The 229,707-nt window shown below is 45.4% G+C and overlaps 32 protein-coding genes, 7 long non-coding RNA genes, 11 other non-coding genes and 1 pseudogene across 62 annotated transcripts; 19 read left to right on the plus strand and 32 right to left on the minus strand.

The window, feature by feature from the left end:
- Nucleotides 1-27,767: 27,767 nt before the first annotated feature.
- Nucleotides 27,768-34,746, minus strand: LOC100831438 (receptor-like serine/threonine-protein kinase NCRK). 6 transcript variants are annotated; one of them, XM_024461543.1, is made up of 9 exons: nucleotides 33,834-34,745; nucleotides 33,361-33,616; nucleotides 30,764-30,897; nucleotides 30,480-30,605; nucleotides 30,268-30,387; nucleotides 29,887-30,144; nucleotides 29,538-29,779; nucleotides 29,099-29,389; nucleotides 27,768-28,884 (listed from the first exon to the last, which is right to left on the minus strand). In XM_024461543.1, the coding sequence occupies exons 3-9, from the start codon at nucleotides 30,831-30,833 to the stop codon at nucleotides 28,111-28,113; spliced, it is 1,881 nt and encodes a 626-aa protein (XP_024317311.1). In that variant the 5' UTR covers nucleotides 30,834-30,897; nucleotides 33,361-33,616; nucleotides 33,834-34,745; the 3' UTR covers nucleotides 27,768-28,110. The 6 variants fall into 6 exon arrangements, with proteins under 6 accessions (XP_024317311.1, XP_014756526.1, XP_010233688.2 ...); XM_014901040.2 differs by lacking the exon at nucleotides 33,361-33,616 and having other exon boundaries at nucleotides 30,480-30,593; nucleotides 33,834-34,746; XM_010235386.3 differs by lacking the exon at nucleotides 33,361-33,616.
- Nucleotides 34,747-34,862: 116 nt separating this feature from the next.
- LOC104583906 lies at nucleotides 34,863-51,623 on the minus strand. Its single transcript, XM_014901034.2, has 21 exons — nucleotides 51,427-51,623; nucleotides 50,028-51,110; nucleotides 49,436-49,515; nucleotides 48,312-48,409; nucleotides 48,094-48,151; nucleotides 47,799-47,941; nucleotides 46,231-46,412; nucleotides 45,980-46,125; nucleotides 45,597-45,878; nucleotides 44,954-45,094; nucleotides 44,434-44,688; nucleotides 44,125-44,262; nucleotides 43,738-44,043; nucleotides 43,449-43,622; nucleotides 41,491-42,454; nucleotides 41,311-41,399; nucleotides 40,398-40,502; nucleotides 39,870-40,307; nucleotides 37,033-39,207; nucleotides 36,763-36,934; nucleotides 34,863-36,324 (listed from the first exon to the last, which is right to left on the minus strand). The coding sequence occupies exons 2-21, from the start codon at nucleotides 51,097-51,099 to the stop codon at nucleotides 35,252-35,254; spliced, it is 8,091 nt and encodes a 2,696-aa protein (XP_014756520.1). The 5' UTR covers nucleotides 51,100-51,110; nucleotides 51,427-51,623; the 3' UTR covers nucleotides 34,863-35,251.
- Nucleotides 51,624-53,675: 2,052 nt separating this feature from the next.
- On the plus strand, nucleotides 53,676-57,955 carry LOC100835549 (GPI mannosyltransferase 3). The gene is made up of 9 exons (XM_003571914.4): nucleotides 53,676-53,972; nucleotides 54,181-54,298; nucleotides 55,006-55,110; nucleotides 55,205-55,527; nucleotides 55,913-56,194; nucleotides 56,296-56,476; nucleotides 56,656-56,807; nucleotides 56,915-57,077; nucleotides 57,627-57,955. The coding sequence occupies exons 1-9, from the start codon at nucleotides 53,746-53,748 to the stop codon at nucleotides 57,711-57,713; spliced, it is 1,638 nt and encodes a 545-aa protein (XP_003571962.1). The 5' UTR covers nucleotides 53,676-53,745; the 3' UTR covers nucleotides 57,714-57,955.
- Nucleotides 57,956-58,799: 844 nt separating this feature from the next.
- Nucleotides 58,800-59,828, minus strand: LOC104583908 (putative wall-associated receptor kinase-like 16). Its single transcript, XM_010237922.3, has one exon. The coding sequence runs from the start codon at nucleotides 59,826-59,828 to the stop codon at nucleotides 58,800-58,802; it is 1,029 nt and encodes a 342-aa protein (XP_010236224.3).
- LOC100831740 (wall-associated receptor kinase 2) lies at nucleotides 59,689-63,919 on the minus strand. Its single transcript, XM_010235387.3, has 4 exons — nucleotides 62,931-63,919; nucleotides 62,716-62,829; nucleotides 60,920-62,114; nucleotides 59,689-59,962 (listed from the first exon to the last, which is right to left on the minus strand). Exons 1-4 carry the CDS (start codon nucleotides 63,793-63,795, stop codon nucleotides 59,836-59,838), a joined length of 2,301 nt encoding a protein of 766 aa, XP_010233689.2. The 5' UTR covers nucleotides 63,796-63,919; the 3' UTR covers nucleotides 59,689-59,835.
- A 1,816-nt stretch (nucleotides 63,920-65,735) lies between these two features.
- On the plus strand, nucleotides 65,736-69,071 carry LOC106866574. Its single transcript, XR_001407315.2, has 3 exons — nucleotides 65,736-66,352; nucleotides 68,598-68,837; nucleotides 68,929-69,071. It is a non-coding gene; the product is annotated as an uncharacterized LOC106866574 (long non-coding RNA).
- Nucleotides 66,581-69,862, minus strand: LOC100838490 (wall-associated receptor kinase 3). The gene is made up of 3 exons (XM_003572051.4): nucleotides 68,819-69,862; nucleotides 68,545-68,718; nucleotides 66,581-67,939 (listed from the first exon to the last, which is right to left on the minus strand). The coding sequence occupies exons 1-3, from the start codon at nucleotides 69,696-69,698 to the stop codon at nucleotides 66,777-66,779; spliced, it is 2,217 nt and encodes a 738-aa protein (XP_003572099.1). The 5' UTR covers nucleotides 69,699-69,862; the 3' UTR covers nucleotides 66,581-66,776.
- A 2,904-nt stretch (nucleotides 69,863-72,766) lies between these two features.
- LOC112271833 lies at nucleotides 72,767-73,264 on the plus strand. Its single transcript, XR_002965310.1, has 2 exons — nucleotides 72,767-73,069; nucleotides 73,158-73,264. It is a non-coding gene; the product is annotated as an uncharacterized LOC112271833 (long non-coding RNA).
- A 72-nt stretch (nucleotides 73,265-73,336) lies between these two features.
- LOC100832044 (wall-associated receptor kinase 3) lies at nucleotides 73,337-76,835 on the minus strand. Its single transcript, XM_010235388.3, has 4 exons — nucleotides 75,841-76,835; nucleotides 75,557-75,738; nucleotides 75,101-75,113; nucleotides 73,337-74,543 (listed from the first exon to the last, which is right to left on the minus strand). The coding sequence occupies exons 1-4, from the start codon at nucleotides 76,718-76,720 to the stop codon at nucleotides 73,381-73,383; spliced, it is 2,238 nt and encodes a 745-aa protein (XP_010233690.1). The 5' UTR covers nucleotides 76,721-76,835; the 3' UTR covers nucleotides 73,337-73,380.
- On the plus strand, nucleotides 76,562-78,959 carry LOC104583407. 2 transcript variants are annotated; one of them, XR_002965309.1, is made up of 5 exons: nucleotides 76,562-76,704; nucleotides 76,845-76,956; nucleotides 78,049-78,211; nucleotides 78,336-78,412; nucleotides 78,565-78,959. It is a non-coding gene; the product is annotated as an uncharacterized LOC104583407 (long non-coding RNA). The 2 variants fall into 2 exon arrangements; XR_001406532.2 differs by lacking the exon at nucleotides 76,845-76,956 and having other exon boundaries at nucleotides 76,567-76,704.
- Nucleotides 78,960-79,896: 937 nt separating this feature from the next.
- On the plus strand, nucleotides 79,897-82,141 carry LOC100831650 (60S ribosomal protein L37-2). The gene is made up of 4 exons (XM_003572100.3): nucleotides 79,897-80,026; nucleotides 80,122-80,257; nucleotides 81,638-81,739; nucleotides 81,843-82,141. Exons 1-4 carry the CDS (start codon nucleotides 80,024-80,026, stop codon nucleotides 81,881-81,883), a joined length of 282 nt encoding a protein of 93 aa, XP_003572148.1. The 5' UTR covers nucleotides 79,897-80,023; the 3' UTR covers nucleotides 81,884-82,141.
- On the plus strand, nucleotides 80,555-80,650 carry LOC112272078. The gene has a single exon (XR_002965777.1). It is a non-coding gene; the product is annotated as a small nucleolar RNA R64/Z200 family (small nucleolar RNA).
- On the plus strand, nucleotides 80,773-80,856 carry LOC112272069. Its single transcript, XR_002965768.1, has one exon. It is a non-coding gene; the product is annotated as a small nucleolar RNA Z199 (small nucleolar RNA).
- Nucleotides 81,236-81,316, plus strand: LOC112272071. The gene has a single exon (XR_002965770.1). It is a non-coding gene; the product is annotated as a small nucleolar RNA Z199 (small nucleolar RNA).
- Nucleotides 82,024-82,969, minus strand: LOC100841649. Its single transcript, XR_002965311.1, has 2 exons — nucleotides 82,750-82,969; nucleotides 82,024-82,676 (listed from the first exon to the last, which is right to left on the minus strand). It is a non-coding gene; the product is annotated as an uncharacterized LOC100841649 (long non-coding RNA).
- Nucleotides 82,970-83,477: 508 nt separating this feature from the next.
- LOC100826559 (40S ribosomal protein S3a) lies at nucleotides 83,478-86,234 on the minus strand. The gene is made up of 7 exons (XM_003571952.3): nucleotides 86,081-86,234; nucleotides 84,930-85,016; nucleotides 84,710-84,815; nucleotides 84,462-84,599; nucleotides 84,196-84,381; nucleotides 83,896-84,096; nucleotides 83,478-83,804 (listed from the first exon to the last, which is right to left on the minus strand). The coding sequence occupies exons 2-7, from the start codon at nucleotides 84,986-84,988 to the stop codon at nucleotides 83,697-83,699; spliced, it is 798 nt and encodes a 265-aa protein (XP_003572000.1). The 5' UTR covers nucleotides 84,989-85,016; nucleotides 86,081-86,234; the 3' UTR covers nucleotides 83,478-83,696.
- A 1,653-nt stretch (nucleotides 86,235-87,887) lies between these two features.
- On the minus strand, nucleotides 87,888-89,401 carry LOC100822964 (protein transport protein Sec61 subunit beta). Its single transcript, XM_003572283.4, has 2 exons — nucleotides 89,243-89,401; nucleotides 87,888-88,392 (listed from the first exon to the last, which is right to left on the minus strand). The coding sequence occupies exon 2, from the start codon at nucleotides 88,376-88,378 to the stop codon at nucleotides 88,133-88,135; it is 246 nt and encodes an 81-aa protein (XP_003572331.1). The 5' UTR covers nucleotides 88,379-88,392; nucleotides 89,243-89,401; the 3' UTR covers nucleotides 87,888-88,132.
- A 4,549-nt stretch (nucleotides 89,402-93,950) lies between these two features.
- On the minus strand, nucleotides 93,951-94,403 carry LOC112272063. Its single transcript, XR_002965762.1, has 2 exons — nucleotides 94,279-94,403; nucleotides 93,951-94,161 (listed from the first exon to the last, which is right to left on the minus strand). It is a non-coding gene; the product is annotated as an uncharacterized LOC112272063 (long non-coding RNA).
- On the plus strand, nucleotides 94,158-97,752 carry LOC100832338 (MDIS1-interacting receptor like kinase 1). The gene is made up of 2 exons (XM_003570750.4): nucleotides 94,158-96,989; nucleotides 97,101-97,752. The coding sequence occupies exons 1-2, from the start codon at nucleotides 94,307-94,309 to the stop codon at nucleotides 97,517-97,519; spliced, it is 3,102 nt and encodes a 1,033-aa protein (XP_003570798.1). The 5' UTR covers nucleotides 94,158-94,306; the 3' UTR covers nucleotides 97,520-97,752.
- A 1,073-nt stretch (nucleotides 97,753-98,825) lies between these two features.
- On the plus strand, nucleotides 98,826-101,928 carry LOC100832655 (uncharacterized ATP-dependent helicase YprA). Its single transcript, XM_024460603.1, has 2 exons — nucleotides 98,826-99,554; nucleotides 99,705-101,928. The coding sequence occupies exons 1-2, from the start codon at nucleotides 98,826-98,828 to the stop codon at nucleotides 101,775-101,777; spliced, it is 2,802 nt and encodes a 933-aa protein (XP_024316371.1). The 3' UTR covers nucleotides 101,778-101,928.
- Nucleotides 101,929-102,330: 402 nt separating this feature from the next.
- On the minus strand, nucleotides 102,331-103,539 carry LOC112271911. Its single transcript, XM_024462161.1, has 3 exons — nucleotides 103,034-103,539; nucleotides 102,653-102,920; nucleotides 102,331-102,563 (listed from the first exon to the last, which is right to left on the minus strand). Exons 1-3 carry the CDS (start codon nucleotides 103,319-103,321, stop codon nucleotides 102,544-102,546), a joined length of 576 nt encoding a protein of 191 aa, XP_024317929.1. The 5' UTR covers nucleotides 103,322-103,539; the 3' UTR covers nucleotides 102,331-102,543.
- Nucleotides 103,540-106,926: 3,387 nt separating this feature from the next.
- LOC100841859 (high-affinity nitrate transporter 2.1) lies at nucleotides 106,927-108,826 on the plus strand. Its single transcript, XM_003572406.3, has one exon. It carries the CDS (start codon nucleotides 107,060-107,062, stop codon nucleotides 108,587-108,589), a length of 1,530 nt encoding a protein of 509 aa, XP_003572454.1. The 5' UTR covers nucleotides 106,927-107,059; the 3' UTR covers nucleotides 108,590-108,826.
- A 5,510-nt stretch (nucleotides 108,827-114,336) lies between these two features.
- On the minus strand, nucleotides 114,337-116,210 carry LOC100826356 (high-affinity nitrate transporter 2.1). Its single transcript, XM_003572502.3, has one exon. It carries the CDS (start codon nucleotides 116,043-116,045, stop codon nucleotides 114,528-114,530), a length of 1,518 nt encoding a protein of 505 aa, XP_003572550.1. The 5' UTR covers nucleotides 116,046-116,210; the 3' UTR covers nucleotides 114,337-114,527.
- Nucleotides 116,211-124,817: 8,607 nt separating this feature from the next.
- On the minus strand, nucleotides 124,818-126,679 carry LOC100844383 (high-affinity nitrate transporter 2.1). Its single transcript, XM_003572542.3, has one exon. The coding sequence runs from the start codon at nucleotides 126,592-126,594 to the stop codon at nucleotides 125,065-125,067; it is 1,530 nt and encodes a 509-aa protein (XP_003572590.2). The 5' UTR covers nucleotides 126,595-126,679; the 3' UTR covers nucleotides 124,818-125,064.
- Nucleotides 126,680-135,496: 8,817 nt separating this feature from the next.
- Nucleotides 135,497-137,461, minus strand: LOC100833586 (high-affinity nitrate transporter 2.1). The gene has a single exon (XM_003570753.3). The coding sequence runs from the start codon at nucleotides 137,317-137,319 to the stop codon at nucleotides 135,802-135,804; it is 1,518 nt and encodes a 505-aa protein (XP_003570801.1). The 5' UTR covers nucleotides 137,320-137,461; the 3' UTR covers nucleotides 135,497-135,801.
- A 4,801-nt stretch (nucleotides 137,462-142,262) lies between these two features.
- LOC100833895 (ATP-dependent helicase BRM) lies at nucleotides 142,263-153,849 on the minus strand. Its single transcript, XM_003570754.4, has 14 exons — nucleotides 153,484-153,849; nucleotides 151,720-153,003; nucleotides 150,268-151,590; nucleotides 149,371-149,483; nucleotides 149,092-149,179; nucleotides 148,892-148,978; nucleotides 148,665-148,757; nucleotides 148,223-148,306; nucleotides 147,400-147,603; nucleotides 146,967-147,209; nucleotides 145,332-146,858; nucleotides 144,708-145,232; nucleotides 143,706-143,954; nucleotides 142,263-143,241 (listed from the first exon to the last, which is right to left on the minus strand). The coding sequence occupies exons 1-14, from the start codon at nucleotides 153,625-153,627 to the stop codon at nucleotides 142,585-142,587; spliced, it is 6,621 nt and encodes a 2,206-aa protein (XP_003570802.2). The 5' UTR covers nucleotides 153,628-153,849; the 3' UTR covers nucleotides 142,263-142,584.
- A 3,327-nt stretch (nucleotides 153,850-157,176) lies between these two features.
- Nucleotides 157,177-159,190, minus strand: LOC100845704 (heterogeneous nuclear ribonucleoprotein F). Its single transcript, XM_003572830.4, has 2 exons — nucleotides 158,975-159,190; nucleotides 157,177-158,353 (listed from the first exon to the last, which is right to left on the minus strand). The coding sequence occupies exon 2, from the start codon at nucleotides 158,347-158,349 to the stop codon at nucleotides 157,471-157,473; it is 879 nt and encodes a 292-aa protein (XP_003572878.1). The 5' UTR covers nucleotides 158,350-158,353; nucleotides 158,975-159,190; the 3' UTR covers nucleotides 157,177-157,470.
- A 1,125-nt stretch (nucleotides 159,191-160,315) lies between these two features.
- On the minus strand, nucleotides 160,316-164,037 carry LOC100834205 (serine carboxypeptidase 3). The gene is made up of 9 exons (XM_003570755.4): nucleotides 163,571-164,037; nucleotides 163,259-163,427; nucleotides 162,763-162,882; nucleotides 162,185-162,328; nucleotides 161,947-162,097; nucleotides 161,560-161,648; nucleotides 161,223-161,481; nucleotides 160,856-160,989; nucleotides 160,316-160,717 (listed from the first exon to the last, which is right to left on the minus strand). Exons 1-9 carry the CDS (start codon nucleotides 163,900-163,902, stop codon nucleotides 160,583-160,585), a joined length of 1,533 nt encoding a protein of 510 aa, XP_003570803.1. The 5' UTR covers nucleotides 163,903-164,037; the 3' UTR covers nucleotides 160,316-160,582.
- A 1,647-nt stretch (nucleotides 164,038-165,684) lies between these two features.
- LOC100822764 lies at nucleotides 165,685-169,581 on the minus strand. Its single transcript, XM_010235390.3, has 7 exons — nucleotides 169,346-169,581; nucleotides 169,139-169,202; nucleotides 168,794-169,014; nucleotides 168,627-168,698; nucleotides 167,888-167,976; nucleotides 166,983-167,060; nucleotides 165,685-166,895 (listed from the first exon to the last, which is right to left on the minus strand). Exons 2-7 carry the CDS (start codon nucleotides 169,160-169,162, stop codon nucleotides 166,330-166,332), a joined length of 1,050 nt encoding a protein of 349 aa, XP_010233692.1. The 5' UTR covers nucleotides 169,163-169,202; nucleotides 169,346-169,581; the 3' UTR covers nucleotides 165,685-166,329.
- Nucleotides 169,582-170,865: 1,284 nt separating this feature from the next.
- Nucleotides 170,866-185,534, plus strand: LOC100842465 (protein ALWAYS EARLY 2). 4 transcript variants are annotated; one of them, XR_731121.3, is made up of 21 exons: nucleotides 170,866-171,181; nucleotides 171,987-172,109; nucleotides 173,765-173,860; nucleotides 174,651-174,713; nucleotides 175,015-175,092; nucleotides 175,916-176,105; nucleotides 176,771-177,039; nucleotides 177,128-177,494; nucleotides 177,591-177,674; nucleotides 178,770-179,047; nucleotides 179,155-179,214; nucleotides 180,309-180,620; nucleotides 180,721-180,899; nucleotides 180,966-181,248; nucleotides 182,371-182,529; nucleotides 182,649-182,807; nucleotides 183,148-183,288; nucleotides 183,384-183,602; nucleotides 184,620-184,910; nucleotides 184,988-185,221; nucleotides 185,319-185,534. XR_731121.3 is itself a non-coding variant. In XM_010235392.3 (20 exons), exons 2-20 carry the CDS (start codon nucleotides 172,005-172,007, stop codon nucleotides 185,159-185,161), a joined length of 3,507 nt encoding a protein of 1,168 aa, XP_010233694.1. In that variant the 5' UTR covers nucleotides 170,866-171,181; nucleotides 171,972-172,004; the 3' UTR covers nucleotides 185,162-185,530. The 4 variants fall into 4 exon arrangements, 3 of the variants coding, with proteins under 3 accessions (XP_010233694.1, XP_010233693.1, XP_010233695.1); XM_010235392.3 differs by having other exon boundaries at nucleotides 171,972-172,109; nucleotides 184,988-185,530; XM_010235391.3 differs by having other exon boundaries at nucleotides 184,988-185,530.
- A 497-nt stretch (nucleotides 185,535-186,031) lies between these two features.
- On the minus strand, nucleotides 186,032-186,729 carry LOC112271612. The gene is made up of 2 exons (XR_002964899.1): nucleotides 186,597-186,729; nucleotides 186,032-186,228 (listed from the first exon to the last, which is right to left on the minus strand). It is a non-coding gene; the product is annotated as an uncharacterized LOC112271612 (long non-coding RNA).
- LOC100839316 (glycerol-3-phosphate 2-O-acyltransferase 6) lies at nucleotides 186,503-189,434 on the plus strand. The gene is made up of 2 exons (XM_003572958.4): nucleotides 186,503-187,644; nucleotides 188,329-189,434. The coding sequence occupies exons 1-2, from the start codon at nucleotides 187,003-187,005 to the stop codon at nucleotides 189,226-189,228; spliced, it is 1,542 nt and encodes a 513-aa protein (XP_003573006.1). The 5' UTR covers nucleotides 186,503-187,002; the 3' UTR covers nucleotides 189,229-189,434.
- A 1,204-nt stretch (nucleotides 189,435-190,638) lies between these two features.
- Nucleotides 190,639-194,504, minus strand: LOC100834327 (F-box/kelch-repeat protein SKIP4). Of its 3 annotated transcripts, none has more exons than XM_003573013.4 (3): nucleotides 194,347-194,504; nucleotides 191,638-192,133; nucleotides 190,639-191,517 (listed from the first exon to the last, which is right to left on the minus strand). In XM_003573013.4, exons 2-3 carry the CDS (start codon nucleotides 192,078-192,080, stop codon nucleotides 190,920-190,922), a joined length of 1,041 nt encoding a protein of 346 aa, XP_003573061.1. In that variant the 5' UTR covers nucleotides 192,081-192,133; nucleotides 194,347-194,504; the 3' UTR covers nucleotides 190,639-190,919. The 3 variants fall into 3 exon arrangements, with proteins under 3 accessions (XP_003573061.1, XP_010233697.1, XP_014756326.1); XM_010235395.3 differs by having other exon boundaries at nucleotides 194,324-194,492; XM_014900840.2 differs by having other exon boundaries at nucleotides 194,290-194,492.
- LOC112272166 lies at nucleotides 192,443-192,551 on the minus strand. The gene has a single exon (XR_002965860.1). It is a non-coding gene; the product is annotated as a small nucleolar RNA Z118/Z121/Z120 (small nucleolar RNA).
- On the minus strand, nucleotides 192,640-192,742 carry LOC112272174. The gene has a single exon (XR_002965868.1). It is a non-coding gene; the product is annotated as a small nucleolar RNA Z118/Z121/Z120 (small nucleolar RNA).
- Nucleotides 192,804-192,912, minus strand: LOC112272171. The gene has a single exon (XR_002965865.1). It is a non-coding gene; the product is annotated as a small nucleolar RNA Z118/Z121/Z120 (small nucleolar RNA).
- On the minus strand, nucleotides 193,095-193,201 carry LOC112272167. The gene has a single exon (XR_002965861.1). It is a non-coding gene; the product is annotated as a small nucleolar RNA Z118/Z121/Z120 (small nucleolar RNA).
- Nucleotides 193,390-193,496, minus strand: LOC112272172. The gene has a single exon (XR_002965866.1). It is a non-coding gene; the product is annotated as a small nucleolar RNA Z118/Z121/Z120 (small nucleolar RNA).
- LOC112272170 lies at nucleotides 193,575-193,681 on the minus strand. The gene has a single exon (XR_002965864.1). It is a non-coding gene; the product is annotated as a small nucleolar RNA Z118/Z121/Z120 (small nucleolar RNA).
- LOC112272168 lies at nucleotides 193,761-193,868 on the minus strand. Its single transcript, XR_002965862.1, has one exon. It is a non-coding gene; the product is annotated as a small nucleolar RNA Z118/Z121/Z120 (small nucleolar RNA).
- LOC112272173 lies at nucleotides 193,953-194,045 on the minus strand. Its single transcript, XR_002965867.1, has one exon. It is a non-coding gene; the product is annotated as a small nucleolar RNA Z118/Z121/Z120 (small nucleolar RNA).
- Nucleotides 194,505-194,713: 209 nt separating the features above from the next.
- On the plus strand, nucleotides 194,714-197,928 carry LOC100834504 (RNA-binding protein NOB1). The gene is made up of 5 exons (XM_003570756.4): nucleotides 194,714-195,159; nucleotides 195,682-196,639; nucleotides 196,757-196,925; nucleotides 197,338-197,454; nucleotides 197,572-197,928. The coding sequence occupies exons 1-5, from the start codon at nucleotides 194,754-194,756 to the stop codon at nucleotides 197,716-197,718; spliced, it is 1,797 nt and encodes a 598-aa protein (XP_003570804.3). The 5' UTR covers nucleotides 194,714-194,753; the 3' UTR covers nucleotides 197,719-197,928.
- Nucleotides 197,929-198,056: 128 nt separating this feature from the next.
- Nucleotides 198,057-200,470, minus strand: LOC100826254 (myb-related protein 305). The gene is made up of 3 exons (XM_003573135.4): nucleotides 199,958-200,470; nucleotides 199,348-199,477; nucleotides 198,057-198,984 (listed from the first exon to the last, which is right to left on the minus strand). The coding sequence occupies exons 1-3, from the start codon at nucleotides 200,091-200,093 to the stop codon at nucleotides 198,375-198,377; spliced, it is 876 nt and encodes a 291-aa protein (XP_003573183.1). The 5' UTR covers nucleotides 200,094-200,470; the 3' UTR covers nucleotides 198,057-198,374.
- Nucleotides 198,777-201,653, plus strand: LOC112271613. Its single transcript, XR_002964900.1, has 2 exons — nucleotides 198,777-198,914; nucleotides 201,007-201,653. It is a non-coding gene; the product is annotated as an uncharacterized LOC112271613 (long non-coding RNA).
- A 2,198-nt stretch (nucleotides 201,654-203,851) lies between these two features.
- Nucleotides 203,852-207,512, plus strand: LOC100834805. The gene is made up of 2 exons (XM_010235396.3): nucleotides 203,852-205,156; nucleotides 206,813-207,512. The coding sequence occupies exons 1-2, from the start codon at nucleotides 203,926-203,928 to the stop codon at nucleotides 206,854-206,856; spliced, it is 1,275 nt and encodes a 424-aa protein (XP_010233698.1). The 5' UTR covers nucleotides 203,852-203,925; the 3' UTR covers nucleotides 206,857-207,512.
- A 685-nt stretch (nucleotides 207,513-208,197) lies between these two features.
- Nucleotides 208,198-210,577, plus strand: LOC100835110. Its single transcript, XM_003570758.1, has 2 exons — nucleotides 208,198-209,277; nucleotides 210,425-210,577. Exons 1-2 carry the CDS (start codon nucleotides 208,198-208,200, stop codon nucleotides 210,575-210,577), a joined length of 1,233 nt encoding a protein of 410 aa, XP_003570806.1.
- A 1,938-nt stretch (nucleotides 210,578-212,515) lies between these two features.
- Nucleotides 212,516-215,350, plus strand: LOC100835416. Of its 2 annotated transcripts, XM_024461603.1 has the most exons (3): nucleotides 212,516-213,917; nucleotides 214,018-214,114; nucleotides 214,917-215,049. In XM_024461603.1, exons 1-2 carry the CDS (start codon nucleotides 212,675-212,677, stop codon nucleotides 214,098-214,100), a joined length of 1,326 nt encoding a protein of 441 aa, XP_024317371.1. In that variant the 5' UTR covers nucleotides 212,516-212,674; the 3' UTR covers nucleotides 214,101-214,114; nucleotides 214,917-215,049. The 2 variants fall into 2 exon arrangements, with proteins under 2 accessions (XP_024317371.1, XP_010233699.1); XM_010235397.2 differs by lacking the exon at nucleotides 214,018-214,114 and having other exon boundaries at nucleotides 212,518-213,917; nucleotides 214,917-215,350.
- Nucleotides 215,351-215,638: 288 nt separating this feature from the next.
- On the plus strand, nucleotides 215,639-218,608 carry LOC100836167 (annotated as a pseudogene).
- A 198-nt stretch (nucleotides 218,609-218,806) lies between these two features.
- On the minus strand, nucleotides 218,807-221,598 carry LOC100836342. Its single transcript, XM_010235398.3, has 2 exons — nucleotides 220,173-221,598; nucleotides 218,807-219,420 (listed from the first exon to the last, which is right to left on the minus strand). The coding sequence occupies exons 1-2, from the start codon at nucleotides 221,437-221,439 to the stop codon at nucleotides 219,197-219,199; spliced, it is 1,491 nt and encodes a 496-aa protein (XP_010233700.1). The 5' UTR covers nucleotides 221,440-221,598; the 3' UTR covers nucleotides 218,807-219,196.
- A 653-nt stretch (nucleotides 221,599-222,251) lies between these two features.
- LOC100833805 lies at nucleotides 222,252-226,071 on the minus strand. Its single transcript, XM_003573238.4, has 2 exons — nucleotides 224,734-226,071; nucleotides 222,252-222,771 (listed from the first exon to the last, which is right to left on the minus strand). Exons 1-2 carry the CDS (start codon nucleotides 225,983-225,985, stop codon nucleotides 222,575-222,577), a joined length of 1,449 nt encoding a protein of 482 aa, XP_003573286.3. The 5' UTR covers nucleotides 225,986-226,071; the 3' UTR covers nucleotides 222,252-222,574.
- A 711-nt stretch (nucleotides 226,072-226,782) lies between these two features.
- LOC100836961 (WD repeat-containing protein RUP2) lies at nucleotides 226,783-228,900 on the minus strand. Its single transcript, XM_003570763.3, has one exon. It carries the CDS (start codon nucleotides 228,355-228,357, stop codon nucleotides 227,092-227,094), a length of 1,266 nt encoding a protein of 421 aa, XP_003570811.1. The 5' UTR covers nucleotides 228,358-228,900; the 3' UTR covers nucleotides 226,783-227,091.
- Between the last annotated feature and the right edge of the window lie 807 nt (nucleotides 228,901-229,707).

Consider the following 229,707-nt stretch of genomic DNA (forward strand, 5'->3'; position numbering starts at 1 on the left):
CAGAGGTTCCAGCAGAGCAGGTGAGCCGCTAGCTTCTTCGTGGAGCACGACGTTGGATTCGATGTTTAGCAGGAGATCCAGATCAGGGTTCTGAGACTCGTGGCGGGTTTCCTTCCAGCTTCCGGCCTCTTTAGGCCATGCTGTATTCTTGTCCGTACTCGGGCATAATTCGACTTCCGCTGATATAATGATGTAACGTTGGGACATGTGTCCTCTCTTTGTAATAATTGTAGTCTGCTCCTTGTATGAGCTTTGTAATTACTCTCTTCTGTAAAGTTTTGGTAATGACATTCATGTTGAAAAATCCTGCGGTGAGCACATTAATGCATGTATGTATTGAAGTGTTTATCGTAGGTTAAGAACCTGAGGCTTGAATTATGCAAGGGTTAGCAATTTGGGGCTAAATTGCATAATTCCGGTCCCGGGGTCTTACACCCATGTATTGATGCTTGTATCCCATAAAAGTGAAAAGAAAAAGTAAAATTTGTTAGTCGCCTATTCACCCCCCCTCTAGTCGACCATACCGATCTTTCATTCTTCTAGCTAGCTACACTAGTACAGAACCGTTCATCAGTAACGGGCACAAAACAACATCAGGGGCAGGCGTTCCGCCCGCTGCACCTGATTGCCACTGATGTGGAGTACATCAGTGGCGGGTGGCCATCTGACCGACACTAATAGCACTTCCAACATTTAAAAAAAAGCAGGCCCATGGCCTGCAAAATTTTCACAAATCACAGATCCACAAATCACAGATACAGGAATCAAATATCACAAATCACACAAATCACAGGTACACAATCACAGATCAACAAATCACAAATCATGAACTACAAATCCGGCGAGGGAGGTGCCGCCCTCCATAGTGAGGCCTCATCTCCACGGTGTTGCCGGCCACGGCTCCACGACGGCGCCGGCCTCGTCTCCATCGTGGTGCCTATCTACTGCACTGCAAGAGAGAGATTTAGAGAGAGAAAAAGAGAGAACCGACAGAGAGTAGGAGAGATTACCTGGTGGGCTGAATCCGGTGTCGGGGCGGCCGGATCCGGCGTCGGGGCCAAGGGCTGCTCCTCCACGCGCTGGTCGGGGGAGGCCAGTGTTCGCACCTGCAGGTCAGAGACAAAGAGAGAGCATGTGAGAGATAGATTGAGCAAGGGGAGGAGAGGAGATGGCAGGGTCGACAGCAAGCAGGCGGCGGCTTCCCACGGCGGCGCAAGGCAGAAGAGAGAAGCTAGGGAGAGATGGTGTCTCGTGGGAGAGAATAGAGCAGAGGAGGGTGGTGGCGGGATGAGAGATAGAGGGAGAGAATAGAGAGAGGGAAGGAGAAGAGGAGGGGAGGGGTATTTATACCACCCTCTCAAACCCTAAAAATGCTGGGCCGGCCCAATTAAAGAGCTGGGCTCAGATAAGCATTAGTGGCGGGCTTCACCATTAAACCCGTCACCGATAGGTTTCAAAATTTTATTTTTTGATTTTTTTATGTGATTTACAAGTGTCTTTTAATAAAAAAAAAGTTGTGGACTTTTTTTGCAATGTTGTTTGACATGGCAATATGCACCTCTGTGCAAAAAATGAATAGATGATCATGAATTATGGTATAAAAATGGTCTTCACTTTGGTCATTTGGCTTCAAAGCCATAAGCATTAATACCTCATAGTCCATTTTGTGAAGGGATTTTTGAAGCATTTTTCAAAATTCAAGTTTATATTTTTTCATGCTAGCTAGTATACATATAAGGACTACATGCCAAAGAATGGACTCTTTTTACATTTTCTTAATATTGTTTGACTTTTTTCAAGATGGGGTGAAATTTGTCGGCAAATCTTTTCGTAGAAAGGTGTTGCATATTTCAACACCCTTTATGAATACTATATAATACTCACTTGGGTACCTTAAAATGAATATTGTATTTTTTTAGGAACAAACTATCAGACACTTGTAGTTCAAATTTGAATTACTTTTGCGAAATCGCTAGAAATTCATTTTAATAGGAAAAATTATATAGAAAGCTAGAAAGTTCAAAACCTTTGGACGTTAGCAATGAAACAAGTTCTACTTTGTGTGAAAATGGGATAAGTGCCATTTGGAAACATATTAAGTGTACTTGCTTCACAAAATACCCTCTTTTTTGCATTTGGAAAATGGAAAATCATTTTTGATAACCAAAATTTTCTAAACCTCTTTGGCAATATTGTTTTTAATGAAAAGATACACATTTGTGCAAAAAATGGATACATTTCATGAACTATGGCAAAGAAATGAACTAAAGTTTGGTCATTTGGCTTAAAACCTAAATTTCAACTATGGAAATAGCAAGTTTATACTACATAGGTTATTTTTCAAATTGTATCATATGATATTACTGTTCCACTATGTTAAGCAAGAAAAAATAAGACTATAGCAAAAGGAATCACATTTTTCTGATTTTTACGAATTAGTTATGATGTTTTCAATCTTTAAAGGTTTCCGGGGTCATCAATGGCAGGCCAAGATGCAAAGCCCGCCACTGATGTGTGTTTTTGTGAATTTTGCATTTTTTTTCACATGTGTTCATCAGTGGCGAGCCTAACAAGCCCGCCACTGATGACACCCATTAGTGGCAGGCCTAACAGGCCCGCCCCTGATGACGCGACATCAGTGGCGAGTGGGGCAGCGCCCGTCACTGATGTCTGTCGGGTCGAAAATTGGAAGTTTGCAGGCGTCTATCAGTGGCGGGCGCAGCACCGACCGTCACTGATGCTCGACATCAGTGGCGGGCTCAGCAAGCCCGCCACTGATATCCCGTCACATATATGTGTTTCTGTAGTAGTGCTAATTAAACTCGGCCAGACGGCCACTCAGGCTGTCCGGTGTTCTTTTCGAGGGAAAAAATTCTAGATAAACTCGGGCTACCAAGTACTAATGATTGATTGATCGCAAAAAAAAGACTGATGGTCGATGACTACATTTTTTTTAAGGAACTATGACGTCTACGGCGGACAAAAACCAGCCTGCATCACGTACATTTTATGAAAGACTGACCGATGACTCACATTTTTTCGATGACTACATATTACAATAATAAAGCATGCTTAATTTTTTTTAGAAAATGAAAGCTCTATTACCTCTGGCCTCTGCATCTATCATGCGTATGGCCTAAATAATTAACTATTTTATTTTTCGCTCTATTATTTGAACGGCAATTTTTTAGACTTATCAAGCACAAACTCGCAGAGGCATAGACACACTAATGTCACCAACACACTCATGCGGTGATACATCATGCATCCAAATGTATCTACTTAAAAGCTGTAGTAGCGGAGTTGAGCGGCAATTAACGATTCACATTCCATGGCAGGCACCGCTCAATTGTTCAACACACACGCACTCACAACTCCACAGCACACGGCGCACGGTCACTTGATGATTCACAAACGTATGTAAGCTTTTCATGTGTTGCCAACCGTCGTTGAGATTTCCAACGGCAACAGTTGGAGATGGGGAATGCCCCTTATGATAGACTCGTGCCCCGTAGTTCCTTGGTGCCTCCCATGCATAGTGAGATCAAAATTAAGGTGACGCCGCCACTGCCAACGCACATGTAAAGTAAACATGAGTTGTGTTTCGTCAAGTTGAATTTGAATTCTCGCAAAAAAAGAGTTGAATTTGAATTACAGCTACATATGGTTCGCTGGAATGCTAGCTGCTCTATATATGTACTAGTCTCTCTGAAACTAGTATGTGCTCTGTTGCATTTGTTGCATAAGTGACCTAACAAGGGTTTTTAGAGCTGGATACGTCGCCACATATATATAGTTCTTTTCGATGCATGAAGGCATGTATAATTTCTCTGAAAAGTTGTAATATCTCCAAGATTTGGTAGTTGGAGAAGTGATCGATCCGGATCAACTAGAGGGCAGGCAAGCATTGATCAGCGTTCAAGTTCAATGTGTGTAATGTTCTGTTGCTTGCGTCCTAGCACATCATGCAAGAATCATACCCTAATGATATGAACTTAGAAACCCCTGCAGATTAAAAGCTAGCTGACTTCATTACTCTGTATATGACCTTAGTTATACTAAACAAAAACTCGATCAGGCTGGCCAGTGTACTTCATTTAAATAGATGTTGGTTCTTCTAACTAGCTAATTATATGTTTTAGTTGTTCACAACTACAAAAAAAAGGCGGTGTTCTCCTAGTCCTAGCTACCTCCAATTCGGAAAAAAAATTAAGAAAAAAAGATAAGGTGGGCTCTGATCAGCTTTATTTTCATTGTTTGACATTTCTTATCTGAAAAAAAACAGGAAATAATGCTTAGTCTTTCAGGATTTAAATGAATTGATCCTGCAAAGAATTTTAAATGATCGACGTTTTTGTCCATTAATTTCAGCTAGAAATAATGAGCTAATAAACCCTGAAAAATACTAGTGCAGATTTCTGGACATAGTTTTCGTGTAAATGCCTGCAGCTTTATACTCTCACGTACGCGAGCAATAAAAATGGAAGCAAAACACAATTCTAGATCAGCCACGGCATCTTTGGTCCGAGTAAAACACAATCACACTATCAAGCTAGCTAGCACAACACTCACATGCACTGACATGGACATCCTGTATCCAATTCATGTGCTGAAAGCTGGAGTAGCAGTTAACCCAAAAGAAGCCGTGGAATCCAAGCATGGTAAACTTTTGTGCATGTGTGGGTTGAGTAATCCTGGCGCATTGTTTCAACGTCTATTTTTTCTTAGAACAGCCAGAAATAATACTTGCGCGTCGTGGTTCCTTGGTGCCTCCCATGCATAGCAAAGATCAAAGTTACGGAGATGCTGCCACTGCCAGCAGCATGGAATGTAAATATGAGCTGTATTCATCAGGTCGAATTTGAATTATAAGCTACTTATGATGCATTGCTGGAAATATTGCTAGCAGCAGCTGCTCTATATATATAGCTTCTCCGGAACTAGTACAGTGTTCAATGTATGTATCATTTCTCTTAAAAGTTGTGATATCTCATAAGATTTGGTACTTTGGAGATGGAAGTGGTCAAATGCGGATCAATTAATGGGAGGGCAAGCATTGATCTTGTGGGTGTTCAAGGCCAAGGACGAGCAAGAGGAGTAATGGCTCTGAGGCTCAACGGGCCAACAGAGGCCTCGCAGTTGCTGGCCCGGCCCGGCCCATGTGGGAGCTGCATCGTGCAGTATGTAAAAGAGTATAACCCTCTCGTTAATTTGTACCTACTACGTTTTTCTCAAAATCTGCATAGGCCGGCCGGAGACATAGTGTATAATGTCATGTATATATAGGTATGAAGATAGTAGGTGCACCTGTATAATCCAGCAGCTAGTGCACAGAGGAGGAAGGACACATAATGTTTAATTTTTCACACGTCATAAACACGAGCTTGAGCCTTGATCTGATCGATCCAGTATGTCGACATGAATGGCCTGCTATAGCTCGATCGCCATGGATACACCTCCTGTTTGAGTCCTGCAAGTTTTTGTTACCGGCCTGTTTCGATCGTGGTCGTCTCTGACCCTAATTTTCTGTAATTACTGAACCTCAACTTACTCGTTCTTCTGGTTTCGTCTAATGGAACCGGGGGGGTTTTCCTCCTTGACCCCTCCCACGGACCCCCTTTCATCTCAAAACATCTGCACAGTAGAGCTCGTGGAACACTCCATATTGTGATGAGCAGGTAGCTTTGTTTCCCATTGTCTCCCAAGCCTAGCTAGCTCGCTAGCTCCAACATGCATGTTCAATTGGTTTCATGCATGAAGAGATCAAGTTCAATTTTGTTCCGTGAATGCAAATGTCAAGGGAGTTATCTCTTCCATTGTCTGAAGTTCATGAGTATATCATATGTTTGTCCCTCTTATTAACTCTTACCTATATCGCTAGCTTCCCCGGACTTTATGGAGTTCTATTGATGAGTGAATTCCATTTTTTACCCATAATTTTAATTTTGTGACACAAATTACCCCCATTAATTTATAGATAATGATGAGTGAATTCCATGTCTGAACTTTATTGAGTCGATCTATTGATGCATGCCAGCCAGACTAGCTATTATGTTCATAAATTGTTCGAAAGAATTGATACTTTGAAGTAATCAATTCAGATCAATGAGGTGCAGATGCTAGCTGCAATGTCCAGATATGTTCTGCTTCTTGCATTTTATCGTGCCAAGACTTCAAAGCTTTCATCGTTAGTTTGAAATTTCTTATCTGAAAAACAAAACAGGAATTAATGTTTAGTTCTTTCAGTATGTATGTCAATTAATCTGGGTGATGGCCCTCGATTCCAATGCTAATGATCTGATTCGTTTTCCGGTATCATTTTGAACAGCAATTTTTTAGACCTACATAGATCACAGACTCGTAGACGCATATACAGATACACTATGACACCTCCCGTATCCAAATTAATGTATTTACTGAAAAGCTAGAGTAGAGCGGCAATGAACCCCCATAGTTCATTTCATCATCGATACTCGATCACAACAATACCAAGTTGCACCACGTCCCAACACACGCGCACTCACAGTTCCACAATATATTCACGGCTCACATGCCCATGGTCACTTGGCATTTCCATATTATTTGTAGCTTTTCAGGTGTTGTCAACCATGGTTGCAGACCTTCAGCGGCAACGGTTGAACATGTGGAACGCCCCTTTTGAAATTCTCGCGGGCAGTAGTTCCTTGTTGCCTCCCATGCATACCGAGATCAAAATTAGAGCGATGATGGAAAGTGAATCTGAGTTGTGTTCATCGGGTTGAATTGGAATTGCAAGCTACATATGGTCCGCTGGAACGCTAGCTACATGCTTTATATATAGTTTCTCTGAAAATAGTACCATGTGCTCCGTTGTATAGCTGCAATTTAATTATAGAGCTTCCTTCAACCTGTGCACACATTAAAACTTCATCTACTTTATGATATTAATATATATACTGTAGTTATTTTTTTATGCATGGGGGATCATGTATAATTTCTCTGAAAAGTTGCAATATCTCGAAGATTTGGTAGTTGGAGCGAGAAGTGATCGATTCGGATCAATCGGAGGGCAGGCAAGCATTGATCGGCGTTCAAGTCAATATATATGTGTAATGTTCTGTTGCTTGCATCCTAGCACATCATGACAGAATCATGTCCTAATGATACACGAACTTATAAACTCTTGCTGATTAAAAGCTAGACTTCATTGCGCTGTATATGCATGGCCTTAATTATACTCGACAGAATAAACTCAGGCCGGCTGGCCGGTGTACTAAATAGACGTTGGTTCTTCGATTCTAGCAAGCTAATTAGTATATATATTTGAGGTGTTTTATAGTTCTGCGGAACCTTTATATTAATTAATATGCTTTCCTTTCCGCAACTTAATTTGTATTTCTCACCCACAAGAGCAATAAAATCGAAGTAAAACACAATTCTAGCTAGATCAGCGACGGCATCCTTGGCCCGAGTAAAACCCAATCACACTAAAAGCACAACACTGATGCACTGAAACGGACATCAGGGAAGTAAATATGAGCAGTGTTCATCAGGTTAAAAGTTGAACTCCGTTCTCTGAAACTAGTACGTTCTCCGTTGCACTGCGGGGATGACACGTGCAAATTAAAGCTATTTGCTGCTTTGTTTTTCTTTACTCAATTGAAGAAACCAAAATGAAAATAAAGTGCAATTCTCAATCTGTTGATGCAACGGGCAACCATGCATTGGATGGAGCTAGTGAATAGACTACGCTCCGGTCCTGCTATTAATTAGTTTGGCAAATCTTACAAAGCTAGCCCCGGAGTAGGAGATCATGCCGTGGTATCTTTTTGAGAAAAATGCAAAGACTATATACTTTCTGATATGTTGGCACAAAGATTAGATTTAGAAGCCTAAAATTAGGCCAGGATAGCAACAAGTGTTAACTATACCGATATTGGGATTGGGGCACCACTCCATCTCCTAAGATGATGACAATTCAACATCGGCCATGAATCACAAGACCTCCAATTTGATGTCATTGGGAAGCAAAATATGGACCAATCTAGTTGGCTTTCATCAAGTAGGTCCTTTGCAATTTGTAGAGCTCCATCATGACTTATGTACGAAAAACCCACAAGGACTAAGGTGATACATGAGAGCGCGGATGAGGCTAGCTTTTGTTTCCCGTTGCCTCCTAAACCTAGATAGCATAGCTCCAACTTGCGTGGAGAGATGAGAATTAATGTGATGTAACACGAAGCAGAAAGAAAAGTCCCCTCCTAGTTAATTGGTCTAGCTGCTCCAATACCAGAGCGTACTCCGTAATTATTTATAGAGAGCTGCATCATGCAGTATGTTAAATTTAACCTACGTTGTGTCCTGAAATTTACGATATATATAGTCTCACAGGTGCATGAGGTCACATCATCTCTATGAAAAGTACTTGGAAGCTACGAATTCATCAGAACAATAAGGGGCCAGACTGTCAACATGAAATGTGTTATGTTCCTTACTTCGAAGGTGGGCTTAAAAATTTCATCCATCACTTGACATATCTTGGCATATATGAATAGAGCTACCATTCATATATTGTTTCGTTCATAGGGACATAATGGCTTGTTGGCTTTGTCCAAAATCAATACATGAAAAATCAGACACGCGCACAAGATCACAGAATTATTTGGCAATTCATGGGCCACCGAATTAGAGTCGTGACAGCAATGGCTAAACTCCATTCGAGCAAGATCTTCCATCAAACTGAAGCAGTCTTCATAGATGCAGTCTTCATAGATGCATGGCTGTTGCAGCACCCATCGGCTGAGAGCCTGCGGTGAGTGCTTGGTCGACGTCCGACGAGTCGGAGTTGATGATCACCCTGGAGCTGGAGCATCCTGTAAGTGCCACGAGCTCCAGCCCTATGAGCCTCAGCCCCTTCCACATCGGATTCCTATCCGCCCCCCATTCCTTAATAGAGCTCATATAGATGTGTTCACTTGAACCAAAACATCTTTCATTTAGAGTGCCAGATCTTTCAGATTGGTTTAATTAAGAGTAAATGAGTGTGATCAGTTATTAGCCGGCGGGTGCGGGAGTTAAGAGAAAAATGAGTTTATATTAGGGAATAAATAAAAAAATTATATGAGCTGTTATATGTTTACTGGAATGGAGTGAGTACTAGTTACTACTGATTCTACTGCTAATTAGGTACACATACTAACACCTATTCCCTTCGTTTCATAATTCTTGTCTCAAATTTGCCCAAAAATGGATGTATCTATTTCTAAAATGTGTCTAGATACATGTGATATTTCGACAAGAATTATGAAACGGAGAGAGTACGTTAGACTCGGACATGAACTATACCCTGCCATGTACGGGAGTTTGGGTTATTTCCCAAAACATGGCTCTCGACACCTGCAATACAGATGAACAATAAAATAAAAATAATAGTATTTCAAGGCACCTAAAGAATTCCAAAAGAGTTAAGCGTGCAGAAATATACGGAGTATTGTTAGTATTGTACATGACATTCTACAGTAGAATAATTGCATTGCAGCCATTAGAAAGTAGATACCCAATTTTGAATATTGTTTTTGATCTTCCTGCCAGAGCGGCCTGCTTTCTTCCGAAGGGCTCCTTCTATTCAACGAGGTCTTCCGGAAGTTCAACAAGGTCTTCGTTTTGACTCTCAAGAAGAGCCTTGATTGTATGGATGGTTTGCCCAAATAACGTCTGGAAATTCTAACTTTTCCAGAGCATCTGCATAGCAGAACTCATGGAACACTCCATAAGGTGATGATCTGATAGCGTAGTTTCCCATTGCCTCCCAAGCCTGGCTCTTGCTCCAACATGAACATGCATGAAGAGATTAGATTCAATTTAGTTCCATGCCACAGATCGCTGAGAAGAGAAACTCCTAGCTAGCTAGTGCTTATCCCCTCCACTATTTGCAAGCCTTTATCGATCCGTGCATGCAAATGTCAAGAGAGAGTTATCTCTTCCATTGTCTGAAGTTCATGAGTATATATGTACATGTGTTGTTTGTCCCTCTTATTAACCTATGTCGCTTCCCTGGACTTTATGGAGTTCTATTGATGCATGCCAGACCATTATTTTCATAAATAGTTCCAAGGATTTGATAGTTGGAAGTAATCAGTTCAGATCAATAAGGTACAGATGCGCGCTGCAGGCAGTGTCCATCAGACAAGCAAACATGTTCTGTTGCTTGCATTTATCGTGCTAAGACTTCAAAGCTTTCATTCTTTGCCATTTCTTATCTGAAAAGCACCAATTAATGTTTAATTCTTTCAGTGTTTAATGAATTAAACCTGCAAATAATTTGAAATGATTACTTGATTAGATGTGTCTGTGGCTTAACTTCAGTAAGGATTCTGGGCTAATCAAACCCTGAAATACTAATGCGGATTTCTGGACATAGTTTTCTTGGATAAATGTGCGCGGCATTATATTTCTCGCGTGAGCAAAACAAATCAAAGTGAAACACAGTTCTAGATCCGGCGATGGCATCTTTGTTTCGAGTAGCTAGAACAGAATCACACTGTCAAGCACAGTACTGACACGCTGGACACGCTAGGACATTCATGCACTGACACTATCAAGTACATCCTGACATCCTGTATCCAATGTATCTACTGGAAGCTGGGGTAGTGGAGGAGTTGAGCCGCAGTTAACCCCAGGAATGCTGTAGGATCTCAGCACGAGAAACTTTGTGTGCTGGGTTAAAACAGAAAGCCCCTTATGAGTCTATGACCATGGGGTGGCGCACCGTGTGCACCGTCACTGATGTTAGGCAGGTCGAAGATGGACGCCCCGTGTACTCATCACTGGCGGGCGGACCAGCCACCGACAATGATGTTTGTCATTAGTAGCGGGTCCGGCCAGCCCGCCACTGATAAGCCGTGAGCTATACAACGTTTTGTAGTAGCGGCGGTTCCTTGGTGCCTCCCATGCATAGCGAGATCAAAGTTAAAAGGCGATGCCTCCACTGCCAGCAGCATGGAAACTAAATATGAGCTGTGTTCATCAGGTCAAATAATTTGAAGAGCAAGCTACATATGCATCGATCGCTGGAATTGCTAGCTGCTCCATATATATTGCTTCTCCGAAACTTCTAGTACAGTTCCTGTCGAATGTTACATGCATGAGACGGTATGTATATATCATTTCTCCAAAAAGTTGTGATATCTCAGGAGATTAGGTACTTTGGAGAAGTGGTCAATTCGGATGAATTAATGGCCAGATTATGGGAGGGCAAGCATTGATCGTGTGGGCGTTCAAGGCCAAGGACGAGCAGGCGTACTACTCAACGGGCCAACAGAGGCCTCGCATAAGTTGTGATTAATTGCTCATACCTAGCTCGTAGGCAATGGTGCGAGGAAGAACATGCGACTGCTTGCTGTTGGAGTTACGCTCGATCACCTAGTGGATTAGAGGCCGGATACACATGTCCAAACTCGAGGATTAGAAGTCATAATACACGCGCGCGGTTAACGGCGTGCGGGACGACGAGGTTAAGGCAAAACGCTTTGCCGGAGTTATGGCCTACGGCAAAAAAAATATTTTCTTTCTTTTTCCTCGCGGCCGAGAATTCAAAGTAAATTCCAATCGCGCGCGGAATTGGAAAAAAAAGGAAACGTCTTTGCCGGAGTCCTGCCTTCGGCAAACACACCATAACGGGCGGCCGCTTAATGGGCCTGCCTCGGCCGCGTGCGGCCCATGCGCTCTGCACCATAGTACAAATAGGCGGGGTGGGACATTTAGTCCCACCTCGCTCGTTTAAGGCGGTACCGACCAGCATATATACTATCGCCCCCCAAACGCGTTGAATCCGTTCTTATATGGGAGCCGCCCCGCTCTCTGCTTACGGTGTCCTTTGGGCCCGCTTTGGGCCTCTTGCTTGTGGGTCCTGTTACCTTTAGAGGGCGTTCAACTGCCCCGTGGGTCCGACCTGGCCATGTCGTTTCTCGGGTACGCCTGGTTGAGCCTTGGTCAGGCCGGGCGGGCACCTTTTCTTTTTGTTATGCTGCACCCCTCATGTAGCGCCTAAAGCGCGGGCGTGATACCAGAGAGTTGTTGGCGATTGATGATATACCCGTGTAGCGCTCGCTACCAGCGTGTAGCGCCTCACGGCTTGTAGCGAGTCATGATCGGTGCGGTACATATCATGCAGCGCCTCACATCTAGGCGCGGTACCTGCACTATAGCGCCTTGTCGCTGGGCGCTATACCCTGCTCCTGCCCAACTCAGTCTCAGTCACCATGATGCTTGAAGATCTCAGTCTCAGTCACCATAATGCTTGAAGATCTTCAGTTTTTCGGTCAGCAGCTGCAGTCGGTAATAGCAAGCAGCAGGCTGTCCCATACTACTTTTCCTTTGAATGTTCATTCTGGAATTGAATGTAACAAACAAGACTCATACTTCATACTTTGAACTGCTGAATTAGGAGATAGGGGTCACAGCATTGGCAGCAGTGAGCAGAGGTCAAGAAGAAGAAGCGGTAAATTAACATAAAATTAAGGATCCCAATAAATTAACATAATTTAACATAGGCTAACATAAAACCTTGAAACAATATGCAAATTAAAGGGTCCGGTTATCCCTTCATACAATAATATATAGCATCCAAATGTTAAATTCAACATCATTCATAGATGGGATCCCACCATACATAGTAGAGATCCCTACATATTGTAGCAGGCTTAAAAATACTTAGATTACTACATCTCTTCACATCGCCCCAACATGGTCGGCATGTTCTGCCGGTGCATTGGCTTTCAGGTACCTGCAGAGCCCCACGTGCTTGGCCTTCTTATTCCCTGCATCGTGATCGGCCAGGTCGTAGTACCTACTGTGCTGGAAGACAGCCATGAAACCGGGGAAGACACGTCTATTGCAGAAGGGACAGTTAGGCTCCGTACCGGACGCTTTTGCTGGCAGCCCCGACGAATAACCGCCAGCAAAGCGTTTGCCGGGGGCGTTTTTCCCTTTGCCGCAGGCTTAGTGCCGCCGGCAAATAAGATTCCTGCCGAAGTGCTTCTCCGAAACTTCTAATATAGTTCCTGTTGAATGCTGCATGAATGAAGGCATGTATATATCATTTCTCCAAAAAGTTGTGATATCTGAGAAGATTTGGTACTTTGGAGAAGTAGTGGTCAATTCGGATCAATTAATGGGAGGGCAAGCATTAAACGGGCCAACAGAGGCCTCGCAGTTGCCGGCCCAGCCCAGGTGGGAGCGTCGCAGTTGCCAGACCGCCAGAGGTGATTTGGGCACAGCGGATTAATCCTGGACCAATTTACCCTCCACGGAAAAGGTTTTGTTTTTTACGTAACAACAAATGTTCAGATTCCCCAGACAATCGACGGTTAATCTCCCTTTTTGCATTAGTAAAATGTACCGTAAAAACCCTCTAAAAATTTCATGTATCACTTGAGATATTTTGGCATATTTGAATAAATTAAGCTACGGAGTAGTATCATTTATCATTGTTTCGTTGAGAGGCCGGGGGGCAGAATGTCTATCGGCACCGCAACTGCAACACAAATAAACAATGAAATAAAAAACAATACATTAAGGCACCTGAAGAATTCCAAAATAGGTAAGCGTGTAAAAATTCAAGTTTTTAATATGTATGCAAATTTTCGGTAGAGAGGCATAAGTTGTGATTAATTGCTCATATCTCATATCGTTAGCCACTGATTAATTTCATATTCAGTACTAATATTTTAGTTTTCCAGCTGATAACATCGTAGAAAAGTTGTCTTGCAACAACTACAAAAAAGTACACACTCAATTTTGAATCTTATTTCTTCCGCAATCGCTCTTTTTGCACAATCACCTGGTCTTCATTTTGACTATCAAGAGGACCCTTGGTTGCATGGACAGTTTGCAACATCCGAAAATTCGAAAATCTTCCAAGAATCTCCCAAGCAGAGCTCGTGGAACACCCCATGATATGAAGGTCGGATATCGTAGTTTCCCATTGTCTCCCAAGCCAATCTAGCTCATGCATATGCATATATACATGAAGAGATCAAGTTCAATTTAGTCCCATGCCACAGATCGATGAGAAGAGAAACTCCTAGAGCTTAGCCCCTAAACTGCTCCACTACTATTTGCAATTGCCTTCTTCCATGTATATATGCAAATGTCAAGGGACCACATTGCCTCTAGAAACTTCTGAAGTTGTGCTCTCTTCCATTGTCTAGTTCATGAGTATGTATATGTACATGTGTTTGCCCCTTTTATTATCTCTTAGCTGTATCGCTTCCCGGAACTTTATGAAGTTCTATTGATGCATGAGATTTGATACTTGGAAGTAATCAATTCAGATCAATGAGTACAGATACTGCAGTGTGTCCAACAGACAACAAGCAGATGTGTGTTCTGTTTCTTGCATTTTTTTATCAATTTTTTTTAAATGAATGAATCCTGCAAATAATATTAAATTATTAGATTTGTCTGCTCTGCATTAATTTCAGTAAGAAATTCCTGGCTGATCAATCCTGAAATACTAGTGCAGACTTCTGGACATAGTTTTCTTGGTTAAATGTGAGCAGCTAATAAATATGAGTAAAACACAATTCTCAATCTTGTTGTGAGTAAAACACAATTCACAATGCAAATAATGTCGGCACTTGGCCAATGGAAAATAGCTCCTTCTTCTCAAGTCGTTCGACAAAGGAAGAACACAGTTTGAGAGAGGTAAATAGAACCTCAGTTGGTGAACTACATAATTGGAAGAAAAGAAAAACGCACAAGATGGACCTCGATTGTTTTCCGGGCAATACTTAGCTGGTTGGTTTTCCGATATCATTTGAGTGGCACTTTGATAGACATATTCAGCACAACTTGTAAATGCAGCCCGTAGACGCATACAGACCCTATCACCCTATAGGATCATCCACCAACACATCATGTGCTGAGATGTATCTAGTGAGAGCTCGAGTAGCGGAGTTGAGCGGCAATTAACCCACATAATGCCGCAGAATTCAAGCATGGCAAACTTTGTGTGTGGCTTGAACATGTGGAATGCCCCTAATGACCATAGACTCGAGCGCCGTGGTTCCTTGGTGCCTCCCATTCATAGCGAGATCGAAATCGAGACGATGCCGCCACTGCCAGCATAGAATGTAAATATGAGTTGTGTTTCGTTGGGTTGAATTTAATTTATTTATTTTTGCGGGGAAAAGCGAATCTATTCATCATGAAAAATGTTACAGTCATTACATAAGGCTCCCACAGCAAACTGTGGTTTTTCCCCAAGCCAGCAGGTGGTGCATTTTTCAGAACGCCCAACATTAGCAAGAATATGAGCAACATTATTCTGATCTCTAGCGATTTTAACTAGGCTAATTCCCGGTCTTGTAAGCATCATTCTTCGAATTGCCGACACCCTGTGGCAGTATCTTGAGAGGTTCGAGTTCCGGTCCTCAGTAAGCGCAATAGCGTCAGCACTGTCCGTTTCAATCACAAAGGACTGGGAACACCAACCGAGAGCAAGTTGGATTCCCTCTTCACAAGCCGCCAGTTCAGCATCCAACGGATCAGCGCAAAGAGAGAGGCTTCGGCAAGCCAGGAAGATCGGCTCTCCAATGGAGTTGCGCAGCACCATTCCTGCACCAGCCTCCTCCGTCTGGTGGCAATACGAGCCATCCACATTCAGCTTCAGAAGGCCTGCAGTCGGTGGAGACCAAGTGGCAGTACAGGAAGGCTTGGGCGTCACCTTATTCTGCTTAGGAAGGAAGCTGCTGTAGTTGATCACCTTTTTCCCTTTATAATCAAACTCGTCTTTGGACTGCTTGATGAGCAGGAGTGTCTCAATATAACTATTAAGAAAACTTCTGCTAACTTCCAAGGGGGAGCTGGTTTATGGTGGGTGATCTCATTATGGACAAACCAAATTCTCCAGAGCGTCATGAAGATGACAGCCGCTTGATCCTCATTGAATCTTTCTCCAATCTGAAAGATCCATTCCTTATCATTGGTAATACACTGTTCTAGATTAGGAATACCCCAGTCAGAGCACATGACTTGCCACAGCCCGCGAGCGTGGTGGCATCTCAGGAGAGCGTGATAAGAGTCTTCGTCCTCCCTTCTGCATATCGGACAAGTCGCCTGGACATCAATATTCCTATGGCGCAGGTTTTTATTCGTTGCAAGAGCCCCGCGAGCAGCTTTCCATATGAAGATCTGAACTTTCTTAGGAATAGGGGATTTCCACACACGATTCCAAATAGGTCTAGTACCATCCGGCGCCATGCTATTTGCACCGACAGCAGAATTATTCATATGTTCACGAAGGGCAAGCTGGTAGTCAGAGCGGACAGAGGACTGTCCTTTTTTATCGGGGTGCCAAGCAACATAATCAGCCTCATTGTGCCTGGACGTGTGGATCTCAAGGATTGCTGTCGTCGCACGGTGCTCCGACACCGGAGGCGTGCGGTCACGGCCCTCTTTTTGGTTCGGTAGGGGCGTCGGGGTTCGCCCCGGCGATCGCCGGCACGGCCGGTGAGGCCCTGCGGGGCCGGCGAGATGAAGTACTGAAAGTGCGCGTTAATCCAAGAACAAACACACGCACGTTTTTACCCAGGTTCGGGACACCCGGAGGTGTAAAACCCTACGTCCTACTTGTCTGAGCTGTTATTAGTTTAGAATCAAGCGTTTACAAGTTGCCGGCTAAGTTTCCGGGTACCCTCTTCCTTTGACTGGATACTCCTTTCTATTCTTTGCTAGTGCTAGTGGCTAATTGTGAGCTGGTCGAACTCAGCCGAACCTTTTTTTTCCGAACCCCTTGACCGTTGGCGAGGGTCCTCCTTTTATACTCAAGGGGATGCCACAGGTGCCACAGGTGCATGGGCTACAAGTGTCGAGCGGGGAGGCATACAACTCCCCCCGATGAGCTGGTGGCGCGCATGGATGCCACCTCCGCCGCTAGGGGTCTAAAACCCTAGAGTAGGATTGGACAGCCACTATTCCCTTGATCGAACGGGTAACGCCCCGTTGGTCGGCTCATTTAATGAGCCGCGCGCCTTACTCCTTGCCCCGGTGGGGCCCCGCATCCCGCGCCCGCGTGGCGCTGTTGATCTGGCTACTGGGCCCCGCGCTTGAGGCGGGGGCATGTGCCCGGGAAGCCCCTGTCCCGGCAAGTCGATCCCCGGGAAGCGCCCGGGCCCAACGCACCCGGGAACCTCCCTCGGGAAGCTGCTTCCCGGGAGGTGCTCAGGCGGGAATATTCCCTGAAGCCCCGCTACCCCCTTCCGGGCTGGTAGCTTGCCGGGCTGCTCCTAGGCGCTGCCCGGGATGAAACCTTTCCGAGAACTCGGGAACAGGGCCCACGCATCGCACAGCGGTGGTACCCCGGGTGCCACTGGTGCGACAGTAGCCCCCGGGCGTGGGCCGGCATCACCTGTTCCCGGAAGAGTCTTCCCCCTGGTCGGTTGCCGGGCTACGCCCTTAACCGACGTGTGGGCCCCGACCTGCCGCGGGCCTGCGTCCCTTCGCTGCCCCGTGTACGGCGCCGTTACAAACGGAGTAGTGGGTGCGTGATTTCCGCCCTAACTCTCCTCCTAAATAGGAAAGTTAAGGCCACTCGGCGCATTACTCCTAATCATTAGAAGTTATCCCCGCGCAACCGTAGGGTGCGGAACCGGCCGTTACCAAACGGCCGGGCGTTATAAGGCTACCACTGTTGCCAAAAGGGGAACAACACTCTGCCCCCATAGCCTTCGTCTCCATCCCCTTCCGCATCTCGCATCCCTGCGCTCCTGCTAGCTTTCGCCCTCACTCTCCATGGCGCCCCCCACCACCAGAAAGGGGAAGGAGGTCCAGGTCTCGAAGAAGGCTGCGACAAGCAAGAGCGAGGTGGCAATCAAGGCGGCCGCTGCCAAAGACCAGAAGAGGCGGGAGATGCGGGCCACAGTCGCCTTCTTCTGCCCCGGCTACAACGGCGAGGCGCTGGGGAAGCTCCGGCACGCCGTCGCCTCGAACTTCAATGAGCATGGGGAGACGCGGATCTTCCCGGCGGGCGTCGAGCACCAGGACAACGACTTCCGGGTGTTCGCGTGCTTCCTCCTCTGTGGCCTGGTGCCGCCTTTCTCCCTATTACTCCACGCACTGATGGAGTCCTACCAGTTGCGGGTGGCGCCGCTCCACCCCACGTCGCTATTCCTCCTCGCCACCTTCCAGTTCCTCTACGAGGCGTTCGTGGGGGTGATGTCGTCGGTGGGGCTCTTCCGCCACTACTTCTATCCCTGCATTGACAACGCGAAGGCGATGTCGTCAGGGGTGGTATTCCGCGCCCGCGACCAGATGAAGTCCGAGTTCATCGTCCAGTCGGGGAAGAAGGTTGAAAAAGAGTGGCGGAGCGATTGGTGCTGGGTCCGAGAGGAGGACCCCCAGGAGTTCATCCAATCGCCGACGGAGCTGCCGCAACCCCAGAATGCTGGCAGGATAGGTACCACCGTGACGCCGACCTCCTCCCCATCGTGGAGAAGATCAAGGCGCTGCGGCTAGTGGGGCTCACCGATGTGGACATGGCACGCACCTTCGTCCATCGGCGCATAGCCCCGCTGCAGCTACGCTCCCGGCCCGCGTGGATGTACACGGGTCCCGAGGACAGGACACGCCTCCAGCAGGACGGCGTGGACTTGGAGACTCTCAGGACATGGGTGAGGGGGATCTCCGGCGAGATCTTCCAATCAACGGAGTTCCTGCTGGGGGTTTCTTCTGTTCACGCCGGCGTCAAGGCGCTCAGCGACATCGTCGGCTCCTTCCCGCCCTGCAACGAGTGGGGGTTGATGGACGACACCCCCACCCGGGTCACGCACGCTCCCCCGCAAGCACCCCGCGAGAAGCAGGTGCTCGAGGAGAGCGGGGGAGGATCCGAGCCCAGCTGGCCCTCCCTCCAGTCGCTGGACGACGAGGCGGGCCAGGCGGCTGCGTCCCCGGAGGTCGTCGCCGTGGACGACGACGACAAAAGCAGGGAGAGTGCGCCCCTGATCGTGAGGAGATCAAGGGCGTTTGCAGCGGCTGCAGCCATCTCCTCGACGGCAACGTCCGCCCCTGCAGCGGCCACCAACCTCGCGGCGGCGGCCGCTTCAGGGGCGCCCGTCGGCACCTCGACGGCATCTGCGGCAACAGAGGCCGTGGGAGTCTCGGCGGTGGCCTCCGCCTCAGTGGCAGCCGCCAGCACCGTGGCGGCAGCCGGTCCCGGGGCGCTAGCCGGTCCTCCGGCAGCGCCTGCGCCTGCAGGAGTCGCCCGTGCCCCGGCAACAGCCTTCGCACCGGTAGCGGGGGCCTCCGCAAGTTCGGCTCGCGGCACCGTAGCGGCATCACCGTCGACACCCGGGGCTCTTCGGGTCACGACGACCCCGCGGGCGCCCACGGCGCCACCCGCTCGGGGTGTCTTCCGGGGCTTCGCGCTCCGGCGTAACCCCCCGAAGTCCAACTCACCGACGGGTCCCAGCAAGAGGGCGAGGAGCAATTCCCATGCTTCTCATTGTTGCAGGCACAAGTGCGCCCATGCCCGGAACAGGCGCGACTGTGGTCGATCTTGACTCGGTCGCTGAGGCTGTGAGGGCGGAGGTGGAGCCAGAACCGGCTCTCACGTCTAGCCCTGCTGCGGCGGAGACAGCGGCAACGGTGGACACCGCCGCCGCCGTGACAGCGCCCGGCGACCTGCGGGCTCACCTGCCGCCCAGCAGGGGGCAGCCCCCGCCGGGAGCAAGGAGGCTTCTCCAACCTCGGGGTCCCTGGGCGCAGGCGCAGGCGAAGTTGCCAGGGAAGGACAGCAAGACCCCCGGGAGCAGGCTGGCGACCCCGCGCATAGCCCCACATCGGCAGCAGGGGCTTCATCGTCCTCGGTGGCTCTCCTCGGCACCGACCTCAGCACCCTCGCCAGGGTCGCTTGGAACCCCCTTACCTGGGATCCGAGCATCTTCGAGCGGGGGCACCGGTTCCTGGACGCCGTTAGGGACCAGCAACTGGCCTTCGTCACCTCCTTCAACGAGGTGAGGGAGCACCACACCACCGCCAAGAATCAACTCGGCGAGGTGCGGAAGGCCGCGGAGAGAGAGCGGCGGGAACAGTCCCGGCTGCGTGAGGAGGCGCGTCCCAGTGTTTCTCGTGGCCTTTGAGCTTGTCAAAGATTCTCGTCTTGAGCCCCCGCAGCACCTCTGCGTTGGCTCGCTCCGCCTGTCCGTTACTCCTCGGGTAACGGACGCGAAGCGCAGCTTAATGCCCAAGTCTTCGCAATAGGCTTGAAACGCCGCGCTCGTGAACTGCGTGCCGTTGTCGGTGATGATGCTGTTAGGCACACCAAACCGGCACACAATGCCTCTGAAAAATTTGATGGCCTCCTGGGTGGTCACCTTCCGCACTGGTTCCACCTCCACCCACTTGGAGAACTTGTCAATGGCCACGAACAAATATTCGTAACCGCCAACCGCCCTCGGTAGCTTGCTGACGATGTCGAGCCCCCAGACCGCGAACGGCCATGAGGACGAGATGACATGTAGGGCCTGCGCCGGCTGGTTGCTCTTTTTCGAATGGAACTGGCACGCTTCGCACGTCCTCACTAGCCGCTCCGCGTCAGCCAGGGCCGTGGGCCAGTAGAAGCCATGCCGAAATGCCTTGCCGGCTAAAGCTCGGGAGGCCACATGGTTAGAACATGTGCCTCGGCGTATGTCCTCCAACAGTGCGCGCCCTTCATCCTGCGGCACGCAGATAAGCTTGACACCGTTCGCACGCCTGCGGTAAAGGTTCCCATCCACCACAGTGTACATCTTGGCTTGCCGCGCTACTCGCTCCGTGGCGACGTCATCTTCCGGGAGAGCCTCCCCCTTCAAGTAGTGGGTGATCTCTTCCGCCCAGGAGGGAATCTCCCTGCCGACGCACGCCGCTATGTCGGCGGCATGGACCCCCGCTGCTACAGGGGTTCCTTCGGTTGCCGGAGGGGCGTCCCTGGCAGCCGGCTAGGGGGCGACTGAAGGAGCCGCTTGCTTCTGACAGAACACCCTCGCCGGAGGCTTCCGGCGCTTTGCTGCCATCTTGGCCAGCTCGTCAACAGCGAAGTTTTCCTTCCGCTTGACGTGCTTGAAGCGCAAACCTTTGAACTTTCGTTCTAACTTGTGGACCTCCTCACGTACGGCGCCATTTGGGGGCAGTCGTAGTCCTTGTTCACCTGGTTGATCACGAGCTGGGAATCGCCGTGAACAACTAGGCGCTTAATGTCGAGGGCGACCGCTGCTCGCAACCCGGCAAGCAGGCCCTCGTACTCCGCCGTGTTGTTGGTGGAATTCGCGAAGTCGAGTTGGACAGCGAACCTCAACTGGTCCCCTGTCGGTGACTCGATGACGACTCCAGCGCCTGCTCCATGAAGACTGAACGCACCGTCGAAGTAGAGGACCCGGTGGTCCTCATCCAGCTTGCCGGGCAGGCTGGTCTCCGGTTCACTTTCTTCTACGCCCGTGGACGTCCATTCCGCGATGAAGTCCGCCAAGGCCGTGCTCTTAATGCTTTTAGAGTTGGCGAAATGGAGGTCGAACTCCGACAACTCCATCCTCCATTCGGCCACTCTCCCGATGGCTTCACGGTTGGTGAGGGCCCGCTCAAGGCAGAACCCGGACACCACCGTGACGCGGTGCGCCTGAAAGTAGTGGCGCAGCTTGCGGGACGCAAGGAGAATTCCCAGAAGGAGCTTCTGCACTTGCGGGTACCTCGTCCGCGCGTCGCGCAGCACCGTACTCACGAAGTACACCAGGTGTTGCACCAACCGCTTCCGCGGTGCCGAGGTTGCCGACTCGGGGGTGGTCCCCGGGTCCGAGGCAGTTGCCGGGGGCCGCTCAGGCCCCTGCCCCGCAGCCCCAGTCCCCGGGACATCTTCCTCCCTCTCGGCAACCAGCACCGAGCTGACCACCTGGTCAGTCGCCGCTAGGTAAATTAGCAGCGGCTCGCTCGGCTTGGGGGCGACGAGGACGGGCGGCGACCTCAGGTACTGCTTGAGTTCTCGGAACGCCGCCTCGGCCTCGAGAGTCCAATCGACTGGACCCTTCTTCTTCATCACCCTGAAGAAAGGCAGGGCACGCTCGCCCAGCCTGGAGATGAAACGTCCCAGCGCAGCAACACAGCCGTTGAGGCGCTGGACATCCTTCACCTTGCGGGGGGCCTCCATCTTCTCGATGGCTTCTATCTTGGTCGGGTTGGCCTGTATCCCCCTGTGTGAAACCAAGAAGCCCAGAAGCTACCCGGAGTTGACACCGAAGGTGCACTTATCGGGGTTCAGCTTGAGCTTGATCCTGCGGAGGTTGTCAAATGTCTCCCGCAGGTCATCAATCAGCGAGTCCCCGCGCTTTGATTTGATGACGATGTCGTCCATGTAGGCCTCCGCGTTGCGGCCTAGCTGGGGCCCCAAACATTCGCGCAGGGCGCGCTGAAATGTGGAGCCCGCGTTCTTCAACCCGAAAGGCATGCATGTATAACAATAACAGCCAACCGGGGTGATAAACGCTGTCTTTTCCTCATCCTCGACCGCCATCTTGATTTGATGGTAGCCGGAGAAAGCATCCAAAAAACTCAGCAAGTCACAACCAGCGGTAGAATCAACTATTTGATCGATACGGAGTACAGGGAAGGGATCCTTGGGGCATGCACGATTAAGATCAGTAAAATCTACACACATGCGAAGCTTATTCCCTGCTTTAGGCACTACTACAGGGTTAGCCAGCTAAGTAGGATACAGAACTTCCCTGATTGCCCCGGCAGCCTTGAGCTTGTCCACCTCTTGCTTGATGAAATCTTTACGCTCTTGTGCTTGCCGCCGAATCTTCTGCTTGACAGGGTGCGCATCCGGGCGCACCGCGAGCCGATGCTCAATCACCTCCCTGGGGACTCCGGGAAGATCCGATGGTTCCCAAGCGAACACGTCGGCATTATCCCGGAGGATGGTGATGAGGGCGCTTTTCTATTCGGCGGTAAGGTTCGCACCGACGGTAACAGTGCGCTCCTTGTCACCGACTTGGAGGGGCAGCTTCTTCACCTTGGCGGCCTCCTCCCGGAGCCCCTGCCCCTTGCCGGGGCGCGAGCTTGAGCCTGCGCCTCCCCCAGCAAGCTCTTGCTGGGTAGTGCGGGCCTTCTTCGTTGCCGGGGCATCGCCCGGCAAGCTGTCGTCCCCGGCAGCATCCTCATCGCCGGCGTCAGCTGCGACAGTGGCCCGGACGAGTTCGCCAATGCACCAGGCCGCGTCCTTGAGGTCGCACCTGATGGAGAGGACTCCATAGACGGACGGCATCTTCATCACGCCATAGGCGCAATGCGTGGCCGCCATGAACTTGATCAGCGCTGGCCGACCAAGTATCCCGTTGTAGGGCAACGGGGTATGCGCCACGTCGAACACTATGAGTTCGGTCCTGAACGCTTCCCGGGACTTGAAGGTGACCGGCAGCGTGATGCGTCCCAGCGGGCGCATGATCCCGGGGTTCACCCCCCGGAACGGATCGGTGGGCTTCAGCTGCTCCACCGGCAGCTGGAGCTTTTCCACCAGCCTGGCGGACAGGAGGTTAAGCCCCGCTCCGTTGTCCACCAGCACCTTGGTCACCGTCATATTGCTAATGATCGGTGAGACGACAAAGGGTATTACCCCTGAACCCAAGTGCCGTGCCGGGTGATCGTCGGCGCTGAAGGTGATCGGCAAGTGCGACCACCGCAGCGGTTGTTGCGGCTCCGCATCCGGCAACAGCGCGCATACGTCGCGGGTGAGGCGCTACACCGCGGCGTGGGATGAGAGAGCGTAAGCTCCCCCATGGATGCAGGCGACGCCCCGAGGCTCTTGGAAGCCCGGCTCGTCGCCGCCAGTACAGTCGGACTCGCGCAGCTCCTCAGCGCGTGCCCTGTCGCGTCCCCGGGGTGGGCGTTCCCGCCCAGCCTTGGCCCCGCCCTGGGGTCGTTCGAGCAGTCTCGGGAGAGATGCCCGATGTCGCCACAGTTGAAGCAAGCGCCGGCGGCGCGGCGCTCCTCATGGCGCTGCTCCCGCCGCTGCTTGATCCCCTGGAGAACGCGGCAGTTCTGCGCGTTGTGGGTGGAGTTGCTGTGGATGGGGCAGCGGGGCGCGTCGCCCTGCTTCCCGCCAGACCCGCCGCCTGGCGAGGCCTTCTTCGAGGGCCTTGCGGCAGGAGCCCCCGAGTCCGCAGCGAGAACTTGCTTCCCGCTGCACTTGCAGGAACCCTTCTTCTGCGAGCCCTCGCCAGGGCTCGCGGCAGCCTTAGCTGCTAGCTCGGGTGCTAGGCGCCCTTCCTCGGCCATGGCGCACTTGTGCGCCAGGGCGTACAGGTCTTGCGTCGTCCGGATCCGATGCGTGCTTAGCTTCTCGCGCATCTTGGGATCGCGGACGTTGATGGCGAAAGTGTTGATGATGGCGGCCGCCTCCGCCTCTGGGATGGAATAGGAGAGGTTGGAGAAGCGGTTAAAGAAGGCCCGCAATGTCAAAGGTGTTGATGATGGCGGCCGCCTCCGCTTCTGAGATGGAATAGGAGAGGTTGGAGAAGCAGTTAACGAAGGCCCGCAATGTCTCTCCCGGCTTCTGCACGATAGTGTGCAGCTCCGCCATGGTTCCCGGGCGCTTATAGCCGCCCTGGAACGCGCTCACGAACCGCTCGCGCAGGTCCGCCCAAGTGGCAATGGACCCGGCGGGCAGGTTGAGCAGCCAGGTTCGTGCTGATCCTTTCAAGACCATCGGGAACCAGTTTGCCCTGACCTTGTCGTCGGCGCCGATGGCATGCATGCCCAACGTGTAGGTCAGGAGAAAATCCTTGGGGTTGGCTGTCCCGTCGTACGTACTGAGCGCGGGCGCTCGGGACTTACGGGGCCACGTCACCCACCGCAGCTCGCGTGTGAACGCGGTGCAACCGTCCTCGGAGCCCATGGGAGCGTCTTCCTGCTCCTGTGGGTGCTGGCGCTCTACCTTGCGCCTGCGCCGGTGCTCCAAGCGCTAGCGCAAATCCTCCTGTTGGCGGGCATTCAAGATGCCGCGCGCATCACCCCCCGGAACGGTGGGCAATGAGTTCGAGGACCCCTCCGGGCCCCCGTCTCCTTGGCCTCCCTGCGGAGGGGGAGGATTCTCCCCCTGTCGCGAGGCGGGTGGCACGTCCCCACGCTCCGGGTTCTGCCCGTGGCCGGAGCCTACCGGGGCGCCCTCGCCTTGCGGCTGCTGGGCGGCCAGGGCGAGAAGCGCTTCCAACTCCTCGCCCCACGTCTCGTGCGCCGGCATGCCCTGCTGCGGCTCGTACCGCACCATGACGTGCGCGACGATGATGGCTTCCATCGGGGTTCGTGCGGGGGGCAGCCGGTTTCCCTAGCGGCTGCTTATCGCTCTGGCCCCAGACGCCTCCGGGTGCACAGGGTGCGATCCCCCAAGGGTTGCCCGCGACGCGGTGTGCTCCTGGTGCCGCTGTCGCGAAGCATCCTCGGCCCGCAACTCAACTCGCTGGCCGGCGCGGGCGGCACCATGCCCGCTCGCGCGACTGGCCCCAGCACTGGGGGCAGCCGGTCCCCTCGGCCGATTGTCCGCAGACGGCCGAGGAGGCGGGGGAGGCAGCTGTGGTTGCTGCACGCTCGAGGGCTCGGGGTTCTCCTGAGCCCCCAACTCGGGTCGCACGTCGTGCGACCGCGTGTGTGCCGTTGGGGCTTCACGCGAGTCTATCCGTGGATCACCAGCCCGCTTGGGGGGCATGGTGACTGGTCCCGTCAGCGAAGAAGGCGGAGCCGACGTCGATGCTAACGCTGCTGCCGGCGATTACCGAGGAGCTCTACTCCCGCGCCCCCTACCTGGCGCGCCAGATGTCGTTGCACGGTGCTCCGACACCGGGGGCGTGCGGTCACGGCCCCCTTTTTGGTTCGATAGGGGCGTCGGGGTTCGCCCCGGCGATCGCTGGCACGGCCGGTGAGGCCCTGCGGGGCCGACGAGATGAAGTACTGAAAGTGCGCGCTAATCCAAGAACAAACACATGCACATTTTTATCCAAGTTCGGGCCACCCGGAGGTGTAAAACCCTACGTCCTGCTTGTCTGAGCTAGTATTAGTTTAGAATCAGGCGTTTACAAGTTGTCGGACAAGTTTCCGGGTACCCTCTTCCTTTGACTGGATACTCCGATGACTGGCCCTTAGGATATAGACCAACCTTGGTCATGGCCCTCAAGCGTTTTCCAATGCTAATTAATCTGAGTCACCATATTATTTGAACGGCAATTTTTCGAGCACAATTAAACTCGTGGACGCATAGACACACTATCACACTATGACACTCATGCCCTGACACATCATGTAATTAAGCGGAGTAGAGCGGCAAATCAACCCACATAATGCTACAGAATTAAAGCATGATAAACTTTTTGGGTGGATTGATGTTGTGTTCCCGGTGCGCGGATCTACGGGGAAGATCGCCGGACCACAACGGACTTGCTACTGAAGATACAAAAGCAAGACTTGATGTGCCCTTTCGTGGTAGCAAATTGTACAATAATGTTATGCTCCCGTCTCACACACACGCTCACGGAATGTATCTTTACCGGTGTTGTCGGACCTTCAGCTGCAACGGTCTAACAAGCGCAAATGCCACTCATGATAGATGCACGCCCCGTCTAGTTCCCTGGTGCCTCCCATGCATAGCAAGATCAAAGTTAAGGCGATGCTGCCGCTGCCAGCAATGGAAGGAACTGTGAGTTGTGTTCATCGGGTTGAATTTCAATTACAAGCTAGCTACATATGCTTCGTAGGAACGCTAGCTGCTCGATATATATATAGCTACTCCAAAACTAGTTAGTGCTGTGTTGCATAGTTGCAATTTATAACCCTGCGCACACATTTGCTTTATCTACTTTATGATAATAGTTCTTGTACGTTGGATGTTGATGCATGACGATCGAACACATGTATCATTTCTCTGAAAAGTTGTAATATCTCGAAGATTTGGTACTTTGGAGAAGTGATAAATTGGGATCAGTTGGAGTGCCGGCAAAGCATTGATCGGCCGGTTCAGTTGCTGCGGCGTTAAGTTCAGTATGTGTACTGTTCTGTTGCTTGGGTCCTAGCATCAGGCAAAGACTAGTGTCCTGCCCTAATGATGAACTCATTAACCCCCTGCAGATTAAAAGCTAGAGTTGATTACTCTGTGTATGACCTTAGAAAAACTCAGGCTGGCCGTACCGGTATACTTCTAGCAGGTAATTAAACTCAGGCTACCAGTAATGATGATCGATCACGGCATAATTACAGTAATATAAGCAAGATCGACTATTTTTTACTTCTTCTATAGAGTAAAGGATACGGTTGTTCTGTACCAAAAACGACAATGCCGACGGCCAAGACACAAATAATGTATCTCCATACGTGTATAGTTATTCATACAAACATGTGCTTCCATACTCAAAAGTTAAATTTTATTTCTTTCCGTTATGCTTACAACTCGGTCACCTTCTATCACATTCATCCCATGCCCCGACTCGACGCTCGATCCATCACATGGAGATGGCCGCGAATGGAACTTACAACCTACTTCCTCGGCTGCTAAAGAAAGAAAAGCTCAAGGATTGACAGTATGTAGCTCTTCAGGTGTTGTCAACCCCTGTTGCTGACCTATAGCTGCAACTTTTGAACATGAGCAGCGCCCCTTATGATAGGTTCGTGCCCCGTGGTTCCTTATTGCCTCCCATGCTTATATAGCGAGATCATAATCAAGGCAGCATGGAAAGTAAATGTGAGTTGTGTTATAGCTACATGTATATGCTTCTCCGGAATGCTAACTGCTCTATATATAGGCATATGTATAATTTCTCTGAAAAAGTTGTGATATCTCCAAGATTTTGGTACTTTGGTTGGACAGGTGATCAATTCGGAGGGCAGGCTTGAATTTAGTCAGGTGGTACTCTTCAAGCTTTGTGCCCAAAGCTTTGTCTGCTTCTTAGGGTCGATCTGCTGCTGCCAAAGTAAAGCCACAAGATCGAGAAAGCAAATTAACGTTTTAATTGATTCTGCCCAAACTAATTACGTGCGTTTTGCCTGTACAGAATTAATGATGCCAGCTGATCAACTAAACTTCTTCTATCTCTTCTTCTTGTGCTGCTGCTTCTCTATATATCGTCACCTGAAGAGCTGGTGGCTCGTCGCCGTCGTGGGCTGCGTGAACTTCTCCAGCCGAGGTTCCGTCAGGTCCACCTCCTCCTCCCAGCTCCGGCTCGTCGTCGTCGTCGTCGTCTTTACCGGGGCCGAGACCACATTATTGCCTCTGTACGCCTGGTGATCATGGTCATCACGACGGCATCCATACCGATCGTCGCCGGCATCCTGCCACCGGTGATCATAAAACGACACCGAGCACTCCTGCGGCCTCCTCTCGCCGCCGTTGTCCACAAAGTTGCCGTTGTCCGGCAGGTGAGGGCGGCGGTTGCCGGTGACCGGAGCGATGGTGGAGAGGATCTGGACGACCTCGGTCATGGACGGCCGGGCCTCAGGGTCCCACTGCAGGCACTCCCTGACAAGGTGTGCCATAACCTGCATCTCCTCAGCCGCGAACTGTCCCTCCAATGCCGGGTCTGGCAGCTCCGTCACCACCTTCCTGCTGTCCCCCAGCCGTGGCGTCGCCCACAGCACCAGACTCTCATCACTGCCACCGCCATTGGCCGACGACGACCGGTGCACCACCGGCTGCCGCCCCGTGATGAGCTCCAGCACCACCACGCCGAAGCTGAACACGTCGGATTTCAGCGACGCCTTGCCCACGATCGCGTACTCCGGCGCAAGGTACCCGAACGTGCCCACCAGCATCGCCGTTGTCCGTGCCGACGGCGGTGGGGAGCTCGGGCAGCTCGTCACGCCGTCGCTCATCAGGCACTTGGCCATGCCAAGGTCAGTGATCTGCAGCAAAAGAAGTATTATACCAGTGATATATCACTTTGTCAAATCTTAGTCTGATGCCATGCTCATCAGACAATTTGAACTAAAAATTTCAGTCCTTTGACAGAAATTCGTTTCTGAAACTTTAAATTCAAAACCATGCTCACCTCGACTCAAGATCATTTCCTGAATTAATATTGAAGGAAATTCAGTGAAAATTGACAAAGAATCTAACCTTGGCTCTGAACTTGTCGTCGAGGAGGATGTTGGTAGACTTGATGTCACGGTGGAGGACCCGTGGCGCCGCTGCCTCATGCAGGTACTCCAGGCCCCTCGCCACGCCCAGCGCGACGGCGACACGGACCTGCCACGCCATGGGCTTCCTCCCTTGCTTCAGGTCCAGACACTCCCTCAGGTTGCCATTTGGCATGAGCTCGAACACCAGCAGCCGCCCATGGTGGCTCTCCGAGCAGTACCCCAGCAATGGCACCACATGGCAGTGGTTCAGCCGTGACAGCAGCTCGATCTATAGCAATAAGAAGAAGATGCAAATCAGCAAATGGATGTCAGTTGTTCAGAGTTTGTTCATTCAGACTTTCAGAGTGCAAAGGTCCCTGATTCTGATCATGGTGGTAACAGTAGCAATTGACAGAGAATGTTCGCATTGGCAGTACCTCAGACAGGAACTCATAGTCTTCGTCCGCTCCTCGGAGGGGCCGGAGCTTCTTCACGGCGACGACTTTGCCATCACCGAGCTGGCCTCTGTACACCTTGCTGGTCCCACCGACGCCAATAAGATGTTCGTCAGAGAAATTCCCAGTCGCTTGCTCCAACTCGGCGTATGAGAACCGGAGAACGATGCCGGGGAATGGACCACTTTCGTTCCGGCAAAGGATCGGGCAACTACACAGAAACCCTGCAGCAAGAGGTGAAACAAGAAGAATCAGGGTGTCGCTGTACACATTGTCCTGAATAAAGCTTTGAAGCAATTCAGTTTAAACTCGCAAAAGATGCTTGACTAACCTTTAATGACACTGAAGCCCGGTCTCGGTTTCAGTTGGGGAAGAGGAGAAGATCGGTGGCTGACGAGGTTTGATCTGCTGCTCCAGCTGGAGTACTTATCGAAAGAGTGCATCCGTGAATGCGGAGAGAGCGCATCCTTGCGGCGTAGGTAGTACGCGGTGGTGCCAACAAAAGCAATGGTGGTGAGAACCACACACACTAGAAGTGTAGCAATGACTGTTTTGCTGGAGAAAGGCTTCCTTCCTTCTTCAGAACCTCCTGAAGAGTTAAACCAGACAACATTCTTCAGACAATCACCAGATTCATTCAACCCTAACACATTCAGTACCCAAAGTGTACATGATGGATATGTCTGAATCAATAGAGAAGAATGCCTTATACCAGATGTGCAGTTACAGGAAGTGAAGCAACCCCCATCGTGTAATGCAGTGTGCTCTTCTTCCTGACGGGCTTTGTCAGAGGTGCACGAGCAGTTCCATGACCCTGTGGCGCCGTTTTCATCTACGATGGCAGAGACCCCCAATTCAGGTATATCGTGGTGTATAAGCTTGTTCAACTGTTAGCAGGCATAAATTGTGATTAATTGTTCATACCTTGTAGGCAATGACACGAGGAAGAACAACTGGATGACTGGCTGCTATTGGAGTTAGGTTCACCTAGTGGATGGGCAGCGCATACACATGTCCAGCTTGCCGCTTCAGACGCCCCTGCAGTATCATCTGCATGTTAACTTGAGGATGAGATGCTAAATCTTGTATCTTGAGCGATTAATTCCATAATTGGAACATTAAGGTATTGTAGATCACATTCTAGAAGAATTGCAATGCAACAATTAGAAAAGAAAAAGGACCTAGTTTCATGAGCGTGTAGTGCTTACCACAGGATGTGACTTGAATCAGGAGTACACAGCTAAGGGAGACCAGGGCAAGCTTCATGTGGAGAGTCATTCAGCTATAACTAGTATGCAAGCAGACTAGGAAGACATCAGAGAGGCCCCATCCAGTGCAATCTCTGAAAAATGATAATGGCAGAATAACAAATATTTTTAAAACCATCACATATTGACCAAAATGGATGGAAAACATCAACTTGACACATGAAAACACAATGGATGTCTATCACTACAAAATTAGGAGACTATATATATTCAGGAGAAATAGATAAAATAGGTATACATTACCATAAGAGTTTGCAGTTCATAATTGAGAAGTACAAAGTCCTATTAGATACCCAGTCATGATTAACAAGTACTAGAAGAATGGGATGGGTGCCTCAAAAATTATACTTACAAATGAGTATCTTATTGCTAATTAGATATCTGAAGCTTGCCGAACCTATGATACTAACATGATCTCTCTGAGACTTCACCTCAAGAAGTCAGCCAACAGTACAAGAAGAGGCCTAACTTGTGAAAGGAAAGCATGGAGAGATAGAATTCTAAGTTCTGATTAACAAAGGGGTCAGCTTATATGCAGGCAAGAAGTTCCAATGAAGGGACACAATAAGCTATTGTCTTCAACACAAGTCTTGTAAATGCACTGCACATCCATCATTGTAATAATAAACTCAATGGTAATGCAGCACCAGCACCTCACAAGACAGGAGACATCTCAACCTAAAGCACTACACACTAGGAAAAGGCCTAAAACAACTTGAATAGCAGCCACCTGTTTCCAACTACAAAGACTCTAGAGTGCATGTGCTTATGCATGAAAGTGTGCTGTTTGGATGGAGACTGTGGATTAGAACTTTAAAGGACAAATGACCTGATACCAGAGATGTTATGGGTACTTAGTTTGACAGTGACCGTTGATTAGGACTTGGTAATGCTTATATAACCCATCCTGTGCTCCATAACACCACAAAGTTATGAATTAATGCACATGTGTGGCCAAGTTGCAACTTATCATCTATTATGAAATACAACATTTCAAGTATTCGCTGAGGAAGGCTAAATAAGAACTCTTAATTCTACCAAGTTCTTGCAGAAAATTGGTCACAGAGGACATGTTTTGGAAAGATGAACACAATGTTAGTCATTGCATTCTGTCGGCAAAGGACAACACAGGGACTTGTTGCAGAGATCAGCTTTTCATTTCATTGTATTGCTTACTATGACGGTTACTTCTCAACTCTAGCTGCATGCTTACGGATGCGCCTACTGCAACTACCATCTTGATAGAGGGCAGAAGCTTTGCTTGCATTTCTTTAATTCTTTTGGTGGTGTGGTCCATCAAAGAATCATTAGTTTAGATAATGATACGAAAAATAAATACATGGCTAAATTGGTTGGTTGCAAGATACACATCAACAGCAATGGGTCTAGCTAGATTCTATACAATTATATAATCGTAGGATTTGTCATGGATGAAGTTGCTTAACATTTTCTTGGGTAGGTAGTGACCAACAATTGAGAAACTAGACTACTATATATATGCCCAGGTTTCTGTTCCCCTTTTGGGAAAGCTTTCAGAAAACATCTTTTTCAAGCAACCTTTGGGACCTGTCCAGCTGTCCTTCAGATCCCATAAAACAGTTGATTTTTTTTTCCTGACAGTCACCGACATGGCAAATAAATAAAACAAAAACCAATCGATTAGTTTTCCTTGAGCAGGCAGGCGAAGATCTATCCACAACATCGAAATGGAAAGAAAGGAAGAAATTAAGGAACTGATGGCTAGTCTGCCAGACAGATACATGCAGAATCATCACCAGGTTTCATTTCAGGCCAGGCGCGCCGTGATTAGGATCTTCAAATGAAGAACAGAATGTCCAGGCCGGCCACCACAAGGGCTGCCGGCTATCCCTGTCTCCGAACCACATCAAATCCTTGCCGGTGCAATATAATGCATCTCATTTTCCATTTCTGCAACCACTGGTAGAGTCTGGTACTATCGATTAAACTACTGGCCTGTCTTCCTGACAGGAGGTTATAGACAGCAGAAGTGAAGGCGAAAGCTCAAAAAGAGCCCATCTTTTCCTTGAGATTGTTACTTCTCCATGTGAATCCAAGAGAAACCAGGGCAGGATTTGCATCGAAGGCAGAGAATTCCCTCATATAAAACGATTCCCATCCTAGCTAGAAATTGGCAGTATATCTCGGTAGCTGGTAATACAAGAAAATGGGGCACATTGGGGAAGTAAACAATTCAAATTACCATTCCCCAGGTAGGTACTCCTGGGCAGGCAGGCAGGTTAAAAAGAAAAGTTACCATGTTTGCTCGAAAGAAGAATATAAAACTAGTGGGCGGTGCAGAAGGAGGAAGGAAGGGAATCATTGTGCAATCTTGTGCAGTGCAGTGTGGAGGAGGAGGAAGGAGAAGAGGCCAAAACATGGTAGTACTAGTAAATGGCATCCTATAGCTAGAGTAGTACAGTAGATGGCATCCAATTCTGTCAGTCAGAGAGAGAGGGGAGAAGAAGAATCCAAGGGCCAAGGCCATGTGGGGGGTTCTTGGGTTTGTTTAACTGTACCTTAACCCTCTTCCTGGCCCTGGGGAAGCAGCATCTGGCCCGTCGGTTTTTGAAATCTGCGGGCGATATCGATCGAGACAAGCAATGGAGCAAACAACCCCACCCTAGCCTTGCAGAGAGGTAGGGATCTCAGGTACAGAAAGAAGATGGCGATCTGCTTCTGCACCCCTTGCCCAGCATTGTTTGCATTCTAGAGAAAAATGAGGAGAGACTGCACCGGATTCGACACCGAGGAATGTCTCGAGCAGAACATCGGCTGGCAAAGATTCAAGGAACTGGACTAGGTAAGAATTAAGGAATGGGGAATCACAGGATTCAGCTTCATCTTTCATGGGGGCGGAGGGGGAAATCAAGAATGTGCGCAGTGAGTAAGTAATCATATTACTCCTAATCGAAGGCAAAACAAACAGCGGGCAAATTAACATGACCGAGAGCTGGGAGGAGGAAGAAGAGATGTTGTATGTAGTATGTACCTGAGCCGGTAGCTAACTTCTTCCATGGAGAAGCTCCTTGTGCATCTCCATATCTGAGTCTCAGCTGCTGTTGGGAGTGAGAGAGAGAGAGACAAGAGGGAGATACAGATTTGGGGGCTTTGCAGTGAGTGGGCAAAGCTAGTGGCAAACTGTACAGGCGGGTCTGAATGTCTGATGAGGCCATAAATTAATACTCCTCCTACTACTAGTAGCAGTAGAGGCAGCAGGGCAATAAGGAGGACGTGAGGAATGAATGCTAGTACAGACAGACAGTCACCCCCCACAAAGTCCACTCGCCTCCTTCGATCAGATTGAGATTGAGATTCATGTCTCTGTCTAGTCTGTCCTCACGCACGACACCGCCCCCAAATCAATGGAATCAAGTCCACGGACCCTCCTTCTTCTTCTCGAAGACTCTTTCAACGTACACACTCTCGTATGGAGCCACGCACCACATTTATTCCGCCTACGTACGCCCCGTGACAGAACATGAAACCAAACCAAACCAAACAAGCACCGCACCGCACCGCTAGCATTGCATCAGACAGACAACAGCGGCTGCTGCTGTCTTTGATGCATCAGCACTCAGCAGCATATCCCGGCTCCAACGAATCTCTATACAGAGTCCCCAGGCCAGACCAACTCACTAGGACCGGGAAACTTCACCCACCAGGATTGTACTATGAATCTATGATATGGCAGCAGCAGGATGCATGCAAGGCGTCAGAGTGAAGGAAGGAACATCATCCATCGGACAGCAACCCCAGTCACAGACCCAACAAATGCAGAATTGAGAACAAAGGTAAACAAGCAAAGCAGATGGAGCATTTAAGCTCCACCAATCCCACCATCTTCTGCTGTGCATACTGCTACCTCGATTTGGGGTTAATCAACATGCCATCGCCCATGTGCAGCTGCGTTGACAATGCTTCCATACCTTGGCATGCTTTCACAGACATTTTCTGCAGCAGGGGTTCCCAGATTGGAAGATCCACCATTCCACACACCAGGAACCTGCACTACTCAACAGGTCAAAACTCATTCATTCCCAAGCGAAACAAAAACAAAACACCTTGCAGCAACAGGAACTAGATGTGTAGTTTGTGTACCACCACATGCCAAAAGTACCACCGGCAGCCTAAGCTCTCGTCACAGCTTACAGGTAAACCAACTGAGTTAAACGACACTCCCTTCTACAAAATGAGGTTTCAGATTGGTGCTATAAAGTGGGGAGAGGAACAAAATCTCCCCTGTCTAAAAAAGCAAAACAGATTGGTTCGGTGCTGCTACTGGTATCTACCGTTACCACCATGTTTGTCCCGCCTTGGTTTTCGGTTTACTGTCCATCTCTTCGACTTCTAACTCAAAACGTCCAGCTACTGTAGTAGTAGTAGTAATAATCTGCAAGTCGGCTGTCGCTACTGTTCATCATCGTCGTCGGATAGGCACACGACTGCTGGACTGGCACTTGTGTCTGCAGGACTGCCAGTCAGACCAAGCCTAGCTGGCAGATGCGCATTCGGTAATGCCGATTGGGAGCCGGTGACACCAGCTATTTGAGCACCAGTGTCACCAGCTATTTGAGCACCAGCATGCTGGCTTCCTGCTGCTGCATTCAGCAGAGCTGTGGCGCTGCCCAATACTATGTTGGGATCTGATGATTGTTGGGTGGCTGCCATGGAAAGGGGATTTGAACTAGATGACTGCAAAAAGTTCGCCATGGACTCTCGCCAACCAGATGGTAGCAAGGATTCTGGGTGAGCTGGGCGTAACCGTGAAGCTGATGATATTGGATGGTGAACTAAACTTGGAGCATGCTGGCTTCCTTGTGCTGAATTCAGCGGAGCTGTGGTGCTGCCCAAGACTATGTTGGGATCTGATGATTGCTGGGTGGCTGCCATGGGAAGAGGATTTGAACTGGATGACCGCAAAAAGTTCGCCATGGACTCTTGCCAACCACTTGCTTGCGAACTTGTCGCTGCAAAGTTTCCCGTCATACCAGCAGCATACTGTTCCCATGATATAGCCCCCACTGGAGTAGCAGAGACGTGCTGCTGGTTTGCGTGAGTGGCATATGGATATGGTAATCGCATACTGAGCTGCTGGAGATGAGGTGCGGGAGCATGTGGTTGTGCTCCAGCAGATCTGTAGCTACCATGTGGCAGATAAGTCATCATAGAATGCCCCACTGTTCTATAGGGATCGCCGGGTAAGATTGGTTGCGGTTGGACAGCACATGGTTGTGCTCCGGTGGATGTGGATCCATAGCTTCCATGCGGCACAGATGCTGGAACTGGAACAGAAGGTGATGATGTGGCTCCATAGAGATTGCTAGGTATAGCCGGTTGTAGTTGGGCAGTCCGTGACGATGATGGAGCTGAATGAGACACTGGCAGTAGAATGCCTGATGACGAGGTAACTGGTGATACTGAGGTTTGAGTGGCTGAAGAAGAGTCAAGTTGCTGCTCCATTACAGGGTTCAAGGATCTTCCTGCATTGCACAAGGAAAAAAACAAACCATTACTCGAATAGATTGAAGGATTATCATATATCGGACAGGAGTAACAGATCCTGAGATCCTGCAGCTAAATTTTCTTTTGGTTTTAGGAAGATCAATGTAATTTCAACCACCTAACATCGTATTCCTGGAAAAGAAATGAGAACAGAGGAACGGCAGTTCCCAGTCCTTGTAGATCTGCACGCATCATCAGTTCACCATACAAAACAACCATATACACAAGGTGCTGGTAGATGAATCAGGAAAGAACAATATGCTCCATCTTATAGGTCAATCAAAACAAAAAGGTAGATTGTGAAATACCTGCATGAAACACAGATCTAACGGCGAGCAAGCTATATGCTAGATTAGCTATGGCCAGGACATTATTTTGGAAAACAAAGCGATATGCTAGCAGTTAGATGGATATACCTTGAGATGCAGATGATGGTGTGAACATCCTTCGAAAGTTCTCAGCTACTGATTGGTTTGCACAAACTTTCATGTACAAATCAATAAGCTCACTCTTTTGCTGGAGAAAAGTGTTCTCTAATTTCCGAAGATCTTCTAGAACTTTCCGATAATCTTCTAGAAGCAGTGATTTCTGTTCAGGATGTGCAGGCAAGGAAGAAAATGAAAAATCTCATAACTAGCACAGGCATTTTGCAATAATAGAAAAATAGACAAAAAAAAAAAGCAAACCTTCTGTTCAAAGTGTTCAGAAAGCGAAGTGTAGCAATGGTTGAACCTGTCCAACTCATTTTTCAGCGGCTCCTCACTAAGTATTGGATTGTTAAACACTAATGTTGTGACATGAGGGAGTCCGGTGGGCTGCCCAGGACGCGGTGCCATATTTGGCTGAAAATCAACCTGTCTCCTTTCTTCAGAGTGTGTTCTTTCATGTGGGACCTGTTGATCTGTGGTTGATGAACGCATTTCAAGCTGCAAATCTTGGGCTGCAGTGGTGCCCAACATATCTAGTCCTTCTTCTGCAGGTCGATCCTGCATTGAGACTGACAGTTGTGTTTCAGACTGCTGATCATGAGCTGCCACCATGCCAGACGTATGTGATGCATGTGGATCTCGTGAAGGTTCTACGCTTCGATGGATGGGAATACTTTGTGGCACAGCCATTACAAGCAAACAAGTTCTTTCAAATGAAACACCCTGCTTTGAGGTAGATGGTTGCATTTCAGACTGCAAATCCTGAGCTGCCACGGCACCCAAGATACCTGCTCCTTCTGCTTCTGCTGGTTGATCACACATTAGGGTTGAAGATTGCACTAGAGGCTGCAAATCCTGAGCTGCCTCTGAGCCCAAACTCCCTGCTGGTTCGGCTTCTGTCGGTGGATGTCGGGAAGTTACTAAAATATGTTGGGCAGGCAGAATACTTTGTTCCTCAGGCATTGAGTCTGATGATTGTATTTCAGACTGAAGATCATGAGCTATCACCATTCCCAACGTATGTGCCGATTCTACTCCTGCATGTAGATCCAGCGAAGGTTCTACGCTTTGATGGACAGTTGGAGTTTGTAGCACAGCCATGCCAGGCAGACAAGTCCTTTCAGATGGAACATCCTGTGTAGAGGTTGATGATTGCATTTCAGGCTGCAAATTCCTAGCTGCTGTGGCACCCAAGATACCTGCTTGTCCTTCCTCTGCAGGTTGATCCTGCATTGAGGTTGATGGTTGCACTCCAGGCTGCAAATCCCAAGCTGCCTCTGTGCCCAAAATCCCTGCTGGTTCTGCTTCTGCTGGTGGTTGTCGCGAAGTTGATAAATTTTGTTGGGCAGGCAGACTTGTGCTTTGTTCCGCAAGCATTGAAGCTGATGTTTGCTGTACTTCCTGCTGTAGATCGTGAGCTGTCACCATTCCCGACACGTGCAATGATTCCAATCCTGCATCTGGATCCAGTGAAGGTTCTACGCTTTGATGGACAGTCAAACTTTGTAGCTCAGGCATGCCAGACAGACAAGATCTTTCAAACGGAACGTCCTGGGTTGAGGTTGATGATTGCATTTCAGGCTGCAAATCCTGAGCTGCTATGACACACAAGATACCTGCTCCCGCTGCCTCTCCAGGAGAATCCCGCATTGAGGTTGATGGTTGCACTTCAGGCCGCAAATCCCAAGCTGCTTCTGTCCCCAGAATACCTGCTGGTTCTGCTTCTGCTGGTGTATGTCGCGAAGTTGCTAAACTTTGTTGGGCAAGCAGACTTGTGCTTTGTTCCGCAGGCAGAAATGTACTTTGTTCCGCAGGCATACTTGATTGGCAAATCTGAATTTCAACTTCAGAAGTAACTGCGCAGTGTGCAGTGTAAGTTGGAGAGCCTGACTGCACTGTATCTGCAGCAATATTGTCATCGTTTTTTGCCTTAACTTGCATTCTGAGTTCACCTAAATGGTCAGAAGTTGCTGCACCTCCCTGTGACAAACTAGTTGATCTATCTGGTTCGCAACATGTTTGGCTCCTGTCATTAGAGTGCATCCTTTGAATTGGAGAGTTGTCCGAAAGTAACATTGACGGTTGAATTTCAAGTTGCAAATCCTGATTCACCTGTGTTTCCAACAAACCTGACAGTTCTTCTTCAGCAGGTGAACGCTGTGAAAACACCACATTTTGTTGAGCTGACAGCTCTATGCTTTGCTGGGGAGACATACTTGATAGATCAGCCTGAGTTTCAACCAAGGTCTCGGGACTTTGTGAAGAAGCCAAAATTGGCAGCTCCAAGCAGACTTGGTCTGTGTCAAGAGTGCCGTCATTACTTGCACTAACAACCTTAACAACAGAAACTGTACCTCCCAGCAACATACTTGGGTTAGCAATATTGTCTCTCTCAACATGTTCAGTATTTCTATGCTCACCAGTTAGAGATTCCTGAAAGATTAAACGTGTTTCTGATCAGTTGTCTGGCATCACTGAAACATATACAGACACAGTGAACACATAAATATGTCAAGTACAATGACATGAGGAAATACAAAAAGTTAAGCATCAAGCACTAGTGAAGCATGAAAGATGAAAAAACAAATGACCACCATGTGCCAAGTTTTGAAAGCTGCAATATAAATATTAGCCGTGTCAACTGACATGACTTTGAAGTGCTCTTTGACAAATGAAAGAGATAGTTGCTAGACAGTATATCTCATTGTCAATGCCTAGAGCACAGGCTGCAGTTCATGCTGAAAAAAGATGATAGACTCCATGCACACCAATACACAATCTGGACGAGACAAATAGATGGTGGTGCATAATTATTTCTTTAGTCAAGTGCCATGTCACTTGTCACATTCTGCAGATTAGGGCATAAATAAAACCGAGCTATCTTGCTGCGGTTCCTCCATGCTAATTGTGAGTGGGGGAGTTGGTCTATTAGTTTGTAATCGTGTTCCTTGGGGAGGGGGTACATCAGATAGTTATAGGACGCCACGTGCTTGAAAAATGATAGAATGCTGACAGATGTATGGTAAGTTCAGAAAAGAGAAGCTTATACACACATATGATTGGCACAAATGCATTTCAAATGAGCAACACAATACCTGACCAATTGAATCATCATTTGCGGGAATAACACTTGGTGAACAACCAGCTCTTGGTAAACCAATGCCATCAGAACTACAGTGGATGCCATTTTCTGTTAAATCAACAGGATCTGATGCTAGTCCCCTGCCAGAATCCACAGAAGTTTTGACTGGCTCATTTTGCATTGCCTGTGCAGAGATGGGCTCTGACGGAACTGTATTTTGTACAGTTGTAATTTCCATCAACAATCCGTCATTTGATGGCGGCTGACAATCTGGCACAGAACTTTCAACAATATGACACTCATCATTCCGTCCCTCAAAATTGACCCTCAATTTTATATACATAAATGCTATAAGCCCTTCATTGCACTCATAACTCAAGCATTGTTTAGCAAGGGCGAGTGACTCTCTCTGATCCAACTGATACTTAACAAAAGAAGCAGCACAGCAGCACTGGAGAAAATAGTTAAAGAGCATTATGGTATCTCACAAATACAAATATGAAAAGCAAAAACATAACAGTTTTGTGTATGTATTTCTTACCAAGGCTATGTTGAATGCATGCAATATGTCCACTGGCTCTAGTGTAACTAGATGATTCTTCAACAAATACTCAAGAAACTGTTCGGCCATTAATCTTACATTATCCTGCAATTGTGATTTATACGAGACCCAGTTAGATCGGGTAAGCGTGAAGAAGCGGTTCGAGACCAAAGTAAAAAGAAAATTTTATAAATAGTAAGATCAGTAAAGAGTAAACAAATGCAGAAGTCATGTGATACAATCAAAAGAACAATCAGCAAAACAACGTTTTCCATATTCAAGTACCAAAGCGCTGTTTTGCACAGTTGTCAAGAATGTAGACAGTCAAAATATTTCAACACCTCTTTTCTACTTTAGGTTACTTTAGCTTAATCTAGTCCCCAAAAAGGCATATTTAACAGCTCTTAAGGATGTGCCAGGATTGAAGTGTCAATACTTAAAGCGCTCATACAGTACAAATTTTACCTTTCTAAGAGGTGAGAGTGGTAGAAACTTGAAGTGAGTCATTCACAGGATCCCACTTGCATCCCTACTCTTGAGAGCGTGTGGACTTAAGGGTTAGTTTTGACTTATACTCCCTCCGTCTCATATTAAGTGACTCAAATTTGTCCAAATATGGATGTATCTATGCCTAAAAAACGTCTAGATACATGTAATAGAAAGTCACTTAATATGGGACGGAGGGAGTAGGTCATAGCCTAACTGACCTATTATATCTGGTTACCAGTTACTCCCTCGGTTCATGAATAACTACACTTCTAAATTTTTGTCAACGTCTTACTCCAATTAGGTCAAACTAGTAAATTTAAGCAAAGTTAGATATTGGCAGACCTAATTGTTTGATTGCGCATCCTTCCAATAGCGTGTCATAACGAAAAACAAAGAGAAAGAGAAAAGACTAAGAAATGCATACCGGCAGTTGTAGCACCTTAATTAGCTTTGACAGCTCTTGCTTAAGTTTGAGGTGCAGATTCTTGGGTGTGCTCATCAGTTTTTTCACCCCTGCAGAACAAAATTGCATGTCATCGTTGCAGTTGACATACCTAAATTGCATATGTGCAGCAGAAATATATTCTCGTTACGATCGACATACCTAAATTTTGTTGTATCTCACCAAGCGGTTGAACAGCAGGGCGCGATCTAGCTTGATCTGCAGGGAATGTATCATTATGTCCGCTGTCAGATATAATTCTTGAAAATGGACTAAGAATTTCATCAATCTTTCTACGCTTCCTTCTGGCTTCACCAGTTTCTTCAGCAGTAACTTTGGCTGACTCTTCCATGTTCTGTAACATTCTGCAGCTTGATTGAGATGGCTCACATATATAGCTCCAACAAGGGGATTTCCCATCCAGTAAATGTAACCAAAATTTAGCTGGATCTCCATCCAGTGCAGGGATTCTCTCCTTTTCCCCTATTAGAGTAATGTTTCTTGAATAATACTTCCCACTCATATTAGCTCTTGATATGGACGCGATTTTTAATTTGGTGTTGTCTTCAACATTTGTCGGTAATCTTGTTAAGAACTCTGAAATTACTTTATCCATGAAGTGTGTGTCCCTTTCAGAACTTTTACTTGCATAGTTTTCTTGCTGAAGCTCATCAAGTCTAGTGAAGAGAAATGATGCAGCCCAACTGATCAAGGAATGGCTTAAAGTACAAGTTATATCCTGGATGTTGGTAATAGGCATGCCCTGCTTTGCAAGCACAAGCCTCTTCTCCTCCATCGTGAAAGGAGTATATAAGCGAAAAATGCTCACATACTTAAATCGAGACTCTATTTTGATTTTTTGAAGAGCCTTCAGATCATTTAGTGGGTTCCAGTCACTGTTATATATGATAATGGCATCGATAGATGACAGCTCAATGTTTGAGAGGCATGAACGACTTTCAATTAGAAAAACAAATCTCCCCTTAGACTTGTCATTGAAGATAGCAACTGCCTCCTTTTCCCTTGCTGGCCTATCTTCAAAACGTTCATATGACTCTCGGCCAAATCTGTGATGCACAACACCTTCCAAAATATCGCCTATTGGGTTTCCAGCTGCTCCACCAGACTGCAATAGTAGCCAAAAATAACAAGCTGAACTGAGAAAACTTTAACAGCCAGTTTGGGATCCATCATTTGGACCTAGAATTCTGGACACATTATAACTAACCCCAATTCCACTCTAAAAGCCATCATTTCTCTACAAATCCATGTGGTAGACAAACATGATTTTTGAACCCGGAATTCAAATTCAACCAGATGAAATCCTATCAAAAATTGGATTTCATTTCATTTCGACCAAATGAAATGAAAGGATGGATGCCAAACGAGCTGTAAGGTGTGTACTCAAAGTCACAAATTCCAAAGAAGAGGGGATACTTCAAAAAAGTCAAGACAACAATGATGAATACTTCAGGGAATGTGCTCGTACCAATATGTAAAGTGGGGCTTATATTTCTTTGCATTGTTAATTACTTGCTAGAACAAAAGTTCTTCTGCACGTCATGGTAACACCATCTTCACTCATGTAAATACAGCTCGCATGAATAGAATCTTGGTATGTTATGCAGCGCTCATGACTTCGTAACCGACGCAAGATGCAAACACCATAACTAATGAGCATTTCTAGTAATGCAGAGGATATCACTATTAGGGACTACGGAGTATTTATGATTATTCAAATTTCGGATGTTATCCTTATCTGTCCAGCTTCTAAGAAATGTATGGACAGCAGTGTTCTAAAAATGGAGGTTGTATGGATAAAACAAGGAACAGGTGCCTCTACCTGTTACCATATAATCACCGATTATGCCCCATAATTGGACAGGTCTGGGCCGTATAATCACTACTAGGTGTATAACCAAACGAATAACGTAGATATTTTCTTTTTAACATTAATCAGTTTATTACTGGCCACCATCAGTAGTAGCCAATACATAGCATGAAAGCTTCTAGATAGGATGGTGCATCATTTGTAACATGGAACAACTACAGAGATCAAAGAGTAAATTACAGCACATGTAGGTAATAAATAAAAGAGGGTAATGCTATGAGTATCCCACCTGAAAAAGAATAATGACTCTTAACCTGTTGTTCCTTATCTCTTTAAGCATTTTTTCAAGGAGTAGCAGCTTGCCACATGAGTGCACTCTGGCATCTATAGTTTCCATTCGTTCATGGTTGTTGACGGGTAGCTTTTCCAGGAATTCACCAACGAGATATGGGTCATCACAGCACTATAACATAACAACAGGAACAGATCAAAGACAGCAATTCTGACAATAATTTGCGGAAAAAGAAAGGCAAATGTACTGCAGATTACATATAAGGTGAATCGTTTGCAAAGCACACCTTTGAGAGAGATATGAGAATGCTGCGAAGAGCTCCAACACTATCAGTTTCCCTCTGCGACTGGAGGACAGATGAATATGAAAGCATTGTGGAGCAATAAATCGCTAACTGCTTTTGTGAAATGACAGCAGGAACCCAGTGCTCCAAATATTTTGATGAATTTGTTTGCTGATCATATGCAATATGACTACTGAATCTTATTTCTGACATCAAAAGGCCATCAGATTCAGTAGTGTCAATGTAATCACCATTTTCTTGCTCTACAGTAAGGAAAGCTAGCAATTTCATGTACTCAGGTAGATTGTCCTGCAAAATAACAAGATTTGGTGTGGCTTATCTATTTGTGGTACAATAATAACCTCACAGACCAGAGCTATCGATACGAACCTTGATTGAGGAGCTCAAAAGCAACAATCTAAAATCAGTAGAAAGTTGCTTCAGCTGTTCGAGATATTCTGGAGCTGAGTTTTCATAACAATCAGCTATGATTGCCTCCCAACCAATGCGCGCTATAGGTTGAATATCCTGTGCCATGGCAGAAAGATCACAATTAATTGAAAAATATAAGCTTTTAAAAGATGAGCTAGGGGTGTAGTGATGACTAGACCAATATAATATAGGTGCAATCTATGTGTTCTTAATAGGTAAGCACCATTTGGTTGCTGAAACTAGCAATGAGATACTTAGAGCACTTACCTCTAAGATAGCATCAGGATGGGATAAGAGAACTTGCAACATAGTGCAGCCTCTCTTATCATAGAATTCCAAATCTCGGATTAATTTGAGATTGTCTTTCCCCCCATCATACACAACAACATTGATCAATGGTGCCAATTTATCAAACTGATCCTCCCATAAGGATAGAGAATGAGGAGTTGTGACAATTAGGAAAGGTTGGCAGACGTCATGCAATACAGACATTGTGAATAAGACGGTCTTTGATACACACTCCTGCATGATATATGGATTAAACACAATGTCATCTTCATGTTGTAAGGGGTTCAAAATTAACATAGTACAGCTGCAAATGATGTACTTATAGCAGTACAATGTACATCCATATAAAGTATAGAACATCTTGCAGTGCCAGCAGACCAAAGTACTAACAAGTAACAAACAAGAACGTGAGTGGAAAACTGGAATAGAATGATAAAGCCTCTTTTCTTAATCGTATTTTTTAAGACTAATGCTGCCAAGCTACCTTCATAATTCCTACCTTATCATCAACAAGAACACCACCATGAGATCTGTACCAGAACTCTCGAAGGTGATTGATAGAACACAAATGATCATGGTCAAAATCAGGATGGCACCCATCTGGTAAGCTCTGAAGTTTCTGAAATGGGTTTTGCTTAACCTGTATTTCAAATGTAAATCAGGATGGTAAGAAAATATACAGACTGTATTTCAGAAGAAGAAAAATAGTAGTTTCACAAAAATGTATAGGTTCCAAGCACACAAGTATAACCAACACGTAACAAAGATAAGAGACATAATTTAATGTCAACGTCCTGATAGCTCAATATAGGTACGCAAAAAGTGTGGAAAGATAATACAGTGCAGTTAATGTGCAGACCAGTTAGCCAATTTTAGTTTGTAAAGTATTGGTGGCTAGTACGATCAATCATCTTGAACAGCAAAGCAATATTAATACTATACACAACCTAGAGAACTGATGTTACATTTCTATGAAGTTCCTTAGTTTCACACAATGTAGTAACATACTAACATGTAGGCAGCCCAGGTATATCTGACCAGGCTATACTGCCTATCACAAAGATGCAACTCAAGTCATGCATGAATCACAAATAGTATAGGAAGGACAAGATATAGCATTAAAATTAGTTTTCCTGACACACCTTCTTTGTTTTGTTGGGAGTAGATAACTGTTTTGCAGCTTCGCAGCGGTGCTCATAGTTCTCTTTAAGTTTGTCAGCCTCAGGCGTACATAAACAGCTTAAAGTCTCTAGTTCCCATGTTGCATGATCATAGCCAAGATCCCTCCATTTAACTAACCATTCGGTACAATATGAATTAGTATCACCAGATGAACAAGAGAAACCATCAGTTAATTTGGGGAGCATAAGAAGCCTCTTCCTCAGCAGACGGTGTGGCATAGTCCATTCCGGCTTCAAAGTTGTCTGGGGAATCATGTCAAAAGAAGCATAAGCAAAGGTCTGTTGCAAAGGCTGAAACATCCCTCATAGACATAAGGAAATAAAGTTCACCGCAAAGTGATCACCTTTTCGGTATGATTCCTCTTATTAAAAAAGGAAATAAGCTCAGGACCTCCCAGGGTGGCATTAATATCATCTTCTGGAACCCATCGATTATGGACATGGGCCAGATTCCTATATTTAACAAGATATTCCTTGCTATTCTGCATTCCTAGAAACATAGAAATGATAAACGGGGGTAATAAATTAGCAAACAGAAGGCAAGATTGTGTTTTAACAGATTGTGTTTCACTCCACAGTTTTTTTTTCTGCTTACCCTCAATCTCCTTGACATCCCAAACAGACTCTATTGCATCAACAATATAATGTAAACCAAAGTGGAACCTCTTTCCCGTACAGTTGGTACAGAACAAAATTCCAGTATACAAATCTTCCTGGGAAGGATCAATACAAGGGGGGGGATGGTATCTATTTTTGCAACCTTTCCCATGACAATACCTACAATCAATTGAAGATGTACGTCAGATCATTGTGAATTGAATACTGCGCATGAGGGATCCAAAGTGTACTCTGAAGACAAATAATATACAATCAGATGACAAGATAAAATTCTAACAGTTTGTTTTGTAGGTAAGCATGAGACTGGAAACTCAACGCACTTTGGTGTTAACCATAGTTACCTGATCCGTGATTCGCCCGGTTTGCGATTCGAATTTGCTATTTGTGATTTGTCACTTCTTATGGATCGGGATCGACGGGAATAATACATCTCTAATTTACAAATCGGAGAAGGGGTCAGCAAACCCAACAATTCTGATTTGAATCAGAGAAGGGGTTCACAAACACGACGACTCCGATTCATCAACTGTAGTACGCAAAATACTTTTGTCTCTATGAAAATCAAAACACTGTTGTTTTTTGGAGGGGCGGCGGCGGGGGTGGGGGCAGAGGCAAAACACCACGGGTAGTACATATTTAAATGCATAAAGATGCCAAAACCCAAAGTAAGAAAAGGAAATATATCCAGGCTGGATCAGCCCACTAGGGAGTGGAACAGGACCCTGTGCTCACCCTATCAGCCCAGCAGCCCATTACAGCAAAACACTACGTGTGTGGTACATACTTAAATGCATAAGATGCCAAAACCCTAAGTAACAAAAGGAAAGTATACCCAGGCTGGATCAGCCCACTAGGCCCACTAGGGAGTGGAACATGGCCCTGTGCTCACCCTATCAGCCTGCCCATTACGCATATCTAGTTCAACCACCCATAATGCCTTAAAACTAGTTCTCTATTATTTTCGTTTCAGGAATAAATTAGCAAGTTAAACTTTGACCACATTTCAGTAATTAACTTTAGCATGTCAGTTCAGCTCTCAGGTATTAAGAAAAGGTACAATCCTCATGATAAAAGTTCAGTAAGATTTGACAGCATCGGAGTAAAAATAGAATTATCAGGGCTACAAGGAAAAATGCAACAATTAATTGTATGTTTCTTGCTAACCATGCCAAATTGTAGCATATTACTCAAATAAAATCATAAATACACACAGACGCGCATAATATGCGGTGCACGGTTGTAACTAAACGGCTGAAAAAGAAATAAACAGCATAATTGGATTCAGAGCAGGACCCACCAGGGTATGAAGAGCATACAAGGTAAGAGAAATAGTTAAGAATCAAAAGGAAATCAACCATGGATCTTCAACGAATGGAGAAACCCAGCAATTTTACCATAAAAGAAGTTCCATAAGAGTAGAAGACCTTTCATTTTAAAGTCATAATAATCTGTTCTTATGCTATCCTATAGAGATGGCTTCATTTCCATGAATATTTTTTGTATGAATTAGTAAGAGCACTGATGTCAATAAAAAAATGAGCTTACCGAAGAGTTCCTGGAGTTCCGCAAGGAACGCATATGTTGGAGTTACCATCTGTTTCATCAGATGGGGTCACCTTGAATTGTCCTGAAGCTGAATCTTCTTTAAGAATGCCAATGGATTCGCCATCTCCAAACTTACTTTTGGGCTAAGATGATATCAAAGAGCAAATGTTGAACCCCCACCCTCAGTGATGCATAAAATAAGAAAGCACATAATGGACGGGACAAGAGAGTAAATGCATAAAATAAAGTTGCCGAAACAGTTAAATATTTGTAAGATATAGTTGAAGAGTGGTACCTCTCCGTAATGAAGAGGAGAGATTGGCACACTTTGCATTGATGGTAGACAACTTCCTCTGCAAAAAGGCAAGACTGAGACAGGGTCAACATGGATTCGAAATGCATGCCCAATTGCCCAGTATCAAAGAAGCCGCAAAGGCTGAGTTGAGAAGAGCAATCCTTGCAATGACAAAGAAAGCACCTATTCCTCAAAAAAAAAAAAAAGAAAGAAAGCACCTTGCAGGTCCAGTGGGTTGATCGCTAGCCTCCACTGCAAGGTTGCTTGTAGCTGCTACATTCTGTGGAGACATGTTGGTATTTTTACGTGGCTGTACCTACAAAAGTTGTAGAGAAAAGGTAAGTCACTGTTCAAATTGTGTCCTACAGAGGACAAGGAGCATGACTACTGTAGTGCTGTTAGTGATCAGCTGTTGTAGTGCTATGCAGTTGCTGCTACAACATGTAAAGTATAGTGGCGCCATAGCACAGAGGATGTTTCAGATTTCCGCGGGAACCATCTATTGCATATTGCATCTTCCTAGTAATGTTAATATGCAGACAAGCAATTAATGCATGACATTGCAATTAACATGCTTGAACTTTAATACTCTGACATCTTCCCTTGACCATTTTATCTAGCCATCTGTCACTATGAATTCTTTCTCCAGACCAGAGATATGCCCATTGACAACCAAAAAACCGAGGGAGTGAAAAAATGCATCAGTCCATTACCTTCATACAAGAGCGAAAAACTATTGACTTGATTCGTGATGCTGGATTTTACTTTTGATGTTATCTTAATCATGTTGACTTCTATATCTTAAGTGTGATCTACTTTAAGATGGATGGAGTTTGGTGACTTAAATCTGCACAAATGTGAATGCAGTCAAGCAAGTTGTATCCACAAATCACTGGCTCACTCATATGATATTCTCTCTAAGAATATATAGACGATGTGCTTGCAGCCAAAGCGAAAGATTTGTCCTGCCTGATGCACATGCAAAAGATGCATGTGATGAGAACAGAATCAGAATACTGAAAAAAATATGGCCAATGGCTATCTATGTAGCTCAAGTCCTGAGATGTTTTTTCTTAAGCGTACAATACAAGTATCCCACTTAAGTGGATAAGTTGTCCAGCAAAGGTGAAGGTGACTAAAGAAAGGTATAATAGACCCTCTGCTAGTTTGTAACATGGGAGGGAACAACAGAAGTATCGAAACATTAGATAGACCATGCACCAGATGCTCTTAAAGTGTACTCATGAACTGGCAGAAAATGGAGAAAGGATTTCCGTTTTGCAGAGAGTAGAAAAGGTGGCCTTCGTGCTCATTGAAATGAAACGCGAAGGAGTGTACTCACAAACGCAAAGTTGCTGTCTGCCACATGCTGTCCGGAAGTGCTTTCCTTGCCCACCCTATCACGAGTAGCAACAACCGCATCTGAAAAGTTAGAGACAGGTTAAATATGGTAGTATTAATGAATTAATGCAGGCTAAACGATCAACAGTACAACTAATAGATTTAGTCTCATAAACCAGATTGCAATTGAGCTATCCACTAACATATGATTGGAAATTTTTATGTTGATTTGGTGCTCAATGAAAATTGGTTTTCTGTGCTTGTGCCAAAATGATGGTAACCTAGATATGTCCCCTGCCTTGAGTCCTAAACCATTAACTAGTTTGTGACACAAAATTTTGCTAAAACATTATTATTTTCAATGCACGGAGCATGATGCAATGATGCAATCAATGGTGTCTGACTTATATGTCCACAGATTATATAATTACTATATAAAACTTCAGCCTTTTAAAACCACTAGGCAACCCCATGACTACGACGGATAACAGACTACCTAAGCCCGCATACAAGCCATAAAAATTAGTTGTATCTCGGCATGGCACGGTGGGGGGCCTTTAAACCATGAACCTCAAGATAAGAGGATCCAATACCTGTGGATTTCGCTCTTACGCCTACCCTGAATAACTTTAGGTATTTTTTTCCATTCAATCTTTTCCGCTTCTTTGATGGATTGCTAACATTCCCATTCTCACTCGTTAGCTCTTCTGTGCCCTTCTTAGAGCTAGTGTTGGGGCAAGTACTTCTCGTTGAGTCTCTAGACAAAGCATTGGAAGCACTGTTCTTACTCGTCTTCGGCACTCCATGTTGCGTTTCCTCTGCTGCTCCATTCTGTTGTATGTCAGAACGGGGTGTCATCACATTTCCAAGGCTTGTGGAACATCTCTCCTGATTAGGACTGGGTGCATTCCGACTTGACGTCAAAACTGACAAGCCAGGTCCTCCACACGTTGGCAAGTGGGGAGTGCCCGCCACAGAACCCTTTGTGTTGTTTCTCGTCGCCGACACCAAGGCTGTGGGACTTCCAGAAGCGGGCGCGCGAGGAGGTGCATTGCCAGGACGCGTCTGCGGCAAGCGGGGAGTGTCCACCGCGGCCCCGTTCACATTTTTTCTTGTCGCCGACAGCGAGACTTCAGGGCCTCCAGAAGCAGGCATGGCACCTGCCCCGTTCGAATTGTTTCTCGCCGCCAACGACGAGGCAGCGGGACCTCCAGACGCAGGCAAAAGAGGCATCTTGCGTGGTCGTCCCCGCGGCAAGTGAGCAGCACCCACCGTGGACCCATCCGCACTGCTTCTCACCACCGATGGCGAGGCTGCGGGACCTCCAGATGCAGCAGGCGTGCGAGGTCCGTCGCCAGGATGCACCGGCGGCAAGCGAGCATCACGCATGGAGGCTCTCTTCACAATGGTTCTCGACGCCGACAGCGAGGCCGCTGGACCTGCAGAAGCAGGCCTACCACGAGGCATGCTCCCAAGACGCGACGAGCGGGCAGCAGCACCCGCAGCGGCGGCCCCGCTCGCAGCGTTCCTCGTCGGCGACGACGCTGGGGGGCGTCCAGAAGAAGAAGCAGCCACAGGAGGCGCATTGCTGGGTGACACGTCTCCCTCCGGCGTGCCGCTCCCATCTCCTCCCGGCGGCCGTGTTCTCGGCGGGGAGTTCCCCATTCCGGCCCTCCCTGCCATCATCAATAACCCAACAAAAACATTCCTCATCAATCGCAAACTCAACAATCAACCCAGAAAACCCCACGCATACCAAAATTGAAAAACCGCCACCCACCCCACACACCCACCCACACACGCGCGGCGGAGAGACAAAACCCCGAAATCCTCGCAGCACGGCGGGGAGACAAAAAACCCTAAAGCTACTCCCGGAAATGCGCGAGGGACGTTCGAGCACGCGCGCGCCGGCCGACCGACCAGCCCGCAGCAGAAGAGGCGACCGCCGCGCGGAAGAGGGGGGGAGGAAACGGCCGGGTCGCGGTAAAGTACCTTGGGTTGGGTGGGTGGCGGCGCGACGAATGTGGTCGCGCGGGCCGATCGCAGCGACGGAGGCGGAGGCGGCGAGGCTAGCTAGGGTTTACGCGGCGATCGCAACGGGGGGCGACGGCGAGGGGATGCCGCGACGGGGTTTTGAGTCGAGCTCCGGGAAAGAAGCACGAGGAGGAGAAGGCCCTCCACTCTCTGACCTGTCTCGGCCGTGCGTCCGTCAAGCCTTCTAGGCGAAGCTTTATTACTGCTGCCCACTTTACTTTATTACCCTTCATTTCTTTCTTCCATTTATTGAGCTCCTCAGAGAATCCCTGGAGGTAAAAATCATATCGGCTCCTTTTAAAACCGTGTGATTTTCTTTCAATTTCTTGGTGTAAAGTCTGAAACAAACATTCGTGTTTCATTCAATTGTTCACTTACCGCGGGACAAAATACTCCTTCGTTTTGTAAAAAAAGAAAAGTATGTATAGTGATGGTTGCACGAAAAGCTCGGGCAGAATATCCAGTGCGCACACCCCTTTAACCGTTACCGTGCTACCAACGCAGTGTGCCTCTCGTAAAAAGTTTTAAATAAATCACATATAGCGACGGACACACCAAAAGCTTGACTAGTTATATATAGCGGGGAAACGAGGAAATAACAGTATGATGTAAGACGTGCTGTTCGTACAATGAGGTAATAGTACATTTTCGGAAGAGCCACAAGTGAGCTACACTGGTTATATATATAGCAGCATGAAAATAACGTGACATCCATACAAAGGGATAGTAGTACGTTTCCGACAGGGCCCGAAGCAGGCTTGGCTGGTTATATATAGCGTGGAAGTAACGGTACATCTGGGTAGTAATACGTTTCCGACATGACTGGAAGTTGGCGTAAATGTTTTGGTACCTAGTACTTAAATGCATTGATTGCGCTATCTTTTGGTGGTGTTTAAGAATTCAGATTCGCGGGTTGTTTGAGTTGGTTCTCACAGATTTTGGTTTCACTTAGTTTTCATCTAATTTTTTCGTGCAGGCATAATTTTTTTTGTGCCTGCTACTTAAATACAAGGACAAATCCTAATTAGAGATATCCAAAAACTCTAAGCTCAAATTGATCATTGAGCTCCCATCATACTTCCATATGACCTCGTTGCTTGTTGTCCAATTGATTCCTAATTGCGCATCTCTTCAACGTTGCACTGCAATTGGCCCACCCCGGAGTAAAACTCATAGATTTCAGAAAGAACTTTTTTTTGGTTTCTCAATCCTCAAATTTGCCATTCAAGTCTTCATAGAGGGAGTGCTATTTGTCAACTATAGTTTCTTCCTTTTATATCACACGACCGACCTTTGTCCATGATGGCATGTGACATCACATCATCAAAATTATGTTCTCTTAATGTTTAACTGCTCTTGATGATCATTCTATATGCTCAGTAGCTCTTTGGATGTTATCTGAGAACACTTCGTGAATATGTTCGGTTTTATGATTAGGGGAGGATAGAGGAGGTCTCCACCTCCTCCGACACCCAGACCACAGGCACGGCCACCGGCTCCCCACCGTTCCCCTCCGCCATCGATCCTAGGTCTTTTGGATTTTCTAAACGCGGTTAAATCAACAGTTTCTTAAAGCAGTGATTTTCTAAACGTTGTTGAACCATAATTTAAAGTATTATATGATCGTGTACTCTCTAGTACCATATTAAGTGTCGGAGGTTCGTCCAAATATGCATGTACCCGCATGCTAATGACATCAGTAACAATTCTCACGTAGCATGTGAGTTTTTTTTTTGAAAAGCAAGATTTTCTTTGCATTATTTCCCAACCCCAAAACCGAAAGAAAAGGGGTTAATTTGATATACGCGACGATTTCGAAAAATGCCGGTACAATTGGTCGAAAGATGCCACTGCAATGGCATTTTTCAAAAGATGGGAATTGCAGTGGCATTTTTTGAAATTGCACAATTTGCAGTGACATATATGAAATTAACCCAGAAAATAGAGTTTTTTTCCACTATTTCGGTGCCACTAATGAGCAAATTAAACCAGTGAGCTGTCTTTTTTTTTTAGAATCACCAGTGAGCTGTCTTTCCGTGTCTCTTGGTTGATTAGCTGCGAAGCTACCTCTCTGTAACGGGCTTACATGGGCCAAGTATCCTTCCACGTATTTACAGGCCGAGTGCCATATCTCCCGCTCGGCCAAGCCCAACAACGGCGCACACAAAGACCGGCCTGCTTCATTCTAGCCCGGCCCCACCCGTCAGCCTCCCTCCCCTCATTCTGTCCCCGCTCTCAGTCGCGCCGGAGAAGAGAGAGAGAGCGCGTCTCGCCGCGATGAGTCACCGGAGGCGATCTCACGCCGCCGTCGCGCCGCCTCCTCCCGAAGGAGATGGAGGTGGCTCTTCGCCGGGGAAGGCGGGGCGGATCCGTCCGTGGCCGGAGCGGAGGGTGCTGGCGCTCGCGATGGCGTTCCGCGCGGCGAACGCGCTGCTGGTGCGCACCTACTTCAACCCCGACGAGCACTGGCAGTGCCTCGAGGTCGCCCACCGCATCGCCTTCGGGTAAAGTAAAAAACCCCGCTCGCCGCTGCTTCCGCTTTCCGTTTCCTGGTACTAGAGTTAGAGCCGTTCTTGGATCCGGATGCCTCTCCACGGAGCGAGATTGGTCGGTTCTGCTGGAGGGAACAGTGTCTGCTTACTCATTCTGAACTTTCGATGCTAAACCACTGCTAATGTCTGTTGATTTTTCTGCTGTTGCTGCTGCTGGCAGGTATGGACACCTGACCTGGGAGTGGAAGCGGGGGCTTCGGGGCTACCTCCATCCGCTGATCTTTGCTGCTCTTTACAAGTTCCTGGCGTTTCTCCATCTGGACACGCCATGGTTCATGGTAATCACTCTAGCATTTTCATCACTGGGGCAGATCCCATGTGTTTTGGTGGAAGATGAGGTGTAGGGCAGTGTGGCCACCTTGAAATCAGTTATTGTCAGCTCCATATGATGGTAGTGAATCCATGAGGCAACGCAACGAATGATCACAAGTTATTTGAGATTTTTCTAAGTTTCACAATCCCCTTGTCATGGAATTTTGCAAACTTTAGGATCATTTGTCACAGGGTATCTCTCCAAGCCCATCTTACTAATACACATGGGTCCTTATAACCTGTAGGTTTCAGCTGCACAGAACTTAAACAAACCCTGGCATGTCAAAGTACTAGTGAACACACGGATCTTCCGCATTGCAATTCTTTTAAAACCAAAGAGGGAAAACATTACAGAATGCTCGATGTTAGGCATGTTTCCTCACACCTTTACTTCTGCACCCCATGATGCACTTCCTCACTCAGGTGCTTGGCCTGGAAGCACGATATGCAGTTATAATCTTCTTGGTTACCTTCTTGCATCTTGTCCACATACTCCCCGTCAACATGAGCCTCAGTATTGATAGGTTACCTCCAGAATACGTGAAACTTTCAGTGAACATGAATTCTTAGTTCAGTTTGTTTTCTGATGGCAGCATCGTCCCAGAATGTGTATCCTGTTTCTGTCCGCATCAATTTTAGGCAGGTCCTTATCTATATATTTGTTTCTTCTTAGGCGATGGCTCCACGTCTTCTACAATCAGTCTTCGCATCATTTGGAGATCTTTACTTGTATAAACTTTCCAAACTTATTTTCAACGAGCATGTTGCTCAGTGGACAGTATCCTTTAACTTATCTTTGTATATATGATTTTGTTTTCATGGATAAAATATCAGTTAACTGTTGAATGGTGACCTTAACAAATCACTCACAGTTATTCTCACAGTTGGTTAATTGGTTCATGTTTTTCTGTATTACACGGACTCTATCAAACAGCTTGGAGACAGTTTTGACTGTGGCTGGACTCTATTATTGGTTTGTTGCAATCGAGTCTTCCAAGGGAATTTCAGTTATTTCGAAGCAGCAAGCTACTAGCTACCAAAGTCCTCAGTCAAGAAAAATGGCACTACTCATAGCAGCCTTAGCTTGCGCAATTCGGCCAACTAGTGCCATCACATGGTTGTATGTTGGTCTTTTGGATTTTATTCAGATAAAATTCAAGTGCCAATTTCTGTTTCTTGAGGTCATTCCACTAGGGTAAGAGGTTATTATTAAACTCATGTAAATTTACAGTTTTCCGTTGTATAGCCAGTGGTACTTGGTAGATTCCTTTATAATGTCTTCACTATATTGTTTCTAGTTTTGTTGCACTGGATATGCATCAATGCTGGATTGCTAATGACTTTTAGGTAGTTGCTATGATCTTTTTATCTGGTATGGTCCATTTGGGGGGTTGAGTGGGGTGGTAGTTTCCGTATGGTCACAGAGTTTTAAGATGAAGACTTAGCGATTCAGGAAACTGTATCGTCACTAATTACCTTTATTTGCAGTGGTTGCTTGCCTTTTCTTTAGGCTAATTTCTTCTGTCACAACTGGTGAAACTTCCTGTATGAAATTTCTATGTTGTTCAATCCTTATGCAGGGCTATCGTCCTTGCAGTAACAACGTTCCTTGATTGGTGGATGCATGGTTCTTGGGTCATAGTGCCGCTTAACTTTTTGAAATTCAACCTATTTTCTTCAGGAGGAGACTACTATGGAACACACGTATTCCACTGGTACTTCACCCAAGGTTTTCCATCTATGATTTGGACATTCTTACCGTTTTCAGTCTTTGGAATCATAAAGTCTCGAGAATGGAAGCTTTCAGGTCTAATTGCCTGGGTTTTGGGGGTTTATAGCATACTTGGACACAAAGAGTTCAGGTATTCGCCTCTTCTCATTAGAGCATTATGTTTCTGAAATCAACTAATGTATATTGTTTGATCTTTATGAGTCGCTCATATAAATAGGTTGAATACAACAGGTTTGTTCTTCCAGTGCTACCTTTAGCGTTGATGTTCTCGGGTTACTGCTTAGCTGCAATGTCACAATTCAAGGGTAAAACTCCTCATCGGAAAAGACACTTTTCAAGGTTGCAACTTTCTGTTATTTTTCTCATCATAACCAATGTTCCAATGGCCTTATACATGTCCCTGTTGCATCAAGTAAGCCCTTTTATTTGTGTATATGTGATAACATTGTTCTTGTTTCTGCTGTTCATTGATTTTTTAAAGGAAAACTTGTTCTAGTTTTTCTGTTATTGCTGATTAGCTTTCCTTTCCAAGATCCTTTTCCCCCTCTTCACATGTTCTTATATAGTTACGTGCACCTTCTGTTGTGGCAGAGAGGAACTGAAGATGTTATGTTTTATCTGTCAAAAGAAGCCCATGATGGAAGAGTGAAGGGTGTCCTATTTCTCATGCCTTGCCATTCAACACCTTATTACTCCACCTTACATAGCAGCCTACCTATGCGCTTTTTGGACTGTACTCCGAGGTGGTTATCTTTTTACTCTTTCTAGTCAAGTAGATTCAACATTTCATGTTAGTACAATGTACCCAAGACTTAACCAATGTCCCTTGACTTAATTTCCATGTTCCCAGTGATAACAAAGGGATCCTGGATGAGTCAGATCGTTTCCTCATGAATCCACTTGATTTTGTTGGCGAGGTCTTTGGAAATTTATCTTCCTTCAGTCACATTGTATTATTTGAATCTGAAGAAAGACATGTCCTTGAGTTACTATCGCGCAATTCATTTCAAGAGGTATATGCCATTTCACCTCAACATCGTGCCTTTTCTTTTGGAGGGTTGAACCAGATGCTCATTTTATTCCACATCATCAGTCAAGGTGCACTCATTAATACAACTCGAAAGACATGCAAATAACCTGACCTACTAATAATGTTGTGACAACTAGAGTGCTGCACACATGAGTGGACTTTAGCTACTCTAGATACATAGGAAAAAAAGTGAAGTCTAGAAAGACTTATTAGTCACTTCTAGTTGCCATTCACCAGGCATGACTCTGGTTGTCTGATGTGGGGCCATTGTAACATGATATCTCACATTCAGAAGTATTATCAGCTTATTACATTGAACCTAAGTTCGCTTGTCAATAGAGATTGTAGGGTCCCTTCAAATAAATATGATATTGCCTTCCCTGTTCTTCTATAAGGGCTACGATCTAGCTAGCTCAACTAAAACAAGAAAAAAAAAAGGAGCTGTGCTACATTGCGTGATCAGTTTCAGTACATGACAATTTTGTTCCTCATCTCCTTGAAAACACTCATTAACATGTGTTATGGTTGACAGGTCAGGAGATTTTTCCACTCCCACTTCAAGATCGATAGAGCCCTTCAGTCATCTGTTGCTGTGTATTCAACGATGGATGTACTATGATTGCTTTGGCCATAAAAAAAGAGAGCTTCTCACCCCATCTAACAACCTTTGATCGTGTTTCGTGCTTTCAGTTTGTTATTTCAAAAATGATATGTAACAATATTGGATACTATAAATTAGGAATTTGTTATGATTTTTGACCCCTTGACATAATGACATGTTAAGTGCTTATCCTTTTTATACGGGTCTGGTTTTGTACAACACAATGTGCAACATGCATAAATAAGTGTGCGCTTTGTTCATAGGCAATGGTGCGACAATGGAAGCAAATTCGTCCTAATTACTTGGGAACTAGGAAAAATCCAAAATAAAAATGTATTTCGCCCTTGTTGGTACAAACTGGAGCTATGCATGTCCAGCTCCCACCAAATCTGTGAAGCTGGAGCTGTCCCAAACACACCCTAAGAAAAATGCCTCTATTTTGCAACTGGTAACGCACATTTTTTTTGTTCTTTCTTTTCCTTGAAGCTTCTGCTAAATACACACAGGCAGGAATTCTGATTTATCACATGTAGTTTCCCCCTATCTTGTTCTTGCTTATCATTAAGTAGCCAGCAACTGTCGGTGCAGTGAATCTCATATGAAATGTTGTACTGGTAGATATACTCTGTTTCCAATTCAATCCTAAATTTTAATGTTTGCAAGTTCTTGCACTCTTTTTACTGTTTGTCTGTTTGACATTCTATTTGCATTCCCTTTTGTCATCTTAAAATACTGGAATTCTGTTGATGTATTATCACTAACTTCCATGATGTGACGCAAATTAAGCAACACCATAGCAACTCTTTGTTTTTATTAACCAAAAATATAGAGTAAAAGGTGTACAGGACATATACAGGTGGTGCATATCAGAGCGACAGAGCCTATACAGAACGTGCTTTACACTAGAGACATTAACAAGCTATGGGTGAAACCCCCCAGAGAAAGGTGAGGGCTAAAAGAAACTTTACACAATATAGAAACTCTTTGTTGCTGACATAATAGAATACTTCACAGCGACTTCCGTCATTGTTTTTACATGATATTTTATGCCAGGGAACATTGAATTCAGTCTCTAGTACAATCTATTATTTCATAAACAACTTATCATCTACCACTTTCTAAATCTAGCGCCATCAGACTTCCATGATGTCCAGTGCTAGAAGGGTCATACTGCGATGATGAATTCTCAAGCAAACATTCGGTCTCCTTGATAGGATTCTGCATCAACTGTTCTCTCCACCTGCTTCGTATTGTTCGCAACCTCTCGGCGACTTCCGTCATTAGTGGCCGTTCTTCCCCCCTCATACTCAAGCAGCACTTTGCCAGCTGAGCGACTTCTTGGAGCAGCTCCGCGTCGAATTCCAATATATGCTGGTCTAGTATGGATTGAAGGCTGTTCTCTTTCATTGCCAGAAGGAATGATGATGCGAGGTTTTTCTTTTCTCCAGCACCGTCGGAGTAAATGGCAAACTTCCTCGTAATGAGCTCTAGGAGCACAACTCCAAAACTGTATACATCACTCTTCTCTGTCAGTTGACGCTCTTGTAAGTATTCAGGGTCCAGATAACCTATAGTTCCCTGCACCAATGTCATAAATTGTATTTCATCAGTAGCAAGCATTCTTGATGCTCCAAAGTCAGTCACTTTTGCTGTGTAGTTGTCGCCAAGCAGAATGTTTGGAGATTTGACGTCTCCGTGAATTATGGGTGGGGATGCTGATGAGTGAAGATATGCTAGTGCTTCTGCAGACTCCTGAGCTATCCTGAGACGAGCATCCAATGAAATGAATTGCCTTCTGTTTTTGCCATGCATCAGCTCGAATAGAGTGCCGTTTGGGATGCATTCGTAGACCAACATTGGGACTTCCACTTCTAAGCAGCAACCTAGAAGCTTTACCACATTCCTGTGGTTTATCTGTGAAAGTATAATAATCTCTTGCACAAATTCATCTTTCTCGGCGACGTTCATAATCTTTGAGTGCTTTATTGCTACTTCTCTGCTGTCCTTGAGAATTCCCTTGTAAACAGTTCCATGGCCGCCTCTTCCTAGTTCTCTGCTTGAGTCAAAATTGTTTGTTGCGTTCTCTAGTTCTTCTCTTGTGAATATTCTGACTGTATCAACATGCTTTGACATGATTTGCTCATACAGTAGCAGACCTCCATTTTGTTGGAAGAAGGCCTTCTTCTCTTTTCTGAGCTTTCTCTTCTGGCATTCCATCAGTAGTGCAAAAATGAATATAAGGAGAAGCATAGCACATGCTGAAATTCCTGCCAAGAATAACTTTGTTTCAGTTACTGGAAGTCTAGTCGCTTAAGTAACCAAGAAAAACTTTATTTCATTTACTAGAGCAATAATTAGTTTGAGGCACTAATGTAAAAGGAAATTGCACAACTGCTTTCTTTAGAAAATAAGGACGTCTACTAATATTTTTGTCATTTGAACTAATAAATAGGTATATCCTTTGGTCCATATGCAATAATGAAAGGGGGCAATTCGGTGGGTAGTCAACTTATGATTATCGTGTTAGTCAGCATTGGCTCGGGCTTGTGACATGATTATCTGTAGTTTAATGATCCAATGAGTATTGTATGCAATTTCCAGGTTTACAGTAATTATTTGTGTGTTAGGAGGTACTCCAAAACTGTAAACATCACTCTTCTCTGTCAGTTGATGCTCTTGTAAGTATTCAGGGTCCAGATAACCTATAGTTCCCTGTACCAATGTCATAAACTGTATTTCATCTGTAGGAAGCATTCTTGATGCTCCAAAGTCAGTCACTTTTGCTGTGTTGTTGTCGCCTAGGAGAATGTTTGGAGATTTGACGTCTCCTTGAACTATAGGAGATGCTGATGAGTGGACTTCTCAACCTAATTGCTGCTTAGGTTGTCTACTCTGACATACAGAGAATGCATCGTTGTCAATATATATATTCGTGCACATGCACGAGTGTTTGCTTAGCTGCAAGAGAAAAAGGACCCAAAGAAAAAGAGAGGGGAAAACATAACAAATCAATAAGTAAAAAGGCAATGGCAGCCTTGACAATTTAAGACCACAACTTTATACAAGAGCGTGACTTGACAAGGAATCAGAGTATACGAGAAATTCTAGCCACGAAGACACAAGAACAATGCTCAAACCGGAGGACAGAAGACCCCCTAAGCGGAAAGGGACAGCGACAGCGTTGAACTCTAACCATATGAAAAAGCAAGCACTACCGAGGATACCTTGAAGACATGGTCAACTCTGCTTCCATAGTATACTGTCTAGCCGATCCCTCAACACTGCTTCTTAAGCTCCATGGAGAATTTGTCGTAATAGTATTATTCTTGTCAAGTCTGTTGAACCCAGCATCCTCTGAAACATGCTTCTTAGATGGTCCAAGGCCTTCCAGCGTCAGCTCCACCTGTCTCATGGATGGACGATCCTCGCCTCTTAATTTTATACATGCTACCGCAAGCGCAGCAGCTTCTTGTACTTCCTCGCCTCCCTCATCCGTCACCTGTGGATCTAACATCCCCGACAGATTGCCTTGTTCAAACAAGGCAACAAAATTCGCGACAAGGCCTTCGCCATCGGGAGACAAATATGAGAATGGCTTCTTCCGAGTCAGCAGTTCGACGAGCATCACACCGTAGCTGTACACGTCACTCCTCTCCGTGAGCCGCCCCGTGTAGAAGTACATAGGGTCCAGATACCCTATTGTACCTTGAACCATCGTGGTTAGCCCTGATTTCCCCACTGAGATGAACCTGGAGGCTCCAAAGTCTGCTACCTTTGCTGTTAGAGCTTGGTCCAGAAGTATGTTGGCTGACTTCACGTCTCTGTGGATGATAGGTATTGAAGCTGTCGAGTGAAGATAAGCTAGAGATCTGGCTGTTTCAACCGCGATCCGCAGCCTGTCATTCCATGGCAGCGATCTTGGCCCGTCGACGTGGAGATGCTCGTAGAGGGTTCCATTGGATATGAACTCATAGACCAACATGGGTACTTCTGTTTCAAGGCAACAACCGTAGAGCTTGACCACGTTTCTGTGGTTGATCTGTGATAGGATAGCAACCTCATTAATGAACTCATCAATCTCCCTCTGAACCACCTTCTTTGGTTTCTTGATGGCTACGACATGGAGGTCCGATAAAATCCCTTTGTAGACGGTACCATGTCCTCCACCACCAATCTCACGACCTTTATCAAAATTGTTTGTTGCCTTCTCTAGCTCTTCCAAGGGTATGATCATTCTTTCTGCAATATCAGCTCTCTGTGATACCAATTGTTCCAACAACTGTCCACGGTTTTGCTCATAGAACTTGCACTTCAACATCTGTGTCCTTCGGTGTTTAATTTTTTCGGAGATGACGCATCCAGTAAGAAACAAAATTATGAGTCCTGCTGCACTGCCAAGTCCTATTCCAATGACTACACCTGAAAATAATATACACATGATGGTCGATAAGTAATTTGTGTCTTTGTGCATTGTTGATATCATCTTCATATGAAAATGGATGATAAATTTTGTGCTTGATATTTCATATTGGTTGCCTTAATATAATTAGTATAATGTTTCTTGGTGCAATATTCGAGTTCTCGTTGTAAATTACGACCAACCAATGACATTTGAATATAAGAAAACTCAAATTTCGTTTCCTTTTATGTTATATGCTTCTGGTATTCATTTGTCTGTGATCTGTTGCAACGAATAGGCACATGGCTACTATTCTGTAAGTATTTAATTTACCATGAGCATATTTTAAATTTTGCACAAGAGCAGAATTTATGGTTGTACACCTTATCTCTATTCTGATGTAGAATGCATACTCTTAGGATAATGCTCTAATATGAATTATATGCATATTTCAAGTATAAGAATGAAAAAGTGTTTTGTCTTATTGTTCAAATATGTGGCTGAATTCAGATTTCTAGGAACATGTTACTAATGCTTGCTTAACTATCTGCACTATATCAGTTTAACTTGTCAGCGCTTTCTGAGACACTTAATGAACTATTTGGGGCATAGGAAGGTTACCTGTAGACACTTTTGTTAGTTTAGCTCCAATCGGATTGCAGGTGTAGCTCCCAATCGTATTGCTGCAGATTCCATGGCAACGATACTGATCTGGAAAACTGCACTCGTCGATATCTGCAAACATCAAGAAAGGATAAGGAAATAACTTGAGATCCATGGAAAGATAACTTGGCATGATCTCAAAAGAAGGAAGTGAGTTTCAGAGAGTTACCGACCTTGGCATCCTCCTTCAAGGTAAGGGTTGCCTGCAAAACCATTGTTGCAGGTGCAGAGATATCCTGTAGCATTTAGTGAGTTGATGCACTGGCTATTCTTGCTAATGCAGGCATACGATGATGTGTTCTTCACCGCTTCGGTACAATTTTCATATCCAGCAACCCAGTCAAGCACAGTCGGAGCACCATCATTGAATTCCTTTCTGAACTTATCATCATCAAGATAATAAGGCTTGAACTTGAACCAGTCCTGCTTGGCGACAAAAGCATAGCTGCATGGGTTGAAGCTACTCGCCTCAGAATTGCTGAATCTATCATCAAAAGTTATATTGGAGAAAATAACTTTTGGCGGGATAGATGTCTGGCAACACCCCATGCCAGAGCACTGCCCACTTTCATCCACACTTTTCTTGTCCCTGCACATGGAGAAACACCCAGCTCCAAAATTGTGCTTGTTATAACCTCCCAGGATTGCAAAGGTATTGCATCCAATCGCTGTTAATTTGTTGGCCTTGGTTGATACTGTAAATAACCGTCCAGTCCTTAAAGAGACCCATCCAGGTTTCTTGTTGGAGAAGCACGAGGAGGCAATTAAGGTGGTGATTGTGATCTGCCCTTCTAACAGACTGATGTCGTAGATCTTGAAATTGATGCTTGAGTTGCCCCAGTAAGCAGTGTTATTCTCGCATGAAACATCAAACCTTTCTCTGAAGCAACCTTCGCCGATGCCGAAGGGGTATGGGATGGTGAGGTTGCCGCATGTTTCTATGCATCCAGGCTTCGCCATCCTGGACGCTGTGCTGCTTTTGATGCTTGCTAGCAGCAGGGTGGCTGCAAAGATTAGCCATGGTAAGGCTCCAGCCATTTCTGTGTATTTTTTGTGCCTCCTTTTCTGGTTTCCCTATGAGCCATTTCTCTAACTTGGCTTTGTTTATATATCGAAAGAGATGTGGACTAATTGCTCCTGCATGTTTTTTTGTCCAATCAGGGTGTAGACTAGGTCAGCAGAAGTTGTTTTTGGGGTATGAACTAGTTCAAATCAGCGTTCTAGTTTTTTTAATCAGATCTTGCTCCTTTTCTTAGGTATGGAAATTTTGGTCTGCCAATCGAAGTGTTAGCTTTCTACGCTTTACGTTTATCTTGAAAATTACTTCTTGAAAATTACTTGTACGATCGCACTCGACAATTTTAGTGAAAGACGTAGATTGTTTTCCCCCGATGTTTCGTATCAACAGAATAAATTTCCAACCGGTCATGATCACAGCTCACAAAAGAGTGCTGAAACCAGTGTGATGTTCAGCCAGAGAGGAAGGCAAATCCACTCTTATATTAGTGGTGTGTTTAGAATAGATGCTAGACACAATGCACCTTGCATGCCCAGCTTTAATTGAAAGCCAAAAGAAGGTCTTGAGTAAACTGGGGAATGTTACATGCTGACTGATATGATGGTTAAAGCCCCCATTAATTTTCTGTTATCCATATGCTTTGGCACGTATTGATAGTCCTTTTTCTGAAAGCATCACGCCCACCTACCAGAAGAAGACGAAGACTCGGCAAGTCTTTGGTCGCGTCAACGCACTCCCATTCTTGATGAATTGTCATATGTGTACAACTGGCCTTTTGGTGAGATGGAAGCAGTGCAGTGCCAATCAGTGAGCCTGATGAACTGACATACTAGTATGTATGAACTGTTTTGCTGTATATATGCCTTTGGACACTGCAAATGTAAACACTAGCATGTCAGTGTTATCACCAGTAACAAAAGGCTGATTAAGAACTTGTTAATCTTGTGTCGCCGTAGAAGATTGAGTGAGGAACAGAGGCTTGGCAACCACTTGGGGGTCCTTAGACTGCGATTCTGTCCTAACCGCGACACATGGAAGCAAAGGAAGGTTCCATGACGCGATCGTGTGTGTATAGATATGGGGTGGGATTGGGTCTAACTCGTTGAAGGAAAATCTTAGAAAACGGGAAAATTTTCTCTGAAGCAACCTTTCCCTCCTATGTTTCGTACCAGCAAAATAAAATTTCCAGCTGGTCATGATCACAGCTCACAAAAGAGTGCTGAAACCAGTGTCATGTTTAGCCAGAAAAGCAAATCCACTCTTATATTAGTGTCGTGCTTAGATGCTAGACACAAAGCACCTTGCCCTTGCTTGAACTGAAAGCCAAAAGGTCTTGAGTAAACTGGGGAATGGTGTTTTACATGCTGATTGATATGATGGTTAAAGGAGTGCAATTAAGTTCCCCCAATTTTCTGTTAATACATTTGCTTTGGCCTTTCCTGAAAGCATCACGCCCACCTACCAGAAGAAGACCTGGCCATCAGTCTTCGGTCGCGTCAACGCACTGCATTCTTGCGTAACAACTTCCCTGTGCTTCCTTGATGAATTGTCACATGTGTACAGTGTACTGCAACTGGCCTTTTGATAAAATCGGAAGCAGTGTAGTGGCAATTAGTGAGCCTGAGCTCACATATGAGATTTAGGAGTCTCTTCCATTCCTGGTTGCATGCATGGATGAACTGCTTTACCTTTTCATTCTCTTTCTTGAGAAAAGATGAACTGTTTTATTGTATATATTCGCCTATGGACACTGCAAATGTAGATGCTAGCATCTAGCCAGTAAGAGTGTTGTTATCACCAGTAACAAGCCGATTAAGAACTTGTTTGATCCTGTGTTGCCGCAGATGATCGATCCTCGACTGCGACTCAGGCCTAACTGGGACGCATGGAAACAAACTAAGGAAGGTTCCATGATGCGACAGGTGTGTATATCTCTGGCTATATGCATCCATATGAGATCGGGTCTAAGTCGTTGAAGGGAGATCTTAGGAAACGAGAAGGAGATGATCTGCTGTGCTTATTACACGTGCGTTGATGACGGACTGGTAAGAAGGGGTAAAGGATAATTTAACGAGTCATCCTCGATCAACTTTGCTTTAACGTTATTAATAGTGGGAGTCGGGACCCAGCACGGCATGAAACGGAGTCGGGCTGATTTGGGCCGGCCCGACGGCCAGCATTAGGACTCACAGAGGAAAAGAAATTCCCTCCTTCTCGGCCCAACCCAACAACAGCCCAGACGACTTCCGGTTCTTCATTCTACCCCAGAGAATTTGTTTTTTTTTGTTGTTGGTGTTGTTTTGCCTTTTGCCGTTCTGCTCGGCCCTCTCGCCGGAGAGGAGAGCGGTCTCGCCGCGATGAGTCACCGCAGGTGAGGCCTCACGCCGCCTCCTCCCGCAGGAAGCGGCACCCTTCCGCCTTCGCCGGGCGGCATCCGAATGCGCGGGCGGAGCGGGTGCCAGAGCGTTCGCGGCGGCGTACGTTCCGCGCTGCTGCGTGGTGCGAACACCTACTTCAACCCCCGACGAGCACTGGCAGACAGACGGCAGTGTGCCTCGAGGTCTCCCTCGCCTTCGGGTAAGCCCCCCCCTCCCCTCGTTCGCTCGCCCACGGCTGCTCTCTTTCGGTTGCCGTTTCGTCGCGATGCTGGTTTTGGGAATGATGGGGGTGCGAATTGGATCCGGGTGCCACTCGCCAGGGGCCAGAGACAGTTTGATTCTGCTAATGGAGGCCGTGTCCCCTCTTACCCATTCTGTAAATTTGATGCTAAATTTACTCTTATCACATTATGGCAGTGGATGGATCTTTGCTGCTCTTTACTAGTTGCTGACATACTACAATATATACTTCAAATCATGGTACATAGAGGTTTACATGATAATTATGTCAGGAAGTGACAGCCATTAAACAGAAACGACACACTGTTTTTTTACATGATATTTATGCCAGGGGAACAATGAATTCAATCTCTGCTACAGTTTGTGATATCATAAGCAATCGATCATCTACCACTCTCTAAATCGAGCGCCATCAGACTTCCGTGCTGTCCCGTGCTAGAAATGTCGTAATTCGACGACGAGTTCTCAAGCAAACATTCGGTCTCGTTGATAGGATTCTGCATCAACTGTTCTCTCCACCTGCTTCGTATTGTTCTCAACCTCTCGGCGACTTCCGTCATCAGTGGCCGTTCTTCCCCTCTCATACTCAAGCAGCACTTTGCCAGCTGAGCGACTTCTTGGAGCAGCTCCGCGTCAAATTCCAATATATGCTGGTCTAGTATGGATTGAAGGCTGTTCTCTTTCATTGCCAGAAGGAATGATGATGCGAGGTTTTTCTTTTCTCCAGCACCGTCGGAGTAAATTGCAAACTTCCTCGTAATGAGCTCTAGGAGCACAACTCCAAAACTGTATACATCACTCTTCTCTGTTAGTTGACGTTCTTGTAAGTATTCAGGGTCCAGATAACCTATAGTTCCCTGCACCAATGTCATAAATTGTATTTCGTCCGTAGCAAGCATTCTTGATGCTCCAAAGTCAGTCACTTTTGCTGTGTAGTTGTCGCCAAGCAGAATGTTCGGAGATTTGACGTCTCCGTGAATTATGGGTGGGGATGCTGATGAGTGCAGATATGCTAGTGCTTCTGCAGATTCCTGAGCTATCCTGAGACGAGCATCCAATGAAATGAACGGTCTTCTGTTTTTGCCATGCATCAGCTCGAATAGGGTGCCGTTTGGGATGCATTCGTAGACCAACATTGGAACCTCCACTTCTAAGCAACAACCTAGGAGCTTTACCACATTCCTGTGGTTTATCTGTGAAAGTATAATCATCTCTTGCACAAATTCATCTTTCTCAGCCACGTTCATAATCTTTGAGCGCTTTATTGCTACCTCTCTGTTATCTTTGAGAATTCCCTTGTAAACTGTTCCATGGCCACCTCTTCCTAGTTCTCTGCTTGAATCAAAATTGTTCGTTGCATTCTCTAGTTCTTCTCTTGTGAATATTCTAACAGTATCAACATGTTTTGACATGATTCGCTCATATAATAGCAGACCGCCATTTTGTTGGAAGAAGGTCTTCTTTTCTTTTATGAGCTTTCTCTTCTGACATTCCATCAGCAGTGCCGAAATGCAGATAAGGAGAAGTATAGCACATGCTGAAATACCTGGCAAGAATAACATTGTTTCAGTTATTGGAATTCTAGTCGATTAATAGACAATAAAACATTTTCTTTCAGTTGCTAGAACAAGTTTTAGTTTGAGGCACAAATGTATATCGGGAAATTCCGCAGCTGTTTTCTTTAGAAAATAAGGACAGCTACTAACTACAGTTTTGTCATTTAAACACATAAGTAGGTATGCCATTTATTCCTTATGCAATGATGGAGCTGGGCAATGTAGTGGGTAGGCAACATATGAAAGTGAGCTATTGTTTATGTGACAACCTTAGAGGCTGCATTTTGTAACTTTTAGTTGTTTTCTGCTAACATTATTACAACCTTAGAGGCGCACATCGTCTGTTTCAATGAGTGGGCACATGGCTAAAAATTTCATAAGTCTGTAACGTTATCAATATTCTGATGCAGAGTGCATGCTCGTAGGATAAATATAAGAGTGAAAATAGTGCCTTGTCTTATTGTTCACATATGTGGCTAATTTAGATTTCTAGGAATGGATGTTACTAATGCCCCACTATTTGCACCATATCAGTTTGACTTGTCAGCGCTATTCTGAGACACTTAGTGAACTATTTGGAGCATACGAAGGTTACCTATAGAGACTTTCATTAATTTAGCTCTTTCTGACACTCCAATTGGATTGCAGGTTACTTTCTTTGGATCTGTACTGCGAGTCCCAGATTTGCACAAACAATTGTAGTTCCCAATCAGATTACTGCAGATTCCATGGCAAGGATACTGATCTGGAAAACTGCACTCGTCGATATCTGCAAACATCATGCAAGATAAGTAAATAACTTGACACCAGTGCAAAGATAACTTCACATGAACTCAAAAGATGGAAGTGAGTTTCAGAGAGTTACCAACCTTGGCATCCTTCTTCCAGGTAAGGGTTGCCTGCAAAACCATTGTTGCAGGTGCAGAGATATCCTGTAGCATTTGGCGAGTTGATGCACTGGCTATTTTTGCTAACGCAGGCATACGACGATCTGTTCTTCACCGCTTCGTTACAGTTTTCATATCCAGCAACCCAGTCAAGCACAGTAGGGACCCCATCCCTGAACTCCTTTCTGAACTTATCATCTTCAAGATAATAAGGCTTGAACTTGAACCAATCCAGCTCGGCAACAAAAGCGTAGCTGCAAGGGTTGAAGCTATTCACCTCAGAGTTGTTGAATCTCAGATCAAAAGTTATGTTGGAGCGAAAGAGGTTTGACGCAATAGATGTCTGGCAACAGCCCATGCCAGAGCACTGCCCACTAGGATCCACACTTTGCTTGTCCGCGCACATCGAGAAACACCCAGCTCCGACAGTGTGCTCGTTAAAGCCTCCCAGGAATGCAAGGGTGTTGCATCCAACAGCTGTTAATTTGTTCGCCTTGGTTGATACTGTATAAAACTCACCAGTATTCAACGAGGCCCATCCATCTGTGTTGAAGTTAGTTTTGTTGTAGAAGCAATTGGAGGCGATGAAGGTGTTGACTCGGGACTGCCCTCCTAGCAGATCGATGCTGTAGATCTTCATCTTGCTGATCGTTGAGTTATGCCTGTAAAGAGTGTTGTTCACGCATGAAACATCCAACATATCCCTGAAGCAACCTGGACCGATGCCGAAGGGGTATGGGATGGTGAGGTTGCCGCATGTTTCTCTGCATCCAGGCTTCGCCATCCTGGACGCCGTGCTGCTCTTGATGCTTGCTAGCAGCAGGGTGGATGCAAAGATTAGCAGGAAGCAGGCTCCAGCCATTTCTGTGTATGGTTCTGCCTCCTTTTCTGGTTTTCCTATGATCCATCTTTCCTTCTCTAACCTGGCTATGCTTATATATCGAAACAGATGTGGACTAATTGCTCCTACATGTTTTTTTTGTCCAATCAGTGCGTAGACTAGGTCAGAAGTGGTTTGGTGGTACGAACCAGTTTGTCTGCTCTGCAATGCGAGACCGCGGCTTAGTTGGCAGTTTTGCTTTGTCTTTGGCAAATTTAACTTATAATGTTTTTATTTTTATCAAATATAAGTTCGAAAGTTTTCTTTGACAGCTATGGCTGCAATTCTTAGGCATGGAAACTTTGGTTTACATGTTGGTGTATTAACTTTTATCTTGAACCCTTGTGTGGTCAGACTGGACAATCATAGCGAAAATAATCTATAGAACGCTGGATATCACTCTCCAGTAGATGTTTGCATCTATATTGCATATTAGCATAATACTAAAGTTGAATGAAACCGGTGTCATGTTTAGGTAGAAAAGATAATCTGCTCTTATATTAGGCACGTTGCTTAGACGGTAGACACAAATTAAAGCACGTGCCCAGCTCTAACATATAGAAACCCAAAAGAATGTCAGGTCTTTGAGAAACTGGGGACATGCGTTTACATGTTAACTAAGCCTCCTATTTTATCCATTTGCTTGGCCCACTGGCCTTTCCTGAAAGTATCTTTGCCACCTACCGGAGAAAGACCCGGCCATCAGGTTCTTGGCGCGTGCTCCATCTGGCGTAACTTCCCTCTGCGCTTCTTTAATGAAATTCCACATGTGTACAACAACTGGCTTTTTATGGAACTGAAAATTGTTTGCAGTGGCAATGTGCTCCAGTTTTCTTGAGATTGGGGAGGCTCTTCTATCCTGGCAGCATGAATTGTTGACAGTCTCACTACTCTGTTTACTATAAATCTAAATAGCATCTATCCAGGCAAGAGTATTATCACCAGAAAACTTTGCAGCACTAGCTGATCAAAAACTTGATCTTGTGTTTGCCGCAGGTGTTGTGATTGAGCCAGGAAGAACAGAACAGGCTTTGCTCAAGACTGCAAGACACATGCATGCCTGAAAGACAGGTTGCCTGATGCGACCGGTGTGTATATATGCGTGATTAATCGGGCCAAGTCGTCGAAGGAAACCTTATAAAATCGGAAGATCAATCTAATGGACATAGTACAGGTAAAGGGGGGTTCTTTTCTTCCCACACGATTAATTCCCTTTGGACAAATTCTGCTGCCTTCCTGCCTTGGTCAGCTAATTAGATGCCAATAGGTTAGGTTCTTTGGCCGTCCTTGGATCGTTTAACACACTCCCGGCTGTAGTTTTTTTTTTCATTGAGTACTCACTCCGTCCCATGTTAATGACTCAAATTTGACCAAATATGGATGTATTTATGCCTAAAAAACGTTTAGATACATATAATAGAAAGTCATTTAATATGGAACGGATGGAGCAGTATTTACCAGCTCAGTCAAAAGGGGGAAAAACGATCTTCTGAAATTCCCTGTTGAGTAGATAATTCATCTGGTCTTTGGAAACTTTGCCGATGTGATCGGTGTGCGTGCTCAGGTGTGTGTGTGTTTCACACTTTCACTGGGTCAAATCGTGAGAGGAAAAAAGTTTAAAAAAAAAACATTCGTTGGACTGCAAATCAAAAGTTTCGGATGGATCATTGCATACCCGTCTCCATCATCAACCTTTGCACCACACGTTTCCAAAACCCTGTGAATGCTCTCAAGACGTGCTGCAGGTCCCACATGTCGGTGAACGTCACCGAAACCGTGTGCATATATCTGGGGTTGGATCAAAGCCGTTAAAGAGTGTTATAAAACGAGGAGATAATCTTCCCCGCAAAAAATAAAAAATAAAATACGAGGAGATAATCTACTGGACACCTCGTGCGGTTGATGACAGACTGGTCAAAATGGGTAGTAGGATAATTTAACGAATCCTCCTTGATCAACTTTGAACCACAGGTTCGTCCTTGGTTTAAACTTTAAAGCACTACCAATCTCTGTTCTTTTCTTTGACAACACTAATTTATGTTTTTGACAACAAAAGACCTCTTTATTACCTAGCAATAATCGTTATATCATCAACCAAAAGAGGCACAGTGCGAGGGGGAGGAGAATTAAACCAAGAACTGATGGGATTAAACTTTGCCATCTGAGCTATAGCTCATGGGCGACGCCATTAGACTCCCGGCAGCAGTAGGAAACCTCGATACGCTAAAAAACTTCCATTAAACCGAAGCAGTCTTCATACATTGTGGCGGCGGCACCAAGGGGCTGAGACCCGGCATTAAGAGCTTGGAGAACGATCAGAGAATCGGAATGGAGGATCACCTGAGAACACCCAGCAAGGGCAGCTAGCTCCAAGCCAACACGGACCGCATGTGCTTCAGCAGCTTCAACGTCCAGCTTCCAGTTAATTGCAGCCCCAAAGTCACCAATTCGCCATCCATGTACAATGCAAGATGCTTAGACGGACGTTTATCTCTTTTTTTCTTTGATAACACTAATTTTTTACGGCAAAAGATCTCTTTATTGCCTAGCAATGATATTTTCTTTGACAACACCTTCTTTAGCACAAATGATTATTTGTATACGAGAGGTGCCTAGTTAGCCATTTGTATACGAGAGGTGTCTAGTTAGCCATCTTCCCGGTATAAATAAGCACCAGTGCTTAATGAAAAAGGGTTAAAAAATTTAACACTTTGCATGGTACATGATCCCTAATCACAGTACCACAGCACCCTGGAGGGAATTAGCATAAGATGCATCAACGTTAAGCTGAACCCCCAAAAAAAAACATTCACTCGGAGGCTTGCACCAGCCCAACTTCTTGCCCAGAGCAGTTCCAGGCGCAGCAGCTGCAGTATATTTTGGTCCGAGGGAAAGAGATAGCAGGGCCCCATTCGGTTCGGGCCAAGGCCTAAGGCCTGTCGCAGAGAAGTTCTTCCCCCTTCTTCTCGGCCCAACCCAACAGCCCAGACAACGTCCCGCTTTTCGTTCTAGCGGCCCAGAGGGTTAGTTTCTTTTATCCTTCGGCCCTTCTTCTCGGCCCTCTCGTCGAGCCGCAGTCCCGCCGGAGAGGAGGAGGGCGTCTCGCCGCGAGCCCGCGACGAGTCACTGCGGGGGATCTCACGCCTCCGGCCCCGCCGCATCCTCCTGCAGGAAGGGGTCGCTCGCCGCCTTCGCCGGGGGTGGCATCGTACTGCGGCAGCGGCGGCGGCGTGCCCCGCCGGAGCGGGAGGAGGGTGCATGCTAGCGTTCGCGGTGGCGTTCCGCGCGGCGAAACGCGAATCGCCTTGGGGTATACTCAGCCGCTGCTTCCTTCCGGTTGCTGTTTCGCGATGGTGAGTAGGAATTGGATGACAGTTTGATTCTGCTGAAGGAGGGCGCCTGTGCTACCTACATTTTTGTTGATTGCGCTGCTGCTTGCAGGTATGGCCACCTTTACCTTGGAGTGGGTCTTTTCTGCTCTTTCTTTACAAGTTGCTGACATATTACAATATACTTCAAATCATGCTACATAGAGGTTTGCTTTGCTATAATGTCAGGAAATGAGTCATGGAGCACAAACTGCACATTGTTTTTTACATGATATTTGAGCCAGTGGACATTGAATTCAAACTCCACTACAATCTATGATATCATAAGCAACTTATCATCTACCGCTTTCTAAATCTAGTGACATAAGACTTCCGTGCTGTCCAGTGATAGAAAGGTGATAATGCCATGATGGATTCTCAAGCAAACATTCGGTCTCATTGATAGGATTCTGAGTCAACTGTTCTCTCCACCTGCTTCGTATTGTTTTCAACTTCTCAGCGACTTCCGTCATTAGCGGCCGTTCTTCCCCCCTCATACTTAAGCAACACTTCGCCAGTTGGGCGACTTCTTGGAGCAGCTCCGTTTCGAATTCCAATATATTCTGATCTAATATGGATTGAAGGCTGTTCTCTTTCATTGCCAGAAGGAATGATGATGCGAGGTTTTTTGTTTCTCCAGCACCATCAGAATAAATTGCAAACTTCCTCGTGATTAGCTCTAGGAGCACAACTCCAAAACTGTAAACATCACTCTTATCTGTTAGTTGACGCTCTTGTATGTATTCAGGGTCCAGATAACCTATGGTTCCCTGTAGCAATGTCATAAATTGTATTTCATCCGTAGCAACCATTCTTGATGCTCCAAAGTCAGTCACTTTTGCCGTGTAGTTTTCGCCAAGGAGAATGTTTGGGGATTTGACGTCTCCATGAATTATGGGAGGGGATGCTGATGAGTGCAGATATGCTAGTGCTTCTGCAGATTCCTGAGCTATCCTGAGACGAGCATCCAATGAAATGTGAGGCTTTCTGTATCCACCATGCATCAGCTCGAATAGGGAGCCGTTTGGGATGCATTCGTACACCAACATTGGGACTTCCACTTCTAAGCAACAACCTAGAAGCTTTACCACATTCCTGTGGTTTATCTGTGAAAGTATAATCATCTCTTGCACAAATTCATCTTTCTCAGCCACGTTCATAATCTTTGAGCGCTTTATTGCTACTTCTCTGCTGTCCTTGAGAATTCCCTTGTAAACAGTTCCATGGCCGCCTCTTCCTAGTTCTCTGCTTGAGTCAAAATTGTTTGTTGCGTTCTCTAGTTCTTCTCTTGTGAATATTCTCACTGTATCAACATGCTTTGACATGATTTGCTCGTATAATAGCAGACCGCCATTTTGTTGGAAGAAGGTCTTCTTTTCTTTTCTGAGCTTTCTCTTCTGACATTCCATCAGCAGTACAAAAATGCAGATAAGGAGAAGCATAGCAGATGCTGAAATGCCTGGCAAGAATAAGTGAATAACATTGTTTTAGTTATTGTCTAGTTGATTAATTAGCCAAGAAAACGTTTTCTTTCAGTTGCTACTTGCTAGAACAAGATTTAGTTTGAGGCACAAATGTAAAATGAGAAATTCCGCAACTGCTTTCTTTAGAAAATAAGGACAGCTACTGCTTTTGTAGATTTGTAATTTGAACACTCTCCTTTGTTTCTTATGCAATGATGAAATTGGGTTATGCGGTGGGTGTCAACGTATAAAAGTGAGCTATTGTTTATGTGACAACCTTAGAGGCTGCATTTTATATGTTTTAGTTGTTTTCTGCTATCATTATTACAACTAACATAAGGTTGAATTGGTTGTGGTGACTAACTTAGAGGATCTTCTATTTATGTGTCAGGAACTTTTGTGGGGTATGCGATTAACTGCATATATGTGCATGGCTCAGGCTTGTGAGTTGTGACGTGATTGCCTGTGGTTTAATGATCCAATGAATATTGTATGCAATTTCCTTGTTTACAGATAATCATTTGTGCATTTGCAGGTACTATATTGGCTAAACAATAAATTTTATGCTTGATATTTCATATTGGTTGCTTTAATAATTTAGTTTAATGTTTTTTGGTGAAAAATTTGAGTTGTTGTTGTAAAGTACGAGTAACCAACGACATTTGAATACAGGAAAACTCACATTGTTTTGCTTTTGTGTTATGAACTGCTGGCATTCACTTCCCTGTGATTTGTTTCAACAAATGCACATGGCTACAATGTTGTAAGTCTGTAATTTACCATCAGCACATTTTCAACTTTGCACAAGACTAGCTTTGATGGCTGTAACCTTATCTATATTCTGACGTAGAGTGCATACTTCAAATATAAAACAGGAAAAGTGCTTCGTCTTATTGTTCACATATGTGCCTTAATTTAGATTTCCAGGAATGGATGTTACTATGTGCAATACATCAGTTTGACTTGTTAGCGCTATTGTGAGACACTTAATGAAATATTTGGAGCATACGAAGTTACCTATAGAGACTTTTATTAATTTAGCTCGTTCTGATACTCCAACCGGGTTACAGGTTTCTTTCTTTGGATCTGTACTGCGAGTCCCAGATTTGCACAAACAACTGTAGTTCCCAATCATATTACTGCAGATTCCATGGCAAGGGTATTGATCTGGAAAACTGCACTCGTCGATATCTGCAAAGATCATGCAAGAGTGAGGAAATAACTTCCGATCAATTCAAAGATAACTTGACGTGAACTCAAGATTAAGGGAGTGAGTTTCAGAGAGCTACCCACCTTGGCACCCTTCTTCCAGGTATGGGTTGCCTGCAAAACCATCGTTGCAGGTGCAGAGATATCCTGTAGCGTTTGGTGACTCGATGCAGTGGCTATTCTTGCCAATGCAGGCATACGACGACATATTCTTCACCGCTTCATTACAATTTTCATTTCCAGCAACCCAATCAAGCACAGTAGGGACCCCATCCTTGAACTCCTTTGTGAACTTATCATATTCAAGATAATAAGCCTTGAACTTGAACCAATCCTGCTTGGCGACAAAAGCGTAGCTACAAGGGTTGAAGCTACTCACCTCAGAATTGTTGAATCTCAAATCGAATGTTATATTGGAGGAAAAGACGTTTGGGGCGATAGAGGTCTGGCAACAGCCCATGCCAGAGCACTGACCACTACGATCCACACTTTTCTTGTCCGTGCACTTCGAGAAACACCCAGCTCCGACACTGTGTTCATTAGAGCCTACCAGGAATGCAAGGGTGTTGCATCCAACCGCTGTTAATTTGTTCGCCTTGGATGATACTGTAAAGAATTCACCAGTATCCAATGAGGCCCATCCACCTGTGTTGAAGTTATTTTTATTGTAGAAGCAATTGGAGGCGATGAAGGTGCTGTGTGTGGCCTGCCCTCCTAGCAGATTGATGTTGTAAATCTGTATGCCGCTGGTCGTTGAGTTATGCCTGTAAACAGTGTCATTCTCGCATGAAACATCGAACCCTTCTCTGAAGCAACCTTCACCGATGCCGAAGGGGTATGGGATGGTGAGATTGCCACATGTTTCTCTGCATCCAGGCTTCGCCATCCTGGACGCTGTGCTGCTCTTGATGGTTGGTAGCAGCAGGGTGGCTGCAAAGATTAGCCACGGTAAGGCTCCAGCCATTTCTGTGTATGTTTCTGCCTCTTTTTCTGGTTCTCCTATGATCCATCTTTCCTTCTCTAACCTGGCTATAAATCGAAACAGATGTGGACTAATTGCTCCTAAATGCTTTTTTTTGTCCAATCAGCATGTAGACTAGGTCAGAGTGGTTTTGGGGGTATGAACCAATCTGTTTGCTCTGCAATGCGAGACCGCGGCTTAATTAGCAGTTTTGTTTCGTCTTTGACGGAGACAAAGAGGTGATGCCAGTTTCACAAATGTAACTTCGAATATATATTTTTATCAAATAAGTTCCAAGGTTTTCTTTGACAGTTATGGCTCCAATCCTTGGCCATGGTAATTTCTGGTCTTCAAATTGGTGTATTAACTTTTATCATGAGAATTCCTTATGTGGTCAAACTAGACAATCGTATCAAACGTGGTCTATCGAGTGCTGGATATCACTCTCGAGTAAATTGCTTCCATCTATATTGCATATTAGCATAATACTAAAGTTGTATGAAACTGGTGTCATGCATGTTTAGGCAGAAAAATATAATCTTGCTATTATATTAACTTAGGCATTAACTTATTAAGCACATGTTTAGATGGTTAGACATAAAGCACCATCCCGTGCTTTAACAGAAACCCCAAAGGAGGTTCAGGTCTTCGAAAAACCGGGGCGTGCGTCTACATGTTATAACCAAGCCTCCTATTAGGCCTTCTCCAGTGTGGTGTATGGATCGGTCCAAACTCCACTTTTTGATAGTATGGATCGGTTCATCCCACTGCAGCAAGCCGGTGCAAACTTTTCAAAGCATGGATCGATCTATAGATATGCATAGATGCAAACTTCAACCACCACAATAAAAAAAATATTGCATGGCATGGGATGATACGGGGGAGAAAATATGACGCGAAGGAAGTAATGGATTCTGGATGGATGGAGTTTTTTAATCTCAGATGGGTCTTGCTTCAAAGTATGGTCCGATGCATGCACACTGTGGAAATTTCGGTTTTAAGAATCGGTGTTCAGTGGCAGAGAAAATGCAAAGTATGGTCGTCGGACCACACTGTGGAAGGCCCTATGTCCATTTGCTTTGCCCATTAGCCTTTCCTGATCTTTGCCACCTACCCGGGAAGACCTGGCCATCAGATTCTTGTTGTGTCAGCGTACTTGCTCCATTTGGCCTAACTTTCCTGTGCTTCTTTAATGAAATTTCTCACATGTCTACAGCTGGCCTTTTCATGAAATGGAAGTCGTGTGTAGCGGCAATCTGCTCCAGTTTTCTTGAGCCTGGACTCGCACACTGGTATATCTGATTAAAAACTTGATCTTTTGTTTGCCGCAGGTGTTGTGACTGGGCCAGGGACAGGCTTTGGTCAAGACCGCGACACATGCACGGAAGACAGGTTCCCTGACGCAGCCGCTGTGTATATATGTGCGATTAATTGGGCCAAGTCGTCAAAGGAAACCTTATAAAAGCAGAAGGAGATGAACTGATGGACATACAGGTAAAGGAGGTTCTCACACGACACGAATCCCTTTGGACCAATTCTGTGGCATGCCTTGGTCAGCTTACATGCCAATTCTGCTCCGTTCGTTCGCCGTCCTTGTATTAACCACTCCGGGCTGTAGTTTGTTGCAGGGAAATTTACCGGGTCTTCTGAAAGTCCCCGTTCAGTGGTATATATTATCAGGGGAATGACCGAAGGGTAAGAAAACTAGTGCACCACAAAATCCTCTGCTATTACCGCTATTATTATATATTTCTCCCATCAGCACATGGAAAGGAGACTTCTGTGCCAAAAATACTATGGTGTGTGTGTAGTACTCTATCTAACATGCTCTGTCCTCGCTTGTGCAGCATCTCTGATTGAGCCTCTTGTCAATGGTTTCAAATAGCGGGCTATAGCGGCGCTATGCCGACTTGAGCAAGATTATGCAAGATTTAGCTGCTGGAGAGAGCTGCCGCTGAACATTGTAGCCCGCTATTTGTAACTGCCTCCCATCATCAAGGAGGCTCCGAGGAAAGCTTTAGCCTTGCTTTGCATGCCTGGATGTGAACTTCCCACCTGAGCTGAGGACGACGGGCCGGCTTAAATAATTGGTGGTCTTTGGAAAATTTACATCATCGACTTAATTAATTGGCGGTGTTTGGAAACCCAGGGTGTTTTTTTTTTCTGGGAACACGTCAATTACTACCAACTGTGACCGCTATCAAAGTGATTTTGCAAGTACCAGTGACCTCTATCAAAAATATAATGTGGCCAAAATACACATTACATGGTGCATTTTAAGTTTTTTTTAATCAAAAGAAATACCATGCTGAGTATTTTTTTTTCTGATGATCTAACAATAAGAGATAAATTAAACATTGGCGGGATTATTTCAAACATCAATCATCAGGCAGTGTTTTTTTGGGGGGCAATCAGGCAGTGTGTGTTGTTCATTTTTTTTTAGAGCAACGATCTGGCTTTATTGATTCAAAAGACAACGTACAAAAGATTGATACACGAAAGAACACAGATAACAAAGATACTCAATAGAATTAAAAGCTTCATTGTAGTCCGTCGAAATAAACTTCTCTTGATTCATTCTTCGCATCTTGATGCTTCTCCATGTATTCGTTGACAAAATTACAAAATATCATGCTTGCACAAGCTGAACTAACCTCAGAGGTTTAAAAAGCCGCATGAGCCGCCCACCTCAAATGGTGAGAACTACCCAAAACACGAAAAGACGTGCCATGAGAATCACTGACTCCATGACATAAGTTGCAACGCCTACACCAGAACGATGAAGGAGCCAGGATACCAATCTTTTAGATGACGTTGTCTCCATCGCCAAGACGCCGCCGAGAAGCACACAAAAACCTAAAAAAAAAGGTAGCAAAACTTGATGCCAGACGTTGACCCGTGGTTTTCCTCGTTTCTTAAGACCAAATCGGCCGTGAGAGACGAGAGGAACCGCTGGAGATTGAAGCTTCCTCGAAAAGGACGGCGACGGGTAGGGTTTTCTTTAGGGTTTAGGGTTTTCTTTCTGGGTTCTGTTCGCAAGTTCTTGATTTTGTTGTTGTTACTTCGAACACACTGTGGTGGCCTGCTCAATGTGGGCTGACTGTTCTAATGAGCCACAAAGAAGGCCCACGAGCTAAACCAAATCCTGCACGAATCTCACCCACACGGCCCATATAGAACAAAAGGCCCGCCACGGCTGCTCCGCTCGCTCCTTATAAAACCAGGGTAGGGTTTCGCTCCACTACCCCCTCGACTGCCGCCGCCGCCACTCCTCCCATTCGCCGCCTCCTCTTCCAACCCTAAGAGATGGTACGCCTCCTCCTCCAAACCCTAGCTCCCGCCGCCGGCGGTGTCTCCGGCTTGGCCGTCCGTGGCTAATCCCGCATGGTTTTGTTTTGTTGCAGACGAAGGGTACGGGCAGCTTCGGCAAGCGCCGGAACAAGACCCACACGCTGTGCATCCGCTGCGGCCGCCGCAGCTTCCACCTCCAGAAGAGCACCTGCTCCTCCTGCGGCTACCCCGCCGCCCGCATCCGCAAGTGTAAGCGCCCCCCTTCAATCTTCCTTTTTCCGCATCCATCCGCGTAGATCTCTAGATTTGTATGCTTGTCGTATTGGATGCTTGCAGTGTGTGCTGCAGAGCCGATTACTAGATCGTATCAGCATTAGGACACCAAATCATGGGGGTGATGGTTTAGATTTTGCATGCTGCAGGTGATCTTTTCGGTCACCGTTTCCAGTTGTCGATCTGGGTTGTTCTGTACGTTTAGTGCCCCAGTCTAGGCCTGGCAATGGTGGCTCAGATTGCCGGCTCGAATGTTTTACTTGTTAATATGCAAAATCGCTGTGATGAATCATGAAATCTACAACGCATGTCAGACTTCGGAGATGCCTTTGGCATTGATGAGAAGATATTTCATGTTCTGAGCTATACATGTTTTCCATACTCCACTAGCACTTTTAAGCAATAATTACTCTTTTTGGATGTTGCTGGAACAGTAGTTTGGGCACCATGTTGTGTTTTTCATGCCTGCTTGTATGTGTCAAGTTGTGTGAGGGTCAAGTGATGAGGAATAAACTGCAACAATATGATGGAGCTATGCTCCTCTGATTCTTAGTATTTAAGTCTCTGATGATACCACCACACCATTTTTGTTTGTCTGTTTATCCACATATTCGAGCCCATTTCTTCCAGTCAAACACAATTTTATGTTCCACGTTTAATGGGAAGCATTTTGCTAGTTGCTTGAAATTATTCTCTGTTTTAATAGTCTTTATACATTACATTCTTGCTGATTTTGTTTGTGAGGGTCCACTAACTAGTTGTAAATATCAACTCTGTGCTATACCCCACTGATTCCGAAGTATTCCCTCCGTTCCTAAATACTTGTCGTGGTTTTAGTGCAACTTTGCACTAAAACCACGACAAGTATTTAGGAACAGAGGGAGTACTAGTCTGATGCCCTGCCATGTGTAGTCCCATTGTATCTTGTTTTTGCCTTGCTTGGTACCATTTGGAGGTCAAGTGATGATGTATAACTGCAACAATATGACAGGAGTTAATATTTTCCTGTGATTCCTAGTTTTAAGACTGATGATCCCCTTCATGCTGCACCTTTTGGATTATTGCCTTTTATCTTCTGGAATACAATCTTCCTGGTCTGTAATGTGTGGTCTTAACTTGTGATCTCTCATCACGCATCTTGACTGTTATCTTGAATGTTATATCTTGCCATTGATCAATGAATAGGCAATCACCTGTTATAATCATGGAAGGCTTGTATGATGATGTTTTCTTTTGTGTTCTTTCGGTGTGTTGGTTTTACTACTTGCCTGTCATTCAGCCTTACCCTCTGTCCGTGATTGATTTCTGCTATCTTGTGTTTTGGCTCAGTGTTAACATAGTGATTCATGATTTCAGACAACTGGAGTGTGAAGGCCATCAGGCGCAAGACCACCGGGACTGGAAGGATGAGGTACATGCGCAACGTGCCTCGCAGGTTCAAGAGCAACTTCAGAGAAGGTAGCACCTGTTATCCACCTTGAAATATTCGACACCTGAAGCCCTCCCCTGTTTAATCTATGGCAATTCTGATTTTGTTGTTATCCGTTGTGCCTTAATTCAGGTACTGCGGCTGCCCCGAAGAAGAGCACCGCAGCCAACTAGGTCTGTGATTTGCCATCAAGAAGAATCAATCGGATGAAGCTAGGAATTAAAAACTTTTTGCTTGGATTGTGTACCGTCCGAACTATATGTTTCTAATAGCTGTTGAGTATGGATCTGATATGTTTTGTTGCATGGATTCGAGATGACCTCTTCCCTAGTGCAACGATGTCTGTCGTGTTTATTGTTTTTGGAATCTTTGTTTGGTCTTATATTTCCCAGATTGGTTCCTATTAGTAATTTCAGCATCATCAGTAGTCATCATCTGTCTCCCCAACAGTATGATCTCACTATTTTAATCATCTGATGGAAAATACTATGCGTAAAAAAGTTTGATAGGTTGGGCGCAGTATGAACCCACAATCAGATGCCAGGACATTGGGAATTGGGAACAATATGATGAACCTAAAGATGGCTAAGCTAATTCAGATCATATGATCCATGATCCTAGTTCTGAAACATACTAGCTGACTTAAATAGAAATAAAGCTTGGGTCATTCTTGATGGAAGGCGACAACATGGTTCATTCATGCATAAACAAGTTTTCACTTGGCCTTCTTCCCTAAGGGCATGGAAGGCGGCAGTGCCCTCTTCTAGCTAAAGTCGCTGGTCCGGCCTTCCGGCTCGCCGCTATCATCATTACTAACCTCAATTCACCTCCTTAGCATTATCATTCTCCTCCGCTGACGCCGATCTTCTCTTCTGGGCATTCACCTTTCCGAGCAACCTCTCCTCAACCAGATCAATGGGAGCTGCGCGCTTTACGTTAGGTGCCACTTTAGCACCGAGACCAAGCCTGCAATGAAATAACTTGAGCCTCATAACCAATTATCCGGGAATGCTAACAAGATGACTTGATGGATTAATACCCTGACGGCTGACCCTCAGAATCCTTATATAGTTTTTTTTTTAGAGGAAATCCTTATATAGTTGAGTTCATCTTGCTCCGGTGCACTCATTCTGTCCACCCATGTCTGGGCCTGAGAAGGATTCACAGAATTGACAAATACACTAACTGGAAAAAAAATTACTATACGAAGGCATCGATGGCCATGGCCGCAAACACATATAAGTAGGCAGAGGGTTGAAGGCGACGGAGCGGGCCTTGTTGAGCGTGACCACTTTCGGGAGAGGGGCTTTCTTCTCCGGCGGCGGGTTATTCTTCTCCGTCGACTGCTCAGTCGCCATCGCTGGGCGGGCCGCTGAAGAGGGCTCACTAACGGCAGGGGATTGGGCGGCGGCGAACCGGACGGCGAGGTGTCTCAAGTCTCAACCTTATGTTACCCCTCTAAAGAAGAACGATTGTTTTAAAAATGCAGAGAATCCAATTTTAACACATCTGGTCGATAAATTGTTTTAATACTCAACATACTCCAGTTTGTGATGTAACCTCAAGGCTTGATGACATAAACATTGCCTCATGGCAACTGGCTCCAGAGCATCAACCTTTCTGGGGTTTTGCTGCTTAAGAATACGCCTCTTGTGTATCCTCGCTAGTACAGGAATTACTAGCATATAGCTAATCAGTGACATCAATCCAGTGACACGCAAGCAAAGAAAACAGTTGGCTACGTTGATGAAATTTGTGACAGACATATCAGCTCTAGCATCCCGAGGAACCTCGGTAAAAGACAGTACGGATACTCAAACGAAACACATAAATAGTTGGTACTCATTCAGAAAGTAACTTAACATTTAGTTTCAACCGCCATGACTTCCATCCAGAAGAACACAAAACAGGACATGAATGTCGACAGAGTACTAGCGAAAGCAGCCATCAAATTAAACTGACTATGACGTTTCAGGCACCATTCTCCTACTCAGCAGGTGCCGCAACCTCCTCCGCTCCAGGGATGGCCTCGTCTCCTTCAGCAGGCCTGTCGAGCTTCACGCCGACATCCTCCTTGCCGTAGTCACCATGGACCTGGAACACGCAATGTGGGTTGGATATAATTAGAATGTCCATAGGCATTCAAATGACTATTCAGAAATCGAGTTATGCATATGATGGTTACCTCCATGAGCTTCCCAAGGTCGAACTTCGGCGCCTTCAGGATCTTCACCTTGCGAACGTACACGTTCTGCAAGGGGAAAATGCTTGAGGTCGCCTTCTCAATCTCCTTGCCAATCACCTCGGGAATGAACTTAGCGACGAGCTCCTTCAGGTCGCAGCTTGCAGCCTGGTTGATCATGATCTCAACCATCTTGCGGCGAATCTGCATGCAATTGCAAATATAGTAAACGGGCATCTCCATGATTGTGCAGCTGTTCGTTATAAACACAAAAATAAAATGCACAAAGTGAAGGAGGTTTACCTGTCTGATCTGGCTGCTCTGTGCGTAGCAGGTGCGCTTCACTTGGTTAGGGCGTCTCTTGGTAAAGCCGATGCAGAACATACGGATCATATAGTTATCGGTGGTCTTGACATCCACATGAGCCTCGATGAGCGTCTGCCATTTCTTGACCAGCGACCTGAGCTTATCAGTAGTGAAATCCATGCCCTAAACAGAAGAACAAACTGGTTAGCACCATCAAATAAAACATACCATCGACAACACTGTAATGACAAAGGCATAATTACCCAGAAATTTGTGAGGACATTCCTCCCTTGCACATCCTCAGCACGGAGTCTGATCTTCCTGTAAGCCTGATCCTCATCGTTCTGAAGATCAGCAAGGGATACCTCAAAAACCCTGTGTTTGAGACCCTCGGAAGCAATCTGAAACAAAAGATTAGTTATCAGCATACTGTTAAGTCTGTTATAAACTGAAAAAATGTCACAGAACGCATCAATGCAGTATAAATGGCAAAAGAAAGAAAATTGCATACCTTGGTACCCTGCGTCCTGGAGACAAGGGTCTTCCCAACATTGCGCGTGTTGAACAGCAATGGTGCCTTGATATCATACCACTCCTTCTTGGTGAAGGGATCGACGCTGTGAAGAAAGAAACCAAGCCACAAACCGCATCAGCAAATGGGAAGAAAGAGAAGATGAATGAATCCTAGATCAGAGGAATTAAACGAACAAGCAGGGGACTGGCGCACTCACATCTTCTTTTTGCTTCCCTTCCTCCCCTTGGAGATACGCTTGTTCTTACCGACAGCCATCGCTACTGCTGCAAGTGGAGTAGTGGCGCTGCGCAAGAGGAAACCCAAAATGCGTTAAGAATTAAGTTAATCAGATATTCAGATGTATTTTATTTCAGAAGAGAAGGCTAAAAACAGTGTTGCATACAGATGCTCTGAAAATAACTAGCAGCGAGTAACCTGGTAAACATGCTACTCCCTCCGATCCATATTAATTGTCGAAATATTACATGTATCTAGACGCTTTTTAGGCATAGATACATCCATATTTGGGCAAATTTGAGACAATTAATATGGATCTGAGGGAGTATTTCATAAGCAGGATGAGGAGTTTCTTCTAAGTGCTACATGTGTAAACAAAGGGCAAAATCTCAAAAGAACTAATACACACCTTAGGAATCTACATTATACTAAGTGATGTTTTCGACAGTTACACATTTCATTGCAAAACCCAGAAAAGCTATCTTTTGCGTTGCTTATGCCACATACAGCATAATCCCAGTGCCCAATCAATGTTTGTTCCATAACTGCACAACTTTTACGAACAAAAGTTAAGATATAAGTTGGTTACTGCCACAGCTAAATTTTGACAAGCACCCCCCAAATTTGCACTCAAAAGCTTTGTTCGCAGAGGGGCTTGAGTGAAACCGTAAAAGATCAGACCACCTAGGGTGAATGTACACAGCAACAAGATCAAACTGTACTGATCATACATGCACAGATTAACAGACAAGTATGAGGCGGTGCTGCAGCTCAACAAGGGTGTACATCTAACTGTAGACCCACTAGTTTCGGCGAACAAAACTAACTCATGCATGTATAACATGCATAGTATATGCTACGACTAAGCACGATCAATAGTAACTCGAAAATGATGCAGCCCTGCCCACAGCAAACAGAATCACATTCGACCAGCCCAGCGTGCAACCGGCCGCTACTATTCCAGGAACCCCAGTCGGAGCAGAAATCAATCAGAGGCAAGGGCATGGACCGTGGATCTAGAACGCGTGCACCCAGAAATCGCGAACGCCAGTGGGAGGATTCATCTATTTCGTGGATCTATCTAGTAGAACGCGAGCACACAGAAACGGGGGATGAGGCGGCTTGACTTACGACGGCTTGAGGAGGAGAGCGCTGCCGGCGACGACGAAGGTCTGCGCCGCCGAGCCGAGGGAGAGAGCGGCGAGGGAGGAAGGTGACTGGGGTTTGTGTGGCTGGCTGCTAGGGTTTCCCAACTCTCTTGATAAACCACGCTGACATGGGCCGGGCCGCGAGGTATTTCTCTGTTCAGCAATTCAGATCCAGCCCATAAGTTTTGTTTTTCTGTGTTCAGCCCACCGTAGACACAGCCCACAAGTCCTGATTTTGTTGTAATCCGATGTATTCTGTCGCACGGATTTGAAAATTCTACGCAAGTAAGAATTTTCTCTGAATCACCTTCTATCTAAAGTCTCAGACTTGATTCATCCGGCGACTGGAGAATGGGATCCAGACTTGATACAACAGACGTTTCTTCCTGTTGATGCTAATCCGGATTTTGAGTATCCCTCTTCCTAGGTATGAGACGGAAGACTTCATTGCTTGGAGTTTCACTAAGACAGGATTATTCACTGTTAAGTCAGCTTATCATGTTGAATGGGAACATCAATTTGGTAGTAGACTAGCTCGGGCTGGGGCTCCAGAAATGATGGACGTTAATCACACGTGGGACAAGCTTTGGAAACTCAAGGTACCAAGCAAAATCAAAATATTTATTTGGAGAGCATTGCATGGAGCTCAAGTCCACTTCGGTCGATCTTGGCGAACAGGCACGTTAAGGTCAGTGCCCAGTTGTCCTGTGTGTCAGGGTGGCGCTGAAGATATCCGGCATTTGTTATTTACTTGCTCTCGGGCGACACAGGTCAGGCATTCTCTCGGGCTCAGTGAGGCTCTTCGTCATACTTTGGCAGTTGATCTCTCGGGCGAGATTGTCTTGGAGTTTCTCCTGGAAGAACACGCCTCGTCGAGTGCGGCGGAACTCATAGCTACTGCTACCTGGTACCTGCGGTGGGAGCGACGAAAGTGTGTTCGTGGTGAACCTGTACAGTTTCCTGAGCGGTCAGCGATGTCTATAATTCAGCAGATCACTTGTTGTCCCACAGTTTCGGTGGCTGGAGCTATGGCTCTCCAGCTGGGCTTGGAACTGGCACATACGGTTGGATGCAATCGTCTTGTTGTTAATTTAGATAGTATGGAAGTGATTGAGGCCATGAATCAAGGATGTAGATCTGCGGGTCTTGGTGCTGCGGTCTATGATGATTGTTTTTTTCTAGCTTCCCCGCGAGGCTAGCAAGGTGGCTCATGAATTAGCACAATTAGCTAGATACTCTCCTCCACAGGTTTGGCTAGAAAATCCTTCTGAACGTATTGTGCCTCTTTTCTTGCATATATCGAATGAATAAAGAGGTACTTTACTTGGTCAAGAAAAAAGAACTTGCCTACAGTTGTGGATAATTGTAATTAACAGAGATATTGTAATTACCAGAGATATATATCCCTGAATCATGATGGATTTAGCACCACATCGCATTGTTGGATCTGTATTGCTCAACCAGAAGAGTTTTCGACAATAAAAATTTGCAGTCACAACGTGCACATGTATCTAAACGTTTCTTAGATATAGATACATCCATATTTGAGCAAATTTAAGTCACTTGATATCGAACGGAAGGAGTACATCAATAGAATACATGCAACCTGCAAACGATAGTGGCATGTGCACTGCAAAAATGCCATCAACCAAATTCTCTTAGTCACATCTTAATTGTATCGGACACAAGAACCGTTATGTGATTCCGAGCTTTGATGTAAGCAGAGAAACAAATGGATCAACTGGGCAATAGGCCAACTGTAAGGAAAAGGAAGGATACGAGAGAACAGATCGCTAAAAAAAACTAACATATAATAAGGATATTACCGATAATAAGGAAGCAGTTGCCAAGCTTTACTTGCAAGGATTCAGCTAAGGATTCAGCTATAGCATCTCAGCATTTATAAGGTGTATAAAATTTTAAGGTATAACAACATAGGAGTATTTTCAGGATCTGATAGTCATTTTGCTATGTCTTCAAATCAATTCTATAGGTTCCTCTGTTCATAGACTCTGAGTCCATAGGTACCAAGAACCTAGTTAGGGGTGCGGTACAGCTTGCCGAAAACATGGAGAACGGCGACGACCGCAATAAACCCCACGCTCATGATCAGAACGGCGTTTGGGGACATCTTGCGCCCAGCAGCCTCGTCGGTGTAGAACTGAAGCATTGTACTGGCGCCACCACCTCCAGCAGTAGCTCCACCGGTGGTTCTACGCCTGCGCAGGCCTGCAGCAGCTGCTGCACTCCCTCTTGCAGGTGCCTCACCATTGGCCACCATCTTGTTTTAGCTCTCTGCATAGAAGTTCAAGTTTGTACCATGAGACTTGTATATCTATTACCATGAAGAACCAAAACATACAGCGCTGAACGCTCGATGATCAAAAAGCATGTGTCATTTATTGAGTTCATCAGATATATTTCATTGCGAAAGTTTAGGGGAAACACAATATTTCATACAATGCTCTGAAAATAACTAGTAGCAGGTGACCTGTTGAACACGCTATTTCACAAGTTCTTCTACGTGCAATATGTGTAAACACAAGACAAAATACTCAGAAGAATTAATACACAACTTGGAAACTCAAATTCATACTAAGTGAAGTTTTCAACAATTACACATTTTCATTGCAAAACACAGAAAAGCCATCTTTTGTGTCCCTTATACCACCACAAATACAGCAATACTACCAGTGTTCAATCAATCAAGATTCCATGACTGTACAACTCTAATAAAATATGTAAAGATATAAGTCGGTGACTGCCACAGCTAAATGTTGACAAGCACCCTAAAACCTGTACACAAAAGCCTTGTTCACAGAGGGGATTGAGTGAAACGGTAAAAGATTTTAGCATCAATCATGAATGCACAGGACAAGATTAACAGACGAACAACAGGTATGGATGAATTATGAACAGAACAAGATCATAGCACACTGCTTAGTTTCTCCCCAAATCTCATTCATCCAGCCCAACATGCAACCGGCGGCTGCTATTCAAGGAACCCCGATCGGAACGGAAATCAAACAGACAAGGGCGGCGGATCTACAACGTATTCACCCAGAAATCGCGTAGGTCTGTGTGATCTATATATTTGGGATCTAGAACGTAAGCAACCAGAGACGGGAGACGGGGCTTGACTTACCACGGCTTGAGGAGAACCCTGCCGGCGGTGACTGGTGAGAAAGAGCCGGCCTGGGTTTGCGCCGTCGAGGTCGAGGGGGGCAGATCGGCGGCGCAGGCAAGGTGACTTTTTTTTTGTGCTAGTGTTGGGAAACGCTCCTAATAAACCTCGCTCAGTTGGACCGGCCCACGAGCGATTTCTCTGTTCAGCACTTGAGATACAGCCCGCAAGTTCTGTTTTCTCTGTTAACCTCAGATAGAGCCCACAAGTTCTGTTTTCTCTGTTAACCTCAGATACAGCCCACAAGTTCTGTTTTCTTCCGTTCACCTTAGATACAGCCCACAACTTATTTTTAATCTTATAATTTATTTTAGAATGAAAAGTACTCATAAATATAGGATCTTATGCAAATAATCCATTTGAATTTAGAACATGTATGTACTCCCTCGGTCTCTAAATTCATGTCGTGATTTTAGTGGACTTGTACTAAAATCACCATAAAAATTTAGGAACAGAGCTATGTACGGAGTACATGCAGTTCTTGGACAGATCATCTATATATGCTTGTTTGCATGCAAGCTGCCACCGCTCATGAATGGATGAATGATTGCTTAATTAGCTTCGAATTAATTAAGTGGATCTCAACTAACAAAAGGTACAAACCCGAAATTGGCACTCACATGCATCCTCCCACCAAACGCATCGATCACCAGGAATTAAAATACAAAATTACAGAACAAAAGTTTACAAGATATATAAGATTATTATATGTGATCAGATGAGATTACATTCGGGAGAATTAATGTATATACATTAGCACCGCTGCATTTCCATGATTAACTGTTGATGCACTTGAGTTGATGCATATGCCCAATAATGGCGAGAAAAGCACATGTACTGAAGCTCACCGGCCATGCATTATGTAACTCTCACTGGCGCCTAGGACCAACTGACAAATCGGACCCACATGCAGATGGGTGACATGTGTAGCAGATTCTTGAGTGGTAGGTTACAGGCTTAAAAATGTGGTTAATTAACAATATATACATGTACTAGTAGTACTTTGGAAGCTGCTCAGTGAGAGGGCTTCACATGGCCAGCCAGCTCCACATATGCATGCATGTGACTATACTAATCTCCTAATCCTATGGCTAACCTAATAGCTAGCTAGCTAGGCTGTTCAGCCAACTAAACATGTTCCTGGCCTCTCCATGATTAATCTGCTGCATGTTTCTCCCATGATTAGTTTTTGCATGTTAACTGATTCCTCTATTACATACATACAGCCCACCAGGGAATAATTTTTAAGCTGCCACCTCTTTATTTTTCAATAACCCTTCTATATACATATGTTTCCATGTAGCCTGCAAATTTAATTAGATTAAAAAGTTAATCACGAAAATTAAAGACAGGTCATACTCTAATTATAATCCTTTATTTTCTTAATCTGTATAAACTGTTTAAGATATTTATGCTATTGTATGATGATACACAGTGTGTTTAATCACTGAATAATTGAAGAGTTAAATACCCCAAATTCAACTTAATTATCTGAATTTGATAAAGGGGAACCTGAACTAGTACCTAATGAACAAAGTATCAAGACACAGACACCAAAGATGAGATGTTATAACATGGAGCAGCTACCAAAACATAACATGGGAAACAGGGAAAGAGAGAAGTGATCCATTTGCAACAACATGCAAGCCAACGTTACTCATCAATAATTCATCACCATTTGTTTACTAATTTATCTATTGTTAAAGTTTGATGCTGCTTTCGATCGAGTTGTACATGATTGGTAGGGATAATAAAATGGATGAGATAAAAATTATTAATTTTTACTTCTATCCAACCTGCTGGTTTCTGATTATATATTATTTTCACATGCAGGGACAGGAGTCATGGTTGCATGGTGGTAGCTTAATTTGGTGTTGCTTGCTAGTGTACGTAGCTTAGAAAACTCCTCATGGAGTTGGGCTAAATTAAGACAGTGACATAAAATTAACCAAGTTGTTAGCTAGACTGTGTTTGCTGTCTGTCACATCAAGTTATTCATTTGTAGCATGCATACCTTTCTAACTAATAACAGAGTACTACATATAGAAACTGGATTACTAAGCACTTGTGGTGCAACTAGCTAGCTAAGCTTTGCTCGGGATTAAGAAAGATTCACTGCCATGCACGGTTTGGTTCCAAAGCAAGCTGGTAATTACATATATGTATATGTAATTGCATAAATAATGGAAGCAGAGAAAATTAAGCTAATGACAAGCCAGGGAATATTGTCACAGCTGGCTAGCTTTTGAGTTTTCTTTAGTGTATTCCTTTTCTTCTTCTCCTACACCAAACTCTGTCATGGCTGCATGCATGATTAAGTTTGCTGTTGGTCAGTTGGTTGGTGCCAACAGTTGCTTAAATAGCACAGCACGCCATCCAAATTGCAGGTTCTATGATCGTTCGTCTCTTGGTCGAGTCCCTGCAAATTAGCTTCCAAATGCAAGAAAGTTCAGCACTTAGATGTGTTTCTGTCCAATTTGGTGTGTGTTGGCACAATTTGGAGCTTTAATTTCAAGTTCTGATTGTGCCAGATATATCAAACTGGACTAGAAGCATATATACATATATGATCATTTGATCGATCCTTGTTGGGTGCAACTTTCAGCTAGATTGATCACTTCTTGGTCTCCAATTAATCTTGCATTCTTCACTGCATGTATGATGGTGGGTGCAAAACCAGATTTCTAATTGGTTGGGATGGATGATCCAAGGTGCAAAGTCAATACATAAACCCACAAGTTATTTGAGGGCAGGTAATTAATGGTGGGTTCAGTGCAATGCAATGAAAGAACTAGCATGTATCATTTGTTCTTGCACCTGCATTACTAGCTCAAATCTCTTGATTGATTGCTATCCTTCTTTTGCTGACCATTTTTTTGGGGGGGCTTCATATTTGGTTACAGGCTTTATGTTATTTTGAAGTTAGTTGTCAATGGAAATAATTAAAACAGGTCTAGTCATGTCTTTTTTCCTAGTAGGTTTTATGTCTTTAACGTCGAAATGACTAATAAGCACACAAACGTTTCCAATAGATTCAATATAGAGTCCAACGCCCCTAGAATGGGAGACAAAAAAACAAGAAAATGAACTTAATGAACAGAGTTTGTTAGGAGCTAATAGTTGACCTTGATGTGGTCGTCCTACCGTTCATTCAGAAAAATGTTCATCAACACTTTTGACTGCATATATGCATGCACCTCCAAACCTATTATCATCATGTTCTTCAGTCACCATCAGTTAATCACAGTCATTATGTCAGAAAGAAGATAATGTAGATGGTAGAGCAGATCTAGTAAAAAAAGGAAAAGCAGCTCCAGTTAACATTTAGTTATTTGCCTTTGTGGTACTCATGCCATTTTCATGAACAAGGAATCATTTTAACTTCTGCTGTCAGTTTCTAGATATGGAACCTGGATACTCATGCTACTGTTGCTGCTACTTGGCCTAAATTTATACTCTAATCAGTACTTAAGTCACTTCCAAAATTTTTTCCGACTATTTTGGCAGCCTCAAGACTCTGTCAAACTGTCAACCCTGCTCCCTAAAATGCTAACCCCCCATTTAATTACAAGACCAGTACTTCTGTCCTCTGATCTGGTGCAGCAGTGGTGACATTCTACTTGGGACATGTGCCAAGGAAATCACCAACAATCCCCATGTCAGTAAACAGCAGGAGCTACTGCCCACTGTCAAAGGAATGATTAGCACAGGTTCTATTATTAATTCTAGCAAGGTCAACTTAGGCAGGGCTAAACACATGCAACCACTGTGCATCTGCCTCTCACAGAGGGTGAGTAAACTTTTTCTTTAATGTTTATTTTTTATGGAGAACATGTCATGTGTAGGATGCTTGCGTCAGGACAACAGAAAGAACATACTCTCCTGTCTCCCTTTGGGTTAAGTTAATCTTTTCCCCCTGCAAAGGAAGTGCCCTGTTTTACTGTCTGTTAGAAGTCATAACATAGGATTAGCACTAGTACTAGTGGTACTTTTGCTTAATGCTAGTGCAGATCTTCTCAGCTAAGATCCTAATCAACTTTTTTCTAAGTACCTAAGCAAAATTCTCCATGAAGGAAAGTAGCTAGCTCCTATATATGCTACATGGAGATCATATATATCAGTTCAAGTGTTGGAGTCTGATCTAGACAAAAAATGTAGTCTTAGCTAGTAAATCTGTACCAGAGCTTTCATAAGCAGAAGGTTCCAAAGAATAAACCAGTACCAATCTCTATGTAAGCAGCAGGGTCCCTATGTATCAGCAATGTACTAATAGTATTTAGTTAATAGGGCCTGAAAGCCTGATCAGCTACTAATGTACTGCTTCCCTGCAGTTCTGCACAGACAGGGAATGTAAGATGAACATTGTACTTTAACCAACTAATCTAATGGGCTAGCATAAAGTAAAAGATTAATCAATTAAACAGCGGTAGATGGATAGACAGATTGATAGATGGCCAAAAGCAGGCTTGAAAAGCTATGGCTTTAGAACACATTCCCTCCATGTTCCATGTTCTCCTGCTCCCCCCCTCCTCTTTTAAAATTCATCATCATCTTCTTCTTCCTCCAGCTCCAAATTAAACCCAGCCTGTTTTAGCCATTAATCTAATCCCCAGAAACACCTCATATTTGCTCAATCACTGGGTGCGGTGAGGTGCTGTTGAGGCACTAGTTAAACAAAGCAGCAAATTGCATGCCATGCCATGTTGAAAAATGCCAAGACGGTTTTTATTTTAGTACAAGAAACAAATGTTCTCTCCTAGCTCACACCTCACCATGCAGTGCTTGATGATGATACCTACATATATAGATAAAGTTTGAGGTTTTCATTGCAGCCTCTGCTCTCCTTCTTCTTCCTCCTCCTCCTCTTCTTCTTCCTGGAGCTGCAAATGCAAATCAATGGAGTAAACTAAGCAGAGAGCAGACACTTCAGCAGACTGCACTGACATGGGCCAGCACTAGAAGCAGCAGAAGCGATTTCTTAAAAGAAAAGCTTTTACTCGGATTGTAGTTTTTGGACATATTCCAATGGCGGCAAGAGTGCAGACTCTGTTGCTAGCGGCAGTGGCCGTCTTCTTCTTCTCCGTCTCCGGCGTGGCCGGCGGCGACGAGCGGGCGGCGCTGCTGGCTCTCAAGTCCGGCTTCATCGACCCGCTGGGCGCGCTCGCCGACTGGAAATCCTCCGGCGGGGGCTCGCATTGCAACTGGACGGGCGTGGGCTGCACCGCCGGCGGCCTCGTCGACTCCCTCGACCTCGCCGGGAAGAACCTGAGCGGCAAGGTCTCCGGCGCCCTGCTCCGGCTCACCTCGCTCGCCGTCCTCAACCTCTCCTCCAACGCCTTCTCCGCCGCCCTCCCCAAATCCTTCTCGCCTCTCCCTGCTCTGCGGGCCCTCGACGTCAGCCAGAACTCCTTCGACGGCTCCTTCCCCTCCGGCCTCGGCGCTTCCCTGGTCTTCGTCAACGGCTCCGGCAACAACTTCGTCGGCGCTCTCCCTCTAGACCTCGCCAACGCGACTTCCCTGGACACCATCGACCTCCGCGGCTGCTTCTTCAGTGGCGCCATCCCGGCGGCGTACGGGGCGCTGACGAAGCTCAAGTTCCTCGGCCTCTCCGGCAACAACATCGGCGGCGCGATCCCGCCGGAGCTCGGCGAGCTCGAGGCGCTCGAGAGCCTGGTCATCGGGTACAACGAGCTCGAGGGCGCCATCCCTCCGGAGCTCGGGAACCTCGCGAGCCTTCAGTACCTCGACCTCGCCATCGGCAACCTCGAAGGCCCCATCCCGCCGGAGCTCGGGAAGATGCCCTCGCTCGCCTCGCTGTTCCTCTACAAGAACAAGCTCACCGGCGAGATCCCGGCAGAGCTCGGGAACGTCTCCTCGTTGGCGTTCCTCGACCTTTCGGATAATTTGTTGTCTGGGGCGATCCCGCCGGAGGTGGGGAAGATGAGCCAGCTCCGGGTGCTGAACCTCATGTGCAACCGGCTCACCGGCGAGGTCCCGGCCGCCGTCGGCGCCATGGCCGCGCTCGAGGTGCTCGAGCTCTGGAACAACTCGCTCTCCGGCCCTCTACCCGCCGCGCTCGGCCGGAGCTCGCCGCTGCAGTGGGTAGACGTTTCGTCGAACAGCTTCACGGGGGGGATTCCTCCGGGGATCTGCGAGGGGAAGGCGCTCGCCAAGCTCATCATGTTCGGCAATGGCTTCTCCGGCGAGATCCCGGCGGCGCTCGCGTTGTCGTGTGATTCCCTTGTGCGTGTGCGGTTGCAGGGGAACAGGATTAATGGCAGCATCCCGGCGGGGTTCGGGAAGCTGCCATGGCTGCAGCGGCTGGAGCTCGCGGGGAACGACCTCGAGGGCGAGATCCCCGTCGACCTGGCTTCGTCTTCCTCGCTGTCGTTCGTCGACGTGTCCCGGAACCGCCTCCAGGGGACATTACCGGCGGGGCTCTTCGCGGTGCCGAGCTTGCAGAGCTTCATGGCGGCGGAGAACCTCATCTCCGGCGGGATCCCCGACGAGTTCCAGGAGTGCCCGGCGCTGGGGGCGCTGGATCTCTCCGGCAACCGGCTAACCGGCGGGGTCCCGGCGAGCTTGGCCTCGTGCCAGAGGCTCGTCAGCCTCAACCTCCGGCGGAACGGGCTCAGCGGCGCGATCCCGCCGGCGCTGGGGAAGATGCCGGCGCTCGCCGTACTGGATCTGTCGGGCAATTCGTTGAGCGGCGGGATACCTGAGAGCTTCGGGAGTTCCCCGGCGCTGGAGACGATGAACCTCGCGGATAACAATCTCACGGGGCCTGTCCCCGCGAACGGCGTTCTCCGCACCATTAACCCCGGCGAGCTCGCCGGCAACCCCGGCCTCTGCGGCGCCGTGCTCCCGCTCCCGCCATGCTCCGGCAGCAGCAGCCTCCGCGCCACCGCCCGCCATGGATCTAGCAGCAGCAGCACGAGAAGTCTCAGACGCGCCGCCATCGGGTTGTTCGTCGGGACGCTGGCCATCGTGCTCGCCATGTTCGGCGGCTGGCACGTGTACTACCGGCGGCGGTACGGCGGAGAAGAAGGCGAGCTCGGCGGCGGGGCGTGGTCATGGCGGATGACGGCGTTCCAGCGTGTCGGGTTCGGCTGCGGCGACGTGCTGGCGTGCGTGAAGGAGGCGAACGTGGTGGGCATGGGCGCCACGGGGGTCGTCTACAAGGCCGAATCCCTCCCGCGGGCGCGCGCCGCCATCGCCGTGAAGAAGCTCTGGCGGCCCGAAGGAGCTCCGGACGCCGCCGCCGTGGACGAGGTGCTGAAGGAGGTGGCGCTGCTGGGTCGTCTCCGGCACCGGAACATCGTGCGGCTGCTGGGGTACATGCGCAACGACGCCGGCGACGCCATGATGCTCTACGAGTTCATGCCCAACGGCAGCCTCTGGGACGCGCTCCACGGCGACTCCCCGCCGGAGACGAAGAAGACGACGACGACGAAGAAGAAGAGCACGCTGTTAACAGACTGGGCGTCGAGGTACGACGTGGCGGCGGGGGTCGCGCAGGCGCTGGCGTACCTCCACCACGACTGCCACCCGCCGGTGCTCCACCGCGACATCAAATCCAGCAACATCCTCCTCGACGCCGACCTCCAGCCCCGCCTCGCCGACTTCGGCCTCGCCCGTGCCATCGCCGCCGCCGCCGCCCCCGAGCCCGTCTCCTCCGTCGCCGGCTCCTACGGCTACATCGCCCCAGGTCCCAACTCCAAACCCTAATCCCCTCCTCCTCCCCCTTCAATTTCAAAATTCAAATCCCAAGTCTCGCCGGAGCCGAAGAAGAAGAAGGCTGAATCGCTCAAAATTGCAGAGTACGGGTACACGCTGAAGGTGGACGCGAAGAGCGACATATACAGCTACGGGGTGGTGCTGATGGAGCTCATCACCGGCCGGCGAGCGGTGGAGGGGCAGGAGGACATCGTTGGGTGGGTGAGGGAGAAGATCCGGGCCAACGCCATGGAGGAGCACCTCGACCCGCTCCACGGCGGCTGCGCGGGGGTCCGGGAGGAGATGCTGCTGGCGCTCCGCGTCGCCGTGCTCTGCACCGCCAAGCTGCCCCGGGACCGGCCCTCCATGCGCGACGTCCTCACCATGCTCGCCGAGGCGAAGCCGCGCCGGAAGAGCGGGAGCGCCGCCGTCGTGCCCGCGCCGCCGCCGGTGGCTGCCGCCGTCGTGGTTGATAAGGATAGGCCGGTGTTCAGCACGACGACGGAGGACGACTCCGTTTGACAGTCCTGTCACGCGGGCCCACGGTGTCAGATGCTCTGCTGTTCGTTTGTATAATGGTTATATTGATTTTTTTGAGATTGTAAGCAGATTCCATTTTGAGTAGATAGACCGTGTACGTAGATGATTAATCCAATAATCTCATGTATTTATACAAGTACTCCAGTACAGAAGGATCGATGAAGATAACAAGCAAGCAATTCTGTAGAATTTTTGGCTCCAACACTTGTGTAGAAGAGCAAAGAGAGTGCTTACCACGTTTCCTGTATTTTACCTTTTCTTATCAAATTAATAGCTTTAAAACTTTTTTCGATTGCACATTTTGCAACGTAAAGGTGGGATTTTCGACTGACACCCTGCTTTCTAACGGCGGCTTATCCCGTGAAAACCTCCTTCTAGCTTAGCAGCTCCTGTTTCCGGGACACCTGAACTTTTAGTCTCTGTTCAGAGCCTCTAATTCTGGTCATGAACACGTTTAGGCCCCCCAAAACGATAGCAGACGGCAGCGGACCCATTGATCGACCGACCATGTCTACTCCCAATCTGTCGAAACGAAAGGTACTCCCTCCGATTCATATGACTTGTCCGATTCATATGACTTGTCTCAAATTTGTTCAAATATGAACGTATCTATGTTTAAAAAGAGACTAGATACATGTAATATTTCGATAAATAATTCCGGCATACTAACGTGCAGCAGCAGACAGAAACTGTTCTTCGATTTGTAGCACGCAAATGCAATTGCATGTCGGGATGAATGGCATTATTATTATGTTCTATCGCTAATTCGCCATGTTGTATCATTATGATTTATGTTATCAGTCTCGATCATTGGTCATACTCTGTTTCCGTGAACACGTGAAAGTGCAGCAATGTCCTTCATTTGTTTTGTCACGGCAATGTATATGAACATACTGATTTGAGACACGCATATGTATCTCGTGTTTTCTGCTTACAAAAGAATATGTGAAATGATCAAGTAAGTGATGTATAAGTCCAAATAAGCTTACTGAATTGAGAAAAATGAAGCATGTCTTGACCATGTACTAGAAGAAACATGCCCATTTACGCTAGTTCTTCGAGCGGGCCGAGTAGCAGGCCGGTTGAGACGGGATAAAAGCCCATGATAGCTCGAGGCCTTTATTCCGTGGGCCCAAGATAGATAAGACAGCCCAAATCGGCCCACAAGATCTTAAGCTCGATCAATCCCCGAAGGAATCGGAATCGTCCTCTGCACACTGCCGATAATAAACCCAAACCCGCCGCCGCGATCTCTGCTCTGCACTACTCGTCGTCGGCGGCGGCGGCAATGGCAACGGCGGCGGCGCGGAAGGGGGAGGAGACGAGGGCGATCCGGGTGCGGGCGCTGGACGGTCGGTCGACGACGGTGCGGCTCGCCGCGTCCTGCTCCGTCGACGACCTCAAGGCCGCCCTCCGCGCCTCCTCCTTCTTCTTCCTCCCCTCCGGGGACAGCAGCAGCTTCCACCTCTTCCTCAAGGGCGCCAAGCTCCTCCCCTCCGCCATGATTTCCCACCTCCCCCCGCTCGGCCCCGCCGACTTCGTCTCCCTTGTCCCCTGCTCTACAAGGAGTACCAGTAACAAGAATAATCCCTCTTCTAATCCGCCGCCGCCATTAATCCCGTCCAACCGCCGCCGGGGCCGCCCCGCTGGTCCTAATTCCTCGCCGTGGGCTGCCTTCGCCGCCGCTGGTGGCAAGAGAAGGAAGCAATTTCACCACCACCCTTTCCACGCCGGCGCCGGAGACGAAGACGACATATACTCCCCGAAGAACATCTCCAGGAATATAAATACAATCTCGTCGTGGAGCCATTGCCGCAGCACGGAGAAGCTGGACCCGGCGGAGATGGTCTCCCACCTGCGTTCCGGCCTGGGGAGCGCCGGCCAGATGGTCCACGTCGAGGAGATCCCAGGCCGGCCCGCCGTCTACAGCTCCGGCAGCCAGCTCCCGGCGCAGCTCTCCGACGCCACTAAGGCCGCCCTCCGCCGCATCGGGGTCACCGGCCTCTACGCGCACCAAGCTCAGGCCGTCGCCGCCGCCGCCAAGGGAAAGCACGTCGTCGTCTCCACCTCCACCTCCAGCGGCAAATCGCTCTGCTACAACATCCCCGTCCTCGACTCCATGGCCTCGAGCTCCACAACATGCGCGCTCTACATCTTCCCCACCAAGGCCCTCGCCCAGGACCAGCTCAAGACGTTCCTCCAGATGATGACCGGCGGCGAGCTGGGCTTGGGCCCCGACGCCGTGGCGATCTACGACGGCGACACGCCGGTGGAGGAGCGGGCGAGGATCAGGGTGAAGGCCAGGGTGCTGGTGACCAACCCGGACATGCTCCACGTGTCCATCCTCCCCTGCCACGCCCACTTCCGGCGCTTCCTCTCTGGCCTCCGCCACGTCGTCGTCGACGAGGCGCACGCCTACCGCGGCGCCTTCGGCTGCCACGTCTCCCTCGTGCTCCGCCGCCTCCGCCGCCTCTGCGCCCACCTGTACGGCGGATCGCCGCCCACGTTCGTGTTCTGCACCGCCACGCTGGCCAACCCGCGGGAGCACGCCATGGCTCTGGCCGGGCTCGAGGAAGGCGAGATCGAGCTCGTCGACGCCGACGCCAGCCCCCGCGCCGCCAAGCGCTTCGTGCTCTGGAACTCGGCCAGGTCATCTTCTTCGTCTCCGGTGACCGACGTGGCTCGACTGTTGGCGGAGATGGTGCAGCACGGGCTCCGGTGCATCGCCTTCTGCAAGACCCGGAAGCTCTGCGAGCAGGTGCTGGCCCAGGCCCGTGGCCTTCTAGAGGAGGCCTCTCCGGCATCGCCGGAGCTGGCGAGCTCCGTCGCCGTCTACCGCGGCGGGTACGTCGCCGCCGACCGGCGCCGGATCGAGGAGGGCCTCTTCTCCGGGAAGCTCCTCGGCGTGGCGGCCACGAACGCGCTGGAGCTGGGCATCGACGTGGGCCACATTGATGCTACGCTGCACCTTGGTTTCCCGGGGAGCATGGCCAGCCTGTGGCAGCAGGCGGGGAGGGCCGGCCGGCGAGCCGCCAGGGAGTCCGTGGCCGTCTATGTGGCCTTCGACTGCGCGCTCGACCAGTACTTCATGAACTTCCCCCAAAAACTCTTCGGGAAACCAATCGAGCACTGCCACGTGGACGCCCGGAACCCCAAGGTGCTCCGGCAGCACCTTGCGTGTGCCGCTGCCGAGAGCCTGCTTCGGCCGGACCTCGACAAGCGCTACTTCGGCGCCGCCGCCTTGGACGCCGCCATGACCGTCTTGCGAGACAGAGGTCACCTTGCCATGACCAACAACAACAACTCGTCACCGGCAATGTGGCGGTACTCCGGGCCGGTGGGTAGGAGGCCGGCGTCGGCGGTGAGCATCCGGGCCGTGGAGCACGACAAGTTCACGGTGATGCAGACAGTGGGGCGGCGCGTCATGGAGGAGATCGAGGAGAGCAAGGCCTTCTTCCAGGTGTACGATGGCGCCGTGTACATGCACCAAGGGGACACCTACTTGGTGGAGAGGCTCGATCTCACGTCCAAGACGGCATACTGCCGGACAGCCTACGGTCTGAGCTACCACACCAAGCCCGAGGACTACACCGACATCGTCATCGCCGCCACTGGAGACGACGACGACGACGATGATCATGCTTGTTCGACAAGAGGTGTTCGTGCAGACACGTGCACGGTGACGACGAGATGGGTCGGGTACCGTCGGATCTACAAATCGACGAACCAAGTGTCTGAGGTCATCCCGCTCGACCTGCCGTCCTTCTCCTTCGACACCCAAGCCGTCTGGGCGCCGATCCCCGAGACGGTCAAGGCAGCCGTGGAGCAAAGAAGCAATAATCCACGGTTCCGTACCGGGGTGCACGGCGCGTCGCACGCCATACTCGGCATCCTACCCCTCCACATGATGTGCAGCTCCTCCGATCTCGGCACCGAGTGCGGGTGCACCGCCGACACTCGTCAGGAGGAGACGCGCGGTGGTGACGCCGTCAGCACTGACAGGATCCTGCTCTATGACAAGCACCCCGGCGGCATCGGGCTGGCGGCGCAGGCCAGGGCGCTCTTCGGCGACCTCCTGGCCGCTGCCCTGGAGCTCGTCTGGGCGTGCGGGTGCGGCAACTTGGATGGCTGCCCGAACTGCGTCCAGTCCTTCGCGTGCCGCGAGCACAATAAGGATCTGGATAAGGAGGCTGCTGTTTTGGTCCTCAAAGGGTTGATTCAGTGGTATTCTGAATCCTAGTTTGTAGCTAGTGCTAATTGAGATGACTATTGTGGAATTCAAACCAGAGTCTGAATGAAGAACTACTTAGTTATCATGTAGACAGCAAGTTGCAACCAATAAAATTAATTTTGCGTATCCTGTTCTGTTTTGATTGATCAACAAATCATTTTAGTATGGGTGGAAGTTGATGGCATTTCAGTATACTACTAGGCGCTGTCCTTGCAGGTTGTATGCACAGTAATACTATAAACTTTCTGCCTTTGATTCAACATTATCCTGGGTGATCAAGCAATCTGAGGTGATGAGTATGTGGAAAATTAGATACAGTTAACCGTGGAAAACATGACGATAAATTCTTCAGTCAGTCAGTGCAGAGCAGAGCAATTGATTCGATTCAAGCGACAGCCAGGGTGTCAACTTCTGTTTACAAATATCGTCAGCATACAGTAGTAATAACAACATTTTTCTTCTCTTAATCATTTCCCCTTTTCTTGTTCTAGCGCAGCAGCTCTTTGAGCCGTGTCATTTCCTTGGAAATTTGCGCCTTAAGATAAACAGGCTCCGACTCACGAATACTAGAAGCAGAAAAGAAAAGCTCTGGGCCTTAACTACATATTGTACAACCCACTCACGTATCAGCCCGAAGCCCATGTACCGGGCCGTAAGTTTTGGGCTCCAGAGCCCACTTGACCTCTCCCCGAGGGCCGGCCCATAATTAAGCTCGTACAGCCGGGCCGGGCCGATTTTGCTAGCCCGGTGGGAAGATCGTCGTCGCCGCCGGTGACTAGAGCTCCAGCACGACGACTGCAAAATTATTGCCGATGAGGCGACCGATCAGATTAAATTTCCCAGAGGAATGCAATGCAGATGATCGATCGGCTGAGCTTACGTACAGTCGGAATCCGTGGTGATCCAGTGTGATTGCTGCTGCATCAGCCTGCTGAGCTGCGCCGGAGACATCGGGCACGGCGGCGGCGGGGAACGCGCGGGCGACGGGAAGAATACGAAGGAGGAGGCGGAGGAGTCCCGGCTTGCTCTGAAGCTGCTCGACACCGACGGCGACGGCGAGCTGACGACGGCAGGCGTCCGCCGCTCGTGATGATCTCCTCCGATAATTCCGCCGCCATGGCCATGGCCGCTGCTCTTGAAGCTCACGGCTCTCTGCATTGAACGCGGTCAATCAACAGATCTAGAAATCGTATACACAGTAACTAGGATTAATTCCAATTAATCTTTGTTGGTGATCGAAATCGAATGATCGATTACTGAATTACCTTCCATTTCTTGGCGGTGGATGTCGGCGGCAATGGCTTGGAGTTCTGGGCGACGGCTCGCCGGAGCAGCTCCCTCATCCTCGCCACGATCGCCTTCCTGCGCTCGGCTGCCAAAGCGATGACCGCCGCCGCCTTCTTCCTCCTCGTCGTCGTCTCCGGCACCGCCGCAGCCGCGCACTCGCTCTCGGAGAAGGATTCTGATGACTCCGACTCCGACGACTCTGGCTCCTCGTCGATGATGGGCAGAACTCTGCACGCCGACTGATCAGCTCCACTCCCATGCCCCATATCGATATTATCAACACGAACAAGAAGAAAATCGAGCAAAACGAGATTTTTTTTCACGTCGATCTTCAGTTTGCTTACGTGCAAACTGTACGTAGTGTGCAAGAGCTAGAGGACTGATAGATTTCTGATCAGCTCACGGGAATCAAACTAGCTCTAGCTAACTAAGCAGGAATCAAGCTAGTAGCGATCGGCGGCGGCCGGTCTGCCAATAGTTTACACTGGACGCCACATGCATTGATGCATATCCACGTACATACTGTGTATACTTATATATCTATGTTCTGGCCGGTCCATCAGTAGGAATCTCTAAGTTGGTAAGGGGTATCGGCTACATAAATCTTGTTTCTTGGCACGCATTAACTGACATGAACACTGGAGACATACATACGGATCGATCAGGAACTGAACACGTCGGTCCAGGATGCACCTGTACGTAGATCTTGGCTTGTCTGCTTCTTCTCGTGCTTCCATCGAATCCATTGATTGGAGATCGTGTCGTGTACCCGGCCGATCGATATCTAATCTTTTTCTTTTCTTTTCGTCCCGGTCTCTGCGTCAGCACACAACCAATCGATCGATGTCTAATCTACAAGGGGGTTGGACTGGACACGTCACTGATGGCTAGCTGATCGATCTGAGAAGATTAGTTAAGGATCCATGTCATGGAGCGCATGGGTGTGCTAACTAGCTTGGTTGGCCATGTGATCGAGCCATATCGATCGATCCATGCACATTCAATCGTGCCAATGGGCATTTCATATATGGTGTTGTTTTTAGCTTCAAACCCAGAGAGTTTAATTGTTACGCGAATCAAGATCGAGCATAAGTTTCCTTCCTCGGAATAATATCTAGTTTTATTTTTTATTCTGGATTTGTCCTGTTTTTTCTTTGGGGAATTTTGTTTTTGAGAAATTGGATCTCTGTGTCTTTCCTTAGGACATGGCTATTGGGTCACAGCCCAAGAGTGCTGCTTACAAGATATAGAATCTCACAGGAGAGTGGCTTTTCATCGGCCCAGGAGGGGGACGACTCACACAATTAGGAATGAAATTTCTTTAGGAATTACTAGCAGTAAAGGCCCATTTATCCCCCTAAAAAAGTAAGGCCCGTTTATTAATCGAAAGGAATCGAGGCCCATACTGTTGCCATCGATGTCAACATGATGCATGCAGTATTCTAAAAAAAAAAACATGATGCATGCATTCTTTTTATTTTGCAGGTATGATGCATGCATTCTAATGAAGATCAATCACTGCCCGCTGTCAAAAAGAAAGAAAGAAAAAGATCAATCACTACCCTAAAGAAAGGTTCAAGCCTAAAAAAAGATCAAGTTAGTGACATACAAGGAAAATTAATTTAATGAGACATGTATATTTATAGCAGTATGTAGTCGTTTACTCTGTACAACGACGTGACCCAAGACCCTCGTTACAAGTAACAGACAAAATTAGTTTTTTTTACATCATTGATACAAGCTTGGAGAATACACAAAACATATATATTTCAAACCTGATTTCGCTACTTATTTTGTGAAAGAAAGGAAAACAAATTATGCTGTGAACAAGAGGGACCGAAAAATGTACTACCCATACCAAAATAGAAGGAGGTTAATAATGTACCTGGTTAGTTCTTGTCATCTTGCGGATGCAGTCAGGTTAATTTAGACTGACCTTCTGGAAGGAAATATATTATGCCTGTTAATTAATATTGATCATCAAAGGCCGACAAGTAGACAACCTTATGAGTCTCTGTTATTGATTGAGCCAGGCACTTAACTATCTGAATCATTCGTGTACACATGATACATACACCTCAATTATCAATGCAGCATATGTATATAACAGGGTCTACAGCCCTGATAAGTCCAAAGGGCCAGGTTGCAGATTTTTCAGCTAAAAAGATCCAATTATAACTCAAGGTTAATTAATTGATCAAACAAGTTAGCGTCGACCACCAACTCTTTCATTCTTTTTCTAAGGAAACTCTAATCCACCCCCTTTTTTTTTAGTAAACACAGTACAGACGCGGACGCTCATAAACACGCATACATACTGACCCCTAAGAATGCAAGCACGCACACCCTCCCCCTATGAGCACTTCCGAGAGACAGGTCCGGTACATCATCTTGAGAATGATGAAGTCACCACAGACGTCTCGTAGTTGACGTGTACGTCACTCCCACTAAAAACACAATGCCGGTTAAGACCTGAAATAAATGCAGGAAAATGAGAGCACCCATGCAAAGTGAGAGACTTAAACCTGGGTAGGCTATGCACTCTCATCCACCCTTTGGCTGCATCCGAATGTGCACACAACCCAAACGATCACAGCTAGCCCTGATAGTTATGCTATATATAACTACATAGTACAGCTGAATTGAGGTAAGTGTAATGCTAATAACGGCTGGGAGAGCCCGACTAGGAGGGTTAATTTTAACTATTCCACGTGCCGTTGAAACGTAACAGCAATCAGTGGCCTGTAAATGTAAACTTATTAAGACGACGATGGAGACAGTTAGCTAGCAGTAGGACATATATAGACACGTACGTATACGTACGTACGACTTTGCTGCACATATATGTATATGTACTACGTCGGCTGTCTCCTAGCTTAATTAGCTCTTGGATCTCCGGGGTCCTCAAGAGGCCAATTATATATCTACTTAATTTGTTCCCAACAGAGCAAGAGCTGGGGTTATCAGACACAATACGCTATAATTGATGGAGACCCGGCCAGCAGGACCATTTGCGAAGATTGATCCTATTACATTTCTGCTGATAGCTCATCAAATTAAGATTCTCAAATCAACCTATTGCATGAAATTTCCCAAACTTAATTAATTTGATCGTTTCTTCTACTCGTCGATCTTTTTTAAAAATTTAGTACTCTCTCACTTGATCAGGGAGCAGGATTTTGCATACTAACTGAAATGAAATGAAATTCGAGATGTGGGCTTGTCCAGTAGCCCGAAATTCAGGTCAAAATGAACACATGTGTGAACCTGATTCTGAATTCTGATCATCAGCTTAATAATTACCCCTAACAAATTATCAAGTGGCCAGGCTATATATGGGCGCCAAATAAGATACTATCACTAATCCATACGCATCTACCGATCTGTTTCCCTGGATTGAACCGGCAAGTCAACGGTCTCTCCATGTTGGATCCACGCGTCGCCAAGAGATCCTGATCCTTGGTGAATCCCATGGGATAAGTAAACGGAGCCCCAAAAGCCACACACACCCGGAGATGCGGCGCCGAGGATCTTAGCTAGCTTACCTAATTAAATTAGTAGAGCACGAAATATCTAGCCTTGGCTTGCTTTGTTTAGTTTTCACCTCTCTTCCAGATTCAACGCCCCCATTGCATCTCTGTTCCATGATTCCGTCAGATGCAATTGTTTACTGATTAAGTATACTAATCTGGGCTTTGCTAATTGCTGCTATGCAGTGCCCAAAGGGCAGGTTGACGATTAACTTAGCTATAGCTGTTGTTTGCACCAGAATCATCGAGGAGGAATCGATTTTGAGAGGGTGTTGTTTGATGATCCCAATGTCAACTCTGCTGCTGGGCCCGGAGACACGGATGCATGTAGTTCAAGCCGCTATAAATAGATCACTGGTGTGAGATCCAAAAGCATAAACCCCATTACCACTACATTTACAAGCTACAGCTCAAGAAGCTTAATTAGCTTCTCTTACTTAGTTGCCAGTAACAACTAGATAAGCTAGCTCGGACATGGAGGTGGAAGCCGGCGCTCATGGAGACATGGCGGCGAAGAGCAAGTTCTCGCTGCCGGTGGACTCGGAGCACAAGGCGGAGTCCATCAGGCTCTTCTCCTTCGCCAACCCACACATGCGCACCTTCCACCTCTCGTGGATTTCCTTCTTCACCTGCTTCGTCTCCACTTTCGCCGCGGCGCCTTTGGTGCCTATCATCCGCGACAACCTCAACCTCGCCAAGGCCGACATCGGCAACGCCGGTGTCGCCTCCGTGTCGGGTTCCATCTTCTCCAGGCTCGCCATGGGCGCCGTGTGTGACCTCCTTGGTCCGCGGTATGGGTGCGCCTTCCTCGTGATGCTCTCGGCGCCCACCGTGTTCTGCATGTCGCTCATCGACGACGCGGCGGGGTACATCACGGTGCGGTTCCTCATCGGCTTCTCCCTCGCGACCTTCGTGTCGTGCCAGTACTGGATGAGCACCATGTTCAACAGCAAGATCATCGGCACCGTCAACGGCCTCGCCGCCGGGTGGGGCAACATGGGCGGTGGAGCCACACAGCTCATCATGCCGCTCGTCTTCCACGCCATCCAAAAGTGTGGTTCCACGCCCTTTGTAGCATGGCGCATCGCCTACTTCGTGCCGGGGATGATGCACATCGTGATGGGGATCCTGGTGCTCACCATGGGGCAGGACCTCCCCGATGGCAACCTCAGGAGCCTCCAGAAGAAGGGAAATGTCAACAAGGACAAGTTCTCCAAGGTGCTCTGGGGCGCCGTCACCAACTACCGGACATGGGTCTTCGTGCTCCTCTACGGCTACTGCATGGGTGTCGAGCTCACCACCGACAACGTCATCGCCGAGTACTACTACGACCACTTCCACCTTGACCTCCGCACCGCCGGCACCATCGCCGCCTGCTTCGGCATGGCCAACATCGTGGCACGCCCCGCCGGAGGCATCCTCTCTGACTTCGGCGCCCGCTACTTCGGCATGCGCGCTCGCCTCTGGAACATCTGGATCCTCCAGACGGCCGGCGGCGCTTTCTGCCTTTGGCTCGGCAGCGCTACCGAGCTCCCGGCCTCCGTCACCGCCATGGTCCTCTTCTCCATCTGTGCCCAGGCCGCTTGCGGCGCCATCTTTGGGGTCGCCCCCTTCGTGTCCCGGCGGTCTCTCGGCATCATCTCCGGGATGACCGGCGCCGGCGGGAACGTGGGCGCGGGGCTCACGCAGCTTCTCTTCTTCACATCGTCGAGCTACTCCACCGGCAAAGGGCTGCAGTACATGGGCATCATGATCATGTGCTGCACGCTGCCGGTGGCGCTGGTGCACTTCCCGCAGTGGGGATCCATGTTCTTCCCCGCCAAGTCCGGCGCCACCGAGGAGGAGTACTACGCCGCCGAGTGGTCGGAGGAGGAGAAGAGCCAGGGGCTCCACCTCGCCGGCCAGAAGTTCGCCGTGAACAGCCGGTCGGAGCGCGGCAGCAGGCACAACGCCGTCCTCGCCGATGCCGCCACGCCACCAAACAACACGCCCCAGCACGTATAAGACGTTGTTGTGCATATATAATGCACATCGTATATGTATGTACGCCTGCATGAATTTTCATTTCCGTAAGTATATATATATACAGACTTTAATTATATGTAGGTAATGACGAAAAAGTGTATGGATCGACCCATGCATGTGTGGATGTGCATGCAGGGCGAGCGAGGGTATTTGTACCGGTGTCCAAAAGTTAAATTGTGTATGTGAAGTGAAGAGAGCTCTGGATTTTTTTTTTAATGTACTTACTCAACGGCAAATTTATATGTCCATATATAAACAGTTAATGGACAATGAATTACTCCCGAATTAATTAAGATCATCTTGTATTGCGTTCCAATGCCAACGCCACAGAGGAGTGGTCGGAGGAGGAGAAGAGCAAGGGACTACATCTCCAGAGAATAATTGCCGCGCGCTCGGAGCGTGGCCACACCGCCAGCACGTATAAGACCTGCTGGAGCTCTTTTTTCTCTATATATATACACATCGTATATATATGTTGTACACTTACGCACGCATGCTACATCTGCTAGTAATAGGGTGTACGAGTTTATGTTTCCTAGTGCATGTATACTGCAAAGTGTAATGTGAGAGGGTATATGGGTGGGCTGACATGTATAAGTCCAGTTTATTCCTTTTTTTGTGAGAAAATGTATAACTCATGTTCTTCTTTGCGAATTCCAAATACTTAATTCGCGAAGTACATTGAGTAATCGACGTTAAGGAAGCTGTAAGCTACAAATTCTTGCTCTGTAAGCTACAAATTCTTGCTCTCTCATCCCAAGCTGTTCAGTTTAATCTTAATTTGTGCTACCAGAAATAAGTTGTTCACTTGTACTGTAATACAAAAGTCCAAAATTCCAGCATCTGATTTAACCAAAGTCCACCAAAACTATCAAATTTAAACATAGGAAAACAACCAACCATGCATCTGACCTAACCATAAGTCCAGCATTACAAAATGTTACCACATCCACCATTACAACCAGTCGGCTAAGGTTTGTAGAACGCTCTCATAGAGTTTACGTTCACAACCTAGAACATGAGGAAGATTTCTTGTACGCTCTAGGCCATCCTTGTACATGTGGGGGATCTTGTAGCGGTTGCCTCCACCAATCTTCATGACCTCAAGCAAACAACTTTGTAGTGTAAGGAAAACCCTATTGATCTTATCGGCATCATAAGCATCATATTCTTGCTTCACATTGTTGATTAGCTCATCTAAATTGTTAGAGACGAGTCTAGATGACATGGACTGTAGCGAAGAAAATAGGCCAAGGTCTAAGATATTCATATCCGGTGAGTTTGCAGGTTGTTGCATGAGGTGGATATCAAGTCCTGTTTGGGCAACAGCATTAGCAAAACCTGGGTCATCACTTGGGACATGTGAGGGTGCATTATCTTGTTGGATCCATATGGTCTCATCAGCAAGCTCTTGGGGCCATACCTCCTGAATAGCAGGTAGTACTTTCTGGATCAAAAACTGCCTCGACGTTTCCTTTTTAACTTTGATAGTTTTGGTGATAAGAGTCCCTCTTGGACGATTATCACTACTCCTTGACGCTGGCTCCTAAAATAAACAAACAAATGGTTGAGCGAACCAAAAACAAACAAATAAATAAACTTTATGATCAAGTTAGATTAAATGCTGATGTGCACAATAATTACAAAGAGTAAAAGTTGAAATTCACCTTTTTGATAAAGGGCCAAATGCCTATCTTCCCATCAAAAATGCAAATACCTTTTGCATTATATCTAGGCCTTGCTATTAAAACCAAAAACATTACTTTGCCAACGGAATTTTTATTTTGCACAGTCCTATGTGGGTCCTCTTCCGTTGGCAGCTTGTAGAATTTCATGGTCTTTTGGGTGGCGTTAAACCACTTCTCGTCTAAATGGATTATGTTATGCATGTCCTTGAATGTCGGCCTATTTTGCAAACTCTGTTGGTCAAACATAGAGATGCAAAACCGAAGCCTAGCCTTCTTGTTTGCTTCCCTCAAATATGGCTTGAGCGAACTTGAATGCCTATCCAGCAAGTCTTCCATAAAAATCTTATGAAGTGCGGGTTTCTTCACACCCAAATCTACTGCAAGACTACGTATAGTTCTCTGCTAATTCCAAGGAATGTTAGGAACAACACCGAGGTCAACTAGAATCCTCTTGCGACCACAATTTTTTGGCTTCCTTGATCTTATGTCAACGGGTATGCCAAGATTGTACACTGACCTTGTACACTGAAGCATTGAAGATGTTTGCAACTTCTTTGGTTGTGTTCTTCTTTAATTTCCAATATTACTTCTTGCTAGTAATTCTACATAAATGCTGGACCTTTGCAACTCTGTTAAATTCTTGTATTTGTCTTCATCATGAACTTGCTCATTATGGGCTTGCTCTTGCTGCACTTCCACGTCTTCTTCTGATCCTGAATCAACAAGCTCTTCTTCCTCAAATTCAATCTCTACATCACCTGCATACACACCATAGTCGTCCTCGTCAACTTGAAGATCTTCTAGAGCATTATTCATTGCTTGTAGTTCCTCTTCCATGGTCTGGAAAGCACCATCTTGGTCTTCAATCTCATTGTCTACAAGGTGAGGTTATGTGAGTATTTGAAAAGTATACTAAATTAGGAAAGTAAGGTAAACTAAACTATATTGCTGGACTATTTATATGCTAGTATGTGTGTCATTGTTTCAGTTTTTGTATCCTTCCCAACACTATTTATATGCTAGTATGTGTTTCATTGTTCCAGTTGTAATCTAATTTGACAGTATGTTGTTTTGATAATAAAGGTTTAAAAACATGAACACAACAATATGTTATTTCAACAGTAAATAATGATCTGGATCCACTTAATTTTTTTGCCGCCATACAGCCATACAGTACAGATCATTATCTTTTCCCCTCTAAATCTAGCTTCTGTACTAACCTGATTAGTTTAATAACATTGTAATGAAACATTCAATTGTGAGTAGTGTTTTCGCTAACCTGATTCATCTGAATCTTGCAGATCCTCTTCTCCATTTTCAATGTAGGTCTCATGTTCATCTTCTATGTTTGGGTTCATGTTCAGATCAAAGTGATGACCGGCCTGGAGCTCTTGTGCATGCATGGCGGCCTCGAGTTCATCTTCTACAGCGACACAAGGCACCATCAGCGTGTGAATGAGTATACAGCAACACAAGGCACCATCAGCGTGTGAATGAGTAAAAAGGAGTAGAAAATCCTTGCATGATCAATGAGTGCCTACATGGGTTCTTGTTCAAATCAAAGTGATGACTGGCCTGGAGCTCTTCTTCGTGTAAGGGTGGCTCAGGTTCATCTTCTCCCTCACCATGTGCCATGTTCAGATCAATTGCCATGGAGAGGGAGAGAGGAGAGAGGGAGGGAGAGAGAGAGAGAGAGAGAGAGAGAGAGAGTGTTTGTGTAATTATTTAGCTAGGCGCAAATGTATTGCTGTATAGCCAAACAAGTCTTTTGGACTGCTCAAATTGATTTCCGGCGGCTATTCAAATTTTTGTACTAATTGTAATCTGACGGGAAGCAAGCTAATTGCATTGCTAATTGTAATCTGGCGGGAGTACTAGTAGTACTGTTGTGGCCGTGGCGGGAAGTATTTACTTGCGTATTTTTGCCTTTATAATTGCTGTGGAGGGTGCAGTATTAATTGTTGTGTGAATCGAAGGATGGAGTAATGGAGGGGAGGAGTGGATTTTCTGCAAAATCCTTAATTTCCTTGGAAAACACCAAACGTCCAGTCTTTTGCGGACAGAGGGAGTACACCGTATACACCTTCAATTCTACAATAAACCCTCTCCAAATCCATATTGTTTGACCCTCGCTATTGTTAAGGCTCTTGTGATGTTCTAACTAAATTTACAAGTCGTGTGTATAGAGATGAAGTTTGAGTATTTGATCATATAAATTTACCTAGCTGTCGTGTGTTGATTTGAACCGGTTTTGTGTTCAAGAAATTTCCACAGGCAAACCAATTTGCTTGTGACTTATGTTTACATTCCATATTTGTACTCAACGCTTATTCATGCTGTCCATATCCGCATGTGAACTACATGCATGTGAGAATCGATAAGGTTAAATCCATATATTTCGATCCAGTAGTTTCTTGTTCATTGATATAACTTATCAGCGCGGCGCGACATGATCGAGCCGCGCACACATATATCTATTCTATCTATGTGTTCTTCTTATTACCAAGTCGCTCTCGCTTACTCAGCTATGATTGTAACTTTCAATTCATGCACCTCACTCTCCTTCTGACTTTTGCCAAATTTGATCTCCTGATTTCGACCCTGTCTCACTTTAGCTTCTTGTCTTTTTTCTTTTTTCTTTCTACCTAAAGATCATGATGCCAAGTAAGTTCACACAAGATCAGCAGCTTGCACGTCTATCTGTTGATTACTTAATTGTACTGATCTCTCAAACTGATTAAGCTAGTTTTGACGACATTGAATCGCCAGCTACGTAAGGATCAGGCAATGACAAAAACTAAGAGTAGTCCAGTTCCTTGGCACACTTCATCTGAGTAATCATATACTACTAGTATCTTGTTGAATTATATACTGAAATGTCGTTTGTAGTTGGTGATAAGCCATTCGCCGTGGTCTAATATGATCGATCAGCTCCAACAAGTACCTGAGCTGTACTTTCCTTTCGTTTGTTTGTTTAATAATTAATAGTGGTCGACTCTTCCATGAACATTGGGCTATCACTTATCCTCTTGCATTGCTCGATCAACAACTTGGTGGTCGGCAAGCCCAAATGTTTTCTTTCTTTGGGTGATCATACATATTATAGCTTGTACATAATTGACACTTGTAGTAATTAATTTAACATGGTTGACTAATTGTGTTGGATCATATATATGCATGCTTTGTCATTTTGTGACAAGAAACTACTTATTTATTTGCTTTGTTGCCAGTACTTTATAGTGGCACAATTGAGTAATCGACCCAAATTCTCCTTTGAAGCTCATCAACTCTAACTCCGAACAATTTTATTTTTTTGATATATATATATATATATATATATGCCAATTAATAAGTCAACTTTCCGCAAGAAAAAAAATGTTCCGACTAGCTGTGGATAAAGTCAACCATGCATAGACATCTCCCTTAATTAATCAGCTATAATCCATGTAGAAACTCAAATCCGTTCCCCTGGACAGGATGACTGATAAGGCCTCCAACGTACGTACGGCACGGTACGGTACGGGATCATGTTTGTTCAGGATCGACCGCCCGAAGTCGTGCAGAGGGTCCTTCCGGTTCATCTCGAACCCCATAAGAAATATATAAACATGTACTCCCTCCGTTTTATAATTCTTGTCTCAAATTTGTCTAAAAATTAATGGATGTATCTATTCCTAAAATGTGTCGATGCATGTAAGATTTCGACTAGAATTATGAAATGGAGGTAGTACTTGTATAAAAGATTAATCTAAAATCTTTGGAAATTTTTGAGTAGTATTATTAACGAATTTTCTGTTTCCGGGAGCCAAATTAAACGCGCCGCTCCGAGGAGTCTTGAGTATTTGTGTCAGGGCGACTGTAATCGATATACTCTTTTCTTAAGTAATAAAATCCCCAGTTCTCAAAAAAAGGAAGAACCAATAAAATCTGTCAGCCTGGAGGAAGAACTAAAGTAAACAGTTTCACAGCCTGATCGATCTTAATGTAATGTAATTTCAGACGCAATTCGATCGCAGCAAATGTGTAGTACCTCACATATATGCATCGATCCAGACTTTTCGTGCTTACAAATATACTTAGGACCGATCGGAGTTACATGAATGAAAATTCACAGATATATATAAACTCGTTATTGCATCGATCCACACTTTTCGTGCTTACAAATATACTTACCGCCCATACGTAGCTGGGACAGAGGAAAAAAAAATTAAACTCTTAACATGTCGATCTCAGACGTGCTGGGGAGTGTTGTTTGGTGGCGTGGCAGACGTGGCGAGGATGACGTTGCGCCTGCCGCGCTCCGAGCGGCAGTTCTCGGCGAACTTCTGGCCGGGGAGATGGAGGCCCTTGCTCTTCTCCTCCTCCGACCACTCGGCGGCGTAGTACTCCTCCTCGGTGGCGCCGGCATTGGCCGGGAAGAGCATGGAGCCCCACTGCGGGAAGTGCACGAGTGCGACAGGCAGCGTGCAGCACATGATCATGATGCCCATGTACTCAAGCCCCCTGCCGGTGGAGTAGCTCGACGATGTGAAGAAGAGAAGCTGCGTGAGCCCCGCGCCCACGTTCCCGCCGGCGCCGGTCATGCCGGAGATGATGCCGAGAGACCGCCGGGACACGAAGGGTGCGACACCAAAGACAGCACCACACGCGGCCTGGGCACAGATGGAGAAGAGGACCATGGCGGTGACGGATGCAGGGAGAGCGGATGCACGGCCGAGCCAGAGGCAGAAGGCACCGCCGGCGGTCTGGAGGATCCAGATGTTCCAGAGACGGGCTCTCATGCCGAAGTAACGAGCACCAAGATCTGAGAGGTACCCACCCATGGGGCGCGCTACGAGGTTGGCCATTCCGAAGCAGGCGGCGATGGTGCCGGCGGCACGGAGGTCTAGGTGGAAGTGGTCGTAGTAGTACTCGGCGATGACGTTGTCGGTGGTGAGCTCGACGCCCATGCAGTATCCGTAGAGGAGGACGAAGATCCATGTACGGTAGTTGGTGACGGCACCCCAGAGAACCTTGGAGAACTTGTCCTTGTTCATCTCGCCCTTCTTCTGGAGGCTCCTGAGGTTGCCGTCGGGAAGGTCCTGGCCCATGGTGAGCACGAGCAAGCCCATCACCACGTGCATCAACCCCGGCACGAAGTAGGCGATGCGCCACGCGACGAAGGGCGTGGAACCGCACTTTTGGATGGCGTGGAAGACGAGCGGCATGATGAGCTGTGTGGCTCCACCGCCCATGTTTCCCCACCCGGCGGCGAGGCCATTGACGGTGCCGATGATCTTGCTGTTGAACATGGTGCTCATCCAGTACTGGCACGACACGAAAGTCGCGAGGGAGAAGCCGATGAGGAACCGCACCGTGATGTACCCCGCCGCGTCGTCGATGAGCGACATGCAGAACACGGTGGGCGCCGCGAGCATCACGAGGAAGGCGCACCCGTACCGCGGACCAAGGAGGTCGCACACGGCGCCCATGGCGAGCCTGGAGAAGATGGAACCCGACACGGAGGCCACACCGGCGTTGCCGATGTCGGCCTTGGCAAGGTTGAGGTTGTCACGGATGATGGGCACCAAAGGCGCCGCGGCGAAAGTGGAGACGAAGCAGGTGAAGAAGGAAATCCACGAGAGGTGGAAGGTGCGCATGTGTGGGTTGGCGAAGGAGAAGAGCCTGATGGACTCCGCCTTGTGCTCCGAGTCCACCGGCAGCGAGAACTTGCTCTTCGCCGCCATGTCGCCGGTCTCCACCTCCATATCCTTCCTCTCCTCTCTTTGAGCTAGGTAGCTACTGGCTAGGATGCTTTGCTTTGCTCCCTTGGAGCTTACTAACAAGTAATTAAGGAGCTACCTTAATTAAGCTGTGAGGTTGTGATGTCTGTACCTTGGATTGAATCTGGCGTCGATCAATCGTGTATTTATACAACTCTGAGTTGACATTGGGATGTATCAACATCCCCTTAACTGATCGACTATGCTAGCTAGCTAGCTAGTTGCATTTTGTCTAAGAAACAAGAATGTAATGTATTATTGCATCTGACGGAATCATCGGTCAGTCGTCCTAAGCAAGCTTAATTAACTATAACTACTCACCCCGACCCGTGGGATGGACCAAGGATCAGAATATGCACCTGACCCCTGTTGGGCCCACAAGATGCGCGCCAAGAATCGAGTTTCCAACCTGAATTGAAAATGGGAAACAAAAAAATTGACTCCCTCTGCATTTTGCAGTCTCATCTCTAGCTCCAATTGTTTCCCTATAGCTACCTGCAACAATTAACCTGTGTACATGAAAAAAATATAGTGAAATTATACTATAGCTGGTGCTACTATCACTGCTAATTAATTTTTATTCTCCAAAAGAAACAGGTTCTTGCACACAACCACTTAAACTGCTTATTGATTAACTCGAGAAAATAGAACTCATTTCCGTTAATTCTAGTGTCCGATAGCAGTAATAGTAGAACCTTGAGAGCCCTGGTCGGCCAGTACAGAACAGCTTGTACGTATTGCTTTCATTCCACAATTGACACGGTTTCAGGTTGCTGCTTTGCAACTTTTGCAGCAATCCAACGGACAAGCCAGCAACTGTGCATACATACATGGCTCAGCTGACTTTTCCAGCTGTATATGTCAACCTTGACACTGATGGCATGCAAGGGGACAAGTAATGACCTCATGATCTTCCCATTAGTTGTTGCCCCTCCTGGCAAGGACTTTTTTATGCATGTTTTTGAAATCCGGTTTCTGAATCATATATTCAGGTGATCAGGTCACAGCTGAAATCACTGCGATTCGTTAGCTTTCAGTGGTTTTGGTCAAAGCACCAAAATTTTCATTTGAAATTGACTAGAATTTTTAGGAATGTTGATAAAATTCCGAAATCCATTTGAACTCTGTGTACTAGATGGCTGAATTTTGATCGGAAGGAGAATATTTCGGCATCTGCTGAAATTTCATTTCTATGAAAATTTGAAAGTAAAAACCATTAATTGACGCACATATATATGCCATGATTGGGCTTTGTGATCTTACTAGCGCAGAGCCATTAAGTGCAACAAAAAATATTCAAAACAAAACATGATTATATATAGATATCTGCATCCAGAAATGGCCCTGAAATTGTCTCGTTACAAACTTTTACCATTTGAGACCTGGTGAGCCCATTTTAGCTTCTTTTTTCTGCTTTTTCCATGATCTACCCAAACTAAAAAAAGTTAGTTAATTAATGTACTCAGATATTTAAATTTTGACGTTTGCACTTTGTTCCGCCGCTTCTGTTTCTTAACTGATATACTTTGCTCTTTTCCATGGTCTAACTAATTAAGATAATTAATTTAATGATAGACTGAGGAGCATGTCATCTGTCCCTTTGAACTTCTTTGTTTTTGAGAGCATCTGTCCCTTTGAACTTATCAGGGGCTGCCCAACTGTTTCCCTTATACTCCGTACTGCATGATATAAGCTATATATGATTGAGACACTCTCTATATAATCCTTTCCTTAATATCATCATTGCTTGCTACTATATTTGGCCCCATGAAATTACATAGTGGTTGGTGTTGCTAAGTACAAAACCGTACGTCCATGTAGTTGACTCTAAATGTAGCTGCAGGGCTATATTATTAATTAATCAGCATTGCTGGAAAACTCAAAACATTATTCAATCTGGGCTACACACTACAAGAGAGATAATGTGTAGAAGGCTAACTGACGAATATATGTATTGATTGAACAAGTGTGGTAGCCTGCAGGCTGGTGAGAACGCTGTCTGTTGAAAGGTGGCTATAACTGAACTGAATGCAGTGTGATTTAAGTAATAGGAGATCAGCTGACTGGCATTAGGGCCTGTTGAAAGGGTGGTTTGGCTTCTCCAAGGAGACAAGGATATATGATTGAGGAATTTCCCTAAACATAATTATGTTCTCGTATTTTATGGAACCAAGTACATTATTCTCCTCTACATATCGTGTATATATTGGGAAGAGTCTACAAGGGAGAGACGGCCCAGTCCACAATGAATGCAGCCACGAACATCCAGTATAACTTTGGGCCGTTCTTGTGGAAGGAACTAAAAGGTATGGGCCGGCTTAACTAGATTAAATCACAGGTGCTGTTCCTCTGAAAAAAACACAGGTGCTGTTTTTATTAAGGAAGATATCACAGATTCTGTGGAAATGCCCCACCAGCTTAGCTTAGTACACACGTCAAACATGTTTGAAATACATACATAAACATTCATTTAAAAAATACATACTCCCTCCGTCCAATAAAAGATGTCTCAAGTTTGTGAAAATTTGGATGTATCTAGACATGACTTAGTATATAGATGCATTCAAATTTAGTCAAAGTTGAGACATGCTTTGTTGGACGGAGTGAGTATAAAATTTTATTTTGAAACATGTAAATTTTACTTTTTGTGATACAAATAAAATTTTGTTCGGAACGCAGAAAGAGAAAAATTACTCCAGTTAAAAAGAGAGTAAATTTACCTCTTAATCATATTTTATTTTGGGGGATTTATAAAAAAAATGAGTCCAATGGGCTGCAACAAGGACCATTGCGAAATCTTCGGTGGGTAGCCCCTAATACAAAAGTTAAGGAAGTTCATATTTCACCCTCAAATGTATCTCCAGGCACGCATTGTCCCTGAAGTACAAAACCGTCCAATTTACACCCTGAAACCTACGAGACCAAATAAAGGCAGAGGAGGGAAGGGATACAGGCCCAGACATAGGTAAGGAGGAACACTCAGCCCAGATAGGAATTGCTGGGCTAGGATAAGTTCAAGCCCACATAGGATTTGCGGCCTGATAAAAGGGCCCAGACACTCACCCCAGATAGGATTTTTGTTTTCAAAGAATAGACATAGTTGCGCTAGGAGAAGTTCGGCCTTCCTGGGCCAGGACGAAAGCGATGGCCGGGTCAAGGTACATCAACGAGAGCCCACTTATCTCCACTCCTTGAACTTCGTTAGGGTCATGGTTGAACTAAATACCGGCCCACTCGCAAAATTTACATCTTTTCAAACAAGACCTTACATGAAAACTCAAACGCTCGCTCAAAAGAAAATGAAAACTCAAACGTTTAGAATTTGGGAGTAACGTTTTAATTGAAAATTTTCGTGCTTCTAGGTGCATAATTTTTTTGGAGTAAATTCCATAAATTCCATATAATTCATGCTAATTTTGCATATGACCATAGTTCCTGAGGTCGGTATTTTCACCAAAATTAACCAAATCTCATGATTTCGTGCCAACTGACAGGAATTCCAACACCATGGACCCATATGGTATATCGGAATAATGGTCGTTGAAAAAAATTAGCATCCACCGTTGTTCTATGATACCATAAACCCAAAATATGTGGTTTTGTGAAATATGTATACTCTTTGGATTACTCCATGCTTATGTATTAAAACGTGCCACATACAACAATGACCGTACACATAGGATAATACTCTCTCAGTCCCATATTAACTGACTTTCTATTACATGTATCTAGACGCTTTTTAAGTATAGATACATTCATATTTTAATTTAAGTCACTGAATATGAAACGGAGGGAATATTAATTAATTATTGTGGCATGATCATGCCCTCCAAAAGTCTGAACCTTCTATATTTTCAGTTTGTGTTGCCGGATTAACACTGCCTGCCGGCCCGTACGTGCACACGTAACGCAAGAGTACGGCCGTCTGGCGTCTGCTAGCTACGACTAGCTAGATTAGTACTCCAGTACTAATTAACTCTCGCTGCATCGCCATCAGTAACCTAATGCCCCGATTAATTACCATGCATCGATCCATTAATTGGTCGTCTGAGGTAGGAGTACGGTAAATCTGTACATCCATCTCAAGCCTGCTTGCTTCATGACAGTGATTAGTTTGGCATCAAGCGTGTGACTTGTGAGTGTAGCTAGTAAGTACAGTACTACTTTAGTTTAAAGCCAAATTAAAGGAGTATCTCTGAGTAGAGTACTTATCTAGAGCCAGCAGGACAACAATAAAGTGAGAAAGGATCGAGGACTTTAAGCCAAAGATGACAAAGTATGTATCAGCATCTAAGTACACATCGATGGTAATTTACTTAAATGTGTCTGACGTTGCTTTAAGCCAAAGAGGACAAAGTATGTCTCTCATGGGAGACGTACGCGTACGTCCAATTAACGCGGAGATTACGCGGTGTCTGATGATCCATGTACGGACACGAAACTTCGGCATGAATTGACGGCTCCTTAGTTAACTAATTTCCAAACTGTAGAGTAGTCCTAATCGCTTAATTTCTTCGGTTCACAGAAAGATTCTGGCGTTTGAGTTTGATTTAAAAAAAGAAGATTCTGGAGATATTTAGAGGTAGCTAGCCAAACTCCAAAAGCTTTTGAGTATAGAGGTACTGTATATGTTAAGATATTTAGATGGGATGCTTGTAGGTTGATTGTTTTGAGATAGAAGTGCTTTCAGCACTCTTTAAATGTTTGATTAGGTTTGTTAGAAAGAAAAGAAAAAAAATCCGTACCAAATTAATTAATGCATATTTTTTCTGGTGTACCGGCTGGTAGATGGAGAAAACCGCGCCCCATACGTATACGGAGAGCACGCATCGACCTGATAAAACGGCCCAGTCAGTTGAAAACAGAAAATTGTTGTAGAGGGTATAAAATATAAACCTTAACACAATATAACAACTTAAGGGTAAAATGTGGCACCAAATTTTAATTGAAGTATAACGTCATCACAAGACAGATTAAAAAGTGAAATTCACTTGAAAAGGAAAGAGCACATAAAAGGTCTATATTAATTAGGGACTGGAAATCCAGTTCCCAGTATTCGTGCGTGTTCGTCGGTTACGAACCCAAAGATGTAGAAACTTAGTTCCACGCAAAGTATATATAGAGTAAAACCGTGGGATCCAAGGGTTTGACTCTAGCAGCAAACAGACACGTTATCACATGCAATCGTGGGCGTTTTAGTAAAACCGGTTACGAAATCGAAACGCACTTTGTCTTTTCTAAGCAAAGTACATATCCGTACGTACGTTCAAAGAGTTGACTCTAGCTTAGCTAGCTAGCACATGCAATGAAAGCTACGTACGGCGATGGCTATAATTAACACTAAAAGTTCTGTCCGCTAGCTTGAGAGATGGATGGATCTGTGGCCTGAACTCTCATTAGTTGGCATGTACGCATCATGATCAGCTATCGGGACAAGCTAGTATATATATGTGTGTGCATTTTTAATCAAACAAGTTGTGAGAGTTGGTGACCAAGACGAGGTAATATAGAGCTCTAGCTAGCTTCAAAGAGTTGACCCTATAGCTAGCAGCAAAAGGCACATGCATGGTGGAGCGCTGAGTACGGGCTTTCGGTGGTTGCTAACTACTGTAGCTAGTAGCTAGACTTAAATTGCTGCTCCCTCCGATTCTAAATTGTTGTCGAAATATCACATGTATCTAGATGCTTTTTAAGAATAGAAGATACATCCATATTTGGGCAAATTTGAGTCAAGAATTTAGGATCAGAGGGAGTACTGATTATAGAAATTGTAATAGATGCATCGTCGTTAGTAGTAATCTAACAACTGTGATCTGTACCACATCAGTTGGCGCCGTACGTCGTCATGGGGTTAGTAGTGATTCATTGCGTACTTACGCATGCATTTTGTTTGTTTTGGGAGAGATGTGGTTTTGTTTCGCATTACATGCACATCATCGATTAATCGTCTGTATATATTGAGAAGGAAATAAAACTATAACGAGGGTCCGTACGTGTTGAAAAGATTGTCCAAGTTGTTCGATGGACTTGTGTTGTCGTAGAGCTAGCTCTACACATCTTAAACTAATTAATACCCGTTCCGTTACTGATTGTAAGATTGTTGCCTATATATCTCCTAATTCACACAAAGAAGTGTTGATTAAGTGTTAGATTAATTATTACAACCATTAATTGGTGAGCTTTTTTACGGTGATTGTCGAGTATCTCAGTGCTTTTCAGTACTCCGCCGGAATTAATTTTGTCCATTGATCTGTACTCTTAATTATGGAAAGTGCTTCTATGTTTTCTGGGAAAAAAAATCTGCACGAATTTTAATGCATATCTAAAGGCCCAGATTGCATGAGCAAATACACGCCATTAATTAAGGAGATGATTAACTGTAGTCTTCTTCCTCGTTGGTCCCTATGGTTCATACGCATATGGCGAACCAATTCTGGCGCTTGGGCTGGCGAGCATTCTCTCTCTCTCTCCCCTCGAGCCACCCGTTCCGACGCTTGGTGAGCATCTCTCTCCTGTTCTCGCAGCCAGCCCAGCAGTCTCTCTACAGAGAGAGAACATACAAATACTACCACAAGCATATAAATCCTCACATATGAATCTGAACTAAAATTTCTTGGTGAACCATAAGGATCTGAACCAAATCTTCATCCTACTTGCGTAAGATCTGAACCAAATTGCATCCAGGTAGAACAGACCAAAAGAATAAAAGAAATGGTCGAAAATGGAGACATCAAAAGAAGAACATCGTGACCGGCTCTGGTGGAGGCAGGGGCACCACCCTTCGTCCAGCCCCTGCTCGGCGGAGCTTGGCTGCTCGTGGGTGGAGTGACGAACTGGTGAGGTTGACGGAAGGGAGGAAAGGCTCGGGGTCGGCGCTTGTGGCTTGGAGGATGGCGGCGGGGTTCTGCTGGTGGAACGGCGGCAGGGAAGGGGGAGCGAACATGGAGGTTGTCCTGGAAGTGAACGGGGAGAAGGGGAGATGTTGAGGAGAACGTCCTCGGCGACGGCGTGGTGCACCGTCTTGTGATGGAGCGGTGGCAGTGGCCCGCGAAGAGCTGCGCGACGGGGCGATGACGGCAACGAAACGGCGGCGCGTGACCGAGCAGCGCTGGCGAAGGCTCGCGACGGAGAAGCGACCTGCGCAGAGGCGCGCGACGGAGCGGGGAGGCCCACGCAGCGGCGCGCGGCGACGGCGTCCCAGGCAGAGCCGCTCGACGGAGTAGCGGTCCGGGCGGAGCTGCTCGACAGAGTAGCGGCGGCCTGTTGAGGAGTCCCGCGGCCGATCAGCTCGTCCTCCTCAAGATCCCTCGCCTCTGAAACAGATGCCAAGGCCATAAACAGCAGCGATGGCGGCGGCGAAAGCGTGAAGCCCAAGGGGGGGAGGGTGGGGAAGGGAGATAGGGAGAGCGCTGCTCGACTAGACTAAATGTGCCATTTAGATTTTGCCTTCCACTAAATCCCTTTTAGTTAAAATATAAATCAATAATTTTGGTACTTTTCAGTACTTTTGTTTCAGCACTTTTCAGTACTTCTTATTTTTCCACCGTTGGATCAAGTAAGTTGGACGGTTACTAAAATTGCCAATCATTGTAAAACTTGTATTAATTGGTTGCACAGTATGCCGAGAGTGCTGCAATAAAACACTCGGCACCATATATACCCTGTAAAAAGTATGTAGCACTATTTTATATGGTATTTATTAAATTTTACGGGGTATTAAAATTTCAAACTATGCCGAGTGTCGCCAAAGAGTACTCGCAACCACATAAGCTCTCGGCAAAATGAGTAGACACATGTTCCCAGCCGCCGCAGTACCTGACGATGAATTGATGTGGGCGTGCTCTTGGAAAAATGAGTACAGTATGTTTTTTAAAATAATCTTTTTTGCACTTGTACTGATCGATATTCTTGTTCCTTTTCCGCCCTCTATTGCCGTACGTCTCATTTTTCGGGCATTTTTCTCGACCATGGCTGGAAACATGGGTCGGTGACTTAAAAGTCTCATCTCCCAGCTAATTGGCATTTAATTAAGCGGCACAAATTAATGTTTATGGTACACATGCAAGATTTCACGGCCCGTACACATGCAAGATTTCATCAAGTACGGATCGAATTCGGTGGGCGTTGCATGCTAGCTATTATATGCATGATCTGGCTGTGCATCGTCATCGGTAACCTAAAGTCTCTGACCGTATATATGCATGTACCAAAATACCTACGCCAGCTCATTTTGCATTGACCAGCGATGTTTGTTAATCAACGGACGTGCATACACGTGATGCTAACCGGCCGCCACAATTAATGTTGGCGAAAACGGTTGTTATTAGCTTTATAAAATCTAGAATATTTTCACCAACTGGTTGCCTGTAACTGGTTTGGTTCTTTTTTACATTGGCTTGTATCTTTTCTTGTCCTCTTTAATGAAAAAGCAGAGCTCCTGCTAAGTTCTCAAAAAAAAAATCTAGAATATTTCCATACAAAAAACACAATAAAGGGTACCCTTCCCATCAAGACGTGCCACATTAACCTGCATCACTTATATTATTTTGATTGTTGGATCTGTAACTGACGGTTAGAATTTAGAGAAACCTGTTTAATCATGTAATCTCAGGTTTGTTTATCAAGTTTGTTTGAATATACAGGACATGAAAAGCAAACCTTGAATCTAAGTTAATGAAAAAGTAATTATATAAGTATAATATGTAATTAATTGCAATATAAGAAATTCTATATGTTTATTGTGCAAGGCTAGCAATATGCATGTGCATGCACAACAAAATTTTCTCATATTGATGACTCAAAACATATCACAGGACCCTACATATTTATAGACTAAAGACTCCTCTGAAGGGGGTTCGGAGTGCCCACAAAAAGTCATTGGTGTGAGAGACCCCCACACCGTCCTAATGGGGCGCACCGCCTCGATCCCATGGGGAATGCATGCACATTTTACAGAGATAAAAGGGGGGGGAAAAACTTGAGTCGATCTAGCTAGAGCTTATAATTATACATGTTGGGGCGTGTTGTTCGGCGGTGTCGAAGGTACTGCGAGGATGACATTGCGCCTGCCACGCTCCGAGCGGGAGTTCTCGGCAAACTTCTGTCCCGCGAGATGGAGTCCTTTGCTCTTCTCCTCCTCCCTCCACTCAGAACCATAGTAGTCCTCCTCTGTGGCGTCGGTGCTGGGAGGCAAGAGCATGGAGCCCCATTGAGGGAAGTGGATGAGCGCGACGGGGAGCGTGCAGGCCATGATCATGATGCCCATGTACTCGAGCCCTTTGGCGGTGGAGTATTGCGATGACGTGAAGAAGAGAAACTGTGTGACACCTCCACCCACGTTGCCGCCGGCACCGCTCATGCCGGAGATGATGCCAAGGGACCGTCGGGAGACGAAGGGGATGACACCATAGACGGCGCCACACGCAGCCTCGACGCATATTGAGTATAGGACCATGCATACGATGGAGGCCGGGAGGGCCGATGCACGGCCAAGACAGAGGCAGAAGACACCACCGGCGGTCTGGAGGATCCAGATGTTCCAGAGGCGGGCTCGCATGCCGAAGTAGCGGGCGCCGAGGTCGGAGAGGTAGCCGCCCATCGGACGAGCGAAGATATTAGCCAAGCCGAAGCATGCGGCAATAGTTCCGGCAGCACGGAGGTCGAGATGGAAGCTGTCGTAGTAGTACTCGGCGATGACGTTGTTGGTGGTGAGCTCGACGCCCATGCAATATCCGTAGATGAAAACTAAGATCCAGGTTCGGTAGTTGGTGACAGCGCCTCGGAAAACCTTGGAGAACTTATCCTTGTTCATGTCACCATTCTTCTGGAGGCTCCTGAGGTTGCCATCGGGGAGGTCTTGTCCCATGGTGAGCACCAGCAAGCCCATCACCATAAGCATCAACCCCGGCACGAAGTAGGCGATGCGCCACGCCGTGAAAGGCGTCGCGCCGCACGCCTCGATGGCGTCGAAGACGAGAGGCATGATGAGTTGCGTGGCGCCGCCGCCCATGTCGCCCCACCCCGCCGTCAGACCACTGACGGTCCCGGTGATCTTGCTACTGAACATGGTGCTCATCCAATAACTGCACGACACAAAGGTGGCGAGCGAGACACCAATGAGGAAGCGAATAACGATGTAGCCGGCCGCGCTGTCGATGACGGACATGCAAAAGACGGCGGGCGCAGACAGCATGACGAGGAAGGCGCAGCCATAGCGCGGGCCGAGGAGGTCGCATACGGCACCCATGGCGAGCCGGGAGAAGATGGCGCCGGAGACAGAGGCGACCCCGGCGTTACCGATGTCGGCCTTGGTTAGGTTGAGGTTGTCACGGATGATGGGGACAAGCGGGGCAGCGGCGAAGGTGGACACGACACAGACGAAGAATGACATCCACCCGAGATGGAAGGCACGCATGTGAGGGTTGCCGAAGGAGAAGATCTTGATGGACTTGGCCTTGTTCTCCGAGTCCACCGGCAGTGAGAACTTCGCTGCCGCCACCGCCTCACCAGCTGAAGTGCCGACCTCCATTGCCATATCTTCCCCTTTCTTCTTGGAGCTCAAGCAGATCGAGCTGCAGTATCCACCAAAAGAGCTAGCTAATTAAGTCTTGAGCTTAATGTTGCAATGTTTGGGTTTGTGCTCGAGAGAACACAAGGAGGCCTGTATTTATAGCCTGCCGGAACCGTTTCAGTTGCGGATATTCGCTGGCATATGCTTTCCGGTTTCCTTTTTGCCTCATTTCAATACTTCATCCATCAATCGTTTCTCCCATGTTCTAGCTCGAATTGATAAATGTTTGACGCTCTTCTGTTGCTTAATTAACAAGGTACTCTAACTACCAGATTACAGGGACTACCGTACATGTGTCCCGTTGAACATAAATTATCAGGCCGGGCCGAGAAGCTACTTATATGTGAGATAAGCTATATGAATTTAGTTATACGTTTGAGATGGATATCACATTAAGTCCATTGCATCCATCCAATGTCTGCAACTTAATTGCAAGTGCATAAAGGACACACCGTGCAAAAGTGTTGACTGCGTAAGGTTCCATGCATTACTCGATCCAAACTTAATTACTTCACATCGATCCTACGCTAATTAGGTACACGAATCAAGATTTGACTCTAGCTAGCTAGCTGCAGGGTTACTGCATGATTGATTACATTTCACGCCACATGCAACTGAGTCGATCGATCGGCACATATAATTGCTATAGCGGCTCCCTCCGTCCCAAAATATAAGATTTGCCTTGTTTCATTTAAGGACAAGCGTTTGACGAGTAACTTTGGTTGTTATCCTTTCATATGAATGCACGGTGATAAAATTTAATTACGGAGCGGTGATTTTCCATGGCAACCTAAGGATACCGATACTACATTTGTTTGACCAAATCTCGAAAATACTTTCTTGTATCAATATAGTGGTAAGGTTACATTACCGTGACAAATGTAATGGTACTGTTTTTGTCTGACTAATCTCAACAATATTTTATATATTGATGATCAAAATTAGAAAAGTTGATTAATTCCACACTTCCTAGAACGTCATCTATTTTGGGTTGTACACGATGAACTTCACCATCAACGATCATGGGTTAATATGTGACGTTTGTGATACAATGGCACAATCATGTTATCTTTGAATATAAATTAGTAGCACCAATTTTATGTCAGATAAATTACGTACTAATAATGAGGGAAATGCATAATGATCAAATGCTTGTCTTAACCAAAGCACATTGTAGAGAGCAACACATGCTCCCGGGTGTATAGAGAGTTGACTCTACAGAAACATTATTAGCCCGAGCATTATACACACCTCATAAGATGGCGAATAGGGTGCGGTTTGCCTTATCATCGGGCACTGATCCCTCTGTTTCAGTATATTAATTTGTCTTTTACAATGTTCATGCAGTCTATGATGTGATACTATATTCTTTGATCATCAAACTTTAAAGAAATTAATAAGATGCTTTAATAGAACCCAATGCATTATAAAAATGTATATGTTTCATGCTAGATGTGATTTTAGTAGAATCAATTTCAGTGTTGATAATTCTTTCTAAATCATTACGAACTCGATCCATCAATCAATTGTAAGTTGGCAACATCGATCGACCGGACGTGTACTATCTTAATTTTTTTTAAACCAATAAAGAAGTTTAGAGGAATCATTTGACTGGCGGCGTGTTAAGTTACAATACCCGTTGGCTCTCCCGCTAATTAATTACTGCTCCCTTCATTCGTCTTTTGAAAAAGGGCATCTTAGTTTTGTCCTACATCGAACTTTTTAAATTTAACCAAGTTTATACAACAGTAACAACCACGGTGTATTTATTTGATACTAATGTATGAGTAGATGTCGATAAAACTTCTGAAAATATGACTTCAGGTAAAACTATATAATATGCCTTCTTTAATTATTTTTCCCCAGGAAACACATGGACACTATACCACGTACTAGCTTTGGGGGCTTTTTGGTGGAGGCTTTTTCTTAAATAGCCTTAAATAATCATTATAGAAGGCAATTTTATGGAATGCCTTCAAAAACCAAGCATATGCAGGCAATTTTGAGAGAATGCCTCAATTTGTTTTAAGAACAAAAGCACTTTAGAGAAAAAGCCTCAAAAACTTTGGACATCAAAGGCATAATAAAGATAAAGCCTCAACTGATTTAATAATCAAAGGCATTATTGAAAAAACCCACAAATCCAATCTTTCGGGGGACAATTTGTAAATTCCCGTCATAACTTACCGAGGCAATTTCGATAAGAGAAGCCTCCAAAAGTCTGTATTTTTTGCACAAAAGTCCAATTGTTTTGACTTTTCTCAAAAGCACCCTTCCACCTACTTGAGAGGACACGGGTGGGCCTGCAGCCCCCCTTCCCCGTTCTCCGCCGAGCTCCGCCACCATTGTTGTGCCGTCTCCGCCTTCGCACAACCAAGCCCTCGCGCCGCTTCCGCCGTCGTGCCGCCATCGCCTACCGGTCGCCGTCCTCGCCTTGCCGTCACTGAGCCGCTGCAGCGATCTCGTACCAGGAGATCGATCTCCATCTGCGGAGGCCGCCGCCGGCAGCAGCAAGCACTCCTCTGCTGTCCGGAGTGCGCCAGAAGTTCCTGACCTGATCCCTCCGCGGAGCCCATTGCCGTCGCCTTAAGTTCCCGAGCCTGCCGCCGTTCAGTCTGCGGAACCGTCGCCGCGCGTCGCTGCCGGCTGCTCTCCTCTGCCACCGTCGGTTGCTCCCCTCCGCCGTCCGCCGGCCGCTCCCAAGCATGTCGCCGTTCCTTCCACAGAAGCGTTGTTGTCGCCGCCGCATGGCTGCTCTCCTTACCGTGCGACAAAGATGAAGCATCAGAGCAGATCTGGATGCTCTGTATGTGAGCTCTGCTTGTTCTTAGGTGTTTTTAGTCCCATACCGCTGATTGAAAGAAAAATCATCCTGCTTATAAGTCCATAAGAAGATTGAACGGCAAGAAAGTAATCAGGGACATATCCTAAAAACTCCATAGACTAAAGATAGGGAAGATTAAAAGGAATATAGGAATATTAAATTGGATAGTTAGTGAGATAATAATCGTGGCCGGACAGTACGGAGTACTCCTATAGGAAGAATCGACGATTGGGTCCCCCCGGACAATCGTGTTAAGAATTGGGAGTAAAGGAGATCCAGACAAAGCAAATGATTCAAGTGTGCGTTCTTTATTGATGATCATTGTATATAAAGGATTACAAGGGGTACCACCAAAAGATGTCTATTGGAAGAGATGCCACCAAAGAATGACAGTTACATATTTGTGAGAGAGTGAAGGGACGTGTCCCTTAAGCATGGATTCCTACATATTTAACATGTGCTAAATATAATTCTAACACCCCCCCCCCCCCTAATCTATGCTTGTCCTCACGATCATCTTGGATAAAGATTCCTCCAAAAACCCCATGGGAAAAATATGAGGAGAATGGTATATGATATGTTGATAAAACTCCTTTAAAACCCAATGGGAAAATAAGGAGAAAATGTTACAACATATAATGGTTATTGTCTCCATGATAACTCATATGAGAAAAACCTTAAATAAAGGAAAAACCCCATGAGTTTAGAGAACAATATTTATGTCTTCTATATTTCCTTCAAAAACCCCGGTGGGGAAAATTAAGAAATATGATATCAGTATGCCTTATATACTTCCTTTAAAAAACCCAATGGGGAAAATAGGATGTATGACATATGGTCTTGTGTTGATATTACCTCATTAAAAACCTTGATGAGAACCGTAAAGTAAACTCATAGAGGGAAAAAAAGTGTAATATAATGTTTGAATAGGTTATAACTCAGGAAGATACTCCCCTTGAGGTTCGTGAGGATAAAACAATCTTGGGGCAATATGAATAGTGATATTGCTTTTTATATAACCTGTTTGCATCCATGCAACACAAGCAACATTATCTTTGTAGATAATGGTTAGTGATTCAATGAAACCAATACCACATAATTTATATGTGATTTATCATTCTGTGAAGACATGCACACATATGCGTGATGTCCGTGGTAATTCCAAAATGATTGGTGGATGTAGCCACTAGAGTGAATGAAGTTTTTAAAACTTTCTTAGGATGGCTATCCCACCATGTAGGAACACGAAGCATATTTTGATCTAACTTTGTGGGATCTAATAAGTAGTTAGAGTCAGTTTATCCGATGATATTGGAGTTATGATATCTCTTGTCCATCTTCTCATGGTTTAAATGGATTTTTCTCAAAGTCTAGAGATTGAACAACCATGAGAGATTTGATGGATAAGATTTGTTTATGTTAAAAAATTCCAACACTTTCTGGATATAGGTAGCTCGGTGTACGATAATACTTGAGATAAGGTGTTCGAGTTTTAAACCCAAGTAAATTTGGTTTTACCCAGATCCTTCATCTCAAATTCCGTCTTTAGTTGATTATATGTTTCATCAAACTTCTTGATGTATACACTTGGACAATCTTCATTGTTTGAGTAGTCCTTCAGTGGCAGAAACTCATTTAGTCGGTTGTTCCAATTTGCCCGACTATGTTAATAAGCCATGTAATGACTTATTAAGGTTTTACACTATACATGTTGCGCCTTTCATGTGTATTCGGAAATTGGATTCCTTGAGGAACCCGTATGTAGGGCTGGCTAACGAGCAAGCTCGGTTCGTTAAGAGCTCGGTTCGTTAAGCTCGGTTTGTTAAGAGCTCGGATCGTTAAGATCGTTATCGTTAACGATCTGAAACCATTGTTCGGATCGGTTCGTTAAGAGCTCGCGAGCGCTCGTTAAGCCCGTTAAAAACTCGTTAAGATAATAGATAGTATGTTGATCTAAATTTTTGGGCATTACCTGTTTGCTTGGGATAAATTTTGCCAGCAAACAAAATATATCAAAAGTTAAACAACGGTATAAAGATTGGAAATAACACAACAAAAGAGAAATAACAATACAATTCCAATAGCAAGATAAGTTTCACAAGTGATGTACGAGACGAGATCGCTAACGAGCTTAACGAGCGCTCGCCGAGCTCGCTCGTTAAGATCGTTAAGGTTAACGATCTGAAAAGGAAGTCATGTTTGGTTCTTTAATTAACGAACCGAGTTAGTGAGCGTTCAATAAGATTATCGAACTTCGATCTTTTTGTCCAGGCCTACCTGTATGTCCAAATCAAGTGACTCATAAAGATATTTTGTCACCACGTCTATCAACTACATAAATAGACGATTTAAAACTACCATTGAAATATGTTATCGGAAAATGATTCCACGCAAATATGGAGAATTGGTTTCGGGTATCTGCGTGAACCCTTGTGCTACAAGCCTTGCTTTGAGTCTCACCACCTCGTTTTTTCATTCCAGTATCGGAAGAAAATTGGTGTAGGTATTACATTTGCTGATTACCTTCCTATTATTGAGCGAAGCTTATTCTGCTTGTATTGCATCATTCGATTGAATCCAATCCGAGTGTTTACACACTATGCCATGGCCATGGTCTTTGGACCAGGATCATTTGGGAGGTTGTTTGCAATTATAGTGCAGAAATGTATGTCGACAATTTTGTAGTCTTTTGATGATTCTCCAAAATCTAGATATTTGTGCATGGTTCTGTGTGTAGATCAAACACACGTGAGATCATCGTATAGATGAATATTATGTACCCATGATGACTATTCGCAGTTTCCCAATGCGGTCAAGTCTAGGTATTCTGATGTCCCAGTCATTGTGTGCACAATTGAGCTGGGTTTGTAGAGGTTTTCCTTCCACTGGGCGTATACTACCCATTTGGTATCTATCAACGTGAAGTTGAATTGCATTTACTATTTTTTGAGAGTATACTTAGAATTTTCCTTTGTTGCTTGCGAGAAGCTAAATCATGTATTGTGACCGTACTTCTCCCCCTCATGTATTGAATGGAGAGTTGAGTGGTTTTTTAACCGGTAGCTCCACTCTTTCAAGCACATTAGTGGCATGATTAGAGGATTTAATGATACCTTTGTAGTCAGTAAATGAGTATGGCAGATTATTTGCAATGTATTGCAAATGAATGATTTTCTGAACTTGAGGTTCAGATCCTTGTGTACGTGGATTTGAGGAGAAAATGTGCTAGACATTCTTATTGATTTTCTGGCATTCTTTCTGGTACTTGAAATCTCCCCCTAATGCCTGGAAATGCTCATTGGTGAAATAGACAGTGTATTGGTCATAAATAACTCCCCTTGACAGGGACTTGAGGTATTTGTAAGTGACGGAAAATACAGTTATTCCTCACATAGATCCCAAATCTGTGAGAGGCCATTGATGTACGCTGGGGTGGTGATATCGGTATTTAACCGAATAATCGCAGATGGGAAATCTTTGGTAGATGTCCATGTATAAATAGGATAGGGGAACTATTACGATATGCAGTTGTTTACTTATGAATTAAGTCAGCAGCATGTAGAACTGCGTGACCCAACATGAGGTTGGTAAGTTGCAATTCATTAGTAAAAATCATGTGTAATGAGCTATATCCTTTGATCAGATATTCAAATCAAACCATTTTGAGTTTGGACATATGAGACATAGTGTTGAGCTTCAAGAATTACAAGGGGTGCCACCAAAAGATGTCTATTGGAAGAGATGCCACCAAAGAATGACAGTTACATATTTGTGAGAGAGTGAAGGGACATATCCCTTAAGCATGGATTTCTACATATTTAACATGTGCTAAATATAATTCTAACAAATCGAAGGCAATTTTAAGTTTGCCATCAATGACTATTGAAGGCAATTTTTAGTTTTCCTTCGGTGACTATTGAAAGCATTTTACAAAAAGCCTGAAAAGCAATTTTTAAGTCAAATTTTAGAAATGCCTTAAATGACATTTCCCTTCCCCAACTTTCTTGTCATATTTTATAAAGCCTCCAAACATTTTTAAGGCATTTTGCCCCCTATTTGAGGCTTTTCAAAATGCCTCCTAATATGAAACGTGGTGTAGTGGGAGTAGTGCGAACCAGGATCCATGCACGTTAGTCGAGCTAGCCAGAGGCATTGTTGGTTAATTAGTGATCACTTCAGCTAGCTTAGCTGAGTCAGCATGACGTGTTCCATGTGGATTAGTATCAATCACACATATATAGATCCGTGTTAGCAGTTTATTATTACAAGGGCCGATCGAATGACTCGGCGTATGACGATGCACATGTACGATTCTAGTGCCTTCTAGTACGTACGATGATGTGTTGTGCTAATCTTCTTAGCATGATATAGCTCATCACTCTCAGATTTTATCTTTATCGTAACAACTTTTTCGTAATGAGATTCGCCATACGATAGCGTCGTGTTGTTATTCATCTGTAACTCTTCTTACTGTATTTTGTCTTTCGTCAGAAGATCAGGAGTACTATATAGTACACGGTCTTCAATTTGCTAGAGCTTCTGGTTTTACTGTCGTTGGTTAATTTGACCAAATTAAGTACGTTGAGCAGTGGTAACCAGCTGGGGGACTGTTGGATGAAAACGTAGGATATAAGCAAGTGGTTATATCTATAATCGCATGCTGTCGGCGTGATAATATAAATAAAACTGAGCTGAGTACTTGGAAAACCGTACAAGAGTTGACTCCCAAAAACAGCACATGCCTGCAAAGCTAGTGTACGGTGGCTGCTGCATCGATCTGCTGTCAAACAATTAAGTCAGCCAGGCCTCCGTACTTTTAATTACTAGTATAAACTTGGCATCGATCTGCTGCCGTACTATGCGTACGTTGGCCCTTTGGACTTATCAGGGATGCCAAACTACTTATAAGAGATAAGCCAGAATGCATTTTCTTATTCATTGTTGCAGAACCCAAGTTGCATACGGCCGGTACACCGTGCAAAGAGTTGACTCGATCTATATAGGACTTTATTTCGATCTATCTGACCACAAAAAACCAGGCTATGGCGCGCGGCAACATTAATCCGGACATATATACATGTAAGTATATATACTCCTGCCAGCGCGATAAGTACTCACTCCATTTCATAAAGGTTGGCATATTTTGTTTCGTTAAGACAAGGTTTCGACTAAATTTGATTCAGGACGTTCTCAAATTTCCAGGTTCAACTTTATTAATGAATGTATGAGAGCCATTTATCATACTAGTGGAAACTTCTTTCAAATACGGATTTAATGGTACGAGTGCAATTTTTGTGACTCATTACCCGATGATCAAAGTATCTTAAAAATGTGTAAACGCCTTACATTTTAAAACTGTGAGATCGAGTACATACGTAAGAATTGGCGAATCAAACTTAATTTTAGAGTATAATATTTTGGATGGAACATGGGGCGGTGATCTGAAGTCTCCAGGCTCTCCACTAACTGGGAGGAGGTTCATTGTATTAATTTCGACCTACTGTTGGTGAAAACGATCATGGACCTACTGTAAGTTGTACAAATGTTTAATTAATCACATGAAAAATTAAGACAATTAATTTCATGTACGTCAAAGGAGTTGCGGACCGTACTTATGCAAGAGCATCAAGTCAAGTACACGTACTGTGCGGTTGCTAAATCTCTCTTTGATTTTATATATACTCTCTAGAGGTGGCTATAGCGACAGGAGGCTTATTTTGATTCAGTAGGTGGCTAGCGACTATTATATTAACTAAAAGTCTAGAGGGCTAGCTTAATTCATTGACCGGTGTTAATTAATCCACTGCCTTAGCTAGCTAGCGGCGTATAGTGCTGTCCTACATGTTGGCGAAAACGATTGTTAATCCCAAGTCCAAATTTGGGACTTAATTGGGACTTTAAAGTCCTCCCGGAACGTCGTCACCGTCGATCGACAAGAATTAAAGCTAGAATAGATCAAAAGTACATGTACACGATCGATCGAGCACAAGAAAATCAAGGAGGATGACTACACAATGCAAGGCCGGCGTAAGCACGATACAATTTTCTCTTAATATTGGTCTCTTGATGTCATCACATATTACAAGCACACACACCGACGTGAAGACTAATTAATGCCTATAAGCTCCTTTCTAAAAGGGCTTAATTGGACAATTAAGTAAGTACACCCACAAAGTCATGTAGTGTGGGAAAACCACACCCTCCTTATGGGGGTGCACTGCCAAAACCTATAGACCCCTGGCGCATATGCTTGTATCTATACGTATATATACGGTGTGTACGTACGCACGTATATCGTACATATACGTGCGACAAAGGAGGTAAAATAATTAACTAGGGTCTCTAGCTTATATGTGCTCGGGCGACCCGTCAGGTGCGGCGAGGATGACGTTGCGCCTGCCGCGCTCCGAGAATGAGTTCTCGGCGAACTTCTGGCCGGCGAGATGAAGTCCCTTGCTCTTCTCCTCATGTGACCACTCGGAGCCATAGTAGTCCTCCTCGGTGGCGTCGGTGCTAGCAGGGAAGAACATGGATCCCCACTGCGGGAAATGCACCAGCACCACGGGGAGCGTGCAGCATATGATCATGACGCCCATGTACTCGAGCCCTTTGCTTGTGGGGTACTTTGACGTTGTGAAGAAGAGGAACTGCGTGAGCCCGCCACCGACGTTGCCGCCAGCACCGGTCATGCCAGAGATGATGCCGAGGGACCGCCGGGAGACGAAGGGGATGACGCCGTAGACGGCGCCACACGCGGCCTCGACGCATATTGAGTATAGGACCATGCATACGATGGAGGCCGGGAGGGCCGATGCACGGCCGAGACAGAGGCAAAAGACTCCGCCGGCGGTCTGGAGGATCCAGATGTTCCAAAGGCGGGCGCGCATGCCGAAGTAGCGGGCGCCGAGGTCGGAGAGGTATCCTCCCATGGGGCGGGCGAAGATGTTGGCCAATCCAAAGCACGCAGCTATGGTGCCAGCGGCACGGAGGTCGAGCTGGAAGCTGTCGTAGTAGTACTCGGCGATGACGTTGTTGGTGGTGAGCTCGACGCCCATGCAGTAGCCGTAGATGAAGACGAAGACCCATGTACGGTAGTTGGTGACGGCGCCATGGATTACCTTGGAGAACTTGTCCTTGCTCATGTCACCATTCTTCTGGAGGCTCCTGAGGTTACCATCGGGAAGGTCCTGTCCCATGGTAAGAACGAGCAAGCCCATGACGACGAGCATCAACCCCGGCACGAAGTAGGCGATGCGCCACGCCGTGAAAGGCGTCGCGCCGCACGCCTCGATGGCGTCGAAGACGAGAGGCATGATGAGTTGGGTGGCGCCGCCGCCCATGTCGCCCCACCCCGCCGTCAGGCCGCTGACCGTCCCGATGATCTTGCTGTTGAACATGGTGCTCACCCAATAACTGCACGACACAAAGGTGGCGAGGGAGACACCGATGAGGAAGCGGATGGTGATGTAGCCTGCCGCGCTGTCGATGACGGACATGCAGAAGACAGCAGGGGCCGAGAGCATGACGAGGAAGGCACAACCGTAGCGCGGGCCAAGGAGGTCACACACGGCGCCCATGGCAAGCCTGGAGAAGATCGCGCCCGAGACGGAGGCGATCCCGGCGTTGCCGATGTCGGCCTTGGTGAGGTTGAGGTTGTCGCGGATAATGGGGACAAGCGGGGCAGCGGCGAAGGTGGACACAACGCATACGAAAAATGACATCCACCCGAGATGGAAGGCACGCATGTGAGGGTTGCCAAAGGAGAAGATCCTGATGGACTTGGCCTTGTTCTCCGAGTCCACCGGCAGCGAGAACCTGCTCGCCGGCATCTCGCCCATGGAAGCAGAGCCGGCCTCCATTTCCATGCCCTCTTCTCTCTTGAGGCTTTCTTCTTAATTTCCTCGCAGCTTGGAGCTATACTACTACAGAAAGGCTTATCTCAGCTAGCAGCACTAGATGACTAAGAGGCAAGAGTTAGCTAGCAAAGTCTCTGTCTTGGCTGCAATGGTTGCCTCTGATATGTGCTCGAGAGATCACAAGGGTACACGAATTTATAGCATGCAGGAACCTCCTCGGTTTGGCATATTCTTGGGCAGATGCTTCCGTCGTTAACTTGATCTCTATTATAATTTTTTCTTCAACTGCTCAGATTAATGTGTAAACACAAGTAATACTAGTTATATGTTTGACGCCGTTCTCCTCTATTGTAGTATCTTTTAGTTAAGTAACATGTATATAAATTAATTTCCAGGTAATTGATTGAGAGGCTGCATGGATCGTACATCTGCCCTGTGGTTGAACTTATCTGGGCTGCCAAACTACTTATATGATGATTATATATATTGTTGGGACTGTTAAGTGCTGTTGCAACTTGCAAGCTAGCATACACACAAGATCGATCACCGTGGAAAGAGTTGACTTTGTTGGGTTTATTCGATCTGGCTGCAAATCTTGCAGAGAGGTTTCAGTTGTAGAGATATTCCAAATGTACTTGATCGTACCGTAGGTACAACGTATGAGCTGACTCTGACTGCAGCCTGCAGGCATATGCATATGCAGTAGCTCCACCTCCCACACAACGTGCCCAGTGCCAGTAGTTGTTGGAAACCGAAGAGCTGACTCTACTCCAGAAGAAATAGCTAGGAGCACATGCAACAAGAAAAAGAAAATCTCACTAAATGGGATCAGAGCTGTTAAAAAAATGGAACTTGCATTTGGTGTCAAAAATGGAATTCACTCTACGTATTGAATTTTGCCAATTCTTGATCCACCATCATTCTATCACTCTATTAACAGGACTGAAGTTGATCAGTTTTGCTTACATAATGGAAGATATAGAAACTCAGGGGTCAATTAATTTGACGCTTAATTTTTCATAAAAATAAGAGAAAAAATATATAGTTTGACGCTTGATAAGTTAACTGTGTTTTTCAGTCGGTTAACTGTCAAATTTAATCACACCTAGCATGTCTCAAAATATTTCCGTTAGTTATTAGCGCTATAGGACACTCCTCCACAGCCTTTTGGCCAGAGAGTGCTCCAAGCTTTATATATGCAGTCACTGCAAGTGGAAGTTTGTACTTATACTACTATTAATTTCGTGTTGCAATCCAAACAAGAATAACTCCTTGGATCTAAGTATATACGTACGACCGAAGTACAAAACCGTGTGTGTGTTGCAATCGAAGCAAATGTTGACTCGATCTGCACAAACTTAACATCGATCCCCAGGCGTTACACACGTGCATGCATAGTTGTTGCCTCGTCATCGATCAACGATAATCAATCTCAATTTGTACGAATTCGATCCAATCCATTAGTAATTGTTTTTACTTGGTATATATATCTGCTACCAAAATGATGCTCACAAATTAATCCACAGGATTTGGGGTTATGGTTTTACAGAACCAAAATTAACGCTGTTTTTTTAAAACAACTGTTTTAATTTTGAGTGAATGTTTTAGAAAACCCAAATCTCTCTATTTTCGATATAGGGTTATCATCCCACATGCAACAGACGAGAAGCTACCTAGGGTATACGTGCGGTTACTTACTTTGTCTTGTTTGAAATTTCAGGAGGGGTCGATATCGTTGACTATATACAAGATACAAAAAGCTCCTCGAATCTTGTTTCTCTCCTACTAATTTTGTTGACCAGTAGGTGCTCGTCGACAGCCGGCTTTCTTTCTTTCTTTACTCTCCCCATTTGTTGATGAAGTAAGAAATGTCCCGATCGAATCGAAGGACCTAGAGCCAGGGACTGGGCGTACGTATTGCATGCAAAAGTCAATATACGATGCTCTTTCCGTTCCACAATTTTTAGTTCAAATCTGAACTAAAACCACGACAAGAATTATGGAACAACAAAAGTTCTGTTCCATAATTCATAATTCTTGTCATGATTTTTAGTTCAAATTTCTGTTCCATAATTCTTGTCGTGGTTTTAGTTCAAATTTGAACTAAAAGCACGACTATCGAACAGGCAATAGCAAGAATATATATACACTGGAAGAAATTTGTGAAACTATTAAACTACCTTGATTCACTTTTTATCCATGTTTGGTTATATGTGACACCGTTTTATCCATAATAAAATTTCCTGCACAAAAAAAAAGTGGAATTCATTCTAATAAATGAATAGATATTTATACCGTTTGGTTTCTTGTTCGGTTCCTTGTGACCGTTGGATTGTGAGTAGGTATTTTGTTTTTTTAGTAGCAAAAGTCCTCTTTATATGTTACATCTTGAACCAAAAGAGGTAGAATGCTAGGGGGAGGTGTATCAAACCAAGATTGAAGAGGGTAATTCTTAGCTAGCTCAGCAAGCTCATGCTCATGAGCAACCATGTTAAGACATCTTCACTAAGTCCAGCACCACGATGGCAACCAGTAAGCGCCGCTAGCTAATTCAAGCCCGACTCAAAGACCTGTTGCTTCTGCTGCAGAAAGTATAGTATACATCAGCAACACACGAATGACTGCTCCCGCCGTCGACCCTCTCAGAGCATCCCCATCAAAAAGGAGAACACGTCCACACTAATTTCAACAGTTTTGTCAAGTTCCTTGAAATCTTGAGCTGGAACAACGGAGAAGAAGATAGGAGGACGACGAACGGCAGAGCTCCATATATCGCACGTTTGCACTTTAAGAATAAGTGCATGCATCAAGTCTTCAGGGCCTTGGTTAACACACTGGAGTACTGGACATTATCGGACAGGGACCTTCATATGCCGGTTCGCCAAGATCAACCGAAAAGGGATAGTACCATGCAAAAGTTTCCAAGTAATTTTTGTTATCTTTGCTGGAAGCTCCCAGTTGGACCGTCCGTTCTCCGGAGCTTCCGACCATGCTGAAAATCCCACTCGGCATATATAATACGCAGAGCGAACCGAAAAGGTTCCAGATTTAGCACTACACCGCGTTTCAAGTTAGGAGGCATTCTGAAAAGCCTCAAAAAAAGGGTGCAAAATGCCTTCAAAAGTCTTTGGAGGTTTTATAAAAAAATGACAAGGAAGTTGGGGAAGGGAGCAAAATGACTTCAAAAGTCTTTGGAGGCTTTATAGTCAAGTTCCAAAAGCAACAAAATCTTGCATATCAAAGGAAGAAGGAATCTGATCTCAGCTAGCCAGCGCGTTATCTCTGGGCTGAACTTGATCTCATTGAGACCAAGCGTCGATCAACGGCTGACTCTCCTTAATACACTTTGTTGATATGATGCAGCAAATTAAGAGATCCTCCATGGTTCATCTTTTTTGCAGACCCGCAACACCAGGATCTTTGACAATGTAATTAAGGTTGCCGTTGTTGGTCATAAAGCAGTGCATAGCAGAAAAATCTACGACTGTGGAGTGTCCGAACTAACAAAGAGAGGCTTCGGTTGCGGTTACTTCAGTGGGCAGATAAACTTTCGTGAGATATCGCCTTTGTTGGTTTTTTTGCTTTGTTCTTCTTTTCCCTTCTTTTTTTTCTCTTTCTCCTTTTGTCATATGGTTGTTGTACTCTCAGACTCGATCCTTGTTTGTTTGGAATATATAATGTAGACAATTGTCGACCTTCTTATCAAAAAGAAAAAGAAAAAAAAGAAACTGGGATCAACCGTATCCTCTCCACGTCAGCTGGCCAGAACGTTTGTGTCAACAAATCATCGTCCCATTGTCCAGTATATTTGGATCAATAAGTTCATGCAGCAACCGAGGATAAGAGATTCTGTCCCCTTGGAGTAATCACCTTACGGTTATAATTCTTTGGAATCCAAGCATCATCCCAGATGTTCAATTTTCTCACCAGTGTCTAGTGTCTACTCGCCAAACATGTCCCAGCTTGAACATGCCATGATACATTGCCAGTTAAATGAGGCGCCCTTCCCCAACCAGGCTTTAAGTAGGTACCTTGTTATTATGTATATAAACCGGGTTCAGTTGTATCAACGAAGTTAATTCAGTAAAAAAAAACTTCATTTTCCAAGCTATCTGGCAAACCTATCTGGCAATCGATGAAGACCGGACTCCAAGCTATCGCATTTTCGACGCTTTGATCGACCTTTTGGGATTGGAAGCATGTAGATTTTAGTAAACTCGCATATACGCACCAGCATGCTTCGAATGAAAACCTGTCATGCTGCAAATGGAAGAGAAGAATTGGCCTGAGCCATGTACATATAATACTGTTTGACCAAAGTACCAAAAGGAAATAAATTTGTACACACTAAAAACATACCGGTAGTAAACCTTGGCCAGTCATGGCCATTTGGCATGAATTAAAGGAAGCATGACAGAGTTTGACCTGCACACAGCAATTTAAAATTTGTATGGTAGCATGCCTACACCTTCAAAATTGAAGGACAGTTGACATGTACCAAAGGATATTCCTGCCTTCCAACTAACTTGGACCGTATATATAGCTCCGACGACTTTGTATCCTGTCATACAAAAGAAGAAAAAACGGCATGCGGTACGTAAGCCGAGTATATACATAAAACACATGCAAACATAATTAAAGAGAAGGTGAACAATACCTGTTCACTCCATGCCTTGTTTTATAGTAGTACTCTCCAACCATACAACTTTGACCAATAATTTCAGTACTCTCCAACCATACAACTTTGACCAATAATTTCAGTTTTCAAAAATTGTAATACATTTTGAGACGAATTCACATGTGTGATTTTCAAATGTCCAATCTAAGTATTGTAAACATTTGAAAGTGTATCGACGTAATCGTCCAAAGTCCAGAAGTAAATGATGGCCGAATAAATGCGAATCCAAATAGAATCCTAATGTACATCCAAATACACAGTTTGCGCTCGCATGCAGCAAAAAAAAGTTGCTGGTAACTTTCAGCAAAAATGCTTGGTCACGAAATATACAACATGGGATAACTGATCTATCCATTGATTATTAAAATCGACTCATTTCATTTCATCGCTCCTCTGACATCAGAATGCATTCTCTCATGTTGCGCTACCTGGATACATAACAAGACTAAGAAGAGTTCCTCTTTACAGTAAATTATAAGTAAACAAAATAAACACCAACATACAAAGAAGAATTACAACACATGGTGATGATGCATGGAGGTGAACTGGGTGCCTACAAAACCACAGGAAGGCGGATGCTGGAGATATTATGTACATCACATATGGCTTGGCCGCCTTTTGCCACTGTCGGTCCTCTGTCTCTTTGCCGGCTTGGCCCACTGGATGTCTCCGATGCCAGGAGATGAGCTTCCACCACGATCCGAATGGGCGCCCCATCCAGGCAAGGATTGCTGAGATGGGTGAGGGTCCCTTTGGAACGGCGTCCTGGCACCTCTGGGTGAGGGCACTGGGCCCATCCGCCCTGTGTTGGTTGGGGAGAGCGGTCCAACTCGACCTGAACTGGATGGAGACCCGATGCTGGTTCTCGCCCGTTCTTGTCTCTTCTTCTTGACTATGAATAGATCACTAGGGTGCGGCAACAGCCCTGCGCTATCAAGGAGCTGGTCCCTGCTGCCTGGTCCAGAATGCCTCGAGTCCCGCTCAGACTTGGCCCGGCTAGGAGCCTCGCCAACGGATGGACGCTGGTTATGCTTGCCACTACCAGAACCATGCTGCTCTGCTTCACTGGTGGTAGAACGGCGCTTATTGCCTGAAGCTGAGTGCTTTGCTGATGGAGCGGCAATGCTACTTGCACCTCCTCCGGGATTTGAAAATGACATAGTACTCTTAGCCTCCGTGAAGTCAGAATCTGGGAAGGCAATCTTCATTATATTGAAAAATAAGGTACTGAGAGTCTCGGCTTCTACTCGGACCTGCATTTTGATGGAGCGAATTAAGATTTCATTACAGAACAGACGTCAGCATTTAGAGGATCGATGTGGTATGCAGAACATAGTATATATACTACTCCGTCCAATAAAGGATGTTTCAACTTTGACTAAATTTGAATGCATCTATACACTAAGTCATGTCAATACACCCAAATTTTCACAAACTTGAGACATCTTCGTTGGACGGAGGGGGTACTATTTTTTGAAGTATCTTAAAAATAGTATATGTGTATATTAAAAATGATAAAGTAGGAGTGACTAGAACTAGTAGTAGAACCTAGTGTGTGCGCGAGCGTGTGTGCATCAGAGTGACCCATGGCATTTCATCAAAGGCCAGCCAAACTACTAGGTGGCTTTTTATTATATCTCCAAGTACATAATACTGAAAATATTAATATAGTATGCATAGAGAAGCTTAAAATAAGGTCCGATGCTACAAACATTACCTCAATTCTGTAGTTGAAATGTTGAACCACGCTTTTCAACATCTGTTGCATGTCCGCTATGAACTCGGTTACACCGCCATACTCAAATCCATCAACTCGCAGTTCAATTTTCTGCAAGTCAAGGTTGTTGCCAGCCACACCTTTGGACGAGGAATTTTCATTCCTTCGCCACCAAGAAGCTATATTTGGTATCATTTTGTGGCCCTCTTTGTCAATCCTCCTCCAAAGCTTGCTTATTACATTCTTGCACTGCAGTCATTGAAGATGAGAATAATTACAACCCAGCAACCAAGACCTAATTTCTAAAATGCCAAACAACATGAGCAAAACCAAATGGCAAAAGGAAGCAATCATAAGTTCCAGGTAACACAGCATCATTAAGCTCTTGTGATGAATGGCATACGTGCCGAAGGAATAGTGATGCTTATTTCTTATTTTCAAAGACCAAAGCTATTTGAATTCTAACAAAATCAGGTAAAGGTCATCAAATCCCTCTTTATCTTTTCCACTAAATGTGACCTACGTTGTTACAACTGTGAACACTTCTCTAGCATTGCCTGCAAGGCAATGTATTCTGACTTCTGAGGCCTCCAAAACCGTGGCAGCCAAGCAAGCTTGACCAAAATGGCTGAAACCATGAGAGCCAAATTGATTTTCTCATAAAGGGCAAATGTAGTTTTCATAATCTGTGCGTGCTTTTGTTCAAAAAATAGTTCCAAATGAACATAATGCAAGGCATTGAGCATTTACTATGCCCATGCTTCAAAGGAAAACAAACTAAAGAACTCCAGCCTAACGTTGTGAATCTTGCTTCCTTGATCTATCGTTGGCAGTTGGCACTGGTTATGAGATCCAAACAAGCACTAAAATCATGTCTGCTAAGATGAATAAATAAACAAAATACTACTACTGGTTGTCCAAGATCCTTTTAAAGATGAGGGAAGGTAGTTCCAACAGAGCAAACCAGCAAAATCACACAAATGATTGAAGTTATATGCTAACCTTTCTTTGCATGCTGTCAGACATCTTCGTGCCACCAGAATCCGGACCAGCAGAATCGATGACCTTCTTCTTGCTCCAATTTTCCTTGGACTGTTCGGCAGATGCCTCGCCAGACCCAGACAAGTGAGTGGATTTCCCCACCCTAGAAGCAGGAGAGGCCTTTCTAGATGGCATGTTACGCTTCTGCTTCACTATTGGATGAATTGTGTCTTGCTGCCTGGAGGTAGGATCCACAAAAGCATGGACCTCTTGCTCAGACTTTAACTGTGAATCATAATCACCATCTCCTGGGAATGCAAGCCGAGCACCCCGTTGGGAGAAGGTAACATCGACACCAGATCTATCTTCCTGTTTTTCTGCATTTGGTTTTGGACGAATACGGATACTCCTTTTTCGTTTTATTTTTGGTTGCAGCACCTGTTCATCTTCCCCATCATCCCGTTCATGGTTCCAGCTGCCTGATTGCTGTAGATCCATATGCGAGTCCCCTGATAATGCAATCTCGCCTTCCTCTAGGTCATCTGTCTGTTAATCATCAGTAAAAAGAATGATTGTACAGTTAACTTCACATGCAGAAATTCGAGATAGAAAAAGAGAGAAATAGATGCCAGGTTTCGGACATACAGTTCTTTTTGAAAAAGTGCCTGGGCGGGCATCTAATGCAGATAGAGACTTCAACTTTTTCAAAGAAGAAGGGGCAGGTGGTGGTAATCTCCTGCTTCCAGATGAAGATCCTGTAGAACCAGCTTCTTCAGATTTGTGAGCTTTTCCTCTCCCCACGCCATGTTGAAAATCATACCCATCATCATTTATAGGTTCCTCTTCCTCTGATTGATCCTTGTTATCATCATTTTCATCTTCATCTTCATAATCTCCTGCTTCATCTTCTTCAGGGAGAGATGGTGTATTCCTCTCTTCAGAGTCTTCGTCAGACTCCTCATCATCTTCATCATCATCAAACTCCCTGTAGATGGAGTACTTACCAGACCCCGTTGGCCTCCCCCTTCTTTTCTCAAGTTTTTCAGTGGTGTCAGGAACACTGACACCAGACGCATTTCTCATAGGCTTTTTAGTTAAACTCGCCACAACAGAATCAAGCTCTGTAGAGCTAACTCGGAGCCACTTTGGAACCTGGTTATGTTTCATCATATCTCCTGTCCAATCGAATTCTTCATCCATCTGATCAAAGAGCTCGACTTCATCTTCAGTCCGAGCAATCATACGATTAACTTCCTGTAGTGAAGGAACATCATGAAGAGTTTCTTGATACCTCTCTTCGTCATGCAGTAGGGTCTCCAAAGTCATGCGCCTTTCCTCATGGGTCGTTCTTTGATCAAAACGGCCAGCATTAATGACTTCATCTGCCATATCGATTTTGTACTGCTGGATATTGTTGCGGATGAGACTTTCAATTGAACCCATGTATCTGTCCTTTCCAACAAGATCGTCCTCCAAATCTCCACTGCCACCATTCCTCAATTCATCCTCTTTCTGATAACTTGAGATGTTATCAACAACAGCCTCCATATAAATAACCTTTACCTCCCTAGTCTGCCCTATACGATGGGCCCTGGCAACTGCTTGTTCTTCATTTTGTGGATTCGGATCAGGGTCATAAATTACAACAGTGTCTGCGCTCTGAAGATTCAGGCCTCTGCCGGCAGCACGAATGCTAAGCAAGAATATGAAACACTCGGAACCAGGCCTATTGAAGTCAACAATTGCTGATTCACGGTCTTCCAAGCTAGTTGTTCCATCAATTCGTCTGTAAGCAAGTTGCCTCCATTGCAAATAGTCCTCCAGGATGTCAAGAAGTTTAGTCATCGTGCTAAAGAGGAGTACACGGTGACCAGACCTATGAAGCTTAATTAGAATTCTATCAAGATTCCACAACTTCCCACAAGATCTGATAATAAAATCTTTCCCGTAGTAATTCATAAAAGGATATGACAGCAAAGGGTGGTTACAAACTTTCCTCAGCTCCATGCATTTGTTTTGGAGATTCTTATATGTCTTGGCCTGGTACATTGGATTCCTCTGAATACGTATTTTCTCATCTTCAGGATCCACCCTAATGGTGCCAGTGGATTTGATCCAATCGTATATAGTGCCTTGAATCGCAGACATTTTGCATCTCAAAACAATAGATTCCTGCAAAAGACATACCAAGTCAATAATGCTGTGAACTTAAGCCAAGTTACCGACAAGTCATTGTCTTCTATGCATTAGCGTCGAGTGACAAGGGCGAACTGGTGGTACCTTCCGTGGGAGTGAGCCTTCGACATCCTCGACTCGTCTACGCAGCATAAAAGGTTCCAAGATTTGATGCAGCCTGTGAATAATAATCACTTTCTTCTCGGTCTCCAACCAATCATCTTCTTCGCTATGTGTAGGAGCATCCCTCTGAAAAGGCTTTGAGAACCAATCTTGAAATGCTTTGCGATTGTCAAACACTTCAGGTAGCAACAAATTCAGAAGGGACCAAAGCTCCTTGAGATCATTCTGAAATAGTTGGAAAAAACATTAAATTGAAACCTAAAACATTCTAACATAAGTTATGCTCATGTGATAAAACAACCATACTGGCATAAAAAAGAAAGAAACTTCTAGGAACACGGGGCTCTGCCACATATCACAGTGTACGGCTATACCATAATTAGTTAAATAATCAATAAATATTTATCAGACTTGCCTGTAGAGGAGTGCCAGTGAGAAGGAGACGCCGCTGGCAACGATAGCGATCAAGATCACGGGCCAAGACAGACTCTCTGTCCTTCATTCGTTGGGCCTCGTCAATTATAATATACTTCCAATCAATTCTTGAAAGCTTGGAACGATCAAACATAACAAATTCATATGTTGTTACAAGAACATTAAATTTCACAGCCAAAACCTCCTGCAAGATGAAATCAGAGAGAAAAAAAAGATTCAGATGCAAAACATTGAATGCCAAATAAGCTTATCTGTGTGGGAAAAAACCCCAGCAAGGATCAAGTTCAGTTCAGACATAAACTGGGATATACAGATAACAGTACCCATGGATTTGAGAACATTCCAACCCTTCACTCCTGGAGCGTAGGTTCATTCAATGATGTGGCAGACTAAAACAGCACCATGTGCTCCAGATTTTATTTTACCAAGTAAAATCAAGGCATGTGCTATGATAATGACTTCGTGCCTTGTATTTTTATGGACAGCATTCAGTTAGGAAAAGGAGTTCATCTGCATGCTATTAACCGAAGTGAACTGAAGTAATTTCACATTACAGAGCAATAAAAATAGTATAACAGAAGACAAGCCTGACATGGAAAGCAGATTGCTTCAAAATAAGATAAAATGCACTGTTTATGAGTATCTCGGTATCTAGGAGACAATATAGCTAGGACTGTTATGTTTTTAGAAGATGATTGTGCTTGCTTATAATAAATATATTTAGGAGGAGAAACGTGTCAGAAACCTTTGAATGCTAAACAGTAAAAAGTATAAAACGTACAGATGTAGCGCAAGCAACTTACTTGAGAAAACAGCTTTTGCCTTTGATCCTTTGCACCAACATAGAAGATGCAAGATGCAGATGGTAACCAGTTTAGCAGTTCACTCTGAAAATAAAAATAAACAAAATTAAAACTTCTGTTTCTAAACTAACTTCTGCATCACAAAATAAATACTATTAAATGATACTTCCTTGGAGTATACTCCCTCCATTTCACAAAGGTTGGCGTATTTTGTTTCGTTAAGACAAGGCTTTGACCAATGAAAACTCTATTGATATGTATTTTTTCATACATGAAATTTATATCAATGGATTCGTCTTAAAAAATTCTTGCTAATGATCATGGTTTCGTATCATTTAACTTATATATTAATAGAGTAATTCTTGGTCAAATGATTGTCTTAACGAAACGAAATACGCCAACCTCTGTGAAATGGAGGGAGTAACATAAAAGGAAATCGCACCTTCCAATTGACCAAGACAGCATTTGGCACTATTATGAGATGTGGTCCATAATTCCCTTTAAATTCCATCAAGTATGCAATCAAAGCCATAACCTGTTGAAACAAAAGGTGTAACCATGAAAAGACAATCCTAGCAGCACGACATTAAAGGAAAAGAGCAAAGCAATCAATATTAAAAAACGTAGTGAGATAACTAAAGACCAGCAGGTGAAAATAATAAGGCACACCTGTACAGTCTTGCCAAGACCCATCTCATCAGCCAAGATGCCATTCAACTTATTATTGTACAATGAAAGCATCCACTGAAGGCCCACCTGGGTAACCAGCGAAACCAAGATTTAAAAAGAAACATCAAAGACTGACAGGTCCAGGTATGTATTACTATTACAGAACAATAGTTTGGTTCAGTTAAATGGAAATGTCCTACCAGCTGGTAGTCCCTTAAAGTGCCTAATCGCAAAAGTGACGGCTGCTTTGTAACTTTCTCACTCACAGCATGAGCCAAAGTATAGTACCTACAAGAATATAATAGGTCCAAGTTTGTTTAGGCTGAAGAGTAGATATTGCAGACCTAGTTAATCTGCCAAATTAGAGAACAGCTGTATATGGTATTTATTCAGAAGTCAATAGCATTATATAAATTAAATTTGTAGCAAGTCGAGGAAAAACATTCCAATAGAACACATTTCCCATTATAGTTACTTACTTGTTATCAGAAGTGTTTTCCCTTGGTGCATTCATCTCAGAGAAGGTGTTCCTTATCATAACCTCCTGACCCGCACATTGTGCAGCAGCCTTCACTTCTTCTTCAGAAAGACCCTGTTCAACAATCAGCAAGCTCATTATATATATGTATATAGGAGCAAACCTAAAGAGTGCAGTAGTGCAGCACACAGCTACCCCACAGACCTGTGGAGGATGTGCAATGCATGGGGGTACAGTTAAGACCCAATGTTTTTTTTAACCTAGTAAATTCCGGTATTAATACACACACACAGGTAACAGGTTAATACCCTTTTCCCCTCTAATAATGATAATTGATGATAAATAAATGCTATGAGATCTCTCACCCTGTATGCTAATTTTGATTTGCCTTAAAAATTGAATTATATTGCAGTTAGTTCCAGTTTTCTGGTCATTAAACATTTTTTTATTAGCAAGAAATATTGAGTATGATAATGTTGATTCGCCTAGTATGGTTTTGTTATCTGTCATCTTGGTTACTTGACTTGGCAGACACTCTAGTAGCGCCGACAGTGGCATTCCTGGGCAAAAGGCATGGATGAAAATTAAGCTCCTTCTGAGCGGCAGCGATATGCATTGGCCAAAGAAGCCCACGCATAGGTGGGGGTAATGAGCCTGTTCCACCACCACCATGTCATTCCGGTGATGTGTTCCCAAGGCTCTTAAGTTTTCTGGCTCCACCAGCAGACATTGCATCCACATCTTAAGTTTTCTGCCTCCACCACTGGTAACAAACAATTTTTAACAGAAAAAGAGTATGTGCTACCATCTATAGAATCTCACAGACCCAGAACTAAGAAACCAAAAGGGTATGGGTAAAAGGCTAATTTCATTTTACAAAGTAGAGAAAGGCATATACCTGTGCACGTGCAGCTGCTGCAGCATTATTTTCTGCCTCTTCTACTTGTTGCTGATTCTTGGCAGCAGTAATTTTTCCTCCAAGTTTATAAAGGTACTCTTCAGTCTGGGATAAGAATGAAGATAGAACATTGTATCTTTGAGCTGCATCACCAGGAACACTAGTTTGTTGTTCCAACAGTATTTGACGATATCTTTCCACGTCATTGTTTTTTAGTGCCTCCATTCTTTTACTTCGATCATCATCCTTTTTCTTTGAGAATTCCCTCAACATCCTTTCATGGTACTTGGCTACCCCCCGGTTACGTGTTATTCGTGCATCACGAATAGCCCAATGTGCTTCCAAAAGCTTCTTGCGCCACTGGAAAATGGATTTCAGCTGCTTCTCTCTTGAGGCCTTTTGCATCTGCTGAACTTGCCTTATCAGCTCAACACGTTGACGTTCACATTGCTTGACAAACTTTCTGTATATCCTATCAGGCATTGCCATTATTTCTTGTTGCACCTCTTCAACTTCATCCCTCATACGAGCCTGACGCTCAAGGAGTTTCAGCTTTTTTTCTTCAATCTGTAATCTCAATACAAGATCTGGTCGGATCCTTTTCCTCTCTAGATTAATTGAAAGCAAGCCACTGATCTTTTTCAAGTTATCCTCTCGTTTCTTGCCAAGAACAATCATGCCTTCCTGGGCCAACAAATCTTTCACATCATAACCAAGTGCGAGACTACCATTGTAATTTGCACCGCCCAATGAATCATGTTTTCTAGTGAAGGACGGGAAATCAAATAGTGGTCCATGATATTTTCTGGGAACATCCCTGGGAGATGGTGCGCTGCTTGTAGAGGCAGCTCTTTTTGCCTGCTCAGCGTCTGCTGGACCACTTTCAGACGGTAAAGATTTCCCCCTTTCATTACTGTGATCACTTCTCCCAGGTGTTCTCTGGATACCCCTTTCTTGTTCCTGCTCAGATTTAACCAGACTGGTGTTACTTTGTTCAGGTACTGAAACTGGTCCAATTCTAAGAGGCTCCTTGGGCGAAGCTTTCATCACTTGCATGGGACCACTAGCAGAACTAGTTCTGTCTTCTGAAGCAGAAACCTCCACCTTGGGTAAACTGGGGCCTTTCAACATTGGAGGTTTTTCAGGAGCTTTATCACTACTTTCCATGGCCTTTCCATGTTCATCAGCACTGACTGGAGCAGACCTTTCACGATTCAGTGTTACTGAAGGTACAGAGACCAGCTGCGCCTGTGAGTCAGATGGCGGTGGCGGAGGAGACATGATCAATTCAAGAACTTCTGATGGGAGTGTACGATCACCACGCTGAGATGCAACCAAAGAGAGATAAAATTGCAACAACATGAGACTGATCAGATTGAACCACAGAGTAAGATTCTCTAAGGAAAAAAAATTCATAAACAAAAAGACAGCCAAGATTTAGATTTCTTGTACCTTGAGACGCCGAAAAGCTAATATCTGAGCTTTAAGTACATGAAGTTGATGTTTTGTGAAACCCGAATGTGGCCGAGCACCTTGAGGTGGGGCCTGTGATCCTCCTGTTTCAACAGGAGTTGCTGTAGGGGTGGTAGCTCGGTTAGTCTGCTGCAGCTGTCTTGCATACTGCATCTGCATCGCTTCTGAGCTCACCAGAGCATTCTTTGGATTGGGCTGCTCAGAAATCTTATTCACATGTCCAGAACTTTGGGCCATATGCATCATTTGCCCAACATTACCCACTGGCATGGGTGGCCTCACCGCCCTCTCGTTTGAGATTTCCCTGTTGTGGGCAGATATCTGTTGCTGCATCTGCAAGTTGCTCGGATTCATCATCTTAGTCTCTACTCCAACAGAAACCGAAGAACTAGGGGGGAGAGACTGCCGTGGCTTCAATGGAGCTTGACCAGAAATATTCCCATTCACTGGGGCATCGCTGTTCACCTGCCTAGGCGGCATTTGTTGATTCTGCTGCTGCTGTGCAGCCATGCTTGCCTCGTTCTGCTTCTGCATGGCGGCCATCCTGGACTGCAACATGGGTAAGATTTGAGAAATGAGATTTGCATTTGCAGGATTAGAAAGGTCAATGTTCTGCTCCTTTGCCCAGGCATGGATAAGCTGATAGTGGCCCATTGTTAAAGGGTTACCACCAATGCTGCCAGTGCCCGCTTGGCCTTGCATTGGCTGCATCGGCCTAACCATGCTCGCTGATGACATCTGCTGCCCAGGGACTCCTTGTGGTGGCATAGGAGGCCTCATATCACCGCCCCTTTGCTCACTACTGCCCGGCTGCCCCTGCTCTGTCTGCTTCTCCGCCTGTTGAAGATGCTCAGACGGTCTCTTCAACATCTGGGCCTGGGCCTGGGCCTGGAGGGACATAAGCTCCTGCATCTTCGCAGGGTTGGCAGCAACATCCTGGTCCCTAGAAGATGGTCCTGCCATATTCATTTTGGCCTGTTGCTGCAGGTGCATCCCATGGGATTTCTGCTGTTGGATCAGAAACTGCATGTATGCCTGTTGCTGCTGAATTGTGTTCTGGTTGTGCTGCTGACCAGCAACCATGCCCTGAGGTCCACCAGGGTGGGGCAGGTTCCTCTGACCCTGGAACGGCGGCATTGGGCCTGACGACTGAGGGAAGCCGCCGCTGCCGCCGCCGCCACCTCCCATCATACCATGCTGCGCACCGGGCTGGTACGATTGCTGTTGCTGCTGCTGTTGTTGTTCATGGTGATGCGTCATTGCCTGCAACAGAAGGCAACACGTTCAGACATCCAAAACCTCTGCAAATTAAGGAATGACCCAAGAGAGAGAACAAAAAAAACACAATTGTATAATCGTGCCACCAATATGACAAGCCAGAAGAACCCCAAGCGTTCTTGAGAAACAAACGCATTCGACCACAAACAAACAAAAAGGCACAGACGAACAGGGCTGAACCAAAATCGCCCCCGAGAACCTTTCTCCGCAGCAGGCAAACCTGAAATTTACGCAATTTCCGTAAACCCCAACAGAAATCCAAAACAAACAGGATCACATCACCCGGAGGAGGAAAATCCGGGCCGGAGACGCACACGTGGAACTGCAACCCCCAAATCGCCCTGGCTGAACCCCACCAACCAAAGAACTCGGAAAGATGGGACAGGACAAGACACACCGCCACGCACTCACACACTCCACTATAAGTGGGTAGAGGAGGAAGAGGAAGAGGAAAAGCCTCGTTACCGTTGGGGGCAGGAAGCCGCCATAAAGGCGCTGCGCCTGCGCCTGCTGCTGCTGCGACGGCGTGGGCGGCTGCTGCTGCTCGGTCCGAGGCGACGTCGCCGGAGAGCTCCGCGAGCTGCCGGAGGGGGGCCCGCCGGGCTGCATGACACCGACAGAAAGGCTCCTAGATCTAGCCGATACGGGGCTCCTTCATGCGTCCCGCGGGCGAGATCTAGGTCGGAGAAGGGGCGGCGGGGGAGGAGGCGCGCACGCCGGATCGCCGCCGCTGCTGACGGCCGCCGGAGACGCGGTGCGGGGTTCCGGCGAGGGGTAGTCAAAACCTAACCTGGGGATTTTCCTCTCTTTTTTTTAATGTCAGACGAGAAGAAGGAGAGAGATATAGAGCAGTGGCTCACGAGTGATCCGGATCGCAAATTAGAAAGAGGGGGAGGGCTTTTAAACGAAAAACTAGTGGGCAAGAAATTTGCACAGAGACCCTCAAAGATTTTAGATATTCCTGTGGTAGGGCTGATATTACCATTTATCGCGTGTTATTTCGCGTAGCACCCCTTATCTGATATTTGAAGTGTCCAGACCAAATATAGGACCAGGCCTGGTATTTTCTATTTACATGCTATATGTCCGAATGACGAAAGTTAGTCGTAATGGTGTAGATTTACAATTTATTGTAGAGTGACAAAGTTGCGTGCAGCCTCCTCTTAAAGTTACGATTTATTATCATATTGTTCGGGTGGTTGGTTCTCAATCGAGTAATTGGGTAAGGTGTGATGGTTGTACCGTCATAAAGAGGAATGGCGTGAGGGTTTTTTTTAAGGAGAGAGATGGCATATTGTGGCGCGCATATTACCGATAAGACAATTGGGACCAAGCCCGGTATTTCCTATTTATATCATCTGTTCTGACAACGAAGATTAGTCCATAATGGCGTAATTTTACAACTTATTGCGAAATGGCAAAGTACCGTGCGGTCTCCTCTTAAAGTTGAAATTTATTATCATGTTTGTTCGGGTGGTTGGTTCTCGGTCGAGCAATTGTGGTAAGGCGTAATACCTGCACCGTGTTAAGGTGAGGAAGGACGTGATTTTTAAAAGGAGAAAAATGACGCACGGATTACTGGTGACACGATTGGGCTCTTAATGTCTGAATCACTTTTCATCATGTTATTTTTTCGGTTGTTGCTTTTCAACCGAGCAATTAAAGTAGCACGCGTGCACGAACAAGGAAAGAGGGGATGTGGGGTCATAACTAATAGTTACAACTATGTATATGCATATATTCCGAAGTTTACGATTTGTACTTATGGCATGCAATGGGAACTTCTTGGTTGAGCAGTTGTGTCGAGGCATGACCCGTGATTGTGGAACTAAAAAGGAAATGCTTAGGGTATTTTGTCATTGAAAACCCCCTCTATATATATGCCTCTAAGGTAGGATGTTCATAAGCCATGGTACTCCCCCCGATCCATATTAATTGTCTCAGATTTGCCCAAATATGGATGTATCTATGTTTAAAAAGCGTCTAGATATATGTAATATTTCGATAATTAATATGGATTGGAGGGAGTAGCAATTTTTACTGCCTCTAATCACTTAAAAAGCTATTGCTTGGTGGTGGAACCCATCTTACAGGCAACACCTGCCTCTATGCACTACAGGGGTTTGGTGATACGTGTGAATGCAAGTTGTGGGTCTCAGCTTAAAGATATGTTCACCTCTAAAAACTGTGGGCGCTCTTATGAAGTCCACCGATGAATTGAAGATGAGATAAATTGGAGCTTCTAGAGTAGTGACTGCTGCAAAATAGGAAGACTGGAATAGGATTTAAGTGAAAACCCGTATGTAGGAACTTTGCATAGAGCCTCAGGTTCACATATTCTAAATAAAATAATAGTCTTGTTGTTTATTTAGACATATTGCATAATACCTGCTGCCTGATATTTGATGTGTCAAGGCCAAAGTAGGACTAAGCCCGATATTTCCTATTTACTCCTTTGTTAGGACAATGAAAATCGGTTCATATTAGCATAGAGTTGTGTCATTTCCAGATTTACAGTTTTATTGTAGAGAACTAGAGTGGCGCACAACCTCATGTTAAAGTTATAATTTATTATCACGTTATCCAGGTGGTTGGTTCTCCGATCGAGCAATTATGGCAAGGTGTGGTATGACTATGAATTGCCGATGAGATAGGTGGGCTCTTCACAACACAGCATGATGCCTAAAATCTCTTGTTATTTTTCTAGTAGTTGATCCTCAGTCGAGCAACAGTATATTGTAAAGGCACAATGTGTATGCGAACATGGAAATATGTGATAGTCACTTGTTATGTCGTTACAATTGGTAATTCTCGATTGAGCAATTATGTCGAGGCATAACCTTATGTGCCAATAGAACTAAAGACATGATGTGTAATTCTCGTCGTCTAGTCTACGATAAATTGGTGGTTAGAGAGAGTGGATTCGCCCGCAGGATATAAGTCGATAAAAACATGACGTGTAATTCTATAAATTGGGAATTTACTGGCGTACAATTTCAGTGGTTAAATCTGGATTGAACAACCATACCAAGACATGACATCGTGTTTAACTGTAATATACCATGGGAAAATCACACGAGGATGTAATCTTGTACTGTAGTAATAAACGATTGATGTAAACAATATTGTGCCGATGTCTTTCTTATTAGCGTGCATTTAGAGACATTGCACCAATTTTTGTTGGCAAGTTTTTTTTTTCCTAGACCTACGTTTTTGAACATGGATTTTCATTTTTGTAACACGGATGATACAAGTTCTGTCACTGCCATCGTTCTGTCAAGGAGTAACTCTTAAGGTGGTATTTTTAAACTTTTTTGGTAAATTAAGTGATATTTTCAGGAGAGAGGGGCTTTTTAGCAGCGCATTGTCAATTGCCAGTTTGCCACCGGGGCTCCAATCTGGACCGTCCTTTTTAGGCACGTGACATTTGAATCACAATACGCGTCGTATAAATTAATTTCCTTATATGGCTATATATACCATGTGCTAGTTATGGCATTAGATGCATCCGTATAGAGTATTAATTTCCATACGTGCCATTTGTTTCTGTTCCAATTGAAGAAGCTATGGCAGAAGGTTCATCTGCAAGGCCGGGGTGACCTGAGCTCGAGGAACAATATTCTACTGTACCACTTTTAGAGTTTTTTTTTTGTAAGAAACGTTTGGTTTTATTGATTCAACAAACACTAAAAATTACATCAAGATTTGATGCTACAAACCTTATCCCATGACACTACAAACCTTTTTTGGTAGTACGAGTATCATCTTTTCCTAATCTGAAGCGAGGCGAGCTTGCTGTTTCCGTGCTTCCTCTAATCTTGGAGATTTCGTTTGGTTTTCGTCCTAATTTATACACTTTATTTTAGCCACATACTATTAGTCTGATTTGATATATAGAATCAGCAAGTTTTTTTGTACGCCTGATATTTTTATGAAGCTGCAGGAACCAGCAATTCGTGATGCCTATCGACTACTGAACTGCAAGGAGTACGAGTGTTCAGTTGTTGGTAACCAAAAACAAAATTTGACTACCCAAGAAACAAAATGGAGCAATCATCTCTTGGCCTCGTCTCCTTTTTCCTACTACCAAAGCCTAGCATTCCGCTTGAATTTCACATATCATGAACGCTCGATGCAACATTTATATCTTCCTTTCGATTCAAGAAAAAAATTCACAGAAATTAAACAACCATTTTTAACATATACAAAGTCCACCACACTGGCGTCCAATCCAAGTAAAAAATCACAGAAATTAAACAACCATTTTTAACATATATAAAGTCCACCGCACGGACGACTAGTAGTAACAGCAGTAGCAAAAAACTGAAGACACTCTAACAGAGATACAGTGAAGCATGAAAGTTTTGAAAGCTTATAACATGAATGGCAATGCAGCTGCTCACACACACACAGACCAACACCCACACGACACGACATCTGGATAGAATGAGTTCACTGTCTGCCCCGCGATTTCGCCCTGCTTGCCTCCTCCGGGGTTGATGGGAACAGCTCCACGTACCGCGTCCCGATCGTCATCTTGTCCTTGCACATGGCCGTCTTTGCAACCTCAGCGGTTGGGAACTCGACAAAGGCCTCACCTGTAGCCTTCCCATCTGAGCGGTATGCAATATGCACGTTATCCTCTGTCAGCTCGTACTCCACAAAGAACTTGATGATGTCTTCGATGGTGGCAGAGTAGGGAAGCCCACGCAGCTTCAGCACCTCAGTGTAGTCCATGCTGCTCTTGTCTTCAGCTGGCTTCTTGGGCCGCGGAGGGGGCGGGGAGTGGCGGTACTCTGAGTCGAAGAAACCACCCTGGTTCACCTCTGAAGCTACTGCGCTGTAGTACTCCTGCTTCTTGCACCTGAACACCTCCACGTACCTCCTACCCATGTTCTGCCTGTTGCGATGCAGTGCGAACTCGGCCTGCATGGTCGAAGGGAAGACAACAAAAGCCTCACCAGAGAAGCGGCCATTCTTGTGAACAAGGAGGCAGTCCACAATGTCCAGCCCCACAAAGAACTTGATGATGTCAAGGTCCTCGCAGTCAAAAGGGAGCCCCCGCAGACGGACCCCTGGAAAGGATTGGATGCCACTGTTAACCCCTGCACCAGCCAAGTTGCCACTGTAGGGAGCGTAGAAGCCACTGCCGCTGCCACCAGTGTTGCTGCCCATGGCCCCAAAATAAGGAGGGCCTGGCTCCATCATCCTGGCCCTCTTTGAGGGATCCAACGGGCTCCCCGCGTTCACTGCGAAGTATGGATTCGATTCGAACATTCGTGGCCTCTTTGATCCCTCGTACCCATCCGAAACCCCCCCGCCTCGCATCATTGCCCTTCAGATAATCCATCCCAAAAAAAAGAAAAAGAGAAATCCCCGCATCTCTCAATCCCGATTTCATAAAATAACCCAAATATATAAATGTAAATTGCAAGGAAAATAAATACTAGCCAACAAAAGATGATATTAAGGTTTGAACAGAACAGTAATTGATTGTAAACGTTTACGACATGATTAGCAGAAATGCACATGTTATAGGTTTTATCGTGCACTTAAGGACATAAGAGCAACTAACTAATACCCGATAATTCATATCTGATCTAAGTGAGAACATGGATAAAAGTATAAAACAGATCGAGGCCTGGTAGCACTCTTTGCATGGGGATGACTAATAGAATCTTGTCTACTTATAATTCGATTTGAATTGACATGGATAATTACCAAATTCGAACTTATATCTTTGACAGATTATCTCACAACTGGAAGCTATCCTGCAGATCAAAGGGATAAACAAGGTTCTTACGTGACAAGGGCGGAGGACCCGGTAGGGCAAGGTACCTTGATTTTTTGCCTCAGTTACGAATTGGGGAAGATTAACGAGATGAAACGGGGAGCTAAAGGGCGGGATCTGTTCGTGGGGTGATGGGAGCGAGAGAATCGAATGGGAGATGGTTACCTGCGTTGGAGGCGCTCGCGCGAGGAGGAAGACGAGCAACGGATCGAGGGGGCTGGGGCGCTCGGCAGCGGTGGCGGCGCTCGCTCGAGGAGGAAGACGAGCGACGGGGCCGGGGCTTGCCGAGGGAGGGCGCCCGGCAAAGGCGGGGTCGACGGCGACGGGCGGCGGCGGAAACCCTAATCGCAAGAGCAGGGGGTGGGGGAGGGGATGCGATGCGAGATTGGGTCAGCGGGCCTGCGGTTATATATCGATGGCACGAGGCGGTAAATACATAATTGCCAACTTCGTGCCTTGTGGGCTGCTAGCGGTGGGCCAGAAGTTCAAGTGGGCCAGGTCGGCAGAAGACCTTGTTGGGCCGAAGCCCACTTGAGAAAGCTAAGGGCGGTGTGCAATGGTGCAATGTTTCTCAAAAAAAAAGGGCAGTGCAAGTCGTTTTTAGTCTGTACTCTGTAGTCTGTAATTGTAAGTGTATTGATCATCAATCAAGTTCAACTGCGCTAAAAAAAAATCAATCAAGTTCAACGTTTTTCTTATCAATCTCCAATAACATCCATTGTGATTAGTGGCTTCCTTAGCCTTTCTAGTTTCTATCTCTTTCCCCTCCAGTGCTCGCCTCATACTAGTTGTATTTGTTTTTCCCCCTCAAAAAACAGTTGTACTATTTGTTTTTGTGTACATTTTTTTTGTCAGAAGAAGGGGAAATGACTAAGGATATTTTTTGGACCGGAAAACGGCGGGAGAGGCTCCTACCATGCAATTATATTTGAGGTTAGAGCTGACTAAGGAAATTCAGGAAACAAAAGTGTTAGTTCTCGAAACAAATACAAAGCGAATACGAAGCTCAATGCACTGGTTGACCATGCTGTACATTTTTTTTGTCAGAAGAAGGGGAAATGACTAAGGATATTTTTTTTGACCGGGAAAACGGCAGGAGAGGCTCCTACCATGCAATTATATTTGAGGTTTGAGCTGACTAAGGAAATTCAGGAAACAAAAGTGTTAGTTCTCGAAACAAATACAAAGCGAATACGAAGCTCAATGCACTGGTTGACCATGCTGAACACCCATAGGCTGGTCGAATCTAAGAAAACCCCGAGAACTTCCCACCTTTGGACATTTTTCTGAATATATGTCAGCTGATGGCTTGGCAGGTTTTATCAGATGAACACCGTCTCAATGCAGTAGCAAGGAAATGAATAGTATAATTATCAAAAAAAGTGCATCTTGGGCTTGTGATTTTTTTTAATATAAAGTGACGAGCTTCGCATGTGTATTCGCAGTCGGTAAGCATTGCAGATCAGACAACAAATTGACAAGAGAAAACATACATACAGGGAAGGATTGCCAAGATGAATTAACTCAGAAAGCATTTCTTTTCTTCTGAAGAGATCAAAGTAAGGGTCTGAAACATTGCCCCCCAATTGTGTTGTTTGAAGTTCACATCAGCAGTGTGCATCGTGTAGTTACATTTCAGGACCAACATTGTTATTGGGGCTATACATATTCAGCTGAAAACAGTGGGGGTAAAGAGGGTCGCAACGAAAGCAGGAACCTTCAGACACTCCTTGAACACAGGCTACCTAGTGAGTTATTCCGGATGTTGTTGGATCACATCGAGGCGTAAAATGTCGATGTCTCTTCTTCTGGAATCGATTCCTTTAGTTTCCCTTGTGTAAATCTCTTCAGCATTTCCAGGGAAGCTTTCGGTTGGTCCATCGGAACCATGTGGCCAGCATTGTGAACCTGCGTTTCCACAGACAAACAAATTAACTGTCAGTAATCTAGTCAGGCCATATACCAAAACTTGCTTCTGATCATCCTTGATCTAGTGTAAGTTCTTTACGGAGCAATAGGTATCAAGGTAAAGTGCTTGATGACAACCTTGAGGAAACTGAGGGCCCCATGGCTCTTCAAAACTCCAGCTTTGGTGTTATCTACTGTAAACGATGCCTCAGGGGATGATGCAAAGTCTGCCTTGCCAGACCATTCCATGGAGTGAACCCACCTCGAGTTTCCTGATCAAACATTAACAATGTTACACTTGATAAGTTGATATCTTAACTGAATAATGTGATGATGGAGCCAATTACAAACGTAAGGCTAACAATTAACTGTATTTCAAGCATGACTAGTGCTAGTATCCTGTCCAAGAAAAATCAATGCATGTGCTGCTACTTAGCATAGAAGGCATTTGCAATGATAAATTGGTTATGATGTGGCAAATGTGTAAAACAACTCTAATCCTTACCAAGCCAGTTGCATATAAGGTCATACTCCCCAGCATATATAAGCACATTAATTCCATCCTCAAGTAGAGCTGGGATGCCAACTTCCAGATTCCTCATCCAGTCTGTGAGCATTGCTTGATAAACTGAAGTGCTGCATGAGACAAATTCAATATCACCAACTCCAATTGCCTGTCTGACCGCTTTATCACCAAAGAACTTATCCAAGTTTGAGAAGTCGTAGCAAAGTTTGCCTTCGCACTCCTTCCTGACGTCATAATACTGTAAAGAAGCCATTAGTATGTATCAGTCTTAGTCAATTGATTCAGCTAATAAATTTGGCAAGAATTGCCTCCTTACGTTCTTTGTCCCAACAATATCCATGATAGAGTTGAAAATAGTATTGCAGACCATATATGCTGCCATGCAAGATGCTTTCCCGTCTGTACCTGAAACATCAGTAGGTCGTAAGTAATGGTTTGATCTGAATAAATCCTCAGGATGGGACTTGAATGCATTGTTTAGTAAGACAATCATATACGAGGAATATACAACTTTAGACTTTAGTCAACCCCATTACCCTAACTGGGTTTGTTCAACCTCTTCTACCAGCAATGATCATTCAGGAAACTCAACATGTAAATATTATGTTTATATCAGGCAATAGCATAACAGTGCTTTTGTTTTATGCAAATGAATTACATGGAAATAAAATGTTTAGCTAAAAAGCTTTAATATAGTACTGACCACAAAGTTTTATTGCAAATTCGCATGGCGGGATGTACTTGTTGATCCTTTCGTAGTCAGATTTCTTGATAAGGTTCATGTCCAAAGCATAGTCTGTGTAGGCTTTGTATTGGATTGCTGGATCCGTGAGACCGTTACCAATTGCAAATCCCTAGAGTACAAACAAGGAAGAGTTTTGAACATTAACAAAGAATTAATGGAGATTAAAATAGATCGTAAACTTTGGTAAGGATCCTACCTTTAAATTTATGTGGGTCCCCTCATTCGCTTTGTTTCCTTGGTGAACTCGGCTCGCAAATGCTGGAATGTAGTGCCCAGCATAAGATTCTCCAGTTATGAAGAAGTCATTCTTTACAAATTCTGGATGCTTCTTGAAGAAAACCTGAAATGGAAGTTAAGAATAAATGACTAATACACATTGTGTTTTATGTTTTTACTCAAGTCAACAACTCGAAACAATCAAGCCTACACAACTCGGTTACATGAATCCTTCTGTTCCATCCGGCTTATCCAAGGACAATTTTTTGGTAAGTTATCATTTACCACCTCCAATGAAGCTATCCAGTCAAATTTGGAATGTTCTACTGCATACGAGCATTATTATTCCTGAAACTAACATTAAGAGCAGAGTGCCTTCCTATGTTTATAACCTATATATTGTTGATTATCTTTTACACTAGAGAACCTTGTTGCTTCTTGGTAGAGTATTTATTGAATGAATCAACAAAGTTTCTATAGTGTAATAAATAACAATACGTCAGATAAACAAGTAAAGCAGCAAAAAACAGATTCAGTTAGAAGGATCTGTAGTAGTACCTGGAGGAAGTCATACAGGTCATTGCTGACCCCTGTCTCGTCATGCCGAGTATCACGGTCATCGGAGCTGTAGCTAAAGCCAGTTCCAGTGGGTTGGTCAACAAATATGATGTTCGAAATCTGCAGGCAGCAACTAACATCAGCATATAAGGATGTCAGAGAACCTAGAGACCAGCGTGATGTAAAATCAACATAATCCAGGAGCTTGACTACAACCAAAGACCTTGAAATCGACCTTATCGTCCTCACAATAGATTAACCACGGCTAAATATACCTTTTTTTGACCCACTAGTAACTTCAGTTCAGATCGAGCTGCTTCCGTCCAAATTAGGTTCCAGCACGATCTGACTATCTTTATCGCTTACGTATATGCCAAGTGAGCACAACGGTTTCTCCAAAGAATCAGGAATCATACTAGTAGCAATTACTGACTACTAAACAAACGAAACAAACATTGATAACGTAGTAGTAATTTGATTTTTTTTTTAGTTTGACCTTGTCCCAGCCGAACTTGTTCCAGACGAGGGACATGTTGTTGGCGATGGTGAAGGGCCCGTTCTCGTAGAAGACGGCGAGCTCGCTGCTGCAGCCCGGCCCTCCGGTGAGCCAGATCACCACGGGGTCCTCCTTCTTGCCCCTCGACTCGAAGAAGAAGTAGAACATCCTGCAGCAGCAGCCATCCAAGCACGTTCAAAATTCAAATTCGAAGTTGAGAAATTGTTCCTCCTCAGCTCATCAGATTCGCGTCCAGAGAAGGGATCGCCGGGGATTTGGGAGGCGATCAGGCGACGTGGGTGGCTGACTGACCTGGCGTCGTGGGTGTTGGGGAGGCGGTAGTAGCCGGCGTGGTGGCCGAGGTCGCCGACGCCGTCGGGGAGGCCCGGCAGCGTCACCCGCCGCTCCAGCAGCTCCCCTGGCGCGACGGCTTCGGGCGCGTCCAGTCCCAGGCCACCGCCGGTGGGGCCGGCGCCGTTGGGCAGCAGGTTGAGCGCGCGGATGAGCCGCTCCGCCTGCGCCGCCGGGAAGCTGGCGTCGCGCGGCAGCCGGAGCCCGTCGTCCGCCCCGGCGAGGCCGAGGCAGGCGACGAGGAGGCAGCAGCAGAGCAGAACGAGGCGCGAGGTCGTCGTCGTCGTCGCCATTGCAAGGGGAAGGAAGATCGAGGGGGGGAGCGGTTTCGGTGGGATTCTTGGTGCGTTTCTGACGGGAATTTATAGCGCTGCTGGTGGTGGGAGCTTGCAACGGACTGCTCTTCTTCTTCTTCACTGAAGATAAAGACTTTGCTTCGAAGCAGCAATATTCCTCTTTCACTTTTTCCTTTTTTATTTTACAGAAAGCAATTCACACGTTTACTTTTTTTAATTGATTTTTTTTTGCGGATAATTGATATTTCTTTTCTTTTCCTTCTCGTAGTTATTACAGACGTAGTGTAGCAGTATTCTGCAATCCTAGGCTGAATCGTGTCAATAGTTAGCTGGAACTAAACAGAATCCCAATCCACATTATCTGTTCTTTTTCTTCAATACACACACACAAAAACACACACATTGCGTGTACTTTTGGACTAGTTCTTTTTCCCATGTCTCAGTCATTTCAACCGCTAATTGGATCGGAACGAGTACTCTGTACAGTTATTTTCGGACGGGTTGAGTAGTATCTTTCTGCTGATCCATTTATCTGTTAAAGGAATGAAATCTTTCTTCTGACCTGAAGGTCCTGAACTTGAGGAGGATCAGTTTCAGTTTTGTGCTGTGAGCCTGTGACGAAGCTAACTGAAACTGAATTCCCGTCAGGTAAAACTGCCAAATTACTGCACGTATCTAAGGATCGGTCGACAGCTGGGTTGCGTTCGGTCGTTAGCGCCGAAGGATCTGACTGAATCCTCGACTCTGAATCTCATTTCGCTTCTTCTTCTTCTTCTTCTTCTTCTTCTTCTTCTTCTTCTTCTTCTTCTCTCAGCATCTGAATCCGTTCGTTCAGGTGTTGTCACTGTCAGTTCAGCACTTGAGCTCTACCTTGCTGGACTCTTCTTCTTCAGTTCTTCTTCTAGCCTAGTTCTAGCTCTACCCTTCAGAGCTCCAGGCAGGCAGTCAATTGATTCAGCGCACGCACGGTAGAGTGCACGCAGCAGAGCTTAACCAAAAACACAGGAATGTACCAGCACCACCAGCAGCGGAAGCAGCAGGGTTCCTTGCACGCAGCAGCAATGCCTAATTGAATGAATGGATGGATGATTGATTGTGATTTGATTCAATTCTGTCGTGGATTGTAGATCCAGACTCTTGATCACTGGTTCTTGCGTGTAGGGGGGAGTAAAGTACCTCTGTACCTGCAGCATATATGGCTGCAGAGATAAGTAAGGAAGAGAGGCAGATTGCTTTAATTTGCTTTGCTTTGCTTTGGCTCCTCGCAAAACAAACAGTACAGCACTGCCATTCATTCATTCATTCATTCTCACAGTGATAGCATAGCATGTGCCTCTGTCTGTTCTTTGCTTTGCAGCAGGATAAGGCCAAGAGCGAAGAAGGGTTCAGAGAAGCAACGGCATATATTGGGAGTCTGATTGCTGTTGCTATTTGCCGGATCGACGATGATACAAGCTCCATGCTGCACACCTCCCGGCCACTTCTCTGCACGTTTTGGACTAGATCACATCACATCAGATCAGATCGATGTTCATCCAGTGGAAACATATATAATGAGGCTAAAAGGGCTTAAACGGCGCGCAGTTTACATTCTTAACTCAGACCAAACTCTTTCTCCATTCAGGGCTTGTTCAGTACTCACTCCGTTCCATAAAGGTTGGCGCGTCATTGAACTAGAGGTGCAACTCAAGCCGAGCCCCACTGGTAATGGTGGAACCAAACTAGGCCTCAGGGTTTTACCACCAGAATGAATGACCATCGCTACAACCTCAGGGAATATACCAGCATGAAGTGATTTTTTTCCCCTTTTGCAAGAAAAGTACAAATAGCACCGGAAACGAAATCAGATCCTGAACAAGGGATAGGATGTCACAAACACTGCAGAATGAACTTGACACATGAAAACTGTAAACAAGTTTATGGGGGAAACCATTGAGAAAAACCAAACTAAGATACAATGCCCACTGGAGTTGGTGTGCACTCCCAACTCCTAGCTATAACCATATAAATATAGACACAGCATGTTGGAGAGCCAAACACACTCGCAGGATCACTTGGTCAATGACAAGAAGGCTTCTTTCTGCTGGCAAACAGCTAATAGCATTGCTTACTACTTGGTACGCATAGAGACGCTCCTGGCAATTCACCATTTGCTTTCAGTTTTTCTCTCCGACTAGACTCCACTTGATAGAGGGAAGCGAACCAATACAACAGCGCAATGTCCTCCCACTGGCTGAGTCCCAACAGCCGACCGTAGCTTTCATCTGCTTCTAAGATCCATCACACAGTGCCATTCCATGCAAGCAGGACGCTGGCAAAGCAAGGACTTCCAGCTCCATATGATTTCCTTCACATGGAAAAGCCAGCCCCAGCTCGATCACACGTATTCGCTCGGTATCAAATTCATCGCCAGCCTTTTTTATTTCATTTGGATCTCCGTGCGGCACTATCACTCGCTTCAACGCCAGGCAGCCTCAACGCATGCGCAAACATCCTTTTGGCCGCTCCAGTCTGCTCTTTCTTCAACGTTTCGGCACTAACACTAGATGTCTGTCGGGTTTGAGCAGATGGGCTCCGATACGAATTCCCGTCAGGCGAGCTTGAGTTGCACCTCCCGACATGATTCTCTCTACTACCTGGCTTATCTGCACACAGGTTGTTCGTGCTACTTGTCTGGACATATCGTCCATTTACCGGTTCCTTCCCTCTGTTTTTCACCACGGCAGTTCTCTCTTTTGGATCTTCAACTCTTTTACCAAGTGCGTGCGCGATCATCCGTTGAGCAACAGCAGGAACATGCCTAGATTTTGCTGCGGAAGTGTCCTTTTCCTTGGTTTCATGGGTAGCAAAGATTCGCTCACGAGCAGCTCGGTAAGCAGCTTCCCTCTCCTTTAGTGACGCTGCTGAAGGTGGCGCTGGATGCTGCAAGGGCTTCACATCTGAAAGAACAAGGTTTTCTGGTTCTTTGTTTTCTAAACCTACACGCTTACCTGTCAAAAACATCCAGAGATCCAAGCCGATTACAGATTGAAACAAACACCAGCCCAAAATGTTTGATTGAAAGGTGGACATTTTACCTGTATCAGTTTTCAGATTCAGGCTTTCAAAAGAAATAGTGTCTTGGACATCTTCAGCCTCATAAGTGTTCTGAAGATCTGTTAGAAAGCGTGTTTTTCAAGCATTACAAGCATGTTTTTTTAACAAACATGCAGGAGCTCTGCGTAATTACTTTATAGAAGGAAAATAAGTCATGTGCAGCTGGTTGCCAGAGAAAAGGCTGGCCAAAAAATACCTAAACGCAGGATACTAGCTGAACCATACAAGAGCTGAAAATAAAAAACTGGGATAGCTAGAAGCTTTGCAACGCTCATTCATACTGTTGAATATCTTCACGAATTTTGGAGGCAGTAATCACAAAGTTTTAAAATGAAGGATTTGCATGAGATGAGAGATCATATTTTACATGTACAGAAATACTTTTTTTTTGCCAACGATGCATTTAAAGTTTTCAATGATGATACTAAGAAGTAGATCACGGATATTGGTGAACATTAGCCTATGCCGTAGAAGCATCAAAAAGTTGAGAATCAAGTTTGCCACCCACTTGTGGCGCACAAAGGCTAGGCTGCTTGTTTTGTTTCAGCTGCAGCCAGATTTTAACCCTCTTTTGCCAAACATCCCTTGGTAGCTATGGACTATGGTACATCAAATAAATTTGAGTATCTGAGCACAGCCAAGGACTGGCCACTCTGTACTTCCTGAGTAGAGCTCACTTCTTCTTAGGAAAAAGTCTGAAAATATTTGTTTCCACTATGTGCGACCCATGATTTGTGTACTGGGATGATATAACTTTGAAATAAAATGGCTGTGTGCAGAGGCCGGGGAGTCCCCCCTTTTCCTTTTTTTTTTGTTTCAAACAAGCATCTGCATAACCATTACGGAGTACATGATAAAGCAAATAAACGCTTGAAGAATGATTCACCTGTCTCATTTCTGGTTAGCACAACAGAAGCTGAAGAACCATTGCCGTCGTCATACTTCCATAACACATCACTGATAAGGACAGGAGGGCTGCAACAAATAAGACAATAAAATTCAAAACAAGGTAACATAATAACTGCTCTGAGTTTATCCAACTAACAATCTGTAGCAGAGTTTTTTAGGTAAATATACACTTGGGGGAAAAAAGAGAAAATTGGAAAGAGCAGCAACAAAAGGTGATCCTACCATAAAGCAAGCATCACATGACATGCAAAGGTCACAAGTTCTTACAAGTTGCAAGAGGGATATCCAAGAAACAGTCATTCCACATCCACACTCTGAATTAACACAATGTTAAGAGTGGGCAGGCATGCTTATCTTTAACTATGCAGATGACCATATACATCAAAGTGGGTAGCCATATGTACGGTATAGAGCAGTAGGGGTACAATTAGAGTGAGATGGCAAAGAATAACTAAAAATATGTGAACATGCACAGATGAAGCAGGTTTGGTTTTGATTCCCTTGTAGTGCACATGTTTTCTTTTGCATTTAGTTAAGTGAGCATAGGTAGTGAGACACCCATACTGGTATTTCGGTACGATGTAGGTCGTAGTTTGAATCGATTCAAAGAATAAAGGTTTATCATGGTTCAACATACAGTAGAAACAAGGCATGACAGAATGAACAGGGATACACGGCAAGACGGAAACCCGCGAGCATATTTGGCAACGACATACATGGCTGTTTCAGGGCAGCGTTGGAGAACTAAATGTCGATCGTCGCCCTCGCCAACGGATTCATGAGCGAACCTAGGGAGTGATGCAAAAGCAGATAAATCAGCAAAGAGTTGTTACCCATTATATTGTCCAGCGACTTTAGTATGAAAAGGAACAGGAAGGAGCACCCGAAGATGTCAGCAAGGCGATGCAAAAGAAGGCGGTTGTAGGAGCTGGTGGGCTGGAGCTCTATGGTATTACTCCCAATTGCCCCATGATGTGCGCTGCGATCATGTTCGTCGTCGTCTTGGTAATGCTGCTGTAAGAGAGCGACGAGGGCCTCCTCGGTGGAGAGGACGAGGTGCTTGCTGTAGAGGTTGTCCTTGATGAGCGAGGCAAGCTCCTCAATCTGCTCCAGAAGCAACACCCCCCAAAAATAGCAAGGCAGTTAAGGATACACTTGTCACAGGAGGTAGAAGAACGCAGATAGATTACTTCGGTGCGACTAGTCTAGCAACGAAGCAACGGATTACCATGGCAAATTGGGTGGTGTCCATCCCGGCCCTAAAATTCAATCCAGCAAAGATGGATCTTGCGCTGCGCTCAACAACATCAACAAGAAGAATCACCTAATTGAATCGAATTGAAGCATGGATGGCAGGGGGGGAGTTCCTTCTAGAAATCGTGAAGGCCAATTGGGTCTTTAACTGATAATCGCTGGATGGAACACAAGCTCATACCTCGAAACCTCAATGGCCAGAGATTTGCGGACGGAGTGGAGGACGCCAGCAGCAGTAGGGACGAGATGACCGCGACACGGGAGAACGGGAGCGGCGATGCTCGTGGGCCGGGGATTGAGGCGCCGGGCGGACGACGGTGAGCTATGGCGCGCCGGCCGGCGGCTGTAGGACACGCGGTGGTGGTGCGTAGTCAAGCAGGAGAGGACTCGGGGAGGAAGAGGAAGAGAAAAGGGAAAGACCGGAGTAAATAGTTCTTTTTTTTCTATAAGAGTTCTAAATTGTTTGTTTTTAAGATAATTCTGATTTTTTAATGGGAAGATAACTTCTAAATATGTACAGTATATACATATAAATGGAAAAATGAATTGACAAGAAGGGTGTAACTCAATGTTCATCATTTTTTTTACTTTGTGTTTTTAGGTTGATATTTTTGTCAAGAAGTTAATGGATAGGTCGGAGAATTTGGTGATAGAGTGAGTAATTGTTTTTTGATGCTAAGTTCACACGGTACCATTGCCAACGATCGAGCTAGTCCTCGCTAAAGAAAAGAGTGATTGTAGTTCACTCAATTTAGAAACATTTATTTCTCGGTTGAAATTATTAGTTGTCCGATTAAGATTTTCTCATTTTTTTTAGATATTTGATGTTTCTTACGGGTGATTTAGAAATAGTTCTTGGTTGCCTGGAAAATAGCAAAAACATAAAAAAAAAAGAGTTTTCCATACGGCTTGGTTCCATTTTAGGCATTTTATCTAATTGTGGTTATGTCACTGAGCATATGCATATTGTTGATTCAGACCCCTGTTGGAACATGAGATCTCCTTTTGCTTTAAAACCTTGTCCCATGTATCTCCCTCCCTTCCTCGCGCGAACTCTAAGAAAACAAGGATAACTTTCAAACGTCCGAGCTTATAGTCACAAAATTGGCACGGTCTTTCAAAAATCTAGTTTTTTAGAAAAATTATGTAACATGCTTTTGAAAACATACACAATAAATTTCATCGAATTCAAATATTCATCTTGTAAAAGTCAAGATCTCAAATGCATCATGTGCAGCCTAGAACAAATGTTCAATCACAGTAAACAATCGACGATGGCTTGAAAAAAATATAGGTTCCCCCAAAAGAAGGATGAGTATTTTAAAACCAACAAAGTCATCCTGCTACCTCTTCTAGCGGTAGCGGCCGTCCGACTCGGCAACTTCTTGGCGGCGTGAAGGACGACCCTGAAGCCAAGTCATGCTCATCGATGGACATGAAAGGATGAGTCAAAGATAGGCTAATGCTAATTGATAAATCAACTTGCTAAAATGACATGACGAAGGAAAGCATCGGACACGCCATCAACCGTTGGAGCGGGTAACCGCGCCGAAGAAGGTACCGTAAGGGCTGTCAGGTTTCGGTTTTCGGTTTCGGTTTTTTATGTGTGGGCTGCTTTTTCCGAGCCAATATACACTACCACCCTTGAAGTTGGCCATTATTTACCTGTCCGATGCCATTCCCTGAAACCAGAGCCCAGAGACCCCGAATGCGAATCCCATTCTACACCCGCTGTTCTCTCCCCCCCGAACTTCCTCCATCCCGCGCCCTTCCTCACCCGCCTCCCGCGACTAGGGTTTCCGACGCCGGCGAGCTCGCCCCGCCCCAATCGCCGCTCCCATCCGCCTCCGGAAGCCGCCGAGGAGCAGCGGTAGCCCCCGTGGTCCTCCTCCTCCTCAACCCTCGTCGACCCTCCGCCTCCTGTCCCGACGAGCGAGCTTCTCCCCCCATCGCCGGCAACGGCCTGCGCCGAGCCGCCCGCACCTGTACCGCCGACGGCCTGCAACCGGATCCGAAGGTAAATCAACGGCTCAACCAGGCGTGCCTGGCTGGTCTCGATGCGCGAATTTATTACATACAGGTTTCCGTTTGATGATTCGACAGCGGTAGCACTGTTTGCCGAGGGCGACATTCCGTTGCCAAATCCTTCTGAGCTGAAATGTAACTGGTTCTCTTGCTCGGGTTCTCAGTATAAGGAATGGAATTGGGAGGGAGTAGTGTCCGGCTTCGGGCCAGATAAGGAATGGAGTTGGGAGGGGAGTAGTGTCGGGCTTTGAGACGAATAAGGAATGGAATTTCCGCGGAGCAGCAAGCGATTTGAATGCAGTGGGGTACGCTAGACGTCAGTCCGAGCTGAGGCAGGAGCAATGCTGGGGGATCGAGTAGACACGTTGAAGCATGGAATTCTTCCTTGTGTCCAAGGATCGAGTTACTGCCCATGCCTTGTCAGTGTTACATATGCTGCTGCTGACTGTTATTTACTACCTTTTGTATTACGCACCATTTCCCATCTACATTCCATATTGGTCATGAAAGTCATCGCTCACCGACTGTTATCCCTATCATAATAATTACAAACTATATAACAAGATGGTGCACCCTCTACTATATGCAGACAAATCTGAAGTGCCCAGCTTGTTAATTGATTGTTCTTGCTATTTATATATAACATTAGGTCATGAAGGTTGTATGTTTAACTCATATTTTATATTGGAAAATAGTGTTAGCCTTCCAGTTTAGCTTTTTCCGCTTATTTATTTTTGCAATTTTCATCCAAGAGCCAGTTTACAGATTTATGTAATCTTCAGTGAATTGTATTTCAGGTAGCTCTTTGACTCTCAATGTCGTCCACAAGGAAAGTGAGAAATGTGAACAAACGCTATGCCAAAATCAATGAAGATTGGCAGGATAAGGAAGCAACAACTGTTCATAAAAGTAAAGTGCGAGTAAGTATCTACACTCTTCAGTGTCTTGAATGTACTAAAGCAACTTTGATTCATCTAAATATAATTCATGTTCTAAAAGCACAAATATAATTCATGTTCTAAGAAGTACAATGGCAGCAATGATAGCCCCAAATTACATGCCAGTAATATGTGGACAAAAATTGGCTGCTGGTCTTATCAGAGTTTCAGTCCCAGCTGACCTTTTTTTGGAAGAAGTGTCTGCTGGGTTTCATTTTAAAATTGTTTGCTATGCTGCCTGTCATGTGGTCAGGGGTCACTACTTTTGTTTGATAAGAGCAATTGTCTGATGTTATCAATATGCCAGTAGCATTGACTCTAATTTTTTTTTACCAATCATGATGACCAAAATATAACAGAAAAGCTCGTTTTCAACTTTTTCAACCTTGAACTCTTGCCTGACATCACATTTCTACCTTGAAATTGGTCCGAGATTTAGGACCCTCACTCTTAATCTGTTCAATTTTCTATCCAAAGTGGATTTTTTTTCACTCCTTTCGCTGACAAGGCGGTGGTTGCTGATGTGGGAAATCTGAAATAGTAAAATCAGAAGAATGGTGAAAAATACATCTGAGAAAGCTAGAAAAAGAGAAGAAATGATACTCCCTCCGACCCATATTACTTGTCGTTGATTTAGTGCAACTTCGTACTAAATCTGCGACAAATAATATGGGTCGGAGGGAGTACATTAAATTTGAAAAATCATGATTCTTTAAGAGAAAAAACAAAATCAGAAATATATTATAGAACGTTCCTAAACTCTGTTCTATGGCTAAGGATGTGTAAAAGGTGACCGTACATTATCTTCCAGATATTCAAAAACCAAGAAAATCAGTAAAACATGAAACTTTATATAGTTTGAAACATCAAGTGCATCTAGATAATCCATAAGAACAATAAAATTTGATTTGTTTTCTTTAGATTTCGCCGTCTTTTCCGAGTTCTCTTATATCGTTTTTGTTCTTCCAACCCTTAAAATGACTTTTCTGATCATTTACCGATTTTTGAATTATGCATTGTGACGTTTTATCTTTTCTCTTGTATTTTACTAATTTTATCCCTTATTTTATCGAGTTTTTCCTGATTTACATGACACCCACAAATGACACCCACAAAGCAATCAATTTTTTTGCCACATCAGCAAAGCAGGGTCAAATTCATACCAAGTGTCAAGTGAAAACCACTGACACGTCAGCAAAAACCAGAGTGAAAAATTACTGATGGGTGAAAATTGAACATGTGTTAGGAGTGTACAGTTTAGGGTCCCAAATTGTACTGTTTTGGAGTTGGAGGTTGAAATGTGAACTGGCAAGAGTGCAAGGTTGAAAAATGGACTTTCCTTTTGTGAATCAACAAATTGGGTTTTCTTATCACAAGCAATTTTGTCTCGTATTTTTCCACATTGTGCAATATCCTGAACTTGTGTTTGCTTATATAATGCATTATTGTTGCATGAACTGTCAAGTACTAGTCAATTTTTCTAGACACCTTATATTTCCCTGGAAAAAAAAGTTCCAAGCATGAGTTTCGGGATTTGTAATGCATTCGTCTGTTGTATATATGGCTGTACTGTGGTTTATTATATCAATTATGTATTTATGTTATTAATTATTGATGTATAAAGCATTCATTTGCAGAAGAAAAAACTATCTGACCTTGGTTCTCAGTGGAGCAAAGATGAACTAGAGCGCTTCTATGGAGCCTATAGAAAATATGGAAAGGATTGGAAGAAGGTTTGTTGCCCTCTTTATTGTGGAGTGATATTAGTTCTATTAAACAGTTAGAATTTGTTCCTTTAGGTAACCACAAACCACCTTTTCACTGTAGTGTCCCATACTCAGCATGGTTGTCCATGAAATTTATCATATCAAGTAGTGGTGTTGCACTTAGGAGACCCAGCTGGGCTATTGACGTGCTTGTGGTCTTGGGTACCTGGACTTACCAGTCTGACTGCATGCTAGTTATTTTCAGTTTTATGAAATAATAAAATTCCAAAGTAGTTTTGTAATCCATCATGTCATGCTGGTATACCATCTATTTGCACACATCGTATGAGAAGCTAATGCACTATATTACACATACACTTTGACGGGAGTCACAGCACTGTCCGACCTACCGAGAATTTTTTTTGTGTATAAAACTATATATTTTCCTAGATGCTGCATTCCTCAAGGAAATGCAACTCTGTGGTTTTCAAGTTGTAGCAGCAGTGGGGTACGCTGGTACTGCATTCACTCGGGGTGGTAAAAAGGTGGGATTATTCAATCCAAACGGTGGGACTCAACTAAGGGCCCACCCGAACCTGTCTGTGTTGGCTTGTTTAGTTGAAACCACCCAGGCTGGCCTTATTTTACCTACTTACCTACATGTCTGGTCCTTGGATTGCCATCTAGCCTGGTAAAGTTACCGGCTTCGTTTCCTCTGGTCCCAGTGGTTGGCTGCACCATGTTTATTAATTATTATATCTTATTTGAGACGTTGCTTCATATTACTGAATACTCATTGTTCATTTTCAACTTGCAGGTGGCTGGTGCTGTCCATGATAGAACATCTGATATGGTGGAGGCTCTTTACAACATGAACAGGGTAAATCCCAGCCTTGAGCCTTCCTTAACTATACACCGGTCAAGCTGCAACTGATTTTTGATAACTGACCCAAAGTGCATAATCAAATAATTTTGGCTCTTCTGTATACCAAGATCTCGGATTCCATCCATTTGCTTTCGAACCCTATCTCCCGCTATGCACCTATGTATTTGTGACAGATTGAATAGATTGTTCAGGCAGCAAAGCTCATTTTGTATTTCTTTCTTTTGCTAATTTCACAAGTTCTTTTTGTTATTTATGTTTACGCTAAAAAACTGACCAAGCTCCGTGGTATGTTCAGGCATATTTATCTCTTCCAGAGGGGACTGCTACTGCTGCAGGTCTGATAGCAATGATGACCGACCACTACAATATTCTGGTGAGAATAAACTTAAATGGGTATAGACTTTAGAGCTTGTTCTCTTGGGAGCTTCTGTAGTTCTTTTCATTGATACCTGAAAAAATGTCGTGACTTGTGAATTTTTAAGAGTCAAAAGTTGTCTATGAATTCTATGAAGTGTGTACTAAATGTTCTTTGATTCTTGATAGATGCAGAATACGTAAATAGTTCACGCATCAAGATACAGATTCCAAGAACAAGAACTATTTGTCTAATAGTAGTCATCCGTGTTGGCTACTTTAAGCTATTTGATAGTTCTGAGGATGAATTCTGCATTGCTTGACAATCATTTGTAACACCTTGCTTGAAGCATTATTTTAGAATCGTGAACAGAAATGAGTTTATCTCATAAAGGATTACCATAATGCCTGTGTACTATAGTTATTTTAATGAAACAAGTTCCATTGATTTTCTAGTTGATGTCAATTTGATGACTGGCGTTGAACAAATAACCCATACATCTAACAACTGTCCAAGCCCAGCTGGAAAAACTCTACAACTGTACTGTTGATCTTTGGCATATGTTATGTAAATGCCATTTGTGCAATATTATTTCCTCACTAACGGTCCTTTTGGTACATGCAAACATTCGCCTGCCTCAATGCGCTTCTGAGCAAGGTCCGACCACATTTGAATTTTTGTTCCCTATGCTAAATTAGTTATGTGTAACCATTGAAGCTCAGAACAAATGTCACTAAAATTTGGGTTTTGTCCATTGCCTCTTCTTTACTGTTCAGAAAAGGGGGCTTTAGTGTGCTTATCAAGAATGCTTATAACTAAGGCCATATGTTATCGACTGTAGGATGGAAGTAACAGTGATCATGAAAGCAACGAGTCACCGAAAACTTCTAGGAAGCCACAGAAGCGTGGCCGTGCGAAGCTTCAGTCTGTGTCAAAGACATCTGATACACGCTACGCTGATCTATTGCAATCTCAGCCTTCTTCCTCAAACTATGGATGCCTTTCTTTGTTGAAGAAGAAACGTTCTGGAGGTAATTTCAATATCAAATTCTAAACGTGTTACAAGAAACATAAAAAAATTCAAGCATGCTGTGAATAATAGTACATCAATCCTAAGTTAAGAGTTCAGTACTATTTTACGATGATCATAATTTTGACAAAAGTTCCCACAGAATTACATCAATGATACTACTTTTTTCTTGGCATGGCTTCTTAGCTTCGGCTTCTCTGGCTAGAAGGTGAAGTTAAGTCCAACACCTCTTGTCTCCACTTAGCTTTTTAAGAAGCTGGAATCTACTCCCTGTTTCCAAGCTGAACTCCACCTTAGAATCTAGTCCTCCATGAAAAAACCACAAAAGCTCATATGAACGGATATGTTTCACTGAAGTGGCTTTTGTTGTAACATCATTTGTCATGGACTCTTAATAGGGACTGAAAACGCCTCTTGCTTTTACTCTATATATGTTATCGTACCTCTTATCTGTTTGCATGTGTTCCTATTTTTTCACACTCCAATTCAGACCAACAGCTCTTAAATGGTTGTAAAATGTGACCTGTCAAAGTTAACCAAAGTATTGGTGCAATTTGCTTCATAGCGCCTAATATTAAGATCACTGTCTAAATATAAAACCATGCTGTATTTTTTTGTTCTGCCTTGAACAAAGAAAATAGGATTGAAGTCTTGAAACATGTCTAGATTTGTTTGTAGGGAACAGGCCGCGTGCTGTTGGAAAAAGGACTCCACGAGTGCCTGTTGCAAGTATGTACCACCGAGATGACAGGATAGGTCCATCAAATAGACAATCAAAGCCAGATGCTAATAATGGTGATGATGAAGGTGCTCGTGTAGCTGCGCTAGCTCTGGCAGAGGTCGGTCAAAGAGGAAGCTCACCTCAGATTTCTCAAACACCCGGAAGATCCAGTGACCGCCTGTTCTTGTCTCCTGTCAAAAGTATTGACAGAAAAGTAAGAACCCATAATAGTCTTTATTTATTTTAGACACCTATCCTGCAAAGCTCTTGCATGACCAAATTACTTGGTATGATGCTTGTAGAATGCAGACTCGGATATCGGAAGCTCAAAGCTCCATGGATTTCAAGTAGATGCGGATTATCCCGAAGGTAGCTTAGGGAGTAGGGAAGCAGAGACTGGTGACTATCCCAAAGATGCTTCCTATTTTATGAATAATGGAGGTTCTGCATCTGGCAAGTCTAAGCAGAAAATAAAGAAGTCTCAGAGGAGGAAAAAAAAAGCTGCACAGAAATCAGATGACCAATTTGAGGATGACAGAGAGGCTTGCAGCGGCACTGAAGAAGGACATAGTGCCAGAAAGGCTAAAGATGAATCAGAGGTGGACGCAGTAGGAACTTCATGGCCATCTAACAAATCAAACAAAAGAAGCCGCCAGTTGTTTTTTGACGGTATGTATGTGTTTTAGCAATATCGTTTAGATTTTGGATAGCAGTAATGAAATTAATGAGTTCTTTCTTCTAGTCCTGATTGGCCTTTTTTTGCAGATGAAAGTTCGGCTCTTGATGCATTATATACATTAGCTGACCTATCTGTGAATATTCTACAGCCATCTTCTATTGCTGAATCTGGTTAGTCTTATATCATATTAAAATTCTAATATTTTTTTTCATATTATATTAGTTTTCTAATTATGTGGTATGTGGTGTACTGGTGTCTGAACCATCCAATGGACCACTTAGCAGGGATTTGTTTAGTACTAGAGTCTAGAGTTTTATTTTTTCTTGTGGAACCTAATCCTGTAGACTTAAAGGAGTTCTGCATAAATTCCTATACATGTACGGTCCATTTATAGTCTCCTACAGGTCTAAACGTGCCCCCACCACCGGTGTTGCATTATGTCCTGGAAGAAATGGATGCAACGAGTATATTATTTTGTGAGCATCTGGATACATTGTTGAGTATTTTCTGGGCAACATGTTGTGCTCTGCATGAGTATAGACGTTTGGAGCTTGGGCTCCAGTGAGCTTGAAATTTTCAAGAATTCAAAAATGGTATCTAGAAGTTTCAAAAAATTCTGGAAACAATTGTTGACTAGTTTTTTGATGAAAAATAAAGAATTGCTTTGACATGTGAGCTACACAAAAAAGAAAAATTTGTTGACCATTATAGATGTTTTTTCATGTATTCCACAAATGGAAATATTTCTCAATGAAATTTATAGGCGTGTAGTACACATCCATATTTACATGTAGATTTTTTCCAGAATTTTTGCGAACTTTAAAATGCAAAATTTTTGCGAACCATCCAATGGACCACTTAGCAGGGATTTGTTTAGTACTAGAAAAACCAGGCTCATCGGAGCCCGGGACCCATTTGAGGTTTTCGTGCTCTGCGTTGGATATATACTGTAAACAAAGATTTGTTGTATCTGCCTTTGATCTGTTTTACTGCAACATGCTTAACTCCATTCACTGGCTTCTATTTGTGAGACATGATTTGTACATGCTGTGCGATAATAAACTTACTAGCTAAAGTAAGCTAAACATTTGACCAGGTTTACTGATAGATTGTTTGTAAATTCTAAGTCATACCTCCATGTGAAAATCTCAAAAAATATGGACAAAGGTGACATTGCAGAATCAGCTTTGTTGATATTATAAATTTGTAGTGTTTTGTTTTTTATTTTGCTATTAATAGTAATACTGCCCCTAATCATTTCCCAGAATCATCTGCACACATTAAGGATGAGAGCAGAGACAACGATTTTGATGACAAGCCTAGTGTGCCTGCAGCACTTTCATTATCTGAGAAAAAAGAGAAATCCAGAAAAATGAAAAAGGTCAAAAGGCAGTCAGAAATTGCTGGCAATGAGATGGTTACTCGGAAAAAGGCTAGACTTTCTAAAGATCCTCACCATGATGAGGGTGCTATTTCTGAAGTAAAACAGCAAGATTGTAATGTTCAAAAGGAGAAAAAGAAAAGGAAGTCTGCAACAGGGAAGGTAATTCCCAAACTATTTTCTGTTCAACTTGCCAGAAGCGAAGCGACCATACTGTTAGCTCTATAATTTTCTTATGACATGCATACATTTTTCTGCTTTATGCACAGATCCCTAAAGATGAGAAGAAAGATGAAAAAAATACAATGAATGATATTGAGAAGACTGAGGTGTGTAGTCCTTTTGTTGTGCTGTCTTCCCATTCATTGCTTGTTCCCGATAAACATCTTTCAATTAATTCTTGAATATTTTATTGAATCTTGGACTTAAGTTAAGTTTGATGCAAAATTGAACCAAGTATTTAGTACTGGAACGGTGGAACCACACTAACTTCAGTTTCAACCACAGATCCAGTAGATTATATAACATAGGGAAATTATCAGCTAAAGAATTGTCACTATGTCAAACATCATTTGAAAACCTAGTCTCACTGCCAAGATTTGTTTAAATCCTTACAATATTATTTTTTCCAGTCGACAAATCAGTCCAACGGGGAGAAACATTCTGGCTGTGTTTTATCTGCGACAGTAAGGCTCAGTTTGAGGCTGCTGAACTAGTGAAATGCTGGACTTCTTATAATCTTCTGTGAGAAAAGACGCAAAAGAAGGAAAATGTTGGTTAACCAAACGCTAAAAATAGGCAAAAGCTGGTTGAGCAAACATAATTATCATAGTCTACAACAATGCCAAACAAGGCCTAAGAGATTGCCATATTTTTAACAATTTCCTGACACAAACCTTAACTTCCATCACCATCACCATTTAGTAAGAAGACTGATATCAATCTTTTCTCAGATCTTTAATACCTAACCATCCATTTATCTTGGGACAAAACACCTGACGAGACAAGGCGATACTATTTTTTGTATGACCTTTGTTTATATGAAACTTCTCTTATCCAAGTTCTGGATAGTAGTTTGAGGGAATAAATTCATTGATACACCTTAATCAAAGTAATACATGCCTTAATCGACTAACTCTTACCCCTACTGACAAAACATTCCCCTTCCAAGTATCCAGCCTTTTGTAATTTTGCCTGGGGAACTTACTGCTACTAAGTGTGACTTCCAAATACTCGAAGGGGGACTAACTATTTGATACTTGAATATCTCTGAATGGAAAATAAATCTCTGGTCCAACACCCAACACCAAGACCTCACTTTCGTTAATTTCTTAATACCTGACATAGCGGAGTTACTTTTCCTTTTTGCCCTGTCTGCTTAAATGGAACTGTAAATTTGGTTGTATGTCTGTATATTTGCTAGGTTTCTGCTGAAGAAGGGAAGGTATCTTCTAATAAAGGCAGGCATGCTCGTGTTAGTCCTGTTTCGAAACAAAACAAGTCGAAAGCACAGGAAAGTTCTCCAGCACATGCTGATTCTGGAAAAGAAGCCATGGATATTGTGGAGACAACACAAAATGCAACAACTCAACAATCTGACTTGACATCAAAGGCTAGAAGCCGACGCAAATTAGGCATTTTGAAAGCTCTTGCTCCAGAGTGTAAGCCTGCTGAGGGTACCGATGGTTCCCATGATAATGTTTCTTACCCAGTGAATAACGTTATCGATCTTAAGGTTTGATATTGTTTTTATCAAGATAAATGTGTTGATCAATGCATCTCATCATTTGCAAGGTGTAAAAGTCAGAACTAATATTTACGCCTACCTGTTACAGGACAAGCTCTCCCACTGCTTATCTTCACGTTTTCTCCGTAGATGGTGCACCTATGAATGGTTCTACAGTGCAATTGATTATCCATGGTTTGCGAAGAGTGAATTTGTCGAGTACTTGAATCACGTAAAGCTGGGTCACGTACCAAGGCTAACTCGCGTTGAGTGGGGTGTTATAAGGAGGTATGTCATCTTCAGTTGATTTGCTTGATTCAGCCTTGTTTGTTTTCTGAGACTTCCCTTTTGCAGTTCTCTGGGAAAGCCACGTCGATTGTCGAAACAGTTTTTGCATGAGGAGAGAGAGAAGCTTTTTAAGTATCGCCATTCAGTCAGACAACACTATGATGAGCTTCGGTCTGGTGTTCGAGAAGGTCTACCAACTGATCTTGCCCGACCTTTAGCAGTTGGACAGCGTGTTATAGCCTGCCATCCCAAAACAGGGGAACTTCATGAAGGGAGTGTTCTGACTGTTGACTATCATCGTTGCCGGGTTAATTTTGATCGACCTGAGCTCGGTGTCGAGTTTGTGATGGTAATCAATATCTATCTACTATCTCTTTTGACTATTCGGTTTCACTTTATCTTTTGTCTTAAAAACATTTTCTGTGGTTGTTTTGATTTCTTGTATTCCATTTGGTTTCATTTTATATCCTTTGGTTTAAAACGTTTTCTGGTGATTTTTTTTATTTCTTGTACTCTTAGTTTGGAATGCATGGCTTTAATAAGTTAGTAGAATACCTAAACATAATTATGGCTGTTTTTTTATTTTGACTGAACATCTCGCAGATCACTTTGCTACTCATCAAGTCATCATATTACATTAATAAAAACGTTAAAAGAGTGACCATTATATTCAATTGGTCGAGAGCTTTTCTGGTACTGTAATTTCATTACTAGATGTTAATTGTTACAACAGAAACTGAATTCTTTATATTTGGTAGTAATGGTATGACTGCCTTGATGAGCCTACAAGTTTTAAAAGTTGTTGACGCTGAACTGAGAAACTAGAGAGACATTTTCGTTCTGTTTTTGTTCTTTTTGTTCCATGTGTTCTGCTATTTACATTTAAATATACTTAAGATCAAGTAGATCCTAACAGAACCTGATAAATTTGGCATGACAAGAGTACCTTTCTAGGCAGTTCTCTACCAATATTATATTTACATGTCAAAACTAAATATCACAAAAGGATATTATTGATCAAAGGTCAACACCGAGGGAGAATAGCATACAATTTATGATTTTTTAGGGAAATACAATTTATGATTTGGGTCTGAAAGATGTTCACCAGATTTTTATCCAAAAATTGCAAAATAGAAGTGCTTTTAAGAACGCCATGGCAACTGGCTAACAAAGCCTCAAACCATGTTTTTTTTTGTGAACAAAAAGAAGGATAATCATATGATTGTATTCGTGCAGTCCAGTATGCTTTAATGTGATTTGTGTTTCTCGCACAGTTAGACCTGTTCATCTATATTTTGTACCCGAGAAAGGGGACATGCTTATGGAAGAATTTTCTATTTGAATGATGTAGTAGCAACAAAAGAAAATCCTTTTTTATTGCTTATGAAAATATAATTTCAATCACCACTGTAAAAATGAAATATTTATCTTGTGAAAAAGGTTGGTGTTGAGGAATTTTTTAACTTTACAGGATATTGATTGTATGCCACTACACCCACTGGAAAACTTCCCTGAATCTCTCAGACGGCAAAACATTGTGAATAAATACTACAGCAGCTTCTCGGAAGTAAAGTTTGAGGATCGATCCAGAGAGTATGGTGGTGGTGGTGTAGCAAGATTCGCATCAAATGTGAGTTTTGACACTGCTGATGCAACCTCACATGTACTTCATAGTCACCCAATAAGTATTTTAATGAAGCAAAATGTGGAATAAACTAATTTTTTCCGTTTGTTGGATTTCTGCAATAGGGAGACACATTTGATACGCACGCCAAAGCTACAGTAAACGAGGTTACAGGTGCTGCACAGCAGGCAATGTACAGCCAGCCATGTACACTGTCACAGATACAGGAAAGAGAAGCTGATATAAAGGCTCTTGCTGAACTATCACGTTCTCTTGATAAAAAGGCAAGTGCAACGGGCTTGTGCCTTGCGTTTTCTCTATTGTGAGGGTGCAAATGGAAATAAGTGTGATTACTTCACTGCCTTTGTTTCTTACAAAGTTGAAACCCACAACTGAGGGTTGGATGTAGACAATTCTATGTTGGGTTTCTTTTGGTTCCCATGTCAGGCTGTGACTGTAGGGCACTAGAATCGTCCAAAAACCATTGTGGGGCCACAGTTTTTATGTTTGCGCCAGTGAACTTATCTTATGTGCTACTGTATAATAATTTAGTGTCTACACATGTTTTGAGATTTTTACATATTCGCGTGCGTAATATATCTATGAACTGTTTAATCTTTGTAGGAAGCTTTGCTAGTAGAGTTGAGGCACATGAATGAAGAGGTGTCAGCAAAGCAAAAGGACGGGGAAACTATCAGCGAGTTGGAGCACTTCAGGAAGCAATATGCTATGGTGCTTGTACAGCTTAGAGATTCTAATGATCATGTAATTTTCCCAGTTCTTCGTGCCATCTGCAGTTCTTTATGTTTTGTTTTGATTTCACGCACTGACCAGATTACACAATATATTTTCATACTCAGGTGGCTTCGGCCTTGCTTTCTCTGCGGCAACGTAACACGTTTCATGAGCATCCATTACAGTCATATCCTAAATCTACAGACAATGGTGGAGCTCTTAATGGAAAACTAGAGCCGTTTAACCATTTTGGTTATATCAATCAAGAGTCTGGATCCCAAGTGATGGAAATTATTGAGACTTCGAGGTGCAGAGCAAAAACGATGGTTGATGTTGCTATTCAGGTTAGATAGTCACACTTATTCGTATTTCTGTCAGTATCATGACATGTTATCCAATCCAGGAGTCCTTGATGTTCTGAATCTATTCACTGCATGGTTACCATTTGCATCTCGTGAAGAGCAATTCACTGCATGGTAATAATTTTGAATTATGTACTCTCTCCGTCCCATATTAAGTGCTGAAACATTACATGTATCTAGACATGTTTTAGTGTGTATAACATCCATATTTAGAGAAATTGAGTCACTTAATGTGGGACGGAGGGAGTATGTGTTTTGTAATGCAGAAAGTAAAATCTTCTGAACTAGCTCGTGAACCCTGAGTTGCTCTTGATCGCTTTGCACTAACAAAGAGATTATACACCTGGTTGAGTCTCAATTGGCAATCTAACAGTGAATATTGATTCAATGGTAAAATATGTGAAACAGACAGTTAATAAGTAGAGTAAGTTGCTCTCTGCACCTGGTTGAGTCTCACTTGTTTCACTTTGCACCAGGTATTGCCGAAGTTTTCACTTTGCACCAGGTCATGCACAATAACATCGCACTTTGCACCAGGTCTTGCACAATAACATCGCACTTTGCACCAGTTCTTATAAAATAAATGTTTGAAAAAAATCATACATACATATATTATGGGACGAAGTATACAGGAGTGCATTTTGGTTACAAAATATGACCATCTGCGACCTTTGCAAAAAATATCATGTCCTTTTCAGACATTTATGAACTTTTAACCAGAATATCATTTTTTATCTAAACCAGTCACACATGTTCAGTTCAGTTCTTGACGAACTTGAATGTTAAATCATTAGAGCAGGATTTGTTGTTGAGGCACGTCCATATAGTGCACCCTCTTAGTTATGTTTATTGTTGGATACAAGGAACATTTAGCTTCTAGACTTTATTTATTTCTCTGAAGTATTGCCTGTTTTATTCTCACATTATATTTTTTGTACTACTGGAAGGAACATTTTTGCTTTGTTTTAATCTTCATGTCAACCTTCTTCTGTTAACTAGGCAATGTGCAAAGTAAGTGAAGGAGAGAATGCTTTTGCCAAAATAGGGGAAGCACTAGACAATCTGAGTATCCGTGGTACAGGCTCTGGTTCTAGCATACTGGGTATAAGACGGATACCTCCCGATTCGGGTCAGGCAAATTCAACCTGTCAAGATAACAGCACGTCTGGCCGTTTTGACCCTGCAACAACCAACACTTCCAGTCCAAGATTGAGCAACGGCTATGATTCCGAAGCCCAATTTCCTTCGGAGTTGATCTCATCCTGCGTAGCTACCGTCCTTATGATACAGGTAAATGACACGGATCTCATGAAACGCTGCCTTACTATGTCTGGTGGTCTAATAATGTCGTCGCTTCCATGCATCAGAACTGCACAGAGAAGCAGTGTCATCCTGCCGAGGTTGCGCACATTCTCGATTCAGCGCTTTCACGCCTACAACCGTGCAGCTCGCAGAATGTCCCGATCTTCAGAGAGATTGAGATGTGCATGGGCATCATCAAGAACCAAATGCTGGCGTTGATACCTACTCCTAGTGGCTAGTGCCGTGGCCTACATTTTTCTTTCGTTATACATATGTAGGCTAAAAACAACCTGACAACGGTATGTACAAGGTGTATCCTATTAGTTATTATATTGCTGGTGCATGTTATTAATTATTATTATTATATTCGTTGACCCATGGAAATTATGTCTGTAGTCTGCCCCTCAATCTGGCGTTGAAAATTTCACTGCTGCTTGGTGTTTCTATGATGGAGACACTAGACCTGGAAAAGTGGAAATGGCCAACTGCTGGCATTTTAGACGTATCTCTATATGTTCTGTCCCATATATGTGTACTGTAATTGTATGTATGTCTTCCATTGTTATGTAAACCAGCAAGAAGGAAACAATAGATGTTCTTCCAGCGTCTCCATCTGTCGGTAACGATTTGGTGACATGCTCAGTACGTGATAAGTTATGAAGACTTTTTCTTTACTCACGGAGCTCTTGCATACAATCTCTTTGGAATCTTAGGTCGTTTTAGAAATGAGAATAATCTCTGCCTCGTTTATGGTCGACCACGCATCATTCCACAAATTTCTGACTACCCACCCGGTCACCCCATCTTGGTTTAGTCCTGTAGACGAAGAAATCATTGACTAAAACATTGTTCTTTTAACGGAAGCCAACACTTGTACATAGAAGAATTCGTGTCTATCTACCCTTGAATGCTTCGGAGAAAAAAGCGCTTTGTTCCTTTTCTTTTTTGACGAGGGCTTAGTTAGTTCTGGTCACTGGTCAGTCAGCGACTAATAGAGGAGGCGTTGTGTTTTCTATTTTCGTGGCAACTGCTCCATATTTCTATTTCTACGGGCAGAAAATTCCAGTACCCATATTTGGCATGCCTTCACTGTTTCAAACACACAAAAGGCGGCTAATAATAGTGTTGCGAGTGTGTGCTCAGAACAAGTACACTAGGGTCATGCAGCAGTCTATAAGACTTCAAAGTAGAAACTGGAACCAGGAACAAGCAAGACCCCGTTGAACCTATGATCCTGAACTCAGAACCCAGTGAGACTAATGTCTTCTCCTCGTGCCACTTGCCGGAACTCCCACCATTGTCTTGCCTAAGAGTGTAATAACTGAGGTCAGATGTAATGCGGTCAAAATCTGTGACACGCAAAAACATCCCAGGCCCGCCTTCCGTTGCCTCCACCATGAATAAGGACTACGTCCTTTTTTTTGTTGACAACTGTAACTCGAAATGTCGTACGTGTAGCATTTCCGATAATCAACGACACTTATTACGAATACGAGCGAGTACTGATAGCAAACCCGTATTTGACAGACATTTTTTTTCAAAAGGAAAAAGGAAAGAAAGCAGCCGCCAAGCAACATCGCTGCCGCCCTTATTAATTAACCCATTCATTCATACTGTACTGTACGCGCCATAATTGGGCCTACGAATACGATACGAGAGGGAGAGAACATTTACCGGTTTACCCCCCAAACACCTTTGTCGTGCTTCCAGAATCGCCAGGTTCCTGTCAAGGCCGTTTCTTTCCCCACTCGATTCCGGATTCCGCAATGCCGATGCTGCTGCTCCGATTCTGAGTGCAGTTAGCAGCACCCATCCATGGCCGCCCGGTTGCCGGTATAAACCCAGGAGGAGACGAGAACCGAGAGCTTCGAGATCTCCTCTGCTTCCGCTCACCGAAAAGGAACCGGGCTAGCTTTGGAGCTCCACCCGTCGCCATCCATGGCCGCCGCCGCGCTGAGCCGCTGAACCACCCGCAGCAACCAACCAAACCAGGTCAAATCAACTCACCCACGGCCGCGCGCATATTAATCTCCCCAGCCCCCAATCCCCGCTCCGCTCCACAAACATCACCCACCCATCCATGGCGCCCGCGGCGAGGAGCCCTCCTCGGTTCCCGCCGGTGACGACCTACGACGCCTCGCTGCGACAGCGGCGGACGGCGGCGGCGGACCTCGACGGGACGCTGCTCGCCTCCTCCTCCGCCTTCCCCTACTACTTCCTCGTCGCCCTGGAAGCCGGCTCCCCACTCCGCGCCTTCCTCCTCCTCCTAACCTCCCCGCTCCTCCTCTTCCTCTACACCCTAATCTCGGAACCCGCCGCCATCTCCCTCCTCGTCTTCCTCACCTTCGCGGGTCTCGACGTCCGGGACGTCGAGTCCGTCGCCCGCGCCGTCCTGCCCCGCCACTACGCCGCGGGGGTCCGCGCCGACACCTGGGAGGTCTTCCGCGGATGCGGCGGGGAGCGGAGGGTCGTCGTCACGGCGTCGCCGGCGGTCATGGTCGGCCACTTCGTGCGCGAGTTCCTCGGCGCCGAGGTCGCCGGGACGGAGCTGAGGACATGTGGGTGGTTTGGTGGCGGGAGGCGGTTCACGGGGTTGATTGAGGAGGTGCTTGTCGGGGAGAGGAAAAGGGAGACGGTGGAGAAGCTCTTCGCCGGCGGCGACTTGCCGGATGTCGGGCTCGGGGATCGCGAGAGCGACCATGACTTCATGGCAATCTGCAAGGTTAGTACTGTACTATTTAATTCGATTATTGATTAAATTAAACGACCGCATCTGTATGCAACCAAGATTAGTTCCTTCCTAGCTTTCCCGTCCTTAGTCTTCTTCAGCTTTCCCGTCCTTAATCTTCTTCTTCTTCGATTGGATCATCCATTAGCTTGGTTGGTCACTGATCACTCGCTGTGGAGTTCCTACCAATTTTATTCTTTGAGTGCTCATGGCGTCCATGATTATTCGTGGCTTGCTTGTGGTAGCTGGAGTTGCTGGAGAAAGGAGAATGTGTGGTTGCTGGCTTTTCCAGAGAACCTTTTGCTCCCTTTCTCTGTTAATTTTGATGAGTGCTCAATCTTCAAATCATGTGTTGGCCAAGTATTGTTGCACGTCGTTTTCTACGTCGACACGATTCCCAAACGCAACTACCACAACTGTTTTTATTGACTTGACAATATATTAGTTTGAAAATATTATACTAGATGTTCATATTAAAAAAAGGGAACAGGCCAACTAAAACTTCGTTGATACAATTCGATTAAGATCAAGCTGAGATTACAAGTAAGCAGTAGTATATATCTCTCTGTCCTAAATGTCTGAGCTGTTCTGTTTAGTCGAGAAAGGGTTTGACCAACAGTTACTCGGATTTGTATGCAGGAAATACTAATTTGTTCCCTTCTTGTATATATAATGCAGGAAGCTTACATGGTGCCCACCGACAAACGAGCGCCACGCGCCGCCCCCGACGCGCTCCTGTCCCGTGCCATCTTCCACGACGGCCGCCTCGTCCGCCGCCCGGATGCGCCACAAGCCTTCTTCGCGCTCGCCTACCTGCCCGTCGGCTTTGGGCTCGCGCTCCTCCGTGTCTTCCTCAACCTCTTCGTGCCGGCGCACCTTGTTCGCTACACGTACCGCCTCACGGGCATCCGCCTCGCCATCCGGGGCACGCCACCGCCGACACCCCGCCATGGCACCCCAGGCTCCCTCCTCGTCTGCAACCACCGCACGGCGCTGGACCCGATCATCGTCTCCGTCGCCCTCGGCCGGCCGGTCACCTGCGTCACCTACAGCGTGAGCCGGGTGTCGACGTGGCTGTCGCCGATCCCGGCGGTGGCGCTGAGCCGGACCGACCGGGCGGCGGACGCGGCGCGTATCGCGGCCTTGCTAGATTCCGGGCGTGACGTGGTGCTGTGCCCGGAGGGGACGACGTGCCGGGAACCCTTCCTGCTGCGGTTCTCGGCGCTGTTCGCGGAGCTCACGGACCGGATCGTGCCGGTGGCGGTGGAGGCGGCGCAGGGGACGTACTACGGGTCGACGGCGAGCGGGTGGAAGATGCTCGACCCGTGGTTCTTCTACATGAACCCGCAGCCCGGGTACACGGTGACGTTCTTGCCGGCGCTGCGTCCCGAGGAGACGTGCGGCGGCGGGAGGAGCGCCGTCGATGTGGCGAACCACGTGCAGGCGGTCATCGCCAAGGAGCTCGGGTACGAGTGCACGTCGCTCAGCAGGAAGGACAAGTACATGAAGCTCGCCGGCAACGATGGCACCGTCGCCGCCGGCGCCGAGTCTAAGGAGAACGGCAAGAAGTTTGCGTGAACCGTGTTTTGCCATATGAAATTCTGACAACACGATGAGGATTCGGTTTCGTCTTGTATGAAAATTCTGGAGGCTTCGATTGTAACAAGGTCTTTTTCTTTATTTATTTGTGGAACTAGCTAGGAATTTGATAACTAGCAATCCAGGACATATGTATATGAATTCGCAACACGATGAATATAAATTACTGCTTGACTAAAGCTATATGTCATCTTGGATGCAGAGAGTTCCCATATAATCTAAAAAAATGGTGGTCCGAGAGGATGTGTATCTCCTCCCTTTGATTGCTTATTCATTGAAGTCTCTTTCCTCCCCCATGAGATCAAACCCTACATCTGAACACCGAGGGTGTGTTGGTTCTATCGGCCATCCCTCTCCTCCTGCGCAGATTCCTTGATCGGACGACAACCAAGCGCTCGCTCTGTGAGCCCCAAGGAGTGAACATCGAAGAGTAAATTGTCATATATACAGTATTCCCTCCGATCCATAACTTGTATAGAATTTGTACTAACTTCATGCGAAATGAGCTGACACTGGAGGGAGTAGCTTCGATGAACAGAATGCCACACATGAATACCGGGGTCGAAAAGGAAAACCAACATAACAGTCGCAAAAAGGTATCGACGGCAGCCAGCAGCTTGTTTCGGTCGAGTATGCCGACACCTGTAGAGACTAGGGTGGAGGGAGCAGCAGATGTGAATGGGCGACCATCTGTCCACCAGTTCGTTATTAATCTGTTCTTAGGAGGACATTTCCATCACTGTCAGTGCCTAATTTTGTTGGCCTGCCGCAACGAACCAACCAAGCACATCCGTCGGAATCTCCGTTGCCACTTGTCTTTTTCTTTAAAGTTTCGTGTGATCCAGGAGACCAGGAGGAGGAAAACAAGATGGAGAGCTTGGGAGATCGGAGGAGAACAACAAGAGGCCAAACTGTCATAAAATTTAACTGTCTAAATATCACGACAAGATCAGAGTGGCGCAAACTTGGCTCTGATAGAACAATTTATGTTTTCTTTCTCTCTTTATTTCCCTTTTTGTTTTCTGTGGCGTTTCTCCTCTCTCTCGCTTCTGGACACTACACACTACTCCAGCAGCTTTATACGTCTTCATGGGAAAGCCTTTTATTTTTCTGTGGCGTGTCCTGTCAAAACAAGAAAGAACACGCTCGAATCGAACCTCGAATCTGTATTTTGCCTTTCATTTTCCTGGGAAAGCCTTTTACTTTTTGGTTCCACAAATTTTTTCTCTCCTATGGCTTCTGATTTCCGAACAACTACCCAGCAGCTTTCCATGTGTCCAAATAATGATAAACGTGCTCCAAAAAGCCAAACCCTCGCGTCAATGACGTCGATCTATTTCAGAAGCAGTCTGTATTCTTGAGCAAAGAATGCAAAACTACAAGAAAGAATACACAAACTCAACCTTCCAGCATGAGGATTTTATTCACAAACAAGATTCATAAGTACAAACAGACAATTCATCATAAACTTTCTAACAAGGGAACGAATACACAAACTAAACCCTTCCATCTTTGTTAAAAGTCAAATATACATCATCCAACTCCGTTTCTCCAATCAAACGAGACAAGTCGATATACAGCCAACAGCGAAAAAAGTTAAATCTTTGGTCAGATTGTGCAACAGGCACCCACCCAGGTGTGCAGCTCTGAAGAATGTATCATGTGCAACTTCAGATGGTGATGACCCTGCATTGCTCCGGCGAGCAGTCATGCTCCATCAGCGGGCCGGTGGAGGAAGACACCAGGAACCCATCAACCCTGGCGGCCGTATCGACATCGATCGTCACCGTGCTCAGCCCTCTCCCGATCACATAGATCTTCCTGCCAATGGCCACAAGCTCACATGGGGGCCTCGTGAGCTTATCCGACAGCCTGCCAAGCATCACCCACTCCTTGGTCTCTTTCCTCCACATCATCAGCTTCGTGCCAAGGGACTGATCAAGCATGTAGAGCGTCCCGTCCAAGACAACTGTCGGGCCAGACCAGCAAAGAGCAATCTCGTTCTCTGTGCCCCTCCAGGTCTGGTTGATCGGGTCGTATATACCAGCAAAGTACATTCTGTTCCAGGCCGCCTTGTGGATGGTTATCAGCTCTCCATCCAATGCAATGAATTTTACTATGTCAGGGGTGAGCATTGGATTCTTGTGCGGGAACCAAGAGTTTGTGCTTTTGTCGTAGATGTCCCATGAGTTCGGGGACTTGTCTGTCAAACCAAGCCCACCAGTAACGTAAATTTTGTCGTTCAGAGCTGACGTTACAAAAAAGCACCTGAAAGCAAAGCAACGCCAAGTGGGTAAGGTACTACTACATAGTCACAAGAGACAACACTATATGCACTGAAAAAAACTTGAATACAAAAGCATATGAACTTTAACGGTACGAGTGTACCTAGCAGTAGGCATCGGGGCTGCTTTGCTCCAGCGATTTGAAGATGCGTCGTAACAATATGCTTCGTCAGTACCATCTTTGAGCCAACTACAACCACCCAAAACAAATAACCTCTTGTCCAATGTCTCGATGGAAATGCCTTCCCGTCCTGAGCATGGAGGTTCCATGACTTGCAAGACTTTCAAGGAGCGGGTTGCAGGATCAGGAGCAAGAACATAGCATTTGATTCCTGTACCCCTACATACTAAATATATCCAAGGCTCATCCAAGTTGTTCCTTTTGCGGCAAGCGTGCCACTCTTCACTGCATAACAATGCCCTCCATCCCCTTGAGACACACCTCAGCACATTATGACATTGCCGAGGAACCCTTGATAAGCAAAGAAGAGCAATCTCATCAGGAAGACCATGTATAAGTGGTGTCTGGAGAACAGCAGATTCCATCCTCCTACAGAAGAGCTTCCAGCAATGCACTATTTCGAAGGTGGTACATCATCCTAACAAAGAATTGAGCAGATGAGAAAGACACTTCTGGTCAAATTAAAGACATATGAAAGGACCAAAAAGTTTCTAAAGAATTAGGTAGGGGAAAATGTGAAATTGCCGCAGAGTAATTGAATCAGTAGTACTATATTCTAGGGCAATGAAGGTCAGCAACTTTAATAAAAAAAGCCAACTGCAGGCAAGAAACAAAAAAAATTCAACAATAATAAGCCACTAGATTTCACGGTTTCAAAGAGCTTACACACAGATATCATGATTTTTAAAGTAACTACTAACAACAGTTTGCATCAAATTTTTAGGTATGCTTGCTCAGAATATTTGATCAGTTTTGGGAATATAATCAAGGAAGGAGCACTTTTTCAAGAGCCACCTTTCTCAGATACCGTCCTTGCGATTTCTTCACAGCAAGCAAGTAGAACAAAAATACAGAAACTCTCTTCTTGAACAAGTTAACAGCACCCAAATGATTTAATGATTGCAGTAAGAAATGGTTCTTGCACATTTGCTCAGAATATTTGATCAGTTTAGGAGGTGTAATCAAGGATGGAGCGCTACTTAAGGCACCTTTCAGATACCGTTCTTGAGATTCATCACATCAAACAAGGAGGAGAAAATCAGAAAGCAATGAAATGAACATAAGAGTTCATTTACTCGTTTAAAGCCTGATTGCTCAGAATATTTGATCAGTTTTGGATGAATAATCAAAGAGGCTGCACTTTTTCAAGAGCTACCTTTCTCAGATACCGTCCTTGTGATTTCATCCTAGCAAGCAAGCAGAAAATAAAGAAAACCAGGAACAATCCAAAAAAGGTAACTGCTATGATACTCTTGTTAACTAGCTATTCCTGAAAAATTTAACAGTATATGAATGGTCTGATGATTGCAACAACATATACTGTTTTTTCAAAAAGGCTGAAGCTATAAATTAGATTATGTGTTTCAATCATTTATGCCTGTTTGCTCAGATTATATGATCAGTTTAGGATGTTAATCAAGGAAGGAGAACTCTTTCAAGAGCCACCTTTCTCAGATACCGTCCTTGAGATTCATCACAGCAAATGAGCATTGTGTTGAAAACATTAGGTCCAGAAACTCTCCAAAGAACATACTGTAACTTCAAAAGTTGGCATGCTTAACACATATACATTGTCGAGCAACACCAAGGGAAGCTACGAAACTAACGTTGCAGAATAATCCATGAAACGACAGAAGCATATGCACAGAAGCTTATAGCTAACTGTTCTTTTTCACTTTGCTCAGAATAAATGATCAGTTGAGGGTGTATAATCAAGGAAGGGGACTTTTTCAAGAGCCACCTTACTCAGATACCGTCCTTGTGATTCATCACAGCAAACAGTGAGGCAAAACAAACCAAAAGATTAATGAAGTTTGCTACAAAAGCATGCGGAATGTGGTTCGATACAGATAAGCACATGTTTGCTCAGAATAAATGATCAGTTGAGGGTGTATAATCAAGGAAGGGGACTTTCTCAAGAGCCACCTTACTCAGATACCGTCCTTGTGATTCATCACAGCAAACAATGAGGCAAAACAAACCAAACAAAATAATCAAGTGTGCTACAAAAGCATGCAGAATGCGGTTCAATACAGATGAGCACATGTTTGCTCAGAATAAATGATCAGTTGAGGGTGTATAATCAAGGAAGGGGTCCCTTTTCAAGAGCAACCTTACTCAGATACCGTCCTTGTGATTCATCACAGCAAACAACAAACAAGCACACAAGGTGTACAAAATTCTACAAAACGAAAACCATCTCTTGGGAAGTGATTGATACAACGAAGGGTAACTGATATTTGCTCAGTTATTAGTCTCAGATTGGGTATAATCACGCGAGGAGTCTCCATCGCTCAGATACCGTCCTTGAATAATCGTCATAGCAATCAATCCTCACACCTAAAACACCAAGATCCGCAAATGACAGAACACCCGACGATTCCTGATAATAAACTTTAAAAGCAACAATGCGATCATCACTAGTGAGATCGCCCGCCGCATCCGAAAGTACCTCTGATTCGCATTGACGAACACTAGCACTACCTGCCATCTCTACCATAATAAACACTACGAAAAGAATCAAAACCGCCACAAAGACCTCCAGCGCCCAAATCCGCAACCGTCAACCCTTACCGATTCATTCGACACAAGGAGCAAACATTATTACCAACGGATGGGGCGAAATCGCACCTTGGGTGCGTGCGTGCGCGTTGGATCTGGGGAGGCGCTCGAGCAGGAGGGAATCTAGATCTGGCGGGGTGGCAGTGGCGGCGCGGCGGCTAGGGTTTCGTCGGCCATGGATGCGATGCGAGATGGGGAAACGCGGAGGGAAGAAATGTTCTCCACTCTACAGCCTTTTTTATCGTGGTGGAAATGAGTATTATCCATACAGGTCCCTCTTGTATTCTTTTATTATATCTGGAAACAGTTCTAACTGTTCCTCTGCGCCTCCAGAGGGATAAGTTCATTAGGATCTTCTTGGGGTCCTCAGATGTAAAACAAGCATCGGGCTTAGTGCAACTCCTTTTATTTTAGTCCCGAAATAAAAGCGAAAACTGAAACCCCGCAAAACCCTAGCGCGCCGCCGCCGCAGAGCAATGGAAGCCTGGCCGCCTCTCGCTCCCTCCGCCGGTGACGGCTCCGATGCCGCTCCCCTGCCCGGTCCTCCTCCTCCTCCCGCCGTTGCCGGGGGCGGAGGGGTCCCTATGGGGGCTTGGGGCGCGGCCGCTACGGCGCGGCGGGAGACGGTGGCGAAGGAGACGTCCGCGGAGGCCGTGAGCCGGATCGTGGCGAGCTGCGCCGACTCGGGCGGCGTGGCGGTGGCCGTCGTGGACGCCAACGCCGTCATCTCGGGCGGCGCCGCGCTCGCGACCACCGCGAGCCGCCTGGTGACCGTGCCGGAGGTGCTCGAGGAGGTGCGGGACGCGGCCGCGCGCCGGCGGCTCACGCTCCTGCCCACCCCTGTCGAGACCGTCGCGCCCGCCCCCGAGTTCGTCAAGAAAGGTCGATTGCCGGTTCCCATAGCCTCCTACTGTTACTCATGTTACATATTTGCGTGCAAGAGTAGTGCTAAAATTTCTGCAGTTCGTGCATTCCTTTGTATGATCAAGTTCATTGCTGTAACAACAGTAGCGACTCATCTAAAACAACAATAGCAGCGCAGTTCACAGTTTAGCAACTTGTTGTTGTACTGTTTTCTGCTGAAGCTGGAGCTTTGGAGAACCAAGTAACCATTGTAGTTTAGGCACTGTTTAATATCCTTGTAATTTGCTTCATTGTTTTGTTACTCTGAGTGCTGAAGCACTATGCTCAGGGCATTAAGCATTTACATGGAACATCAAGTGGTTTTAAAAGATGGTGGAATATCAAGCTATGTGTATATGTTATTATTGTTTACTTTTCTACTACAGAATGCTATCATTTGCTAGCCTGTAACCTATAAGTTACTTCTATAGAGCAGATTTAGCCATTTATAAAAAATTCTCTGCTAGGAGAGGCTAACTTGTATGCCATCATTGCTTGCAGTTGTCAAATTTGCTAGGGAAACAGGAGACCTCCAAACACTTTCAGATGTCGATATGAAGATTATTGCTCTAGCTTACATGTTGGAAGCTGAGATCCACGGGACTAGCCATTTGCGGGAGCACCCACCTCCACTGCATGTGGTCAGTGTCAGAAAATTGCAAGAGGCTCAGTTGCCAGGTTGGGGCTCTAATGTGCCTAACCTAGCAGAGTGGGAAGCATTAGATCAGATGTCTGAAGCAGGTGGAGATCTTAATTCTCGGATACTTCCACTGAAGGATCTTGAGAACCAAGAAATCCCTACAAGTGACACCAACAGTATTTCTGAGACCCAGGGGGATGCAGAACCTCAGCCTTTAGTTAAAGATGCATGTATTCCTTGGGAAGATGATGAGAATAATGAAGGTTGGTTGCCTGCTGTTAGCCGCACCACGCACAGAAAATATTTACGGAGGAAAGCAAGGCGTGATGCTCTCAAAGTATCTGAACAAAGTTTTGATACAAGTTCTGTTGCTCCATCGATTAATGACGATAAAGATTTAGCTGAAGATTGTTTGGAACAAGTGGATAGCCCTTCTGTTGCTCCAGAGGAGATTAAGTCAAATGTGGATGGTTTGGAATCCAAAGAAGAGAATGAACCTAAAATTGCTGGAACTTTCCATTCTGATCAGCTATCTAATGGGGAGAATGGTGTAGCAAATGTTGATCCTGTGAAGGAGATCGATGCTACTGATGCATGCACTGAACAATTGGACAGCTTAGATATAAAGAGTGAGACTGAGGAAAGTGTTGAAGCATCTTTTGTGGATGATGAAAGCAGTGAGCAGAGTTGGGCCCTGAGGTCCTTATCTGAATCTACTGTAGCATGTGTTACTAGTGACTATGCCATGCAAAATGTTATCCTGCAGATTGGTCTCCGTCTGTTGGCACCAGGAGGCATGCAAATACGTCAGTTGCATAGGTATGTGAAGTAATATTGTTGGATCTCTTTTATCACAGAGTACCATCTAGGTCTGTGTTCTATTTAAGTTTGTATGCTCTATCTGTCTCTCATGTGTTGATGATGCTGATTTGACAGATGGGTTCTGAGGTGTCATGCTTGCTACAAGGTGACCCAAGAGATTGGAAAAATATTTTGCCCAAAGTGTGGCAATGGTGGCACCTTGCGGAAGGTTTCAGTAACTGTTGGCCAAAATGGGATTACTATGGCTTCACGACGCCCACGTGTTACACTCCGAGGCACAAAAGTGAGTGCAGTTAGTTTCACACTTTGCCCCCCTCCCCCTACTGCCTAAATCTTGCATTGTTCTCACTTCTGTGATTTAGTGCGAAATTTGTTTTTTGTTTCCTTTATGGTCTACTGTTTTCCGATTTTTTATAGAAAAGGTACATTTAAGGAATGCTGTCACAGAACATATGCAAATTTATTTCCATTATGGTCAGTAGCTGCAGCTGTAAAGATAGTGTTCTTTAAAGTCAGTGCCTGATCTCTCTTTGGTGTGGCACATTGTAAATATCTTGCAGTATAATGGTTTACCATGTGGGCTTTAGTGTTCATTTCACGACTTGTCTGAGTACTTTAGTAGGGTTTTACTCCATGTGCTGGCCTGACCTTTGTTGCATCGATGATGTTGTTTCTAATTGCTTATCTGTTTGCAGTTTTCGATCCCAATGCCCCAAGGTGGAAGAGAGGCTGTCACTAAAAATCCAATTTTACGCGAAGACCAACTTCCCCAGAAGGTTCTGCACCCTAAATCGAAGAAGTCTAGCAAGCTGGTTAGTACCTTCCTACCTAAACATAAATGGATATACTTGGTGGTTGTTGTCAGAAAATACATTCAGTTACTATTACCATGGAGGAGCAACTCTTCTAACCATTACCGTTTATTATAGGGGGATGACTTCTTGGGCGTGGAGGACATATTTTCGCACAGTGGCGAGAAGAAAGCGTCCCTGAAACCTCCTGTGAGGAAGGCACTTGCAATGTTCAGCGGGAAGCGGAATCCGAACGACAACCACTTTTCTCGCAAGAAGAACTAAGTCTGGTTCCCCCCTTTTGTTCTTTTCTCGTCCATGTCATTGTAGTCCCGTTATGTAACCAGGAGAAGCAGCGTGTCATCCAGACTCTTATCTTATATAAACTCAAGCATGTAAGCTTTACACAGTTTTGCAGCATCCATGTATTGCCTACTTATATGTAGTGTCACCTCGAGTGAAAGTAATTGAAGCTTTTTAGTGTTCTACGGAGTACATCTCAGGAGTGATACCTTGCGCAATTTTCATCTGTATCTTGTTTTGTTTTGAGGCTCGTTTTTACCAGGGACTAGGAGTGAACATTCCGCGGTTAGATTTTCCTAACATCATAATATCCAAAATGGTTGATACCTGTTAAATTTGTCAAACCTTTACTCATCTCCAAGAATTATGCTCATTACACATTTTGCACTTACACGAAACGAATCGACACACATTTTTATTGCAGAAAAAAGAAGAACAAGAAAAGAATTGTATGTCCAGCCTACTGAATCGCCTCTAACAATGATCACATTTCCCTTTTACACAAGAAGAAGAAGAATCAAATTAATCAGGCAAGTATACCCCATCCAATTTCATACACAAAGAACACTTTTTTTCTCTTCACCGCATGTCATCTGCATCTCATCGCAGCATCAGGATTCAGAATTCAGAAAAAGGCCTCAGAAGAGCAGATCGTCGTTCGTCGTGCTGAACCCGCCGTAGATGTCGCCCATGTTGAGCAGGTCGAAGTACCCGCCGCCGCCTCCGGCTCCGGGGCCGATGCCGCCGTGAGATACGCCGGCGCCGCCGGCGTAGCTGCCGCCGCTGATCTGGTCCCCGAGGAACGCGGCGTGCGAGGGCGTGGCGGTGCCGGAGCTGGAGGCGGTGGAGGCCGGCCAGTGCGCTCCGGACATGGAGTAGCTCTCGGGCCCTGCGGCGGCGGCGGGGGGCGCTGCCGCCGGCGGCATCCAGTCGGCGAAGACGAAGCTCTTGGCCGCCTGCTGCTGCTGGTCGAACAACGGCTCGGCGGCGGCGGGTGGCGCCGCTGAGATGCCATGGCTGCCGGCGCTGACGTTGCCGCCGTCGTGGTCGTCGTAGGAGGTCGCCGAACTCCCGCCGCCGTTGTTGATGATGAGCTCCGTGGTGGCGCTCATGGAGGTCAACAGCTCCGGGTTGTTTCTGGAGTTGGAGTTGGAAGAAGACATGACCCTCTTCTTCAGGTACGAGTTCCAGTAGTTCTTCACCTCGTTGTCCGTCCGACCCGGCAGATGCATCGCTATCTGCGACCACCTGATCCAAACAAACACACATCCAAAAATCATCAGCAATTCTGATTCAGCATTACTCTATCATCATGCAGATCAAGACATAGTAGTATCAGAAATGCTGTCGCTGTCTTTCTCTAACAGCTCTAGCTTTTTCGCACCGAAACTCAATGTTTTCGAAGAACTGGTTACTTCCCGTTTGTATCTCCAGAATTTAGAAATTTGCTCCTTTCAATGCGAAATCACACATATTTCGATGTGTGTTCGGTCAAATAAAAATTGGCATTTGAATTTTTGGTTTTGTATTGTCCTCTCTTCTTTCGAGATCATGAACATTTGGGGATGTTTAGATTGTTGGAGATGAGGTTGTGTGAGGATTGATAATTACTTGTTGCCCAACTTGGCTTGGAGGTTGATGACGACGTCCTCTTCCTCCTGAGAGAACATCCCGCGCTTCAATCCGGGCCGTAGGTAGTTGATCCAACGCAGCCGGCAGCTCTTGCCGTTTCTCTGCAGACCTTTGAGGAACAAATCCCAAAAGAGGTAGATAATTCAGACATAATTGTGGTGATTCGAAGATGGAAGTTAACTCCAATTGGTACATATTTTGTCTAGAAGTTCGATTAATCCAGTGCTCAAGCTTAGATAATTCCAGGTTGGAATGGAAATCTAAGCAAGAAGCTCTCCTCTTGAGTTGATTCTTGCTACTAGTAGATGAACCTAAAATCCAAAATTTACTAGTGCAATGACTTAGATCATGCCAGCCAGCCAGTTTCCAAATGGAACTCCAAGCCAAACACAAACAAACCATTACAAACACTGCAAGTTTCATCAAATTATTACTAACAGAAGATGAGGCTACAATTCACAATCCATAGGCTCCTCTGTAAGAAATCTCCATGAGAGGGCAAAGAAGTAGCTAGCGCTCCTACTGTCCTACATTCCTAGAGAGAGAAAAGCCAGAGATGTGTATGAGATAACAGTGTGAGAGAGCTCACCAGCCTTTGCAGGTACAGCACTCCAGCAGCCAAGGCCATGCTTGAGGATGTAGTCCCTCAGCCTCTGGTCCTCCTCAGGAGACCAAAGCCCCTTCCTGTAGTTCATCTTCGGCTTGTCGCAGGACCTGCACCCCATTGCCGCAGCCTCTTCCCCCTCCTGCTCCTCCCCTGATATACTCTTCCTCTTCTGTCTGCCTGCGTCTCAAGAGAAGATGAGCTGTTGCAGTAGTAGCACTAGACTTGTTGTGCCATGTGCACCTTCTGATTTAAAGGGCTGCCAACATTTTGCCCCATGGTTTAGTTTAATGGCAGGGAATTAAGTTGGCAATTGGTGCACATGCTTGGGATCAAAGATTGGAGGCTTGGTCAGAGGATGTCACCTCCATCTCGCTGCGCGGCAAGATTCTCAATAGTTATTCACTCGGTTTCAGTCTAATGATTTGGATGCTTGCTGGCACTAGGAACACATTTTGTTCTGGAGTCAGTAACTGAAATGTTATTTTAATCAGCAGTTACAATTATATATTGCTCACTTAGGAACACATTTTGTTCATATAAATGTGGGCACTGCTAACTCCAAGACTGTATTGCTTGGGATCAAAGATTGGAGGCTTGGTCAGAGGATGTCACCTCCATCTCGCTGCGCGGCAAGATTCTCAATAGTTATTCACTCGGTTTCAGTCTAATGATTTGGATGCTTGCTGGCACTAGGAACACATTTTGTTCTGGAGTCAGTAACTGAAATGTTATTTTAATCAGCAGTTACAATTATGTATTGCTCACTTAGGAACACATTTTGTTCATATAAATGTGGGCACTGCTAACTCCAAGACTGTATTGTGTTCCCGGGTGAACTGATCGGGTAACAGCGTAATGGTCATAAAATCTGCCTGGTAAGAAAATTGTTATCCAATCATCGATGAAGGTCAGACTTTCCTCCACCAATGATGGGTGGAGCATTGACATTAGCTGTTCTTGCAAGGAAACAGGCTCCTGGATTAGCAATGACAAGGCCTGACAAATCCCCTCTTTCAAATGTCAATCATTAGGAAGGCCAAGAATGGAGAGCCAGGAGGGACACAAGCAAGAGACAGAACAGTTAGGATCCAGAAGGATTTGCATTGCAAGGATCAACAAGATGAAAATGCTACTTGGCAAGGCGCACCAAATATATAAACAAGGACCTTCCGGACACAAGTGAGCCATGTTGAGGAACTTTGGGTGCTAATCACAATGTTCGTTCCTTCCACATTCACCCAGTGTTGGAACAGCTGAGTTTCTTCTTCAGGTCATGCTGCGGGCGTATTCACCTATTCGTTAAGCCGTAGAACGGTGGAGATCGCGTCAATTGAGACTGTTTTGTGTGATCTTGGTGATATGTGGCACTGGGCTACTGGACTTAGATCATGCTAAATTGCAAAGGAGATGCTACCTGTTTCAGTTGGCAGTTCACATCATCATGCATCCCTGAAGACTTTGTCCTTTCTTCACACTTGTTGTTTTCAGGAAATCTTAGTGTGTATCACTGTATGGGTCCATCCATTTTTCCTTTAATCTCTGCTCAAGTTCCTCACTCATGAAAAAGAAAGACCTCCTCTACAGTGGCAGAAAAACAGAACAAAAGTTTGGCTCATGCAAAACAAATGTTTAAGATTCCTTCGCATTAATAACTGTTTTGCTTTAAGATCCGTGTAAAGTCCTCCAAGTTTGGCTCATAAGTGTTCTTCTACTGGTGGCATTTTCTCTTTGAGTTGAGTTCAGAAAAAATGTGCAGATTTCAACTGAATTCGAATTTCCTGAAACCAATATAAATTTAGTTCTTGCGAGACACGAGAACTGAAAATTAGGAAGCACAATCCAGCGTGTATCAGCTATTATTTACTGAAACCAATATAAATTTAATTTCTTGGCTAATAACTGATTAATCATAAGGCATGAGTCCTATCTTTCTCTGTCACATTTTTATAAACATCTATGACCTACAAAACAGGAGGGTTCCATGTGAGCTCAAGGGCGCCCTAATCTCCTCAGCATCAAACAAGGGGGATTTGCTGATGAGAAAAGAAGAAGAAGAATCAAAGCTTGAAGATTTCTCTCTTTGTAATTAGCCGACACCTATAAACTAGAAAACCTAATTGACTTGAGCACAAGTGCATGTGGACAAACACCTAATCTCCATGCAAATTTGGCATCTTGTACAATAGATTATGCACCAATGGTCTAAACTAATGGCAGTAGGATAAAAGGAATCTTATGTCCCAGTGAGAACAAACTTCCTGACTTGCAAGAGGACCTTGTTGCTCTTGCCACATCTTCTAGATTAATGCAAATGTTGTGAGGATGGTTTTTATGTTTTTAAAAGTTTCCGCCGACGATTAAAGAAGAAGGAAATGATGGCGATGTGCAAAATATGCTGCTAATTAAACAAATGGTCCAAGAACATGCATTAGGATGGAGGAGTGGCTTCTGATTTGTAGGAGTACTTGCAATGATGGGATGCAAGTCAATGCTTTGCTCCAGAGATTAGTCCACAGATCAGACAGGCAAGATGGCCCAATTGTATACACAAGCACAGCTCATCCTGCACGAAATACACAATTGATTAAATCCACTGCAAATTGTGTCAGTATATCTTTGCAGGATTAAGCAGAGGAACAGGGAAAAATATGCCAACTTGCTAGCCATGCACACTAAAAAAGTAATTAAGGAGGCTTTAGGTTCTTAATTGGAATAAATGCAGGCATCATGCATGATGGCTGAGGCATGTAGAGTTGATGTGATTTTGCTTGGTAATTAGTAGTAGTACTCTAGCTAACAGGTGCTCTATGCCATGTTTAAGCATGCATGTATGTGACCTTGCAATGTATACACCAGCAAATAAAAGGACAATCCAATCAATTGAAGTACAGTACATTATCATGAGTTGATGGATGTTAATGCCAAGCAATTAAGAAGCTTAGTGGGAGTAGTGCAACTGCTAGCCCAAAGTGGAGGAGGAGAGGGTGTCCATGAGCACACTGCTAAGCACTCGATAACCCATCCAAGGAACCTTGTTTACTTTAAAAACTTGATAAGAGTGAGATACTACAAGATGCGTGATTAGGAGAAATGCTATACGTACGACCAAATTCGTATGATCTTTATCACGAGTAAACTGATATGATCTTGTAGGTCGTACGAGTATCTCTTATCGTAACAAAGTCTTGCACAGAATGTGACAAATTCTATTTCGGTTCATGAAGGTTTGTCCAATGGCAGATGGATGGGGGGTCTGGCGCGGCTGAATTCGGAGGAGGCTTTGAGTCAATTCTTGCTGTTATGGGAGAGGGTTCAGGAGGTGCAGCTGTCTGATGTTCCCGATGCGATTTCCTGGAAGCTGACAGCGGCTGGCCGTTATTGCGCCAAATCTGCTTACAACGCTCAGTTCTTGGGGCTTATTCCACAACCGCAGCTTAATAAGGTTTGGAAGATCAAAGTGGAAGGCAAAGTCAGGTTCTTTTTATGGCTTCTTGTGCAAAACAGTGGGAGACTCAACTGGACCGGGCGGCTTACGTTCTTTGGAACATTTGGAAAGCAATTAGGAACAGAAAGACTTTTGAGAATGTGGATCCTAAGATTGATGACGTCGTGTTCCTTTCTAAGTCGGACTTGAGCCTCTGGTTTGTTTCTGTACAGCCGTACTGCTAGGCAGTAACGGATTTTTGTTTCCTGTTTGGGTTCGCCCAGGTTTTTGTACGTGTGTTCCCTCTTCTTTGATGAAAAGGCAGAGCTCCTGCCATTTACGTCAAAAAAAAGAATGTGATAAATAATGTTTTTTTTATAGGCCCAGGGAAGATAAACTGGCCTACTTTAGGCCCATTTAGGACTTATGGGACTCGAAGCCCATCTCTATACGTCAGGGGCGTTCTCTAGGGCACACTGAGAGTGTTGAGCCGCCGCCGACACCCAGCCAGCTTTCGCCGGAGAAAATGGAGTCGCTCCCGATCCCCGACGAGCTCGTAGCGGAGATCTTCCACCGCCTGCCCTCCCCAGACGACCTCGCCCGCGCCTCTGCGGCCTGCGCCTCCTTCCGCCGCGTGGCCGCCGACCGCGCCTTCGTCCGGCGGTACCGCAAGCTCCACCCCCCGCCCCTCCTCGGCTTCCTCGACGGTGACAAAGGCTTCCGCCCGGCCGCCCCGCCTCACCCCTCCGCGCCGGCGGCCAGCGCAGCCGCCCTCGCTGCCGACTTCTCCTTCTCCTTCCTCCCCGGCCCCGCCGCCGACTGGGAAGTCCAGGACGTCCGCGACGGCCGCGTCCTCCTCGACAGACACCGCCGCAGCGACTGGTCCGTCCTGGACGTCTTCGATGACCGGAGCCGGTACAAAGCCGTCTTCCTGGAGATGGTGGTTTGCGACCCCTTGCACCGGCGGTACCTCCTGCTTCCCGCGATCCCTGACGACCTAGCCAATTCCGTGGAGACCCAGCTCTGGAAAACCTGGACCCGTTACTGGGAGACCTTCCTCCTTCCATCCGAGGATGACGAGGAGGAGGAGACAGCATTCAGAGTGATCTGGATGGTGCAGTGTGCAACTAAGCTGGTCGCAGCCCTCTTCTCTTCCAGCACCGGGCAATGGCGAGCCGTTTCATCCCAGAGTTGGAGCAATTTGTTTACTGGCTTGATACCGCCCACAGGGAATATTCTCTTCGATCGGCGCCAGTGTGCCTATGGCTGTTTCTACTGGGTGACGGACTGCAAGGAAAACATGCTGATTCTCGACACCCGAAGGATGGAGTTCTCCGTTTCTGCCACACCAGACGAAGCCAGAGGTGATGAGGATATGGGTATAGTCATGGTCGAGGCAGGGGAAGGCAGGCCTGGGATGGTTTTGCGTGTCGGAGATATTGGCCATATGACAGCTGACCTCAGTTATTACACTCTTAGGCAAGACAATGGTGGGAGTTCCCGCAAGTGGCACAAGGAGAAGACGTTAGTCTTGCCGGGTTCTGAGTTCGTAATCAGAGGTTCAATGAGGTGTTACTTGCTCCTGATCTTGCGCTGGTTGGGAACCTCATCGGTCGAACCAGGCTATTTCACGCTGAATGTCAAAACGTTACAGCTTGAGAGAGTGTCCGCGTGCTCTCCGTATTATATAAGGTTGCATGCATATCCATATTTCAACTTCCCGCCATCGTTGCTGTCGACACCAGCAGTGTCAAGTGGTAAATTTTCTGCTGCGCTCCTAGATATCTCCTTTCTTTCAGAGTCTTGTCTTATGCTTGATAGCTTATTATGTGATTGGAAATTCTAGTTTACACTATTTGATAGTATTACTACTTGTTTTGTGCCTGTGGCAGAGCTGACCAAGCTCAGAATATATATGTGACTTATTTGTTGATCTTCTCTAATTGCTACTCCCTCCGTCCCGGTATCTAGGATTTTGATTGATGTGATGAGACATAAAGTTCTTTTTGGTCATCTTTAAACCTATAAATTTATCTCATAATTTTGTATTTTGTAAAGAAAACCTGCATAACTGCCATGGTTTCAAGTAAGAGGCTGTGATGGTGCTACCACTAATACATCTCTGGTGTATGATGTGAACAAAAATTTAAGCCGTGAGCTTGATTAATTTCTCAAAGGACTATTAAAAAAAGGTCAATGAGCTTGCCAATTGCCATTCAAATATAGTAAGAACAGCTTGTTAGCTTGTGCCCATGAACTGTTTGATTTGAAATCAGCTGGGTTTCCATGTTTATAGACAATTTGAACTTCTCAGTGCCTCTATCCCAGTATTTCATAAAATGTTTTCTTAGACAATTTGAATAGTTTGTTGCTTGTTCCTACCGACTGCCCTGAGTTTGTTTTGTATCAAAGTTATACTGCTCAATTTATGAAGTCCTACAACATGGATACCTTTTCTTTTATGACATTCAAAGACCTTTAGGATTCATTTCTTCATGTTTACTTTCCTCTGTGTGTTATATATCTCAGCTTGTACTCCAAATTACAATTGTAAACGCATAAAAGCGAACCTTATTATCAATTCATGTATCATGTGTTTTGTTTTAAGCACTAGAATATTATCCCAGCTATTATGCTTCTCCCGTAAACTGTTTACCAAATGTTGCCAATGGTTAGGCCGAAATGGTTTGCTCACAAGCTGTTGGGTTCTGCATCTTGAATATGCATATCCCTTGTGTATGATGTGAGTAAAATTGAAGCCATGAGCTTGATAATTTTTCAAGGACTATTAAAAAAGGGAATAGCTCAATGGACTTACCAGTTGCCATTCAAATAGCAAGAACAACTCACATGAACTGTTTGATTTGAAATCAGCTAGGCATCCGTGTTTTTTAGACATTTTGAATTTCTCACCTTCCTCTATTTCAGTATTTCAATGCACACGCCAGATGCAAGCAATCAGTTTTTGGAGGATGGCAGAGTTCGCATGTAGTTTGCTGCTTGTCGCTACCAAGACTGCCGATTTTTTGTGTGTCCTGTGACAGAAGTTAGGAAATTTGTTATGCTTCTCATTTTCTCAACTTATGAAATCCTACAACACAAAGATACTTTTTGTTTTATGACTTTGAAGTTCATTTCCTTATGTTTTTACTACCCTTTATGTGCCTACGTATTTCAACTTGTACTACTGCAAATTACAATTGTAAACACATAAAAGGCGAGCCCTATTTACCTATTCACATGTCAATTGATTGAACCCCGAGTATGTTATCCCAGCTATTTGCTTCTTCCGGTGCTATTTTCGTAAAACACTTACACAGTGTTTCCCAATAGTCATAGTATTGTCTTTGCAGACACAAGCTCTCGAATATCAAACGATCTGAATTACATATAATTTTGTGATTTTTGTGCAGGTACTCAGGAGGGCACTGAGAAGGCAATGCGTGAACAAGGATAGGAGGCGCTGCAAGCTGAAGAGCCCCGTGGTAGCACATCATACTGAGAGTAGTGCTGTTGATGTGGATGCTTTAGGTCAGAGTGGTGTGTGGAGGATTGGAGAGGGTTGCTGATTGAGGCTGTTCTGCACTTGGGGTGCTTTTGGCTCCTGTTTGCTCTGTAATATATGGTCATCTTATCTAGAATTAACCTGGAGGCGGTGTGTGCCTTTGCTTCGTCAGATGCAGGAGCGTGACCATGAAGGAAGCTTAGTTTTTCAGTAGGTTAATTTAGGCCGACAAGCCAAAACTAATGTGTCCGCTATTGCTACAACTACTAGAAGGATGTATGTGGAATGGAACTAGCCATCAGGTATTGGCAAAATTAGGTGAGAAGCCTAAGAGGATCCATTAAAAGTTGAATTGCAGAGTTGATCTACCCTCTCTTTTCTCTGTTCCACAACATCTATGTATGTGTTTTGTATAGTGAACTGAATCGCATGATCTATCTGCTTGCTTTCATGGTGAGGGTTCAACGCTGTCTGTGTTGGCTTAGGTGATCTTCTGTCCTCCAGTTCGAACATTGTTCTTGTGTCATAGCTCGGCAACTCTGGTTCTTGCCAGTTTACGCTCTTGTATTTGTGGTCTGAAATTGGCAAAATTGGGATTGCTTTTTATCTGTTTATTGTGTCATATTCGTGGTCTGGGCGGGTCAAATTTTGATGAATATCTTCTGGCAGTATGCATGTACTGGTATTTTGTATTTGACCTTGCAATGTAGGAGAACTATACACCAGCAAAGAAAACGATTATCCAATCGATTGAAGATCATTATCATGAGTTCATGGCAGTTAATGCCACGCAACTAAGGGGATTAGCGAGAGTATACTAAAGTGGAGGGGAAGAGGAGATCCATGATCACACACTGGTACTGGCACTTAACCCAAACCTAGATGAAATAAATCTTGTTTAGGCCACTTTGGCATGGCTTTGGCTTCAGCTTCTTTCTCTCCAGAAGCCACAACCTGTCCCAAAGACTTGGCTTCTTGAGATGTTTTCGTGCATAGCATCAGGTTTATGAAGAGAAGACAGCCAACGGGAAGCTTGGAAAACTTCAGAGGTGTAACTAAGTGATACATAAGATGCGTGATAAAATAAGCTTCAAAGAAAAATCTTGTCTTTGTTCGTCAGCCTAGATGTATTTGGTGCTTTAGTAAGAAAAAAAAAGAAAACGAGGGCCAGCGGCGTTATGCCCAGATTTAGGCCCATTTAACACTTCTGGCCCAAGCCTGCACTCGAAGCCCACTTAAGCAGCAGTACGCAGCCGCCGGCCGCCGACACCATGCAAGCTGTCGACGGAGAAAATGGAGTCGCTGCCGATCCCCGACGAGCTCCTGGCGGAGATCTTCCTCCGCCTGACCGCCCCAGCCGACCTCGCCCGCGCCTCCGCCACCTGCGTCTCCTTCCGCCGCGTGGCCGCCGACCGTGCCTTCCTACGGCGGTACCGCAAGCTCCACGCCCCGCCCCTCCTCGGCTTCCTGGACACCAGAAGAGTCTTCCACCCGGACGCCCCGCCTCATCCCTCCGCGCCGGCAGCCAATGCATCCGCCCTCGCCGCCGATTTCTCCTTCTCCTTCCTCCCCGCCGCCGGCTGGGCCGTTCAGGACGTCTGCGACGGCCGCGTTCTCCTCGGGAAATCCCGCAAGCGCAACGTCGACGGCGGGCGCCGGTACAGTGAAGTCTTACCGGAGATGGTGGTCTGCGACCCCTTGCACCGGCGGTATCTCCTGCTTCCCCTCATCCCTGACGACCTAGCCGCTTCGGTGGAGAACCAATGCTGCTGCTGCGAGACCTTCCTCGTTCCATTCGAGGAGGACCAGACGTCATTCAGCGTGATCTGGATGGTGCACTGTACAACCAAGCTGTTCGCCGCCATCTTCTCTTCCAGCACCGGAAAATGGCGAACCATTTCGTCCCAGAACTGGGCTGGTTTGTTTGCTGGCTTGCGATTGTCGACGGGGACTATTCTCTTCACCTGTCGCCAGTACGTGGATGGTTGCTTCTATTGGGTGGTGGGCTGGAAGGAAAAGTTGCTGGTGCTCGACACCCGGAGGATGGAGTTCTCCATTGCTGACCCGCCACCCGAAGCCAAAGGTCATTGTTATCTTGATATAGGCGTGGTGGAGGCAGAAGAAGGCGGGCCTGGGGTGTTTGTGTATACACATATCACAGCTGACCTCAGTTATTACACTCTTAGGCATGACATTGGTGGGAGCTCTAGCAAGTGGCACAAGGAGAAGACAGTCTCACTGGGCTCTAGCTACATATTCATAGGTTCAACGGGGAGCTACTTGCTCTTCTTCCTGGATCACTGGGGAAGCTCTGCGCTCGAGAAAGGTTGTTTCGCTTTCACGCTGGACGCCAAAACACTCCAGCTTGAGGAAGTGTGTGCATTCAAGTATCGCATCCCTGGGCTGCGTGCATATTTCAACTTTCCGCCATCGTTGTTGTCAACATCAACAGTATCGAGTGGTAAACTTTCTGCTGCATCCTAGATATCTCTTTTCTTTCAGAGTTGTCGCAAAACTTATCTGATGCTTGATAGAATTATTGTGATCTGATAGTTATTACTACTTCTGGGCTTGTGGCTGGGGTAACCAAGCTCAGGAACATATTTTTGATTTATTTGTTAGTCTGTGTTAATTGCTAGTTTGCTACTTTGTTAAGTTTAAAATCCTGTCCATCTTTGGATTCTTTCACCATGGAAGCATTCATTTCATTCCAGCTAGCAGGACTTAGCTTGTCTTCTTTAATTTTGATAGATATGATGAGACATAGGAGTCCTTTTTTGTCATCTTTAAACCTATAAATTTATCTCACTGTGTTGATTAAAATTTTGAACAAAAAAAATCTGCATAACTGGTCTGATTTCAAGCAAGAGGTTGTGATGTTGCTACCACTATGATGTGAGCGAAATTCAAGCCGTGAGCTTGATAATTTTTCAAGATACTATTAAAAAGTAGCTCAATGGTATTGTAGTTGCCACTCAAATAGCAAGAACAACATGCTAGCCTGTACCTGTGAACTGTTTCATTTGAAATCAGCTGGGCATCCCTGTTTTTGAGACAACTTGAACTTCTCATCTGCCTCTGATCCCAATATTTCATAAATTGTTGTTTAGACAATTTGAATGGTTTGTTGCTTCTCCCTACCGAGTTCCCTGGCTTTGTTTTGTCTTGAGTGACCAAAGTTGAAAGCTGTTATACTGCTCAATTTGTGAAGTCCTACAACATGGATATTCTGTTTTGTGACTTTCAAGTACTTTTAGGATTATTTCTATATGTTTGCTTCCCTTTATGCGGTAGGCATTTCAACTTGTAGTGCAAATTACAACTGTAAACGCATAAAAGTGAGCCTTGTTACCTATTCATGTATCATGTGTCAATTGTTTTAAGCACAAGTATTTTATCCCAGCTATTATGCTTCTTCCAGTGCTTGTCCCGTAAACAGTTTACCAGATGTCGCCCGATGGTTAGGCCTAATAGTTTGCTCACAAGCTCTTGGGCTGTCTGCTTCTTGAATACTGGGCAGGTACTCAGGAAGGCACCGAGGAGGAAATACTGGAACAAAGCGCAGGGGCGCTGCAAGCTGAAGAGCCTGTTGATAGGCATAACGATGAGACTTGATGATGCGGATGCTGGACTTCAGGCTGGCGTGTTGGGGACTGTAGATGGTGCTGATTGAGGCTTCTTCTACAGCATAGGGTGTTTTTGTCCTTTATTTCCATACATTATGTTCATCTAGTCTTGTGTGCACAACCAGTCACTTGGTTGAATTAAGACTATTTCACAAGCAAAAGTTGGCCTTCTGTAGCTCCTCCAACGGCTCTGATCATTTCTTTCTGCGATATTTGTGTCCTTTTGGTGTTTAGTTTTGTCGTGATGAAGCGTCCAGTGAGAAAATGAAATGACGAGTCCCGCTGGCATTGGCAAGTCCTACTCGGCTACTACAACGCTTGCACCTGAAAATCATATACTGCACTGCATATTTATTATTCATCTTGTCCAGCACATCTGTATGGGTGAAAATTTGTTACTTCCATGTACAAATAAAGTACCCTTGGACTTACATTTAGTAAGAAACAACCATGTTTTAAATATAAGTTGTTCTGGTGAGAAAATGAAATGATGAGACCCTAAGTAAAATTTCTTAAGGTTCGACTAAATTTATAGAAAAATTTATAACGGACTTGCGGCTAGAGTGTCAAGTGGGATCCCACCAATTATCCATCTGTAAGCCAATTTTTAATCTAGTTCAAATTTTGAGTCCTTATGAACTAGCAAATCCCACCATGCTAACTACTCCCTCAGTCTCATATTAAGTGACTTTTTATTACATGTATCTAGACGCTTTTTAGACATAAATACATTCATATTTGGATAAATTTGAGTCACTTAATATGGAACCAGAGGAGTACATCATATGGCAGCTGTGCATCAGAAGGTATGCTAATTACATCGTTATATTTAGATGTAGAGATCGGGGATAATTGAACTCGCTTGTGTCATCTTGACGTGGTTTGAGTCAAGAAAAATTCCTTTATCAAACACATAATATCGCACATATTGTCTTTTGTCATATTCCTTGATTTTTAGATCATCCAAAGAATTCAAAGAATATGAAAAAAAAACTTTCGGTTGTTACATTTGCAGAAAGACCCTTTATTTCCAAATTACAGCAATAATTGCCTGTAATATTGCAAAAAAAAATTGAGAACAACGATCTAGCTTTATTAATTCAAGAGGCAAAATACAAAAGATCTATACATGAACGAACACAATAACAAAGATACTCAACAAAACTAAAAGCTTCGTTGTATTCCTTCGAAATAAATTTCTCTTGATCCATCCTTTGCATCTTGATGCTTCTCCACGTATTCGTTTACAAAATTGCAGAATACCATGCTTGCATAAGCTGAACTAACCTAAGAGGTTTTGAAAATCCGCATGAGCCGCCAACCTCAAATGGTGAGAACTTAAGATTGTTGAACATACCATGGCCGTGGTCATACCTTGCAAGACAAGCTGTATAATTGCTTCTTCGTCGATGAATCAGCAAGGAAAAAGACCAAAAATCCGAAAAGACGTGTCGTGAGAACCACTTGACTACATGGCATAGGTTGCAATGCCTACACCAGGACGATGAAGGAGTCAGGACACCAATCTTCTAGACGACGATGTTTCCATCGCCAAGACGCCATCGAGAAGCACAGAAAAATCTAACAAAAGAATGTAGTAAAACTTGATGCCAGACGTTGATCCGTGGTTCCCCTCGTCTTTTAAAGCCAGATCGGCCGTGAGAGACGAGGGGGACTGCTGGAGATGAGATCAAATCTTTTTCGAAGGCGACCGCTAGGGTTTGTAGACGGCAATAGAACTCCAAAATCTGGTGGCACACGTGCCTGTAATATTGCAGGCCGACCAGCCCAGGAGCCACCCCAATTTCTGTATGGGTCTACCCCAATTTCTCGATTTCGGCCTTATCAGGCCAACAGGCTTTCGGGCCGCCGGACCGACAAAAAGATCGGGCCGGGCTTCTTTCCACCACTAGGCCCGTGGGCCGGAACGTTAGAGCACAAATGACTCAAAAAAAAAACTGCCTGACCGAGTGATAGTCCACCTTCTTCCCCAAAATCCGACTAGTCTCTAGTCTCCCACTCTCCCGTGCTGAGAAGAGAAATTGAAACCAAACTACGCAGCAGCTAGGGTTTCTCCCGGACTGAACGAGCTAGACCCCATTCTCCGGCGGCGGAGCGGCGCGGCAGACCAGAGACAGGTCCTCATGGAAACGGCCACCCTCGACCACCGGCGTAGTGTGCTGCCGCGGCCACATTGCGTCGAGGAAATGGAGTCGCTGCCGATCCCCGACGAGCTGCTGCCGGAGATCTTCCTCCGCCTGCCCTCCCCTGCCGACCTCGCCCGCGCCTCCGCCGCCTGCGTATCCTTCCGCCGCGTCGCCGCCGACCGCGCCTTCCTCCGGCGGTACCGCAAGCTCCACGCCCCACCCCTCCTCGGCTTCCTCGATAGCAAGGTCTTCCATTCCGCCGCCCCGCCGCACCACTCCGCGCCGGCAGCCAGCGCGGCCGCCCTCGCCGCCGACTTCTCCTTCTCCTTCCTCCGAGCCCCCGCCTTCGACTGGGCCGTCCAGGACGTCTGCGACGGCCGTGTCCTCCTCGACAGACCCAGCCAGCGCGACATCGATGAGGAGCGCCGATACGAAGTCGTCTTCCCGGAGATGGTGGTGTGCGACCCCTTGCATCGGCGGTACCTTCTGCTTCCCCCGATTCCTGACGACCTAGCCGCTTCGGTGGAGCACCCACTTTGGAAAAAACGGCATCGTTACTGCGAGACCTTCCTAGTTCCATCTGAGGACGAGGACGACGAGACGTCATTCAACGTGATCTGGATGGTGCAGTGTGCAACGAAGGTGGTCGCCTTGGCCTTCTCATCCAGCACCGGGCAATGGCGAGCTGTTTCATCCCAGAGTTGGAGCAATTTGTTTGCTGGCTTGCTATCGTCCACAGGGCACATTCTCTTCAGATGCCGCCAATACGCCTATGGCTGTTTCTACTGGGTGACGGACTGCAGGGAATACTTGCTGGTTCTCGACACCTGGAGGATGGAGTTCTCCCTTGCTTACCCACCAACCGAAGCAAGAGGAGATTGTAATATTGATATAGGCATCGTGGAGACGGGGGAAGGCGGGCTTGGGATGTTTCTGCATGCACGGATGTCATCTGACCTCACTTATTACACTCTTAGGCAAGGGATTGGTGGGAGTTCCAGCAAGTGGCACAAGGAGAAGACAGTTTCACTGGGCTCTAAGTACATGTTCATAGGTTCAACGGGAAGCTACTTGGTCCTGCATCAGGGGGGAAGTTACGCGCTCGAGAGAGGCTGTTTGACACTGGATGTCAAAATGTTCCAGCTCGAGAGAGTGTGCGCTTTGAAGTATTTCATGTCTACGGCGCTCGCATATTGCAACTTTCCGCCATCATTGCTGTCGACACCAAGAGTATCAAGTGGTAAATTTTCTCCTCCCTTCTTTCAGAATTGTCCCACAGCTTGTCTGATGCTTGATAGCATATTGTGCTGATCGGAAATTCTTGTTTACACGATTTGAAGGTTATTGTTATTTCTTATGTGCTTCTGGCAGAGCTAACGAAGCTCAGGAACATATTTGTGATTTGTTTGCTAGAATGTTCTAGTTGCTACTTTTAAGGTAATGGGACAAGTAGAAGATAGGATTTTGAACACTATGGATATCATTTAATTTGAAGGCATTGTGAATTCGTATGAACACTAGATCGCAACAGCTATTTTGGAGAAACAGTTTTTATGGTCAAGCTAATGGAGAATGAATACAAGTTTAAAATGCTTGTCAGGTTTGCCCAAATATTAATCACATGAAGATGCGCGCAACTACTTTTCTGCTTGTGAATGAGCTGAGTAGCTGACCAAGCGCAGAACATATGTGTGATTTATCTGTTAGTCTGTTCTAATTGCTACTTAGAGGTAATTGGTAAAGTAAAAGATACGATTTGAACGCTATGGATATCATTTAATTTAGAGGCTTCGTGAATTTGTATGAAACACTAGAGACCAAAACAATTTATGGCCAAGCTAATGGAGAAAGAATGCAATTTTAAAATCCTGTCCATCTTTGGATTGTTTCACCATGGAAGTATTCATTCCATTCCAGCTAGCAGGACTTAGCTTGTCTGCTTTAACTTTTATAGATATGATGAGACACAGGAGTCCTTTTTGGTCATCTTTAAACCTGCATCTCCCGGCTATTATGCATGTGTAAACAAATAAAACTGAGCCTTATTACCAATTCATGTACCACGTGTCAATTGTTTTAAGCACTAGTATTTTATCCCAGCTATAATACTATGCATCTCCCAGTGCTTCTCCCGTAAATAGTTTGCCAAATGTCGCCCAATGGTTAGGCCTAATGGTTTGCTCACGAGCTCTTGTGTTATCTGCATCTTGAATATGCATAACTTTGAGATATTGGGCAGGTACTCAGGAAGCCGTTGAGGAGGCGATACTGGAAGAAAGCGCAGTGGCAAGTGCGCTGCAAGTTGAAGAGCCTTTTTATAGGCATCACGACGACACTACTTCTGTTGATGATGCGGATGCTGGACATCAGGCTGGCGTGTCGACGACTGGAGATGGTGCTGATTGAGGCTGTTCTTCTGTAGTATGGGGTGTCTGGCCTTTGTTTGGTAGTAGTATGGTCATAGAATGATAAAACCTGTAGAGTTTGTGTGTGTGCACAATCAGTCAGTTGGATAGATTAAGACTGTGTAACAGACTAACAGCCAAAGTTGGCCTTCTGTAGCGCCTCCAAGGCTATGATCATTTCTTTCTGCAATACCTGTTTCCTTCTTGTGTTTAATTTTGTCGGACATGAAGCGTCCAGTGAGAAATGAAATTATGAGTCCCACTGGCATTGGCGAGTCTTACACCTGAAAATAATTATTATTCATCTTGTCCAGCACAGGGTACGTGAAAATATATATCATGATGGATGTAACAAAACTAATTTATAGTTGTATATGTTGGTAGATTTTTCAATAAATTTGGTCAAAATTAAAGAAATTTGACTTAGGACAAATCTTTGCATTAGAAGGTATGGTAAATACATTGTTACATTATGATGCAAAGATCGGGGATAATTGAACTCGCTTGTGTCACTTCGACATGGTTTGAGTCAACAAAAATTCCTTTACTAAACAAATAGTAATATATAGCACATCATGTTTTTTTTTGCTATACTCCTAGTATTTTTAGAGCATTTTAAGAATTCGAATAAAATGAAAACCCTTGAGTTATTACATTTGCAGAAAGACCCTCTTGTTTCCAGATTACAGCAACAGCTGACGTCACCTCCTTCTTCCCCAAAATCCCGACTGTGCTAAGAAGAGAAATCGAAACCAAACTAGCAGCTAGGGTTTCTCCCCAACTGAGCTAACTACCGAGTAGATCTCATTCTCCGGCGGCGGGGCAGCGGACCAGCGCCAGACCCGCATTGAAACGCCCACCCTCGAGCTCCGGCCTCGCGTGCTGCCGCGGCCGCATTGCGTCAAGGAAATGGAGTCGCTGCCGATCCCCGACGAGCTCCTGGCGGAGATCTTCCTCCGCCTGCCCTCCCCAGCCGACCTCGCCCGCGTCTCCGCCGCCTGCGTCTCCTTCCGCCGAGGCGCCGCCGACCGCGCCTTCCTCCGGCAGTACCGTAAGCTCCACCCCGCGCCCCTCCTCGGCTTCCTCGACTATCGCGGAGTCTTCAATCCCGCAGACCCGCCTCACTCCTCCGTGCCGGCTGCCAGGGCAGCCGCGCTCGCCGCCGACTTCTCCTTCTCCTTCCTCCCCGGCCTTACCGCCGACTGGGAAGTCCAGGACGTCTGCGGGCCGCGTCCTCCTCGACAGACCCCTCCTGCGCAACATCGACGTGGGGATCGTCTTGGCGGAATTGGTGGTCTGCGACCCCTTGCATCGGCGGTGCCTCATGCTTCCCCCGATCCCTGCCGACCTAGCCCCTTCGGTGGAGGACCCACTCTGGAGAACACGCTGTTACTGCGCCTTCCTCGCTTCATCTGAGGATGATGACGAAGAGACGTCATTCAGCGTGATATGGATGGCGGAGTGTGTAAAGAAGGTGGTCGCCTTCGTCTTCTCTTCCAGCACTGGGCAATGGCGAGCGGCTTCATCCCAGAGTTGGAGCAATTTGTTTGATGGCATGCTATCATCCACAGGGCACATTCGCTTCCACTGCCGCCACTACGCCAATGGCTGTTTCTACTGGGAGACGGCCTTGAATGAAAATTTGCTGGTTCTTGACACTCAGAGGATGGAGTTCTCCCGTGCTGATAAACCAGACGAAGCCAGTGGTGGTGCTATCGACTGTATCAATATAGGGATCGTGGAGGCAGGGGAAGGCGGGCTTGGGATGTTTGTGCGTGTACATATGACATCTGACCTCACTTATTACACACTTAGGCAAGAGATTGGTGGGAGTTCGAGCAAGTGGCACAAGGAGAAGACGGTCTCACTGGGCTCTAGGTACACGCTCGTAGGTTCAAGGGGGAGCTACTTGTTCCTTCATCGATTGGGAAGCTCAGCGCTCGAGTGAGGCTGTTTCACGCTGGACGTCAAAACAATCCAGGTTGAGAAAGTGTGCGCGTCGAAATTTGGCATCTCTGGGCCACGTGCATATTTCAACTTTCCGCCATCGGTGTTGTCGATGCCGACAGTATTGAGTGGTAAACTTTCTGCTGCGTGCTAGATATCTTTTTTCTTTCAGAGTTGTCGCTAAGCTTGTCTGATGCTTCATAGTTTATTATTGTGATCGGAAATTCTTGTTTACATGATCTGATAGTAACTACATACTACTTTTCTGCGTGTGGCAGGGCCAACCAAGCCCATGTATATAATTGTGATTTATTTGTCGGTCTGTTCTAATTGCTACTTTAAGGTAATCATACAAGTAACAGATGTCAGATAGGATTTTGAACACTCTGAATGTCGTTTTGGAGGCATCGGGAATTCATTTAAAACACTAGGCCGAAACAGTTTTTTATCAAACTGATGGAGAAAGAATACAAGTTTTAATAATCCTGTCAACCTTTGAATTGTTTCACCGTGGAAAACATTCATTTCATTCCAGCTGGCAGGACTTAGCGTGTCTGCTTTAACTTTTATAGATATGATGAGACATAGGAGTCCTGTTTTGGCATCTTTAAACCTATAAATTTCTTGAAGGACTATTAGAAAAAAGCTCAGTGGACTTTCCAGTTGCCATTCAAATAGCAAGAACAGCTTGCTAGCTTGTGCCCATGAACAGTTTCATTTGAAATCAACTGGGTATCCGTGTTTTCTAGACAATTTGAACTTCACACCTGCCTCTATCCTAGTATTTCAGATATTGTTGTCTTAGACAATTTAAATAGTTTGTTGCTTGTCCCTACCGAGTCACCTGTGTTTGTTTTGTGTTGATTGACCAAAGTTGGGAATCTGTTAGACTGCTCAATTTCTGAAGTTCTACAACATGGGTACCTTTTCTTTTATATCTTTCAAGTACTTTTAGGATTCCTTTCTTTATGTTTACTTCCCTTTATGTGTTATATATCTCAACTCGGTACTGCAAATTACAATTGTATACATATAAAAGCAAACCTTAGTACCAAATTCATGTATCATGTGTCAATTGGTTTAAGCTGGTGCTTCTGCCGTAAGCAGTTTACCAAATGTCACCCGGCCTAATAGTTTTTGCTCACAAGCTTGAATATATGCATAACTTTGAGATTTTGGGCAGGTACTCAGGAAGGTGCTGAGGAAGCGATACTGGAAGAAAGCACTGGGGCAGGGGCGCTGCAAGCTGAAGAGCCTTTTGATAGGAATCACGGCGAGACTACTCTTGTTGATGATGCGGATGCAGGACGTCAGGCTGGCGGACTGGAGATGGTGCTGATTAATTGAGGTTGTTCTACTGCAATATGGTGTTCTTGGCTTTTGTTTGGTTGTAGCATGGTCATCCAGAATGATAGAACCTGTAAGGTTTGTCTTGTGTGCACAATCAGTCCGTTGGTTGAATTAAGACCATGTAACAAGTCGAAGTGCTTGTCCTATGTATCATGCCTGCACTCCATGTGGAACGGAACTAGTCAGGTACCGTTTGGAAATCGACTTGGAGTTGCTTTGGAGTTGTTTCTGTCGTACTTTCACATACAGAAAACGCCTGTGTCAATATATCCTCGTATGTGCATCCTATTCCTGCCAGAGGATGATGGCCGGATGAACTGGTGAATTTTATGCACTAGTGTTTGCTGAGCGGCAAGAAAGAGGCAAAAAAAGCAACCTCAAAGGAAAGAGAGCTCAAACGAGTTTTCTGGAGAATACACAATTAATATGTAAAAAGCAATCGCAACTTTGACATGTTCAGACCACAAATTAATACAAGATGGTACAGAAACAAAAACACAGCTTCCATAATTCATTCTGTCAACCTCTGCCGGTATATATCCGTATGTTGAGCGGAGAGGTATCCCAAAGGGCCCACATGCCAGTGACCTACTTTAGGGTGCAGTAAGGGGAGCAGCAGATAGATTTGCAAACAGTACCTGATTGTTACATAGGTATGTGCAGGCATTATATATGAAGATCACTTTGACTTGTTACAGAGTCCTGATTAACCAACTGATTGTACAGAAACTAAACATGCCAGTCGCCGCAAACTTATCCGATAAGTTGCTTATATAAATGTCAGATGAAGGCACACAAGATGAACATTCCAGGTTACTCATACATGACCACACAAAGCCAAAGGCACCTTATGACGGACCAACCTGTGCTCAACTGTACTTGTTTGCAGAATAACCTCAATCAGGGCCATCTCCAATCCTCGACACACCTCTCTGCATCCAGTATCCGCATCATCAGCATCACTGTCATTGTGATTGCCATCTTTGGGCCCTTCGGTTGGCAGCAACTCCGAGCCTTGTCCCAGTATCTCCTCCTCAATACCTGCACGATACCTCAAAATTATCCATATTCAAGTAGTAGATATTCAGGAGCTTGTGCATGAAAAGGAACAAAGCCTAGGTCTTAACATTGGGCAGCACTCGGTAAAATGCTTACACGAGAAGAATGGGAAGAAGCAGAATAAAAAACACATGGTTGCCCTGCATAATTTATTTTGAGAAGCTTATTTCAAAGCAAACAGTTTCTGAGTACAAGCTATTCTTGCTATTTGCTTGTATCATATACAGGAGATGCATTAGTGGTAGCAATTGCTCAGGTTTTACTTGCAACCATACCAGCTAAGCCTCTTTATATCGATCTGAAATCAACAGAATGAGATGAATTAAAGGTGTACAAAACAAACAATAACCAGATAAGAGTTTTCTGAATCCTTATATCTAATCAAAAAAGAAGTGGGTAAGATAAGTCCTGCTTGACACGAATAAATGTTTCCAAGTTGAAGCAATCCAAAGGTGAACAAAAAGGTCTAGTTTTTCTTGAGATTCCATGGGGCCTCAAGAAGGCTACTCATGACAGCTAGATCCTTTCTTTTACTTTTTTAAATACCTTAAAAATGGCAATTAAAACACAAATATGTTCCTAAACTTGATCACCTTTGCCACAAGAACAAAAAAGGCCACAACTACCAGACAGTGTAAACATAATTAGCAATCACAATAACGAACTACGAAGCATCTTTCAAAATGTGTGATATCAATGAAGGAAAGGGGGAGTAGGATGCAACAGAAAGTTACCACTTGATAGTCTAGGTGATGACAACGGCGGAGGAAAGTTCATATACGCGCGGGGCTGAGGGATGCCGTTCTCCGAAGCACACACCCTCTGGTGCTGGAATGTCTTCACGTCTAGCGAGGAAATGCCTGCATCAGACGGCAGGAATCCCCTTCCACCGTGATCTATGAACAAGTACCTCCCTGTTGAACCCACCAACATGCACTCAGAACCCATTGAGCAGATCTTCTCCTGCTGGCTCCACTGGCTGGAAGAACTCTCATCATTGTTCGGCCTAGTGATATAACTGAGGTCAGATGTGTGACGTGAGTCAGGTGCAAGCACAAACATCCCAGTGATGCCTCCCCCAACCTCCCCAATGGCTATGTCCACATTAAGGAAGTGAGGATTTCTGAGTACAGGTGGGCGGTCAGCCATGGAGAACTCCATCCTCCGGGTGTCAAGCACTAGCAATTTCTCACACAACATCGTAAGCCAGTAGAAGCAGCCGTAGGCGTACTGGCGGCAGGAGAAGAAACCCATGGATGTCACCGATGGCAAGCTATCCAAGAAACCTTTCCAATCCCGCGATGGAATGGCTCGCCATTGTCCGGTGCTGGAAGAGAACACAAAGGCTACTAGCTTGGTTGCGCACTGCACCATCCAGATCACCCTGAATGACGTCTCGTTCTCCTCGTCGTTGCTGGGGACGAGAAAGGCCTCGCACCAACGATCCGTCGTCATCCGATTCCCGAGTGGATGCTCCACGGCAGCCGCTAGGTCGTTGGGGATCGGGGGAAGCAGGAGGTACCGGCGGTGCAAGGGGTCGCAGACCACCATCTCCGTGAAGACGAACGGGCTCGGGCTCCAGCCACTCGGGGTCTCGCCCGTGGAGATGAACGGGATCCCGCCCCACTCGTCGTCGTCGGCGCCTTTCTTGCGGCCGCGGCAGCAGTCGAGGAGGACGCGGCCGTCGCGGACGTCCTGGACGGCCCAGCGGCGGGCGGAGGCGGGGAGGAAGGAGAAGGAGAAGTCGGCGGCGAGGGCGACGGCTCTGGCCGCCGGCGCGGAGGGGTGAGGCGGGGCGGCCTGGTGGAAGACCCCGAGCGCGTCGAGGAAGCCGAGGAGCGGCGGGGCGTGGCGCTTGCGGTACGCCCGGAGGAAGGAGCAGTCGGAGGCGACGCGGCGGAAGGAGGCGCTGACGGCGGATGCGCGCCCGAGGTCGGCTGGGGTGGGCAGGCGCAGGAAGATCTCCGCCAGCAGCTCCTCGGGCAACGGCAGCGACTCCATTTCACGGTGCCCGGTGCTCGAGCGTTGGGTTCCTCCAGGAGAGGGAGCTCCCTCGTCCCGCCGCCGCTCAGCTCTCGGAAAGGGAAGCCCGATATTCTCTCGGTGGTGTCTCTCCGGTGAGGATTCGGGGAGGGGGCACTTGTGGCTGCAATTTGGACATTTCGAGGGTCATTTTGCAAATATACCAAGGAAGGTGCCTCCACGTCACACCACATTCCGAGGGCCGTCCATCCTGTCCCTCGCCTACGCATCCGACGGCCATGATCTGCCCGGGGAGAAATAACGGCTCCCTCGAAGAATACTGTTAAAAAAAAAAGAAATATACTCACTCGAAGAATATAAAATGCCCTTTCAGGAATATTAACCTGTTCAAATACCGATACGCGCAACTTGCACGGCAATTTTTTAATTATTTTTTTACACGTTGTGCCAACTCGGTTACTGATTCCAGAACAAAATGGGTTTCTAGTGTCAGCAAAATGAATGTTTCCATGGTGAAACAATCCAAAGGTGGACATGATTATTAAAAACACACACTTGTTGTCAAATTACCGGGATCTATTTTTTGTATCCTTTCTTTCTTTTTTGTTAGTTCCTGATAATTTTATGCACGTACTGATCTATCCTGTAAGGGTGGATAATGTTAATTTTGTGGTCCACTGCAATGTGAAGTTTCCAATTTTATTTTTACCGCAATTGCAACTACATTTTTACAGCAAGTGATCCGGCAAACACCCACCTGGCCACCACGCCATGGCGCCACCACACCAGCGATGTGCAGTGCAGGCATGATGACACATAGCAAAATCACAGTCGCAACTTTGACTTATTACAGAGTCTTCTTAATTAACCAACTGATAGTGCAGACACTAAACATGAGGGTCGTTCAATGCTCTCGATGCCTTATTACACAGAGCCACAAGACCCACACTCCAGGTTACATACAGGCCATATTACAGACCACAGAGGCACAAGATACACACTCCAGGTCCTAGTCCAGGTTAATTCTAGATGACCATATAACAGAACACAGAGGCACGAGATACACACTCGACCATATTACAGACGACAGAGCCACAAGATAAACACTCTCAGGTTAATTCCAGATGACCATATCACAGAGCCGGGAGGCACCTTACACAGACCAACCTGTGGGCAACTTGTATTTGTTTTGCAGCACAACCTCAATCGCCGCCATCTCCAAATTCCTCGACGCACCAGCCTGGCCTCCAGCATCCACATCATCAGCAGTACTGTCACTATGATTACCATTTTTGGGTTCTTCAGTTCGCAGCAACTCCAAGCCTTGCCCCAGCATCTCCTCCTCAATACCTGCCAGATGTCTCAACAAATTTCATATTCAAGTAGTGGATATTCAGGAGCTTGTGCACGAAAAGAAAGAAAGCATACGTCTTAACATCAGGCAGCACTCGGTAAATTGCTTATGAGAGAAGAATGGGAAGAAGCAGAATAATACTAGGGCTCAAAACAAACCACGTATGACGCGTGGAGAATCAACCTGTCAAAATTCTTCTTGGCCATTGTCCCATTGGTATAATGTTGACAAATACTCCCATTTATGTGTTTATCATTGTGGTTTGGAGTAAATTCCATTTTGGACCACTTATTTGTAAGCGTAGCTGCATAGGTCTTAACCCTTGCACCACACTGCACCAGGTTTAATTGTAAAGTGTTTATTACAGAAAGAGCCACATGACGAGCTGACATGGCATGTTACGGTGGCAAAAATAAACACCAAATCAGAAAGTCGCCCCGCCGGGCATGTCCAACACGGCTGGGCGCAGGTTCAAGCCAAGCCACTGGCCATGACGCTGGCAGAGGAAGCGGTGGAGACGCCTCAACCGCTGCTTTTTTCTTTCCTTAACTTTGATCGGAAGCACACTGCAGGTAGCAGCGATGCCTCATATGCATGCTTGTGATGCACCCATGCCCCATGTTAGACTCAACCTGCACGGCTGACCCGTGCAGCCTGTGTGCAAGCCAACCCACAATTGTTGGTTTGATTAGATGCAGAGCCACACTCGCTTGGCTTGAACCTGCCCAGCCATGTTGGACACGTCTGGTCGGGCTGACTTATCTGATTTGGCGCTCATTTCGGATGGCAACGTCAGCCATTCGTGTGGGCCCTTTCCATCAGAAACGCTTTAAAACAAAAACCGGTGCAAAGTGGAAACAGTTTTCTTAAGTGTGGTGCGGTATGGTCAATCTTCTCAAATGTGGTGCCCCTTTACAAAAGGTGGTCCAAAATGGAATTTACTCTTGTGATTGTAATACAAGTTGGAAAACATAGCCACAGAAACAAAGGTCAACATACAGAAATGGGTCCTAGTACATAAAGAACTTAGGGTACTCATAAATTACTAGTATAAAACAAATTCTAAATTAGGGAACTCAGGGGTCCCGATAGCAGCAATTAACAAACTATGTGAGTCATCTGCCATCCTATAAAGACTGATTGCTTGCATTTGGCAGGTGTGTTGAAGTTCGAACTGTCTACAAACACATGGTTGCCCTGCCTAATTTATTTTGAGAAGCTTATTTCAAACGAAACCATTTCTGAGTACAAACTATTCTTGCTATTTGAATGGCAAACTCTACTTAGCAAAAAAAGAAAAAACAAGTGTGTGTGTGTGTGTGTGTGTGTGTGTTGGGGGATGGGGGGCGTAGCTGGTATGGCTGCAAATAAAAAAAATGTATATACAGGATTAATCAAGCTTGCTCTTCCAATTTGCTCGTATAATATGCAGTAGATGCATTAGCGGTACAAACTGGAAAGGTTTTTATGGCCAGATAAGAGTTCTCTGCCTCTTTGTATGGAGTATCTATTATAAAGAGAAGTGGATGAGATAAGTCCTGTTTGACAGGAATAAATGTTTCCAAGGTGAGACAATCCAAAGGTGAAGTAGCAGCAACGTCCTGACTTAAAATTGTATTCCTTCTTCATTCACTTGGCCATAAAAACAAAATAATGGTTGCGGTCTAGTGTTTCTTAAGATTCCATGAGGACTCAAGAATGCTACTCATACAGCGTATGATCTTTTCTCTTAATTGTCTAATTACCTTAAAATGGCAATTAAGACACAAAAATAAACAAAACAAAAAATCACAATTATGTTCCTGAACTGGATCATCTTTGCCACAAGCACAGAAAAGGCAAAAACTACCAGACCGTGTAAACATAAATTACCAATCACAACAATGAACTACCAACCATCAGACAAAACGTGTGATATTGATGAAGTAAAGGAGGGCTAGGATGCAACAGAACGTTACCAGTTGACAGTCTCGGTGATGACAACGACGGAGGAAAGTTGCTATATGCGCGTGGCTGGGAGATGCTGTTCTCCGAAACACACAACCTCTGGAGCTGAAATGTCTTCATCCCTCGCGCGAAACAGCCTGCATCAAACAATTGCCCTGTGGCTCCATTGTGCTCTATGAACAAGTGCCTCCCGGCTGAACCCACGAACGTGGACCCAGAACCCAGTGACAAGATCGTCTGCTTTTGGGTCCACTGGCTGGGACTCCCACCATTGTTCCGCCCAAGGATATAACTGAGGTAATATATGTGAGGTGAGTCACGTTCAAGTTCAAACATCGCAGTGATGCCTTCCCCAGCCTCCATAATGGCTATCTCTACCAAACGGGAACATCCGACCCCAGCTGGGCGGTCAGCCATGGAGAACTCCATCCTCCTGGCGTCAAGCACAAGTAATTTTTCACTCCAATTTGTAACCCAGTAGAAGCAGCCGTGCGCGTACTGGCGGCGGGTGAAGATAGGCATCCATGTGGTCGTTGGCAAGCCATCAATCAAACCGGTGAAACTCCGCGACGGAACGGCCTGCCATTGTCTGGTGCAGGAAGAGAACACAAAGGCTACTAGGTTGGTCGCGCACTGCACCATCCAGATCACCCTGAATGAGGTCTCCTCCTCCTCCTCCTCCTCCTCGCCGCAGTTGCTGGGGAGGAGAAACGCCTCGCAGCCACGCTGGCGTGGAGAATCCACGGCAGAGGCTAGGTCATCGGGTATGGGCGGGAGCACGAGGTACCGGCGGTGCAAGGGGTCGCAGATCACCATCTCCGTGACGTCGGTTTGGCTCTCGAGGTCGCAACAGCCGACGAGCACGCGGCCGTCGCTGACGTCCTGGACCGCCCAGTGGCGGGAGGGGGTTGGGGCGGGGAGGAAGGAGAATGTGAAGTCGCCGGCCCGGGCGACGGCTCTGGCGACCCGCGCGGAGGGGTGAGGCCGCTCGGCCGGGTAGAAGTTGAGGAGTCCGCTGACGAAGCCGATGAGCGGCGGGGCGTGGGTCTTGCGGTACCGCCGGAGGAAGGAGCGCCCGGTGGCGACGCGGCGGAAGGAGACGCAGGCCGCCGAGGCGCGCACGAGATCGGCGTGGGTGGGCAGGCGCAGGAAGATTTCCCCCAGCAGCTCGTCGGGGATCGGCAGCGAGGACATTTCAGGATGGTCAGGCTCGGGTTCAGGGAGAGGGAGCACGCGCGTCTCGCGCTCGCCGGCGCCGCCCATCCCGGCGCAGCTCGGCTCGGCGACGGGAAACCCTAGCTCGGCGGAGGATTTTGGGGGCACTTGTGAGTGATTGTGAGTGAAGTTTACATTTCGAGGGCCCTTTTGTAAACATACCAAAGAGCGGTGGCCGTGGGCGCCCCCCGGATTACACCAAGCCGAATCCTGACCGTTGCCTACGCATCCAGCGGCCATGATCTGTCCCGGTGAAATTAATCAGTGGTCTTTGCTAATGCTACTTATACTTACTACTTCTGGTGCGACTGAGAAATAATTTCTCCCGCTGTCAAAAAAGAGTAGAAATAACTACTCCCTCAAATAATATTCTAGGAACCAATAGAGAAATCTCTTTAAATTTTAGGGTGGAGTGGGCGGTTTCGCCGGCGCCGATATGTTCCCTCACGATGACATTTTTGAATTTTTGTTTGCAGCTCACGCCAAATAGACCTCCCTGAAAGAATATAAGGACACCATCGTCTCAATAGCGGAATCGCATCAAATTATAGGGCATATTGACAATTTTGTCACTATCGGCACTTTCCCCGCGCAACAACACTTTTGAGTTTTATGTTCACACCTCGCACCAAAAGGATCAAGCAGTTAGCCACGTGGATACGCTCATGCAGTTATGTCCTTGGCAGTCTACGGAAAATCCCCTCGGATGTAATTATTGTTGAAACGTAATAAAATTCTGCCATGATGGTTTTTCCCAAAAAAAAAAGGCTCATTTCACTGTGCAATTTTGTCAAAGATTAACTTCAGTGGGCACTTGCCGCAAAAAACACAGAGGAACCTCAACATTGAAATGGGCCACCAATTTCTTATTATTTATTATCCCATAAAAAATATATCAGCAGTAACATAAAAAATGTCAGGAACCAATAGTCACGAGACCCAATATGCCAAAAAGAAAAATAAATTAAAAAATCATTTCCCAGCATCCTCTAAACAACAAGTCTGTTTTTTCTTCCCTTGGAAAAAAATATAAAGAAAAGCCAGAGAAAAATGAAAACAATTATAACCACAAATGAAAGCACAGGAAAGAAAAGAAGGAATCACAGAGAGAGACTATTGTTGGTTGGTTCAGAGAACATCCACGTGGCCTGCTCCTACTGGTGCTCGCCGTCCACATCTTCCACCGGGTCATCATCTTCTTCCTCGCCGTCTCTCAGCCGTCGCCATCGCCGGCGGCACGTGAACAGCTTCAGCACGCCGTCCGACCCGCCAGCGACGAGCACCCCGGCATCTCCGCCACCGCCGTCTTCCGCCTGCTGCCGCCACGCGACGGCGCTGACGAATCCGCCACCGCCGTCGCCGGAAGGGACGAAGAAGGGGTGGACCCAGACGGGCTTGGGCCAGCGGAGGTCGTAGACAAACACATGGTTCGACTCAGACCCACAGGCCACGAGGCCCGGCCCGCGCCACAGGCCCATGCCCACGAAGCTCCTGCCACTCACATGCCCGCTGTACGCCCGCACCTCCCTCCCCGGGCCAACCATCCCCTGGGCCCCAGCCGCGGCCCAGTCCCAGAGCCGGTGCGTCCCGTCGGCGGCGGACGTCACGAGCCGGTCCCCCGGGGCCCAGCGCACGTACGTCACGGCCCGCGCGTGGCCCTCCGCTGTGGCCACGGGCCCCCGGCCCATGTTGCGCACGTCGTAGAGGGCCGCCCGCCGGTCCGCGGAGCCCACGGCGAGCCGCGGGGCGCCGGACGGGTCGAACTCGACGCAGAGCACGGGCCCGGAAGCCTTCGCCGTGGCCCAGCCCGCCGCCGGGGATCGCGGGTCCCAGACGTGGGCCGTGCGGTCGTCGGAACCCGACGCCGCCATGGAGGAAGAAGGGGAGTAGTCGAGCGCCCAGACGCGGCGGCCGGAGTGCTCGTCGCGCTCCCAGGTGGCGGCGCCGCCGCGGTCCAGGTCGTACTCGGTGACGACGCCGTCGTAGTCGCCGCAGCCGACGAAGCGGCCGGAGGAGGAGGAGTCGGGGCGCCAGCGGACGCTGCTGAGCTTGGCGGGGACGCAGATGCACGCGGCGGGGCTAGACGATTGCTGGTCAAGGAGGAGGGTGGCGGCGTTGTAGATGCGGACCTTGCGGGCGATGCCGGCGGTGGCGAGGAGGGAGCCGGAGGGGTCGAAGTCGACGCTGCCGATGGCGTCGGACGCGCCCACCATGGCCGGGGACGGCACCGTCGCCGCCAGCCGGAACTCCCATTCGCACCCCCGCGGCGACAGCTCGTCGGCTTCGTTGTCCTCCGCCGGATTAGCAGCAGCAATGCCGCCGCCGTCAGCTTCGTCCCGGCGCGAGGTTTCTTGGTAAGCGGAGGCGGAAGAAGAAGAAGAAGAAGGAGAATGAGAAGAAGAAGAGGGGCGGCTGGTCATGGAACGCTCCTCATAACATGGAGAGCTCCATGGAGGCCGGGCGGCGAGAGCTTAATAAGGGCTACAGCAAGTACTGTACTTGATGCATGTGGCCATGGACTAGCTAGTGAAGAAGAAAGTTGTCTCTGTTTTATTTTTGCCAGGTTTGGATCTTTCTCTGTTTTGGTTGGGTGGCTCTTGTTTATTTCGGGGTTGGGGCTAATTAAGCTGTACTAGCCGCCTGCCTTAACTGCTGCCCTAATTAACTTAGCCTGGCTAGAAAGAGGAAAAGGGAGATCTATAGAGATGAATGGTGTAAAGGAGAGCCACACAGGAAGGAAGCTAGCAGGAGAGAAGGGGGTTTGTGGTTGGAGATGTGGTCTCGTGACATGATGCTGTCGTGGTTAGCTCTGAAATGCAATGGCAAACCTAATCCAAAAGATCAATTCGATGGAGATAGAGGCAGCTAGCGAGCTCTAGTTGCTAGCCAGGCAGTTGTACTGTCCTCCTGGTTAGTTCTCATCTCATCAATACCCCCCGGTGATTAATGTTGCATTATCTGTCCACGCTGTCGAGACTCGATCGAGAAGGCTATAGTTTTTCCTTCCAAGAGAAGACAACTATTGCTTCTGAATTTTCAAAGTGTAATCCTTTTCACTCTTTCAGGAAAAAAAATAAAATTCTCCCCGAACATTTGATCCTTGTTTTTGGAGATCGAGCGAATGCTCGAAAACCGTAGGTTGGAATGGCGAGAGGAGAGAGAAGAGGGGTTGATCGACGAGCAAGTATTTTCACCGGGTTCGGTACGACCTATATATATGGATGCAAGCGGGATCCACTTTTAGTTGGATTACAAATTATTCTATTTTAAGATTTGACTCGAAGATTTGAGAACTGATTGGAAGTACCGGCATATGCGGGGCCCTGCTTCCAAAATAACACGATGAAACAAGGAAGCGGTCTTACGGCACCAATTAGTCCAAACATCGATCTTTCATTTTTCAAGAAAAAAAATGTATTCTAGTATCACACTAGTATATATACATATATTGGCTATAGAAAGGCTTGTCCACTTTTAAAATTCATTCGAGGCAGAAAAAGGCATACTCCATTAATCAGCTGCATGTAGATAGGAACTCCTTGTGGACCGATAGATACGAGATGAGTTGAGGAATAATGGTTCGATATCGACCGATATTTCCTGTACATTTGCATGCATGTCTTAATTCTGTGGTCACAGTATTGACAGGCACGCAGACAGTGTATGGATCACTAGATTTCGTTGCCACTTGCACAATCGCCACTCGGCGCCTCTTGCACCACTCGATCACTGACCTAACCATGCATCTCTCGTACTACCTCTCAACGTAC

Source organism: Brachypodium distachyon, chromosome 3, assembly GCF_000005505.3.
Source record: "Brachypodium distachyon strain Bd21 chromosome 3, Brachypodium_distachyon_v3.0, whole genome shotgun sequence".
In the NCBI taxonomy this organism is placed as follows: Eukaryota; Viridiplantae; Streptophyta; class Magnoliopsida; order Poales; family Poaceae; genus Brachypodium; species Brachypodium distachyon.

Bases quoted from the DNA above. Each gene is read 5' to 3' on its own strand.
- LOC100831438 (XM_010235386.3), bottom strand. From the start codon at position 30,833: ATGACTCTCCACATGAAGCTTGCCCTGGTCTCCCTTAGCTGTGTACTC. The intron at 30,145-30,267 runs GTATAAGGCATT...TTAACTCTTCAG, and splicing joins TTCCTGTAACTGCACATCTG to GAGGTTCTGAAGAAGGAAGG. The intron at 29,780-29,886 runs GTTAGTCAAGCA...CTCTTGCTGCAG, and splicing joins GGGCTTCAGTGTCATTAAAG to GGTTTCTGTGTAGTTGCCCG.
- LOC104583906 (XM_014901034.2), bottom strand. From the start codon at position 51,099: ATGGGGAACTCCCCGCCGAGAACACGGCCGCCGGGAGGAGATGGGAGC. The intron at 49,516-50,027 runs GTATTGGATCCT...CTAACTTTTCAG, and splicing joins CGTAAGAGCGAAATCCACAG to ATGCGGTTGTTGCTACTCGT. The intron at 44,263-44,433 runs GTAAGTGCTCTA...GCCATGGCACAG, and splicing joins ATCCTGATGCTATCTTAGAG to GATATTCAACCTATAGCGCG.
- LOC100835549 (XM_003571914.4), top strand. From the start codon at position 53,746: ATGAGTCACCGGAGGCGATCTCACGCCGCCGTCGCGCCGCCTCCTCCC. The intron at 56,808-56,914 runs GTGGTTATCTTT...CCATGTTCCCAG, and splicing joins TTTTTGGACTGTACTCCGAG to TGATAACAAAGGGATCCTGG. The intron at 57,078-57,626 runs GTATATGCCATT...TATGGTTGACAG, and splicing joins CGCGCAATTCATTTCAAGAG to GTCAGGAGATTTTTCCACTC.
- LOC104583908 (XM_010237922.3), bottom strand. From the start codon at position 59,828: ATGTCAAAGCATGTTGATACAGTCAGAATATTCACAAGAGAAGAACTA.
- LOC100831740 (XM_010235387.3), bottom strand. From the start codon at position 63,795: ATGGCTGGAGCCTTACCATGGCTAATCTTTGCAGCCACCCTGCTGCTA. The intron at 62,830-62,930 runs GTCGGTAACTCT...TGATGTTTGCAG, and splicing joins CCTTGAAGGAGGATGCCAAG to ATATCGACGAGTGCAGTTTT. The intron at 62,115-62,715 runs GTAACCTTCCTA...TATTATTTTCAG, and splicing joins ACTAACAAAAGTGTCTACAG to GTGTAGTCATTGGAATAGGA.
- LOC100838490 (XM_003572051.4), bottom strand. From the start codon at position 69,698: ATGGCTGGAGCCTGCTTCCTGCTAATCTTTGCATCCACCCTGCTGCTA. The intron at 68,719-68,818 runs GTTGGTAACTCT...TGATGTTTGCAG, and splicing joins CCTGGAAGAAGGATGCCAAG to ATATCGACGAGTGCAGTTTT. The intron at 67,940-68,544 runs GTAACCTTCGTA...TATTCTTGCCAG, and splicing joins ATTAATGAAAGTCTCTATAG to GTATTTCAGCATGTGCTATA.
- LOC100832044 (XM_010235388.3), bottom strand. From the start codon at position 76,720: ATGGCTGGAGCCTTACCGTGGCTAATCTTTGCAGCCACCCTGCTGCTA. The intron at 75,739-75,840 runs GTGGGTAGCTCT...TGATCTTTGCAG, and splicing joins CCTGGAAGAAGGGTGCCAAG to ATATCGACGAGTGCAGTTTT.
- LOC100831650 (XM_003572100.3), top strand. The intron at 80,258-81,637 runs GTAAGCGCCCCC...TCATGATTTCAG, and splicing joins CGCCGCCCGCATCCGCAAGT to ACAACTGGAGTGTGAAGGCC. The intron at 81,740-81,842 runs GTAGCACCTGTT...GCCTTAATTCAG, and splicing joins CAAGAGCAACTTCAGAGAAG to GTACTGCGGCTGCCCCGAAG.
- LOC100826559 (XM_003571952.3), bottom strand. From the start codon at position 84,988: ATGGCTGTCGGTAAGAACAAGCGTATCTCCAAGGGGAGGAAGGGAAGC. The intron at 84,816-84,929 runs GTGAGTGCGCCA...CTTTCTTCACAG, and splicing joins AAGGGAAGCAAAAAGAAGAT to CGTCGATCCCTTCACCAAGA. The intron at 84,600-84,709 runs GTATGCAATTTT...CTTTTGTTTCAG, and splicing joins CCAGGACGCAGGGTACCAAG to ATTGCTTCCGAGGGTCTCAA.
- LOC100822964 (XM_003572283.4), bottom strand. From the start codon at position 88,378: ATGGTGGCCAATGGTGAGGCACCTGCAAGAGGGAGTGCAGCAGCTGCT.
- LOC100832338 (XM_003570750.4), top strand. From the start codon at position 94,307: ATGGCGGCAAGAGTGCAGACTCTGTTGCTAGCGGCAGTGGCCGTCTTC. The intron at 96,990-97,100 runs GTCCCAACTCCA...TCAAAATTGCAG, and splicing joins CTACGGCTACATCGCCCCAG to AGTACGGGTACACGCTGAAG.
- LOC100832655 (XM_024460603.1), top strand. From the start codon at position 98,826: ATGGCAACGGCGGCGGCGCGGAAGGGGGAGGAGACGAGGGCGATCCGG. The intron at 99,555-99,704 runs GCTCAGGCCGTC...TTCCCCACCAAG, and splicing joins CCGGCCTCTACGCGCACCAA to GCCCTCGCCCAGGACCAGCT.
- LOC112271911 (XM_024462161.1), bottom strand. From the start codon at position 103,321: ATGGGGCATGGGAGTGGAGCTGATCAGTCGGCGTGCAGAGTTCTGCCC. The intron at 102,921-103,033 runs GTAATTCAGTAA...CGTTCAATGCAG, and splicing joins CCACCGCCAAGAAATGGAAG to AGAGCCGTGAGCTTCAAGAG. The intron at 102,564-102,652 runs GTACGTAAGCTC...ATAATTTTGCAG, and splicing joins GATCACCACGGATTCCGACT to TCGTCGTGCTGGAGCTCTAG.
- LOC100841859 (XM_003572406.3), top strand. From the start codon at position 107,060: ATGGAGGTGGAAGCCGGCGCTCATGGAGACATGGCGGCGAAGAGCAAG.
- LOC100826356 (XM_003572502.3), bottom strand. From the start codon at position 116,045: ATGGAGGTGGAGACCGGCGACATGGCGGCGAAGAGCAAGTTCTCGCTG.
- LOC100844383 (XM_003572542.3), bottom strand. From the start codon at position 126,594: ATGGCAATGGAGGTCGGCACTTCAGCTGGTGAGGCGGTGGCGGCAGCG.
- LOC100833586 (XM_003570753.3), bottom strand. From the start codon at position 137,319: ATGGAAATGGAGGCCGGCTCTGCTTCCATGGGCGAGATGCCGGCGAGC.
- LOC100833895 (XM_003570754.4), bottom strand. From the start codon at position 153,627: ATGCAGCCCGGCGGGCCCCCCTCCGGCAGCTCGCGGAGCTCTCCGGCG. The intron at 148,758-148,891 runs GTGTGCCTTATT...TTGTTTCAACAG, and splicing joins GTCTTGGCAAGACTGTACAG to GTTATGGCTTTGATTGCATA. The intron at 146,859-146,966 runs GTACCACCAGTT...TGTCTTTTGCAG, and splicing joins AAGGCTCACTCCCACGGAAG to GAATCTATTGTTTTGAGATG.
- LOC100845704 (XM_003572830.4), bottom strand. From the start codon at position 158,349: ATGATGCGAGGCGGGGGGGTTTCGGATGGGTACGAGGGATCAAAGAGG.
- LOC100834205 (XM_003570755.4), bottom strand. From the start codon at position 163,902: ATGGCGACGACGACGACGACCTCGCGCCTCGTTCTGCTCTGCTGCTGC. The intron at 162,883-163,258 runs GTCAAACTAAAA...TGCTGCCTGCAG, and splicing joins ACAAGTTCGGCTGGGACAAG to ATTTCGAACATCATATTTGT. The intron at 162,098-162,184 runs GTAGGATCCTTA...TTTGTACTCTAG, and splicing joins GGACCCACATAAATTTAAAG to GGATTTGCAATTGGTAACGG.
- LOC100822764 (XM_010235390.3), bottom strand. From the start codon at position 169,162: ATGGACACCACCCAATTTGCCATG. The intron at 168,699-168,793 runs GTGCTCCTTCCT...ATCACTCCCTAG, and splicing joins CGCCTTGCTGACATCTTCGG to GTTCGCTCATGAATCCGTTG. The intron at 167,977-168,626 runs GTATGTCGTTGC...TATTTGTTGCAG, and splicing joins CGCTGCCCTGAAACAGCCAT to CCCTCCTGTCCTTATCAGTG.
- LOC100842465 (XM_010235392.3), top strand. From the start codon at position 172,005: ATGTCGTCCACAAGGAAAGTGAGAAATGTGAACAAACGCTATGCCAAA. The intron at 173,861-174,650 runs GTTTGTTGCCCT...TTCAACTTGCAG, and splicing joins ATGGAAAGGATTGGAAGAAG to GTGGCTGGTGCTGTCCATGA. The intron at 177,040-177,127 runs GTAAGAACCCAT...TGATGCTTGTAG, and splicing joins TCAAAAGTATTGACAGAAAA to AATGCAGACTCGGATATCGG.
- LOC100839316 (XM_003572958.4), top strand. From the start codon at position 187,003: ATGGCGCCCGCGGCGAGGAGCCCTCCTCGGTTCCCGCCGGTGACGACC. The intron at 187,645-188,328 runs GTTAGTACTGTA...TATATAATGCAG, and splicing joins ACTTCATGGCAATCTGCAAG to GAAGCTTACATGGTGCCCAC.
- LOC100834327 (XM_003573013.4), bottom strand. From the start codon at position 192,080: ATGGAATCTGCTGTTCTCCAGACACCACTTATACATGGTCTTCCTGAT. The intron at 191,518-191,637 runs GTACACTCGTAC...CTTTGCTTTCAG, and splicing joins GCCCCGATGCCTACTGCTAG to GTGCTTTTTTGTAACGTCAG.
- LOC100834504 (XM_003570756.4), top strand. From the start codon at position 194,754: ATGGAAGCCTGGCCGCCTCTCGCTCCCTCCGCCGGTGACGGCTCCGAT. The intron at 196,640-196,756 runs GTATGTGAAGTA...CTGATTTGACAG, and splicing joins CAAATACGTCAGTTGCATAG to ATGGGTTCTGAGGTGTCATG. The intron at 196,926-197,337 runs GTGAGTGCAGTT...ATCTGTTTGCAG, and splicing joins TTACACTCCGAGGCACAAAA to TTTTCGATCCCAATGCCCCA.
- LOC100826254 (XM_003573135.4), bottom strand. From the start codon at position 200,093: ATGGGGTGCAGGTCCTGCGACAAGCCGAAGATGAACTACAGGAAGGGG. The intron at 199,478-199,957 runs GTGAGCTCTCTC...TGTTCCTCAAAG, and splicing joins TGCTGTACCTGCAAAGGCTG to GTCTGCAGAGAAACGGCAAG. The intron at 198,985-199,347 runs GTAATTATCAAT...TGTTTGGATCAG, and splicing joins CAAGCCAAGTTGGGCAACAA to GTGGTCGCAGATAGCGATGC.
- LOC100834805 (XM_010235396.3), top strand. From the start codon at position 203,926: ATGGAGTCGCTCCCGATCCCCGACGAGCTCGTAGCGGAGATCTTCCAC. The intron at 205,157-206,812 runs GTAAATTTTCTG...ATTTTTGTGCAG, and splicing joins GACACCAGCAGTGTCAAGTG to GTACTCAGGAGGGCACTGAG.
- LOC100835110 (XM_003570758.1), top strand. From the start codon at position 208,198: ATGGAGTCGCTGCCGATCCCCGACGAGCTCCTGGCGGAGATCTTCCTC. The intron at 209,278-210,424 runs GTGTGTGCATTC...AATACTGGGCAG, and splicing joins AAACACTCCAGCTTGAGGAA to GTACTCAGGAAGGCACCGAG.
- LOC100835416 (XM_010235397.2), top strand. From the start codon at position 212,675: ATGGAAACGGCCACCCTCGACCACCGGCGTAGTGTGCTGCCGCGGCCA. The intron at 213,918-214,916 runs GTAAATTTTCTC...GATATTGGGCAG, and splicing joins GACACCAAGAGTATCAAGTG to GTACTCAGGAAGCCGTTGAG.
- LOC100836342 (XM_010235398.3), bottom strand. From the start codon at position 221,439: ATGGAGTCGCTGCCGTTGCCCGAGGAGCTGCTGGCGGAGATCTTCCTG. The intron at 219,421-220,172 runs GTAACTTTCTGT...GGTATCGTGCAG, and splicing joins ATCACCTAGACTATCAAGTG to GTATTGAGGAGGAGATACTG.
- LOC100833805 (XM_003573238.4), bottom strand. From the start codon at position 225,985: ATGGGCGGCGCCGGCGAGCGCGAGACGCGCGTGCTCCCTCTCCCTGAA. The intron at 222,772-224,733 runs GTAACGTTCTGT...GACATCTGGCAG, and splicing joins ATCACCGAGACTGTCAACTG to GTATTGAGGAGGAGATGCTG.
- LOC100836961 (XM_003570763.3), bottom strand. From the start codon at position 228,357: ATGACCAGCCGCCCCTCTTCTTCTTCTCATTCTCCTTCTTCTTCTTCT.